This window comes from Oreochromis niloticus, linkage group LG1, assembly GCF_001858045.2.
Source record: "Oreochromis niloticus isolate F11D_XX linkage group LG1, O_niloticus_UMD_NMBU, whole genome shotgun sequence".
In the NCBI taxonomy this organism is placed as follows: domain Eukaryota; kingdom Metazoa; phylum Chordata; class Actinopteri; order Cichliformes; family Cichlidae; genus Oreochromis; species Oreochromis niloticus.
In genome coordinates, this window is record NC_031965.2 from 17,301,853 (window position 1) to 17,589,533 (window position 287,681).

The 287,681-nt window shown below is 40.4% G+C and overlaps 15 protein-coding genes and 2 long non-coding RNA genes across 32 annotated transcripts; 8 read left to right on the forward strand and 9 right to left on the reverse strand.

Annotated features, from left to right (window-relative positions):
- Positions 1-433: 433 nt before the first annotated feature.
- Positions 434-5,655, reverse strand: nsun3 (NOP2/Sun RNA methyltransferase 3). Its single transcript, XM_005466903.4, has 6 exons — positions 5,325-5,655; positions 3,979-4,082; positions 3,380-3,897; positions 2,918-3,072; positions 2,143-2,264; positions 434-1,285 (listed from the first exon to the last, which is right to left on the reverse strand). Exons 1-6 carry the CDS (start codon positions 5,484-5,486, stop codon positions 952-954), a joined length of 1,395 nt encoding a protein of 464 aa, XP_005466960.1. The 5' UTR covers positions 5,487-5,655; the 3' UTR covers positions 434-951.
- Positions 5,656-6,422: 767 nt separating this feature from the next.
- On the reverse strand, positions 6,423-9,041 carry LOC100695831 (ATP synthase F(0) complex subunit C3, mitochondrial). Of its 2 annotated transcripts, none has more exons than XM_003445709.5 (5): positions 8,935-9,041; positions 8,554-8,646; positions 8,037-8,108; positions 7,198-7,397; positions 6,423-6,771 (listed from the first exon to the last, which is right to left on the reverse strand). In XM_003445709.5, the coding sequence occupies exons 2-5, from the start codon at positions 8,590-8,592 to the stop codon at positions 6,657-6,659; spliced, it is 426 nt and encodes a 141-aa protein (XP_003445757.1). In that variant the 5' UTR covers positions 8,593-8,646; positions 8,935-9,041; the 3' UTR covers positions 6,423-6,656. The 2 variants fall into 2 exon arrangements, with proteins under 2 accessions (XP_003445757.1, XP_025761523.1); XM_025905738.1 differs by lacking the exon at positions 8,935-9,041 and adding an exon at positions 8,793-8,816.
- A 3,789-nt stretch (positions 9,042-12,830) lies between these two features.
- Positions 12,831-15,943, forward strand: rrad (Ras-related associated with diabetes). The gene is made up of 5 exons (XM_003445708.5): positions 12,831-12,978; positions 13,257-13,647; positions 14,261-14,334; positions 14,458-14,662; positions 14,984-15,943. The coding sequence occupies exons 2-5, from the start codon at positions 13,275-13,277 to the stop codon at positions 15,259-15,261; spliced, it is 930 nt and encodes a 309-aa protein (XP_003445756.1). The 5' UTR covers positions 12,831-12,978; positions 13,257-13,274; the 3' UTR covers positions 15,262-15,943.
- A 207-nt stretch (positions 15,944-16,150) lies between these two features.
- On the forward strand, positions 16,151-46,092 carry cdh16 (cadherin 16, KSP-cadherin). Its single transcript, XM_003445760.3, has 18 exons — positions 16,151-16,226; positions 16,735-16,785; positions 16,888-16,986; positions 18,821-18,955; positions 21,124-21,253; positions 21,896-22,054; positions 23,933-24,129; positions 28,819-28,944; positions 30,973-31,123; positions 32,091-32,303; positions 32,713-32,789; positions 35,169-35,360; positions 39,663-39,904; positions 39,983-40,113; positions 40,328-40,567; positions 42,630-42,746; positions 45,088-45,204; positions 45,391-46,092. The coding sequence occupies exons 2-18, from the start codon at positions 16,741-16,743 to the stop codon at positions 45,489-45,491; spliced, it is 2,472 nt and encodes an 823-aa protein (XP_003445808.2). The 5' UTR covers positions 16,151-16,226; positions 16,735-16,740; the 3' UTR covers positions 45,492-46,092.
- A 22,232-nt stretch (positions 46,093-68,324) lies between these two features.
- On the reverse strand, positions 68,325-76,034 carry ca7 (carbonic anhydrase VII). 2 transcript variants are annotated; one of them, XM_003445759.5, is made up of 7 exons: positions 75,873-76,034; positions 75,166-75,363; positions 72,869-72,987; positions 72,401-72,496; positions 72,190-72,252; positions 71,927-72,082; positions 68,325-69,494 (listed from the first exon to the last, which is right to left on the reverse strand). In XM_003445759.5, the coding sequence occupies exons 1-7, from the start codon at positions 75,907-75,909 to the stop codon at positions 69,375-69,377; spliced, it is 789 nt and encodes a 262-aa protein (XP_003445807.1). In that variant the 5' UTR covers positions 75,910-76,034; the 3' UTR covers positions 68,325-69,374. The 2 variants fall into 2 exon arrangements, with proteins under 2 accessions (XP_003445807.1, XP_019213222.1); XM_019357677.2 differs by lacking the exon at positions 75,873-76,034 and adding an exon at positions 75,472-75,550.
- A 1,681-nt stretch (positions 76,035-77,715) lies between these two features.
- Positions 77,716-85,478, forward strand: nae1 (nedd8 activating enzyme E1 subunit 1). Of its 2 annotated transcripts, none has more exons than XM_003445706.5 (20): positions 77,716-77,872; positions 78,294-78,397; positions 78,486-78,546; positions 78,634-78,664; positions 78,776-78,847; positions 79,383-79,462; positions 80,510-80,619; positions 80,829-80,938; positions 81,031-81,093; positions 81,210-81,273; positions 81,347-81,438; positions 81,568-81,627; positions 81,724-81,857; positions 81,993-82,068; positions 82,603-82,642; positions 83,116-83,202; positions 83,319-83,411; positions 84,540-84,654; positions 84,746-84,795; positions 84,891-85,478. In XM_003445706.5, exons 1-20 carry the CDS (start codon positions 77,823-77,825, stop codon positions 84,998-85,000), a joined length of 1,602 nt encoding a protein of 533 aa, XP_003445754.1. In that variant the 5' UTR covers positions 77,716-77,822; the 3' UTR covers positions 85,001-85,478. The 2 variants fall into 2 exon arrangements, with proteins under 2 accessions (XP_003445754.1, XP_025761530.1); XM_025905745.1 differs by having other exon boundaries at positions 77,834-77,872; positions 78,781-78,847; positions 84,891-85,072.
- A 22,343-nt stretch (positions 85,479-107,821) lies between these two features.
- On the reverse strand, positions 107,822-112,548 carry si:dkey-56m19.5 (neurofilament heavy polypeptide). The gene is made up of 2 exons (XM_005466908.4): positions 112,340-112,548; positions 107,822-110,084 (listed from the first exon to the last, which is right to left on the reverse strand). Exon 2 carries the CDS (start codon positions 110,074-110,076, stop codon positions 108,379-108,381), a length of 1,698 nt encoding a protein of 565 aa, XP_005466965.1. The 5' UTR covers positions 110,077-110,084; positions 112,340-112,548; the 3' UTR covers positions 107,822-108,378.
- Positions 112,549-117,857: 5,309 nt separating this feature from the next.
- Positions 117,858-131,179, forward strand: dync1li2 (dynein, cytoplasmic 1, light intermediate chain 2). 2 transcript variants are annotated; one of them, XM_019357683.2, is made up of 13 exons: positions 117,858-118,043; positions 118,796-118,869; positions 119,301-119,417; positions 119,550-119,780; positions 123,254-123,417; positions 124,674-124,767; positions 124,926-125,061; positions 125,194-125,305; positions 125,439-125,498; positions 126,052-126,096; positions 126,215-126,332; positions 126,932-127,060; positions 127,852-131,179. In XM_019357683.2, exons 1-13 carry the CDS (start codon positions 117,958-117,960, stop codon positions 127,866-127,868), a joined length of 1,383 nt encoding a protein of 460 aa, XP_019213228.1. In that variant the 5' UTR covers positions 117,858-117,957; the 3' UTR covers positions 127,869-131,179. The 2 variants fall into 2 exon arrangements, with proteins under 2 accessions (XP_019213228.1, XP_003445753.1); XM_003445705.5 differs by having other exon boundaries at positions 117,958-118,043; positions 127,847-131,179.
- An 824-nt stretch (positions 131,180-132,003) lies between these two features.
- cmtm4 (CKLF-like MARVEL transmembrane domain containing 4) lies at positions 132,004-150,925 on the forward strand. The gene is made up of 4 exons (XM_019357688.2): positions 132,004-132,971; positions 141,159-141,335; positions 148,083-148,181; positions 148,506-150,925. The coding sequence occupies exons 1-4, from the start codon at positions 132,786-132,788 to the stop codon at positions 148,668-148,670; spliced, it is 627 nt and encodes a 208-aa protein (XP_019213233.1). The 5' UTR covers positions 132,004-132,785; the 3' UTR covers positions 148,671-150,925.
- LOC100694596 (CKLF-like MARVEL transmembrane domain containing 3) lies at positions 150,698-160,275 on the reverse strand. The gene is made up of 5 exons (XM_003445704.5): positions 160,003-160,275; positions 156,060-156,215; positions 155,835-155,930; positions 155,634-155,751; positions 150,698-154,023 (listed from the first exon to the last, which is right to left on the reverse strand). The coding sequence occupies exons 1-5, from the start codon at positions 160,117-160,119 to the stop codon at positions 153,995-153,997; spliced, it is 516 nt and encodes a 171-aa protein (XP_003445752.1). The 5' UTR covers positions 160,120-160,275; the 3' UTR covers positions 150,698-153,994.
- Positions 160,276-160,393: 118 nt separating this feature from the next.
- cklf (chemokine like factor) lies at positions 160,394-161,983 on the reverse strand. Its single transcript, XM_003445703.5, has 4 exons — positions 161,830-161,983; positions 161,208-161,363; positions 161,001-161,096; positions 160,394-160,726 (listed from the first exon to the last, which is right to left on the reverse strand). Exons 1-4 carry the CDS (start codon positions 161,908-161,910, stop codon positions 160,625-160,627), a joined length of 435 nt encoding a protein of 144 aa, XP_003445751.1. The 5' UTR covers positions 161,911-161,983; the 3' UTR covers positions 160,394-160,624.
- Positions 161,984-163,877: 1,894 nt separating this feature from the next.
- galns (galactosamine (N-acetyl)-6-sulfatase) lies at positions 163,878-187,613 on the reverse strand. The gene is made up of 14 exons (XM_003445702.5): positions 187,455-187,613; positions 187,064-187,187; positions 186,251-186,325; positions 182,624-182,726; positions 181,999-182,142; positions 181,184-181,250; positions 179,939-180,066; positions 179,692-179,831; positions 179,480-179,583; positions 175,580-175,722; positions 174,696-174,798; positions 169,484-169,605; positions 165,550-165,667; positions 163,878-164,536 (listed from the first exon to the last, which is right to left on the reverse strand). The coding sequence occupies exons 1-14, from the start codon at positions 187,572-187,574 to the stop codon at positions 164,450-164,452; spliced, it is 1,578 nt and encodes a 525-aa protein (XP_003445750.1). The 5' UTR covers positions 187,575-187,613; the 3' UTR covers positions 163,878-164,449.
- Positions 175,736-180,026, forward strand: LOC106098270 (uncharacterized). Its single transcript, XR_001224439.3, has 3 exons — positions 175,736-177,179; positions 177,291-177,350; positions 179,915-180,026. It is a non-coding gene; the product is annotated as an uncharacterized LOC106098270 (long non-coding RNA).
- LOC102075844 (uncharacterized) lies at positions 180,060-180,924 on the forward strand. The gene is made up of 2 exons (XR_268967.4): positions 180,060-180,153; positions 180,754-180,924. It is a non-coding gene; the product is annotated as an uncharacterized LOC102075844 (long non-coding RNA).
- A 370-nt stretch (positions 187,614-187,983) lies between the features above and the next one.
- Positions 187,984-189,710, forward strand: trappc2l (trafficking protein particle complex subunit 2L). Its single transcript, XM_003445700.3, has 5 exons — positions 187,984-188,127; positions 188,405-188,577; positions 189,085-189,172; positions 189,399-189,478; positions 189,556-189,710. Exons 1-5 carry the CDS (start codon positions 188,083-188,085, stop codon positions 189,599-189,601), a joined length of 432 nt encoding a protein of 143 aa, XP_003445748.1. The 5' UTR covers positions 187,984-188,082; the 3' UTR covers positions 189,602-189,710.
- Positions 189,711-189,739: 29 nt separating this feature from the next.
- On the reverse strand, positions 189,740-193,003 carry pabpn1l (PABPN1 like, cytoplasmic). 2 transcript variants are annotated; one of them, XM_025905796.1, is made up of 6 exons: positions 192,665-193,003; positions 191,792-191,915; positions 191,225-191,292; positions 191,041-191,147; positions 190,816-190,903; positions 189,740-190,403 (listed from the first exon to the last, which is right to left on the reverse strand). In XM_025905796.1, the coding sequence occupies exons 1-6, from the start codon at positions 192,788-192,790 to the stop codon at positions 190,074-190,076; spliced, it is 843 nt and encodes a 280-aa protein (XP_025761581.1). In that variant the 5' UTR covers positions 192,791-193,003; the 3' UTR covers positions 189,740-190,073. The 2 variants fall into 2 exon arrangements, with proteins under 2 accessions (XP_025761581.1, XP_019213247.1); XM_019357702.2 differs by having other exon boundaries at positions 192,719-192,994.
- A 5,240-nt stretch (positions 193,004-198,243) lies between these two features.
- On the reverse strand, positions 198,244-239,175 carry cbfa2t3 (CBFA2/RUNX1 partner transcriptional co-repressor 3). Of its 11 annotated transcripts, none has more exons than XM_019357711.2 (12): positions 238,297-239,175; positions 215,693-215,848; positions 213,420-213,742; positions 213,070-213,159; positions 212,218-212,399; positions 209,865-210,148; positions 209,210-209,292; positions 207,832-208,111; positions 207,267-207,335; positions 206,507-206,560; positions 204,602-204,792; positions 198,244-203,792 (listed from the first exon to the last, which is right to left on the reverse strand). In XM_019357711.2, exons 1-12 carry the CDS (start codon positions 238,541-238,543, stop codon positions 203,400-203,402), a joined length of 2,352 nt encoding a protein of 783 aa, XP_019213256.1. In that variant the 5' UTR covers positions 238,544-239,175; the 3' UTR covers positions 198,244-203,399. The 11 variants fall into 11 exon arrangements, with proteins under 11 accessions (XP_019213256.1, XP_013127134.1, XP_013127129.1 ...); XM_013271680.3 differs by having other exon boundaries at positions 207,976-208,111; positions 209,210-209,295; positions 238,297-239,174; XM_013271675.3 differs by having other exon boundaries at positions 209,210-209,295; positions 238,297-239,173.
- Between the last annotated feature and the right edge of the window lie 48,506 nt (positions 239,176-287,681).

Here is a 287,681-nt window from a genome sequence, read left to right on the forward strand (position 1 = left end):
AGATAAACAATACATTAATGTTTAATATAGAAAAACACGGTTTGTTTCTATTGTTGCAGCGGTCAAAACAGTTGAACCTTTTAGTCACTGGGAGGCACTAACTTATTAGCTTTTTAGCTTATATGGAGAATTTTTTGACTGCTGCTAATTTACATATAGTTTCTGCAGCAATATTGCTGCTGACTGAATATAAAAAGTCCTGTATTCACTCTCGTTTCAATGTGCATTGAGTCACTTCCAAGTTAACCATCGCCCTCTGAGGCTGCTAAATGCTTCAATTAGATAATTTTACTGACAAAGAGCTGATGCTGTGAAAACAGTGAAACTGAACCAAAATGATACAGATACAGGATGGACAAGTAAACAACTGGCTGAAATTAGAAATAAAGCCTTCCTAAGCCTAGGGGGGCAGCAGACCTGGGAGAAAAGAAACTCGTGAGTGATCAGGTGGCTGCTTTCACGCCATTTTCTCTTTATTTCACACAAACTGCAATAAAATACTGCTCACATGTGTTAAGTACTGGAATATTGTCTAAGTTCTGTCTTTGATGCGGATAGCTCGAGGTGAGTTTAACTGATGTGAGCAGCGTTCTATTTTTATTTGCTTAAATCTCCTACAACACACCCACACACGCACAGAGAAGCCAACAGCTACAAACAACAAAAAAACAGTAGCTGCAGCACTTATAGTTTAGCAGATGGTTGGTGTTGCACTGTTAAAACAGGAGCATTTATGACTTTCTTAACCACGTTTGTTTTGACACCGACGTGTTTATATCTGCGTGTCTAAACTACTGCTGCTGTTCATTTCCTCTTGCATAAGTGGCACAGGTAGGCACTGTGCGTATTTGCAGTGTTTTTAATCTAAATTTTAAATTTGGTGTTTTGCACAAAGTTATTGTGCAAGTTTAGTTATGTCATTTCACTTTTTTTTCCGTGCATGGTAAGATTTTATTTCCGTGTTCTAATCCGAGCCAAAAACATGGGTCCCCATGTCTTGCCAGGCTGAGGGACCACAAGAATGCCAAGTCTGTGTCGATAAAAGGACACAGAAGCGTCTCGTGTCTGCAGGGTTGGCTCCTGAGTTGTCTGTCCATGTCCGGGGTTAGAGCTGAAAGTAAAGTATTTAGATAAAGGAATGGCAATCTCCTCCCACAGGTCTTCAGCTTCAGCCTCGGGAAAGTCCTTCAGCACCGTCTCAACCACAGAAAAGTTCTCCAAGCTGGACAGAGTGCAGGTTGAATAGACCACAGTGCCCCCTGGACACACCGCCAACAGTGCAGACCTGTAATCAGCAGACAAATATTCCACCTTAGACCTCAGCTAGAATTAAATTGTATCAAAGAATATGCTGTAACCATTCAACCAACCAATACAAATTTTCACTTTAAAAAACTGTATATGTTGTTCCTATATTGTGCTTGTTGGTGTTATTTGACTGAGTTAACTGCAGTCTGATCTGCAAACTACAACTAAAACTGCAACTGCTACAGCTTCCACTTTACTCTTCAAGTTCTTTTGAGTTGGAGACCTGAAACAAAGTTTATTTACCATCCAGTCTAGCTGAAATCTATTTTGCAGGGAGTTTGTAATTTTACTGATGGTTGGTGCAGTGTTTAGCACTGTCACCTCTTAGCAGAAGGGTCCTTGGTTTGAACACAAGAGACATTTAGGGTTTCCTGTGTGGAGTTTGAGTTCTCTCCGGGTTCTCCAGCTTCCTCCCATGCTCCAAAATCATGTTTCTTAAGTTAAGTGTTTATTTTAATTTGACTGTACACGCCCTATAATAACTGGGACAGGCTCCAGCTGGATAACTGGTTAAGTAATGGATCACTTCCTCCCTGACTGATCCTTTGTTGCCTCTCATCTTCCTTGATTACCTGATTACTTATTTAATAACTATGTTCCCACAGCAGTTCTGCTAAATCCACTTACTCGTCATTTCTTCATCTACAAGTTTAGAACTTCTCTCTCATTTGTATTCACTACTGGACTATGGTACCTTCCCTTCATTCCTTCAGTGCATTTTAATTGCGTGCTCATTAGGACAGTGAATCTTTTTTTTCTCAACCTGTAGAGATATTAGAGTACCATAAGGCTAATGCATAAGCAGGAATTTCCAATGTCAGAACGGGCGCTTACCTAAGCAGCTGTGCTTGGAGTGAAGGAAGCCCGGCTCTCTCCCTCAATCTTTGTTCCCCCTGCTGGCTGTTGCACAAATACAGCCAGCTCCTGTCATTAGAACATGGAGCATCAACCAAAACCTATGGCAGCGAGAGGAAGGAATGTGAGTAGTTGGTGCTGATGTCAAAGAGGAAACGCAAGGGAATAAGAAAATTTAAGGAAAATTAAAAATGCTGCAGGTGTCTAAAATAATCCACATAAATGTCACTTTCCTCACGGCACCTGAGTCATCAAGAGACCAATTTTGGTCAGTGGAGGTGGAAGATAAATTTCCCCTAAAAACCAAATCATTACCATTTAAATAAAACTGAATAAAAGACAACAGCTTTGGAGTTTTTACATCTCAACTTTGAACCTTTCAACAAGTTTGTTCTCAGATTTTGGAAAAAGCTCCTCTGCATTTTGTTTGCACTCTATTACCTTTCGGTCTTTTTTTCCTCCTACAGTGCCTTACTCTAAGTCTTTTTTAGTCCTTTTCCTTTTTTCAATATTGTGTTCCAATATGAGTCACTTTGAGTTCTTTGATTCCTCCCAGCTATTTGTCTGCTTCTTCTTGGCTCCTAGTTTGAATAAACAGTTTTCTTTTTTTTCTCTCTGCTGAGTTTATTAGTTTCTGTTCAAAGGCTTGCTGTCCTCATTCATTTGTAGTTGTGGCCTTGGAAAATAAGTGTCACCCTACTTTACAGGACAAAATCACATGCTGCCATGAACATGATAGGATTTCTTTGCCAACCTTGTCATATAAACCCGCATCGCTCTGCCCAAAAGACCGTCCGTCCTGTGCAGACACAATCACTCTGCTTTTTAGTGAGTGAGGCACAAAAGACTCCAGGGTTTTGGCAAGCCAGTCCCGTCTGTGAAGATCTGGTTCATTACAGCAGAGAAGCGCTGGAACACAGCACAGGGCAGCATTACTGATTATAGTATTCAATGCAAATGGGTTATTCCCAGCAGACAAAAATATTCCTTAGAATCATCTGCAGCGACTTAGATGCAAAGTGTGTGTTTAATATTCAAAATAAAAGCCAACATGTTTCTTTTTCCCCCAAGTTCTTTTTACCAAACACACATAATCTGGAAAAAAGGCTACACTTTGAACATCCCTTTACTAATAGAGTAATTCATTTGGGGTTGTTTTAATCCGATTAAGTACAAATAAAATCAAAATAAAGTCTTCTAAAAATGTCTCTTTTACCTGGGCTGGCACTTTGCATTATGGCTAAGGCTTTCCCCCCAGGAGCAGAGCAAAGATCCAGAACCTTTTCGCCATCTTTGACTTGCAAAGCCAGCACTGGAAGCAAGGATGCAGCATTGAGAAGGTAGTACTGCTTCAGCTGGCCAGGCCTGTGAGCCTGAGAGGGAAATCGCAGGGGGGACGGGTGGATGTAGCACTGTAATGACGGAGGAGGAAAACTGAGGGCGGGTTCTGATTGAGAGTCCTGACCGAGTGCAAAGGAGCTGTTGTCAGACTGGGGATGGGGGTCACCTGGAGAGCCCTTGGAAATGCAGAGAGTTGACAGAGTATCTTTTCCTTCTTGGTATTTAGAATTTAACACCGTGGCGGGACCATTAGAACGCAGCACTGAGACATCTGTTTGTGGCAACAATGTGGAAAAGCCCTGGGCTCGAAGAATCTGTGCAATGCCTGTCACTGCAGTGAAGCGATTGAGCATGATGCCATACTGCCATGACTGAGGGTCCAGCAGCACTTTTCTGAGGGACAAAATTAATCTCAGTTTGGGAAAGGTGGAATTACTGTCCACGTGCATAATGATTATTTCAGGTGAAATTTACCTTGCATATGGCCACAAGTCACCAAGTTCCTCACTGTACTGCTGGTCAAAGTGATCGAGCACTGGTTGACACAAAGTTCTTTGCTTCTTGTGCCTTTTTGTTACCTATTACATGAAGACCAGGCAGAAATAAAATTAGGCAAATCTATACAAAGTAAACTTAAAATCCACTTCAGGGACATGCTCTGCTTAGACGTTGAAAGTCCCACTCAGGTAAAAACTGTTTTAGATCACTATCTCAGGAAACACATCTTAAATAAACACTACATACACCGATAAATGTACAATTTTTTATTTTTTATTCTACTTTCTAGCTCAATAGTGTATGTACAAAAATAACTGATGTACATTCAAGTTTTGCTGATCTTCCCTTTAGGTTATGTGGAGTGAAGTTACAACAAACGAGAAAAAAGAAGAATAACTAGGGTCTTATACAGCAGCTACCCCTGGTGGATATCCAGTGTAAAATCAACCCTGGGAGGTTTGACTGTAAATAATTACCATGTATATATATATACATATATATATATATATGTGGGGAGGGAGAGAGAGAGAGAGAGAGAGAGAGAGAAGAAAAATTTTTGAAACAATTATGTGAACGACTTTCCAGTTGTTAAACTCTGGGTCTCTCTAACAGTCTTGGTCTGTCTCCCTCCCCTCCCCTCAGATAGGTGCCTATCCCAGAGCTTGCTAATGTGGTTTACTTCTAACATTGTAGGGGGTTCACCTTACAGTATAAAGTTGTATGGAAATAACTCAACTGAACTTGGAAAAACTAGCAAAATAAAAATATACAGGAAACGTGTTAATTTTTAGTGTAAGTATATCTGGTCAAATTTATTATCCCAGCTAGCCTGATGGGGCTTTGACGTCCATCTTTATTGATACTTTGGATAACTACAAGAATCTGAGTCAACTGATTTAAATAGCTATGCGTTTTTATTGCAGTAAATAGAATAATATTTAAAAACGCGAAAACTAGCATTGCAACTAATAAAAAACATTTTATTAAAATGTTTTTTAACATTAACATTTACAAAAACTAAAAATGTAATTGAGACGAGCAAGCACACTCTGGAAACTGAAACTAGGCTGGGTTATAAAAAAAAAAGCCAAGACGAAATAATAAAAAAAAAGTTGATTAAAAATAAATAAAAAAGTACAAAACTATAATAATAACTACGCTGCTTTTATTCCCTCTGAAAACATGCAAATAATAAACTTTTAAATTTAAATTAAGAATAATAAGAATAAGAATTTTCTATTTTGTTGAAAAAAAGTAAAAAGTAAATGACAAACACTGGGAAAAAAAAGTAGGATACATCATATTCCCTGATGTTTGTTTACCTGGTTATTTCGGCGATCCTCTGGATTAAGCTGCTGAGATACATTACCGCGGTCTGTGTGACAGTTACACCAGCGACACCGCCACAAAGGTGTCGGCGTTAGCTTCTTAGTTTTAAAGCTAGATTTTCTCCAGATACGACACAACTGCGTTACTGAAAACATTTATTTAGCCTGTCTTATTGATACTGCACAGCTGACATGTCCGAATTTATTTTCGGCAATGTTCAAATCTATTTAACACAAAAACACAGGCGAACACTAAAAACTAACGAGTGCGTTCCTCAAATCCTTCCCCTCACTACAAAAACGGTGCTTTAGTTCCACCTATGAAACCGGAAAACTGTTGTCGTTGGTAAGGGTGTAATAATGGACTCAAACCTGGCAGAGACAGTTGGACCTATAAAATATCCAAGCATAAAAAAAAGCATTAGACCCAGGTGAGGAAGGACTTTTGTGTGTCTACATAACGTACAATTTCAAAGAACCGATTTTAAATTTAATTTTTAGGAACTCTGTTAGCAGCATAATCTGAGGGATGTATCTAGTCTCAGTGAGAGTCGAATTATTTAGTTTCAAATAGACGCAATATAGCAGTGTCTACAACCATCTATAACATATGGTGGAGCCTCTGCCATGGTTTGGGGGTTAATTTTAGCCATAGATGTGCGGAATTGAGTCAGATTTCGATCATCTGATCGACTATGACACACACACACACACACACACACACACAGCCAGCGCAGTAAAAGCATACATGGATAGAAAAAACAGATCATTTGAACACTGTAAATCATGAACTGGCTTCCCCAGAGATTGGACGTCAATATTTTTTGCCTTTGTGTTGTGTTTCCATTTAGGTTTAGACATTTCAATAATTCGCTGCACCCATTTCCATGAGCATAAGCTAAAGAAATAAGATACATTTGCTTTTAAATCGTTTCATTACACAGCTTGGCATCCAAAGACGAAACATTACAACAGTACGAGTTTCATTTACAAAAGGGAACAAGTCCATGATCGTATCAGGTATCCCCCATTACGTTTATTGAGACATTAAACAAACCTGTCCCACCTCCCCTCACAAATGTACAGAAACACTTGAGGAATTAAACATTTTATTTCTGTTACTGGTTGCATGTTTGTTGACAAAAACGGCTGATTAAATATACAATAAGGACACAACAGTCCTTGAAATGATTTGCCAGAGTTTCATACATGAATGGATTCACAATCTTTCAAGAACACAAAGATAAACATGATAACCAGCAATCACCCAGCTGTTCAAACTGCTTATTCTTGTTAACATTGTGAGTTATCCTTTCACAGCTGGTTTTACATGGCGAACAGAATGAGGAATGCAACCATCAGACAGAAGAGACCCATAGCTTCAGACAGAGCGAAGCCCAGGATGGCGTAAGAAAACAGCTGCTGCTTCAGAGAGGGGTTCCTGTGGAGACAGAGAGGGGCCAATGAGATCAAGTAGTGCTGAAGCCTAATAAGTACAGCTAATGAGGCATGTTTAGACCAAAGTTTCCCATGACTGACTTGGCTTAAAGCACAATCAATAATTAGTCAGTGCTAAACAAGTCTTATTTTGACCAACAGACATTATTCCTCTAACTTCACTTTCGCAGTGATTTTAAGTGATGCCATTCGGAATCAAGTATACCAAGTATCTTTTGGTTTTATAATTAATCACCAAATGGCAGAAATCTACTCAGGTCTCTTCTTTCTTTTGTCATTACCTGTTCAGTAGGTCACATTATTTTAAGAACTTGGGTATTAAGTAAACAAGACTAAAACGTTCCCTTCTCAACTGCGAAAAATAAAATAAATGACCTCATTACTACTACAGGGGACTTGTTTAATTTACCTGGCATATCCAATGATAAGGCTGCCAAACACCGTCCCAATTCCGGCTCCAGATCCAGCGACTCCCACAGTGGCAGCTCCTGCTCCAATGAACTTGGCAGCAGTGTCGATGTCACGGCTCACGGCGCTGGTTTGGAATCCCCGCAACGCCACTTGCTGCTGGGAGACACTGCCGCTCAGTGGTGCCAGAAGCGAAGCAGTCTGAAAAACAACCACCAAACTATGAAACACAATTCCCACAAGGTAGAGTTTACTTCTAATGCCAGCATTACTTCTGCTAAAAATTTAGAGCTATCAAATTTAGACCTCTCTAAAGAAAACTTATTTTAAGATGTACTACATCTAGCTTCTAATCGTATCTCATCACATTATGAGTTTTCCCCATTTGAAGATTATTATAGTTGTATATTTATAACAGAAATACACAGATGCATAGTGTGTAGGGTTGCAAAAACAAAATGAAAGAAGTTTCATACACTCACGTTCTGTTTGTTGTTTCATAACAATGAATAACAACAGACAGCATGTTAAATCTACCCGATTAGGATATGTGGCCATAATTCCACAGTTAACAATTCAATATACAGTTCAGCCTGCAGAAATGTTTCTTCAGGATAATGTGAGCAGGGTGGCACTATTTGTTGGTAATAAAAGCAATCAATGTGCTTCTTTGTTAGAAGATCTCAAATGTATATGCAATTACTGCTACTACTACCGTTTAACTTAAAATAAAACAAGTCTGTATTTTACCTTTTCTATTTTTTGCACAGTGTTAACTTAGAAACTATTAGAAAATGAGAAATGTCACTTGATGAATGGTGTGCTCTGCGGGCAACTCACCTCTGCTCTCCTGCCGTCTGACACTACTGCTGCTGAGAGCGGTCTGTACAGCGCCCTGGATCCAGCACGGACCTGTGTTGGGGGGGGGGGGGAGTGTTTTGACATGATTCACCATAATTTATGTTAGAACAGCATTAGAAAGACCTACAACATCTGCTGTGTCAAAGCTTTTACATATATATAATTACAAGTCAATAACAGAGACCCATTAAAATGTTTCTCTGGATTCTCTTTTCAAGCCTTACATGGAATACGTTATAGCCTTCAGATTTAGTCTGAACTTGGAGGAAATGATGGAAAACCAACACAGTGAGCTTCCTCCTGATTAGAAGCTAGGACGTCCTTGTACGTATGAGCATTAGCTAACTTTAGCAGAGGGTCAAAGACTGCTACACAGCCAGTGTTAACAGGCTACTTTATAATAGTTTACAATGATGGAAGTGCAGCTAACAATACTCAATCAGTGAACAGGCGCAGTTTAGCAATTATCAGTTTTCATTCATTCAAGCAAACTGACCAGAGAGGGCGTGGAGACGAACTTAGAGCAGGCATACATTACGATGGGACGTTCTGGTCAGGTCACCCACAGCAGCTGGAGTTTATCCGAAGTCTACAGATAAAAACACATGAAACACAAAAAAGCAAAGCTTTAGCTATTTGACACTGTGCCTTTTGCTAAACAACCAAGTACAAAGTCTGCAAAAATCAGGTAGACACGCAATTAAGGTCAAGAGGAGAAAAAAACCCGCACAATACCGCTAAAGGTAAGTTAGCTGAAAATCAGACGAGCTACACGACGCTGTGAATAATAGACTACAAAAATACGGAGCAACAAAGAAGACTTAAGAGCATATATTTAATTCAAACCCAGTTTCTGACAGAGGAGGCTAGCGCTCACCGGTTTGCAGTAGAGGTCGAACGCACGAGAGGCTTGCGCATGTGCAATGTCACATTTATTGGTTGGTTTCCGGTGTCAAGGAAAAAAAGTGATTTCCGGTATCTGCCAAAAATTGATCACCGGCATTAAAACTTTTGTAAATGACTTGTTGGTGGATAATCTGTCAAATATGTCTCAAATATATCTCTCATGATTTATATCAATGCATTTTCGTCCAGAAAGAAAATTCTTGTTACAAGGTAGAAACTGCAATCACTTTTTGGCAAAGTGACTTTATGTAGTGACCTGAAGTAAATGTCACTCACATAAAAAAAAAAAAAAAAATTCAAGAGAGATCAGGCAAAGAAATATGATCTGGCTGCAGAAACTGCAACAAACATAACATAAGAGTTCTATAAATATATTTTAAGGCGCCAAAAGTACTTGGTTGATGCTAATGTAGATAAAATAACGCAAAGTCATAAAGATAACATAACTGATAATTCATGTAGCTTATAATTCCTTCGTAAATCCCGTTGGATACAGTATATTTACCAATATAAGCAACTGATAAAAAATTGACATGAAAAACACAGGAATATCAGAAATCACTTCAGAAGGGAGCATTATAAAAACTTTCTGTCAAATCCAAAGTTCTGTACTGTTTTTACTGAAAAAACTGTTTTTTTGTTTTGTGTTTTTTACTAATGTTTATTCAGTTACTAAATCTATGCATCTCATATAACTTTATTTTTTAAACAAATTCTTTGTATTTGTGTAAGGGCCAATAGATGGCGACATGATGTCTCATCTGAGAAAGGCATACATCACATTTGCTGTACTTGTTATTTACACATTTTGGGTTGCTGATTTAAAAAATAATGTCAGTTTTTCTTTCTCATTTTTCTATTTCATAAGTGACAATTAGAAACACGATCCAGATATTTTTATTATTATATTTTTCTATATCTCTGAATGTTTCACAGTGAGTGGAGGCTGTTCATTGTCTGTAAATGCCAGTCTAAAAGGTCTCCTACTGAAAAATGGCAATAGCTCTGCATCCGGGGGAACTGTTCATTCTGTCCAGTTAACAGAAACCCATGAGAATATGGAAACTGTGTTGGAGAAGCTGAAATACGATGAGAACAAGCTAGCCTTAATTTTTTTTTTAAAAAATAAGTATTTGTGACTAACTGTATGTGATTTTTTTCCCATTTGTGTTTTAAGCATCATTCAATTACATAACATCAGCTATTTTCTGGAAATGAGTATAAATCCAGGGTGGTGTAGTGATGTTTTTTTTCAGGGTGGTGTGAACTAAACTATACTTGATTATCTAATGTTGAAAGATTTAGTTTCTTTAATTGTGAAAATTACAGTGGAAAAATGCAAACATCAGCAGAAGTAATACTTAAATCACACTCATTGTGCAGTATTATAACCAGTGTTGGGCAAGTTACTTTGAAATAGTAATTCAATTATAGTTACTAGTTACTTCTACAAAAAAGTAACTGAGTTAGTAACTGAGTTACAATATTCTAAAAGTAATTAATTACTTGGAAAAGTAACTATTGCGTTACTTAAAAAAAAAAACAAAGAACATTTAACCCTCTGGCGTCCAGGGTATAACTGGCCATTTTTTTTTTACTACTCTTGATTTTCTCTCCACATTTTACCTTTAAAAACTATTTGCTTTGCCTTGTTTGGGATCATTCTTTTTAGCACAACCTCACGTGTCTGAATTTACAGTTATGTTCTCATTTTGTCATACTGTACAACCAGAATTGATCTAAAATCAGACAAAAAACATAAAATCACAGTAGAAAAAGTTATATTTTTACTGTAACAACCATAAACATGTTTAATGAATCATATTTCATAACTTCAAATGCAAATATTAATTGTCAATTTTAAAATCCTATGCACAAGTTTTGCAAACAACAAAGTTATTTGCATCTATTTACTTTTTACCCCTTTTTAAAATAACCATTTCAAACTATTTACAACAATCAGCTGTTCTTCAATAAGATGCCACACAAATTATTTGTGCCACTCCAAAAAAATCATTTCTGTCCACTATAAAGGAGAACATCACAGCCTGATACCTGCAGGTCTGACAGCAGCAGGTGTATCACTGCTGTTTCTACCTGGAGACAGCAGCCGCCTCATTGTTCTGACACACAACACAAAACTGTCCACAACACTACACACTAACTACACAAGACAACACATTAACTACACACAACAAATACGCTAAACGTCACAAATCTCACACATCTCAAAACTCGCTCTCTCTCTTTCTCTCTCTCCCTCTCTCTTTCTCTCTCTCCCTCTCTCTTTCTCTCTCTCTCCCTCTCTCCTAAAACTTTTTTTTTTGTTTTTTGCTCATAAGCAGAGAGTGCTTGCTAGCGCTAACGTGAGGAAAAAATTGAGGAAAAAACGCCGCGTATATCTTGTTTATCCTGACTCTGGTTTCAACACAATTTACAAACTGGCACCTTGTTGCTTTGTCTTTAAGTGGTCATGTGATTGACTTACCACGACTACTTTATTCTTCCTCAGTCAAACAGCAGCACTCGATTGTTTTGCCCCCTGAGCTCCAGGTGTTGTGCTAGACAGTGATCGTGATTACCGTCCGCGGGAGCGCGCAGCTGCTTAAAGCTGCAGCGTCCAGATTACTTACAGCTACTTCCTGCAGCTGATATAAGATGCGGTAAGCTGAACACAGCTTCAACCGTCTGTTTGTTGAAAAATAGTAACGGACCGCGTTACCTTGTTAGTAACTGTAACGGCGTTGTAACGATAGGAATAGTAATTAGTTAGATTACTCGTTACTGAAAAAAGTAACGCCGTTAGTAACGCCGTTACTTGTAACGCCGTTATTCCCATCACTGATTATAACATTAAACACCTGGCACACTAGTCGAGTTCAAAAGGTTCAACTGTAATGCCTGCATGTAACCACAAGAGGGCAGAAACGCACCATTCAGAGTTTACAATATGCACTTGAACGTGACACTTAACAATATCACTACCAGCCGAGCCGTCATGCTGTTGGCCTGATATCGAGCCAGAAAATTTATGCAGAATATGCTGGATCCATATTTAGCATATCAATACATCCAGACGTGAAATATAGAAAACTAAGGCTTTCTGTGTCTTTCCTTTAGCACTAGAAATAGCCCCCCACACACACCATTTTAAGCCTTTTGCACAGTCAAACAGTATTACCAGAATTACGGGTAAAGATTAGACCTGGCTGCTTAAGAGGAGACGCCTACTAATTCAAGGACGGTTTTGATGATTGTATCATTTATTTCATCGTGGAAAGAGCAAGGTGGTGGGATATATGGAGTATAATCCACCACCTGCTACAGTGTATTAAAATTTTATGCATTTATAGCACCGTTTAAAAATGCTTCGAAAATTTAATTTAAACGTGGTACTATGAAGCCCTAGTCTAATTACAAATATTTTGCTTTTTATAGGAAGTATGTAATATATAAAGTTCATATTATATTGTATCAACATATAATTCTCATGATATTAGATACATATAGCATTGACCACCTCGCAGTGGCCACGATGCTCATAGATCAGATCAGTTGGATCCACACAACACATTTCGTTAAGAGAATTAATTTAGTGTGTGAACCTGAACACCTTGCATCGTGACGATGTGGGGCTATAACACCACATCTAGAACCATCTCCTAGATCTATATCAAATATTTACGCTCCAGCTTTAAGTGGGTTTCCCCTCTTCAAAGTCTCATCTCTGGCCGCCCCCTCAAAAGTAAGCTCCATTTGGCGATGCGGAAGGGAGATTCCTCAGCTCTTCCAATCATACACCCCCTCTGCAGCATGATGTTACCGTTACGCACCACTACAATAAACGGAGACGTGAGTCTCCGGGGCGAATCCCTACTACGTCACTCTACTCCTGTATAAATAACCCGAGCAGCGACTCTGATCAGACTCGAGCAAAAACCGCTTTTCGACTACAGCAACTTTTTATACCAAGGATTACTGGATTGCCTTCGTTGGATATAATTTTCAGCACCGAGTAAGTGTCTTTAACGGGCCGCTGGGGAGAGATTTCATGCTTTGGTTAGATTTTGACCTTTTTTGTGAATACACATGTGGGCAGGTCAGGTCGACCATTTTTATATATATTCATTTTAAATGAGGGATAACAGTTTTTATTTTACAATATGACTTACAATGGTAAACATATTCGTAAAATGATCTCCCACTGTATTTCTGTGCAGACCTTGATAGCGCTCCTTTCTTTAAATGTGGCTGAAATGATCGCATATTTACGCATGGCACATCTATCCACAGATCCTCGATAGAAGCACAATGACTTTGAACAAGGGTGACAAATTGCGGAACATGGACAAGAGGAGAGGAAGCGTGCCCTTCCCAATGAATTTACCCAACCTACACAGGAGAAGCATGCCCGTGGACGACCGCGACCTGCGCGCCACGACACCACAGACGGGACAGACCGACGAGCTGTCCAATTTACTGCGGTGCACGTCCTACTCCCCAAGCGAACAGCACCGTGGCAGCTACGCCTCAGACTCCTCCGACTCGGTGATCTCCACCAGCAGCGAAGCGGACTCCCAGGTGTACAAAGTGGTTCTCCTCGGGGAACACGGTGTCGGCAAGTCCAGCCTGGCGCGCGTCTTTGGAGGAGTTGAGGATGCTGGTCACGACTGCGATGAAGCAGGTAAATGGTGATGCTGAGGATGAGTCATCAACCATAGCAACCCACACTCTCAGACACACACAATGAAGATGTTTCATTGTCTGTGAAGATATGTAATAAATGGGCATGCCAACGGCTGCTTTATTTTATTTTATTTAACACTGAACAAACACTAAAATATATAGAAGGACGGTTATGACATATTTTAAAGCAATATTACTTTTTAAGTGCATTATTACAATTGACATCACCACACTTATTTCCAGTAGATTTAAAACAAATGATGCAGTTTTTTAAATTACAGAAAGGCTGCACTGAAGCTGTACAATTCAGTATTATATGAGGACTGTGCATACATTGATTATTGCTATTTCCACAATACAGTGCGGCACCAGCTGTCAGAAGCACACCCAATAGCACTATGTGAAGGGAAACTACAAAAGGCCAGTGATGGCGTGATCACAAACTGTGATCTAGTTTAATGAGTAGACTCAGAAAGAAAAAAATGTGCCAAAAATCAGAGTGGAAAAAAAATAGCAGCAACACACTTTGACAGCAAACACGATTGCTCAGATAAAAGACACTTTGCTCTCCCTGCCAGTGTGTAACACAATATTTATTTTTCCTCCCTTAGGAAACACTTACGATAGATCTATGTTGGTGGATGAAGAAGAGGCATCCATCGTGTTGTATGACATCTGGGAACAGGTGAGAGTTATATATTATTAATGAAGTGTTTGTCCATTTGCATTGATTCAGGGATGTTGAAATTGTAAAAGGTGCATTCAGCCATGTATGATGTTAAATTTAGTCTCTGTTTCTTTCCTGAAGGATAACAGCCAGTGGTTGAAGGACCAGTGCATGAGAATGGGAGACGCCTACATCATTGTGTATTCAGTGACAGACAAATCAAGCTTCGAGAAGGCATCGGAGCTCCGCATTCAGCTGCGCCGTGCCAGACAGTCAGAGAACATTCCCATAATCCTTGTGGGTAACAAGAGTGACCTGGTGCGGTCCAGAGAGGTGTCCGTAGATGGTAAGTGAGATTAATAAACTCGATCCTAAAATGTGCAGTCAGGGGAGGTAGATTTGAATCAACTTGACTAAAGCCTTGCTTGAGGCATTTCAAGACAGAATCTGACAGATGGTTGAGCTTCACTGATTTTGCTAGGGTCAATCCACTTTTCACAGCTGACTGCTCAGGTTGATTCAGGTTCCTCTGCAGCTCAAGCAATCTGCCAGAGATATGCAGCTTTCATGACTTAGGGCTAATTCGTCCTCTCTAAGCTTACAGTTTTCCATTTCAGTGTGAACTTTCTCAGGGTTTTAATCTTCCTTCCTGTGTTCTGCATTGCAGAGGGAAGTGCCTGTGCGGTGGTATTCGACTGCAAGTTTATCGAGACGTCTGCATCACTTCACCACAACGTGCAGGACCTGTTTGAGGGCATCGTCAGACAGATCCGTTTGAGGAAAGACAGCAAGGAGGAGAACGCCCGACGCATGGCCAACTGCAGACGTAGAGAGAGCATCGGCAAGAAGGCTAAAAGGTTTTTGGGCCGCATGGTCGCACGCAAGAACAAGAAAATGGCTTTCAGGCAGAAGTCAAAGTCCTGCCATGACCTAACGGTTCTCTGAGTGACAGATGGGACAGAAGGACAATTTTTTCCCCCTTGGCCTCTGAAGACCAGATGCTGTGTGTTTTAACACTAACCCAAAAGGACTAACAGAACCGTACTGAAATATATTTTTGTTTTCTAGACACCAACCAAAAGCAAAAAGAAGCTGTTGTTAATGAAATGACTGATGTTGTTTGAGTTATATCATGGTGATAACCTGCATTTATTTTATTGTCTGCCTTAAACATATTGTCATCAGTATGTATGAAAAAAAATCCACAAAGGCTTGTTATTTCTATGTGCTGCGAAATTGCCTTGCGGTTGGGTTAATGTTGTGCCCTTTAACTGAAGGGGTGGGGGTGGGGGCGGGGGGGTTGATGTATATACTAATATACGAGTCACGCTGAAGGCAACATACATCTCATTGTAATGTAAGACAAGGCAAAGGATGATGATGCTAGGTATTCTGGAGTCATATTTTACTTGAAGTGTGGTACGCAGGTTCGTGCCTCGGCCGAGTTACTGAGGACTATTCAAAACATCTGTTATTCTATGTTTTTTTTTCCATAACACTGAATTCAGGTTGTGAATGTCTGAGTAAAGCAATAAGTTATACTAGTCTTGTGAATTTTGACATGATTTGAAAATTCTTTGTTTACGTTGAGTTCCTTTTTCAATAAAATATAAAAACAAACCATAAACTGCCTTCTGTCTTTAATCCCAAGGCACCGAGGCATTCAGCGTAACGCAGCAGAAATTGAGTAAATGTGAATGTACATCCTCATCAATATTCATTTGATCTTATCGGTGCAATGGAACCTCACTGGTCACTGGTTTTGCAGGAAGGAAAACAGGCAGTTAAGCATGTTTCTCACAAGGTGTTAACCATTAATCCACCAAAAGGAGTACAAGTGCTCAGTTTTTCCACCCAATTTAAACTCCTCTCACACCTCTCAGAGGGAGCACACGCATCATTTGGAGAAGGTAAGATGAAACATTTTTGTTTAGAGAATAGAGTTTATTTATTAATTTTCTTTATTAATTACATGTTCCTATCATAATTACTGTCGCAATCTGCTTTTGTTGAGCGACAGTATACCCACAGCTTATCTTTTGTACTTTGGAGGCTTTAATTGCAGTTAGAGGAGTTTATAAGTGATTACTGTGACCATAATTCAGAGTAATTGGGTTCACAGCTACAAGATATTTGTCAGGCATTAATGCTGAAATACGCTTTGTTTTTAGATTAACCTAAAAAGAAATGTACTTTTGCTTTCCAATCAAAAGTGTCTTTCTTGTTGTCCACTGTGTGGGCTCAAATGTGGCATTTAGTGGTTTCATAGGTGGTGGTGCATTCGAGTGCACGCTATTGCTCGGTTAAAAATTGTGAAATCCTCTCATAAGTGGTGAATCTTTAACAAAGTGTTTGTGTTTGTTGTGCTGAGATCAGTTGGTCTGAAATGCTGTGATTATACATTTATCCCGTTTGCAGGGGCACATGGCCGAGAGAGGAGCCACACCAATGCACATCACAGCTCTCATAGTAAGCAGATTTTTTGTATTACATTAACCTTTCATACTAAGATAAGATTATTGCATGAACACTGTCCTTCAGCTGCTACCAAGACAACATTTTGTTTCACAGTGGGCAGTACTTTATACATCTGCACCATGTGCTGGGACGAATGTTAAAATTGGTGTCCCTGAAAACTACGATGGTATTTTCCCATGGTATCTAACCAAGGTAAGGCACTTAAAACTTCTTGTACTTCTTGTGCTCATTTTCCAAGAAAGCAGATGTGTGTTTCTCTAAACCTAACCTTTTTAATCATGACGATTAGGTAATTATATATCTAAGCAGAAATACAAGCAGATTTGATTTCAAATGCACTTTGGTAAGAATTCTGTGTTGTAAGCGTGACCTTTCACTATTTAAAGGTCAGAAATGCTAAATTTAATCAAGATTTAACATTTAAGATCATCATTCAGTAATCAGTAACATGTTGAAAAGAAAACTGATAGAAAATGAAATTATGCTGTAGACCAAAGCTGGATCTGTGTGTTTTCTTGCACTCAGAGCTGAAAGTGTATAAACCTGGTAATTGGCATGTTCACAATGCTTTTCAGGTGTCAGCCTCAGTCTCTGCATATAGTCCATCTGGGTGGCAGGCAGGATGTTTAATTCATACTTGTCAGTCAGACCTCCTCTGGGTTGTGCAACAGCATGAATGTTGGCATTTTATTGGGCTGGACTGTGGTGTCGTCACGTCTTGTATGAAACATAGGCATATATTTAGGCTTTGATGTCAGTCTGGGTGTCATTTTGACTCACTCACAAATAGCCTGTTAATGGCCAGAATGGAGGATAATAACCCCACTTTGTGTTATAAATGGAATGGACATAATAATTGCTTCACATTCGTTCAAGGCAAAAACCTTTTCATGAAGCTGCGTTCGTCAGAGAGGGCTAAACTCGTCTGCTCTCCTGTTTCAGTTTCTTGAGTGATTAATTCAGCAAACCTTGCGAAGTACAAAAGCACAGTTGACATTTGTGTTCATCTCGCAGATTACTGTAAATACGCAGTTTCAGCGTCTGCTCTAAAGTAGATTTTTCAGACACTGCTATATTTTTTCTTCTAGGGATTTCAAAGCATCCAGTCCTTGAGTCCTCTTATTAAGTACTGCAACATTGTACGGATTTTTTGTAATCAAGTAATTTCGTCATTGGGGAAGTTGAATGGCAGGATGCTGGTAAATAGAAAATCTAAAGCATAAGCTGTGAAATTTTTTATATTGTTCATATTTTACTGTTAATAAAACACTTTAAAAAGATCAAACAAATCAGCCTGTTGGTTCATTCCTGCTTTGGTAATGCCCTTTCACCCACCCAGAAGACCTCAAAATAAATCATAAATGCAGTGAAGGATGATGTGAGGGCTGGGACGGGGTGAGATGGAGGCAGATGATCTGTTGTGGTGGCCTCTAAAGGGAGATGTCTAAAGAAGGTGAAGAAGAAGTAAAGATTCCTACTCAGTCTAACTCAAACTCTATCTTATTCAAACTGAAGTACACTGTGTGGCTCTCTTGGGGCTATTTTAAGCAGATTAGCACACTTTTAACTAACAAAGCGAATAAAGAGAGACAAACCAGACCTTCCAGATGAAGACATCGGATTTAGATTCAACTTTGAGAATTTCCTTTATCTTTTATTCTGGTATTTGAATGTTATTTTTTTCACAAGAAGCCCAAAGGAATGTTGCTGCTTGTTGGCAAACCACAGCTCTGCTTTCTCCTAAGGCATATGGAACAAATGGTGGTCAGCTATTGTGGGAGCTCAATTATTGTCTCTTAGTGAACACGGCAGAGAGTAAAAAAAAGCTCAATTTTAACCGACTTACCAGAAAAGGATAAAACATGAAGAGCTGACTATCGCTTGCACTTTAATCATGCTGTATTTGTTGCAGTGTCATCTAGTTTAAATGCAGGTGCATCTGTGTAGTCACCTTTTTTTCATTAACCATTAACCAGGATGACAAACTGATTGTTTTCATGCATACTTTTTGTCTTCATCCCCACAGCTTCAAAGCCTGCCATCTAATTATAGTGACCTGGTGGTAACAGGAGATGATGAGGGCATATTTGGAGTTGATGCTCAGTTTCTGTACGCCTTAAAACCACTGGACAGGGAAAAGCAGCCATCTTACTCTCTGCAGGTATAAAAACATTTCTTTTCTGATCATAGTGCACCGAAAGCAATTTTCTATGAGGGGCCGTACAAGCCAAAATTCATTCTTTCACTCTCACACACATACATTCTTCTCTCACACACATATATTTTCACTCTCACATACATATATTTTCATTCTTTCACTCTCACACACATACATTCTTCTTTCACACACATATATTTTCACTCTCACATACATATATTTTCACTCTCACATACATATATTTTCACTCTCACATACATACATTTTCACTCTCACATACATACATTCTTCTTTCACACACATATATATTTTCACTCTCACATACATATATTTTCACTCTCACATACATATATTTTCACTCTCACACACATACATTCTTCTTTCACACACATATATATTTTCACTCTCACATACATACATTTTCATTTATGCATTCCTACATTTTGCTCTCATTTACATGCATTCAATATGCATTTAATCTCACAAATAATATATGTATATAAGAAGAGAATGCATACATGTCAGAAGAAAATATATGTATGTGAATGAAAGAGTATAGTGGAAACGGAAGGAGTTTAATGGAAACGGAAGGCTGGGTGTCTGTACCGCTGTGATTGGCTGAGAAGCACGCGCGGGTCACTTTCAAGTGTCTGACAGTATGGAGGGGGGAGAAGAAACTCGAGTTCTTCAGCAAGCTATCGGGGTGTTAAGAAATATTTTATCATCTCCTGAAACGGTCACATCGTTGTCCTCGTCACTTGATCGAGATGGGACGGGCTCAACTTTTTTTTTACGTGCGCTCAGAATAGTGGCACAAAAATAACGCCACAGTAACCCAGAAAGAGTAATATTTCAAACTCTGCCACTCTGTGCTTCTCTGCCACTGCCTCGTTTGAGTTTTGGACGAAATGGATTCTGAGATATTGCATTTCGTCATTTCGAGCTGATTGGAGACCAGAACAGCCAATCAGATATTTTTGCATCCAAGTCTGTGATTGGCTGGTTTTGTGGCACAAAAATAACGCCATAGGTCACAAAATAAACTTTTAAGATATTTTCATGCGAGAATGGTGCTGTGTAAACTTCAAATATCTGCTTGATTCATCAAGACATCACATATTTCCATAAGTGCTCTAACATTTTCGGAGATGCCTGTTACCTATGGCCTTATTTTTGTCCCACTATTCTGAGCGCACGTAAAAAAAATTTGAGCGCACGTAAAAAAAAAAGTTGAGCCCGTCCCATCTCGATCAAGTGACGAGGACAACGATGTGACCGTTTCAGGAGATGATAAAATATTTCTTAAAACCCCGATAGCTTGCTGAAGAACTCGAGTTTCTTCTCCCCCCTCAATGCTGTCAGACACTTGAAAGTGACCCGCGCGTGCTTCTCAGCCAATCACAGCGGTACAGACACCCAGCCTTCCGTTTCCATTAAACTCCTTCCGTTTCCACTATACTCTTTCATTCACATTCATATATTTTCTTCTGACATGTATGCATTCTCTTCTTACATACATATATTATTTGTGAGATTAAATGCATATTGAATGCATGCAAATGAGAGCAAAATGTAGGAATGCATAAATGAAAATGTATGTATGTGAGAGTGAAAATATATATGTGTGCGAAAGAAGAATGTATGTGTGTGACAGTGAAAATATATGTATGTGAGAGTGAAAATATATGTATGTGAGAGTGGAAATATATGTGTGTGAAAGAAGAATGTATGTGTGTGAGAGTGAAAATATATGTGTGTGAAAGAAGAATGTATGTGTGTGAGAGTGAAAATATATGTGTGTGAGAGTGAAAATATATGTGTGTGAAAGAAGAATGTATGTGTGTGAGAGTGAAAATATATGTGTGTGAGAGTGAAAATATATGTGTGTGAAAGAAGAATGTATATGTGTGAGAGTGAAAGAATGAATTTTGGCTTGTACGGCCCCTCATAATTTTCAGTCATGTTTCGGCTAACGAATGACTTTCTCCAATGTGCCATACAGATAGTTCACATGGAAAATACATTTTTATACTCTTGTTCATCATCTTGTTCATAATGATCATGCGCTGTTGTTCAAAGCAGTTTGGGGCTGCTAAACGATTCGCATGAAAAGGGTGGATGCGGGCTCCAGCATGTGTTACTTACAGAACATGTTTGTGTTTGCGTCACAGGTGTCCTTCAGAACGTCAGTGCATCGTCAGAGCTTCAACGTTGAAGTGTGTGTCATCGACAAGAATGACAACGTGCCTACGTTCATAGAGGAGAGCATGAGAGGCAGCGTGCAGCTCGGGCTTCTCAAGGGTACGAGAACCTTGCACTCAGATGTGAACGTATTACACAACCAATTTAAGGCTGGGTCACATTCGTCAGTCCTGATTTATGAAATATGCTGAATTTCGTCAACAGTGAAAAAAACATGCCTCATGTCTCCGTGGAAACTGCAGTTTAACCTTAACATCAGTATAAATAGATTTAATAACGTTGCAAACAGCATCATTTCAGTCACACGCACACAAGAAGACTTTGTCATGGGTTTTGGTGATCGCATTTATTTGATACAAAGGCCCCAGTGTATTCCATTTGAAGTCCTTTCGACATACACGGGGTTTAGCTCATAGTATTAACTCCTTTATGTTTTTATGTATTTTTCATTTAAGAAAACCATGATGGTACATATACCTTCATACATTTGTGTTGATCAGCTTTCTGTTTGAATATCCCACAAAGGTCAACTCACTGAAGCTAATTCTGTTACTGTTTTACTCTGTCCGTGCAGACTAGGCATTTTGCAGAGGTGTCATCTTTAACTTTTAAAATTTGCCGTTACACAACCCACCTTTTTGTTCTTTTGCCGAACATCAGCATGTTTTCTTGGTATAGTTAGGGATGGAAATTGAGACATTTTGTCCCACTCTTTAATTCTGTGTCACCCGTATCTCTCAGGAATACCATTCATGCAAGTGGAAGCACTAGATCGTGACGACCGCAACAGTCCCCACGCTGATCTGCGCTTCAGCCTGATGGAACAAACACCCAGGATTCCCTCCAGCCAAATGTTCTCCATCCATGCCATCTCTGGAGAAGTTTCACTCACTGAGGAAGGTCAGTCTTAACCAGCCACTAAAAGGAAATAGTCAAGATAATTTTGTGGGGGTGGGGGTATCCATAAAGGGAAGCCTCAACATATAATTTTCCAACAAATCAGCGTGCAGGGTCACCTAGAGTGCAGCTTTTTACAATTTAATTTGGACTTTCTGCAATTTGAGAGGCCAACTCTTTACATTTATTAAAAAATGCTTTCTTATTTCTTAGGAGCTTATCGTGTAGATAGTCTGTCCTCTTGAATGATGAAATGGCATTCAGTGAATTCTAATGGACTGAATACTCCTCTACCTCATTCATTCATCCCATTGTTCCATTCAGCAATGAAATCAGTTGCACTAGCTGTCATGCATGTCAAAGCAACAAAAGGAAGCAGCTCTGTGTCGGTATGCTTTGGGTCATGAGCTGTTCTTTTCTTTACTTTCACTTCATTTCACAAGGCCACAAAACCATTATACAACCTTACTGTTTTCTATACGGTTTTAGAGACCCTTAATCTGGCTTTTCAGTTTTTGCTTGCATCTTGAGACAGAGAGGGAAAAATGCTCACCATCATCAATGTCGAGCATTCTTGACTTGATTTGCAGTCATAAACAGGTTTATCTTCACCATCATGCACAAGACTTGCACTGATTGGTCTACCAGGTTTCCAGCAATTGTCTAGATTTCATGTGCATGCATAGATTTTTGCTTGAAAAAAAAAAATCCAGATATTGACTATGGCAAACTATTTTTATATCTCTTTGACAGTGAGCCTCATTATTATCTTCTTCACTGTCACAATGGAATCTAAATTGTAGCCCATGTGTGAGCTGCTGTGGGCTCTTTTCTGCAGATATCAACACTGAAACGATGCACTTCAGTCCACCAGTGATTTAGCATCCAAGTGTCCAATAAGCTTTAAACATCTAGTGTATGAAAAAACGTATCTAAAGCAAAATTCTTTTATTTAAATAAGTAATTTAAACAATACCATACTAAAATAAAAAAGTAAATTCTCTGTAATATCTCATTTATTTGCACATGAACGCGCTTAAGTAAAGGAAATCTGTTATTGTCCAAATACGTTGTCTGCAAGAGCACAATACTCACACCTCAATACAAACCAAGTAACCCTTTTTCCCAATAAAACAAAACAAAGAATATCAGGAAATATTTTTATTGTTGATATTTTCCTGAAAAAGCTGTTATTGGTCAGTTTCTAATCATAGAGGGAGACACATGTACAGAATTTTTAAAACACTTCTGAGAAACACAAGTTGAAGTTGTTAAAATAGGATCAAAATGTGAACATAAAGAAAGGTCTTGGAAAAGCCTGACGTCACAAAAATGCCAGTAATGTATAAATATTTGATACAAAAGTATTACAATAACATTATTCAATTATATCTTTTCCAATCTAGCGGACACACATGCGAGAAATTCTTAAGTGCCAGTGCTATTTCTGTAGCTTTGGAATTGCCCTTTGCTACGGTTTGGCAGGAGCTGGATGACTTTCACACTTGCTGGTCCTTTCCGGCCCACGCTGCTGATGATTTCCACAAGACGAGCAGCAGTGAAAATTGCCTCCTTGATTTTTGCACCTTCTCTTTAGGCTACCTGGTCACAATTACACTTCAAGTAGGCTGTTTATGTTATTTTGCTTCCATTTAACCAAGAAATTGCAAAAGAAAGGATAGAAGGATCACTCAGATATGTGAGGACATGTTAATGCTTTGATTATTGGAGTGTCTTTATGTTATTATGGTGTGTTTGCTTGTTTAGCTTTCAGGACTTTTGCCTTTTTGCACTCTGGAAACTAACACATATGTTCTAATAAAGTGCTGTACTGTTATCTTGTAGGCTTTCTTGCATAATTTATGCCTCTGTCACCACCAGGAGCCTCTACTCTGGACCCAGAGATGTGTGGTCGTTATAAGCTCTCAGTGATGGTGAAGGATATGGCTGGGAGGGCAGATGCCTTCTTTTCCACTGGCATTGTTACTGTTGAGGTGACAGGAAACACCTGGGCATCACCTGACCCTGTACGGCTTCAGGAAAATCTTCCGGGCCCTTACCCCATACCCATCTCACAGGTGAGACAGCAAAACACCAAAAAATTGTATTGACTCAGCAACATTTCAACACAAATGCAGCATGTTAGCACTGTATGCACAGTCTAAAATAAAGCCCCTTGTACATGATTTTTAAAAAATAATTAAATGGTGCGGCATTATTAATGCAGTACAACAATGTTATCACGTTGCAGTCAAGCAAACGGTGTCAGTAGTGTGGTCTGAGTGAAGTGGCCTCACATTGCTTGTTGCTGTTTTTAGTGTTTCCTTCTAAGTGACCAAATACTAAATTATTGAGGCTGTTCAAATGCCATGGATCCTTTCAGGCCACATCCTGACTGAGTCACTTTAACTCCCATATTTACTCACTCACTGCCGCCCGCCCACCCACCTACCATCACTCTGAGGGGTATTACACAAATCTTACAGCTTTAAGCCAAAATCTAAACTCAAATACACAGAACATATGCAGTGCAATTCTAATCATATTGTACGGCTTGCTACAAATATTTGAATATCTTGTATAATCTAAAGAAAAGTCCATCCAGGTCCAGTTCAATAGAAGGACATTCCTATTATTTTTTGGCACATTTCTCTTCTTCTTGCTGCTGTTATGTAACCTTAAAAACTACTGTGTAAGTACTGTGTAAGTACTCCTATTCAACTGAGACTTATTGTAAAGTGAATATCTTTGAGTTTAACATTTTTAGTTGTCCAAAACAAGATATCCAAAGACATCAGCTTGTAAAGAGACATTTGTGATTCCCTGACATTTCTGATTAAACTAAGTAAGTACTAATTAAAAAGCAACGAAAGATGAACTGATAAAGAAATCTAAGTGCTGCAGCCTCACAAAGGAGTGTTGAAAAAGTAAACCTTGATGATCGCGTGAAGATATGGGCACAATTTCACATCTAAAACTTGAAATACCATGGAAAATGTTTGATTGCTATCTTTTCTTCAAAAAAGCCTACAAGCCCACAGAGCCGGTCCCTTTTTCACACTGGATTAACTCCAAAAAGCATCTCGTGGTATCTATGTAAATTCTATTTATAGGTTGGTGTCCGAGCCTGGTCTTTTCTAACCCTTTGCTTTTTATAATGTTGCCATATCTGCTACATGTCTATAAATAACTCAATAGCCCTCAGAGGGTTTTGTAACACATGGAAAAAAAACCTGCTAGCAGTGGCAGTTACCCTTTGTCAGGAAATCTTTTAAATCTACACCTGCATTTAAAAAAAACTAATCTTAGTTATTCACTTCTGAGAACTGTGGAAACAATGGGACCTGCAGAGCTGAATATAAAGCTCAATCAAATTGTGAGAATCGCTTTGGCCAGCAGGTACACCGCAATACCTCCCCCTCCTCTGGTTTTCTCCCACCTCCCCCTCACACTCGCCCTCAGTCTCTCTTCTCTCCTGTTCCAACGTCCCCTGCCACCCACGGAAAACGTGTGGATTCACAAGCGTGGGCTGATTTGATTTCTTTTTTGTCATATTTTCAAAAGCCAGTTCAAATCAGCAGCAAAGTCTACAGTTTTATCTTAAAGGTTTAGTTGTTATTTATAATGTAATACTCCGGCTCGGTGACCTTTTAATTATTTATTATCAACACATAGCATCTGTGTCTCTATATGTAAACAAGGCTGTCTGGAAATCTTTCAATGAGCAGATTTCCTGTGTGTTTTTCTTTTAATTTCTAATGAAAAATGTGTTAGTAGAGTGTGAAATGAGACCTCTTGTTCCTTTACTGAATCATCTACGTGAACACTATTTATTCACAGAGTCCCGTTTGTTCTCATCGCAAACTAAAATCACACAAAACGGGATTAGGTTAACACGATGTTTAGTTGGGGGAAGCCTTATTTCGCCTACGCGGTGTTCTAATACTGCTGTGCTCAGTAGGTGGTGGGACTAACTGCTGTTATGACACATACATAGAGAATCGTGTCCAAGAACCCACTCTATGCATCCCACCTCCCCTACTGTCTCAGATAAATGAAGCAGTCATGTCGGCATCTACTCAACTGTGACAAATCTTGTGTTTTACATGCTGACACCGTCCTTGGTGTGACAGATGCCGAAATCAACCTGCTGCTTAGCATGCGCTCTGCCATTGTCCTTCCCTGGGTAATAGTCAGTTATAAAAGTAAGTGTCGACTGCTGTTGTGATTACATTTTCTGAGTCTGCAATCAGATCAAACCAAGCTCCGGCTGGATTTTAAAATATGCAATCCAGACATTTATCAATTCGATTGCATCACCGCCGCTATGGGGGTTCATTGTAATTTGTTATCTATTGCATGTTTTTGATTCCCTAAAAACTTTGATTGTGTAACACAACCACCGAAACTACTTGAACTCAGGACTGCAATCTATTGAGACTCGAGTGGGAGTGAGGGTCCCAGTAGCTGCAAATGAATCAAAGCTCTTAAATGCTTTGAATTGTTAGCGTTCACACTCACATGAAATTTCATTATTTATTGTGGAATTAATTTGAGCCCCACTCGAACTCTGTCAAGGCCTCATGATCAGTGAGTAGTATTACAGATGATACTTGTATCAGTGTGGTGCCTCATCATACATTAGTCATTAGAAACCTGATTGTGTTAGAATAGCTCTGATTACAGTACATTAAATGTACTGTAATCAGAGCTTTTTAAATAACTTTTCTCCAATTGACAATTGAATGAAATGCAGCACACCTTGTGTTACCACCTCAGTATCAAATATCAGTGAAGGCTATCAGCAGGGAGTGTCCATGCTCCCTCAGGTGTTTATGATAAAATTTAGCTTAAAGTAAGCAAAATGCAAGGTGGTTGGGTGGCCATGTCAGTGTAGTAAAGTGATGGCTTTAGTGTTGTAAAAATGACAAAGATAACACAGTGTTACAGGCATAGAACTGTGTTTTTTCATCAGCAAGGTGATTTCCAAAGAGCTATTAGCAATAAACTTTAAATATCGCCACACACTGTGTAATCTTGAAAAAATCTGAAGAAATTGGACAAATGAAGAACAAATGTCAGGCAAGTGTCAGACCTGAAAAGACTATCTACAGTAGATGAACAGTATCTGGAAGTCATGTCCTTGAGAAATAGGAAAAAAAAATCAGTAGAGATGTCTGTGAAGGTTCTCAGTCATCCAGGTCATCGTAGTCTAAGGAGCTTGGAAAGAAAAGCGAAGAAGTCCAGATGCTTTTCTTTCCAAGCTCCATGGACAATCAGTAGAGATGTAACACAGGACCTGAGAGATGCATCTGGCTCTGCAGCTGCTCCATCTACAGTTCACTGAAGCCTCACCAGAAATGGTCTCAATGTAAAGTTGGTTGTCAATAAGCCATTCTTAAGAAAGGGAAACAAGGATAAACGACTGAAGTGTCCCACATTATACAAGAATGTATATATACTGAATAGTTTGGACTGCATTTCAGTCACTGGTGTTGGAAATCTTGACAAAACTGATGGAATTATTTTTGATTTATTTTGAGAAATCAAAATATGATTTTGATTCACCGTGCAATACCGTCTGGAAAATGTCTGCTTGGCAGTGGCTTTATTTTCCAGTATGGCATTGATCCCAAACACACTGCCAATGCAGTAAAAGCATACCTGAATAGAAAAACACACAGTGGCTTCCCCAGAGCCTGGACCTCAACATTACTGAAGCAGTGTGGGATCATCTTGACAGAGAACAGAACAAAAAGCACCCAACATCCAAAGAAGAGCTTTGAATGTCCTTCAAGAAGCCTGGCGAACTATTCCTGAAGACTACTTAAAAAAATGCCAAGAAAGCTGCTTAAGCTGCTATTTTCCATTTTTGTATAAAACATCAAGGAATGAGGGGTGTCTCAAGACTTTTGCACAGCACTTATCTTCTGTCAGCTTATTAAATAATGAGAAACTAGCTTCAGCTTTATTATTATAACATTGCCTGATTTGGGAGGTTTACTTGACGTTATTCAAGTACTGATTAGCATCATGCCCCAAGTGCTGCCAAGAGGTGCACAGCCACTCTTGACCAAGCTCAAACACAAGCTATCACAGAGACAGCACGTGCTTGGAAAACTGAAACATGGATGGAGGCGAAACAGATGATTTCATAGATGATTTGTATATAACTCTATACAAAAGAGTCAGTGCTCATCAATCACGTGTCTTTAAAGTTGCAAGTTCTCAAAGCACACAATAACACTGAAAGGCGGCCAGCTGTGTGAAGTGGCTTTGTGTATACAGAAGCATTGCATATGGGCAGTTATATCCAAAACAAGGGACGAGTGTGTGACAGTGAGTTGAGGAGATGCACATGCCCTGGGTTTGCATCAGCTGTGATACAACTGGGCTCTTGTCCTTGTTGGGTGCTGTTTGATTGCTACTAGGGCCCTTTCAGCCCATCTGCACAGCCCTCTGTCAGGGGGTTGTAAAGCAGAGTGGAAAATCCCCTTCAGCCTTCATCGTTAGTTTTGGCTGTGCTCTCTGTTCCCCATCAGTGTCAGCGCATTTAACTGGCTCCTTATCATGTAAACAAATGGTAGCTTAACTTGGTATTTATACATCTTACACGCTCGGTCGCAAAGCTTTCTACGTTTACAGTTTGCTGCTCAATTTTCCTGCTGCGCCCAGATAAGAAACCATATTCGTGTTTAATTCACTTGCAGATATGTAGAACTGAGTACTCATAAAATGTTTGTGTACATTTGTCTGTGCTAATTTAGGTCAAATGGAGTGGCAGTCAGGCAGAGTATGGTCTGGAGGGGGAGTTTCCAGAGATGCTCTTCACCATCAGCAGAGAAGGAGTCATTTATCTCAATGCCCCGCTGGACAGAGAGACACAAGACCAGGTCTGCACTGTGCGCCAAACATCTCCAGCACCTAATAAGAAATGACATTTCAAGATTAGAGTCAAAAATGTCTGAATTAATTCCTCTATTAAAGATTGAACCCTTTATTTCAATTTCTGAACCCACAGTATGTGAAAACTTTGATATCAAAGATGATGTGTGTTTGTCAGCTGATGTGTTTATAAAGATTGCCCTGATTTAAAAACTCATCACACAGGTGCATGTCATTTATATTTAAACTAGCAGGATGACGTGATTCATTCACAAGTATTTTCACCATCTGATGACAAGATTATTATTTAAAAGCTGAACAATGAGAAGTGACAGGCTTATTGTCACTAAAAAGGTTCTCGTGTTGTTCATTGGAAGAAAGTCCCTGTTTTTAATTAACTCTCCTATTACTTACAACTTAATGGGTTTTTTATTGTAGGAACCCTGGTACACATTACTTCAGCAAAGCTGAGCACTGAGTCACAGCCTAATTACAAACCAAAACCTGAAAAGTGCTCTATTCATTAAATACATTCTGCCTGTGACAAGAAGTTTGTTGTATAATGGCTCTAAAGATCGCGAATCTGAAAGTCTTCATTGCAAATCTGTCTCACTTTAGATCAAAGGAAAGATCATCCTTTGTGTCAGGATTACAAATTAAAGTCCATGTGTTTGCATTTTGCTCTCAAGCTTTGCAGACAACCTAAGCTCCTGTGAGCTTTGAATGACTCAGTGAGCAGAATATTCTGGCACAGATGCACCAAAGAAAAGCACAGAAAGACTGAGCTACATTGGGTGATGTGATTATTGTTAAAACGCAGTGTTCTAGCACATTACCCTGTCTTTTTCTTCAGTGACCTTTCAGTGGAAGTTTGAAAACGATTTTTTAAACTGGCGTCTCAGGGGTTTAATACAGTCTGTCATAAACAGGAAGCTCAAACTGATACAATGACTTCCTCTTATATTTATTCAAGACTTTTTAAAAAGTTTTTTAAGGTTATATATATTAAAGTATTTAAGGAAAACCAATGAGGCTTTGAAAAAACGTAAGATGTTGTTTGGTGTGCTGCTACCACTGGTAAAAGAAGTTACAAAAGTTACATTTGTATATTTGATTTTAAGAGCTGTGAAAAGTGCTTAAGAACCAAAAAATGCCAGAAGACTTAATCTCAATACAGCTTTGCTCTTTTATTTAATAGTAAATAGTATTTTCTTCATTTTTGTAACTAAGTTGTTGAAATCTATTCTACATACTTTTATACATACTAGAAACCATTCAGGAATTGTAGTGTGCAGTTTTTTATCAGTGTGTGCTAAAATACGGGACTTTGCACAAATGCTGAACATCTAATATTTTATCTAGCCAATACTTAAGACATTGTTGAATGGATCTGTCCCAAATTCCATATCCTGGTTCATTTTGATAATAAGAAAGGCCAGTGAAAATTTCAGGTTTTTGTCTTTAAAATTTTTTGAGATATTCATGTTCAAACATTGTTTCCAAAATGCTTTGAAAGTGGGTTGAAGGACAATTTTTCAAAAAAAACAAAAAACTATTTGAATGAGAATCAGAATCATCTTTTATTTGTGCACACAGACATTGAATGTGACTCCAGTTCCCTTTGCTTTCTTCAAGCAAGACAAAAAAATTCATAGCACTCATTGTATATGTTCACTGGACCATGACATTTTTACACAAATTTGAAATGGTTAAGCAGGAAATGTGCAAAAAAAATGGCTGATTTGAGATGAGATAGAAACTAGAAAACCAGAACCTCAACAAAATCGGCAAATATAAACCAGGATCAAAAAGTGAACGTTTACTCATATTGCAGAAATGTATACTATCATGTACAGAGGAACACTTTACAGTCGTTAGTCTACTGGGCATGTAATCCCTTTTTTTTGTCTGCTGCTAGAATGTTAATGGGAGTGTGGGTTGCATGACTCCTAAGCCACAGTGTTAAGGGTACCACATGTGACCAGATATTTTCCTCTCTGCTTTTTCTTCTTTTTTCACCTTTGCTTCTTACTTAGTTTCATATCAGCATTGTGGTTGAGCGTCCCGACGGTAGGGAGATTGCCAAACCTGTGGAGCTGAGGGTGATGGTGGGTGACGCTAATGATAACAGGCCCACATTTCCACAGGCACAATACCATACTGTGGTGAAAGAACTGGCCGCTCGAGGTAACACATATAGGTTTTGGGTGATTTTTTTGTTTGGTTTTTTTCACTCATGCAAGTCATACTTTTCCTATTCCAACTAATCAGATTACAGTGGAATATTAAGATACTGCATCACACAGGCTGTGTGCTTTAAGACCACACACCAAAATCCAAGGAAGAAAAATACAATTTCTTTGGCCAAAATACAATCTTTGCATGTAAAACATCTTTAAAAAAAAAACTTGTCTTACAAGTAATGATGATAACAAAGCAACACAGTGAATTTGAATAGTCATTTTCTAGAATTATTTTATAATAAGAGTACTGTTTCACAGCTTAGTGCAAAAGCACAGCCTGAATGCAATGTTGTTGTGATGAAAGGGTGGAGAGTGCCAGATACATTTTGTGAAAGCAGATTGGGATCTTTGCCAGGACACAGGGGAAGCACCAACACTCCTCCTGTGCTCCTAAAAAGCACACGGTGGGTTGTAACGTATCAGGTCCTTGGCATAAAAGCTTTTGTTGGTGCTTTAAAACATTCTGATTCGGGGAAATGAATTACACAGGGCAATCTGTTAATCTAAATGGAATCACTGAGTGAGGATTATATGAGAAAGCTATTGTTATACTCTCTCCCTATTTTAAAGCAGTGTGCTGTCGGACTTGTCATTTTAGCTTCTCTTGTTGTTACTTGACAAAAGAGTTCAAAGAGAGAAAAAAGAAAAAGAGAATTCAAACTTCAAAAAGATTTGAAATTTGCCAAAGAAAAACAGTATGTACAATTCATTATACATTATATACATTTTTTAAAAATAGAAAATGTAAACATAATTTTCTAAATGGTAAAATGGTCACATTTTATTTGTGGTAAATATATATATTTAAAATAGTGTAGAAAACCCCTTTTTATAGCTCTAACTGAAAATATTGTCTGATGATAAATCAGAGAGCCTCCTCCTGCTCTTTATTCATATATTTTTTCCTGCAGGGACAGAAATCCTGACAGTGCAAGCGGCCGATAATGATGACCCTAAGACAGACAATGTACGAATCTTCTACCGTTTAGTTGGACAAATTCCAGAGAGTCCTCGTGCCCTCTTCAGAGTGGACCGTGACTCAGGGGTCATCTCGGTCCAAGCGGATAGTATGGAGGGCACGGCACCGCAGTACACTCTAACCATCACTGCTGAGGATGCCAAAGGTGACTATGTATAATGCAAAATACAACCTTAGCTATAGTGCAATTTTCATGAATAGGAAACTGTAGTGTTTATCTTGTACTTCAGGGAGTTAAAGAGAGGAAGTATAGCAGTGACACAAACAGGTACATCAATGATAATTATATGTAAAACATTTCATCTTTCATAATGACTATAATAGGCAAAAGTTAATTACCTTTGTGAGCAAGTGTGTCAGTAGCCTCCCTTGAGATTTCCGGGAGATGTATATATGTTAGCCTCTAGGGTGACAGATGATGTGATCTGCATGACTCATGGACTCAGGGTGTGACGAAGGCTAACACGAGGTACTTGCTGTTCCTTCAGCATTCTTAATTTGTCAGAAGGGCTGACCTGAGTCACTAACAGAAGCTGTGGTCCTGTCCCTGGCAGGTCTGAACAGTTCCTGCACTGTGGTTGTGACGGTGCAGGATGAGAACAACAACCCACCGGTGTTCTCCCAACACGAGGTACGAGAACACGTGTTCAAACAGTTACTTGCACAGAGAGATTAGGACGCCTTTCACGCATTGATCTGTTTGGGGCAATATAAACAATAGCTTTGGAAAAATGGCAGGCTAAACATCATCCGTGGATTTTGGACTGTGAATGCGCTTCGCAGGTCACTGATCTAATTTTCCTGGCGGGGAACTAGATATGGCCTCTAATCTCAGGCTTATAGAGATGGCATTATGTTATTGGAAGACTTTTATTCGGCTCTCTGTACTCCAAGTGAACAGTGTTTTTAGAGTTTAATCTGATAAAGCTTTCTTTAGAGACAAATTTCCACTCATTTATTTATAGGTCAATCTACAGCAGGCTACATCATGATTACACAGCTCCTTCCAGTGTCGTTAACATGGCAGAAATTGTATAAGAAGCAGTGTTATCTTAGCCATTACAATCTCACAGAAAGTTCTGTGAGCATGGCATCATAAATACTGCAGCTCCAGGCCCACTGTGTAATTGGCCAGTGGTTTTCTGTGAAGGAAGGTTTCATTTTGGTCAAGGACAGAAGAGCCTTGGCATGAATGTCCAGATCAATCAAAGATTTGACATAACACCTGACACCGTGTTATTCTTTACATCCACGCCCAGTGTAATGGACACTTAGGGATTTTAATCAAACAGCTTTCAAACATTGCTGGATGATCATTACAAAGCTGTTAAAAACAAATGCACACTTGCTCAGATAATCGCTACCACAGACACACAAACACGGAGGTGGAAAATGCTCTTGAACAGGTCACGCCTGAGTAGTGCAGCTTTTTCCATGGCAGTGCAGCCCTATAGGGGGTGATGTGGGAGGTGAGTGGTGACAGGACTGGGTTCAGCAACCCTGTGGATGGGGCAGCCAGATCACAGGCATGGTTGCTTCTCTAGAGGACATCCAGGAGTGGCAGATTAAACGGCTGTCTAAACACAGAGAGGTTCACAAATAAAGGTCAACTCACACCAGGGGGGCAAGAGGGGGCAAATGTATATTGTCACACGCAGTCACCCATCGTCTCAATAGAAAATTGGGCAATCGGTCATCACTGGCATTTATTGGTGACCGCACAATCTTAACATCAACAGCTTGCTGGCAAAAGCTGCACTGCCTTTGACAAGAAATAAATAATCATTATCATTATTTAGCATTTAGTGGGGCTGTTATTACAAACCCAGATTCATTTATATAACACCAATTCACAACAACTGGCGCCTCAATATTAGAGAAAAAACCAAAACAATTTAATGATCCCAATGGAGAAAGTCTTTTGCGATGGTGGGAAGAAAGAAATCCCTTTTAAAAGGAAGAGGCAGTTGGCAGAATAAGGCGCAGATATCTACTGCTAGCACATGACAAACACATAACAAAACAATGAGTTTACCCTGCCTTATTAGCCTGTTTCTGGTCTTTTTTTAAAAATAACCCTCTTTGTTTTTAAAATGTTTTTTTCAGGGACCAGACCATAAGTGGGCATCCGAGACAAACTTACTCTTCTTTCTATCGTGTGTCTCTAAGGTGTCCAGTTTATGGCCTTATTCAGATTTATTCACATTAAAGGGCAGAGTGCAAGTACTGATGTGTCCTCAGCATATACAGTACAAATTAAATGTGGGCAAATGTGAGATCCTCATGGGGGTTTTTCACCCAAGACACATTTTAAAACATGCAAACAGTGTAAAGAGGGGCTCTCTGAGGACTATCATTTAGAGATCTTTGATTTAAATTGCCCATTTATTGGTGGAAAAATCATATGAAGTCCTTAATTTCACAATTTGAAAACTGGTAAAAGTTATGGAACTTAAAACTGTAGATTACCTTCAGTTTTAGTAGTAATAGTAATATGTTTTTCATGCCCTTTTTTATTAAAGGGTCCTGTGTTTCTCATATGCCCTTTTGAATTTTAATTTAAAAACAATTGGCAAGGCATGGGAGCAGGGGCATCACCGAGGGGGCCTACAGCCTACAATTCATTGTAGGCTGTTTGTAGAATTTTAGAATTTAATTCCTAAATTCCTGCATGTACAATTTTTGTCATTCGTATTGCATCACTTTGTATGTCCCTCACGATTTCTCGTCATCATCCCCTTGCCTTCGCTGCGCCCCTGCGCTGTTCTGTTTTTGGTGTGCCATCATATTTTTATATGGCCACCCCTTTGAAACTATTCTAGAGGCACCCCTGCATTAGAGGTTTTCCTTAAAAAGGGTCAGGTCAGTGAAGACTCATGTGAGCTGAGAACGTTGAGGTCCGTTTTTTTTAAAAAAAATGCAAATTGCTTACATACACGTTTCCACTTTTTTAAAAAGGATAGTGTTTTTCTTCTTAGTGATCATTCACTCTGTGTTTTCTCCCCATCAGTACGGACCCTTTCACATCCCAGAGGATGCCCTGGTGGGTACGACAGTGACAGCTGTGCTGGCGAGGGATGCAGATGTTCGAGGTGGAGACAGCTGGCAGGTGGACTACCGTTTAGAGTCTGGAGATGAAGAGGACGTCTTTTCATTAGTGACAGATAAGCAGACCAATGAGGTCTCACTTGTCCTCTCGAAGGTGAACAACACCAAATACACTGAAGTTCTACACTCATACATTTGACCACCAAGATCAGCTAAAAACATGATTCAGTGTCCATCAGTCTGAATGAAACTCTTTTTTTATTCTGTTTTGAGAGGAGAGACAATACAAAGATCATTTCCTCTCAGGGACACAGATATTAATGTCAAGGACAATTTTTGGCATAGTTGCTTGTATCTGTCCTTGCAGCTTGTGCATGTCACAAGAGATTATTCACCGACAGTCACAGAAAACTAACCTCATTTTATAAATGCATGATTTTAATATCACCCTATGTAGATATTATGCATTGAAAGACAGTTGGAAAAGGATTTTCAGAAATGTCCAAATTTTTGTCCCGCATGCCTAAAATAAAAAGTCCTGCACGACATTGCCGTAATCTCTCCTGTCCCCGGGGTGCATCACCCTTCGCCTGCCTCCTATAATCCAACAGGGCATTTTAGGGAGGCATGTGGGAATTAATGTGTGTCTCTGTGTGTATACTCTAATGGTCTGCACTCTGTGAGTGGCCAGGCAGGAGACAGTCTATTATTTTCAACCTCTTGTGGGAGTTGATGAATGTGATTGAACTGTGAGCTGCACAGGCCCCTCTGAGATAAAGCAGAGCATTTCCAAAAGCTAAAAATGGATCTCAATCTATTATTTCAGTTTAACAGACAATGGCTTGTTTTCAAAAGTGATGTCATGCAGTTTAAATTCCTGTCTCTATGAGTAGCTCTTACATTGACCTTGTGAGATATCACTATAGCGAACGCTGCATCACCAGAAAGGATACTGTAGATTAGTTAGCTTACCATAGTAAAAATTAAAGCTTAAATCTTCCACAAGTAAAGCCCCAGTGGATTAAAATGCACTTAAGCAAATCCTTTAATTCACCAGATTACAGCGTGAGGTCAGCACTAGAAAGCAGACACATTTCATTATTAGAAATTGCAAAGCCAAATGAATAATTAGATTGTGTGAGCAGATACTAATGGCATTTTACCACACAGGCTGGAGAGTGAACGAACTAAGCAAAGTGATGGGATCAAATCAGTGTGGAAAAAATTGGTGACATCGCATTGAATGAAAAAATGAATCATAAACATTTTGTAAAAGAAGCGTTAACTGGAACTTCTGTTGAAATTAACGTGAGACTGGGCTTTCAGAGGTTTGAGTTACTGGTTTCATAAATATGTACACTCACTGGCCACATCATTAGCAAATACCTGGTTGGACCTTCTTTGACCTTCAGGATTGTCTTAATTCTTCATGACAAAGATTCAACAAGGTACTGAAAACATTCCTTAGAGATTTTGGTTCATACTGACATGATAGCATCGCACAGTTGCAGCAAATTTGTTAGTACTGCATCCATTATGTAAGATCTGGTGACTGTGGGGGCCAATTGAGTAAAGTGAAGTCAACGCTATGTTCAAGAAACCAGTGGCCATAAAAGGACAAACATTTTCAGCAGCGATACTCAGGTAGGCTGTAGCACTGAAGTACTAAGGAGCCCAATTGTGCCAAGAAAATATCACCACACACCATTACATCACCACCAGCAGCCTGAACTGTTGATGCAAAATAGGATGGAGCCATGCTTTCATGTTCATGTTCAGCCAAATGGTACAGCAGAAACCCAAACTCAGCAGACCAGGCAATGTTTTCTCATTTTCTACAGCATATCCAGTTGAGCCTGTATGAATTGTAGTTTCCTCTTCTCAGCTGACACAGTTGGCATTCACTGTGATCTGCTGCTGTAGCCCATCTACTTCAAGATTTAACAAAATACTCTTCTGTATACTTTGGTTATAACAAGTGGGTATCTGAGTTACTGTTGCCTTAATATAAGTTCAAAACAGTCTGCACATTTTCTTCTGACCTCTGGCATCAACAAGACATTTTTACTCAGAGAGCTGGATTTTTCTCTTTTCCAGACCATTCCCTGTAAACCTTACGGTTGGTCGTGTGGGAAAATCCCAGTAGATCAGCAGCTACTGGTTTACTCAGACCAGCCCATCTTGCACCAACAATCATGCCACATTCAAAGTCACTTAAACTGCCTTTCTTTCCCATTCTGATGCTCAGTTTGAACTTCAGCAGGTCGTCTTAACTATGTCTACATGCACAAATGCACTGAGTTGCTGTGAAGCTTTTGGCTGATTTATTTCTGTAAATGAGCAGTTGAACAGACGTCTCTATTAGGTGTACCTAGTAAAGTGACTGGGGATTGTATAGATATGTATCTGTGTGCAAAACAATTCATTCTGACTAGCCTCAATATTTTTCTTACACCAAGAGAGACTGAAGATCTATCATCTAACAATCTAACATTGTTATCCCTTTAAGAGTTTAGCCTGTAAAGAAGGAGAAATAAACAGATGTGTAAATATATATTTAAATGGTGACACTCTTCACGTTTTGAAGAGAGATACTACAGTACTGTTGCTTTTACAGTTTTATGTATATCAATATGTGTATCAAATTATTACAAATACACAAATGTGGTAAATGTTGATGCTTTTTTGAAACATATGAGGATATTTATTTTGGTGGTGTTTAAATATTGGGTATTACTGTAATTTAAGCTAATAAGTATTTACAGCAAGAACACGATGCTACTCTAAAGGCACTTAATTCATGCTTTAGGGGGGAAAAAAGAGTAGCATCATCAGGTGAGTAACACCAGGGTCCATACACATGCTCTCATGCGCTGATACACACTGAGCAGTTTGATGTGTCACTTCCAGTTAACAGCAGTACTCATCTGTCCTCCAAGGTTTGCGTTTTTCTCTCCCTGGTAACAAAGACAAGTGTACTCAGCAGGATGATGTCAGGCAGTGCCAGTTTGCCGATGTCTTGTTTTATGGGGGGAAAAGAAAACATGTTTACTGGCAAATCCTGACAACAAAAACAAGCTTCGGGGCAGGATTCAAAAGATTACACTGAATGAAATCAGTTGTGCCCAGCTGTAATAAAGACTGAGTGATGGGATTCATTTTTCCTTCAGCTAGGTTGTTTTGCCTCTAAAATCTGTAAAATCACAGTATTTTTCCATCTTTTCATCATCCCACTGTGAATCTATTTTTTAAATCCTACAATCAGAGTCAGAAGGTTAGAGTTACTATTTTAGTGCACAGATTATGGTAATCCTATCACTTTGAAACTGCCAGTATTTGGACCTATAAATAGCACATACTGTCACCCCAGAGGATACAACAAAGTTATTATTCAGGGTTAGGTTTATTTATTTTTTTAATTATTATTAAATCAATTTTATGCCCTTTCATAAATTTACAGAAAGAAAGTCTTAACTTCAACAATAAAGCAGTGTGTTCAGTTTATAATGTATTATCTTTTCCACTGTCATGCCCTAGTTGCTCAAACAGCATCATGGAAAATCTTTCACTGGTGGCTCACTGAATCAATTGTTTTTTTTTCTCTGTATCTACACTGTCTAGAAATATAGTAACACTTCCAGTAAATCCAGTTTCCTTGGGCCTAAGATAAGCGGACGAGACACGGGGGGGGTATACTGTGTACCTCTCCTGCTGGCAAAAAGGACATGCTGTTTTTTGACTTTCTGTTTAGTGTGGTTACACTTGAACCTTCAAAAATAAATCTACTTTTATCACATTTAGGCTCATATGAAAGAGTAATGTAGGGCACAGCATCAGCAGTGCCTGTTTTAACTCAAGGACAAACCTGGAACTGAAAAAAAAATTAATACTAAAATATATCAATGCCTGCGTCACACCGTACGACACTTAGGCCTGGCTCCAGCACCCCCAGCGACCCTGAACTGGATAAGCTGAAGAAAAGCAGAAGAAAATGGATGGATGAATGGCATGTAGCTTATTAAACAGAAAAGTTATTATAAAAGTGACTGAGAAACTTGGGCTTGAGTCACGCAGCTGCAGTGAACAAACACCTTTACAGAGAGTCCTCGTCATTGATTTGTTTCATGTGAATCAATACAGAAAAGGATAGACCACACAAATATGTCTCTCTCTTCTTTCTCCTTGCATTTACCTGTATTGCTGCCATGCTTCATCCAGTAATCAATATTCTTGATTTCTTTCTTAATGATCTGAAATTGGCTTTCCGCTCACTCTGAATGTGATTGTGTTTATTGCTTTCTCTTTCTGTGAAGTTTTGTGGCAGTTTACGCAGTACTTTGCAAATTCTGCTTCTTCTACTGTGGAGGTAGTTGTCTAATGCACTGTTGTGAATTAAATTAAGTAATACTTAAATAACACTTTGTGAAACTTGTTGTGCGCACGCATCTTTTCACAGGTGTTGGACTTTGAGCGCGAGAGTGAGTACATCCTCGTGCTCAGTGCCCAGAATCCAGTTGCCTTAGTCCGTGGCCGGTACGGCCCCGCATCCACAGCAACGGTCTCCATTTATGTTGACGACGTGAACGAGGGTCCGATCCTGTCTCAAAGCCATTATGAGGTGACTGTGAGAGAAGGGGAGGAACCAGGACGGGTTATTGCCACCATCCGAGGTTACGACCCCGATTCTCACCCAATAAGGTAACTAATTTAAGCTGGGAGGGGTGTGAAATTCCATGTTTTTAATTTTACAGAGCTATTGATGTTTTTCTGGTACAGATATTCTCTTCAAGGGGACACCAAGAAATACTTTTCAATTGGGAAGTATTCTGGTGAGCTAAAGACTGTGCAGGCCTTGGACAGGGAGGAGAACAGCACATACACCATGGAGGTCATTGCAGTGGATGGACGTAAGATCATTTCCATCACTGAGTATGCAACACAACGGTTTGATTAAAGGCAGACTCAGTGTCCAAGGCATAGATTTAGTCAATTATTTTTTTCTTAAAGGCTTACTTCATGTCTGGGGAAACCTGATCTTTATATGTTAAAAAGTCTAGTGTACAATAGTTTGGGTTTTTTTTTTTAGTTTTGGTCTTTTTACATCTCTTGCATCCATCTTAGGAAACTCCTCCCTGTCTGCGTCCACCCTGGTGACTGTCCATATCCTGGATGTGAATGACAACAGTCCAGTGCTGGTAGGCGATTACTCCTGGAAGTATCTGTGTACACCTCGCTTGGAGGACCAAGCTTTGGTGCTTGCATCACGGGACAGTGATGGACCGCAGCATGGAGGACGACTTAATTTCTCCCTCCGCAGCGACGTCACAGTTCGACGTACCTGGAAGCTAACACCTATTAACGGTAGGGTGAATACAAACTGGGTAAAAGTCCAGTCAACACATAGCATACAATGTGATTCACAGTGAAAAGACAGGCGGAATAAATAATGTACTACTGCTAGAAGAAACTCCCCTAAGCTGCTTCTGATAAATTGTATGTAACCAAACATACTCAAAAAAATTAAAATAGTTTTTTTCTACCTTCCAAACTTGGACTTGAAAGTTGTTCTGTTATCTTTTTTTTCAGAAAGGTGAAGTCAGATGATTTTGGTTGCCAACATGGTCTGAAAGTGAGCCAGAGTGGATGTAACAGTGAGCTCAAATAGGCCCACAAATCATAACTAAAAAGAGTCTTCACTAAGTGAAATGAATCACCAGTAAACCCCCTCTCCAAAAGCAATGTCAGATTACCAGCCTTGAAAAAGCTCTATCTAGTAACAGTAGACGATGTGAGCCAAAGCTACTGACCTGAGTTCTTTAACATGGAAAAATTAGACCCTATCAGGCAGTTTGTGAAGGTGTACGTGAATGGTGTGTCTTTCTTGTCTGTGTAAATTGATAATCTGCTCTGATTAATGTTGAGCTTAAGGAAGTTAACTTGTTGGAGAGGACAAGTTGTTGCCTTCCAGCCAAATGGATTTTGTAGAGGGGATAAATCGAATTTTAAATACAGCCAGTGGACATCTAATTTTCCACAGTGTGCCAAATGTTTTGCATTATTTTCTTACATGAATCAAAATCAGTGAATTGCCATCAAGAGAAGAGATGTGCAAAATGCCCTGATTTATTTTCTTCCTGAAAAACATCTCCAGTCCTATCTGAGATGCTAGGTATAATATATTATAATTATCCTTTTTTTGCAGTTGTAACTACTTGTGTTGTGCTCACTGAATACAAACTATTTACTGCAATGACGTCTGTCATTAAGTCATTCACACAGCTCAACCGCTTCCCTCTCAGTTTTTTTTTATCTTTTTCACTCCCCTGTTCCTGTTGGTATTGATTGAGCCCAGCTGTAATTATATCTTGTCTGTAATTTCTTTCACGTCACCGCTGGTTTCCTGCCAACTAATGGAGGCTAAAATAGGAATTTCCCAGAATGCTTTGCACCTGGTCATAGTCAGTAATGGTTTTAGCAATAAATGTGTGCTTTTGTCTGTCTGATTTTGCAGCAAACTTGTCTATTTTTTTTTATTTTCTTTTTACCTCAACCTGCAGTGAATGAAAGAGCAGATCTGTGTGTGCGTGAGTAGTACAGCCATTCATCTCAAGTCTTTTGGGAAGCTGAGTGACAGTTCTTTTCACCGAAGACATTCAGTTAATCAAACGGCATGTTCGTGTTCCTTTTTCGTACGCTCTTAATGGCTGTTCACAGCTGTAAGGGGAAATGCTTTTTTCATCACAAGCTTTCAGAATAGCTCTGGTCAGGGTAGGTGGCTGGTCACACTTCGAACTTATAAAATGTCACGTCAGATTTGACACAGTGCAGGCAGAGGATAAATAGATCAACATTAACAGCCTCTGCAGAAAGTGCTGCACAGGTCCTGTTTCCCTCGCTGACAAATGGAACATGAAGGGGGATGATGGTAAGGTGCAATTGGACAGTTTAAGACTATCAGATAAGAGTTCAAACAGCTTGATAATATGTTTCTCTTTACAGGACAGGGTTCTTACGTCATGCAGCCAGGCTTGTGTTTTAGCCTGATTTACAGAGATAAGATAAAGAGTCACAGGCTCCAGACCACTCCATACAGAGCCCCATCAGACTCTTTCTACTTGCTCTTTATTCATACAGTTGTACGGATGTGTTTGGCCTTGGTTTTTCTTCCTTTGGTTATTAGAACTTAAAAAGTACTTGTATACTTGTTGTATGTGATCATTTTTTTCATAAAAATAGCTGCTGTTGACTGCTGTTGGATGCAACAGGAAAATAAAGCTTTTAAGCTTTAAAGCTTTTCACAGCTGACAAGTACCAGGTTCATTTGTTATTGTGTTAAGTCATCATAAATGTAATGTATAAATGTAATCTATAAAACAGTCTCTATCACTTTTCTGCACCAACTAACAAGTGTTTTGTCCTTCAGATACTCACACCAACCTGTCCTTAAATATCCCATACCTGCCCCCTGATGTCTACATCGTGCCCTTCACCATCTCTGACAGCAGCTCTCCTCCCAGGAGCACCTTCATACACTTGCCAGGTAATGCTGACACCTCTGCTGATAAGCTAAAGCGAGTACATAGAGGTTCTGGGACAAGAGTGCTGGAACAATCAATAGAGATCAACCCCAGTGTGCCAGCTTGTCCTAGTGCTGCTCTTGTTTATTAATGATGCAATGGTGCTTTACAAATGATTTTTCCAGGCTCGTGATTACACAGCTCTCTTAAGATTGTGTTCTGCCTAATATAACCATTTTGACATTTCATAACACAACATCACACATCTTGCACACTGGTTAGGATAAACTACGGTCACATGAAAAAGAAATTTTTCACATGAGCCTATGCAGCACTGTGGAAAGCTAAGTACTCCATATCTCCATAATGCTGCTACTCAAATGCACTTAACTGATCATCAACACATCTGAGCACCGTTATAAAAGCACGAGTTTTGCCTGCTTGCTGGTCTGGAGCGATTACATGTGTGTTAATACAATGACACAGACGTCCCAGCAAATTCCCCCCATGGTCAGACTGTGCAATGTTATGAGAAACTCCAAAAAAACACGAGAGCTACAACTCTTATAAATATTGATGTTCATGACAGTACAATTCGAAATAAACTGAACATGTATGGCTTGTTTGGAAGGTTGCTGGGAGAAAGCCTCTTATCTCTAAAAAGAACATAGCTCAGCTTATGTTCGCAGCACTTCGTTTGAGTAAACTCCAAGACTTTTGGAACTGTGTACTTTGGAGAAATGAGACCAAAGTGAAGCTGTTTGGCCATAATGCACAGTGCCACATTTGGCAAACACCAAGTACAGCGTATCAGCACAAACATCTCATACCAACTGTCTAGCAAAGTGGTGGAAGGATGATGATGTCAAGGCTCAGACTCAGACCTGGACTCAAACAGAAAGGTAAAAGTTCAGCAGGATTATTGCTGGCTTCCAAGTAAACAGGGATTTATGCAAGGCAGTTATGTCTGAGTCGAGCTGGTGGAGGGGCAAACAAAGATAGCCACAGATTTCTCCTCGTGGGTAAAAACCACTCAAGGCTCGTCACAGGGAGTCTCAGGACTGGGAGCATCTGCACAAGAGACAACCAAAAGAGCCAAACACCCTGGTAAGCGCAATGATTTGGCAATGACTGAGGGATTTCTTCAGCCTTGAGTATCAGGAAAGTAACAACCGCTTGCATACAGAGGAGGGAAGCATGGCAGAGCCTCCCCTCTGAAACAAACTGATAGAGTTAAGCCATACACACAATACACACAGAAAGGAGAGAGAGGGAGAAAAAACAGGACACAACAGAGAGGAAATGACAGGTTGGCACAGGAGGACCAGGGGATTCACGACAGATGAAGCATTCTAGAGGTGACTAAAACTTGGTCACAAGACAGTGATCCCAAGCACTTGTCTTGTGACCCAAGTCCAGACTGTAACCCAACTGAAATACTGTGGCAGGACCTTAAAGATCGCTGTGCATAATATGTGTAGCAATGCGAGAGACTGTTAAAGTCATACAGAAAATGGTTATTTCAAGTTATTGCTGCTGTGATTCTACAAGCTGTTGAATCACCTTTTTTTTTTCACAGGACTACGTGGAGTCCTGTGAAATCTTTCTTTTTCACACACAATATAACTATATAGAGAAGAAAATTTTGTTTATAATGGGTTGTTTTGAAATTATCAAGTGACTCCAAAACTTTATGCTCCTCACAAGCAACTAGATAAATTTACTGCATCTTCAATATGTGCTAACATAGTTATTTTCTTTTTCAAATGGCCAGTCAGCCTTTAAATATGATAGGTTGGGATTAGAAATATGAGTAATGGTTGCTGAAAATGATCCTTTTAATCCCTATGAAGATATTACATTAATACACCTGCATTATTTTTAATGACTGTAGTTACCATATATGATTCCTTGCTTGATTATGAGACTAGAAACCATATGTAGTATTGTAACAATATCAAAGTTTGATAAAAAAAAGTATTTTAATAACCTTCAATAACACTCCAGGGTCACAGTTTTCAATTTTCAGGTATTTCCATGAATGTAAAGGAAAAATTGTCATTTAAAGTATATCTGGATAATTTCATATTATATGAATTAGTCTAGTTTTAATTTCATAATAATTTCTAAGTGACCACAAATGTTTGAGTGGTATTGTAAATTATCTGTTTTATTTCCCTGTACACACTATTCTTTAACTATCTAAATCCACTGGTTATAACAGCCAATATTTGTATTTATAGTAAAAACTTTAAATTTTCTCAAGGAATCACAAAACGACACATCAATCCTGAATCAAACTGTGTTTTGATGTGTTAAAAATCCCTGATTTGTGAGTTGTGTGTTTGCTATCTCTCCTGTTAGTGACTGTGTGTCCTTGCAATGTCAGAGGGAACTGCAAAATGGCTGCCAAGCAGCTGGAGGGCATGCCAACTATACAGTCTGCAGTCGGCATTTTGCTTGGCACCTTTGCAGTCATAGGTAAGCAGGACAAAAGCAGTTTGACTGCTATTAAAGTCTATTGAAAAATAAGTGGGAATGTAATATAAGCCTTATTATAAAATCTAGAAAAGTAGGATATAATCATCTTTGAGAGGTCTTGGAGTTGCATCTGAATTAGCAATAAAACAGTGATATAAATGCAGTGTTGATTTTTTGTCCTTCCAGGAGTGATCCTCATTGTTGTATTTGTGAGACTGTCCTACCAGAACCCCAAAGAGCCAAGCAAGACTAACCAGGAGAGAGTTCCCCTTAAGATTTCAATCTAACTATCCTGTATTGTCCTACTTACTGGACAAACATGACAATCTTGTTTCAGGGCAATAAATTCATTACGTGACCGTGAATGTCTTTAAAATGAATGTACACTTCACTTGCAGTTTTAAGTTCATATGTATGCAAAGTATGTTTTAGTTTAGTGTAGAGCTCTAATGTATGTTACATGCTTAAGTCTGTGCTTCCACATGATGTGAGCTTATCTTCTAAGTTTGTCTGTTTTTTGTTATTGCTGTAGACCTGTTAATATCTTATAAAATGGTGCCCAGTTACTATAACAAGAAAAGTTACTAATTGGTCTGGAAAATCTCTCTAAAATATAAGAATCAAAGAATAATGTTACGTGAAGGAGTTACATTTTTCTAAAAGGGATTATTTTGTAACATTGATCCTACACTTTTGTAATTTGTAACACATTACTCATTATGTTAAACACATCTGATCATAACATTATGATGCCATTTCTTTGAATCTTATAAAAAAAACATTTGCTGGAAATACAAAAGCGTGGGGAACGTGTGACTCTCAATGCTGACATGTGATTTTATGTTACTTAACACGTGAGTAGAAATAAAAAATGTTTTAAGTGCCGTATATCTGCATAATTTATTTACACCCCAATCAAGAATGCAATGGTTTGCAGATCTTATAAACACAAATTTTATTCACAATACCACAAAGAAAACATAACAAATCTTTAAACGGAGACTTTTTACTATTGCATGAAAAATATTAGCTCATTATGAATTTGATGCCATCAACATGTCCCAAAAATGTTAAGGCAGGACAATGAAAGTCTGCAAAAGAGTGTAAAAAGCAAAAAAAAAGCGGTCAGTAACAGAGATGGGCAGTAACGCGTAATCCGATTACTTTTTTCAAGTAACGAGTAAAGTAAGGAAAAGTCTCTTTTTTAAAAGAGACTTTAAAAAAGAGACTTGTCCTCTGTGAAAAACGGTAATTAGATTACCGTTACTTTCCCGTAAGCACTCTGCGTTACTGCGTTACTAAAACCGTGATTTTTTTTGCTAGAGTGTCTCATGACAATGACTTAAGCGAGTGCGACATTCCTGGCAACAGCTGTGTGCAGATCAACAATGGATAACATATCGCGTGCGGGAGAGAGTATGAGCGTGCAGCGTTTAAAGCGTGGAAGTACTGACCTTATTTTGAGTTTGATTCCGTAAAAAGTGACAAAAACATTAGTGTCCGCTGTTCACTGCGTGGGAAGAAAACTTCTTTTTACAGCGAAAAAACCCCTTAACTTCTGAGCAAGCGCCGAGTGGCTACCACGGAATGAGAAATTCACAGAAAAACACGCAGACTCTTCCACTGACCGCTGCGGCACACCTGCACCAGGGCAAACATCCGCCTGCTATACAGGTGAAAATAGAGCAACAGGACCGCTGAGTCTTTGATTTTATTTATTTTCTGCTGTGTTTCACTTGCATTTATTTGAAAGACTGAGTGTAAACACAAAAAAATATTTTATGTGCTGGAATGTGCAGAAAATAGGTTTAAATGTTAAACAAATTTCTTCCAGTCAGAGAATGTTGCATCTAATTTAATTTTTGCTTGATGCATAAAGTTAAAAGATTAAAACTAATAAAACAAGTTTTAAAAAGAGACGTTTCCATTTGATTACATTTTGTATGATGGATTATGCAGAAAAAGTAGAATTGGGCTGAAAGATCTATCGTTTTATCACCTATTCAGGTTGTAAATCATGTTTTTAAAAAGTAACTAAGTAACTAGGTAATTAATTACTTTTGAAAATAAGTAATCAGTAAAGTAGCGGGATTACTTTTTTGGGGAGGTAATCAGTAATTAGTTACTGATTACTTTTTTCAAGTAACTTGACCAACACTGATCAGTAACATGATTGGGCATTTCAGGGAGGCAAAAAAACTGCATCTACTGCATTGTGGAACATCTCATCATATCTACTGTACATAACATCATCAAAAGATCTAAAGATTCTGGAAAATTCTCTGTGTGCAAGCAACAAGGCTGAAAATCAGTATTGGATGCCTGTTATCCTTGTGCCCTTAGGCAACACGGCATTAAAAATAGGCATGATTTTGTCATGCAAATCACTGCATGGGCTCAGGAACAACAGTTCAGTTCAGTGTACCATCCACAAAGGCAGTTGAAGCTCCATCATGCAAAGAAGAAGCCATATGTGATCATGATCCCTAAACACCTCTGTCTTCTCTGGGACAAAGCACATTTAAAATGGGATGAGGCAGTCAGATTCATCTGACCACAGAACCGTGAATTTATTTTTATTTATTTTATTAATTTAATTCTAAAATTAAAATTCTTTTTTCAATTCAAGTCAATTGTATTCATACAGCGCCAAATCATAACGACATTCACCTCAAAGCGGTTTATATTGACCCTATTACATACAGAGAAATTGACCCCTATGAGCAAACACTTTGGCAATAGTGCAAAGGGAAAAACTCCCTTTGAGCAGGAAGAAGCCTCCAGCAGAACCAGGCTCAGGGAGGGGTGGCCATGTGTCGTGACCAGTTGGGTTGAGAACATTGATACCACATCCTCTAGACCAGGGGTGGGAGACTCCAGGCCTCAAAGGCCAGTGTTCTGCAGGTTTTAGGTATCACCCTGGGTCAACACACCTGAATCAAATGATTCGCCCATTTCCAGGCCTCTGGAGAACTCCATGACATGTTGAGCAGGTAATTTAGCCATTTGAATCAGCTGTGTTGGATCAAGGACACATCTAAAACCTGCAAGACATCGGCCCTTGAGGCCTACACTAGACAAAAGAACAGAGGGAGCACCTGGCTTGTTATCAGTGCTCAGTTCAAAAGTCTGCACATCTGGAAAGGCACCATCAGTGCTGAAAGGTATTTCCAGGTTTTAGAGGAACATATGCCCTCATCCAGAAGCCGTCTTTTTTCAGAGACAGCCTTGTTACATTACTTGTTATATTACAGCAAGACAACGCTAAACCCGATAAACAACAAGGCTTTGCAATAGAAGACTCTAGGAGCTGAACTGGCCCACCTGCAGTCCAGAGCTTTTACCAACTGAAAAGAAAAATACAGCAAAGAAAATCCAGAACTGTTAAGCAGTTAGAATCCTATATCAGACAAAAGTCCGACTCCTCAGTTCCTAGATTTTTCTTGACAATTTCCACAGTGTCCCAAGTTTTTTGCAGTTAGGATTGCATGTATTTAGCTCTGTTATTATTATTATATTGTATTATTCACATATACGAGCCTCTTATACCTGAATGAATCATCAGTCACTTCCTGTGGCAACCTACCATCTTCCAAGTTATAATCCAAACCACTTTTCATCTCATGAGACAGCATAAATTTGACCTGTGAGTGTAACCACATTAGCAGCATGCTCCAGTTTCTGTAATTGAGGCTTTTCGAATGCTGACCTAGACGACCGAATCGGCAAGCAAAGCTATATTCAGACCATAGTGCTGCTATGAATAGCTCAGCAAGGTCCACTGAATGACATTCACGCAGCAGAGTCCAGTGAAGTCACCAAGCTTTCATTCACAAAAGACAAAGCTTTACATCTTTAAAAAGATGTTGCACTGCTTATTTACAGATGACCAAATATACCATCAAACTGCTTTATTAATCTTATGAGTCACTTTCAGCTGGAAAATATACACTTTCTAGGGACACATACCTGAAAATACAGTTATTTTCTCACTAAATGTGTATATTGGAATTTAAAAATCACAGATAGAAAATAAAAATGGAATACATGTTTCAGTAGCAGTTGTTTTCTTTTTAAATTTGTTTCCCAGGTTAGTTGGTAGACTATTGTGAAGTAAATTGCACACAGTATTCTGGGCGTCATGAAATTTAAAAACAATACAGCAACAATGGAAAAAAACTTGATAATAAATCCAAACATAGCCTCATTTACATATTCTCCATCAAAACACGAGTATAAAAACTGAATGCTCGCCTAACTGAACATATTCAATGTGCACTGACTCACCAGATATACAGACAATGCTTACGATGGCCTACGCACACACTGCCCGTTTATATTAGTCTATTTATATCTCTGGCTAACGGTTCCAATCAAAGCAAGCTCAAAGTTAAAAAAAAGAAAAAAACTAAATGACAACCGCCCTGAGGCAGATGAGAGCAGTGGGGTAGGGATTAGCTTGTGACATGGGGTCAAACGTTAGACGGTAATAGCCTTCAACTTTAGCCTTGAAGTGTTCCCGCAAATCTTCAGATGACAGGGATGGCTCAGCTGGCTGATTTGGGGTGCAAGGCCACGGAGAGATGTGGGGTGAGATTTCAAATGACTTCAAGCAATCTTGGGAAACGAGAGATAACTCACTGCATACAGACGGACAGGAAAGCACAAAAAGAGTGCAGAGCACTGGCCGGTTTTCCCCAAGTGGCTGGCCGGTTTTCCATTGCTCAGTTACCAACACAGTTGAGTGTTTTTCCTAATCCCTCCTCCCCCTGGTCTGAGTTTCCCCACAGCTTTGGCTATTTTAAGCTTGTTTTAAGATCACTGTAGTTCACTTTGGATCCAAACTTAACAGTTTCCCCATCTGTAGCTGTTAGACATGTTATGTGTGTATCAGTCTTCTATTATTATAATTTTGATGCAATATGTTTTTGCTCTTGCCGAAGGGGCCTCTATGGTGAAGTCTTCACATATTGGCTACAAACAAATTCTGCAGTCAGGCTAAAGTTAATTATTAATTAATTAGAAATCTGTCGTCTCATTACTTTAGATTTCTTGCCACAGTTTTACGTTTTTATTTAGCTCTGAGAAACTGATGGGGGAGTTAGGTGCTTAAGAGCCCTCTATTTCCCACAGCCAAACATCTCATGAGAGATCCCTCTTTCATGAGAAGGAGACAAGCACAAGTCCAAGTACAACTATTCCTGCAACAAATACACACAACTAGGCATAACCACTATCAGCTATTCTTTCTTGACTCTTGCTTTGAAGCTTCAAGTTTGGCAATTTGGTTTTCACCATCTCATTTTTTCCTTTTGTATTACGGCTCTGCAGCCTGACGGAAAAACAGAGGACACTGCAGGCTCAAAGGCAACTCATCAAACACAAGGTCGCTAAACCTCAAATTTAGACCCTGATTTGTTGTCTTTATTTTATGCTGCACAATATAATAATTTACAAATGAACATGATACTGTAGTAAGGCATGAAACTAGCAACTGAAACTAAACTGTCTAATCAGCTAGATAAGTGAAAAAGGTTTTGTTGTTGTTTTTTCAATAATGTGCAGACAGAGCAGTCGCCCTCTGCTGGACACTAAGAAAGAATGCAGGCTTCACACATTTCTGCACTACCTTTAGTTTCTCTTAGGCTTGGGCACATAGCTCCCAAAAATGACATGACTATATTTCAAAAACATTAGGGTTGACTATATTTCTGACAATATAGAATAAAAAATACTGAACAATGTTTTATCGATGCTTGCAGATTGTAGGCAGCAGCATTCATAAGACTAACCAGAGTATTTTGCATCCTTCTTTTCCAGTCAGCATCTGTCACTGATGGCAGTTACTAATACAAAGTGTGAATCTGTTGAAAAAAGGTGCCAGCACGATTACAGTGAAGTAGCAATGACACAGCATTAAAGTAGCCTGGGTGTTTTACCTAGAAGTTTAAAATAAAAGTATAACATCAATGCTTAACACTTTAACCATGTAACTTGTCTGGAGCTGCACAATATTCTCACAAAACAAATTACAATATTGTAAAGTTTATTTCTACCTGGGTTGTTGTATCTTGGGTCATGTTTTTTAACCAGTAGAGCTATTTGTTTATTGTTGGGCTGCACAGTGCTGAAATAGTTCCTTTATTTATCAGAAGCTATTACCTTTACTAAATTACCATGTCTGACATCCTGCTCTTGCTCTCAGACATGTCTGGGATTGTGTCGTTTTTATGCACATCCGGGACCATAAACACATGGCGTTGCTATAGCAATGCTATAGAGATACTTTTTTTCACAGAATAAGTTATACCGGTGTTGCTGTGCAAGATAATGCACTGCCTTTGTTTCTCTGTACACTTTTTATATACAGTGTTTGCATGCAGAATGACAAATAGTCTGTTTAATTAACGGAAAAGTGGTTTAACAATTCAAAGCAACACAATACAACTGCAATAGCAACAGGCTAGTTACCGTTAAATTTCCTTACGCTTAATATATGCAACATTCATTTATTTTGCGCTTTTCACCCATTTCAATTTTAGGATATTTATAGCATGGCCATAACAAGAAAATAATAAAGTTTTTATAATAATAAATAAAAAATAATTTTTAGTTGCCATTCATCTTATTCCAAGTCAGTGTACCATTAAAATAATTTTAAAGATGGTAAATTTAGATAGTTACAAATGTATTCCTTTTGTTTTATTGACATGTCCCTTAAGCAGAGACCAACCAAAGGTCAAATAACAAAAAACCCTCTATTTTTCATTATTATAAGCCTAAAATGCCTGTATCTGATGCACATTTAATCAGTTTAAACATCTCAGTCTCCTCTGAGAAGATTTAGGCATGAAATCCAATTTGTATTTGCTGTGATGCAGCTATACTCAGAGGCTGTGGGAAAAGAGACCAGTTCATTTTGTATCCGAGTGATTCATGATACAGTCACACTCCGCTGAAGTATGGAGATCCTACTCCTACAATGCACTCATTTGAATTTTGATTGCAGTATGATTGTATTTCACCTGGAGGCAAACACTTCTGCCTTTTTTATTTCTTAATCATCGACACCACTGATTGCATTGCAGTCTTTCTTTTAAATACCTCTGGAAAAAAAACTTCCACCAATCTGGAAAAAAGGAGCATGTTCAACATCTGCATCCTGTTGGCACTGTTCTAATGGAAACTCCAAAATGTCAAAAACACTGACTTTCTTCCTGCAAAATGGCTTCAATAAATGTGGCAATAAATGGTCTGCAGAGTGTGGGAATAAACTTGCAGCCAGTTGTGTCAGCATCTCCATGCACTTTCAGCTAATTATGTTTGACCAATATAAACTGCCTGCAATTAAGGGGCAGTTGAGAAAGGTTAGAGGCTGTTAGGGTTTTCCATTTGGACAGTGAATTGATTCACTGACGAGAATTGTGCTGCATAACAGCAGCACAATCACTGGTGTGTTACGTCGCATCACTGTGACCGATGTGCTCCAGCTGTCCACTTTTATGGTAACCCCGCTTTAACAGCCGCTTTGGCACAAGCTTTGGGACTCACTGTGGCACTTTAACAAACAGGACTGCATGTTCTAGCCTTCCTTCGCCTTTAAAACTGGGGTGAGTGGAGACGACCTGTGACTGTAAGAGGTTGCAAGGCTGTGTTGTTTCACATAACACTGTCACTGGGCAGCGTGAGAAACTTAATCCTGTTTGTTACAGCTCTGCTCATGAAGTGGTGGAATGCAAATAAATACAGTTACTTAAGTACTGTAGTTATGGAAGAATTCAGTGTTTATTTTCTGTCACTTTTTTTCTTTACAACAGCTTGGATGGAAACATTGCATTTTTTTATGATACATATTTTACTGGTTACTTTGTATCAAGATCATGGGACTGCCTTACATGAGACTGTAATTTGCAGATGGAGCACTTCTTGCTTCATTTTCCATTTACAAATTCAAGGCAGAACTGAAAGGCGATGTAACCCCAGCTTTTGCACATTTGGTGCCATTTATGACTATTTTTGTTTTACATTCGAGCTTGTAATGCATTTCTGTCTAGTGTCATAACTGGACATGAAGGATAGGGTGTTAGTGGTACTTCAGTGGTATAAAACTTTATATTCACCTTACAACAAAGATGTCACAGCTGATAGCGAGGCCGAACTCAAATGTTGGACTAAGAAAGTCAGAGTTCGGTGTGTTTTATTTTAGCAATCAACATTATGCAAATATGGGAAACAGTGCTCCAGGGGTTCAGGGAGGAAGGGAATCCAAAAGTCCAATCATCCACAAGCAACTCTGTCTCAACTCAGGTTAGGGCAGGGGTGTCAAACTCCAGGCCTCGAGGGCTGGTGTCCTGCAGGTTTCAGATCTCACCCTGGGTCAACACACCTGAATCAAATGATTAGTTCATTAACAGGCTTCTGGAGAACCTCAAGAAATGTTGAGGAGGTGATTTAGCTATTTAAATCAGCTGTGTTGGATCAAGGACACATCTAAAACCTGCAGGACACTGGGTTAGGGTCACTGCGCACTGGGAAATCCAGGAATTGTGTAGCTCAGGCAATCCAGCAAAGACTGAGTGGCAGTCACTACCCCAGGGGTGGGCAATCTCAGTCCACGAGGGCCGGTGTCCTGCAGGTTTTAGATCTCACCTTGGGTCAACACACCTGAATCACATGATTAGTTCGTTACCAGGCCTCTAGAGAACTTCAGGACATGTTGAGGAGCTACTTTAGCCATTTAAATCAGCTGTGTTGGTTCGAGGACACATCTAAAACCTGCAGGACACCGGCCCTCGTGGAATGAGATTGCCCACCCCTGCACTACCCTATGTAGTGGCCTTGATGAGCTCATTGGTGATTACACCAGGTGTGTTGAGTGGGAGGTGAGAAGCCAGAATGACTCCCGCCCCCTGGCACAGACAACAACAACAGACATAGGGAAGAGAGAGAGAAAATCAAGGCACAGAGATACATACAAGTCAAACTCTGTGAAGTCAGCCAGGGAGGACTGGGGAACCATGACAGAAGAGCTGTTCTGTGACTGGTTTGGAGTAAAATGTATTTTGTTTTAAGTAATATTGGACACTTTTCTGGGCACATGTGCACTTTAGTTAAGTAGATTTGCACATTGGCTTCTTACATCTTGAAACTTGCACATGAGAACTCTTAACTATTTATTGTTGTTTTTATGAAGCATTTTAAACATTTTTTCAATGATCTCTTCCACTCGACACTCGAGCAGCTGCTTGTTGTGTGGTAGACAGATGCTGTAAAATAAAGAGACAATATTACCCGCAAGTGCAACTGATTATTATCTGATTAAGAGGAAAGTGGATTAACAGTGCAGCAGTCACTCACCTGTTCTTTGTTCTCTCCAGGATGCTCAGCCAAACATGTCTCTGAAGGTTCTGAGAAAAGAAAACTGAGGATAATGTTATGTGGAGGAGTTGCTTGGGGGTTCTTGTTAATCGGGGGCTTTTTAGAGTTTCATGGTTTTATGCGTTTAGCCCAGGAGGTAGAGCAGGTCATCTACTAGTAATTGAAAGGATGCTGGTTCAGTCCCTGGCTGCTCCAGTCTGCACAGCAAAGTATCCATGTCCAAGATACTAAACCCCAACTTGTTCTCCAGTGCGTTCATGGGAGCGTGACTGCTAGAAAAAAAGGACTTTAAAAAGTGCTTTTATGAATGTGTGAGTTAATGGTAGAATGAGGCTAAATGGATAAAGTGCATTGAGTGCTCTGCTAGAGTAGAAATGTGCTATATACGAATGAGTCCATTTAATGTAAATATAGTATTTGTGAGTGCTGTTGGTGGTACTTTTAATTATAGGCTATAATATACAAAATTGTTACATGGCTTAATTGCCTTTGGGAAAGCATGGAAACACTGCTGGTATGCTATGAACAAAGTGTACCTCATCATCAGTAAGCTATAAAGGGCTGCGACTACCTAATCAGGGGGTAGCTGCTGATCACAAGTGCTCTATGGACCTGCATAATAAGCTCTGGGAATTAAATATTTGGTAAGTAGAGTAAAAATAAAAAGAGTTCTGCCTCTGTCTGCAATGATTGTAACCTAAGTGTTAAATGACCATTTTCCATTCATCATCACACCTCTACAAGCTAACAGGAAGGTTTTGCTATAACCAGTTTCCCTCGTAAATTACAGTAAAACCAGCAGCTACATTTGCCAGCTTCAGGCTGTTATTACACAGTTTATTTACACTAAGTCGCATAAACAAAGTTTTTTTTCTCAACCATAGAAAAGATATTTTTTTAAAAGTGGTTTTGTGAGCAGCTTTTTTTCTCAGTAGTTTTTTTTTTTGTATTGATGTTATTTTAATGACCTGATTTTAATCTTCTTCTCTGTTTAAACCCTTTATCATTATACTCTAACTACTGTAGATCAGTATCTTGCTAGCTTTAAAAGCACCATTTCCACAATGAATGGGAAATGCTGATTCAATCTGCATGCATGTGTCCTGAATTCTATTTTTTGTGTTTAGGCTTCTTTGTGGGAATGATGCTGTATTCGCCAAATTAAATTTCCATTCGGAAGTGCTTGAAACTGATTCTTGGTCATTTTTGGTCATGGTGGCTCATTGCTAGCTAAACTTTACACTGGTCTTGGCCACACACACCACCAACAACAATCATCAAAGCTGAGACAGAAAAGAGCCAAAATCGCCATCACAACACTGCAAAGCCAGTACATTGCTGTTCAACATCTATAATTTTACAGCACTCAAAAATATGTATAGTAAGTAATATAACTGAAAATCACACTAAAAATCAAATAATTGCTCAAGTGTTCTCTTCATATTTGAGTAGTAAACTGTAAAGTGGACACTGGAGATTTAAATGATTGTCTTACATTTTCTAAAATGTTTACCCCCTATACTTGTGAATGTGAATATTAGCGTTAGACTTACGCTTTAATACTTGTTTGGCTGCAGGTTGAACACGTTCTTATTTCAATCTTTTTTCTCTCGACATGTTGAAGTTCAGCAAGGTTGCCTGGGCTTTTAATACTGCATAAGAATAGCATGATGTTGGCAGTGTTGTAACCTCAAAATAAAGAGTATAAAAGTGTTTTGTTTTTTCTTTTAAATGAGGATTGAAATGTTTACAAAAAAAGGGCCTAAAGGAGAAAGGTCATAGTACTGGGCTCTGTTTTCTTTTATCCATTCATACGATAATTTGATGTTCTGAACAGGAAAATAATTTAAGTTGCTTGTCACATGAAACAGACATTTGACAGAGCATGTGCGTCACTGCTGCTATTTATGGCATTTCAGACTGCAATCACTCTTACATTTTAGTTTATCAAGGCAGGAAGCTGAAAATCATCAGTCTTTTTCAAGAAGCAGCTGGAATACACACATGAGTAATACAGAATCAATAGCACAGACGGTGTAAGTGTTGCCTGTGGATTTGATTTTGAAGACCTCTAGAGGAGCTCTGTAGTAAAGAAACTGTAGATTTGCTGGTTGTGCCTTGCTTGAACACACCACGTTGAAGCAGTCTGATTTGTTTCACTTTATTTCTTCACAGTTTTTTTTACTTCTATATTCATTACTAGCATATTATGCATTTAGCAGCAAGATTGCAACTCATGTTAAAAAAGGTAAACAAACATCACTAACCAATGAATTCAAAAACATGTGATCATGTCCTCCATACATATATTCTATATGTAGAATTATAAATATTAAGATGAATAAAGGTTAAAACTGATAATATTCTACAAATCTATAAACTCAAAAAACAAAAAGACCACAAACAGTGGGCTACATAATTTTAGACTTCGCTACGCTCTTGTGTTTTTCAACCCAAAGCCCCAATATTTGTTTTCATAGTTAAGGAGCCTCTAAAATTTCCTTAAACAGCTGGTACTTTCTATTAAATTAAAAAATGCGCATGCTGGGGTTATTTTCAGCCCCAGATTACAGCACAAGTGAGTGTTTACAACAGCAGGACAGGATCACTGTGTTCTTTGTAGTGAAGTAATACGTCACAGAGTGCAAATGTTTGGCTTACTGGTGTGTACTCGGGCAACAACTGAGCCTTTTTTAATGTATATAATGTGTATTCTATTCACCAAGAAAATATAATCATGTACCAGAAGGATTCAAGTTTAAGTAATTAAACCAAACACAGTTCATCAAACTTCACAACAGCAGACAAACAGATGATGTTTGTAAGCCATAATAATTCTTTATAAGCCATTACTGTATGTAAGACTTTTACGTGGAGTCACAATATAAAATGTGCTCTGCAACTAAAGAGCGAAGAGTAGGTGAAAGTTTTCTTTAAAAAACAATAATACTGAATAAACTTCACAAATTATTCTGGATAGCTTAAGTGAGAAGAATTGTTTTAATATTGTAGGACAGTTAAAAAGTCTGAAAAAAGAAATAATGCAAACCCCACATTATCTTTCTTTCCATGGTCTTTTTAAGTCTTTCAAATACAATAATATCCAGACACCCGGCCTTTGTTTTGTCATAAGTCTTAATGATTTGTCCGATTTAGGGTCAAGGAGGAGGGGCTGGAGCCATATCCCAGCTATAGGGTGAAAGATGGGGGTACGCTCTGCACAGGGTGCCTTGTGAGGCTGACACACAGACACAGACAGCGCACCCATACCTACAATTTAAAATCACAAATTAAACTTACACACATATCTTTGGATTGTGCGAGGAAGCCAGAATACTCAAAAAGATCCTACAGAGGCACAGGGGGAACATGCAACTGCACTGCCCATATGGAAAAGATATATATAAATCTTATAAAGTTTGTATCTGTCTTGTGTGAAACTTGTATGAAAAGCATACAAGAGTGAAAACAGATATAAGATCCCTTGAAAAATTATATAAATGAAACTTGTATGTTTTGGATACTTACTAAAACAATATATGAAAGTAATGAGAAAGTGGCCACTTTCATGAGTAAATCATATAAGCCTTATATGATTCACTATATGAAGCAGGCCACATCTTATGCAAGTCTTTACTATAGTTTTTACTATTTCTTTTCCATATGGGTGGCCATGGAAGCTTCTTCTTGTGAGGTAACAGTGCTAACCACTGCAGCGCTGTGCTATCCTGCCTGTCGCTTGGTTTTTCCATACTTGAACAAAAATGTATAACGTTCCGACGTGTCTGTGTCTGCAGACTTGTTGCCTAATGTTCACTCATGGAGTTAAAAGTTCTCAATCTGAAATATATATGTCCTTTTATTTGCATTTTATCATTTACACATACACATGTACTTTAGTAATGTATACTATAAAATAAATGTATACTATACTACTTTTAATGTATACTATAGATCCAATATATACTATACTATATTATCAATATAATTGTATTTTTACAATTTATTTACAATCAAGTAAATGATTGTAAGAATGATGGTAAAATGTAAGATTTCCAGTTAACTTTAATGAGGGAGTGATCCTGATATAAAAAGAATTACACATCATTTTGTGTGTTTTATATCTGAACAGTAACTGAGCATCCACAGATTTACATTTCTCAATAAGTGACAGCAGCCAAAAACGGCCGATTAACAGCAAAAATAATTACATGAAAATGTTCCAATCATTCATTCCTCTCAGACTCACTCATCCCACACATATCATCTACAAGCACTGACACATCTCCTTCTTGGCACAGACATTTGCATGATTGCTCTCCTCAGACTCAACATAGATAGATGCAAGGCAATAAGGCATTTTATATATAGAAATAATGTCAGCGTATTTGCTCCACGGTTGAAATAATAATTTAATAAGAGACACGAGAAGAGCAAAAGACACTCACATTGCTGCCCTAACATTTGAAAGGTCTAAGACGCTGGCATAACAGTGGCACAATCTCGGAGACGCAGACATGGATGCAGACACACATACACACTGTCCACCTACACCATCTTTGTTCACAGCGAATGTGGCCATCAGTCATGAACTGAAGCTTGAGTGGGATGAGACCTACTGTCTTTGTGTGGGCAAACTTGCTCTGAACTATTCTTGATAAAACACGAGAGAGGAGTTAGAAGGAGAGAAAGAAGAGAAAAGACTGGAGTGGAGTAGTAAGACGCTCCGCTTTTTCCACCGGAAGTCTTGAAGATGCTTTGTTCCTCTCTTTTAATGTGAAGTGCACAGAACTGACTGATGTCCCGAAAGAGTCTGACTTTTAGCAGATGTAGTCTAAACTGTCCTGTCACAGCTAAGACTGCTGGATGACAGTTTTAATCCTTTACATTTAAATACTGTGCAGCACTGACATTTGGCCTGTTACTTTATACATTTCCATACATATAGATGTGTCTTAATGACATGGGGGGTTTTTTCAGGACGTTAGTTGAAATACTAACTTCTTTAACCCAGAGTTCCATATTCTTATAGCTTTTACTATTTGATGAATTGACCAAGGACCTCTAAAAGCACTCATAATCATATTTCCTACAGATACATCCTGCAGGCACACACACACACACACACACACACACACACACACACACACACACACACACACACACACACACACACAAAGCAATAAACATGCATAGATGATGAAGAAAGATGGTGAAATACATTGAATGGCTCATCTATCCTGTTTACAATTTACAGTCTGTTTTGATCTGTGTTATACATTTTCATTATTTTTATAAATATGTTTTTTAGCTATCCCAGGGGCTTTTTTGAGGCCCTGAATCAGATGACTTTCAAAACGCCAAGATCCAGGTATAACCAAAAGGCGTTCAGCATGAGATAAGTGATTTACTACAGTGTAATAAAGCCACAGTTAATGGGGCTTTCTATTTTTACAATAGTTCTTGTCGTGTGACTGTTGTAAACGTGCCAATCCTCAATTCACAATAGTGGATATGCTTATCTGTCATCAGAAGAGAGCTCCATAAACACTAAGTAGATGGAAAGAATCTGAGGGCAAGAATCATCAAGCCGTTAACTCAGCAGCTGTTAGGCGGCTTGTTTCTGTAAGGGATGCAGGCTGCCCAGTGCCGTGGGCTTTCTGATTACCCTTTTCACTCGGCGGTGCTTTCCAACATCAGACCTGGGTCCCGGCACACATGTGACCTATTGAACAGTGACTGGAAAGCTTTGTAAGTGGCGCTGTCAACACCAGGACATAAATAAAGCTAAAGATAGGGTTATGTCGCTTCAGCCGAGGTTTCTGGTCAGCCAAATGCTTTTTATAGACACACTCAGATTTATAAAAGGCTAACGGAGACTATTTTTGACCCAGTGGACATGGGGAGGTTGGAATCTTGGAAACTTGTGATGCTCCTGGGTGCATGACTGACCCCTCTGACTTGAACGTGTCAGTGGTTGTTGTTTGTGGGAGTCGCAGCAGATAGCAGATGCGGCAGGGATGAAACTGGCACGGGGCCTGTGATGTTTTTGGAGACAATCCAGAGAAAATGACAGAGGGATGATCGCATTGGTCTATCCCAGTCAGACCTGTTAGATTATCTGTCTGCTTTTTTAATGACTGTCTGGAAAAGAGTTTGGATTCGCTTGGATTCAAATTCGTTGTAAGCTACTCCACACCTGACTTTGTTCATCATTAATTAACCATAGATGAGCTCTGTTAGGAAAGGAGTAGGAGTCATGTTTAAGGTTCATACAGTGCAGTGAAAAATTGTTTGCCCTCTTTCTAATTTTTTTTTAATGTTTGTCACACTTCCATTTGTTTGACATCAAATTTTAATATTAGACAAAGATAACCTGAGTAAAAATACAAAAGGCAGTCTTTAGATGATTTCATTTATGAAGGAAAAAATATGCTAACCTACCCGTTTGGTTATGATACCTGTGTGAAAGGTAATTGGTGCCTAAACCTGGAAACTGGTTGTGCCACCCTTGGGAGCAAAAACTGCAATCAGGCATTTGTGATCACTAGCAATGATGTGGAGGAATTTTGGCCCGTACTTCTTTTCAGTTTTCTTTGTTTGAATTCAGTGGTTTTAAATATGAACGGCTTGTTTAAAGTCATGCCAAAGCATCTAAGTCTACCCCAAAACATTCATTCTGTTTTTGAAAACATTTAGAGGTGAACTTCCTGGTGTGTTTTGGATCATTGTCCTGCTGCATAACCAAAGTGCACTCAGGACATGAACTGATGGATAAACATTATTCTTCAGGTTTTCTGGCAGAGAGCAGATTTCATACACTGCCTAACAGGATTCTACCCTTTGTGTCTTTCATTGCTTTAATAAATGAAATCAGCATCAATATTATCTGGGTTTTTTGACAAGACTTTGCTAAAAGAAATATATAAATAAATGTATGCATGTATGTTTCTGCTTACATTTCTACATACTGTCTAGTTTTTGTCTAATCTGACCAAAGAACTTTCTTCCTATCGATGTTGGAGTTTCACATGTCTTTGGGAGAATTCCAGGTTCGATTTAATAGGAGCTTTTTTCAGCAGTGCCTTTCTCTTTGTTACACTCCCATACAGCTTTGACTGTTAAAACCAAGACAACAGTTGTTGTATGTACAGTCTCTCTCATCTGAGCCACTGAAGCTTTTAACTCCTGCAGAGTGTTTATGGGTCACCCTCACCAGTCTTCTTCTCGTTTGGTTGATCATTCTGTGTGGATGGCCAGCCCTTGGCTTTTGTTAATGATGGATTTAACTGAACTCTGTCGGATGTCCATTGAGTTGGAAATCTTTTTTTGGTCATTTTGGACTTTTCAATGATCTGCTCTTTGAGTTGATTGGAGTGTTAATCTTTTTTTGTTTGTTTGTTTTTATCTGTTGCAATTGTAGCTGGAAAACTGACAGAACCAGAGACTGGACCTCACAGACACAGGTATTTTCATAATACAATCACATGACACGGGTCAACTGTAATCAGACAGTTTTACTAATTGTGACATTACTGGACTCAACTAGCTGGACCTCTGTTGAATTAGATTTATATCAAACATTTAGTTTACATCAAGCAGCCGAGGACACCGATTATCTTTGGGTTCTTCAATCTGCATTATAAAGTCAGTGTTCAGACAAAACTGACAAGTTGCTATTGATACAACAACCTTCCAGGAACAAATGAAATATGTGCAAAAATAACCCTGATGGCTCCTCGTGCTAAAATATGGAACGACAGTTACATTACATTACACTTACACAGGGAAACATTACAATAAAGGTGTGAGCTCAAATACACACTCACTGTTCAGTGCATCAATCCAAACCACAAAAACTGATTACAGAGCTTCCCAAGGGAGGAATGGTCAAGTTGGTCTCTGTCACACCTGATGCTTCAACAGTTTTCCACACTTCTCAAGAGAGCAAGACTGAAACACAGCTGGATATCTATCACACCAGTGCAAGCTATACTGTTCCCCAACACTCACAGGGTTTCCCCAAAAGGAGCAGCCTCATCCAGTGGCATGTCCAACAAGATTTTTCCACTCAACTACATATATCTTTAAATAACTGATATTAGTTTGAAAACCTCTGTTTTCACTTTGACATGCAATAGGCCTTTTTAGCACATTTTTTGTCAAAAAACACCAGTTATATTGATCATGTTTTCCTTTATCAAAGCAATAAAAGGGTGAAATATTGAAGAATTGTGAATTTTTTTTATAGGCATTGCAGTTTAATCAGTTATGGTGATTCATCCAGGTCCTGAAGCAGCAAAGCAGCACCTGGCCGTCACACTGCCACCTGTTGGTATGATGATATTTTATAAAATTTTACTTTTTCAATTGGATTCATTTATTTTTAAAAGACCTTGTAAGTTTAGATAGAGTTTCTTAATAAATGAAGTGATTATTTAAAAGCTGCATTTTGTATTTACTCAGGTTATTTTTGTCTATTATGAACATTTGTTTGATGATCTGAAACATGCAACTGTGACTGTGAGTGGATGAGCAATACTCTCCACTTGTCCCAGAAGTATTGACTTTTTGCACATTTGCACATTATTCTGTCTGTATGTTTATTGGCTATGATTTGCTATTGTCAAAGTAACATTGCTGCACTTACTATCCCAGGTTTGTTTGTGTAAGAATTCTGATGCTGGCAAAACAAACATTCAGCAAATCATACCAAATACTCAGTTACTTTTTGCTTGATATTTTATTATGTAGCAGAATTAAGTCATTTGTGCATACTTACATTGTTTTTTGTTTTCAGTCTTCATGTAGCATTTCCGGATTTTAAAGTACTGATGATGTCATGTCTAACATCAACAGGTTAAACCAAGAGGAGGGGTTTCTTTTACCGTAGGAATGCTTCCTTTTGTTTGTTTCAGGATACAAAAGAATTTGTCGAATATTTTTCTTTTTTTCTTATATTGAGCCATTTAGTTGTGTAAATGTGTTAATCAGAAGAGTGGGGAGCTGCTTTATGTAATTCTTAGTCATTTGTGTTCAGTTTTAGATTCCTCAGCTCAAGCTAGTGATAGACTAATTGAAGGGAAATTGATAGTCAGCCTCTGCTTGATTCAGATGAGGGATTCATGAGAAGTCATGAGTTTTGTTAATTAAGTTCATTTGGGGGAGTTTTGTTGAGTTGCACATATGATGGAGGTCACTGTTAATAAATTGCTCATCTCCGGGAACCCAAATGTCTGCTGAGTCTGCTTACCTACCACCTTCATTGATGCTCCAGTCAGACTACCTCACAATGCAAAATAATAAGGAATTGGCAAGGGGGCAAATACTTTTTCACACTACTGCATGTAATAAATTCCTCTTTCTCCCAGCACCAGTAGCAGCTCATCATTTTTACTTTGTCAGTAAAAATAACTTCAAATAGAAATAGCTGTATTTTGCAGTTTCCAGATTTACTACAGATTTCAGACAACTTGAGTGAACCTGTGTGTCAAGTGGATTGACAGGTGACAGGAAAATGAACGTTGAATGTTAGTGTGTCAGAAAGAGTTTTTAGATTTTTACCTTGTATCTCACCTACCACCAGTACCAATCTAAAATTCACCCTCCAAGGATACTTGAGCTTGTAGAGACTTTGCAGATGAAACCAACAACCAGTCCTGTTAATAGTGGACAACCCACTCTACTAGCTGACCCACAACCACCCAGCATATATTATGAAAACATGATGTCTTAAATCAATTAAATCTTAAATCAATTAAATGAGAAGCTTCTCTTACAATATTTTTTATTTTAGTATCTGCAACCAGGCACAAGGCAATACATGATAAACTCTTTACAATAAAAGCTACTTTCATCTGCTCTCTGTTTCACACAGGATTGCCACAGCTGGTAGCTCTGCATGTTTGTTTTGGCAGATTTTTACACTGGATGCCCTTCCTGATGCTCCCCAAGAGATTTGTGTCTACTCCTGATACAGAGCCAGGGAGTTTTCACTTCCTATGTGACTGTATAAACCACTCTCTATAATCCAACCTGGAAAATGGCTTGGCCCATTAATATTTCCATCTCATAAACCAAAAGCCTCTCTAGATAATTTTTTATTAATATTTAATAAATTTTGTGGCAACTTATAATAACTCTATGACTAAAATATCTCCGGATGTAAAGCTCCGATCCTGAAGTGTATTGGTTTTACATATCTACCCGGCCAGCCAAATGTCTGTGACACTGATTTTAAACAGCCGTGTAGGAAATGAATAAGGGTTGACTGAGCTCTGAATTAGCTGTGACTCTATGTGTTGCTATAGACACTCTTGACAAACACTGGGTCTTACATTGACAAAAGGGGCTTTACTAAGAGCTACTGAGTAAAGTAATTTCCCTGAAGAGCATGTAGGTGTCTGTCGCCCACTGAGAATTTGTCATGACCCCCTCCTGAGTAGCCCCACACTGTCAAGATCAGATGTCAGACTAGGGTCAGAGCGTGACTCCCCAGCTCACATAACAAAAATTTGTTTATAAGTGAACTTAGGCATACTGAATAACCAAGTTATGAAGAGACATAATGCTGTTTTCTGAAAGTGGTGTAGAAGCTGACAGCCAAGTATTGAATTACACTACTTGACCTCTCCCCGTGACAGCAACGCTCTGTTTTCTTTAAATATCATAACAGACCACCAACAGTCTGACCCGGAGAGGGAACTTCATCTCTTCTCCTGCTATGATTTATAACACGCTCAGTAAACCAAGGCCACTGCCCGACAACCTTAATGTTTTTGGTGTGTATCTACAACCCATTAAATGAGTATGTTGTTTGGCAAGTTGCTATGACCGTGAACCGGAATAGGTGTAGGCCAGATATTAGTATCTGGGAAAGACAGGTGCTGTACGTGGCTGGAATAAGCAGGGAACCACTGAGAGTCCACACAAAATAATCCCAGATAACACGCAGCTAAATAAAGCTAAATACAGAAACACACACGTGTCACCAAGAGTGAGGTGGTGGTGGTGGTGGGGGGGGTCATAAGGGGAAAGAAGCGTTAGATATTTTTGTAGTATGGTTTTATTTTCTGACAGGGTGATGGCGATGGATCACTGGCTCATAGACAAGTAGGGGAGATATAAGCTGGCCAAGCGTTTGTGTTGTGCTACATGTGCTGTTTGTATCCATGGAAACTGCACCATGACTGTGTCCCCTGATTGCCAGATAGAGACACTGTCCTTAAAGTGATTTAGGAGTGGAGCATCTCGGTTTTAGTTTTACTGCTCAGAAGAAGTGACTCAGTGTGCATCATAAGAAAAGGGTTAGAGAAAAAGCTTAGAAGGTTAGATCTACTGTAGTAGTTTGGTTTGGATGGGGTACATATTAGGTTTGCTACAGACCAAATTAATTTATATCATAACACAGCTGTGTAACAGTCCAATCAGACTGGTTCATTTAAAATGGGCTATATAGCAATTTATAATTAGAAAGAGGTTGAGAAATGAAAAGAAAGTCAGTATAAAAAACAAGCCAGACTGGTATAAAAACCAGAGCAGCGGATGCCTTTACCCTCTGATGTCAGCCAGGCTCCAAAAACACTGGATCCTTCACTTGCCATTATCCATAATGATAACATCCTCTGTTTATCTCTTACTCTCTTTCTACTGCTGTGCAACCCTTTAGTTTTGTTAAATATATACATTCATTATGTACACATTCATATATTCATTTCTTCTCGAGTCTTCACATTTTAATGCTTCATTTAGAAAATACTCCTTTGTATGCTCTATTTTTATGCTTTACACTTATGGACAAGCAACATAGTATTTTACAGATTCTCTTATGAGCTTTTGAAAATAGTGTATTGCTAAAGGTTTTAAGTGTATATAAAATGTTTCTTATGCATGTTTGAAAACAGTTGCATAAGAAATCATGATGTAAGATTAGATGAAATATACTTTATTTACCTGAGAACTCCGGCAATTCCTGTGTTACAGCAGCCAAAACACTAAACCAAATGCATAATGTACTTCCATTTATATAGCACATATACCACATTTAACCATACCTTCATGAAGCACTTTATTCAATACACTTTATCTGCCTCACATCCATGGACCCCCAACATGGACCTAACCCAACACTTTGGAAGGAAGCTGGAGAACAATGCATAGAAAACTATGGAGGCCTGTTTCTGCCAAATGATTTTTATTCATCACTATTACTTGTTTGTTTGTCCATACGTTCCATTTTTGGGTTATTATCTTGAAATAAGGGTTAAGGCGAGTGATGGGGGTAAAATTTAGTCTGAGACTTACTAATTAATTAAAAATGCTTACAAAATAATCAGCAACTGAAACTTTAGAAAAGTTTAGATTATTGATGGGAAAAAAGCTTATATAAAAACCTGTTTTTTTCTGAAAATAAGACAAGGTCTGCATGCTTGGGGTGGAATAGCCATAAGGTAAATCAGAATGGAAATGGAACAGCTGTATAAAATAAAATGACAATATAAAGATCTCAATAAGGTAAAAAATAAAATAAAGCTCAGGAAGTTAAACCATAGTAATACAATAAAAGCAGAAATAACCCGGAATTTAAATAAAATGTTGTGTAATAAAATGACAAAGTTGGCTTAAAGTACTTCAAATTTTAAGAAAGCTAAATAAATCTGAGGGAAAAAAGACGATCAATATAGAAAAGTACAAGCACGCACACCGACAAGGCCACTTTTACCACATATACCTTTAGTTTTTGTATGTACATTTTATTATTACTACCACTTTTTAACAAAACATTACGTGTCAACATGCTTTTGGCACTGATAAAACAATAATGATGTGCAATATTGATGACTGGCCCCAGCATACAGTAATTCGCACATTTCTCTGTACTCCACAAATACATCGACTGTCACGACACTCTCCAGAGAACTTAAGTTTCTTCTTTTGCCTGAACAACAACTTTTTGTCCCGCGGGTTTGTATTTCACAGTGTTGCTCAGATGTTGCTGTGTCTGGCAAAATAATCACTATGACAAGCAAGTAGATATCCTGGTGCTAAAAATACATGTGATCGACTCCATTTCTGAGGTCTGACTGTAGTATCTTATTACATGGCACATCGATCGTGGCTGAAGATGATGTGCCCGCTCAGGTATTCTCAGTCCCAATAAAGCTCACTGATGCTATTTTTGAGGGATTACTTGAGAATATGTGTCAGATATACTTCATACACCTACTCTCATTTTTTATTCATTAGCCAGGAGGCAGAATTTCTCCACAGACATCAGGTGGAAATGAAACCAGGTGAGGTAACGCAGCCTCTTGAACACCTACACAGTGACTAAAAGGACAGCAATGGCAAGGTCAAGTGTTATCGAAGTTATTTCCTTCGATGTAAGATAAAATACGCCATTGATGTATTATTGACAATGTTGTATTTCTCCTGCCAGTAATACATCATTTAATTTACTTAACCATTGGTTTCTATGAACTGTTGTAAATTATTTATTTTCTGTGAATTTTTTTCTCATGTTCAGTGTAAAACAAATCAGTAGTTACTGGGTTTGATACAAATGAGAGCAGACACTGCCACCTGCAGGAGGATAAACACAAGCTGAATATGCCAGAGATCAAATAAAAAGGTAATTAAAATCTGAATGAGAATAAAATAAATCTGAGAAAGAAAATAACAATTTAAGAATGTAGAAACAAGGTGCAGGAGAAAAAAAATAAGCATTTATTTAATTATACATTAAATTAAATGAAACAGTATGTGAATAGCTACATATTTTAAACAACCATTTAAATGTTTAAACAGACATGTAAATATAAATTTCATTTTATGAAAATATTTTTGATGAATAGCTGAAGAATAAGAATTCAGTCTAGAAATTTAATAAAACAGCCAAACCTGCCATCTGCTGGACAAATATTGTAGGGACCGTAGATATACGTCGATAAATATATGACAGCAAAACAATTCACCTCTGTATTCTAAAATTAAATGCAATGATACTGGACTTCTCCAAGTATGGTGGTTATCATGTTGATGTATTGATGTACTGTATTTTCAGTCTGGTAGTAATACATACAGAAACATATTTTACAGTTTTCTGACATCAAGTCCTTCTCCTTACAAAATATTTGCAAATTCATTGATTCTTAACATTTTAACTTTATAGTATTTAACATTTTGTATTTTCAGTTGTTCAAAGCAGTGTATTTTTAGACATCTTCAACACAGGTGGTAAATATTTAACCAATCACAGCCCAGATTTCTCACTGGTCTACAACCTAGCTACTAATTACTTTGAACTCTTGCCTCGTCTAATCAATGATAGAGTTTAAACATTTGCTTGAATTACTCCACCTAATTCTGGATACCAGGTAAAAGGTTACAGTTACGCAACAGTTACAGCAACTCAGATGGTGAACATGAACACAGCTTTTAGGTGAGAACTCTCACAAATATACGGGACTATGCATGCTTTTCCTTTTTTTCCCCGTTGCTGGTTCACAGGTGTAATAATAATACATCCTGCACAATAGTAAACCATCGTGTGATGCTGCTGACAGAATTAATAATTATCTGATCATCACAGAAAGCTTCAGAGATTTTAAATGGCGCTTTGTTTGGCTACACCACCAGGGATGACAATTATTGAAGCTTTTTTCTTCTGTTCTAAGTACAATCACAAACCCCTCGGGATAAGCTATCAGGTGAAAGTATTCTCGCGTTATTGCATTTACGGTTGTCTAAAAACAGTGTTGGTTATTTATGACTTCAGATCTTCGGAGGTCACATTAATTGGAGGAACGCACTCTCCTCCCTTTTAGAGGCTGGGGAGGCCTGAAGTTGTTTTCCATCCGCATCTTCTGATTGTCTTCCTCTTCGGTGAACAGAAGCATTCTGAGCATCCCCAGCTGCATTCAGAGGGACAGAAACATGAACTCTGGAAAAGACATTCATTTCCTGCACAACCCTTTCTCCACATTAGATGCTATAATAAGACAAATATGCCAAGTATAACTTAACAAATCCCATTAAAAAGGTCCAATAATTGACAACATATGCTAATCTCTAAAGCAAACCTGGCTTCCCATCTCCAAGCTCACTTTTTCGTACAAAAACAGATTTCTGTAAACAATTACCAACAGCATTTGGGCAGTTTCCTGCAATAATTACTCAAACAGCAGCAGGTTTTGCAATTCTTTTTTGGAGGCGGTGTGATGCTTTAGTGACGGCAGAACACACGTAGGATCAGCTCAGATCAATTTAGAACTTTCTAATGACCTTCTAGTGTTTCTCACTGCAAAGCTGTGACTCACTGATGAGTTTTAATACAGCTCCATGGCACAGAAAAAACAGCTTCCTGAACTTAAAAGTACCCACAAAACCAAGTTAGACTTTGGCACTTCCTCTCTAACTCTGTGTCTACCATTATGTGGGGAAATGAAAAACAGTAGTAATTCCTACAAAAGTAATTCCTTGTTATATAAGGGCTTTTCCCTGCTGGGTCTCCATGTAAGCATTTTCCAATTAAAGCCTTGTACCCATCCAGTCATCCATCAGGATAATCAGCTGGAGGGGATCAAAGGCTTGAGGAATGGAGTTATAGTCTGTGGGGCCAGTTGCCTGGCTTACATTCACCCCAAGCAATGCTACAGATGGGTTTATAGATCGTTCATGACCAACACCCACAGTGCTTCCACCAGTAAAACCTCTGATTCCTCATGCACAATTATAGATTTGCAAAATACGCAACTAGAGAAAATCAGGAAAAAAAAAAATCAACAAATTCATAGAATAATCCCGAGAATGGCCAGCAGTGGCTACAAGACAGACTCACAGGGGGACCTGGAAGGCGTGTGCAGGCATCCAGTTAGTCAGCTTAACTTTGACATCCTGCAGTTATCAGACCTAAAGTTTGTGATTAAATTCAATGCTAAGAGGCGTGGATAAAAAACAAGTTCACATGTGGCATGCCTCTTGAATGATAAGCATGATGAACATGCTTATCATTCAACATGCTGGAATTTAAAATAAGGCATCATAATACCAGTGCAATTATGCACATGACATACACATTCTGTTGCAGGAAACTAAGATTAAGACTAAAGTTACGACTCGAGATTTGTTAGATCTGCTTTCAGGAATGAACCCATGATCCAGTGATGCTGTACTGTGTTTTGAAAACATAGGAAACATTGACTGTTGCCAGGATGGCAGCACACACGGACGAATGCAGCGGCACAGCGATCCCAACTATTGTGCAGCTTTTGCGTTTTTACACCTTTTCGTTGAGTCTTCCTGCAATGCACTGATCACTTTCATTCTTCAGGAACTAACAGACATCTGCCTCAGCCTGAAGCTGGACTTTACTTCAGATTGGACCAACAGTGTCCCACCTGAGATTGCAAGACCACTGTGTCCTCTGTGGTTTATTGTCAGGAACAGCAAGCGATACAGACGGCAAAGGGAGAGGAAACCTAAGAGAAAAGTAGGGACGCAGACCTGGCTATCGCTCCAGCTGCAAAAACAAGAACACAAATCCCCACTTCCATCCTCTTCCTTACCAACGCCAGATCACTCACAAACAAAATGGCGGAGCTACAATCAAAGATTTACTAACTAAGGCCTGGCTTCATCCAAACATCCAGTGCCTCATTGGAGTTACCAGGTCGGACCCTACACCCCCAGGACTGCAAAACAAAGACTCTGGTAAGGGAAGGGATGGTGAGCTCTGTGCTTATGTGCTAGACCACCCCTCCCCCACTCCCCCTAAAGGCTATTCTCTTTTTTTTTTTTATACATATACACTCCCTGGAGACCAGTGGAGCATAGCCAAACATAATGCAGACAAAGACTCGTGGATGTCACAACAGTGATCAACTGGCACTTCAATGCCTCAAGCTATACTGGCTTACAGATGAATGTAGGTCACAATTTCTGACAGTTTTACGGTTCTGTTTAACACGTTCATTTTTAAACTGAACACTATGAAAAAAGATCACACATGATAGTCTTCTTTTGAAGCAACAATTGTAGATCTTCTTCTTTAGTAAAAGAGAACATTTGCCAGAGTCATTACCCACTGCTGAGTACTGCTTAATGATGTCTCTGAGTGGCTGTATAACACAACGTGGAATAATCAATATCTATTACAGATAAGATTATTGGTGGAGTATAGACTCACTTACTGTTAATGATTTATACCCAGCACAGTCATGTCATGACAATATAGCCACACTTCTCCACCTCCATTTTGTAGATCAGCAAAATATTTTAATGCTAAAAACAGCACTGCCTAAGTTAGAAACCAGGTATGTAAAGTGGTCACAGTTGCAGCACTCACCTGCTTTTCAGACACTTCGATTGGCTCCTTCAGGACGATCCAGATAACGCTCTCGTGCAGCGGAGGTGTGGTTAGAGAGCCGAGGTAGGTCCAGAAGTGAAGACTGCTGGGAAGCAGGCACTTGGGGTTGAAACCTTTGAAATCTGTGATACTGCCCTGAAACATCAAGACAATATAGTTACAACACTGCAAAAATGCAACTCACAGACTATTCTTTATTTTATGCAATAAAATAAGCCAACGATCACAGCTAAGCTACTCACTTTATACTTCACCGTGTACAGAACATCCGTTATCATGTGGAGCCATCTGTGGTCATCACCTGTCTTACATAACAGATAGATATATTTTGCACACACATGCATGTTTCTAAGAAGATCTTGCATATTATTAACTTGCACTAAGATGGTTTCAGTCTATCGTTATCGGGCATGAGGACAGAAGATGGGATTGCACTTAACAGAAATGTCTTACTTCTAAAAAGATGCCAAGAACGGCAAGACCATCGGGCGCAGTTGATGCCTCTCCATATGTTTTGTACTTGACAGCATTCCAGTGAACTAAATGAAGCTGAGGAAACAAAAAGAATAAGAAAAATAAGGTAAATAAATTAATTCATGCATACCACATTGCAGCCCTTTCTGTGTGCTACAAAATGACAGAATGTCAGTAAAAAAAATCTCTTTGTAGTAAACGATAAATTGCCTGCCACTGTAGTTTAAATATAAGATTTTTTTTCTCTCTTCTAAAAGGTCTCTTCTTCTAAACTAAAAGAGAGTCTGCACTAAATACTCAAACAAATGCAGTACTTATAATTTCAAATATCAAAGCCCTGTTACCATATACATTTTTACCAGTATACACACCCTATTCAAAGTTTTCTTAACCTGCATTTGGCTATCAGATGCTGAGATAAAGGATTTAAACTCAACAGAGACTGACCTCAGATGCAAAGCCTTTTCCTGAAACAGTGTGCTCAGAGCCTTCGTGTCCTTTTCCACCCCAGTGGAAATGAAATTGTTTCAGTCTGTAGGGGTTATCGAGTGGGCCTCCCTTGATCACTGTGGGAGATACAGAGAGATGTACTGTAGAGGTAAAAAAACAAACAAACAAACAAAAAAAAAAATGGTGGAGTTTACGTGCAAGCACTCCCCATACCTTGTATTGTTTGATTTCTCTTCACAGGTCTCTGCCTTACAAAATTTAGAGCTCTAAAATGTTCTTCTTTTGGATGCTCTTTCCAGGAGTCGCTACAGCGATGTACTCATTTCTGATTTTCATATGGTACATTCTCAGTGAAAATCTTAACATCTTCCGTACTGCCACCTCCAGCCCTGACTCCTGTCTTTTTGTCACCAAAGCTCACAATGTCACCTGCAAACATCACAGTTCACAGAGACTCCTGTCTGACCTCATCTGTCAACCTGTCATCAGTGTAGAAAACAAGAAGGAGTTTGGAGACAATCCATGATGTAATCTCACATCTACCTTAAATCCATCTGTGACTCCTAGAAGACACCTCACCACTGTCTTGTTTTCCTCATACATGTCCAATGCTTTCTCTTGAACCATGTTGACTTAGTTCAACTCTTGCTAACCTTCTCTATACTGCTCCATAGTGCCTTAAAATGACTTGTTGCATGCATAAATAAAATAAAAGTGAATCTGAATATCTGCGAGGGGATTAGAAAATGTCATTTCATGAGAACACATCACAGAGTATCCTTTGTGTAGCTTTACATGAATGTCTGACATCATTAGTCAACACCCAGGAGGTTTCAAATCATCGAATTTCACAGTCAAAGCTGATATAGAAGCAAAGTCACCTATGTCACCTATCACATCTATCAGACCTCTGTGGCACCAGCTTAAGCTTCAGATGCAAATTGCCAGTCCCATGCAAAATCAAGATTAGGATATTTTTAACTTATTTTTCAGATTCAACAAGGGTGAATAATAACTTTAATCTATGTCACAATGAGAATAGGAGACCCTGCAGACTGCTTTAAGTGCCTGTGGTATGCATTGCTGGATGTGGACTGGATGTGGACTTCTTCACTGTTATTATGATTGTTATTCATTGTGATGCTGCTGACATCGTTGTGACAAAAAGGATCAGATGATTCAAGGTCACATTAGCAGTGTATGAGTGGCACAAAATGTGAAAGAATGATCAACAATATTATAATATTGTTAATAATATGTAGATAACATTTTACACTACCTACATTGCAGTGATACATATTTATAAATGAATAATGTGCCGAGTCAGGTAGTTAAAGATAGCAATGTTGTTGTAAATCCTGACCTTCGTAACACTACTGTTAACATCTGTCTGTGGAAAGAAGAACATAAACCACCTGCAGTTGTGACTAGTCTTAAATCATGTTAGCTATTGTAATTCTATTTTATTAGTACAACTCTGAATAATTTAACAGTGTGCACCTGTCTCAATATAACTGCTTTGGTATTCCCAAAAAGTTGATTCTGTTCATCTGGATGTGGCATTTTCAGAGGGACAAATGTTTTGTCACTCATCCAAGTGACTTCTGAATAAGATGTGTAATGGCAAACAAACAACGGGTTTAGAGGATTTGTGCAGAACATTTGAAATACAGTGAAATGATGCTCAGGTTGTAGTGGATGTCAGGGGTTTTTTTTGCAGGTGTTTTATTTCATCATTATTATCAGTATTTCAGCAAAGAGCCATTTACTTGTTTTGTGTTAACCGTCAGAGCAAAACAGCGCACTTTTCCGAGCTCATCATTCATGCTAATGTCAGGGTGGTTAACACAGATCCACCCAGTGATAAAGACAAATATTGTCATCATAACCACTGAGATCATCCAACATTATTATATTTCTTGTCCAGCAGACAGACAGTCATGCAGTTAAGTGCTGCTTGCGCTTTCCTGCAGCATAATAAGAGGCTTATTTGCAAACTGTGATAATAATCAGTTTTACACGTGGTTTTTGCTTTCGAGAAATCAAGGGAAGGATTACTGGAAGTAAACTTTTAGCACAGATTTCCCCCTCATGTAACTGGCAGCAGATGTCAGACTGAAGATCAAGTTTGTCTTCAGCGGCTATTATAGTTACACGGCAGTTGTATAAAATTCTAAAATAGATATGGGCATGTTTGTAACACACATAAAATCCCTGCCACTACAACAGGTAAAAGTGGAATGAGAATATTGTTTGATTTAAATTCACTTCAAACAAAAGTACAATTTTCTCACCTGAACGATCATCTGAGTCATTGAACTCCACAACTACGGAGTGTCCATTGTTGGAGATGTTAATGGAGGTGCAGTGGTCGTAGTTTATCATTAAAGGGCCCAGATCGCGGTCACGTGAAGCCTCATTGGGGACAATATCAATTGGTGATTGCCGGTTCCCCTCTGCAACGGGGTAGTTTTTATACCATGAAGAAGGACCTATAGGAGAAACAAATGTAATCAAAAACAGACACATTTACAACACACACAATTCTGCAATCACAATGATCTGCACCAGATCTGTTAGTGTGTCACCTAACAACAAACCTGCAACTAAACTAATGAAGCTTTCTCCCCCGCGGCCACAACTAAAGGCTGGTGGCACCACCTAACCTTGGTCCTAAACAGGTATGAGGAATTCAGATAGACTGCCTCATTAACATTAAGGCACAGTAGCACAGCACAGAATAAGTTTGTTTAAGAACATTGGACAGAGCAAAAATAAAAATATTACACTCTCTGTAACTCAGGGAAAATTCAACTGGACTGTCAGACTGAGGTGAAACCGTTTATCCCTTTAAGCGTGGGGCTAATCTGGATTTAAATGCCGTCTTTAACGTCTGAGTAAAACACGAAGCACCGCAAACAGGCCGTTTATTCCAGTTAAATTGCTAATTGCCTCCACGCAGGAAAACAGTGCCTGGAGCTTGCATGTTGGAACATCTCACCGTCCTCCTTCCCGTATCCCCAGTGATGTCCCGTCATTGTCCCTGTCTGCAGGTTCCAGTCGGACCAAGCGGCACTTCGTTGCGCACGTGAAGGACAGGTAGGGACATCAGCGGGTACAACAAGTTTACGGGGAAAGGGGAAGGGCAAGTATACCTCTCTTTGTCACGCCCACAAGTGTGCGCGAGCGCACGGTCATTGCACGCTAAATACACACCTCGTTGAATAAAAGAAAAATTAGCAAAATCAAGAATGTGATCTACTAAAATCTAAAAACATTCTGTTGCTTTGGTGAATAGTTTAAATAGTTTATTATACAGTTTATTCTAGTTTAAATTATACTGCGCATGTATAAATGCCATTCTATACAGTTGCACTGCCTGAGACTTTTTAAACATGTCACTAGTCCTCATCCAAAATATAAGCCAGTTTATTTACAGCAGTTTTTGGTGCCCTTTGAGAAATCTTCCTCGCACTGCTTCCATGATATAGACATGCCAAATCAGTATTATTTAGTTTGTGCAATATTTTTTTTGTTAATTGCTGCTGCTGGTAGGTTTGGGATCTTTATTAAATTAAAAAAATAATAATTGTCAAATTCTTAATTAGATGTAATATTATTCATCCGAAACCTTGGCCCCGTAGGAGTTTAATGTCACATTTGAGCATTTTACTAACATACAGATGTACTGTAGTCCCCCTTTTTTTCTTTATGTATTTCTTTCTGCTTCAACTCTATACTCTAAGCTATATAATATATTTTGTAATACTCTATTATATAATAGAGTACTTTGTACTCCATACCATTTATTTTATTTTATTTTTTTTACCATTTATTTTAAAGCTTTAGTTACTTTTTGAAAAAAATTGTTAAAGATCCCAGGAAGACCCAAGTAATTACAATCATAAACACCTGCAATGGTCCAGTGATATAATGTGTATGATTCTTACAGAAGCCATTTTACATGACTATGATTACTTTAGGTATTGAAAATATATTTTGGTTTTACACAGGTTGCACTAATAATAAGTTTACTTAAGTTAAAAAACTAAAAGACTATTTAACTGTGCAAATAATTGTGTTTAAACTCCTCTGTAGCATTACTTTTCTGGTAGTAAAACTGTAACTGTTTTTTGTGAGTAACATCATCTCTAAACCATACTTCACAGCAAGTCTCACTGCCATGTTGTAAACCTTCATTTTCACTCTTTCTGCTATCCCACTGTCATAAATCACCCTAACACTCGTCTCCAGCCACTCCACCCAGCCTGCGCTCTCTTCTTCACCTCTCTTGTGCACTTGTTTGGTGCCTTGGTTGACCCCGGGTATTTAAATTCTGGGTATTTAAACTCATGTAACTTCACTACTCCTTGCATGTGCAAAGTCTCCCTCTCGTTCACACCCACATGTATTCTGTCTTGCTTCTACTGAGTTTAATTCCTCTTCTCTCCACAGCATACCTCTACCTCTCCAGGCTCTCATCCACCATCTCCCTGCTCTCACCACAGATCACAGTGTCATCTGAAAACAGCATAGTCCACAGAGACTCCTGCCTGACCTCATCTGTCAACCTGCTCATCACCATAACAAACAAAAAGGGCTTCAGAGGTGTAATGTGTCATCTGTCACTACTACATCTAAACAGACAAATAAATTAAAATCCCTAAAAACTACCCGAAATCAAATGAAAAAAAAAATACAGAAAATAGTGAGAAGAAAAAGATAAAAGACGGTCTGCTGAATATGCACAACATAAATATACAAATATAAAAGTGAATAAAATTCTGATTTGGAATCAATAAATATGTTATTTCTAACACAATATTAATTATAAAGCTGTTGATCTGTGTCGAAAGTGCAAGAGCGGATTTTCGAGCGGGCACTTTCGTGTCGAATCTGGCGCTGAGGAAGTCAATTTACGTCCATTAACGTCACTCAACACAGAGCTATCATGGCATCCACCAAAGCCTCGAAAGAGCAAAAATACGACCGACAGCTCAGGTTAGTTTAAACAGCAGCGTAGTTTTCACAAAGAAATAACATCCCTCTAGCTAAACGTGTGAGAGGTCACAGCAGCAACGCTGTTGGGGCAAGAGTGCTGAAGCTAGCTAGCGTTAGCTTGCTATGAGAGTTGCAGTTGAAATAAGCACCGGCGAGCTAATGCATTAGTTAGCCGTAAGAGTGATGTGACTGATGTGATGTTATGCTCTTTGTTTCTGTGTGGGCTCAGGTGTCACCCTGTTTTAACGTATTTATGAACAGCTCTTGATGGTTTAACAGGTGTAATAATACAGGGCTGTCGATGAGGGTGAATCTTTCTTACCAGCAGCCGAGTCATTCTGGGGAAAGTAGCTCACTGTGTTTGTTAGCAAGTGAGGATAAATGGCAAATGGCAACAAATGTTCGTGTTGTGTGCTTTCAGGCTGTGGGGTGACCACGGCCAGGAAACACTGGAAAATGCACACGTGTGTCTCATCAACGCCACGGCGACGGGAACGGAGATACTGAAGAACCTCGTACTTCCAGGTGAACACCTTTTCCTCTGTGTTAGTGACCGTGCTGCAGGTGATGGTGAAAACATCTGTCTGACTGAATGAATTGTTCTGTGTGTCAGGTATTGGAGCATTCACCATAGTAGATGGGCACACAGTCACAGGTGAAGATGCTGGAAACAAGTAAGTGGTTATGTTTAGCTTAAAATATTTTTATTCTATCAGTTTTACTCGCCTGGTTGCAGCTGACCTCTTAATCTCCTTTTGCAGCTTTTTCCTCAGCAAAGACAGCATTGGAAAGGTATGCGTTGCTGGGAGTTTCCATTTTCTCCCAACAGCTCTGTTGTCCTCTTGTTGAAGTACGCAGTGTATTTCCATATTTGTTTGAGTTCTTATCGTACTTTTTGTGCAGAACAGAGCACAGGCTGCCACTGAACATCTGCAAGAGCTGAACAGTGATGTCTCTGGAAACTTTGTCGAGGAGGTTGGTGTTGCTTCCCTTCCAAGGCAGTCTTGGCTGTTTGTAATCATGTGTATCATCTGTAGAGTAATCACATGGCAGCATGATTACACACACAAAAAAACCTACCAAAATCACTTATCACTATGGCTGTATCCAGCTATTTTTATTTAAATGTGTTGCACAGCTATTTTATTTTCAGCTAAAGATCATGAAATCTTAACAAGATTTAGCAACTTGTTTCAAATAATTTACCAAGAGGTCAATATCTGAAGAGTAGTTAAGTGTATGATGAAATTATTTGACAACATGCAGGTATTAACCACATTAACTTTTCCAGCTGTTTTCAAAACCTTAATAATGTTTGAGTAGAAATTTAAAACATCCACAGTGTTTGTGATGTTGAAATGAAGAAGATCTTTCTGCACCATGACACCAAGACAAATCCCACAAACTTGACAATAAACCCAACTCTGATTCAGATGAATGGAACGTATGGTTTGTGAATTTATGACTTTTGCCACTCTGAAGCCACTTGTAATTTCTGTCACTCCTGCAGGGTCCAGATAAGCTTTTGGACAACGATTCAGAATTTTTCCACAGGTTTACCATAGTCATTGGTGTCCAGCTACCAGAAAGGTATGAGATCATCTTAATCCTTGCATTCATTTACAGTGCTGTGCTAAAATCTTGAGACACCTGTCATTTCTTTATACTGTGCTAGGAAAATAGAAAATTGGTGCAGTGTTTTGAAACAGTGTACAAACATACATGGAAATGCAGCGTATAAGGAAAAAACAGTTTGTGCTATTCTAACAAGCTTGAAAGTCAACATTTGGTATGACCACCTTTATTCTTCAACACAGCCTGAACTTTCTTAAGTAAGCTTTCTTGTCATTTCTTTAAGTAGTCTTGAGGAATAGTTCTCCAGGCTTCTTGAAGCACATTCAAAAATCTTTCATGATGATGAAGAGCTTTGAATGATGAAGATGATCCCACACTGCTTCAATAATGAGGTCGGGGCTCGGGGAAAGCCAGTCCCCAACTGATAATGTTTCATTGTGTGTTTTGCTTTTACTACAGTTCGAAGTGTGTTTGGGATCATTGTCACGCTGAAATATGAAGAACGGAAGCTGATGCCAATTTTCCCCTATTTCTTAAGGATAAGACTTTCAGATACTGTTTATCTGCTGTCACAGTCACTTCTTGTCCTCTTCCACCTGGACACATTCGGCACTTTTCAAGGACTCTTAGGCTCTTTTGAAGTGACTTTGCTGGTTCAAAAAAAATTTTTATGTTGGTCAAACTGTGTTCTCTTCGGCATTTCTCATAGGTCCAACTACAATGATTTGGAAATTGTTTAAAAAAGATACAAGAAAGTCTGACTCCTTGGAAGTAAAATGATTCAAGCCTTTTCCACTGTACTGTAATACTGTAACAAAGAGCTGATGAAGAAAACTACGGCAGTCCATGAGTCATTTATTCTTAGAGAACGTTCATACATATCTATTGCAAGATTTTCCAATCAAATTAAACATACTTCATTGTCGGGCTGCTTTTAATATATACTTTTTTTCTTTTATGTAAAATGTTAACTCTTATTGCAGAAAGTTTCAGGACTGACTTAATTTTCTTGCTGGTCTTATTTTCTGTCCAAATATCTTCACATCTCTTCAAATCCAACAGCACGTGTTTGAGGCTCGGCTCAGTTCTTTGGAGTGCCTCTGTACCTTTCCTAGTCTGTAAGACCTACGGCCTCATTGGCTACATGAGACTGGTGGTGCAGGAGCATACAGGTAAGTCGCTCTTAGCAGCAGTTTTCTTCTTTAAATCCTTTTTATAGTCTTGGCATTCTTCAGTTTGTATGTCTAACCTGATAAGTTCACTTTTCAGTGAACTTGGTACGAACATAGCTTATTTATGTATTAATATTTGCCAAATTACACAGTATATTTAAGAGTACAGATATGACACTAATATTGAATTTTTCTGCATCTCTTTTCAGTGATTGAATCTCACCCAGACAATGCCTTGGAGGATCTAAGGTTGGACCAACCCTATGCTGAATTTCAGAACCACATTAAGTCATATGATCTTGACAGCATGGAGAAGAAGGTGTGTGTTTCATTTGTGCATGCACATCATTCAAATGATGCCAGGGTTACACATCTAATCATCTTCCTTTCCGTTCTTTATTTAATCTGTAGGATCACAGTCACACGCCGTGGATAATCATTGTTGCTAAATACCTGGAGAAATGGCTCAGTGAGGTGCAGTATTACATTTTTCTTTTGCTTCTCTAGTGCCAAAATGTCTGACAGATCCTTTAGCATTTCTGTTGCTGTGCAGAAGAATCTAATTCTGCTTTTGCTGTTTGTCATTGTAGCATAATGGTCAGCCACCAAAAAACTACAAGGAGAAAGAGGCCTTCAGACAGCTCATTCGGGAAGGTACTTGTGGACCTGTGAAGGTACTTGTGGACTTTTCTCTTCATTTTATGCATACTATTTCTCTTTCTTTCAGGGATCAGGAAGAATGAGAATGGTGTCCCAGAGGATGAGGAAAACTTTGAGGAAGCTATTAAGAATGTCAATACTGCTTTAAATCCTACCAAGGTGACAGAATTTAAAAGCTCTTGGCTTCCTTAAGAGTTGTCTTGTGTCCCACACAGCATCTCTCACTTTAAACTCCCACCCCTCCATAGTTTAGTCTATTAAGACTTGTGAAATCTCTTGCTTCTGCAGATTCCTAGCGCTGTTGAAGATCTCTTCAATAGTGAGCAGTGTAAAAACATCACAGCACAGGTTGTAATTTTTTGCCAGATCTTTCCTATAAAAAAATACATATTTTAAGGTGTTTGCTTTTAATCTGTAAAGTATTTCTTGTATGTGTTTGTTTAGAGTCCATGCTTCTGGGTGATGCTGCGAGCTGTCAAAGAATTTGTTCACAACGAGGGAAATGGAAGCCTACCCGTACGAGGAACCATACCTGACATGATTGCAGATTCTCAGAAGTTTATCAACCTTCAAAATGTGTAAGTGGGGAAATATGTGGGTGCTCACTGTTTAATTAAACAAGAGCAACAGAAATGAACTCAACAGTTCTGCATTTATTGATACATACTTGCCATTTGTGGGTGGTTTGACTTCTTATTTGTGTTTTATTACAGTTACAGGGAAAAGGCCATGCAGGATGCAGCAGCTGTTTCTAAACATGTAGAATCTCTACTACAGTCTGTTGGAAAGGTATGGCGCAAAGCTTTGGAGCTTAGATTTCTAAATAATGCATAATGAAATTGGAATCTAGTGTGCTTAAAACAGTGCAGCAATCAGACTAGTATGCTAATCTGGAGAAATATATGGTACAGTTTTTTTTTCATAGTCATATCACAGCACGTGTTTGTTACAGGTACATTTGTAGATCCTTCATCTCCATCCAAATAAGTTTAATTCATCAGCAAAGCCAAGAGTGTTGAAGTTTTTAGTTAATGCTTTTTCTACTGGAACCTAATATCTGCATCATGTGTCTTTTCTCTACATAACTACATAACTTTGCACTTTTGCTGTAACAAAACAAATTTCCCACCTGTGGGACTAATAAAGGCCATCTTATCTTATCTTATCTTATCTTATCTTATCTTATCTTTCGTCATGATATGATTGAGCTATAGAATTCTATAGAGTTTGCCCTCACATACTCAGTATGGCAGTTTCACCATTTAATTTGACTAAAAACTGGATTCCTACACTTCTTAATTCTGCTTACGTTTTTTCCACTAGCCAGCAGAAAGCATTCCTGAGAAGGACATCAAACTGTTCTGTAAGCACTATGTTCTTTTATCAACAACCATTCACTTGCCATGTGTGTTTTTGAGGGGGTCCAGTTTTTATTGCTGTTCAGCGGGGCCCTGTTTAATTGTGTCGTGTGAACCCTGGAAGTTAGTTAAAATTGATCAGCTTCAAATAGATCAGATATGATTATTCATGGTAATTTAATTATTATTGCTTTTAATAATGCCCTCCAACGAGCTTTATTAACATCCATATGACATTAACATTGTCATATGTGAAACAAAGCTGCACAGTGCCATATATTCATTTGTAAAAATTTCACAAGGAAACACCAAGTATGTCATGTGTTGCTTTATTTATTTCCTCTGAGCCTGGCTATTTCTAGCATGTGTTATTCTGTTACTTTGTCCTCTCATTGGAAGTGTAGCGTGATATGATCTCTTTGTGACACCTGCTTCATGTGAGGCTAGTCATTTCCTAACTGTAGATATTTGTGTTTAGGTAAGAATGCATCCTTTCTGCGGGTGGTGCGCTGCAGGTCTCTGGCTGAAGAATATAGTGTGGATACAGTAAACAAAGATGAAATCAGTAAGTTGGGGATTCATTTTCTCTTAGAGTAAACTCTTTTTATGTTGGAGTCACGTCATGTTCTTCTTGTTGCAACAAAGCCTACTTTTGTAATAACATCAGCTGTTTCCCCACAGCCTCCTGCATGGACAGTCCAGATAGCGAGATGGTCTTCTACCTCATGCTTCGAGCTGTTGATCGTTTCTATCAGCAGCACTCTCGCTACCCAGGTATGAAGTGCTTTAAGCTTTCCTCAAAGAGGAAAGTAATATTAACAAAGCTTTGGATATGTAAATGTGTACTAATGTGGCCACTGACCATTAAGAAAAGAACAGCTGCCGCAACATTAAGAATCTCATCCAGTTTGTATACAGTCAGCATCTAAGCTAGAGTCTTAAAAAGAAAAGAAAAAGGCTTGCAGGGTTTATTGAGAATACTTCTCGTGTTTTATTAAACCGTGCTTTTACCAGGTTGGACAATTCTTTTGCCTTCAGAAATGTCTTAATTCTTCATGGCACAGATTCAAAATGGTGCTGGAAACATTCCTCAGAAATCTTTGATCATATTGACATGATGGCCCAAAGTGTGCCAAAAAAAAATATCCCCACATCCTTACACTACTACCACTAGTCTGAACTGTTGAAACAGGTCAGAATGGATCCATGCTTTCATGTTGTTTGCTAGATTCAGAATTTGGTGTGATCAAATGGTACAACAGAAGTCAAGATTCATCAGACCAGGAAACGTGTTAGGACCTCTTCAGTTGTCCGCGGTTGGAGAGCCCGTGTGAAGCTGACAGGAGTGGCACCCGGTGTGGTTTCTGCTGCTGCAGTCTGCTGCAAGCGTTGAATTTTTGTGTATGCAGAAATGCTCCTCTGCATACCTTGGTTGCAACTAATGGTTATTTGAGTTACCATTGCCTTTCTATCAGCTTGAAGCAGTCTGGCCATTCTCCTCAGACTTCTGACATCAGCAGCCTACTGCCCACTGGATATTTCTTTTTTTAAAACCATTCTTTGTAAACCTCTGTGATGATTGTGCAGGAAAATCCAAGTAGATCAGCAGCTGAAACACCCTTTTTAAAGTTAAAGCCCCTTTGTTTTTCTCCCATTCTGATGCTCAGTTTGGACTTCAGCAACTCACTTTGACCATATCTACATGCTTGAATGCACTGAATTGCTGCCATGTGACTGGTTGGTTAGATATTTGTATTAATGAGCAGTTGAACAGCTGTACCTAACAAAGTGGGCAGTAAGTGTATGCTACAGTCTGATTTTACTTCCTGCTGATGCCAGAATACAGAAACAGAACTGATTTCTTTAGTCTCATGTCTTTTTTTCTGTCTTTACTCTCTTTAGGCGTTTATAACTACCAGGTGGAGGAGGACATTAGCAAACTGAAGGCCTGTGTGAACAGCCTACTGCAGGAGTACAGCCTCAATGTCAACATCAAAGACGACTATATCCACGAGTTGTAAGTCAGGGGCAAAACTGGATGTGCTGTTTTGAGTAATTGTTTCAAAAACACATAAACAAATATTTACTTTCTGTTTATACCACTGCAGCTGTCGATATGGAGCGGCAGAGCCACACACAGTTTCTGCATTTTTGGGAGGTAAAGATTCGATTGATTCCTACAGCATTTCTTTGTGAAACGGTGCTGCTAAGTAAGATATATCTGTTCAAATCTTTTATTATGTTTTATTTTAGGATCAGCTGCTCAAGAGGCCATAAAGATTATCAGCCACCAGTTTGTGCCATTTAACAACACTTTCATTTACAACGCAATGTCACAGACGTCGGCCACGTTGCGTTTGTGAGTACGATTACTGAAGCTGCTTACGGAAAATATGAGAGAAAAATGGCACAAGGATAAACAGGAGTGTAATAGATCAAACTGTAAAACTGGACATTGGGATTTGATTTTTACAAACATGTATATGCTTACACCTAGAAGTGCTTCTCACAGAGAAGAAGCATTTTAGACTGAACTGTCAGTTCATAGTGTTTCAGCTTCTTCTCAAAGTTCTTAAAATGTGGGAGGGAAAAAAATCAAGATATCACCCATCACACATTTGCTGTTAAGTGGACCTTTAAGTCAGAAATGAAACTGTCAGATTCCAAACCTCAATGTAGTATTTTCATCTGAAATTCAGCGTTTATGGATGATGTATTACAGCGTAGCGGCACTTTGTATACATTAGTCACAACTGTCTTATTGTATTTGGAACAAGCTATGTAAAACTTGTAGTGTTGAGCTGTCTTGTATTGCGATAAAACATTAAACATTTTATTTGATGTGGGGTTTTTTTTTTCCTTTTTTTTAATATCAGTAAATCCTCTGAGTGTCTTTTTCTCTTCAGCTCACCCGCCAACCTAAGTCACATATTATTTCACCTCTGGAAAACACTTAAAGTTACTTTTTTTCTTTTTTTCTTTTTTCAATGATTTCAGTTCTTCATCCTGAATAAATGTTTGATGACAAACATGTGAGCTTCTTGCGAGGCCTGTAATGTGACCCCTGGCAAGATCCACATGAAACCACTTTTATGAGGGTTTAACATTATCTTTACTCAACACTAGATGGCACTCCTCATTTTTTTACCATTTGTTGGTCATCATGTAGTTGCAAGTTTATTTAACATTCCTACACAGTGACCAGTACCTGGATGCTGACCTTTGGATACAGACTGAGTTTGACTTAATCAGACATAGGATGTTAACAAAAAACCTGTTTTGTTAACGATTAACCAGTGTGTTGTTTCTCAGCAGCTCTTTTTAGATACTGCGCCGTGTGGAGCACACTGGTCTTTCTTTTGAGAGTGATCTAATATGTAGCACAGCCTTGCGAGGTGATTATGTGATATAACTGGTGCACAGGGTAAGGTTTGCTTTTTTCTTTTTCCAGACTTGAGCTGAATGGAAATTTACCCTTCGCAGACCTCTTCTCCTCTCCAAATCTCCCCATGTAGATATCTGTCACAGACTCACTCTCATACCCCCCGTCACCGTCTGTCTGAGAAGGATAGAGCAGGTTGCCAAGAACTACTCTGGACATTTTCTAAATCAAGAATTTGTCCGTTGCCTCTTAAAGATTATCACAGCTCCATCCAGCCGCTGCCTCTAAGACTACCACGTTGTAACAGTCCCCTGTACAGTGAAATTCTTTCTTTGCTGTCCACAGAGGCCACCACAATACATAAGTAAAGTAAATGATAATTTCAAAACAATAGAAACAACTATAAACTACACTAAGTACAATAAAAGACAATAGAAATATAAGATATGCAAAATATATACAAATAAATTTAGTTTATTCACAGGTATCCATCCGAACATGTAATATTCAGCGCTGGTTATACTAGGATGTCTTCGTTTCTGCTTCATACTGTCAGAGTGACGACAGTAACTCATGTGTCTTCTTGTAACCCAAGGCCCCCACTCATGTAAGAATACTGATAAGACTGATAAGAGATTACAAAAACGAATAAGCAAAGAAGAGCTTTTTATCTGACGCAACAGACCGTTTGTCTTTTTTAAACCTTTTTTTTCTCTATTGAAGGATTCAGAGTATAAAAACTCAAGTATTTATAGCAAAAATTGCAGGACATGATGCTACAATAAAGGGAAGGGTATCATGTAAAGCAGCTCTAAAATCCAACTAAATACTTCTACCTAAATAAATATTAGAAACAAAATGACACAGTCAACTTCAGTCAAAGTAGTACTTTGTCCCGTAAGAAATATCACCTTTGCCTCATCACAAGATCCCTAAAAAAATGTTGATTATACAGTTTTGTTAACAGTGGTGCAGACTGTAATTGCGTCATTGTTTACCACTGACACACACACAGCAAGCAGTCCTCCTTCTGCAGTGGTTGTAGGCAAACTAACATGTTTGCTATTCAGTTGCCCAGTGATTTGTTTGGTAAATTGACTGCTTTGAAAAGAACTGAAACTGCAGTATTTAAATATGGTTCAGTGAAACAAGTGCAAACGTACATTAGTCTTGAAACACACATTAAGCACAACATAAACCCAAGGGTAGAGCGACCCCTCACACTGTAGCATACAAATGTGTGATCACAAGACCAGAAGTTAATCACATCTGTTGCACACAGTGATTATCTGGACCTCAGCTTGCAAGTGCTTTATCTTGAAGCTACAGCAGAGACCCCACATGAGTGAGTGTGAGTGTGTTAGGGGCCGTGGGGCAAAGGAGGTGGTCATTAACGCTAAAATCAATCTGTAAATGAGTGGCAAAGTCTGCAGAATGGCCTCGCTGCCAATGATGATTCTGGCTGAAAGCTTCTAGCAACAAATGGAGAGCAAGGGCGGAGGGAACTGCATGAGTCAGCATGAGGAAATGAAGAAAACTGCACAGTAAAGGTGGCAGATTTATGGGCACATCCCCCACACGGACGAGGGACCACTGTCCCCTTTGTCACATGATATGTCACTGGATAAAAGGTTGCATTTAGCACACATGTCACTAACAAAGTCAGAGTGAAGAGTGAAGGTGGTGAAAGAAAAAACCTGCAGCGCTCGAGGATAATGTTCTCTGATGGTTCATGGCTGTTACTTTGAATGATTTACCTGGCAGATATCCAACTTGTTCACCTCCTCGTGAGACCTGGGCTGAATTAAAAACAGTGCAGAGTGGAGTGTTGAATGTGTTTACAGGAGGACTGCAGGAGGCCGGTATACTTTAAACCTCCTAGAGGTCTGCCGAGGGTTCTCTTCATTCTTCCTCTAAACAGAAGGAGCTGCATGCTTGGATTTAACACCTTTGCTTTCTTAAGAATGTACCTAACTTATATTTCAGTATTGTGTTGATTTGACTGGTGTAAACGGCTCATTTTTGACGAAGGAGCTGTAAAGCTTGTTCATTTGAGTAAAGCAAGCTTGTGTTCCTGGAAACAGCCAGCTGGTTTGTTACACAGAACCACCTGCAGTGTGCTCCTTCAAAGGTTTTAGGAAAAGGGCAACCGTTAGTCTATCAGTGTGTACCAGCTAGCTTAAGGAACCAGAGAAAGTGAAAAATGGGAAAGAGAAAAAAGAGGTTTGAAAGATAGAAAGTTGGCATCAGTGTAGGCAACATGTTTACTTTATTGTCACTGTAGCTGTGACCTTATTGGTCAGTAGTTCCTCAGAGGACACAGATTGGTCCCTCACGAGGTAGACTGTTTTATTGTGATGTTGCACGAATTAAGCTGCCTCACAAAGTAAAGTGGAGGAGTCGGAAGAAGTCTCCTTGCATGGTGTGTGATCAGGACATTTAGCACAGTTTCCCAATGGCAGAAATGTTCCTGGTTCAAATATCATGGTCAGCTGTGGCCTTTCTTTTTGAAGTTGTCTTCTTTAGGTTCTCTTTGAGCACTCTGGTTCCTCCCACAGTCCAAAAACATGTTTGTTATGTCAACTGGTGATTATATCAGAATCAGAATAAAAGGTGACAAGCATGTATGGGTGTGTATGGTTGTCCTGTGTTCACCCTGTAATAGATGGACCATCTGTCCAAAGTACCCATTTCTCACCTATGACACTTCTAATCGGCCTCATCCTACCCACTACCCTGAGTTGGATAAGTGGTTAAGAAAGTGGATGAATGGGGTTAAAAACAGTTTTGTGGATGCCAAATACATCTTTAGAGACTATATTTGGCATCCACAAAACCTACTAGGAAATCCAAAGCTCTGCAATTTGATTTTGCTGACCACTTTTTGAACTTAAAATGCAAACCTAAGAGAGCATGTGGTGCTGTGATCACACCAGCTGGTATGCCAGTGAGTTACACAGATTTTCCAAACTTTGCCTTTAGTTTGCTCTCAACCACAGGAAGAACCATTCTGGCTTTATTTCATATGGTAGTGACACTGTTGTGATCACAAAATGAGTCCACAGACAGGCAGACGTATAAACACTCAATCGTGTGTGTTAGTCTTTGTGTTGCAGGAGTTTGCAGAACGATATTTTACCATGAAGATACACAAACGCAGGCAACACAAATTCACAGGTGCAAGCAAACACCAGTATTAAATATTATATGTTAAGATAAGGATATTTGACATTGGGAGTTACAAACGCATTAGTCTGAAAAAATGTGCGATAAGAGTAGAGCTCACTGGATAATTTCTCTTTTTCGAACCATTCTCTGTAAACCCTAGAGACGTTTGTGTGGGAAAATCCCAGTAGATCAGCAGTTTCTGGACTGAAGCACTCAGACGTGTCTGTTTGGCCCCAAAAACCATGCTACACTCAAATACACTTAAATCACCTTTATTCCTCATTCTGATGCTTGGTTTGAACTTTAGCGGGTCATCTCGGCCATGTCTGCACGCCTAAATGCAATGAGTTGCTGTCATGTGATTGGCTGACTATTTACATTAAAAAGACCAAGCAGCATGTTTGTATTACTTTCCCAGCTTTGCGATCTAAAACTGTAAACTCTAATTAAGGGAGGTTTTTATATTTATTATGATCTAAATATTGCTATCAGCATGATTTAGATTTGATTTGATTTTTATTATTTAAAGACTGGTGGACATTATCAATTAAGTGGAGCCAAGCTGAGAAAACTCCCACTTTGCGTCCTCAAGTATAATACAGGTCAACGGTATCATCGGATGTGTTTGTAATGATTTAGTACACTGGAATGAAACCATAACAAACATCCTGACGAGACTTCCACATAACTCAAACATTCGGTCACTGATGTTTCTAAGATGTTCATCTGTGTGTTAGAGAAGGGCAACATTACAATATGCCAAACTGAACCTTACAACACATCTGATATGCAGCTGACTGTTGTGGCTGTACAGTCTTGATAAACGTGGTACAGGTCAGAAGCCCCACTCTGGCTCCTGTCAACATTTCACTAGTGATCTGAGATTTATAACACTGTCAGATTAGCAGCGATTTTAACTCAACTTGACTTGTCATAGTAACAAAATCACAGGTCTACCAAGACTGAAAATGACCTCCACGCAATACCTAAATTCAGCCCCTGAATCCAGAAGGATATGTGGATAATAGAATAGTCTTTGATAATAACTAACTAAAATCCAGAATGTGGACCCACTACTTGGAAAGTTAATCACTTCTATGCTGAGCACCTTCTGGTAAAATTTGGATTATCCTTCTAACAAACAGGAAAATTATGAAACAGAAAAACTAAACTCATTACATAAACTTCTTGGTGGAGATGGTAATAATAGCAACTATCTTGTGATGTGACCACATTAGCAGATGAGTTCTGAGAACACTCATCCTAAAAACTGTGATAATGATAATTCATACAGGGAGTTACAAATGCGAAAGGCACTGACCAGTGGGAAAAAGCAACAACTATACATCTGTAGAGACTTTTGAATGTACTGTGCACATTTGTTGACATAGGTTGTGAGTATAACCACCGACAAACAGATGGACATATAAACACTTGTCACAGTTACCATCCATCCATACATCCATTTTCTTCTGGTAGTCCAATTCAGGGTCATTGGGCAGCTGGAGCCTTTCCCAGCTGTCACTTGGCGAGAGCCGGGATACAGCCTGGAGAGTTTGCCAGCCCACTGCATGGCTAACAATTCTCACAACTACCTTTGGTAAAGATTAATAGGAATGGGGGTGAGGGTGGGTATGTTTGTTTATTGTCTGTCCACATCTACCATTTATTCATCAGGATTTATGTTCCATTAGTGGGTAGGGCTTCAGGGAGTCTGGAAATAGGCATATCCAGATGGAGTCAGAGATTCAGCCCCCCCTACCATGTAAGACCTGGGTGTCACCTTACACTTCTAAAATGCATAAACAAATGGGGAGGCACACACACACTCACACAGCCAGCTTGATAACTGTTATACACGATGGATGGTTAATCATCCTGTTTAAAATTAATCAAGTACACAGATGTCTTTGCATTTTAGATAGTCAGCTGATGCTTCTGTCCTCCTAACAGTTACTGACAGGCTTGTGTGTAAATATCTTAGATTCTTGAACGTAAGACGGCGTTTGCAGACAATTTACTTCAGAGGTACATGAAACGTGCTCCAGAGTGCATTCTCCAAGTGCCATTCTTATCTCTGTCGTCGTACTCTGACATTTTCCTCGTCGCTGAGATCAGATGGAAACGAGGCAGCCTGAATTCCACTCTGGTATAAAAACACAGTGTTACTCTGTGCAGTCACATCTATGTGTGTTTTATGTTTTATCAGAAGGGGATCTGTCATAGTGAGGTAAAGACAAATAATGTCTTACCTCAACAGACCCTTATCAGTTTCTGGGAATCCCGAAAAAGGGGTGAGATGAGATGTGGCTTGGTGGCCAAAGAGATTAGTGCTGCTTTGTAAGAAATTTCGACAGATATGATTCCTTTCTTATGAGTTGGTATGTAAAGAAAGACATTAAGTCATTCTTTGTTGTGACTCATGCTTTTTAAGTAGGTTTTAATAAATACAGTAAGTTTGGTAATTTTAACAACAGAAAAACAAAGAACAATTCCAGCATCTACATATAAAATACTGCAAGTACAGAAAAAAATAAAACTACAGTTCACGTTTTGGTCATTTAGGACACAGCTATACAGAGTTTTTATTTGGATTTGTCCCAGGATTTGTATGTGTTATATTTCAATAAAACTTCTGACTGTACATGATTTCATGCATTTTCAATGTGATTTCCAGGAAAAAGATGAAAGAATATTAATAATAACCAGAGCAGTTTTAAGGGAGTAACCCACAGGGGCTTAAAATCTTTCTCTCACAGTTATTCATTTTGACGTGTTTAAACATTTAACTTTATCAAGTAAGCAAGAGGAATGAAACACAATTTTCTTACACGGTGCACCGTTGTGTAGAATATTAAACTCAAAGCAAGATCAACAAGGCTCCGCGGCTAGATATATGAGCATCTTGGCTAGAAGAGGAGTTTTTACAGTGAGGACGTCTCAGGTGGCATGCATGACTTGGATGATGGGTATTGTTTCTGTTACATAGCCTCTCGCATAGATTTTGGTTTCATTTACTTCTAAAGTAAACTGGTAGCACACCATGTGAATTCAGAGTGATGTGTGTGCGTGAAAGCAAGAGACCAAGAAGGAGGAGCGTCTGCCACAGGGTAGTGTTTATGAAGAGGACATGTTCAAGATGAATTCCTCAGATAAGTGACATGGCCTCTTGCATACATGTAGCAGTGCATATGGTTAGTATACACTGCTAACCATGGGCATGGATTTCATACAAGTCCTTTATTGCAAGATCAGCTTTATAATAAGTAGTTTTCTGCTGTTGGAGGATGCTTAGGAGACTGCAAAAGGTGGTACCAGTAGCACCAAAGTAAAAGTCCCCCCAGCTGCACACACACACACACACACACACACACACACACACACACACACACACACACACGCTCTTTAAGTGAGTAAGTACGCTGCATGGGAGCCTGTACATGGTGTCATCCACAGTTCAGATCACAGCATTACTCAGATTCCTGTCTGTAATTATACTGGCAGGCCTGATTCAGCTTTATATAAAATGGGGTATGGTTTAGATCATCCTCAAATCCTCTTAAAAAAATCCATCGTATACACACACACATGCAATCATATACAGAATCAAAAGATACAATAGAGAATAATCAGCTTGTAAAATAAAAAAAAATATCTCAGCCTTGTGTTTGTGTACACATTAACTTCTGCGCCCACGTGTACGGGTGTTTGTTGGTGTTTAGAGACTGTGGGGGGGTTTGGGGGCATTTTATGTACGTGAATGCTTGCGCCTTGCATGTGTCAGCAGTCCAGGATACACTCCAGCCACAGAGAAACTACAGAGACCCATAAACGCAGCAGTGTGCCCTGGCGGGATGGAGGAGGAGGAGACAGAAAGAGGGAGAGGAAGGGGTAACCTCAACAGGGGATTGCAGCAAATATGTAGAGTCTAATCCTCTCATTAGACAGCAGGGGGTGCGTGGTGCAATCAGATTCAAGCAGGGAGTGGGGAGAGCCTTGTCGGGAGTCTGTGGCCTGGCAGAAAACTGGGGAAGATGTCTGCGGCTGTAAGAATATTATCTAATCACAGAAGCAGACATACTCGTGCACGCAAATTCACGTTTAATCACCGAATTCTGATTAAAATTCAAAGTTAAAAAACAGAACTACTTCACGTTGAAACATCAGGCAGCGAGCTGTGGATGCTGATCTACTGGTATTTTTTTAAAAGCTTCTCCCCCTGTGTATATGACTTTCTCCTTCCATCTCGAGGTTGAAAAACAACACGTGTGTCACACTGCAAACATCCACAATCGTTTACAGACATTTTGCTGCCTCAGCTCTTGCTTGCTGTACTTGATCTACTTCCTCTGCTGTGTGGGATTTTTTTTCCGAGCAGTTGCTTTTTAGATTTTCATTTTGAAGGAGTCAAATTTTGATCTAAGTTGTGGCAAGAACGTGAAAAAGAACATTTCTGAAACTAGAGCTATTTATTTGAAGAGATTGAATTTAGTTAAAAGTCTCCAAAGGGGAGACTTCTGTTGTTTTGTGAGTGTCCAGCACAGCAAATCACCAAGTATCAGTTCCAGGGTGCTCTGTCCGCCTCTGCTCACTCTGCAGTCTCTGTCTCCCCTTAACGTCACACTACAAGCCTCCCCCTCCCATCCACCGCTAGGAACGCTTTGAAGAAAAACAGAGTCTCATCTCAAAGGAGAGTTTTACATTCCATTTTCTGGAGAAGCTGCTTTGAACAGTTTTTTTTTAGTTGTCTACATTAAGATGTTATGAACAGTTAACAAAGTAAATTAGCTGTAATCTCGTAATGTGATCTATTATTGCAGATGCATCTGTCGAACATTATCTTTCTCTCTAAGCCTGCATGCTCAATAAGCAGAGCAACGGGGTCAAACAAAAGTCATTTGCCTGTATTTGGAGCCATACGGCTGCTATATGAACGATAAACCATTGTTATTTTTTGGAAAGAAGGTTATTGGGTTTTTTGTGGGAGGTTACCTCTTTAGAGTTACATGAACTGAACACATGCAGCGCAGCTTTCCTTCGACCTCACTCCCTCTCTGCTTTCCTTTGAGCATTAGCTGAGTTTGCTTTCTTGTTAAATAGTGCCAGGGAAGCTGTTCCTTCCTTTACTCTGAATGGCAGTAATACTTTGGAGTGATGGCAGATCCTGAGCTGCACTGCCTGACACTTCTCGATCAGAAATGCACAGCGGTGTTGGATCTGGGTCATGTCCCATTGCCCAATGCTGAGTCACTGTGCTAGCAACCACTGGTCAGGCTTTGTCAGAAGACAGAGCGCCCCTGTGAAGGAGAGATAAATCCATCTTCATTTTTTATTTAATCCGGACTTTCCACCTACAGTTGTGGTCAGAAGTTTACATGCACTAACCATGGTTATGGTTATGTTATGGTAATTTGGGGATTTTAATGATTTTTTTTTTCAATGTTGAATGATTATACAGCATACATCTTTAATGACATTAAAAAACAAGCATTGGGTGCACAAGTTTTAATTTATCTTGGATTTTCTCTAATTTACATACTGTAGGTTTAAAATTATTGGTACAGGCTCAACACAACATATACATATCCTGACATCTTTTAATAAGTTGTGCCGAAGGTTCTACTTTATCTTGTCCTTTATCTTGACAAGACCAAAACCTATTAACTTCTCATTAGTTCTCGTGACTGACAACAACTAGTCCCCTTTCTTTGCCAGTATAAAAAGGATTTGTTTGACAACACTGGATTAACCAATACTCAGATCAATGGGAAAAATCAAAAGGAACTCAATAAAGTTCTAAGGAGGAGAACTGTAGATTCACAAGTGGGGTAAGTCTCGTCTATCCTTTCCTAAACAAATGCAGATTCCAGGGTCATCAGTTCAAACAGCAGAATAACAAAATTTGCCAACATTTTACCAAAGTCTGCCAAGGTCCAAACTGTCACCCTCGAATGACAGGAAATTATTTAGAATGTTCATGTACAACCCAGGAACCACCAAGGCTCCAGCCTGCCATGAACTGGAAACTGGAAGCCCCTGTTCCAAAAGTGGCACCTTTAAACTCGACTGAAATTTGCAGCTGCCTATGTTAAAAAGCAAAATGCTTTTCAAAGAAAGGTTTCATGGTCAGACAAGACAAAGACTGAGCTTTGGCTACAATAACAAGAGCTATGTTCGGAGGAGTAAAGGTGAGGCTTTCAAACCTAAGAACACTGTACCAACACTGTCGGCCATGGTGGTGGTAGCATCATGCTCTATGGTTGTTTTTCTGCCAGTGGTACTGATACATTGCACAAATTGGATGGAATAACGAAGAAGAAGAAATATTTCCAAATTCTTCAACTTCACCTTAAATGCATAACTGTGTGGTTGAAACTAGGACACAGCTGGGTGTTCCAACAGACCAGTTATCCCAAATATATATATCAACTGGGTTTGCAGTGGATAAAAAAGGCAAACATTAAGCTTCTGGAATAACCTTCCCAAAGTCCCGACCTCGAGGGCTGTTGAAAATTTCTGTAATATGCTTAAAAGCTGGGTAGCAACCAAACCTACCAACACACCAGTTTAAATAAACTCTGCCAATTCTGCCAGGAAGAGTGGTCAAATATCGAGCCAGAATAATGCCAGAAGCCTGTCTCTTTATTTGACTTGACCATTTCAACTCATCTCTCAAAATACTCCCAGCTTCTCAGTTCAAATCTTCTTAACGAGAAACCAAAGCTGAGAGTTGTCCAACTGTTTCATAACCTGTTCTCTGCTGCAATATGTCACTACTTTAAATAATTAATGTAAGTTAATGTAGTCAGTCTGATTCAAGGCATTCAGAACTTTTCTTTTTGTATCTAGTAATATCCAGTTAAAATGTGACCATTTTACCAAATCTGAAAAAAATAAAAGCTCCAATGTACAACATGAAATATTTCTTTTCCACACTTAGTTTGACAAATTTTACTAATCAACAATAAATGTCACTCTTAAAAGCCATACAGCACAAATTGTTCTGCAAGTAAAGGTGTTACAGTCAGTTATGAAGGTGTCATGGTGTGCAACTATCTAACTATTAACTATCAATCCTCAGCTGACCCTGAGACAAGGTTGCTGATGACAACATACGTCACTGAATGCCTGTCAATGGTTGACTATGACCTGCATGATAGAAAATCAGCTCCGTCAAATGATTACCTGTCTTTCCACTGCGTCTGGAAACCATGGAAGGCCTTTGGGGAGTTTATTATCCACTTATCTGGTAAAAAGAAATGTGGTTTATTCAGCTAATTACTTGTGCGATGTTTGATAGCACAGCAAGCGAATATATCAGCCTCACAGGATGCAGTATGAATCCAACTGTGACATGTAAGATTGAACTGGATCAGGGAGGGGTAAAAGGTTAGGATCAAATTTGCAGTCCTCATACAAATGCAGTTTTGTCATTTCCTTTACACACAACTACAGCAAGAGGCATAAAAAGTTATATATTAATCTTTAAGAAATCTTAGATGGGCATGAATACTTTGCGCTGTCAAATAAAATGTTAGGGTGACTCTTGGTTTTCAATGCAATGTGTTTGTGTTGTCTAAAATGTTTAAAGGAAACATACACTGCTTGGAAAACACGTGTAGAAACCCCAGAATGAAATAGATGTCCATAAACTCATGTTCTCAAAACCACCATGACACTTTTGATTCTTAGTGGGCAATACTGTTACATCAGATGGCTCTAGGTTATGTCAAAACCAAACCAAACCAACTGTCTCAACAGTGGGATCAAAAGCCTGAGGTGTTTGTGGATGCCTTGCAGTCATTGTGTAGGGTCTTAGATTTAAATGTGTGCGCTGAGTACAAAGTAGTGCAAAGCTGCCAGTGCCTGGTCGATGGACATATGGCAACTACATGGGCCTGGGGCATCATGAGGGGATGAAGGCACGGGGTATTTTTGTAGCGTGTGTGAGTGTGTGTGTGTGTGTGTGTGTGTGTGTGTGTGTGTGTGTGTGTGTGTGTGTGTGTTGGGATGGATCTATGACAGAGTTTAGAGGTTTAATGAGGCATGCACGGGGTCAGTGATAAAAGGAGGTCCCAACACTTGCCCAGTGAGCCTCTGTTAAGGAGGCACTAGTGCGAAGCCGTTGTTTCTCTAATACAATAAAACCCCACCCTATCTATCCTTTGCATCTTAGATCTTTTTTTCCTCAGTGAAAGGCAGAAAAAAATACTTTTATAAGCAAGTAAACATGCAATTGACAATTTAAAATGTTGAGTAATAACAACGGTGAGCACTGGGAGGCTGAACTAAAAGACTCTGACCTCAGTTTTACTGTCTACATTGGGGTGAGTGTTTATACATGTATCCAGGCTGGATGGATTCCTTTTTATTGAGTCTATCCGTCTCACTCTGAAAAAATAGATGAGCTGGAATTTAGTTGTGTATACACAATGAGAATACACTGAAAACCCATTCTCAGCAAATGAAAAACTAAACGAATCCTAGGAAATTGCTGTAATGTGGTATAATTTTTATATTATACCATAGAGTATTACTGAGCTGGAGTAATAATTGGTTTTAGAAATTATTTTTGATTTTTTCAGGAAATACATTTCTCTGTAGTATTCCTGTTTATGTTAGCCTTCATGCTCAAACACTGATGGAACTGGATTTGAAATTCTCACTTGTCAGTTATTTGAATAGAAATGAATCTTTCTTCTCTCTCTCTCATTCTTCCTTTGCCTCTGTTGACAGAGCTGGATGAGAAAAGCTGGGCTGATAATCTGCCATGTCATTTTAGACTTCTCCACACTTAAACCCATGATGACAGGCCAAAACAAAAGGGAATACAAAGAACACTCTACGGCCGATGTAAAACAATATTCAGCTTATTTAGGATGTGCAAGTATTTGGTGCACAAGATACTGAGTCATGCATGCTTTTCACTAATTCAGTTGTAACTTTTCAGGAATGCATTTATGGAGCCATTCTGGAGCCTTTCTCTGTAGTGCAGACTCTTCTCAAACACTGTGGTTAAACACCATTGTGCAACTGAGAGGAGTCAGTTTTAATGTGCCTCTGTAAATTTTGCCAGAACTGTAAAAAAAAAAAGGAAAAAAAAGATTGCAAATAAAAAAAACAAAACATTTTAATTAGCACCTTTTGTCATGTTCTTTAGGACTGTGAAAATTGGCTGTAGGTGATAGATGCTTTAAGCTGGTATTTCCAGCTGACTGCTTTAACAGCTACCTGCCACAAAACAATCCCCAGTACCCGATATACTAACCTACTGGAGAAAAACATAGGGTGTAGTACACTGAGGCTGGTATATATCCAAGAAACACTGGAAATGTTTTCTTTTATACTTTTTCACATTGAGAAATAAAGTAAAGTTGATATACAGTGCTGTGTAAAAGTCTTGAGCCATCCCTAGTTTGTCTATATTTTGAAAGGAAAATAGGTGCAGTGATTTACTGAAACTTGCCAACAGTGAGCTACATTATTAAAGGCAAAAGCAAAGTTTGTGCAATTCTAACAAGCCACTAAGTCAATATTTGGTATGACCTCCTTTATTCTTCAACACAGCCTGAACACAACCTGGATGCTCTCAGGTAGGCTTTCTTGTAATGTCTTTAAATAGTCTTCAGGGATATTTCTCCAGGCTTCTTGAAGGACATTCAGAGCTCTTCTTTGTGATCATTGTGTTTGGGATCATTGCCATGCAGAAAATTAAAGCCAATGCCAGTCAAGCACTTTCCATATGGTATTGCATGCTGGATCACTATTGATACTTCCATCAATTTTGAAAAGATGCCACCATTGGCTGAAATGAAGCCCCAAAGCATCACAGAGCCTCAGTTTGGTCCAGATAGATATTTCTTGCATTCATCACTCCACAAGATCTGATTTCTAGTCCACTTGTTGTGTAATTGTACAAGATGAATCTCTCAGATACTGGATATTATTCCTATTTCTTTAAGACATGACTTTCGTTTGGTGTAGAGATTGTATGCCTGACATTTCTTCTTTTGTCCTCCACATGTCCAGATTATTTGTGAAGGTCACACTGCACATCATGCCAAGATCTGCCAAGTTTTTGGATAATAGTTAACACAAGGACAGGCACAAGGACTGGACTGAAAATGAACGACAAAATAAATCTACTGCTAACAACCACTAAAGATCACAAGAAATTTTGGCTCATTGGAGAAAAATACGTAGAAATGGGTTATTTCTAAAAAATGAAATTAATAAATGTTACCTTATTTTTGAGACCTTTTAAATTTGTGTGTATATGTGTGAGTTATAAGTCTGTTTTGGAGAAGAATGCTGCCTGTCATGTTGCCCTACGTGCCAATCTGTCTCCTTATAGTCAGCCTGTAAAAATGTTGCCTTACATCCTCTTCTCATGTTTCCTTCCTGTTATGCTCTGTGCCTTTTGTGTTCTTCACCTTTATCTGACCTGAAAAACCACTTAACATGTGAAATGATGACTAAAATGGCAAAGCAACAAGATTACTTACCAAACAGAGGTAACATGTGTCAGATTTAGATAAGTGTACGCCATCAGGATTCTATAAAATGACCTCAGGCTTCATTTAAAAAGTAATGGAGCCATAAAAACACAAATATCAAATTAATGCCATGAGAAAATGGTGCCGTGATTCAAACTAATGACCTTTGATTAAATGTTTAAATACCTAAATGAACAATATCAATATAACTTCTTTTGACAGCGTTGGTAAATTAAAGTAATCTGTATTTTTGCAAAGACGGAAATTTGTCCTAATTCATTATGAAATGTACCGCAGGTACATGTGAACACGAGATATTCGGGTTAAAAAAAGAGCAAACATATTCAGTTCCGGCTGGATCTCTTTGCTTTTCCAGCGTTCCTTGTACGTGCAAAGCTTTATTTCACTCGTTGTTTTTGAGCAGTACAACAATATAAAAGCAAATGAGAGGACAAAGAGGAGGTGTATAAGATTTATTAAACAACATTTAGGGTGTTCGTGATCTGCATCACCCAGTTATTCTTAAAATGGTTATGTACACCACGTGTCCAAAGTCTGAAACCACAAGGTTTAGTGAGGGGAATATCATGTTCAGGAGGAAATAATAAAAGTGTCAATACTGATTAATATATGAGAGAAAAACACAGGCATCTGGAGCCAAAGGCAATCGTATCCATGGATCTGAGCTGTCAGCTCAATTTTACTGAGAAGCCTGAACTTTCAGCACTGCCGTTGACTCATTTCTGGCATTTAGTCTTAATCACTTCTAAATAATTTAATTTTTACTAATGGAATGTGCAGGAGAGTCCATGTGTGTGTCATGTCTGCTTGACTAGCTTTAGGATGGATGTTATTAAAGTTGACTACACTACGTGTAAGTATGTTAGATTTTACCAGTCAGACACCCACTTGTATACTTACATACACGGCATACAGACTAGTAGTTCTCTGTACTCTCGGCCATCACATTTGCCGGACTCATCTCTTACTGTTACAACTTACCTAAAACAAAATTAACTTTTAACCTTCAAATATTCATGTAAAGAACAAAACAAAACTGGGGATAATGTTGCCATTCTAAAACATCTTCATTTTCCAGGTGCAAAAGTTTTATTTCAAAGTTGTATATCCAAAAGCATATAAACATACTCAGCCTGCACAAGCAAGCTGCTGCTCCAGCAGGTTTGAAAATAACTCCATTAACCATTAACTCTTACTTGCTTCTCCTAAGGGCTGAGCATTCACTTTATTTCTTTATTTTCTTTCTCTCTTTCTTTTTTTTTTAGCATATATAGAAATATATATATATATGAACATGCAGCAAAACCCATCTTTGTCCCTGCACTTCACTCTCTCTGCCTACCCCTCCACTTTTCTCCTCTGATTTGTCCTTTCTGTATTCGTATAAACAATCCTACACTGGCCACAGAGCCAGTGCACATTCGCTGTGTTAAACAGGCAGCTGCTTTGATTTTGCTATGGTTTTCACCAAAAGAACAGTGAAGGTCATGTCTTCCCAGTGGACGCTCCTCTGCAGCCATGGTGGCTGGTTCTGAAACAATTTACGATTGAAATGTTATTACAAGTGCACAAACACTGTGTTAGTACTTGACTTATCTATGAAAATAGAACTGCAAAAGCTTCCTGCCACCTCAATATTTTTATACGCTTGTCAAAATTTAATGATGAACACTAATGTGACTGTTTAAGTAAAGAGGAGAATTTCCGACAGGGTAAAGTGTACCTTACACCAGGGGAAGGTTAGAGAAGCAAAAACAAGGAATGAACTCTTCGCTTCGTGTTTCCTTGGAACCTGCAGGGCCTAGAGGCATCAAGGTGAATGCACACAGAAGAAGTTTCCGTCTCTAATCTAAAACACACACTGTGGTTATGCGCTCCTTGTATGCAAACTCTCTTTCGATGACTAAGATAGATAAGCGGTAGAAGAGTGGTCAGTTTAAAGTTCTGTTCCTGTGTTTTGACAATGATTTTAGGAGGAGACTGGCATGTGACTCTTATATAAAGTATGTCTGTATTTAAGTTGGTTATAATTATGCATGTGCAGTATGATGTTATTTATCATATACTATCATATACTACTGGCCATCCCTATTCACTCTCTTTAATTAACCACCAATCTTAGTTGGTGGTTAATTTACATCTTACTGGAAACTAAATGGGTGGCACGGGCATGTGATAGAACTGTCGCTTCACAGCAAGAAGGTTCTGGGTTCAAATCTATTCTGGGGCGTTTCTGAGGTTAGCATGTTTTCTCCTTTAACTAAACTTTCTTCCACAGTCCAAAGACATGCATCTCGTTAACTGGTAATGTGAATGCTTCTGCCTCTGTGTGTTGCTGCTACAACAGCTTGGCGACCCTCCAGTGACCCTGAATTTAAAAAGCAGAAGAAAATGGATGGAAAATAAATAAGCTTGTAATTATTCTTGGTGGTGGTTTTTTCATAAGAACACATATTTGTCTATTTATCTGTATTTTTTCATGACATACGTCAAAGTTATGGCTTTGTTATTTAGAGCAAGTTGATATTGAGATTTGTTTTACAGCACAAAACTTCAAAAATGTAATTAAGATTAGCTGAAGCACTTCTTGGGAAGCTACAGCAGCTGAATTCAAACTGAGTTATAAATGCAGATCTTAACATTTGTGTTATCAGCTAAATATAGAGATTGCATCCATACTGACATGATAGCAACACACGATGCTATCGATGCTGGCTGCACAGTCATGATGCAAATCTCCCTTTCCAGCACATCTCAAAGCTGATCTGTTGAACTGAGATCTGGTGACTGTGAAGGCCATTTGAGTACAGTGAGCTCATTGTCATGTTGAAGAAACCAGTCTGAGATTTAGTTCAATTCAATTTTATTTATATAGCTCTAAATCAAAGTAACAGTTACCTCAGGGCACTTGGTGACATGATCTGAGCTTTGTGGCATGGCGTCACAAAGCTCAGATCTTCCTCACCATCTTCTGATGTCTGGTATCTTCTGTTGCAAGGCACTGTCGTAATTAAGATTCTGGCATGGTCTGCAAAAACACTCGGGTGGGCTGTAGTGTTTAAATGCTAAATGGATATGTGCTTATATACCTTTCTACTTAACTTCCTTCTACAAGTCTCATTCACTCACACACACATTCATGAAGCACTTTTATCTTCTATCTATGCTTAAGGGCTTTTGTCTAACATTCACACTCCAATGGTTGCATCAGGTGCAACTCGTGGTTCAATATTTTGCCAAAGGATACCTCAACATGCGGACTGGATTATCCAAGGATTGATCCACCAACATTCAACTGGTGGACAACCCACTTTACCACCGGAACGAGTGATACCACCTAAATTTTCATTTTGGTGCTGTCCAGCAATCACTGCAGCCCTGAGTAGTTGCTGATTCAACAGCCTGAGCAGTAAAAACTTCAGCAGAGGTTGAGCCAAAATGAAAATTGAGATGGCATTGATGCTGATGCCTGCTTTATTTTGTGATGTCATAGCCTAAATAGGTTTCTGTTTTTGTGCTGGTTTCAGTTCATGTCAAACTATGCGTGGTACTAGAGCAGCTTTTCCACATGGGGCTCTAAATCCTCTGGTTGTTATTGTCTCAAAGGTCTGGAATGTTTGTTAAAAGGAAAAGAATTTAGATACAGCTGAAAAACCACATGCCCTTATATGTTTATGTAGCTAGGGTTTACATAAATCTTTATGTTCAGTTTTACTCCTCAAACATACACACACACACTCACAGGCAGAAATGAGCAGCTGTAAAGTGCTCATTCAGCGCAGCAGCTGCATCAGCAGAGTAGAATAGAAAGCAGCGTTTTTGTCTGCGTGCATGGTTGAGAGAGAGGAAGAGAAAGTGTCCATGTGTGAGGAGTTAGGGGGTGATGGGATCTCTGAGCAGACAGAGGGGAATCACTGGTGCTCTCAGCATCCATTAGACTAACCTCGTGGATCAATATTGATCCTTACTACCACCAAGCTCTGTCTAATAGGCTTCTGGCCGCCCTGATACAATGACAGCATTAGCGCACATGTCCAGATGGATGGATTTGGGGGTAGGAGGATGAACCAGAGACAGAACAAGAGAGAGAGAGAAAGCTAAAAGGATTTGCAGGTCCAGAGGAGAAAGGAGAGGAGACAGTAATGCCGATTATTTGCGCAAGACATACAGCGAGAGTAAAAGAGAGAACAAGAGAGCAGCAGAAAAATGGACATACTGTATCATAGCTTGCTTATGTCAGCAGAGACTGAAGCAAGCTGCATTTTCAGTTAGTGCATGTTTTTCTGACTGACCGTTTTTAGAGAACATAAAGGGAAAGTGAGGAAGTCTCTGTACAGCCATAATTGTAAAAGCAGTAGACAACAGTATATGTGTGCATTGGTGTGTGTGTGTGTGTGTGTGTCTGGGATGAGAGATTGTGAAAAGGGAAGAGTGAACTGTTTGTCTCGTGTATATTTTCCTGTCTGTACTTCTGCTCTGATGCCCTGTTGTTTGAATAATAAATAGTGATCAGCTGTCGCTGTAATTTGGCCACCTGACTCGTGTTATCTCTGAGCCAGCTGAGTGAATGGAATGAGGAAAAGAATATCTTTTAGACACAAAGTTTTTCAGAAGTCTGAGTAGTCTTCCGTCACACTCTCACATCCTCCTTTTGGTAATTAAAAAGTCAAAACTAAACACATTGTGTCTCAGAAGCACACAGGACAGTAGAGTCATTAAATATAACTGCCCTCTAGATAGGAACAGGGGTGGAAACTTGGAAATATTGCCTCAGGCAAATTTGTCGTGAGCTACAGTCTGTGAAGAGTCAGACATGTTTGTATGGAAAGTAAAGGCTCTGAAATATATTAATCACAGCCATATATTCCCAGGGTTTGAGGTGATATAAGCTATATAGATCTATAGGTTAACATACATTTAGATAGATACTTAGAATAAATAAAATGGTCATATCAGTGCTAAAATATGGCATTATATTTGCTCAAGTACTTTACTTATGTATAGTTTTGTATTATTTCACTTGATTCATTCTGTTTTACTACACTGTAGCTTTGGTTACACACAAACAAATGAGAAGCTCACACATTGCCATGTACTGTTTAAACCAGTGCGTAAGTGCTTAGCCTTCAGTTAAATACTTTTTTGATTATAAGTATTTTGGCACTTTGGTATTGCTACTTTTACTGAAGTAAAGCAAGCCAATACTTCTTGACTGTCCAATTATTGACGCCAGAGTTGGAAAATCCTACAGATCTGAAAATGTTTTAAGAGGCTTCCAAAGAAAGACATGATGAAAATTAACTTAACATTAAATTAATTATCTAAATATCTAAAATTTTAATGCAGTATAACTGTATACTTATCCAGTCATAATGTAAAGGACGTAAATCAAGTTAAGCCAAAATGATCAAGATGGCACTCAGTTGTCCTTGACTCTGTCACAAATGTACTGATACTTTACATTAAGGATATCCAGGTTGGAATGAGCTCATCATTCGTCATTAGTTCATGGAACCAGCTTTAAAAAAAACACTCAGCAGTAATGGCAGCAATGTCCTATAATACCAAATGTTGTTGCCATGATGAACTAAACATAACTTCCTTGTGGCTTCATGTTTGCGGCCTTTCAGATAAAGTGGTGACTTGGTTCTTGCTTGTTGTCTCTGAAGCTTAGCATATAGGATGGATATTAATGAGGGTTAAACAGTTAAAATCAACACGTCTTTTTATGTATTTATTCTTTTTCCCATTAGTCTATCCTGGACTGGGGAAAGAGTTTAGTTTTGAAGGTGTTTTTCATAGTGAGATACATCTTTGAGTTTTTTATGATATAATAATAATGCCATCGTCATTTATTCCAGTCTTTTTCTTTTACAAGCAATAGTCTTCTTCTAATGAACTCCTGCTGATAACACTAAGTAGCCAAGTTTTAAACAAGAATCTGGACAACGCTTTATCTGAAGGGTCACAGCCACAATAAAGTCATGAGGAAGTTATGCTTAATGTTGTATAGTTAATGCTGGCCTTCCTCCATCAATTTGATTTATATCGAACAATAAAACATCCATTAAAATAAAGTATATGGGTGCATGCAACAACACTTAAACCTGGTAGTTTGGTGCTTCATGGAAATCCTTATAATATAGCCTTTGGACTAGGCCTTTTTTGTTTGTTTGTTTCCTTCTTCCTTTTGCATCTCAGCTGGGGATAGATAAAGCCTAGAGGCTAGTCTACACCCCAGGAAAAAAGAAGCTGAGACACAGTCCGAGCTTTGTGCAGGACCTTGCGTATAGAGACCATAGTGTTTGGGTAACTAGGCAGTGCAGCTGGCCTTTCACGGCTATGCAACTTTAAGGCAGTGTTTAAATCAACATGCAAAGGACAAGTACCCTGTTCTTCTACACAAACACACACAAGAGAAAAGGAAAGTGACCTGCAGGGAAATGTGGAAGTGATGAGGCTTTGGGATAATGTTTCAAACATGAAATCTGGCAAATCCTCAATCATACTGATTAATATTCGGTAATAGAAGTCTAAATCAACTTATTTTGCTGTTACCATGTGTTTGTTTGTCAGCCTCCCCCAAACCTTTATCCATGGAGGTTAGCAGGGGTCAGACATGGTCTTGCCAAACTGTCTTTTTAGGAAATACATCATGAGTTGTACCAATTACTTTAAAAGGCATAAATATTATAAATGGTATTTTGACCTGATTTTTCCACAAGAAAGACAAAAAACCTGCCAGCAAATTCCAATTTCTGCCCCCAAACCCCCTCCACAGCATTCCTATCATAAATTTGCTGTCTTGGAGTATACTGGATTTGTTTTCTAACAGTCTAGAGACATCTGGGATGGACACTTGAAGGAGCTGCTTTTATGGGAAGCTTCTGTTATCAGATCTCTTCTCATGCTCTGACCCACGGTCCATTAGTTATTCCAAGGTTGGATCACTATACTCCACTAATGCTCCCCTCCGCACGCACAGAACACATACTCACCCTCCTCCTCACTTTCCATGCATGTACTGACAGATGCACAGAAGCGCTAATTTCATTTTGCTGCCTCATGTTAATGTATGTGCGTTAACACCTGCACGGTAACAACTGTCTTGTCTGACAGTGTGAGCAGCAGGAGAGGGCAGCTTTCTACAAGAAGGCCTCCGATAGGTGTCAAAGCACGTTTACCCCTGCCCTGAATTTATTGTTTTGGTCATTTTAATATGTGAACTACAATCTGAAAAAGCAGAGAATGCCATTTTTTTCTTCATGATAGCATTGGCTTTCATTCCACAACACTCCTCCCCTTCCCCCTCTTCCCTTTCTCTGCCTCCTGCAAGTATCCCTGCCCATCCCCCCTTCTTTAGTTCCCCTTTTGCCGGTATGGATCTGTGAAATGTTAGCCGGGCGTGCTGGTATGGCCTCAGCAAAAAGCATGGTGGCATCAGAGAGATAGAGGCAACAGTTACCTCAGAAAATAGACCGTGTGCGGTGATATCCTTTTGTTTGCTCAGTCGTGACGTGCGGGTTGCATACAATAACTGAAAATATTCCACCAGCTAGTGACCTAAAGGACATTGCCCTGTGTGGACATAAATAATCGACTGAGCTCTAACCCACTGACCTGTAGAGGCGGAGCCTAAATGAACAGAGCCTTTTGATGTTGTGTAAATATTGATGCTCTGCTACTCTTGCAAACGCAGCAAAACTGCAATTCAAATATAGATTGTTATAGTGCTGGTTGGGTCAGTGCCTTGCTCAAGCCTAAAAGAAATTTAAAAATCAACTGCAAATTACAACATTTCCACTAGGTCAGGGTGAATTTTTTTTTAAAATGCATAAAATGATGTAATGGATGTCTAGAACATTTGCATTTGAGGCAAATGATTCATAAAAAGTCTTTGATTTGAATTCGAAGTAGATTGTGTTATACAGAAACCAAATGGGCTCGTATCCACAAGTGTAATCTTTGTAATAAAACTTTTTTTTAAAAAGTAAAAGAAAGAAGAATGACGGATGATAAATCTGAGTCATAGCTTAAAGTACTATTAATATTAGTAGCCCAAGGCCTCAGATGCGTTTGATGCTGAGAGAACGTTTGAAAGGAAAAGAAGATCACTGTAGACTAAAACAGTCTCTTTTTATTCTCTATTCTGAACAATTGGTTTTAATTAAACAATCCTTACAGGTACCATTACTATAAAAGGCCAAAACATGTCACGTCTCTGCATATAGTAATAGAAAGGATATTTGAATTTCTAAAATCAAATAATATACTAATAATGACAGATTTTCCATTAAGCCACTTTGTAATATTCATCGGCCTCACACACACAGACACATTCTTTTATTTTACTGAACAATGTCGTTTTTGCTGTCCAGTATTTTTTTTTGCCAAGCTGTCCAGCTTCACTGCCTTTCTGCACTCGAATTCCAAACTTCAGTCTCTTCACGGCACTTCCATCTCACTATAAATATCTCCCTGTGTCCCTCTATCCTCAAGTGGTTGGGCTTCGTTTTTGGTTACTCAACAGAAAGCATCCTTTTTGCCTGAGTTGCCACTAAAGAGATTGCAGTGGTTACAGCATTTCAGAAAGCGTAGCTGTGTTTGTGATACCTCGACAGCTTTCTTGCACCACGGGGGGGATTATACTTGATTTGAATGATGCTTCCTTCTTTTAAGCTTCTTGAGTGACCTCAGTGCTCAGGCCATCCGCCATGCCTGAGACTGCATCAGGAAATTCTGGGCCATCCTCACTCAGGTTCAAGTCCTTTTTCAGTTCAAGGTCACTCGGCTCCTTGATAGGGATCTCCTCTGGCATTTCACCCCCATTAACACATTCCTCTGCCTGTGTGGCCATGGCAGTGTCAGGATCTCTGCACTCCCCGTTCACAGCTGGAACTGCATCCTCGGTAACAGAGGGGCTCTTTAAATCTCCATTTTCCAACTTGTTTTCCACCTCCAGCTCTGCTTGAGGCACTGTTTCCACGGAGGGCTCAGCTGCCTTTTCAGATTCGACAGCAGCTTCGCACGCAGAGGCGATGACAACCTCAGACACAAGTTCTGCTTCCTTGAGCTCATCTGGCACCTCAGTGCTGGGAGCTTCTGGTGTAAAAGATTCCTCTTTTGCAGCTTGATCGGTGAGGGCATCCTCTGCGGTAGCCTCCGTGACATCAGAAGAGTCTCCTCCCACAGTCGCCACTTCACTCACGTCAGAAGTGGCTACAGCCGGCTCAGCTTCAGTTTCTTCCACTTGATCCTGTGTTGCAGCTTTCAAAGCCTCAGCCTCTTGCTCAGGTCCTGGCTCTGATGTTTGTTCCAGCTCTGCCTCTGGGGCTTGTTCTGTTTCAGGCTCAGGTTCTGTTGTCTCCACAATCTCTGGCTCTGGTTCCTGTTTTAGTTCTGGCTCCAGTACTTGCTCAGGCTCTTCTTTCTCTGGCTCTGCCTCTGGCTCTGCTGCTTGCTCTGGCTCTTGCTTGGGCTCTTCCTCTGGTTCTGTGGCCGACTCCAGCACTGGTTCAGCTGCTGGCTCAGCCACCAGTTCAGGCTCAGGGACAGCCGCAGAGACTACGGTCTCCTCCACAGTAGCTTCAGGCTCAGTCTCTGGGATGGGCTCTGGCTCTTTGGTGGCTTCTGACACAGATTCAGCGACTGCAGCAGGTTCTTCTTCATGGACCTCTTCAGACTTGGGTTCAGCTTCAACTGGCACAGATTCTTCTGATGTTGGGGCAGAGGTTTTCTCTGCTACAGCAGCCACTGCAAGGTCTTCTGGAGCTTGCGCTTGTACTGCTGCACTTTGCTCCAATACTACAGCTGCTTCTTCTTTTTCTGGAGCTGGCTCCTTTGATTCTGCACTTGGTTCTTCTTTCACTGGAGCTACTTCTTCTGCTGCCACAACTGGCTCTTCTACAACTGGATCTGCTTCTTTTGCTGCCACAACTTGTTCTTCTACAGCTGGAGTTACTTTATCCGCTGCAGCAGCTGGTTCTTTTGCTACTGTAGTGGCTTCATCTGCTGCCACGACTGGTTCCTCTACAACTGGAGCTACATCCTCTGGCGCTGCTGCTGCAACTGGTTCCTTAACAGTGGATGCTACTGGTTCTTCCACAGCTGGGGAATCTGATTGTGCAGCTGGTTCCTTCTCAGATTTTTCAGGTGCTTCTGACTCTTGAGGTACCGCTGCCTCTGCTGTCACAGCCTTTTCCTCTTCTACGTTGCCTGCCTCTGCTTTTGTCTCTTCTCCTGTAGGCGGGGCTCCACCTTCCCCTTTAGCAGAGTCGTCTGCACTTGCAACTGTTGCAGGGGATTCATCCTTCTTGTCTTTTGGATCGCTCACATCATATCCTTTTCTTTTTTTGCTCAGCTTGCCTCCCATGATGTTTCCTAGAGGGAAAAATAAGAAATTGTTTGGTTTTTGGCCTTTTTATTTAGTTGTAAATGTAAAGTTCATGTTTGGGGGAGTCTAATATGTGTTCAGGTTTCCAGTACCCCTGATGTGACCCCATCCCTGGGTTGTGGATCAAAAGCCCTTGCATACACAAGGAAACCATACAAACTAAAATGTTCCACTAAATGGATGAAAATAATCTAGTATGTCTGGACTAAATATACGGAAAGCAGAAATGCGATAGTTTTGAAGCTTTTCTTAGATCTAATAGAAGCATATAATGTTCTATAATGTTCTAAATTTAATGACTAGAGGCCATATAAGGAGAAGTAAATGAAGAAGCGCTTTCACTTCAGTAAAGAACCATCTTATGTTAAAGTAAACCAGAAGTTCAGTTAGGAAATGATGTCTGCCATTTGCAATTTGTCTGGAAAACCAATGTCAGTGCATGGGAACCTCAGTGAGATCAGGCAACCAAGCAGACTCACTACCCTTTAAGGAATGCGTGGTGAGGATCAGCGCCAAGTGAACCCACAAGTCTGAGTTGAACATCTATGATGTAGATGCGCAACTATTTCTTCCTCAGTAGTGTCATAGGTTTCCCAGCATGCACCCAGAGTTTGCAGTTATATCCATTCATCTAAACTAGCTGAGAAATGTGGATTTTCGGCACAAACCACAACTGTCATTCGGCCAGTGCAGAAAATATGTTACAGACACGTACTTCCGTGTGATCATGCTTTGACTGTGGAGGAAGTGAAGTGTAATGATTGCCACATAACTTCCTTAAAGCAAAACTGGGAATTCAGCTTCATCCCTGTAATTGGTTTTCAGTGAACCCTGCAGACTTTCTGAATATAGGCCTAAATTATTCATAAGAGCGGAGTACTTAAACACCCTGGTTCCCACTAAAGATACAGACAGATTTTTTTTATTTATTTTTTTAACATGGAACATTTTCATTTAATGAGGCAGAAATACTGTTCAGCGTTCTTGTTTGGTTGATTGATTGATATTTTTTTTTCTGCAAAACTGCCACATGCAGGAGTTTTCACCTGCAGTGAAGCATGTTGGCACAGGTACGAACCCGGGAACTGTCCACAGTGCTGCAGGAGGGCATTAACGACAGGATGCGACACATACCAGCCTTGGAGAGCCAATCCAATATGGCAATTTTGATTCTACAAACCTTCCAATTAAAACAACAACAAATATAAAAATTAAAAGTGTATTTAATTTTTTAATCTATTCCACTCGCTTCGTAGCTTACTTGTATTATATGCCTGATCGTGTTCGTGCGGATATTTATTTATTTATTTATTTTTAATTCGCCCATTCATGTTCCCAGTGTCTCGGGGCCTCCCAGTCAGACAAAGCAAAATTTTATAATGTGGGAAAACTTCATATTTCAAACCAAAAAATAACCCAATGTAACAGTTTATTACTGCGTGAAGCCAATTTTCCAGTTGGTCAAACAGTAGATACAATTCTTCACGCTAAAACACTGGGAAGATAAAGGAGGCGTGCATGTAACCGGCAGCATGTGCCGGCCGGTAACAAAGGACTGTGATTCCTCGCTAGGCGTTACATCCCGATAAAAGTAACGGCTTGGACAAAGTTGACAGGAAAAAAAAAGACGACGCCAGGCTCGGGACCTACTTTAGTGCGGACTTCAATTAGTCGCTATAACCAGGTGGATTTAAGGTTATGTTGGAAGATTTGAAGGATAAAGGCTATAGAGGGGTATCCATCCCCCCTTTTCAAAGCCACCCACCCACCCACCGCTTCCCTCAGCTGCTCTGCCCTTCTTCTTTTTTTGTGTCCAGCTGCTTTGAAAATGCCTCTCGCGCACATAAGCGTGCAAAAAAATACGAAATTCTCTACAACAATGTGTTGACTGCGTCCACACTAATAACTTTGTTCTGCGGGTCGTTATCATGGCAGAAGGATTTCAACCGCCTGGCCTACTTTTAAAAAGCGCCACTTGCCTGGAAGACGCTGATTCAACAACTGAGAACAAAAAAGTCTTCCCTTTATTAAACACACTTTCAGCTGTAGTCTATAAAAATAAAGAAAAAAGCAGCACAGCAGGAATAATAAAAGCAGACAAACTAGATTCATCACAGGTAGGAAGACCTTTCTTTCTTTCCTTCTTTCTTTCTTTTTTACAACATCGCACTGCTCGAAATTCAAAATAAAAACATTTTAAAAAATGAAATCATTTTTAAAAAATCATTGTGACGACACTTACCTGTATTTCTAGTGCGTAACCAGCTCGGCTTCTTTTGCAATCTGTGGCTGGATGTGGTAATGGAGGTAAGGCTTTTTGGAGTGACAGCTGCAGATTCCGCCCCTGCTCTCCGAGGTGCAGCCTGGGGTCCGTGTGTTGTAGACTATCCGACGAGTGCCCCTCACACAATTTTCTAGACATCTGTCGATATCACAATCCAGCCAACCCCACTACTGCTCTGTCTGCAATCTACACCCTCCCAGTCTTTAACCCCTCCTCCCTCGCACACCCACTCTGGAGAATTTGTTGTAGAAAGCCATCTGGGAAGTTAAGAGTGATTATTAACGGACCATCGCTTATTACACTTTAAGAAACTGCATTTGTGTGTGAGTGTTTGTGTCCTCTGCTTTTCCGCAGCCAAAAAGTAATTCTAAAAAATCAAGTTAGTGCCCCCCTCCCCTCACAGAAGTATGGATGTAATATAAATTATGCATGGGAAAGCTTTGTGTCAGTAAAACCACTTAAGCGCAACACACACACACTCACACACACTCCATGGAAAAGGACTCTTTCATTTTTTCCCGTCTTTTTGTCAGCATAATTCCTCCCTGCTCTTCTTTTTCAGTTTGTCAGTAAATTACATTGTACATCACAGAAATAAGCACAACTACACGGTCAAGAATATGGAATCAATAAAACTCCGTGTTTTGGAGTTGTGCTGCAATGTTGATGCATGATTATTCACATATGTCATTGTGGGCTAAACCCACCCACCCATCCATCCAGCCATCTATCCATCCATAATGTAGGGACATAGAGAGAAGTCCATTCCACACTTTGTAATATACACTGAAGCACTGAGTCTGTTAGCTATCTTTCTTCTAAGTGTTAATGGGACAAGCCTGGTGCGACTGACTTTAACAAATTCATCAAATGACCCGTTCAGATAAACATGTTGTCAGTCACTGACATGCTGGTATGCTGACGCAGGTGTCAGGTGAAGTTGGGGCTTAAGAATGAAGTTTAATGTTTCTAAAACAACATCAATCAAAAGGTGAGGACTGAATCACTATTAGCAGTTTTAAAAAGTACTTTATCAAATTAAACTGCTCAAGCATGCTTGGCCAAACAGTCTCATCTTTTGTTGCTGTAGAAATTACACGTATAAAAACTTGATTTGGGTTTTTTTTAATGACAAACACGTTTCTCTTTACTTTTTCTTTCCCTGAAACTGAAAGAAATGAATTACCACTCATATGCGAAATGCGGCTGCCATGTTGATTGCATCATCCAAAACTCCCCAACCTGCTATTTAATCACAAATCATCTGAAAAGCAGCCAGGCGGGTTAGTAGGTCCTGTTTAGGCTAGGTCGAGGCTGAATTTTCCTTCATTTAAACTACTTCATGCACGTGGCATCAACCCATGTATCACTGGGCTTTTTCCACTGCCACAACATCCGAAAAGCCGTCAGCATTTATTCAGTGATGCATGTGATATATCCCAGATATGTTTCTCTGCCCTTTTACTCTTATTTTAATCCTTTAATTCAATACAGAAACGTCTTTCTAAATAAATAGATTATTTACGTAGATCTTCAAAGGGCAGACCACATTATTGAGGAGACAGCGCCCTCTCCTGGCAAAAGAGCTGATAGCACGAGGCAGCATCTCTGCAGCCAGAGACACATTGTTGCGCATGAAAATAATATTAATGTGGATGTATATGAAGCTATTTGCTCATTTATGAGATTTTGAATAGAATTTATACAAAATTCAATAGAATTTATAATATTAAGATAAGATTTATAAAATTAAAATTAAATTAAACATATGCGACTGTCAGAAATATACCTAGCAAATCTATGTTCTGTACTCAATCTTCTCAGACATTTGAGTATTTTACAAGTTGTTCAAAGAGATGACAGAACAATTTGTAAAATATATCCTGCCACTGAACACTTGAAAGTTTGATCCCGGGAGGAGACACAAATCTCTTTGGGGTTGCGTCAGGAAGGGCATCTGCTGTAAAAAGAAAAAGAAAATCTGGCAAATAAAACACGCACAGCTATCTGTGGTGACCCCTTATGAATACAGGAGCAGCTGAAAGTAGCTTCTGTCCCATCTACTTGTTCCAAATAGGACGAAGTTGTGCTTTCAAGCTTTACAAAAATAAAATCAATCTTGTTTGTTTTTCCTCCTGGCAGCAAAGCTAAACAGTGACAAAGGGGCAGCAAAGGCTGACTTTCACATGATGCAAAAGCTTTGGAATGCACTCCCTGGAGAATAACCACCATCCCAGCCAACCACTCTACTCCACATAGCCAGGACTCAAAGACATATGGGAAAATCCCCCAGACTTTCTGTGTTAATGTCCAGAGCTTATCTGTCTGCAACTCCTGCTTCAGCTGACCTAGACTGAGAAAATAAAAGAAACACTGAGAAATAAAGAAACAGGTGTTTGGGAGCTAGCTCTCCACTTAAGAGTGCTAAGGAATATGCCAAAGCCACAGTTCAGTAAGAGAGGGAAAACTCTGGACAGGTTTTCATTATATTAGATTTTCATTCCTATGCATAAATTAACAGTCAATACTCTGACCTATAAAACAAACCAAAAACATATTTGTTCATTTCAGAATAGTCAGGTGTCCTTGTATGTTGAGCACTTCAACTCTCAAAACCTGAAACTCTCCAAACATACCTGAGAGAAAGTTCACCTTGTAATGAGAGCTATAGAGCAGAGGGTGTGGCACACAGACATAATGACACCCTATAGTGTGTCACCAATAAGGACCTAGATTCTTTTACCAAAGTGAGGTGACACCTGTGCTGCACATGTTCACACTGTGCTTATTTCTTTCAAAGGTGTGTTGCTGTGCTCTGCCAAGTGAAAATGTCATCAGTGTTGTTACTGGTTAAACGTTGTCCCGGGTAGTTTTCTTCCTGTAAGTAAAGGGTATAGTTTCAATGCTAAAGTAACACAAATGAGTCAGTTATGAGTAAGTGAGTTTTAGTGTTATGCCTCAGCCATTCAGATTAACACAAAGTGGTGCTTTATTCCTCATATGACAAATTCAAACAGGCTCCTACTGCGCTTTATGAACAATTATCTATTGTGATACTGAAACATTCTTATTTGGCAATCCTGAATTGCTCATACGTAAGAATTCTAGATATATACTGTTATGCGTTACTCTGGCATTTTTATTTACTAAATCATATGTGCATGTGAGCTCTATGCCTTAAAGATAATAGATCTTAAAGGCATAGATCCTGTTATCTCCCTTGATAACAAGAGACCTGTGAAGTATGTGGGCTGAGCTGATTTATGTGGCTTCTTCCTCAACTCCCTTTCTCTAGTCTTTCACAAAGAAAGCCTTGTTGTTCAACATTTTATTAATAAATGGTATTAATCAGAATCTAAACCTGTGTCATGTCCTTCTTTGTGTTCAGCCTTTGCCTTTGCCTACCCAAACCAGTATCTTGTAGTGTGACTTGAGGCCTGTCAAACCATAAAGCTCTCCTCTGTAACACCCCGTCTGTCAGCTCCAGACTTTTGCACGCACACCATTCAAGCTGTCTGTTGACTCTAGTGGAGTTGGAGTTACTGCTGTTTTGTTACAGGAAGACTCCTTTGGCACTGGTCACCCAGTTTCCTCCTGCTCAGTGTGAATATAATACAACTGAAAAAGAAGCCCTTAGAAGCCCTTTAGGCCTTTCAACATTTCAAGATTTTTAACAGCACGGTCATTAATAGTCTTTACAGACCACAACATCAGAACTGTTTCTTGCCTGGTATTTTTAGTGGAAGAGTGGTAACCACTTCATTGGGGTTGTCAGGTAGGTACCCTCCATCCTCAGTGTTTTGTTGATTTATGCACACAACACCTCTTGAAGGGTGATGTCACCCAACCTCCACAAGGATGCCTTGGTAAGCTAATTGTTTCAGTGTAGTTTAAGCTTATCTGCCTCTCCAACCATATCTTACAGGAACTATAATATCTTCTGAGAAGACAACCATGACCAGATGCTTGGTAGTCCAGGGAATGGGGGAGCGAGGACACTTGTGGTTGTTCACTTTCCTTCTAGGATGATCACCAGTTGTTGCAAGACCTGATTGTGCGTACAGGTGTAGCAGCCTTGGGACAGGCTGGTTTTTTGTAAATATGTGCCTCAGAGTTGCAGGAGTTTGGAAGAGAGCACACATTATACAGTACACAGCATCTTCTCCTACCCACTGATTTAAGTTTTGGGATGTCAGATGGATAAATAATGATCAACAAAACCTTCCCAATCTAAGCCTTTGTTGCGTCACTCCTTGTGCTGTGGCTGTGGCCTTTAGACCCAATTGTAACCATATACATCAAATAGAAATGGTAGTAGGTTTGTTTTTTCACTATTAGAATTTTCAAAGAGTTAGTGAGGACAGAGATCTTAGTTCATTTAGTTTATGTTTGTTTGTTTCAATTCATTTTAGTTTTAGTTAGTTCCCATAGTGAGTTTCCATGTTTCTGTGTAGCTTTAACTGTTTGAAAATGTTTGGTTTTAGTTTAGTTTTTATTAGTTTCAGTGTTATTATAATACCTATACTGATACTGGAAAATCGGTATCGGTGTTAGAATCAAAAATATTTTTGAAAGCAGTTAACTAACAGCCTTGGAGACCTTTAAAAACTCAGTAAACATGTCAATCAAAGCCTTTTTTTCAGGCAAGCTGTGATAACAAATTTTACTAAATTAACAAATCCTATTACTATATGTTATTATTTCATTTTGTTAATTTCCCACGTCACAAAATCGTTTCGGTTCATTTTATCTATTAATTTTTCTGAAATTCTAGCGTTTATTTTATTTTAGTTAACTGGAATGCCCGTTTTTCCACATCTAGTTTTATTTTTATATTTTGGTTAATCGTAATAACCTTCGTGATGAGGACGGATTTCTGAGCAATAGCATCATCTACTGGAGACCTGCTAAATACCACTATTGTTGGACACAAATCTATTTACAATAATAATAATAATAATAATAATAATAATAATAATAATAATAATAATGATCATAAAACCCCTGATCAATCAAATAGTATAACTTATATTTTCACTTTTCACTTTAAAACTTCGGTAAAATAAGTAATACTTATATTTTTTAAAATATACACTGATTATGCATTTGTTGCTAAAAATGAGGAATTATAGGTAAATCAACACCGAATAGTAAGTGTAAATAATAGAAACCAGTAAAATGTTTGAATTATCGATATAACAATGTTCTCCATCAGCTGTTCAAAGAAAGAAAAAACTGCCATTACATCACTTACTGGAACGTGGCCAGAAGGACAACTAGATATTTTGACCCCATGTAAGTGCCATAAAAACAGTCTGATCTGTGCAAACTTTTTTACACTCATATATATCAATACAAGTTTTAGTGTATTCAATAACGGCGGTCCTCATCAATAATAAATATTAAATAAAATAATAAAAGCACATTACAATAAGTGAAATAGCAAAGGAGAAACACGGAGTTCCGGCGGGCCGCGGCAGACGAAGAATGTAACGCACCCTTGGCCACTCGGATGAAGGCGGTGCTACTGGTGGCCAAGCAGCAGGGCCTTGCCTTTGTGGTTGTAGAAAGAGAAGATGGCTCCCGTTTTGGAGAAACAGCTCCCGGGCGCAGCTGGGACAGGAGACAACAACAACGAAGAGGAAGAAGGGCAAAATCTTTGGCAAGTCCTGCTACTCTTTTAACGACTTCATGCCTCCGCAGGGCCTTCTCAGAACTGCACAGCCGCCATGGTTCTGCTTTGTCACTGCCGGTTTTTCCCTATCAAACACCGGCCCGGCTAGCACCAACGTTAGCACTAACTGAAGCTGAGCGGTCAGTCTGTTAGCAGATCAGCTAGCGTCAGCTAGCGGGTTTGCTGCTGCTCCTCCTGATGTTAAGCTAACATTGCCTTGTAGTTACCTAGCAGGGGAGTTTTACTAATACAGTGAACGTTAGACGCTTTCCAGGGCGCCATTCAAATAACTAGTAGCTTTGATAGTTTATGTCAAGATAAGAGCTAAATACTAGTTAGCGTCTTGATGCAGGATACAGTAAGCTAATAGTAACGCTAGAAACCCGTTAACTTAAAGAGAAATGCAAAACACACACACACACAAACATGATAGCGTCTTTAGATAACAGTTGCTCGTCGGGAAGTTCATGGATTCAGGATTGAGCTACTTGATTCTGTCGTACCGGTCAATGGAAATGAATTATCATTTCCTGTTTCTGTGCTGTCTTGGAGTCATCACTGGACCGGCTCAAAGAGTCAAAAGTGATCGTAATCAATGAAGTTAAGGTGTGTCCAACTAGTTACCGGTTAACTGTTTTGACACCACGTTTGATTGCTCTGAGATGAGGAGCTACTGTCAATCTGATCACAGTCAGTGTGACTTGTATAATAAAATCTACCTGTATTTTTCTTATCTGTAGGTCCTCAATACTGAGTGAAGTTTCAACTAGATCGAGTTCAAAATTGCCATCGGGAAAAAATATCCTGATATTTGGTGAGTATTGGTTACTTGTGTGAAAATCGATGCTTCTGCAGTTTATTTGTGCTGGTCAACCCTGAGAGTGAGAAAAGGGCAAAGCAGCTGCAAAATCTAATGATTGCACGTTTCTGAATTGCACTTTGAGCTGCTTAACCTCCACCCCGGGCTGAGGTTTGAACTAAAGACAGACATAATAAACAGAAGAATATAGGGTATTTTTCTTGGGTGGGGTCACATTTATTCAAACAGGCCCTCTGAAAATGTGAGAAATGCTGCTTCTCATCAGGCAGGTTTGTGTGAGAGAGTGTAGCCTGTGGAAAGTCTAGATATCCTTCTTGAAAGGAAGGGAAATGTATTAGTGCATTTTTTTATGTCTTATAATTTGTTGTTTAAAAATTACATTAATATAATCTATTTATCTGTATCATGAATAAAATATTTTGCAGGTGAGGATGGTTCAGGAAAGACGACACTCATGGCCAAACTTCAAGGAGCTGAGCACAACAAGAAGGGGAGGGGACTTGAGTATCTGTACTTAAGTGTCCACGATGAGGACAGGGATGGTGAGATTCACTGATGAACCTTGAATATGGTCTTTGTCATTAATGTGCAGGAACCTTTAAAAAATAGTTCCACTTTAAAACTGATTATTATCAGTGCTTGTGTTTAACTAGCATTTTAATTTCTTCTTGCAGACCTTACACGCTGTAATGTGTGGATCCTGGATGGGGACCTATACCACAAAGGCCTTCTTAAGTTTGCTGTTACTGCTCAGTCGCTACCTGACTGTCTAGCTATATTTGTTGTGGATATGTCACGACCTTGGACCATTATGGAGTCGCTGCAGAAGTGGGCCAGTGTCCTGCGCGACCATGTGGACAAGCTCAAGATTCCTCCTGAGAACATGAGAGAAATGGAGCAGAAGAGTAAGTTATATATACACCAATAAAAAAAATGCAAGGCTTGCATTTAGAACCCCCCCCCCACACACACACACACACACACACATACACATATGTGCTTGATCTAGCTTTACATTCATACCTGCATTCATGCACAATGTAGCTTATAGAGTGAAAAACTAACATCCCCTGAAACCTCAGCGTTACAAATGTGTACATTTTGGTCAAGTAGCTGGCATCGGTCATGGTTGATCATTTCAAAAGACACATTCGGATTGTTAAAATATCAATAACTAGCATACCTCCAAATAGATCTTTGTTTTGTTGAAGCAGATCCACGTATGGAAATGGCGATTTTTTTATAATGTGGTCATTTTCCTTCATATATCAAAATGCAAAAATCTGACTTGAACTGACTCTTTAAGGCGAAAACGTAAAGGAAAAAAACAAATGTGCCTAAAGCATGCCATGGTGGATGCAATGGGAGTGTTACATAATAACTGCTGGACTCCTTGCTTATTGGTAGCATTGAAGGCAAGCACTGTATGTTATTACACTTTGCTGAGGTGGATTCTAGGTCATCATCAGAGAGGCCCATGATCCTCAGCTGTGTGTTCTTGCTGGAGGCAAGTTCTGCAGATCAATGACTGTGATGCACTCAGATGTTGTTCTCTTGTTAATTTTAGAACTGGTCATCTCCTGCTTATGAACGCTTCTTTTGTATTTGCAAAGATTGTTGGTATTCAGATAAGTTTATTTCAGCCTCCAGGGTTTACCCAATGTTCTTGTCAGCTCCCAAACTTTGCCTGCTGCTTTTGCTCTTAAAAGTGCCAAAAGAGATTGGACAGAGAAGTAAAACTGGTTATATGCCAGATGAGTTTGACAGCACAGGTTCAGAGAGATTCTCACTGTGTAACATGCCAATACAAGTAGCCTTGTCTGCAGAAAAACGTGTGAAAAAGAAAAGAGAAGCTGCTCAATAACTGATGACTAAAGCGCACTAAATTGCTTTCTGCCATTTTGCCCAGTAATAATTGGTTTAATGACTTTCAGTTAGCCCACATGTTAAGTTTGCTTTCGCTTTGAGTAGTAGTATTGGAACAAAATTACAATTGACTGATATAATGTAGCAGAAAGCTTTCCTACCTGGAATTTAGACCTTATACCCTGTGTGGATTGCTGTTTTGTGACTACTGTTTTTGATGGTGGTGGTGTTGTGTTTACTATTTGGTCCGTTTTGGGTGACTGACTTCTTTTTGTCAGACTTCTCTTAACATTTTATTTTGATGATCTCTGTCCAGTTTAGCCAAGGCCTCTCATCGAAATAAAGGATCTTCTGGCATGTAAACGATAATGTAAATAGCAGACTGGTGAGGACTAGTCAGATTTTGAACGTGTGACCATGAGTGTTTGAGTGAGAGTCAGACCGACAGACTGGAAGTGTGTGAGTGGCTTTTGTCCAGGGATTCTTGCAGTCATCTTGCATCATGGTTTCCTCCCCTCTTACAGCAGCGTCACGGACAGGAAGGGACGTAACTCAAAATTCAGTGGGCTGGACGTTCTGACTCGTGCTCTGTTCTGCTGTAAATAAAGTAGGCTGGCTGCTGGAATCATCTCAAACCAAATAACAGGATAAACCTACTGCTTCTCTACCACTTGTTGAATGGAAAACTATTTGCGTCCATGACTGCTGTTAGTAATAGGCTTGTTTAGCTGCAGTTGCAGTAATTATGTTTGAGGCAGGTTTTGTAGCTAATAAACAGTTGAAGAGCATTGTAGAGCTCTAGTTTGACTTAACAATAGCATCCAAGACCAAATGTTATTAGATGAAATTAGGCTGGCCATAAGACTCCTTTATTTAAAGCCGAAGTTGAGCTTTCTCTTACGTCAAGTGTATACCTTTGAATTTAGAAAGAATATATACTGACTGATGCTTTTGCAGTGCTTAAAATGTAGTACATTTTAAAGTATTTGAAAAGTCCTTAATGAAGACCGCTAACGCATTTTGACCTCACCCTTGTTTGTAGAACAGATAAGTAGGCCTTAGTGGGGCAAAGTCTGTCTCTTTAATGTTTTTATTTTAAAGTGACAGTCCACCAATCATCTCTCCTTTCAGCATCAAATGTTGCTGTTTTGAAATCACTGCTAAATTTCATGTTTATGTACATGCTGCCCAAAGTAATACATATTTTTTCTTTCCATTTACTTAGAATATTCTCAGCCTTAAGTTTTACCAAATAACTTTTACGTTTTTTTTTTTTTTTAGTGTTGCAAACAAAGGAAAGTTGAGATGCGGCTCACATTATCTCGGGTGTTGCATGCATGGTTGTCATAAAACTTCAAGCTGCCTTAAGTCAGTCTTTATTTGTCCTTCCTGTGTTCTGATAAAATCAAAATGTTTAGTATTGCTGTCTTTTCTTATCTTATCTATGCCTTTAAAACTAAGACTTAAAAAACATTGTCTTTATATATGAAAGCATTAGGGGTTTGGGGCTTGAATCTATCTTTTCAAAGTCTTCTAGTATAGGTCAAGCATAATGTGAACAGCATTCATCATTGCTTTGACCAGTGTGTGATCAGGTCTTTTTCAATAAATTTACTACATTTTTGTTATTTTTGGATCCTTTGGTAGTCCCATTTAGTCTATGAACTTTTTGTGCATACGCGCTGGATTTGTGCAGTTGTGCATCTTAAGAAGGGTTCTTGTAGCTTTTCAGACCAGTTCTCATCCCCTGTATAAAATTCTTTGCCTGAAAGTAAAGTGCTTGACTAAACACCAAGTCAATCTGGCTTTAGCTTTTGAGGAAATAGGCCATGGCTTCCTGCGTAAACCCCCCACCACCCTTCACACTGCAGCTTTGTAAATGTCTGGACAGCTGGGGTCAGCACAACAGGAAAATAAAGGATGTCTTTTTCTGTCTTTGAACAAGGCATGTTATTTAACTGGAAATGTAACATTGCAATTTTCTTTCTGTGATGCTACACAATGTATACACGGCAGTGACTTCTTGTGTGAACATTTAAATTTAGACTGTCACTAGGCAGACATAGTCTTATCCTGATATACCACTAAGAAGCTTTATTTGTGTTGACCCTATGATCTAATCTGAGGAACACAGTTTGAGGCCTTGCACAACAATTAAAACTGTGCTATAAAACAAAGTTTATAGTGCTGAAGAAGCTGCAAGTGGCTCATTGCTCTTTCCAAAGTTCCAAGCAAAGATAATGTGCACCTATAAAATACTGTCAGTGCTACAGAGTCCCTGAGGTCAGAGCACATTTGTCACCGTAGTGTTGTTTATATTTTAGGGCTTTTTTTGTCAGTGCTGAAGTGCTAGATGCCAGGTGAGGAGAGGGAAAAGGAAAGAAGAAAACAGTAGATTGAGACACTGAATACTGAACTCATTTTCTTTCTTTCTATAGATCTGGAGCTTTGGTTTCACTAATACTCATTTTACTCTTTTTTTTTTTTTTTTTTCTTTTTATTTGTCTTCTAGTGATAAAAGCCTTCCAAGAGTACACAGAACCAGAGGATGCCACCCCATCCTCCCCACAGAGACGAGCCCCAACAGCAGGAGAGGAGGAGGACGTTGTGTTACCACTAGGGGAAAACACACTCACGCACAACCTGGGCATTCCAGTGCTAATAGTTTGCACAAAGGTAAAAACCTCTTAAACCTACCAGAATGTCACATTTGAAGCTGTTTACAAATGTTGCTATAAAAAGCTTTTTAGAGGTACTTGTTTCTGAGATGAGCCAAAACTTGGAATCTTAATGATAATTAATCTTGGTTATGTTTTATAACATTGTTGTTTCTTTTACTACACAAGAAGGAACAGCTGTTGGTCATCTAAAAAGCTACCTGTTATTTGTATGCGTGTCTGTGCCTCTACAGTTTCAGTTTTGGGAGTTAAACTTACCGTACCATCTATTTCCCCCAGCAAGGCTTTGATTTCTGTTGAGGGCATGGATCCATTTCATTCAGGAGCTTCTTAACATGCTCATAATTTAACTGTGTCCTCAGAAAAGTCTAAGGATACCTGTTTTAGGTTAAGCTATTTTGGACAATCTCTAGATAATGCCTGTGTTTGTGATCTATAGATTTTCTAAACTGGCTTTTTGTATCACAGCCAGGAGATCAATAGCTCCTTCTATTTAGGACTGAGTCATCTGCCATAAACAGGCAAAGGAAACCTTCTTTAACACCCTGATATCTGTTCTTCCCGCTGTTCTATGTGATGGGTTCTTGAATTCCCACACCAGTGAGCATATTTGGCTTAATATGTGGAGACTATCCCCACTGATGCATTTATCTGTGTTCTTACTTTAATGCTGTGCTTTGTGAGGCAGTATTTACTAATAAAAAGTTACCATTATACTTCCCTGTTAATCCTCTAGGCAAAGATGGGTGCTGAAAAGCACAAGGTAGCCATCAGCAGAGCTTCACATGCTAGCTGTGGCTGGAACATGGCAAATGTGCCTTTTTTTTATATTAAGTAATTTTTTTTTTTAATCATTGTGGCCTCTGAATAGCTCTTGTCAGAGGAAAAACTACTAAACCTGGATAAAATGGCTGCTCGATATCTCAAAGATATTTCAAAAGATTCAAAATGTCTTTGCTTCTCCAACCCACAACATCTCCAACTCTCAGAGAAAAGGTTATGAAGCAAGAAGTACATATAACAGTCTCTGCCCATTGCCTCCCAGAGGCAAGTTTTCGCCTACGTTCACAGGAGTGTACCACTCTGCTCAGTTATCTGTCCCTCAGATATCTGTTGTCGCAGATTAGACGGCTGGCCAAATGGTTGACTAACTTTAAAAACCAGTGTGTTATTTATTTATTTATTTTTAATTGTCTGCCACTAAAATCTTTTATTTCTTTAACTATATTAATAATTTTTGCTTCAATTCTTAAGTGTGATGCAGTCAGCGTACTAGAGAAGGAGCATGACTACAGAGACGAGCACTTCGACTTCATCCAGTCCCACATCAGGCGATTTTGCTTACACTGTATCCTTATTTTTAATGCACGTCTTTTTTAAATTTAATTTAATTTATTTTTTTTACTCTTGAGCTCTGCCATACCTTGAATTTCTGCATGTGGCTAAATATCAATTTACCATATATGACACTACCCCAACAACTGCTGCCTTAACTTAACTGAACAGATGGAGCAGGCCTGATCTATACCTCAGTCAAAGAGGAGAAGAACCTGGATCTGCTTTACAAATATATAGTACATAAACTGTATGACTTTCAGTTCGTCACACCTGCCTTAGTGGTGGAGAAGGATGCAGTGTTCATGTAAGTAAAACTAGTCAACCTTGTCCCAAATATTAAAACCTGTTTGTCATATTGTTGGCAAACAGTTTGCGCTGGCATCTGTCTTCAGATCTTTTCGAACAACAATTTAAAAGTCTTTTTCTTCTCTTTTAGTCCATCCGGTTGGGATAACGAGAAGAAAATCGGTATTTTGCACGAAAACTTCACAACAGTCAGACCCGAAGATCCATTTGAAGATTTTATCACAAAGCCTCCAGTACGGAAGGTATGAAAATGCAAATATTAACCAAACGTAAAAGTTACAAAAATGCAGAAGTATTCCAGAGCTTTTTGCCACTGAAGTCCTCTGTTCTTCTCCTTTTTAATGGCATTCTTGTTTCCTTTGCTCTTTTTAATAGCTGGTTCATGACAAAGAGATAAATGCTGAGGATGAGCAGGTTTTCCTGATGAAGCAGCAGGTAGATGTGGCCTCCTCCCCATTTTTCATGATTTCTGTCCAGCCAGTGAGCTTGATATGCATTTGTTTGTTGATTTTTAGTTTCTGATTTTGATCTAAGCAGGATCTCAAAATCAGGTCAAATATCTTTCACTGGTAAAAAAGGATCAGTCCTTTCTAACATATTTGTGGTGATCTGCTGCTTTCACTGTTAAACAGTGTTTTATACTGCAGCCGTGCTGATCTGAAACTTTCACATGACACAAAACATTACCCTCACTTCCTATTTTGTGAAAAAATAAACCAGGAAGACAATTTAAAAAAAACTTAACTGAAGTTGCAGGTTAGTATTGCCCAGTGCTTTAAGTTCCTTCTACTGCACTAAATGCCCCCTTTATTTATTTATTTATCTGTCACAGTTTTCTTGCATACATTTTTCTTTGATATATTCAGAATGAAAGAAGTTAATGAAATATGTTACCTGAAAATAAAGGATGGGGGAAACCTGTTGTTATACTAGTAATATAACAGTAACTGCATCTAACTCAAGCTTTTCTTCTTCTTTTCGTTTTTAGTCTTTATTAGCAAAGCAGCCAGCCACACCAACAAGAGGAGCAACAGTAAGTGTCTTAAGGTTCCTCAAATGTGAAATTTAATTTGTATTTTTTTTCTCTGGATAGAGAAACGTGAGCTTCTTTTGTTGGTGGCCACACTCTTATTCTGGTTCCTGTGTTTTAGGAGTCTCCAGGACGGACAGGCTCAGGGTCTCCCCGGCCTGGAGGCCGTGCCGTTCCGACAGCCGTAACCAGTGGCTCACCAATGGCCTCTGTCAAGAAGCCTGACCCTAACATGAAACGTACGTTTGAAAGGAATACAATTTCAAATGTCAATAAATGAGAATCACACTTTACACTCCAGTACACCCTAATTTCTGATGTTTTGTTACATGGACTCACGTTTGAGATAGAGAGGGTATTCAAGATTCTCTTTTGTCATCCATATTATTTGAACACTGAACAAGTTGTGAAGTACTGCCCTCTAGAGGTAACACTACAAGAATTCACATAATGGTGAAACTGTGCAGGTCACAAATTTGCCATTATTATATATACAGTAAGGGTTTAGTGTATTCTAATTTTTTAATATCAGTCTATTAACTACATTTAATAGTTTTTTTTCATGGTTTATAGAAACATAAGTCTTTCAAAATAAAATATTGTAGAATATTTTGTTTAAAAAGAAAAGAAAGATAAATAGTTCCCACATTGGTGCCAAACACCACTCAGTGGTGGGCAGTGAGGAGCTTTTGTCTTCAATTACACAAGAAAGACTTATTTTGGGGGGAAAAAAACAAAGTGGATTATATGTGTATTAATGCAAATAATTTATAGGAATTCATAGAAACGTATTTATAAACAAGTTCCCTTACACCCCCCTCTCTCATTTCTCCTACAGCGGGAGCAGCCAATGAGGGAGTGCTGGCTAACTTCTTCAACAGTCTGTTGAGTAAAAAGACTGGATCCCCTGGGAGCCCAGGAGCTGGAGCAGTGGGAGCTGGAGTGCAAGGCTCTGCCAAGAAAACAGGTACAACCTCTAATTCCAGTGCTTTCACCTCTGATCTCAGTGAAAAACAGAAGTTGCCGATTATTTAACCCCTTCTCTTTCATGGGTTAGCAGTTGATCTCTTACCAAAGCAGTAAGGATTATAGGATGCTGTGTATTACAGAGTGCGTGCACTCTAAATTATAAACACTTGTTAGATAAGCTGTGGACCATTTTGCTGTCTGGAGTTTTATCTCTACAGCCTGAGTGAGAAGGTTAAAGCAGGAGAAAAAAGTTGTCTTCTTTGACTGAACTTCTGACAGCTGAGGAAACTTGTGGCAGGCCTGTATTTATCATCCCACCCATCATAGCTGCATCTCACTCACAACATACCTTGTCCCGCCGCTTTTGAGCTCAATTAATTAATCTTTTTTTACTTAAGTAACATTTTTTTCTTTGTTATATTAAATGTAACAAAGTCAAATATTGGCTGTGCCATAGCTTGATTGTACCCAGTGAAACATGAGAGAAATGATTGCATAACTCATCTCTGCCTGAGAACACTAACATGCACTCTTTGTTCCAGCACTGAGCAGTGTTAACGTCTCTGCAACAGGATAATGCATGTTCCTTTTGTCTGATGATTAGTTTTGCATGTGTGCGTGTTAACTGTGGCAGCAAGCCACCAACCTCCAGCATGGGAACGCATCACCATTCAAACCCCATCCATCCATCCATCTGCTTGCCATAGAAAGCTGTTTTTTATGAGCAGGCGCAGAAGCTACAGGAGATTACTTTTGGGCTTTGTCTCCTGTCTTTTTTTCCAAGGGCAGAAGCCGGGTTTGACTGATGTCCAGGCTGAGTTGGACCGGATGACTCGCAAGCAAGACTCCATGGTTTCAGCTAACAACATACCACCGCAGACAGAGAACGAAGCGTGAAGGCAACAAAAACAGCTGCATCGTCCACTTAATACTCTGGAAAAATATATGTACATGTGAGCATAAAAAAAACAAAACAAAAAAAATTGACCAAATTCCTAACGCCTGTATCAGTCAGCACACACAGTGGTTTCACTGAATGAGATTCAAAGGTTATGAGAAGGTTGGAGAGGGAGTGGAGATGGGAAGAGAAAGAGAACATAAATGGAGGTGTTAATGAAATAAGTGCTGAAGGCTTGGCTTTTTCTGTCCTCTCTTCCACTGTAAATGTTATTTTGTAAGGGGATGTCAGTTTAGGGAAATGTGTGCACACTCCCTGGCAGTCAGCCTGACCTGCTGGGCTGAAGGCCCCCCAGATTCTGGGCTCATACACTCTACTCATAGGTTTAAGAGTGGCAATATACTGGTTCCTCTGGTTTCGCTTGTCATACTGAAGGAATTTGGTTGCATTTGGAAAAGTATTTAAATATATTCATTAACAAATTCAAATACTTGCAAGCATATGTAATATGTACAAAAAAATGTTGGATATGATACTGATGTATTTATACAAACCACCTCCTTTTTATTTCATGTTGTGCACCATTTATCGGTTTAAAGAAAAGGCTCATCGTAACATGTAAAAATGCCACTGACACCATGACACTAATATGACATGTTCAGTTAGCGGATAGCATATCATTCGCCCTAGTCATCTCGAAGGATTCTGTAAATATGAATACAAAAAAAAAATTATTCAGGTTAACTTGATTTTGTATAAAGCGCTTTTCTGTCCAAATTCTTAAGATAGCTTCTTTGAATAAAATGGTTGGGATTTGACAAGAAGTTAGAGGTCGCAGCAGAATTGCTTCTTTTGCTACAGGTGTGTATATTTGGGGGAGGGGATGGGGCAGCATCTTTCCTACTATAACTCCTAAGTGCCTCGCACAGTTAGCTGTTTGTGTCATAGTAGAGGTGCTTGTCTGCGCAGGAGGAAACGCACTTGTAGCACCATCGGTTCAAAGGTTTTTGTCCATTTCTCGTCATCCAAATAATTTATTTCGTTTTACTTTTTTTTTTAAATGTACAACAAGCCTGTGGTCTCTTCTATTCTTCAGAAATACGATTTCTGTGGCCTAGTTTATAATGTTTATAGATTGAATGCCTTCTTAAAAACTGTAAAGGCTGCCGATACTGAGAAGGAACCACACGATGGAACCTTCGGGTCCCCCAGACTTACTGTGGTTGAAACCACTCATTTGCAGCCAAAGCACACAGGCACACACACAAAATTATCTGCTGTGGTTGGAACAAAATGAGATTTTCTAACATTCAGTGTTGGACACCACTGTCGTCCTCTGGTCTCACATGTTTTGCTCTCGCTGTGTTTTGCATGTCAGTTTAAACATTCCCAGTTTCTACGTGAAGTAGCTGTAGAAACTCATCCCGGTAGAAAACCTGTTGTTGTTGTTTTGGTTCGGGGTTTTTTTTTTTTTTTCTTTCAGATCAGGTCTTTTGTTTTTTTCCGGCCCTTTTTAGTGCCCATTTAAGATGACAGCCTTTGCCTTCAATGTACAGCTAACAGTTTGTCACAGCAGGCACCCTGCCTTCACGGGAAAGCTCCTAATTAATTTGTGTGTCCTTAAAGGGTTGCTTAAATGTCTTATGTCATTTCTATGCTTTTTTTTATCAAAAAAATTATACTGTACCATATCAAGTTGTCTGTATAATATTTATGGTTTCATGATACCATAATCAAAATGAAATGTACATTTTCATTCTTAAATCTCTATACCAGGCCCTACTTAATCCAATGGATGGTGTATTTCAGCAACTTTTGCAGAATGAATGGCAAGTGATAGGAGAGCAGCTATTTGCTACAAATAGCCGAAAAAAAAGAAAACTGGAGTGAATTGGAACAGAACCAAAGATGCATATTATCTGCATTTGTAGTCATCCATAAGATTAACCAGCGGCCTTTTTTTGTTTTTCTTTTGTCCAACTCTTGCATAGAGCCCTTGCATTTCAAACCTCAGACTGGCCTATAACTTTTTTTTTTTTAAGTAACACCCTGTAAAATGGTAGAAATGTCTTTCTCTATTCAGCCGTGTCTCGAGTTTCAGCAGACAGAAGGGGGGGGCGTACCATAATTGTGTTTTGGCTGTTGAAACTGGTCTTTGAACACATTGTCAGCAGGTTTTTTGTTCAAACATTCGCTCTGTAAGGGAATAGCAGTGTAACGTCTGCTTCGTGCATTGTCACAGTGATTCAACACAGCAGTTCTGGGTTTACTTTGAACAAAATGAAGCTCTTATTGTTTTTACTTTGCTTTGTTTTTGTGACTGGTGGGGGGGAAACGTGCACTCGAGGGCCCGTTACCGACGTGGATGAAGCACAATTTCGGAACAGCCAGGAGCAGCACGGCCGCATTTTGGAATAAGCACTTTTCTTTGGACACTGTTGCTACAGCTGCAGATGCAGAGTGCATGTTTTTCTTTTTGCCTTGCCTCATTTAAGAATGAAACAAGATGTTAACATGCACAGAGAAAATGCCATTTTGCTGCTGAGGTTGTTAAATGGGCCCCTTGTGGTTAACTATGGAATAACACATTTCTGCTGGCAATATTGTAACTAATACAAATCCTCTAATAACCGCTGCCAGTACAGCTTTCACTGTAGATAAACCCCCATTTGTTTGCACATTTGGCGTTTTGGTCATGATTTGTCATTTTGTTTCAGAATACAGAGATTTCATCATATCACACTTATGTTGAAAAGAAGTTTGAACTGTAATTTGTCAACAATATGGCCACACTTGTTAAATTTGGCATTTAGCTGAGTGGAATGAAGTGCTCTCTTGCTGCTTGTGCTTGAAAGTTGGACTTGGATTACTTTTTGCTCCCAAGATGGATTTTTGTTTTCTTTTGGTACACAAATTCAGTGGAAAGCAACTTCCTCTTCTCATCATAACTGAATTGCCTTCGACCACTATCGACAGTCTACATCTATACGAGACTATGAGCTTCTGCTTCCAGTCCTTTTGTATTCAGGATATCAAAACATTGTAAGCACATGGCTGGCTGCACTTTTGTGCCCTGGGATAATTCAGAAGCTTGATTGTATGTCTGTAACACAAATTCTGTAGCCTTCAAGCTGCCATGCGGATTCTAGCTTATTATGCCGACAAAGATAAGGAAAATGTTTATCAGACCCCTGGCTTCAATAAAACCAAGAATCCAAACTTTTGTTGGCTTCTGTGTGTGTGTGTGTGTGTGTGTGTGTGTACAACATTTGACAGTTATGTGTCATGAGAAAGCAAAGGTTACAACTTTAAGTCACACACATCAACCTGTGAGGTCTACATACCCCTAATCCTAACCCTGTATTATAAGAATGTGATTTTTTTGGGGGGGGGCATTGGAAAATTTGCTTTCTTGATCCTCGACAATAAGGGGACAAAAATAAATCAATATTTCAGCTTTTATTTCACTCATTTTTTTAAGTGCTTCATTTATCTCTAAAACATATCATTATGATAACGTCTCACCATATTCAGGGTTACAACACACTCATACTGTAGTTGTAATTCAATGTTTCTCACCAGTCACATGCATAGAGTGTCGGGTTTTTTTACGTTTTATACCAAAAGTTATTTCCAGCATCTTTGAACCTCTGCAATTACCTAGGCAACCTTTAATGCCACTTAGCGCCACGAGAGAGCAGTAAAGTACGGGGGGCGCAGCACAGCTTATGCCCCTGAAAGAAAATTAGGCCTACCCTTTCATTTGTCAAAGTTAGACTAACTTTAAATATATGGTACGATTCCTAAACTGCATTGACTTCTTTTAAAAACTTGGTTAAACCAACCTGCTTTATACGCAGAGAATTGGCAACGCGTAATTTGAAATATGTCTGTATTTTGTATTAGACATTTTCACACATAAAACGTAAGAGGAAAAAAAAGCTATTTGGATCATGATGGTGATGTTCACCCTGGCAGAGAGGAACAGTGGGTTTTACACTCCATATAAAGACAAGCAGCCACACACTGTAATCCCCCTTGGGAAAATAGAAATCGTGTCACCAGGCCTGGCCGGTGTTCAAATGCTGCACAGTCACACCGACGAATGTGAGAGTGTGTGAGAAGAGCTCGGTGCTGTCGGCGTGGTTCCGGCTGGATTCGTTTTGCAAGCTGTTTGGGAGCACTTAAACCGGGCGCAGAGCCTACTCTGAAGAATGTGCAGTCTTCAGGAGGGCGGAGACAAGCCTGCTTTCCATCCACAGCGAGGGGCAGCGGCGTCCGTACGCAGCCGTACTGCGCGCTGCTGCTGCTGCTGTGGAGGCTGCATAATTAAGTTTACAACAGGAGACAGCGCGGATATCTCTCGCTTGTTCTGGGCCACAATGGGTGAATGTTTTTCGGTCTCACAGCACGGCAGGCATTTTCCCCCGATCTGCCGAACTAACCGGAGTCGTCCGTGGTAAAGTGAGTGGCACAGGGACTCGAACAAGTGACCCGCCTAACATAGTTCTAAGTGCGGCTGTTTTGGAGAGGCGCAACACTGGAACCGGGAAGAACCGCCTGGAGGTGGAGGGGGTGGCTGCACTGATCCTATACCAGTCCTGCACGCGATGTTAAAGAGCAACTACCGTGGCGGTTTCACCTCGGGGTGGCTACGAGAAGTGGACTGTCCGGTTTGTTTTCTCCATCTGCTCCCAGCTTGCGTGGAACAAAGTGTGCTCTCTGTCACATAAGGCGCGCAGTGAGGTAGATCCAGGAGGACTGGCAGCGTCGGTTTCCATTTGTCTCTCTCTCTTAAAAAAAGAGTTCAGCTTCTCCAGAAATCATGAGGACCACCGAAGAGACGGAGGGCTTTGACGGCGAGGCCTCCAACACTTCCATGATCTCCGGGGCCAGCAGTCCCTACCAGCCCACCACCGAGCCCGTCCATTCGCGGAACGTTTTTGGGGGGATAGTGTGCGACATGGAGTACCTCAAGTCATACTTTGGGATTTTAAAGGTGGTTGAAGTGGTAAGTGAAAGCATGGCGACATTGTTGCAGTAATACTCAGAGATGTACAGCCTTCCTTTAAGTGGCCAAGCTGTGACGCACTGTTGGTGCATAACTTCTACCGATCAGCAACTAACATACGGAGGAAAACTCAACTTCCAGGGGGCAAAACACAATAAAGTGCAGCTATAGTTAAACTCGCTGTATGCTAAGCATTAATACCTTACTTATTATTTATGTGTAATAATAACCCCGAAGTTTCATTCAAGATGTAGCCACACCGGTCCTGACTTAACCTTCACTGCATCCCTGCTAGAGGTCACTTCAACAGTATGCCTACCCCATGACTAGTGAATGCATAGAGGCGAGCTTGTTTTTGAATGGATAATGGCTCCTACATAATAGGGTACTATTCCAGAGGGATTTATAGTGTTTAATGATGCCTGCCATTTGCGATTCGCTTGCACTCCTTGAACGTCTTGATAACTTTTAGTTACTACTTGCATATTTGCAATTACTTCCATTTTTTCACTGTGTGGCTGTTTGCTGCTCTAGACCACTTAAACACGTGTGCAAATACGGCTGTACTCGGTGAGGCACCTGGGAAAACCTGTATGTGTTACCCATTCAGTTGCTGTTGAGGATAAAAAAGTGTTATCACCATTTCTTTTCACGCTGTAGTCAGTGGAAAACACATTTCTGATGGAATTTTTGAATCAGTTCACCCAATCCAGATGTCTGAACTGGGATAAGAGGCAACAACAAAGCACAATGAAAGGGTCCCAAAGATCTGATAACTCACCAGAGGAGGAAACATCTATCAAACTGGGACCATTTCTCTTCTTCCTCTGCCAAGAAAAATTCACTACGGGGCTGCACTTATACACATGTTGGAGTGTATCCCTAACAACACGGAGGAGAACAATGTATGTAGGAGGCAGTTTCTCTGCAATACTTTAAAAACTTCTGCTCAGCTCCAGAAAAAGTTTTAAGGTTGTTTTTTTTAGCTTGTGGGTGGCTGAGTGTCCCAGTGGTCTGAGAGAAGCTCACAGTCTGTTGCACACCTGTGATGTTTACCTGTATGTGGGAAGGAAGGCTAGGAATCCTTCTGTCATCAGCGTGGGAGAAGTTTGGAGCAGGCGGTAACTTAAAAGTATTAGATTTATAATCTTCATGCATTTCATAGCAAAAAATCACATTCTCCACCTGTGCAAACATCCAGGTGCTTGGCTTTGTGGTTTTAATGTAATTGCATATGTATATACATATATATATATATATATATATATATATATATATATACATATATATATATAACTCATTCTTCTCCTGCAAAGCCACTGTGGATCATAATATAACAGCCGGTCAGTGGGTTAAAATGCTATGTATGTTTTTTGGGAGGTGTGCCTGTAGATTACCTGAATGTCAGCAGTTTCTTTCTCATTTAACAATTTAAGCCAAACTCCTTATGTCTTAAGTTTTGTATAAACACGAGCATCTGTGCAAAGACTTTGCCCTAAAAATAATTCTGGATTTGTTTAAAAAAAAATCTGTGATACTTCAAAATCTCATTTTGCTCTATACCACAAAAAGTACTTAGTTGTGATACCCAAAATAGGCCAAGTCATGAATAGCGCATAAATAACCCATTAAAAAAATATGTTGAGGCATTTGAAGTAGAATCTGCATTACAGGCATTGTGGGTACAAGAGCACAAGCGTCATCTCATATCTATTAATAATCTTCAGTTTGTACTTTAGACTTCAGAAACCTGGGAGTACTTTTGCAGTTTCAGATAGCCACGTTTCTCCTCTGTGAACAAGGAGAGGACCAGTCAAAGTCATCCAAGTTTATATTCAGTACCTTAGAGGAGGACTTGAGAGAGGAGGCCTTTAAAGGCATCCTGCCAAGCATTAATGGCTTCATCGGCTTTCATTTTTACTGCTCTCTCCTCTAATTGTTTCACTCTGTGCCAGCCGAGGAGCAGTGATGATCTTTCAGAGCTGGAAAAATAAGCAAAACAATGTGGAGGAGATGCACTGCAAAGGGGCATCATGTAGCAAATGGCAGCAGTCTACTGTCAGCAGTCAGCAGTACACTCGATGCTCCAGTTTATGGTTGGGACGTCTGTATTGACTAGGTATTCATTCGTTAACTGAAATCTGTTTATTGGCAAGTAGGAATGGATTTGCTGATGGCAACCTTTATCTGTTATGTCCAATCAACTTAAAGGGCTTTATAAGTGGAATCCTGTTTTATAAATTTGTTTGACTGAATTCTTTGTTAAACAGTTGAATAAATGGCTGAAAGACACTAAAGTAGTTGGGTTTAACCCCCTCAAACCTTCCTTTTTCCATACTTCCTTTTTTTTTCACAAATATGCATTTGCAAAGGCTTTAAGGGGGCCGGTCAACCTGTCATATCTTGGGTGAATTGATCCATGTGATGCTGCTGCTGTTGGCCCTGCACTGAGCAGTACAAACTCTCAGTGGCATGTAACCTGATCGAGGTGCGCCCATCCTGACAGCAGGTTTGTCTTTGTCTCTTTGTGACCGGGTCAACAAAGTCCAGCTGATATTCACATCATGCACGTCGACATAGTGACAGGAATTTGATACCTTGTTGGGCTTTATAGTACACCTATCAATCACACTGTTTCCCAGCAGGGCTCATGCCTTCATGATAAATAACAGCTTTTCTGTTATGGAGTGTATCCTGCCCCTTTTTAAAAGTAATATTCTAACAAGTGGAGGTTAAATATTAAGGAGAGGTGTTCTTTCTCCAAATGTTGTGTAATGAAGTTACCATATGCTCCCAAATGTCAGCACGCGCTTCCTTAACCGAGAGAGACGCCGTGTGCTTTACTCTCGTGTGGTTGAAACACGACTTATTTGGATCTTGCAGGATGGCATAAAGACAACAGGAATGTTGTGCAGGCACGAGGGGAGACATGTATGCTGTTGCATATGTGCAGCAACACACTTTTCCTCTGGGGTGAAATTTAACCAGCATTCAGGGTAAATTTTCCATCTCATACCCGACTGTGAGCTCCTGCTAAAGCACATTCAACCTTTTGGGTCATTTTTAAGGTGTGTTTTTTTGCATGAAGTAGTAGTGTGTGGAAGTCCTGCACATAGTGTTGCAAAGTCTCAACAATAACGCCTCCCATTCTCCTCCTTTAATCATCTGTTCACAACAGATGGCGTATAAGAAGGGGATCGACATCCAAGATGTCCTTAAGGCAACTAATAATGTGCTAAATCCCTGAGATAAGGACTTGTTTGCATGTAGGAGAAAGAAGGGACAGAAAGCGGACATATTTGTTCCTGCACATACGATGCATGATGAATAGATTGAACAAGAGAGGAGGTTGACGTATAATCATTACTTACAAAATTATCCAGTGTGGTGCTTGCAATTCTCCGCCTCCTCCCCTGTGACTGCCTGACACCTGCTACACAGGGGCATGGGGGAAGTAATATGCTTTCTTTGAAAGACATTACATCATCTCCCAGTGCAGTGTACTTCATTCCTGTTTGGGTGTGACCCTTTCAGTTGCATTTCAGTCAAAGACAGGCTGCTATCCAGCTACACACTCTAATGAGGCTTCGGCAACTGCACACAATTCAACTGTTGTCCTAACGATAGTCTGCCCAGTCGACTTATTTTCTCTTCCTTTCGGTTTCCTGTGAGGTAATGTCACAGACAGAGGTTTGAATGATCAGACTGGAGTTTGACATAAACTGGGGAGGGTTTTCCCCTTATGCTTTACCAGTGCCAGTCATCCAACAGCTCTGCTCACTGAACAGGATAAACAGGGTTGAATAAATGATCGTTTTCTGAGATAAAATCTGCTAGACTTGCTCTTTGTTAATTATGCTAGTGTAGAAACATACATGTTTGAGCATTTATAAGTTTATTCTTTGCTTCTTTGTAACATAACACCCACCCACCAGGCCTGCCCGTGACACTGAATTAGATAAGCAGTTAAGAGGATGGATGGATGGATGGATGGATGGATGGATGGATGGATGGATGGATGGATGGATGGATGGATGGATGGATGGCCAACAAGGTGTAGGAGTGTAGTGGTAGAGATGGTTCTTTTATTTCAGCTTCATCTCACTGATTAACCAACACTTACCTACATGTGAGAGTCCAAGAAACTGGCTGTGTCAGAAGGGAGGGCAGATTGTCCGCTAATCGCATGTTTGGTACTTTGACCCTCTGCTCCTCCAGCCCACATGGGGGAAGATACTGAATCCAAATTGACCCCATATTGCACCCAGTGTGGGATAGTTGAGAATAAAATGCTGTCTAAATGAATGAAGTTCTTTGAATGCTCAGTATCCTACATGCACATATTTACCATGGACCTTACTTAATTAGTCCCACAAGTTAGCTAAGCTCCAGCTTTGTGCTACAAGCTCTGTGCATGTCAGGTTAGATGATGGTTCTAAAGTTTAAATGGTCTTTGCATTAGCAGGACACTGGAGTAGACTCCCTGTGACCCTGCGATGGATAAGCAGTTAAAATAAAATGGATGGCTGTTTAAATTAATGTGCCTGAACTGACTGGGTGTGCCAGCACAAGCATTTATGTGGGTACATTTATTAAATGTCGTGGGATTTAATAAGCTATTCATGTGACCCGCACAACACTGTGAAGCTGCAATTGTGACTCAGAGATATACAGTACTTTGCAAAAGTCTTGAGCAATCCCTCCTTCTTTTATATTTTGCCAGCAAAATGGGAAATAGATGAAAACATACGTGGAAGTACAGGTATATAAGGAGAAAAAGAGTTGGTGCAATTCTATTGAGCTTGAAAGTCAATATTTGGTACGACCACCTTTATTCTATCCTGATATATTTTTATTGCATTAGAAGAGTGTGTTTGATCATTGTCAAGCTGGAAAATTAGGCCATTCCCAATTAGACATTTTCAAGATAGTATTGCATGGTGCATGAAAATCTGATGGTGCTTTTCTGCGTTCATTCATCCATCAGTTTTTTAAGATCTACAACACCGCTGCTAAAATCCAACCCCAAACCACGATAGAGCCTCCACTGTGTCTTACAGATGGCTGCAGACACTCACTGTTGTACCCCTTTTCTGACCTGTGCACCCGTCACTTTATAAGACCAGATGTTCAGGTCAGATCCTGTTTAATTTGGCTTTCCTCAGTCTTTTCCTCCTGCGTCCCTTCTTTAAGAATGGCTTTTTGACAGCCATCCTTCCCCAGACCGGGACAGGGGCATCTCTCAGGTCGCGTCTCAGGTCTCTGTTGGATTTTTTTCTGTTGTGTGTTTCCTAAGGATGTAACTTTCAGATACTAATACTGATACTGATACAGTTCGCATCATACTGAGATATTGAGAGATACCAAATTGACAGGCTATCAAAAAAGTGGCTAAAACTAAAATTTAAAATAGGTTCTTTGCTAAGTGGTCTGTTATGTATAGACACAGCACTGGTTCATCAGCTGGACTAGGCAAACAAACAAGCAAACAACAACAACAATATTCCTCCAAAAATGGAAATCCCAAGAGCCTGGCTCCTTGGAAGAAAAAGAAATAAGAGTTAGCTCAATACTCATATAAACTACTGTACATGATGTAATTTTGACAAATGTTTTAATGTAAATGTAGTTAAAGGACAAATATTTGCTGTTAAAATGATCATTTTTCTTTTGCAACAGAAGACACAGAGACAGTTGAGTAGCTAAAATAAGCCAGAGCCAAAGAAAAGGGGATGTTGTTTGTGCTTAAACTGCTTAGATTTGTTAGTAATGACGAGTAGTGAAATAAAAAAATACCCAGCAAGAAGTCGATGAAATCCTTGAAACACTGCCTCAAACTTGACCCAGTTTCCTCAGTAACTTTCTTTGAAAAGCAAAAAATGATCTTACCTTTCAAGCTTTGCTACTTGAGCGCAGCTCATTGTTTAATGTTTTAACAACTTGGACACAAAGTCATTCCTGCATGGAATATTACACTGATCCGAAATCATCTTAACAGAAACTGTTTAGCACGAAAGTTAATATTTATTTTTCCATGTTCAAATATGGGCTATGTGATTCACAACCAACCCGCATACAGTAAATGAAGCACAGATCCTGCAAGCCATTGTGCTTCTTAGATCTTCTATGAATAGGTCTTGTTTGCACATGCTAAAACACAGATGCAAACAGTGGGCGACAGCTCTTATTATAGCTCCATATCAATACATCAAAACTCATTTTTGCTTCAATGATGGAAAACCGTCCAGGCCAAGAGGCAGTAAAGCAGCACCAACTAATGATACTCAGCTATGCCGCTGCGCTTCGCTGCTGGGTCGATGCTTTCAAGCTGATGTTTTATCAGCTCAAAGGATATCTTCCAAGTAACACTGAGGAGTGGGAAAGTTTTTGGGGTTTTTTAGTGCATTTTGTTGAGTGTGGACGAGATTACTAGAGTGGTTTGTGAATTATTAGTCAAACAGATTGTGTTCAATCTGTAAATTGCATATGTTTGATATGTGATTGCTGTTGTTTTGCCATCTGCCGCATTAAATGACCTTGAGTGAAGTTTCACTAACATTGCTTTCAGGGGTAACATTTGTAAATGAAAGAGAAAGGAAAACTGAATTCTCTAATCACATCCTTCACATCTGCCCATGCAAACTGGCCTTTGCAGTTTGCATAAAATTAGAAAACTGATTCTCAGCTACTTCAGGTCGGTATTATGTTGCATTTTCATGGTTCTGCTATGCCTCTTGGTTTTGGACCGCTCCTAGGCAGTCGGCAATCTGTGTGTGGTTTTGTCGGGGTCTAGATGGCAGAAGAACACCTAAGTAGCAGAATTCTTCCCATACTGTGGTTTGTTGATGGCTGTTGGCTGGAAGCGGGCATCTTCACAAACTGCCAGGAGCAGAACTCATGGAATCACAGACTCTGGTCTATTCATAGGACAATCGCTTTATGAACTGGAAAGTTTGGAACTTCACCACACAGGGACAATCCCATAATCTTACAGTATTCTTTATGCTTATATCCAATATACTGACTAAGCATGTATATATTTTAAGTTTTTATATACTTTGCATTTTTTCGAGCGCTAGCGTATCATTTGTTAACCGGCGTCGCTGGTAAGACTCACTGTCCGATTTGTCCAAGCTTCAGAAATGAAGGTCAGACATATTTTATCAAAGGTCTGACGGATCCCACAGTTATTCAGAAAAGAGACTGAATAATGAACTCCACTCTAGGATAATGAATGCAGACTGCTCATGCTGACCTAGTTTTCAAACCAGGAGAGATGATTCACTAATCAGCCAGTGAATTATCTAACCTGTTGTTGGCATAATATACTCAATATATCCCTGCACTTTTAGCACTACACTCATGCTTCCTGGACAGTGTGACTGTACCTGGCTGCAGGATTTTTTTCAGAGTGGTAAATGTGATATAGTAGAAACGATGGATTATAAAGTGAAGTCTTAACATATAAATGCTGGTATTTTAGTAAAGAACTTGCAAATTACACATAGACCCCAGCTGTGCTTTGAATTAGAAGCTTTCTTGCAATAAGGTGACAATGCTAACCAAAGCACCTCCTTGCTGCACATAATAAGATAAAATGTGCAATCAGTGCACTAGTTATAAGTAAAGATGGCGTAGTCCTGTGCATGTTACTGTAAAGGAGTTTGTCTATGGCCTGAATATCAAACTTCTAGCTGTGGGATTGTGTCCATATTACTTGCCGGGGGAATTTCCTCCCATCGTTACAGTTCTGTTTGGATCCAATTTGAATCAATACAGTATTTGGATTCCCCAGTTAACAATGCAGAGGTCATGAGCATGACTGTGGCTGTGGTGAATGGATGTTGATAGTAAATAGACTCTGACCACCTTCTGCACCAGCTAAAGACCTTCTCTAACATCTGGTTCAGCTTTGCTGCCACAAGGACAGAAAATCTTTACCATCTCACACCACAATACCTGCATTTCTGTGTTAGATTTCGCTTATTAAGCTTATTTGAACACTGCACTTTTTCAGTTTTTCTGTTAAGTTTTTCCATTCTTTATCTTTCCAGGCTATTTGGTTTTTTTGATATTGTATTTATTTTATTGAGATAAGCTGTTCCCAACCTGTGGAATAAACAAAGTGTATTTTATTTGATCGGATCTTAACTCTTGTCTCTCCTGTCGTCTTCCCTCTCACTTCAGGTCCTTTCACTCATCGGCTTCATCTGCATAGAAACGATCATGATGTGTTCCCCCTGTGGAGGGGTCTACTTCTTTGAGTTTGTCAGCTGCAGTGCTCTTGTGGTGACAGGAGTCCTCCTCCTGATCTTCTGCCTCAACATCCACACCAAGGTGCCCCACGTAAACTGGAGCCTCACGGTACGTCCACACTACAGAGTGTTTACATAACTCATGTATACTAATGTATTGCTGAACCTCTAAATAAAAGAACAGGATGACTAATGTTAATGCAGTTTATGATGATACTAGGATTGCCATTGTGGAGGGATAATTGCTCAGGAGATACAGATGAATAGTACAGCATTTAGATAAATTCACTATGAAGTGTCATCTTCATGCACGCATTACAGCCGGCATCGGCATCCGGTTTTAAAGTTCTAATCTCACACATGAATCCCCTTACTCTCCAGATATGGAAAGATGTTATGTCTATTCACTATCTACAATCGGTTGTCACGTCCTTGTGGTTGATCGCAGAGTCAAAACACTCCTCAGCATCAGAGGTCATCGTACTCCCAAAGGCTCCCCTGAGGCTTGTGCATTTTCAGGCCTTACCAAATATAGAAGTTAATCCTAAAAAAAATCAATTTAAAATCAAGGCAACATGACATTTTAGAAGAGCAGAGTTGCTGGTTTACACAGCAGTAATTTTGCATTATTCTCAACATATTTAGCGACAGTCTGGCAATTGAATGCTTAGCTGCACATGTAAATCTATCGATATGCTCACCTTATGATAATAATGCAGTGGTCCAGGTAAAGGTTTACATGGCATTAAATTTATAAGCTTTGCTTTTTTACTCAGTTTCTTGAGAAACTTCTTGAGACCAGTGACCAGTACAGTTATTAATTTTATCTACATTAGCAGCAGTAAAGACTCCCTGTACGTTTTTTTTTTTCAGCTCTATTTAAGGAGCTGTTATCATTTTAAGAGGCTATAATAGGCTTGTTAGCATTTAACCCAGTTTAGCAGTTAAGCAGCAGTAAAATACAGAGAGGCCAGCATGGCTTGACGTGTCTCTTGTTACTTTATCACATACGATTTTGTACAGAGGTTAAATTGCTGCACAAAGTGGTATGTGATAAATGTTATCTTGACAGAAATAAATGAGTATTAACCACATTTGTTTATGTTTATTATGTTTACTTTAACTAGAACCTGACAGATATATGATTCACCGATACTGATATTTGTTTTTAAAAGTCTGATATCACAGCTGATATTTCTTTCAGACACGAAAAAGTTGTTATGTGCAGTTATTTATGAGTCTCACTAAGATGATATGGCAGTGCGGGTTAAAAACGATCCTGTTTTATTATAAGGACAAGTTGTGGATTATCGGTTTAGATGCTGGGATCAGCTGGTTGCTGTATTTCTGGTAATCCAAACATGACTTGCTGAGTTCCCTCTGGTGGACACACTAAACAACAGTAACACTCACACCATCATTGGAGGGTGTTTCTCTCATCTCTACTTTTTTATTTAGAAATTTTATTTAGAAATGCACATTCCAGTATATTGGTAAATACTGTGTGTCAGCTGATTTACTCGGCCAATACATTTTTTTTTAAATCACCAAATATCGGTATTGGAAAATCCTATGGGCTTGACTGAAAATAAACAAGCATAATAATAAAAATACACAAACGCATGGTGGCTGTCTGTCATCAATATTGGTATCAATACCAGTCTAAAAAAACCTTACATCACTCAGGCTCTACCAGTAGCTAATATCAGCCAGGTTAGCTACTATTTGCCTTTTTTTATCTTTTTGATGATTGTTCTGTTTTAGCATTTATGCTAGGAGATTTAAGCTTATTATTTAAACAAAGCATTTAAACTTAGTGTCTTTCTAAAGTAAGAAATTGAAACAAGCTTTACTTGAACTTCTGTTTGTTGAATATTGTTCTGTATTTAGCACTAGAATAAAATCTAGCACAAAGTCATTACAGTTTCCATGTTACTACCAGGATGTGCACTGTCAGCTGTAAGCAAATGAGCTGGTGGGTATTCTCCAGGAGATACTGGCTGCCTCTCACTGTTTGCCTGACAAGCAGTTGGTGGTGAGTTCTGAGCTGCAGCCAAGTGTCTTTTACAGACCCGTGTAGAAAAAACTTCTTTGACCATACTCCCAGCTTACAGTACATACTGTAGTATGTGGATGCTAAGCCAGATGTTCAGATCTAACCACAGCTATCAGATTGCTCTACGGTATCCTTAGTACAGTATTCCACCTCAAACATGAAGAGAGGGTGTGCCTTTGGCGTCTGCTTTTGGCAGAGTAACACCGAACGAAAGCTTTTTACAGTCCCATAGAGGCCGGGGGCTAATTTAAGAGTGCTGATTTAGGAACTTTTACCAGATACCTGTAACCATTACTGTCCATATAATCCAAAATCCTTCTGTTTGCTCTTTTCAAGACTGCCTGTTCTTTTTCATCTTAAGCTCACTGGCCTTTCTCCTGTCACTTCTGCCTGGTTATTATTTATCATTTATGAGATTAATGGTTAAATAATGAAATGTTTAATTAGCATGTACACTGTGTGTTTGTGTGCTTAAGCCTGAGCTCAGGAGTTGGCATTGGGTTCACACAAAGAAGTTGGAGTTTGATGGCCTGTGGTTTGGCACACTGGTGTTGCTGGACTTTATGCTGTTATGCAAAAGAATAAAGGTGAATTTGTCAAATATGAAGGACTTTTTTTGGTTAGCGAATTGTTGCAAACAAAGGTTTACCGAAGGTGTTACTTTGCAGATTTAACAGTGTTTGCTCTCACTCCAAACTTCTTAGCTGACGAGCCCACGTTCCTTGGACGCACTCCACGGTGTGGGCTCAGCCGCACGCTGTTTATGTCTATCGTAGTCAAAGCTGCTCCGGTCACATTGGTCCCCTGGGAATTTTACCACGAGTGAGCATTTCACAGTGTTAACCAACTGTTAAACCTTCTGCTGACTTTTCTGTTTCCCAACTACAAACTCTCAGTAGAAGGGTTCTTAATCTAACAATTACGTGCTATACGATCCCATCTCCTCCACTTCCCCCTCTGTGATGACTTTGGCAGCACAGAGGGGGAAACACAGGCCTTGACCCCATTCCCCTTCTTCCAAATGGAAATGAATGCAGTCCTGGGACTCTTTTGTAAAGCAAATCTGTAACTTTAGGTGATTAAATTAAACTCGAGGATTTAGTTTTTGAAGGCAGATAATTCGGTCCATTGTTTTCCTCATTCACAGCCAAATAGCTGTGGGTCATGCTAGGGGGATTCTGGGACAGAAATGAGGCAAAACTAAAGACACAAAGGGAGAGACAGATAATAGTGTTGTTATTCTCTCGTTGGAGGGAGAGCAGCCGTTCGATTGCCCTGCCAGTACGCCCAGTATTTTCTGGTTGTTTTGTTCGGAGAACAGAGAGTATCTCATCACAGTTAATGCATGAATGAAGTAAGTAGTTCAGGGTGGAAGCCCACAACTGGATGCTGAGTTGTTCCACTACAGTAAGCTGCTAAACAGCATTTCCAAACAGCACTGTAGAGACAACAGTCACCTGGAATCCATCTTTATTCTTTTCCTTTCCTGGTAAAATGTTTGCATTCAGGCAATTACCCTAATTGCTGGTCAGATGGAGCACAACAGACACATTTTTAAAAATTTTCATAGGCTGTGAAATTCCATGCTAGTTGTTTACATGCGCATTTTTCTATTGGACCTATATGGGAAAATTCAGGAAAGAATATAATTGCACATGTGATTTGTGACTTTTGGGTGAGGGTAAAGCAGAGAGGCTGAGAAACAACTGAACTGACTGTGGGATCTAACTGGCATCATGAAAACGTGCAAAATCGTTTGTGTACATGAAAGAGCACAATGGAACAGGAATAACTGGTTGGCTGTGTCTCGTTTAACCAGTTTGACAAGCTGGATGGGAGTGCATGAGTAATGTGAGCAGTGTTTGCAGTACGTTGAGTGTGCACCTATGAAGTGGGTTTAAGATTACGGTCGAAGGTTAAGATCATAACTGTGGTGTTCATTGACTTTCCCAGTTAACATGTAGAGATATGGTTCTGTATTTATGTTACTGATTAAACCACGAGATCAGCGGCACATTATCTCACTTTTTATGCCCTGCTGAAGTATGTGCATGCACATGTCTGCGACCAGCTCGCCTTTTTGACTTTGCTATTGTATGGGCCGTGCGTGTCATATGAGAGACCACGTCTGCAATGATTATAATCACGCCTCTGATCATGAGGGCTGCGCCCCAGCCACGCTGAGCCCTTCATTATTAACCCCCTCCCCACGGTTTGACGTGCCAAAAGCAGGAGAGCGGTACTTGAAAAGCAACTGTCTCTTTCACATTACTTCCTATGTGTAAAAACGTGGGGGATGGAGTTAGTTATATGTGTGGACTGAGTGTTTGTTTGAATTGAATGAATGAGGTGCTAGGTGGCTTTTAAAAAAATATGTGCCGTTGGCTTCTTTGCTCTCCTGCGGTTTTTGGATATGGAGCACCAGGATGCAGTCTGGCTGGTTAGAAGAGTGCAAACAAGCTCTGTTTGTTCAGTATACAACATCGGCCACAATGTGCTCAGTCCTTAGACTAATAGGAGGCTACATTGTGCCAGTTTTTTTTTAATTAGTCTTGTGGGGTTTAACTAATGCACATCACTGGCAGCAGCTTTCAGACAGCTCAGTTTTATCTTGAGCTCATATTACATTAGTTTGTTATTCTAGTGTTGTGCTTTGGGGTAACAAACATGTTGTGCTGTGATTTAAAATGTATTTTTGTTGTTTTAAAAGTTATTTAAATGTAAAAGCAGAAGGCAGCTGTAGGAGATTTGTTGCCGTGAGTGCTTTAAGTTTTATGTTAAAACAGCAGAAGTAGATATTTTTATTTGTTATTATAACCCAAGGTTGGTCTAAGAGGAAGGATGTCAAAAGGGAAGTTCAGGAATTTAGCCTTCTTATTACCAAGTCTAGAAATAGCCAAAATAACAAGTATCCTAATGTTGTTGTGTAGAAATAAAGCAATCCTAAATAGCAGGTACAATTATGGTGAAAAGAAAGAACACACTCTTTTAATTCTAAGATTTTATCTATCAAGATGCATATTACACTGAGTCATTATTTATTAAACAAAAAACTGAGCCAAAATGCAGAAGCAGCATGTAAACAAACTAAAAAAAAAACTAGGCACACCCTTTCCATGGGGATTAAGAGGATCTATAAAAGCAGAGGTTTTGGCAGTTTGCTGGCCTGGAGCCTTGAGGAGGAAAGAGATCAGCAATGATCTCAGAGAAGCTGCCCAGCAATCTGGAAAGGCCAAATAATCCAACAAATTTAAAGTCCATCATTCTACAATGAGAAAGATTATTCAGAAGTGGTAACAGCCAAGACAGCCGACAGTCTTCCCAGGAGTGGACATCCGGGCAAATTCACCCCAAAGTCAGACCGTGCCATTTTCAGAGAAATTGCAAAAAAAAGGTCAAGACTAAAATGCTGTGGCAGGACCATAAGAGAGCCGTCGCATAAACAAATGCCCACAAACCTCAATGAACTGAAGCAAAGGAGAGCAGGCCAGAATTCTTCCACAACAATGTGAGAGACTGATGAAGTCATGCAGAAAATGATTACTTCAAGTTGCTGCTAAAAGTTGTTCTACAAGCTACTGAATCATGGCGACTTGCTTGCACCGCTTTGCCATTTTGGCTTGGTTTCTGCTTAATAAATAATGACATGATGATGTAGTGTGTCCTGATATGTAAAACCTTAGAACTGATAGGGGGTGTACTTTCTTTTTACCATGACCGTACAATTCTCCCCAGCAGGAGGTTAAAAACAGACAAAAAGACAAGGAGCACCAAAGAATAACTCCAAATTAATAATCAACTACTCTTGGAAAAACAAGGGAGTTTTGGATTAATGGTTTTCTGTCACGAACTTTGAATTCTTGTTATTATTTAACGTTCTGTTGGTTCGCAAGTTGTTCGTTGTTGTTTATTCTTGTTTTCCATGTTTCTAAATATCTTGAGTCCTAGTTCTTTTCTTTTAGTTTCTGGTTATTTTCATGATTATTCTGTTTTAGGTTTATTTCGTATAGTCTATTCTTTTATTAGTCTTGCCCTTCTGCCTCTCTGTGTCAAATTTGTAGAACTGAGCCTGTCAGTTCGCTTGTCTCGGATGACGAGACAAAGGAAGTAGAACTCCATGTAAAAAGGACAGGTTGCGAAAGACTACCAAAGTAAAACGGGAAGTAACTACACTGAGATGACCGACTTGACATAAAGGGCCACAAGGGAAGGATTAACAGAACAAAAAGCTAATGCAGAATATGTCTGTGAAGGTTCTCAGTCAGCCAGGTCATCGTAGTCTAAGGAGCTTGAAACTCAGGAGAGTCTTTTCCAAGCACGACATCCCAGTGTACTTTAGGCCGAGCCACACACAAAGATAAAACTCCTAAACACAAACTTAACAACTTAGTGCATGCTGTACAGTGTGGTGAGAAGTGCTCAGACCTCTACATTGGAGAGACCAAACAGCCACTTCATAAACACATGGGACAACATAGAAGAGCCACCTCGACAGGACAAGACTCGGCTGTCCATCTGCAGCTAAAGGACAAAGGTCACTCTTTTGAGGATGCTTATGTTCACATTTTGGACAGAGAAATTCAAACAATGGGGAACATACTATGTTAAAATTGACTTTATCAAAATATACATTTACTTCATGTGTTATTTTGGTACTGCCCAAAACTGCCAGGTACTGAAAACATCCTGTATTCAATACTCAAAGACATTTCATTGTTCCTGATTTAAATCACAGTTGATCGCAGTCTTATATAACATCACTAATTCAGAGCTGTGATCTTTGTTTTTGTCTTCCTGTAGGACCTCGTTAACACAGGTGCCAGCACCCTGTTTTTCTTCTTGTCATCTCTCGTGCTTGCTTGCATCAACCACAACACTGGAGCTGAAATAGCAGCAGTGGTGAGTACTGACTCCTGCTTAGATCTATAACAAAGGAAGCATAAACGTGTGTAGATACGGATGCTATTTTTGTGCCTTACGTTACCGCAGTTTCAGTGAATGATGATGTCCATAGATTTTTGTTTCGTACTGACCAGGCTGCTAAATAAGCCTGCTAAATTTCCTACCACTGCACAGTTCTGTGTGTTTAATTACACTAATTTATGCACTTGTAGACGTTTTGATATATCAGATAACTTTATCAGCTTATTGAGCTGTAATCACGTAGCTTTGACATTTGTTGACACGTAAATGGTTCTGCTTCCCGTTTCCACCTGTGTGCAGATTTTTGGCTTCCTGGTGACTGTCGTGTATGGAATAAACACCTTTCTGGCAGTGCGGAAGTGGCGCCGTGGCGCTGGGTGTCAGGGGGCGGCTCAGGCCAGCGATTACATTCGGGCACGCACGGCATCGCGTGGCGAAGTGGAGCCACGACCTGAGCTTGCATGAGTGCTGGCAGACAATCAGGAAGACTAAGAGAAAGCCACGCTACCAGCAGCTGACTCTAATGGAAACAGCTCTGCCTTCAGAACAGTATTTCCACTCCAGTGAGACAGCCACCTTCGGCTCACCGCATGCTTCTGACTTCTCATCACAACACTTCAGCTGTGAATGAGGCTCCGTGGCTTTGTTCAGCAGCCGTCCTGGCTGCTCCTGGTGACACATAAACACTTTTAAGTGGAAAACCCGGGTCACATTTGAGGGTGTGCTTTGTAAAATCCTTCATCCACATGTTTTTCCAAAGCATTGTGAAGGACAGCTTCCCCTGAAAGGCTACAAAAAGAAAGCCTGACTTCTCCCCAGCTGTGCACCTACTCTGGCTCCGGTATATGTGTTGACTTTTGGGCACGCTTTGTCTTTCACTGTGAATGAAGTCCAGTAAAACAAGGTCAGCTTTTGTACAGTCTGCTTATGTCATGCCGCTGAAGTCTGTGGTAATAAATGTGATCATGAAATGAGGAAACCAGTGGACCAGCAACAAACCCTAACCTGCAGTCCAACCATGACTTCATTGTTCTTTCTCACAGCTTTTACCTTCTACCTTTGAGCAAGCCTGACATTTAATTTTTTATCTTACTTTTACACATGGCCTCTAGCCACTATTACCATACTGCATTTATGGAGTAAGAGTGCAGATTACATGTACTACATTACTCCACAACACTTAAAATGGGGAAAAAATAACTTCTTTGTAACACAAATGCATCCAGTTGGTTTGACACAATAACAGGGACATCATTTTTAGCTGAGCTTCTACATAAACTATTCAGACGAAATCTCTCCAGCGTTCCTAAAAAAGTTTCACTTATAGATGTGTGTTAGGCCTACACTGTGAGCCTGGAGGCTATCAAGCAATGATAATGTAATCTGTATCTTAATTTTTGCACACGTCCAACACTTCAGGTAACACAAATGTTAAAAGTACATCAGTGAGATTCATTTTAAAGCAAACATCAGTAGATGGCGTGGTTGAGACCAATGTCATTAACCTATACACTGCTTCTCAGGTACTGACCCTCCTATATTACAAAAAAAAAAATCACAGGGTGCCTCGACCTAAACACTGTGTTTCCTAATGCCTTTCTAAATATTAGACTTGATGAGTCTGTGGGGTGGAAACATGGTACATTTAGCAAATCTGTGGTTGATTGAAATGTTTGTATATGTATCTACAATGATATTATCCCACATTTCATGTATTATGATATCCCTATCCTTCATTCCCCTTATAGCAGCCTCCGCAAAGCCCATCCATTCATTACTGATTTCTCTTTAATATTTTCCAGTTTGGTCAGTGCACCTGGAGTAAACAGGAAGTTAAACCTTTGTCTACTTATTTAGCATCTGATCTTCTTTTAATGTACACTACAGTTAAGACCTGAACCTTCTTCAGGCAAGTTGACTATGGCCCCCTCTTCTGGTCTTTATATGAAATGTATCTTTTTGTCGCGTCAGTGGATCGGGTGTATAGGTAGATGATTTTACATTAGTGTGTTTATAAGTGAAGGACCAGAAATGTATTTGACTGTGGATTTTTTTTTTTAATTAAGAATAATAAATGCCCTGAAGATGCTTGATTAACCAGGCATTTCTTAGATTTTAAATAACTTATGTTTTAATGCTGTTTCTCTTGGTTTGGTGATTGACGTAGACGTATGAGAAGACAATCCTGTTCGTATTTATGTGTGTGTAACTTACTTTGATGGATTTGTTTTTGAGTAATACTATTACCATGTTCACTTAAGAGTTTGTACAGCAACAAAATCACGCTATTGCATTATGCTATTTGATCATATAAACAGACCATATTTGTCAAACGCTTATCAAGCTGCAGCTCTCTCCGTGTATGACTGTGCTGCAATATGTTACGAAATTTGTATTTATGAGAAAGAAAAGGCTTTCTGCTGGTTTGCAGGTGGTGACATAAACGGCAAACAATGATCCAATCACGAAGAAGTGTGGAGACTTCACACTGGTTTATATTGACATTATTGAAACGAAGACAGGTTTTTATTCAAACTTTTTTTTTTTTGCAAAAAAATCCAAAACCAAACAAAAAATAAACAAGCAGGCAACATACAGCTACACTGGTTTTTACAAAGGTACCCGTTTATAAAATGGTACTGTGTGGGGATGTTGTTTGAATGTTCCAAATAAACTGAAGGTTCTCCTACTTCTTGGAAAGAATAAATCATTTAAAACCATTCTGGAATGTTTGAAATGTACACTTTCACAATGTCTGTACCCGTGTTACCTTTTTAAGCATGTTTAAAGTTAAGTTTTAGGACAAGGGTGTCAAACATAAGGCTTGGGGGCGGGAATTCGCCCAGCAAAGACCCCAATCAGGCCCATTGGATGACTTTGGAAAATGTGCAGGAGAGCACAGTTTACAGTTTTTCCTACCCATGGCCAGTCACATTACACCAAAGTAATTCAATTACAGATTTCTGTAATTTTACACATTATTTCTTACAATCTAAGCTTGAAGAGTCATGCTGAAAGATTTCTTTTATTTACCACAACAGCTGAAAAACTGAGACATAATGTTGAAATTGCTTATGTTTGTGTTATATTCAGATATTTCAATGAGTAAATGCACAGTTAAACTTTTTACACAGAGAAATTGGAATTTCACCGGTCCAACCCACATAAGATCAAAGTGGACTTGCAATATAAAATGCGTTTGACATTCTTGCTTTTCAAAGGGGATAAACGATCTATAACATCACTGCAGGTGGGTTCATGGAAATCTTAGCTCTTATTTTGCATAGACCTGCAAGGTATTTTTCTCATTTTGTTCATTTATTTCCACTCAACTTTAAAACATGAAGCTACAGCTGTAACAAATCCATAAAATTTTTACCGTACTCGATGCACCAGTTAACTGAAAAATGTGGGAAATGCCATGGTGGCCAATTCCCAGTCTGTTGTTTTAAATTCAGTGCTGTTGTAGCACTCGTGTAGTCTGCCGTAGATTTCATTAACAGTCACTGTGGCATTCTAGTGCATCTAATTTGTCAGTAGTGGCAGTGAATGGAGAGAAATCATACATCACACATACCGGTACAAAAAAAAAACATGCAACGATTTATATAGCAGATATGTAGAATTTCTCAAAGTAATACTGCATGAAATGGTTTTAATGAACTGCACACACACGCACACATATGCACATATGAAGAAATAGCACACAAACAAAAATAGAGTAGGAAGTTGACAAAGTGTGTTACCTTAGTAAGTGTGTCAAAGTAGCATGATTTCTAATGTCTTCAAGCACATCACAGAAACTCATATGAGGAAATAAACATAAGATAAACAAAGGTTATCCTCAGATTGTAAAATAGGCTTTTGTAAATCTACCACAGCTGGACAGAGGTTGTAACCAGCCAACCATTCTCTTCTTGTAATATAGTATAGGCTACAAAAATTTTTATAACTTTGTTTCCTGAAATGTCTAAACACTGTGAAAAATGTGAATAAAAATAGAACGAAATTGATTGTAGCTCGTTTAAACCCTGAAAAGGAGGAGACACAAACCCTTTGGGGTTGCAACAAGAAAAAAAACCAAAAACAGACCTACCAAATCACACGTGTGTTGCTACGTGCTCTGGCGACCACTCTTAAATAAGGCACAAGCCAAAATTAGCTTTATTTAATTTAGATGGGTAAAAGCAACTTTTGTTTTTTATGTGAGCTAATTTTGAGTTTTATCCCAGTAAAATGTTACAAAGCTGTCATTACAGGGGCAATAACAGATGGGAACATTTTGTAAATTTGTGCAATCCAGAAAAAAAATTTGGTGCTCAACACATTAGGTTAATTAGAAACACGATATATGAAAAGAGCATCCCAGAGAAACAGAGTCTTTCAGAAGTAAAGTTAGGAAAGGGATCACCTGATCCAGAGAAATCTGGACAAGGCTGGAAACCAGTACCGAATGTTTGTGATCCTTAGTTCTATAATGGAAATCAATGCATGGGCTTTGGGTAGACACTATAGTGTCTACCCAAAGCCCATGCGTGGTAAATTTGTGGTTATTATAATAACCACAAATTTACCACGCAAAGTAAGAAAAAAACATTCAAACAAGCGGCAAAAAATGTTTCTAAATTCTATGAGCATAGTTTATTTAATATAGACTCAAGTCAATTGGAAAAATAAAGTCAAAAGGGAGCCTGGGGCAGGCCTGTAGGCTCCCTTAGTGGTATAGTTGCACATCTGTGAAGGCATCATTTATGCTGAATGATAAATCAGGTTTTGAAGTGACTCGTGCTTCCATCCAGCTGTGCTGTGTCAGGTAATGCCGTGCATTACTAAGCGAGACTAGGCCAAAACACATTCTGTACATACTGTAACAGCATGGCTCCATATTAAAAGATTCTGGGTGGTGAACTGGCCCGCTTGTAAACCAGACCTGACATCTATTAAAAACATTTGGAGCACTAGAAAACAAAAATACAGTTTACAGTTTTCTTTGGAAAAGCTTTGCTGTAATCAAACTCTAAATGAGCCTACTGCTTTCGAGTAAATAAGAAGAATTCTGAAAGGCAGCGTCTGATGCTTAAAATTAAATATAGGGTTTATATTATTTGCATATCTTTGCATTTTACACAGTGTGCAAACTTTTTAGGAAACAGGGTTATAAACATAATGCTGTCAATTTAATAAAACGATAATTAAGCAGGCCTCCTGGTCTGAATTCCTGTTACAGCATTATTACATTATTATTACACTGGTAAACATTTATTCAATAAGGACTTTTGCAGTGTTCTAGTGTGCATACATGTAAACAGGGCTAGAATATTTTCCCCTGATTTCGACATAATGCACGCACATTTTGATGTTAACTGCTTCTCCATAACATGAGCAGAAACAGTTTCACAGCTTCAGGAAAGTGTTGGAGTGATAGTAGCTCTTACATTTTTTGCAATCGATCTAAGACACTGTAAGTAAATTTGAACATGAAAAAAGATAAGAACGTGTTTTATAAACTTTGTGCAACAACCAATAAAACAGAAGGCTAGCGTGTTTGATGCATCAGTTTAAAAAGTATTTTTTCTAATGTGTGAATTGCACTATAACCTTCTTTGTTCGTGTTTGGTGACTTGAAACTGACCAACAATGAGTCTGACCTTGATACACAGTGTCCTTCTGTAACTCTGTTGCACAAAAACCAGGCAGGTGTTTGCAAATATCCGCTCGGCAGTGTTGATTTTTACTACAAAGGTTAAGACTGCATGATCACACATCTTCTGCCAAAGATCCCCACAGTTTCAGTCTGAGTCAGAGTCTGAAAATTCATCTACCAAACAAAAAAAGAGAAGAAAACCCTGCGTCAGACGGAGTGTCACTTCTCTGGGTGCACTTTCTGTGGACAAGCTACATCAATAAGTAAGAAAATAACAAGCGCACAAAACATGGTGCACTTGAAGAAAGACATTTTTTATCTTTTGAACATAGAGAATTGTCTAAGGGTTGACTCATGTAATTGCAAAGAAAAAAAAACGGTGCCAGTTCTGTTTTCACTAGCAGAGTGCGAGCTTTGAGGAATGAAATGAAACTTTTTTGTTGAAAGGGTTGGTTCATGCTTAGCACAAAATGCTTTGCACAGTGGGATCAGACATCAAAGTGACGTTTATAAATGATCCATCACTGAATATGTGCCACCACCTCAGTGTGCAAAAAATATACTTCAGTTATGGCACTCAAAGCACGAAAAATGACATTTTTAATCATGCAATTAAAAACATGTTTACCTGAACAGTTTACAGGTCCCGGTGTGTCATTCAATTCAATTCAATTCAAGGCACATACTCTCACTGGACACTTTATTAGGTACACCTGTTCAATCACATGGGGGCAACCCACTGTCAAGGTGACCTGCTGACCTTCACACTGAGGTTGAAGTTGATTTAAGTGACTCTGAATGTGCTATGGTTGTTGGTATTTATTTAGATCATCCCTAGGTTTTACAGAAATTGGTTCAAAAAAGAGAAAATATCCTTTGGGTGAAAATGCCTTGTTGATGCCAAAGGTCAGGTGACCACACTGGGTATCACTCCTGTCAGCTAAGAACTGGAAACTCATGCTACAGTTGATACTGGATCACCAAAATTGTACAATATAAGATTAGAAAAATGCTGGCTGGTCTGATAAGTCTCTACACAACATGGAAGCATGGACTCATCCTGCCTTGAATCAACGATTTAGGCTGGTGGTGGAGCTGTACTGGTGTGGGAGATCTTTTCTTGGCACACTTAGTAGCAAGTTCATTATAGTTTACTAAAACTAAACTAAAAACTAAAACTAGATGTGACAAAACTAAAACTAAAATAAAACAGAGAGGTATTGTGCTTAGTTTTAGTTTGAGCTTAGTTTAGTTTTGTTAAAAACTTTATAACGACTTGACTGATGAGGCACTGAAGGATATGCTCACTGAGATTTAGGTTGTCTACAAGATTGTGAGTCCACTGCTTTCAAACCGTTAAGTATTTTCATTATTTTATAACATTAAAAACTAAACTGAAACAAGAAATTCAACTCTGGAAAATAACTGAATTGAGACTGAATTAAAAGCAAAAAGTCAAAATGAAATGAAATAAAGACAAACTAGAAAATGGAAAACTATAATAACTCTGCTTAGAATTACAAATAATATTAAGTATTATTGCTGATCATTTCCATTCCTTTGTAACCACAGTGTCCATCTTCTGATGGCTGCTTCCAGCATTTGTCACAAAGAAGAAACAAGAGGGTCCAAACCACAACTAGCAAGGTGTAACTAATAAAGCGGCCAGTGACAGACCTGTACTCAGAGCCTAAATAAAAACTAATTATATTTTTACCTATTTCTCTCGTATTATGTAACTACATTATACATGTACTTATATGTACATGGGGTGACTTTGTTACCTTGCTGTCTTGACGGTTCCTCGTTGGACTCCCCTCCTTGTTTCAAGAAACTGGCCAGCTCATTAAAAATGAAATAAAAATCTACGGCAAAAACAATGGTGGCGATGAACCCAAATATCTGCAAAAAGAGGCAAATACAATGTGAATACAATGACAAATGTATTCAGTTATTGACTATGCCGATGATGATGACAGCGTTACCCCAGCAGCCTTTGAGGAACCGTCTGAGTATCTGGACACTGCCATTATTGAGATGATGAAAAAGACAATGGAGGCAGTCACGCATCTAATGAAATCCTTTGAGAGAAAAACACCAGAGGTGATTCAGAGGCACAATCAAACACTACACGACTAATTTCTTCATTTAGCACCGCAAGATCATGCGGGACAAAGTTTCAAGGTTCTATCTGAAACAGCTGCTCTCACCGTTAGAGGCCAGCAGAAACCTTTAAACCTCTCGTTGAATTTGGTGGAGTAACCAAACAGCAAGAAGAGAGAAGCCAGGAATGCCAGCAGGGGGACGGTCACAAATGCTGCTGCCGAGGATCCAGCGAAGCACACGAATGATATAAAGGACAGACCCTAAGAAGAGCAAGACAAAACAAAGAGAAATAGAAAATAAGACAACTCTTTGGCATTTGAAATAAAAAGTTTAAGACATCAGATGGTGTGGAGTTATTTCCAAGTAGGATTCTGCAAGTCAGATCTAAATAATGAACCGTATTCAATTCAGTTTTCTCAAATCTTCGCCTTTCAAGATAGTGCTACAGTGCCCCGAAGCTGTTAGTCTGCGTGAATTACAGCTTCAGGCCCACTTCCTGTAAGGAGATACAGCTGTTAAAAGCTATTCACACAGGCTTCTACTCAATCACGTTTCTCTGTATGCCTCACGCATGTATGCTTGTGCAAACATCCACAAAAGAAACGCAGCTAAAATAAAGGAAAATGTTTTATTGCTTTTATTAATGACAAAGACGAGACGGCCGAGCCCGCCTTGTCTTTGAAGCTCCCCACTGGAAGAGCTGGACACACCACATCAGCACAAATGAAGGCGAGCCCAGACGCTGTAATCTCAAACAGCCACGGCCATCTTGTCTTTGTCTCAGTCAGTTATCCCACACTAGCCTGAGGGTAGGAACTCTGTCTGACTGAACCCAAACTCCTGCAGCTGCCGTTCTATAAAAATGCTGCTACCGAGCAATTTAAAACTTTCCTGTAAGGCAACACTTAACAGTAACATTTAGAATATATTCTGTTACAGTGTGACTCTCATGCATGTTTGTGTGTGAAGAACACATTGTGAGATGCCAGGATCTGTCTGTCTAAACAGCATTGAACTGGAAAGCTGAATTTGGCATGAAACAGTAAAAATCACACATCGTGTCAGTAAAAAAGAAAAAAATTATTGTTTAGATTATAATTATGTAAAACTAATTAAAAAGAAAGTTTACAGTTAAATCTCATTCTAAACACTGACAACACTCTGTAGTTTTAGTGGTGGATTAATCCAAGAAGAAAAATTATAGGGATTGAAATATGCCATGAGATATTTATGGCAGACTATTTATTTTCTGTGAGTATGAATCTGGGCTTGTAACCTCTCAAAAACATCCATTACGCAACACGTACCGAGCTGAGAAGCCTCACAATCTTTAGATTTTTAGTTTAGCCTATCACCTCACTTTAAGGTGGCACGCTTTGTCTCAACATGTGTCTCTTATTAACAGCTTGTTTGCATTTTGGAAACATTTCAAACACTACAGTCCTGTCTTTTACTGCACATTAAATGTAGACCCTGTGGTTACACAGACAGACACAGTGGTCTGACACACTATGTACGGTATTGCATGCTCAGCAGGTGCATATATGAGCCTGCCTAACACGTCCAACAAGGGCAACAGTGGTATTATGGTATGATCTATTTTCTTTAGAAGCCTCATGTGTAACATTTGAGTTCAGTGACTGTGGACTTGTGTAGTATTATTTGAAATCTTTTTAATCTGAAAGACAATCGCACACAGATGTGCGAGTTCATTTAAGGTTTCCCAACCACCTCAGGGAAGTTTAGCTTACACAGCAACTTAAAGCAAATTAATTTAGCTTCATACCTTGTATCATACCTTTAACACTGAGATAAAAACGTAACATTTGAAAAGGCCACCCCTCATTCAGACTTGTCCCTCATTTTTATACCGGTGGATTATTGTTTGTGGTGCTGAGGTGAATGGGAAATCATTTTTAACTGTTTAAACAGATGCTTCAAAAATCAAATAACCAAAGAGTTGGAAAGTATAAGAAACAGATTTCAAAATCTTGAAAATCCTGCACAGCATACCATTCACATACAGAGAGATGCACTGACACGCTTATAAAAGTTTAGAAATGTTAGATGGACTCACTGAACAGAAGTGCTGCATAGTATATCACAAATCACCTACAGTCCAAGTAGGACACACTTCTGACTTCTACTGTTGACAAAAGTCTTGTGTTCTCCTTGATTTCTTTATATTTTGCTAGGAAAATGTGATTTAGATGGAAATACAGTATGTAAGGCAAAAAGCAATTCTAACAAGCCTGAAGGTTAATATTTGATATGACCACCTTTACTCTAAGAACAGGCTGAACTCTCTTAGGCAAGCTATCTTGTCATTTCTTTAAGTCTTTGGATGTTGGCTGGCTTTTTTTCTGTTCTCTGTCAAGATGATCCCACACGGCTTCAATAATGTCGAATTCCAGGCTCTGCGAGGCCAATCCATGACTGATAGTGTCCCATTGTCTCTTTATCTATTCAGGTATGATTATACTGCACTGGCAGTGTGTTTTGGGGTGATTGTCATGCTGAAAAATGAAGGTGTTGCCAATCACATGCTTTGCAGATGGTGGATCAAAATCTGATGGTACTTTTCTCTGTTCATAATTCCACCAATTTGGTCAGGATCTCCAACATCACTGGCTGAAGTTCAGCCCCAAACCATGACGGAGCCTCCACCTTGTTTTACAGACACTCACTGTTGTACCTCTCTCCTCACCTCCTCCATATATACAACCAAAAATGTCAAACTTGGTATTAACACTACATCAGACCTGTTGCCACTGATTTTCACTCCACCTCTTGCATGGTTTGGCATACCTCACTCTTTTCATTTGTCCACCACTTGTCCAGTTTTCTGAGATTTTTTTTTAAGGACACACTGAACATCATGCCGAGATATGCCAAGCTTTCAGCCAATAGTTCTGTGAGAATCACCTTGTTTGTGCAAAAAATTAAATTTTATCTCTATCAGGCTGTCTTATCGCTGGCATTATTAAAGATTCGACCACAGAAATCGAAACAAATGATGTGTTTTTGTGACCGGCTGCTAATAACAAAGAGGCTAAAGATACAACTGGTTCTTGGCTGAGTTAAGCCTTTCAGTTAGCCTTGTTTGAGCTTGAATGGTTCATAGCTGAGTATTATGTGGCTTAAGTGAAATAAATGATCTGAAAATGTTCAACTACTGGGGTTGTCCAAATAAAAACTTTGAAAGACCTTCAAAAAGCCTGGAACTACTGGTCACAACAAATTCTGGCTCCTTCCAGAATAATGAAAATATAAAGATATTAAGGGTTGGCTAAAGACTTTTGCACACCACTATCTGTGTCTTGTTTAACGTGGGTTATAGGCCATTCCACGCTGTGAAGCAGCAGTAAAGAGACCGCGCTTTATGTGGGAGTGTAGAGCTGTGCTCCAGGCGACATGCAGTAAAGGATGTGACTGCGGGGAAGATAACTGCTCACTCACAGCCCAGCATGAGCCGAATGTCACATGACACAGTTTGAGGGTTCGCAGCGAGAAGACCCTTCCCACAAATAACTCGCGATGCTGGTAATCTCACACTAACACCATGGCGCAGACAGCTTTTCAGTACTTGGTTTGTTGAAATCGACAATAAAAACCTAAGTTCTTCTCGATACACGTGGATATTTGAACTTGAAATGAATTGTGCACAAAAGAGAGCCTGGAATTAGACCGTGGTTTACTTGGATCACTGACAGCGTGGACAACAGTGGTTACCTCAGGCTTTTCACCGCGTGTCCATCCAAACCAGTATGATCCAGTATAAAGTCAGTCAGAGTTTCCTAAGCTTGTCTCACGCCTGCTTTAAACTTACTGTTCTTCCCGTTTCTAAAGGAGACCTAACGGAAACCGAGTGAACCCAAAATGACAGTTAACCACTCTTTTAAAGTTATTTCTAAATGTGCACTGAAAGCAACACAGTGCAGTGTCTGCAACAACCGCCAGAAACTACCCACAACTCTGCGCCTTTGGTGAAATAACGGTCCACTGGCGCTCAAATTTGCTGGCCTGGCTCATCGGGTCATTTCTTACCACTTCAGCAATAAGCAGCATTCCTTTCCTGGATGTGACGAACTCTTTGCTGGGAAGAATAGACTTCAGGACAGCCTGGGGCGGCCGGTTCGAGCTGGGAGCCTCGATGTCTCCCATTGTTATGAAAAGAAAAACTCTCCTCGAGCTCCTGGCTGCTCAAACTACAAGTACTGCAGAGATTTTAGTGCAAAATAAACACACACACACACACAAACACTCAAATGAGATATGAGGAGGCGTGAGGCTTCTCTGAGGTGGAAGCGGAAACAATGACAAGCGCGGAAACGCAGCGCGCACGCCAGAAAAAAAGAAGCGCAACATCTGCTTTCTCCAGATGTGAAATGCGATGCCCCCAGCTGCACACAACGGCGGAAATATACAACTCATGATGTCACAAAGAAAAAATCTTTATTGATATTTGTTTTTTCTCTCTCTCCTTTACAATTTAGACATCTTAAACAGCCACACCATGCTTAGTTACAGAATCAAATATGCCTGTGGATAAACTAACAAACACTTCTACAGCTAAACCTTTAAACTACCCACAGAATACAAAAGCAATTAGCGGGTTGGGGTCATTCATGCGCACACGTTGTCATTAGTTTGCTGCAGTTCGTCTGTTTTATGTATTCTGCGTTTCAGTCCTCGGCCTGTTGAATGTGATGATACTGAAGAGAATGTAGCTCTCAAGGCACAGCAGCACAGCTAAGAGGAAACACGCGATCTGCAAAAAGAGGGTGAATCTCAGCATGCATCCATTGCATTCCATATGTGTGTGTTCGCGCGTGTGTATGTAGGCTACTCATATTGGGAGTATTTTTACGTTTTTACACAGTCAAACTTTAAGGATTTGCCTCCTTTTGAGAAACAAGAAAACAAGTCATTCAGGGGTAAAGGCTTGTTTAAACTGATGGTAGTGCTCCAGAAGTGAATCTATGCCAATGCATGAAGGTTTAATGTTACTGAGCATACTGTGTATACACTTAAATACTTCTCACCCCTCCGATCAGCATGCCTGTATTAATGTAGGAAGTCATAGCCATCAAGCTCAAGGTGATGAAGTAAACGGTTGCAAAGACTGAATTGAATACATCCTGAAGAAGGAGAACAAAAAGAAAAGAACAAGAGCTTGAACATGCAACAGGCAGTCACACTTTTTTTTTCACTCTCTTTCACTATCTCCACAGTTATAACACATCACTTACAACTAGAGGCCAAAAGAAGAACGTCAGCCTCTTGTTGAGTTTGAGCAGGTAGAGCACCAGCAGAAGCGAGGTGATGAAAAACTCTAACACTGTGGCTGCGATGTACTTGGGTGTCGAGGCTACAGTGAAACACACAAAAGCCACAAACAGAGTCACCTAAAGGAGAGAGGGGGAGAGTGCAAAGAGAAACTGTCACTGAGATAACAGAGCCAAGAAAAAAACCATTGTGATGTTTGATAACAGCATATTTTAAAACTGCATCGTGTACTGTGACGTCTCCTTCCTTCTCATCCACTGGTTGCTTTGCAGGGTTTTTTTGCAACGTGTTGCACCTTTCAGTTTAGAGAGAAAAACAGGAACTGACATTTTGAGAAGCTTTCCCCATGACATTTAAAAAGATTAAACACATCATGATCCACTTCAGCAACAGCCTTTAAATCACACACTGCTTATACTAACATTTGCAAACTAAAGCATATAGCAAATTTGTGAAGCTATTGCGCCATGTTCTGTTTCTGTTCCCCTTTTTTAACAGGCACAAGGCGGAGAGACGGCATGTATCAGCTGTTTTAAACCACATTACGCCAAATGTCCAAAGTTAGGATATAAGCAGATATCTCACCATCTCTGTCACCTTCACAATCCCCCTCCTGGATTTGAGAAAAGCAGTGTCCACGTCCATGGCTGTCTGTTTTGTTGTCATTCTACAGTATGATGATCTGATTTCAACAGAGAACTCGCTCAGTCTGTTTCCTGAACATGTAATTTCCTTTGATAGAAATAGAAAATGACTTGTCACAGGAATAGACACAGTATTTTCACATCTACTGCTACTTACCACTGCTCAGGGGGAAAAAACACCAGTGAAGATGAGCTATGGCTGCAACAGAAACCTTACCTAGAGCCAGAGATTAACCACCACTGAGGACAGACACTGTGGGTAAAACATCATATTTGCTTTTAGGATGGATAAGATCGTAAGTAACATCTTCATCAACTTCAGTAAATGTTGAACATCAACAGGAATAACTGAAGATTTCTGTTTCAGCAGTTAAATGCAGAGTCAAACCTTGACCTAATAAGCCTACAGCTTGACTACTCTGATTCTCACACTTGGACTATGGTTGTACTACCAGTTGGCTAATTGTGGCTACATTTTAAAAAGCTATGTCTTCCTCTCATTTATTCTCAGTCAGATTGGTGCATAAGCGTCTGTGAAGGTTCTCAGTCATCCAGGTCATCCTAGTCTAAAGACGTTTCACCTCTCATCTGAGAAGCTTCTTCAGTTCTAAGAGCAACTGGTGGAGAATCCTGGTTTTTAAGTCTTATGGGAGTGTCCCCAAGCTGTGCCCAAGCTGCCATGTGTTTATGAAGTGGCTGTACAGACACTTCATAAACACATGGCACAACATAGAAGAGCCACCTTGACGGGACAAGACTCGGCTGTCCATCTGCATCTGAAGGACAAAGGTCACTCTTCCGAGGATGCTAATGCTGACATTTTGGACAGAGAAGACAGATGGTTTGAAAGAGGAGTGAAAGAAGCCATCTATGTCCACTGTGAGCGACCATCTTTGAACAGAGGCGGTGGCTTACAACACCAACTGTCTGTCATGTATAATCCAGTTTTGAGATCCCTTCCCAGATGCCTTAACGCCCACTCACATCCTGGGCCATCTGACCTCAGGAAATCACATGATAGGGTGGAGCTAGGTTTCACAATGGGTTCACCCGAAACCCTGGCTGATTGTGACCTACATCCGTTTTCACACCTTGGCTCATGTGATTAGGTAGAGGATCAATAGGGGGTCCAGGACCCTCTTGGGGGACACTCCCATAGGGCTTAAAATCTGGGACTCTCCACCAGTTGCTCTTAGAACTGAAGAAGCTTCTCGGATGAGAGTTGAAACGTCTTCAAGCAAACTTAAAGAAGTCCAAACGCTTTTCTTTCCAAGCTACTTAGAATTGGTGCATAAGCATTTCACTGCAGATTTTACTTGTATAATTATGTATGTGAGAAATACAGCTAATTTTGACTCTTGAAATTAGCATCGGATATTTTTGGCCACACGAACAAATCCTTTATGAGCACATAGTGTATGGAGCCCTTTCCTCTTGTGCCACCAAAACAGTTCTGCCCTACTGGGGCCTGGACTCTGGACCCCCCCGCGCTGTGACACTACCTTTGGATTCTGCATGTTGTGAAATGCACTGGGTTTGCTCTGGTGAATCCCACTGCATGTATGTGGTTGGACTGATTAGGGAGATCAGTCCATCAGGGCACGGTGTGTATTATACCTGAACAAAAAGGTTACCCAGCAAGATGACGCTGTGTTCAGTTTGGATTCCTGTGTTTGAGCATATTATGACCCACCATCTACAGCAAAGGTGTCAAACACAAGGCCCGGGGGCCAGAATCACCCCGGCATCGACCCTAATCCGGCCTAACTGAAAAGCATTTAAAAATGTGAAGGAAGGTGCAATTGTTGCCCTTTTAACTATATGTTTATAGGTGTTACAGCTTTATTTTGAATGATAAAGACCTCACACAATGAAAAAAGTTTTTTCAGTCCTTTTTTATAGAAATTTCTTTGTGTGTGTGTTTTACAATGGATTCACAAGATACCCTGTGTATCCACTAAACCTATGCACTGTACACATAAATAAACCTTTTCTTTTTACATCCAATTTTACACCTTTATTTCTCACAATTTAAGCCCGTACAATTTATTTCTTACAGTGTAAGAGTGCTGACAGATTTCTTTCATTAACTTGAGCAGCATTTCTTTACCACGTAGAAAAAAACCTGATAAACGCTGCTGAAATTGCACTTCCATTGCTCATATTAAGATATCTCAAGGATTAAATGTGTAATTAAAGACAGAAAGGGAAGTTTCACTGGTATGGCTCACTTCAAATTAAGGTGGGATGTATGTGGCTCACAATGTAAAATGAGTTTGGCATCCTTGATCTACACCAATAAAATCTGTCTTTCTTCCGTTTCATAGCAAGTTGAAATAGAATTGGCTCATTAAAACACACAGATATAAAAATAACTGCAGTCGTGTTTGCAAACATATTTCCCTGATTTGACTGAATGTTCTTTTCTTTAAACATTGTACAAAAACACAGAGAGTTCAAAAATACATTCCTTTACACACAGAGGCTGTGTCCTATTCTATGGCTTGGCACATCTTCAGGTTTTAGTTCCTCATGTTGGCGTCTAGTCCAGTACAGTGCTCTCAGTGTGGCCAGTCGCACTTCCAGGGGTTAGACTCGGGCGGTTTCAGACACTTTCCCAACTTCTCACAGCCAGCGGGGGCCCAGTTCTATAAAACAGAGAGGTCCACACAGTAAGTTCAGCAAAATGAAAGTATCAAATATATGATTGCTCTGCAGTACAATGCATTGCTGATTTGTAAAGTTGTAACTGATCTTCACTAGGCTGAAAGCAGCACATTATATACAGTTTCCTGTCCCGTGTTCTGCAGATCATTTGCATCTGGTTCCTATCGAGTCTTTTTCTTTTTTTAAGTGTTAAACTATGAATACATATTATCCCTGTATAACATTTTTCATCAAAAAACTTAATTTATTGAAAAACGAATTATTCTTTCCCAGTACACACCGTGCATAACATGTATTTTTCAAATACTGAAGTGGTGCCATGAAATTTTAATGTCTTGATACTTCAAATTTACCAGTTTGGCCTTGAGCGGTTGTATTACCTACTAGGTTGTGCACATTTTCTAGCATTTTCTTGTGCACCATAAGCCCTCATGACAAAACCATGTTAAAAAGATAATACATTTTTGTCTTTTTCTTAATGAAAAATGCAGAATAAAAAGATGCAATAATTCAGGCTTTTAAGCATTTAAATTATAACACTTCTATCGAAGACAGCAACTGGAGACGTCATAGTGTGTTTATTTTAATGACCACCAGGGGGCAGTGCCATGCCACAAATAAGGCAGGCGCTTGGGGAGACAAAGCCAGGCTGCTTTTTAAATAATACCGTTACAATAACACTGAAAAAGAAAATTCCAGACAGAAGGGGAGGATGTCATCAAATCGGTACACACTGACATGTAAAGTTAGCACACAAACAACAAAAGCTATGTTTGATTCAAAGCAAGGCCAGGAGCCTTCTCTATTTTAGCTTGTTCTTCCATAGACTTTTAATTCTTTCTAGCCTTTAAAGGGTTTATCATTATCACTTACATATCAATTTATCTGATGTATAGAGGTGAGAAGTGCACCTGATCTAGTAGTCAGATTTACAACATGACAACTCATCTTAAAAATGACTGTAAAAGATATATTTAGTTATATTGTGTCTCACCATCACTGCAATGTCACACATGTTGAGCTGGGGAATGCCGGGCACCAGAGTGTCTTTATGCTGCTGCACAACTGCAGATATCCTGCTCAGAGCGTCCTGGTACTCCTTAGACAGAACACTGCCAACACAATAAACAGCTGGGTATTATCTGCAGAGCACTTTCGAGTAAATGCTTATCATTTTAGTTAACCAAAGCTCCAAACTCCAAACATTATTCATTTATAATGATGCATGACAAGGAAACATGATAAAAACTAACATGTGAGAAGATTTTGTGCTTTAAATTGAATGACTGTCAACAGAGATGCGCAGTATATTTGACTAATTGACGACATCATCTTGTAGTAATGTTACAAAGAAAAAAATCAGATTTTAATATATTTAATACCAGATTTTTTTAACAGCGATCTGAACAGTTAATCCTGAATGGAACCAGTTGTTTTAAGCTCTGAACATATATTAGTACATATGAGAAAGGCAAGGCTGCTTTTGTGTTTGAAACAATAAAGATCACTCATTTTTCTGCCTTTCTGTTCATGTATCTAGTGACAAAACATGACTGCGGCCCACGAGCGTTACTCATTATATCGGTGTGGGGACGAGCCGCAGCTTTCGATGACAAAAACAGAAACCTAAACACATAAACACACACACAGGCTGTCCACTCTTGTACCCTTTGGGAAGGCACGCTCAGCAGGATGAACTATGTAACCCCCATCACATCCCCTGTCTCTCAATTACTGTTGTTGGACACCAGTGAGCCCGGGCACCTCTGTGCATTATTATATTCAGAGTGTAAAACACAGGGGCCCTGAAGGCTTTCAAAGGAACGCTGCTCTCAATAGGACCTGTAGGGTTAATGGGCTCTGTGTGTGTGTGTGTGTGTTGGGGGAGTGAGCGTCTGGTGGCGTGACACAGGGATAGACAAATATCAGCAGTGCAATTACACCCCTGATACACTCGCAGGCAGCACCTGTGCCAGCCTTCCATCCTCCCTCCACTGCAAACGCAATGCTCTGATTGGCCCCTGGGGAACATGTGCATGTGTGTGAGGTGAAGTGTCAATTAGAGTAATAACCCCAGGCCCTGTCCAGCTCACACCTACCCTCCCTCTTAGATCTCCCACAGGGCAGCAAGGCTTCCTCCATCAACCAGCACCTGCTCCTTTCCTTGATACTCACTCTTTACTTCCTCCTGCAATTACTTGACTGGTAGCGCTCGCTGCAATTAGTCTTTCTCCTTGTGCGCTGCGTTTGTCATAAGCTAACTGTCTATGCATTGTGACCCTAGCTGATAGGGAAAAACCAGATTGCTCCGCTGTGTTAAACACCCGGCATTCAGATTAAATTGCTTCAGCTATCTGAAATCGCAAATTCTGCTTTTTGCTCGATCTCGATCAGCAAGAGGGATATTTCATTCCCCTCCTATCTGTGCCGGCTCCTGATTGTTGCGATTCATTTTGCGATAAGTGATGAAGCAGCTTAACAGAAGTAAATGTAAGGGAGATTTATCAGGCTGCTGTAAGTATTCAATTTCTCTGTGCAAGTGTGCAAAGCAAAGTAAAGCAAAGTGCGAGAAAGTTGCACGAGACGCAAAGTTTTCCATTGTTTTGTCTATGCGCCAAAAATCTTACAGTGCAGAAGCTCTAAATCAAAAACTAATAATATCATTTGTTTATACCCCCTCTGCAAACAAATAATGAAAAGCCCACAGTCAGCACAGCTCATTATCATGATTATAACCCTTAGCTTACTAGTGTAGAGGCAAAATCTGGAATAATAAGCAGGCTGTATGCAAATGGAGTCTTTTGATTTATAATGTATGGCACCCAAGGGGGATGGGGGCATAGCTCAGGTGTGTCACCGCTCTGATTACTGATTCATAACACTATTGCTGGAACACATACACACAAACAACCACACAGTAGCAGAAGGTGGGGGAATTGAGGAGACAATCAAATACATCTGTCCTGCCTACACCTCCCCTCCACCATCTTCTCCACCCCGGTGGAAATTGAGCACTTCAGTGAGGGACTATTGATTGGGGACAGAAGAGCATGGTGGCAGGCAGCAGATGAGGCCAGACTTGAGCAAGGCTGCCTGCAGTGTTAGGGCTGGGGCTTACACCACACATGACCCGGGGGCTCTGGGGACAAAAGCCGAGGTAGGTGGTGAGGAAGTAGGATGTGTTAATCTCAGGGCATTAGGTCACAGGGACGAAGGGTAATGTGGGAGGCAGAGAGAGGCTTTGAGAGTCCAGCGTAGCCATCGTCGAGTTAGGCTGATGCAAACCTGGATGGGTCTGTGCTTCATCCTGGACAGAAGGACCACCAACACAGACCTGCCATCCTCCACAGGCCCACATTCATTTACAATAGCAGCAACAGATTTTTTTAGGTTTTTTTTTGCTCTCACAAAGCAAAATGGAAACAACTAGAACCTTAAAAAAGAGGAAATAATTCAAAAATCTCCGTAATGACACGGAACTGTGCAGGAACAGAAACTGTGTACATGTGTGCGCTCTTTGCTACATCACAGCCTGCGACAGTAGTGAAGGTATGTGCGCAGACAGGCCCTACATCATCTTAAGTGGCTCTTTAGGTGCTGACTAAGATTAATGATGGCCAGGCAGCCGGTCCAGCTGGGGGACCTGAGAGCACACGGACAAAACACACGCATGCACATGTGCAGACACACACACACGTGTGTTTAACTAGGATGGAGGAGCACAGTCCCGGAGGATGCAGAGGGACAGCAGCTGAGTGGCGACAAGTGAGATGAGATGCATAGCAGTAGGTGGAGGGAGAAGGTGCGAGAAGGGAAAACAAGTTTGGCGAAGAAGGAGAATTTATAGTGAAGATTAAAACGGATCGAAGAAGAACGGCGCGTGAACAGTGAAGAGGTCAGGCAGCTTGGCGTTGGCGGGGGCGTGACCTTGGAGACAAACTCACTAACCCCTCTGTGCAGAAGTAAAAAAATAAAATAAATGGGCAGTTTTGGTTTGTGTGTATGTGTGTGTCTGTACATCTAGCACTCAGCACAACACATGGCTGCATATTGATTGGTTTCTGCCTCTTTTTTTTTTATTCCTTCGAGTGAATAGCAAGGCTAAAAGGTGGGCAAACGAAAAACAGCATTAATGTTTTATCATCCAATCTCGCTCCAGAACAGAGAGGAGCACAAGCAGGAAGCAAATGAGGAGATGAGGCTAGAGCAAAAAAAATATGAGCGGCTGAGTTGCAGAAGGCAGAAAAGAAAGGTCAGTCTAAGAGGGTTTATGACAGGAGGAGCCACAGAAAATTCTCTCCTGAAAGTATTTTGAGATTATCTTAATGTATTAGTCACTCTGTCATTTTAAAAAAAAAAAAAAATTCTACATGGTCACATTGAACATCTCGCGCTGTCGGTGCACAGCGGAAGACGGTGCTCATCCGTCTTTTCACCCTTATTTAGTAATAGTTCAACCTCGGCCGTTTGCATCCTCTCTCCGTGATTCTTAACTCTCCTTGGAGAGGAGGCAGACCCACACAAAACACATTAAACAGAACTAGCTCTCAATTTAGACCTGAACAATTTATCTTGCAATTTTAACCTGCAGCGATGTACCAAAGGGTTGAGGGCCCGATAGTGATCTTTAAGGAGCTGTTTGCAATCACAAAGAGAAGGGTGTAATCAGGCGTGCTCTGGCTGAGTGGATCAATCCGCCGCCTTTTTTTTTTTCATGCCGCTAAATCTTCATTGATCTTGCACACATTCAGTACCACAGGCAAACAACCTTCTTATTCTTATCCCTGCTTTCTTCCCTTTTTTCCCCCACAGCTTTTTCCCTGTTGGCCTGGTTGACTCCCCTCTTCTCCACACCTCACCCCTGATCCTCTCTGTCCATTTCCTGGAGATCAGCTAAAAGCAAATTTGAACTTTTTTAAGGTACTGACCTGAGAGGGAACTTTTCTCCAGGATCCCGCCCCAGGTGGAAAATGAGTGGCTGGAGTGTGTGCTCCTTCTGCTCGTGAGTAGTCACATTTGGCACCTCTTCACCTGGACAGAAGTTTATGCCCTGCAAAACATATGACACATGTTATTAAGCACACTGATCTGAGCTACAGCTACAGGTAAAGTCCTTCACCCAGACTGCCTGTACTTTAATCTACCCCAGAATAAGTATTCTACAATTGATTCAATTTGTTTTAAAATCAACATTTTAAAGAAGTGGAACCTTTCTTCTGTCTATATTTTCCAGTTTATATGCCTGCTGAAGCATCAGTTCACCAAACACAAATCGATACTTGTGTGGCAGCAGCACGGCCGCTGCCTTCTGTGCTTATTCTTGTAGAAGACTAATCTATGACACAAAAAAGCGGACCTGCCTGAAACACTATCCTAAATTAAACATGAAACATAATATCTGAAGTCAGTGCAGCAAGAAAGGAAGAAATAGAATATTTGCTTTGGCTCGTATTGCACCACATAAATGACACTTAAGACATCATAAAAATAAGGGTCTCAGTAATCTGATTACAATTAGTCTTTAAGTTTGATGGTTAAAGATGTTTAAGCTGAAGGTTTTTATGTGCTTCATCATGTCCAATTAAAAAAAAAAAACCCACTGCACTAAGCTCGGCAGGAGAGATGTGAGTGTTTAGGTTTAGGCTTGCAGCCACCTGCTGCCAAGAGCTGAATGCTTAATCTCATTGTAGTATGGGTTATATGCATATTGTCTTCCAATCTGCTGTGTTATTTGTGCTCCTGTTGGTACACCGTGAAGGCTTTCTTGCAAAACAGAGAAATTTTGCTGCCTCCTCTTCATCTCTCCACGCCTTCGCTCCTGCTCCCTGACTCCATTTCTCAGGAGCCTGGCAGTGATCACAGCCTGATTGAGTCACACTCACTCCTCCAGAACCCCCTGGAGATCTGCCTCCTCCTTTAATACACACATAAGCACACGCACGCACAAACAAACTCACACTTTCGTTTTTTTTGATGAGCACAACTAATATTGAAAAAGCATTCATCTGTAAGACACTGTTGCTGCCCCCCCTCTGAGATCGCTCAACGGAGCACCTCAAAATACATATAGAAGAGAGAGAAAGAGAGAGAGTGAAGATAGATACCCCCCGCCCTGCAGAGCTTCCACTGATCCAGACTTGTCCTGCCTTTTAAAGTCAACCGCTTAGAAATGCAGAAAAGAATCAGGGGGGGAAAAAAAACCCATCCCAGAGGAGCAGCAAGAAAGGCCTGCTGTGTGTATCTGTCTGACTTTTTCTCTTGTAGCCAAGATATTAGAGCAAGAACTCCATATCTCACATGACATTAATGCTATGGATACAGCAAGGCTGCTTTTAAACTGGAGCACAGTGGTCGTCATTACAAGATAAGGTGCAGGAGCATACACAGGTGGGAGCATGGATTTTGGGGATGGGAATGAGGAAAGAGTATATGATTTGGCTGGATCGCTTTATGTGGACAATGTTTAAATATATTCCTTCTTTCACTGACTGAACATTTGACTAATCTGAACAGCAATTTAAAGAACAGAAACAGGTAAAGATAGTAAAACGTATTTGACAAATAAAAACATTTAAAAACTGTTAAAAAATATTTTTTTTCCCTTCATACCAATCAAGCCTCTCATGAGCCCTCAGATCTGTGTTATGGCCATTTAATATTGGTGATATTAAACAACTTAACTTTATGGAGTATTTGCATTTGCTCTATCTTAACAAGCATTGAAAGTGAGGTAAAACAGGACATTTTTACATTTATATCAGTGGTGTGAGTGATTAAGAGTGCTTCAACTAACCCAACAGGAGAATTTTTATGCTGTAATAATGTAAATAAGTGATTGGACTACAACAAAATTCTAGTTTTAATGTCACAAAATTAATAGAATCCCTGTTAAAAGGAAATCCATCCTCTTGCAAGAAGCAGCTTAGTTTTGCTGCCAAAGGTGGTTTTACACCTTCTCAATAACTGACCTTTTCATGTTCCCACATTTTTGTGGAGGATTTTTGGTCCACTCTTATTTGCAAGGTTGCTTCAGTTCATTAAAGTTTGCAGCAAAGCATTTCACTCAGGCTGAGGTTTGAATTTTGTTCTGGCCATTACAATGCATGGTTCTTTCCTTTTCTGTTTGACATTATTGTCCTGCTGTATGGCCCAATTTCGACCAAGCTTTTGTTTCAGATAGATAGATCACATTTGACTCCAGAGTACTTCGGTATACAGAGGAGTGACTGCAAGGTGCCCAGGTCCAAACCCAAATCCTCACCCCCTCCACCACCGTGCTTGACGGTTGGTATGAGGTATCTGTACTGATAATGGCATGACTGCTTTTCACCAAATGTGTGAAAACATCTCCACTTTGACGTCATCTGCTCAAAGGACATTATTCCAAACATCTTGTGGTTTGTTCAGATTTAACATTGCAAATCTAAGACGTGTTCCCATGTTCTTTTTAGAGAGAAGAGGCTGTCTCTCCATGGCAGGCTTTCCAAACAAACCATACTTGTTCAGCCTTTTTGTAATTGTACTGTACTACGACCTGTAGAGTCTCAGATGTAGGTTGCAGATTTTTTTTCTTTGAGCATTGCACGGCCTGACCTTGGGGTGAATCTGCTGGGACGTCCACTGCTGGGAAGATTGGCAGCTGTCTTGAATGTTTTCCACCTGTGAATAATCTTTCTCAGTGCAGATTGATGGACTTCAAATTGTTTGGAAATGTCCCTTTAACCCTTCCCAGATTGATTGGCAGCAATAATTGCTTCTCTATTGCTGATATCTTTCCTCCTTGGCATTGTGTTAACACTCACCAGAATGCTCAAGTCGTGCAAACTGGCAAAACTGGCAAAAGTGTAATATGCTATGTGTTATTTTTCATATCCACATATCCATTATGTCCTGATATGTAAAAGCTTTGAATTTAAAGAGGGTGTGCTTTACTTTTCTCATTCTGCAGAATGAAGGCAAAACATCTAAAAGAAACAACTCCAACGAAAACACGCTACTGACTGGAGGGAGGCTCCAAGTATGATAATTTATTTGTGCTTTTACTTGAATGAACAATAATTTCTGCTGCCTGGGGTTTGTCAGTCAATACAATAACATGATGCTATGAGGAATCACGGGAGTTATTGTCTTTTTCAACATTTCTGATGAAATGATGTGACTTGAGCTGAGTTTATTACAGTTTTAGTCACACTATTTTTTATTCTAATAAATCTTTTATTTAATATAGATCAAAAGGCAACAACTAGCATTAGCTACAGTAAGATTAACTGCTAACCTAGCATCAGATGAGTTGACTGCTTAAGCTGTTACTTGAGCTAATGCTATATCCGATGCTAGGAATAACTTTGTGAATATTTGAAATACTTTAAGCTTATTGTCACCATTATTATCAAGTGTTTACAGTTTTAGAGCAACCAGAGGGTGTAAACGGATGTGACAGGTTCATCATTCGTTGAAGAGTATTACAGTTTTCTTTGAACATTGTTGGAAATATTTGGACATCATCATCAGATGTGCTTTCATTCTTTCATTTATGAATTAGTACTTTTACTAAATTAAAGACTGATTGTGTTTTTTTCACCAGTGTGCATTAAAGTGTGTGTTAATGTCAAAAAAATCAAATTCTAAAAGTTATAATTCAAGTTTAAAGTACATCAGCTATGGCACAGCCTAATTCTTGTCAATTTCTTCAGTTTCAGTGATGCCAAGAAAGAGGTATTCCCAGTACAGCTGTCTCTAAAAAAACCTTCCTTTTTCAGTTTTCACCATATGAAGCATTCAGCAAGGTTACTCACAGCTGCATAGGTTACTCAGCAATGCAGATAAAAGGGAGACACAGTCACGACAAACTATGTTTCACAATATTAACATCAATACGCTGCCTCAAAAGAATTTGATGAGAGGCATTTAAGCCTGTGAAATTTCTCATTTTCCTCATGGCTGAGCAGCACGGACTCAGCCAGGACAGAGCAACACGTCTCCCAGCCATTAACCTGTAATTTCATTCTTCTTTAGAGACACACATCTTCCTTCCTTGTTTATTTTTCAGTAAGGAGCACAAAAAAAGCCAAATTGTACTGCAGCACATTACCCACAAAGCAGCAATACAGGTTTCATTTCAGTGAGGAGTGGATTTCATTGTGTATCACTATCATGAGACGGGTTAATCCTCAGTGTATATGGAGTGGGTTATGTTTAACATGAGTTTAGTAGGAATGATAAATTCCAAAGAAAGTAGAGCATTACCTTTAAAGCAGATGTATGAAAAGTGAATGTGGGCAACACAAGAAGAGACAGTTTAGGAGTCCATAATGACATCGGGGATTTGTCTTGTAGGAGCTCAACCGTCGGTCAGCGAAACACACTAGACACGCACATCTGTACGAAGAAGCTCGAACATGTATGTGCATGTTTTTTTCATTCTGTCTTTTCTCTCTCCCATGTGCACACACACACACACACATACCAATCGATAGGCAACTCACAGGCAATCAGACGCCATTATTTGTGAAGTTCCACTTCAGTTCACATGAGTTGATAAAGGAGGCTACTATTGATTCAGCGGCCCTGAAGGAGAGAGCAATTTAAGCAACCGATGGGGCATAAAACAAACTGGATCACAGGAAAGGCATAGCCATGGAGGGAGGACAGAAGGACATGTTTTTATAGATGGGCTCGGGCTAGTGAGGGAAAAAAGAAAAAGAAAAAAACGCACTATACTTCTGCTTCTCAGGTGCCAGATTTCACATTTCTATTGATATTTTTAATCCGCACTGAGTTGATGTAATTACGCCTGAGCGCTATGATGCCAAAAGAACAAGCAGGTAATGACGATATGTAAATGGAGGGGTGGCGATGGAGGGGTGGCGGTGGGGGGTGGGGGGGCATTTCCACTGGAGTTTGAACAAACAAGTCATCTGGTTGATGAATGATGTACATTCGCTTATGTGGGGGCTCTTCATTAATATTCATTACACTGATGTACACAGCAGTCAACTGATGAGCCGCTCTCAAGATAACACCAGCAACAGCCAAAGTGTTTGTGTGTTTGAGTGCGATTAGGAGAGACAAAGGAGGAGGATGTGGCAGTGCAAATGAAGAACTGAGGAACAGAGTTGAATTGTTCAGATGGAATTTTACCTTTTTAAACTCCTCCCATGAGTTGCTCCAGGTCCAGTAGTGTGCTTTGTATTGTCCAAGCCTCACAGCCATCAGTTCATTCCCACGGTAATAAAATATTGGCCTGAAGATGGCGAGAAGAGGCAAAAATAAAGCTCAGATTTACTTCAACTTGCATATATTTACATCGAATTGCCTCAGAAAATGTCCAATCTTGCATTCTTGCATTTTTTTTATACATCAGAGGAGGAACGTGAACTCCCTAAAAATACCTCAAACTGTTGTGAATGTCCGTTTATGGTCAAAATTAAGAGTCTGACACTAGAAAAGGACTGAATAATGGCACAGAAAGCAAACGTTGTGGGAGTTGTGGGACTTTATTAGGCACACCTGTTAACGCAAATATCTAATCAGCCAATCATATGGCAGCAATTCAGTGTCTTTAGGCATGTAGACATGGGCAAGACGACCTGTTCAAGTTCAAACCGGGGATCAGAATGGGGAAGAAAGGTGATTTAAGTGACTATATATGTGGCACGGTTGTTGGGGTCAGATGGGCAGCAGTATATCAGAACCTGCTGATCAACTGGGATTTTCCAACACAACCATCTCAGAATTGAAACATTAGTAATTCAAATAACCACTTGTTATCACTAAATCTACAACAGACCTTGAAGCAGATGGTCAGCTAAAAAAAGGAAACTGAACAATAGAAGATTTCAAATACGCTGCCCGGTCTTGTGAGTCTCAATTTCTGGTGCAACATTCAGGCAAGGGTCAGAATTTGGCATAAATAAAAAGAAAGCATTGATCCATCCCACAATTTAGACTGGTGTTGGTGTAATGTTGTAGGGGATATTTTCGTGAGGAGTTAAGGAAGACCAAAAGTGTGTGTGTGTGCTCACCTGTTTTTGAGTGGCTGGGAGGAGTTGAGCAAAACAGGTGTTAGGTCCAGTCCGTCTAGGATTCGATCATCAGGAGGGTTGATGCCAGCGAGAACCAGACTAGTGGTGAACAGGTCCATGACATTGGCCAACTGGAAGTTCACCTATAGAAAAGAGAAGAAAATAAAAGGGTCTAGTAAAATAAGATGTTCCACACACACAGAGAAAAGCACGTTTGTTTGAGGACCATCCACACAGAAACACACTACTAGAGTTTTGTCTTTTGATCGCTTGTTCATATCTTCCACGGGTTCTGAAATGTCCTCCTTGATGACTGAAGTCCTTGAAATCAAGAATGAGCTGTGGCAACATGCTAACAATGCACAGTCATGATAAGCATTCGTTCCATGTGTGGTTGTGTGTACACACGCAGGAAAAGAGATGCATTTCAACAGTCTCCACTCTAATCTCTGCATGCAGGTTTATTATTAAAACTCCAAAATGCTTCTCTTTCTAAATGAGTTTTGGGAGGGAAATGGGAAAAAAGGAGGAGCAAAAAAAAAAAAAAAGAGGAAAGGAGAGGAAGTAGAGAGAGGACAAGACATTGGCGAGAAGGTGGCTGAAGCTAGAGCGAGCTGGCGTTTTATCTCCTTCTCCCAGTCCCAGTGAAAAGCTTTATTTTATTTATAAACTTTGAACTATTTTCAGATAAAATGCCATTTTTTCGCTGTCATCCTTGATCTTCCGTTCCATTCTCTCCTGAGCGAGCCTTAGAGGGAGACGGCACGCTCACAATCAGATAGCGCTATCAGCCCTCTGCAGCTGCACCGCCATGTGCCGCTGTGCTCCTATCGGCAGCCAGCACACATACAGGCGTACACACAAGCTCCTAAGCACTGAAATGAATTCCCCCTTTCTTCTGTATCCACAGAACTAGCCACAGAAAGGGCTCTGCAATGCACTCCATGATCTATCTGCACATCCAGACGCTCTTTCTCTCTTTCGTGCGCGCGTACACAAACACGGAGAGATTTGGTCCTTTATTTCATTTTTCTTTTTCTTTTTTTAAGTCCCTCTAACACAGACACACACAGACCATTAAAGAAGACAGGACAAAAGGACAAGAGGAGAAGCAGCACTGACATTTAGTTGGGAATAACTTGCGTCTCCAAAAACCGAAAGTTTAAAACTTGGACTGGTCTGACAGAGGAGTTTATCTCACGAGTTGCCATCTTTTATTTCCTCCCTTATTAGCTCTGCTCTCTTTTTTTTCAAATCACCCTTTGTTCTTTTCTCTTTTGTCCCACTCTTTGCTCCCTATTAATGTCACATTCTCCTGTTTCTCCATTGTAAGCAGTGATGTTGTTTATCTGAGGAGGCAGTGCTTCTATCCCCATCTCTGCCAGTGTGTCTGCAGCCTGATAACCCACCGAAGGGGATTGCGATGCTCAACAATGTTGTGGCACTGTCAGCCCACCCACCTCCCAATCTCTGTTCTTGTACCCACCATCCAGCCCCTCACCTGCCTTCAGGCACTGGGAGAATGCTGAATCCGCATCTGCTTCAGAGCACCCGTGCGCCTTCATCTCAGATCTGCTCCTTCCATCCTCCAAAATATACAGTAAGTGAATGACAAATCAGAAACATTCACCTGCACTCAGACTCGTGTCAGTTTAATTGAGTCATCACTCATATTCATTCACTGATAACAGGCTTTATTTTCTATTAATAGGCATGGAAATACCAAGCTCATGTAAATGAAGCCAATGGAGAAACCCTACAAAACTTGCAGGTCTGAGTCAATCCCTGTGGACTGCCATATTAACATTTCTAACTTTCTAGCAAAATTAAATATGTGAACAGGCTGATAACTGTATGCAGGACGTGTCTGAACTGTATCAAGGCCTAAAGCGATGCTCTATCTACAGCCACCCAGTCTGCTATCTATCTGCTGGGTTTAACCTCCACCAGTTCAACTCACTGAACTGGATCTCTTGACTGTTTTAGTGTTTGTGCCTTCTGGAGCATTTTAATGTGGTTATAAGAATAATAATATGGGCTGCTGTGCTACTGTACTAACCCTTCCAAGATCCCTGTGCTACACGTTTGATGTGCTACAGTGTGTCTTTTGCCTGCTTCTGCTTAAGGCTTCTTCCTGTTAAAAGGGAGTTTTTCTTTCCCACTGTCACCAAATGCTTGCTCAGAGGAGGTCGTTTGATTGTTGGGGTTTTCTCTCTATGAAGGGTCTTCACCTTACAATATAAATCACCTTAAGGTAACTGTTGTTGTGATTTGGTGCTATATAAATAAAATTGAATAAAAATTCTGGTATCGCATGTTCTTTATACATAATAATTAATAAATAAACCAAGATAACAGCAGACATAATGCTAACTGTTGAAATAGTATTTTTGTCACCAATTCCCGAATGCTCCAAAAACCTTTCTCCTGATTTCTGTGTTGGGTCACTACAATAAACCTGATGAAATCCCCCATTTAAGAAAAGCTTGCCAGCTTTGTAATTTGTCTCCAGCATTTTGTTCAGAGGGTTTACAAACTTTTCAAAGCACCCATCAACAGAGATTTGAAAAGACTACAAAATAAAGACAGGGGGACAATCTTGTATCTGTTATCCTCCCTCCCAAGCGACACAAAGTGATAAATCCAGAGCTATAGAGCACAGTAGCTCCAGCACAATAGCCTTGTCATCACATCCCTGGATATTTGAGGATCTACAGTCCCCTTTCTACTAAAACTCGAGTCAAGTCATTACAACTACTGAACACACACACACACACACACACACACACACACACACACACACACAGGTGTTTTAAGGTTACAAAGCTATCTCTCATGCAAACAAACGTGCACATATAGTTGTGTGGGAGCTAACAAAAATTACACCGACATGTTCTGCACCCTTGCATATGCATATAGAGGCACACTGGTCAATTATAACATGGCACAGGTGCAGGCAAAGCCTTGCAAACACTAAAACCATCCTGGCAGTGTGGCATTGCTGCAATCTTTAGCACTCTTCCTCCTTTTCTCTTTTCTACACCAGCCACCTCTTTTACTTCTTCCTTGCTTCTTTCCCTCCAACCCCCCCCCACCCCCCTCCCGTTCCTTTATCCTGAGCGCCTGGCATATTCAGATACTGAAGTCCTCATTACGGCTCAATCCAACCTCAGCAAACACACAAACAGATTAGCCGCTTAAGACGCTCCCAATCCCCCTCTCCCTCGCTACTCTGCTGTGCTATCAGGCCCCAGCACAACCCTGTGAGATGAGCCAGGGGCAAGGCTTACTGCAGACTGCAGCCTCCGCTTGCTCCTCCACAAAATCCCTCTGCGTCACAGCCCCGTGTCACAGCTGCCCCTAATACAATTAAAAGTCATTTGCAGAACGCACAGGCTTAGGGGATCACAGTGTGGGTGGGGGGTTAAATTGGGGAATGTGACGGGGGGGGACAGGGAGTTGGGGCATTAATTCCAGAAATATTTTAGGAAACAGTAGAAAAAGGCTCCCACTTGTTTTGTGGCCAAAATCACAGTCTGGCTTTCTGGAGTTCGGCTCTGTTTGACAGAAGCTGGACACAGTCGGGATTAATTGACGCCAGTGGATCAAATTGTGTATGTGTAAATAGCTAATTGATACATAAACAAAAAAGCAATGATTGTTTGAAAGAGAGAACGAGTAATATAATTTTTCCTTTATACATAACTTGCTTCAGATTTTCAGCTCCTGGTACAATCTGATTGGCAGAAAGTCAGGGAACAACAAAGCATAGAATAATAAACTGTCCTCTGGGTGCCTGGACTAAGATTAGACTAGCCTCTCGAGAGCACGTGTTGTATTTTATTGTGGGGTTTTTCATGCTTTATTTGGTAAAAGCTCTAATGACTGGGGTATTCTTACTGAGCCTTCTTTGATGTGCCCAGGCCACCAAGCAATGGCAGGCTCCCTCATGCCTCCCTCAAAGGTGGTCTCCTTCCCACAGAGGAAGGGTCCGTTGCTGCCACCTGAGGAGTCAAAAACCACAAAAACACCTGCATCAATCACACGGGACACAAAAGCGAGTCAGAATTAGATTTTTAAAAAAGCACTTTGTTTGTGAAATAATTGCCTACTTTCATTGGGGCCAGACATAACAGCTGCACCGTTGTCCGAGGTGAAGAAGACAAAGGTATTATTGTCAATACCAAGAGTTCGCAGCCACTTCAAAATCTGACCGATGCTGTAGTCCAGCTCCATCACCGCATCGCCATAGCTACAGCACAAAGGCAGATCACATTTTTCACCTCGATACAATCATTCATAACCACTTGCATGACATTGTCTTTGCGTCAATAGGAGAGTCAGCAGGATAAAATGTACCGGCCTCGCTGGCTCTTCCCTAAGAAGCGTTTGGAGGCATAGACGGGGGCGTGAGTGGCATCGACTGCCCAGTAGAGGAAGAAGGGCTGCTGAGCTTTAGTTTGACGAAGTATGAAGTCAAGACCTTCCTGCAGAGGTGGAAGAAAACGTCATTACACTGGGAATACAAAAGCCAGGAGACTTACTGCAGCTTCTTTCACAGCATTGCAGTTAAGGTAACTAGAATTCTCTTTCTCACTCACTAAACACTCAAACAGTGTTTTCAAGTAAAGCAGTGAGTCAGACAGTCCTTCAATAAAACCACCTCCAAGAAGAGAGTATGGAGTTCAGTTTTTGTTGAAACTGTTTTAGAGTGAGACTCATCAGCTTTCTTAGGTATTGTTGTACTAAGGAGTCTCCAACATGTTGTCTAGCCTGTTGAAATCAATAAAAGCAAACTGAGGAACATCTCTCGACACAATGCAAAACAGTTTCAACAGTTTCAACAAAAACACACATTCTAACTGTCATGTAGGCAGAATACTGTATTCTAGTTTTAGCAGTTTATTAACACCTATATGAAAACTGAGCTTGCAACCCAGGAAAAGGATGGTTATAATTCATCTGAAACCCTTTGCTAACTACATTTCAGACACTTACATTTGCACCATTTGTTCTTTATTACAAAAACAGATAATCATTTTGCACACAGGGAAATATTTTACAGTAGATGACTGCAAATTTGCCAGTTATCCAAACAAAACTTAACAGTTACAAAAACAAATCTGATTTTTGCTTAATGTTCACCAAGTTTTAAGACATGCTGCCTTTCACAGGACTGCCCTCTTCCAGTGATGACATCACACCATTCCACCATGCAGTGTGTCTCTGCATGCTGGTTTTGATCATGTTCCAAACTGAATGGGAAGGACCGCCGCAGCAGAGATAATCAGTGCACTTCCTCTGGTGAAATTACAGTAATTATTAAAGGCCAGAATTAGGCTTTACCTGCATTCATTATTTATTTTCAATTATATGTTTTGAATTTTTTCATGTTTGGGTGAGCCAAGGTAAAATTCTGTATTCTGGCAGGCATTGACATTTAGGCTCCCAGAAGGCAAAAGGTGGGTTAACACCCTGGACAAGTTGCTAGTTTAACACAGGACCATTCTGTCAACTGCTTTACAAAACATTGCATCAAAATGTGAAGTACCTGATATGAGTATGTCACACTGAGACAGCAACAACAGGTGGTCCTTCGCTTACCATCAGGTAGATCTGTGTGAGGTTTGACTCTCCAGTATTTCTGTCAATCTTAAAGTCCTCATAGAATCTGAAAAAAATAACAGATGTATACATTTCATTGACAACACGTTCCTTCCATCTGAATAATAACTAAGGTCAAGCTGGGTTATTTATCGTCTGTGTTTTTAACTAGACAAAAAAAAGATTTAGCAGTAACCTGATTGTGTCATCAGTCTGCCTCCAAACTGACTGAAACTACTGTGGACTATGTGATTAGGAGAAAGGAAGTAAATTTCCCTCCTGTTGAGGGTGTTTGCAGGAAATTTTGGTGAAAGCCATATTTGGGAAGTCTCAGCGAAGCTGAGCAGAGGGAACTGTTATGAGGCGCTGCTGAAGCGTGGCACGGCGAACAGAGAAGCAGTGACAGGCATCTCTTTCTTACGCTTCACTTCCTCCAGGTGTCCTCGCACACAGCCAACGCAACCTGCCGTCTCTTGAGGGCGTGTGTGTGTCTCCGTGTATATGTGCCTACGTGTGTGTGTGCTTCTGTCCAGGGCCCAGGTATGCGGTGCTGATTAAACCCACGGCTAAGCGAAAAACACGCCCGGCTGCCAGTTCCAATGACCCTGAATACACATATGGCTGTTTTGGGGAAAACAAATGGGCGGAAAATGGAATACACAAGCACAGCTGGTACAAAGAAGGAAGAAGGGCGGGGGGGAAGAGACACTCAACTCATCCTGAGGAGCAGACAGCCAAACTATTCCACTGAGTCATGGGGAAGGAGATTCGTATATAGATTTTCAGCCTTGCTGTGTGTTTGTGTGTGATATTACCTGCCGAGCATCTCAGAGTTGTTGTAGACAGGGATGTTGGGTTTCGACTGGTCGTTATAAGGGCCAAAGTGGCAGTTTGGTGAACCAAACCATTCATCAAAACCGTTCTTCAGAGGAAGATACTGTGGTCTGTGGCCCAGGTGCCTATAGCGACAAATAAAGTGCATTCACACACTAAGATCAGTGTAGCTGAAGCTCAACCCATATGTTTTTGTGTATTTACTCTTAGCTATAAAATCAGATATTCTTGCCCTGATATTTATTTTCTAAAGGCTTACAGTTTTTTTCTGTTTGGATGCAAATACTTACAGTTCTTCACAGTATGTAGACAAATTTTCAAATTTTAGAGGCTTAAAACTTGACACTGTGCATTTGCTTTACTGACTAACAAAATATGATGGTGGCATCAAAAAGACTTTGTTCTCATCTTAGCTGCACAGAAAGTCTATGTACAGGTTGCAATCCTACTTAAAGAAAAGAAGAAGAAATAAGAAAATAAACACTCTTTTTTGTATATTTGAAAATATACTGCACCATATACTTCCACCAACACTCCTTCCACAACTGATCGTTGCTCTCTAAACCTTCAGAGACTTTAAAACCTGAGAAAAGATAAAGAGCTCACCACTTGCCAACTATCTTGCTGACATAGCCCTTTGTCTTCAGCAGCTGGGGTAACAAAATCTCATCCTTGGATATACCTCCTACTATCTCCTGTGGTGTGTATGCTGCAAAAAATAGATCCAAATTTAAGGTATTGAACTTTCCTTTGCTGCAACTATAAACTGCACAGTATAGATAATGCAGTGAGAAATGAGCAAGAAATTATTTGCAGTTGAATGAGTTGCACAATGCAAATGCACTCACTATTCCACTTTCCAAACTTCTAGGGAGACTTTTCAGACAAAAACAAAACAAAACAACTACCTTTCAATATATGTAACTAAATGGTTCTACAACCTAAGTCCCAACATGGGTATAAGACATTTAGAAAAATGTCCTGGAGCACTTTCTTTAGCATGTTTGGGCTCCACTGGCACATGAATGTGGAAAGTCTCTGCTGCCTCATCCCACAATGCCTGTGTCCATTTCAGATAGAAGCTTTTTATTGTAGATTTTGAAATAATTACTTAATTATTATTGTTAGTTAATAATTATTACTTCTTTAATTATTGCTTATTTATTATTTAATTACTTCAGTTTTTTTGTAATATCTGTGTAAATAAGCTATTTCTTTTCTATACTTTTTCGCCCTCGACTTTGTTTGTATTTATTTTATTGAGCTGTTGTTTTTCTTTTGGGATGAATACATTTTTTCTTCTTCCTCTTCTTCTTTGTCTCATTATTATTACAAGCATGCTGTTATGTTGTGAAATAATTATCTGAGGACTGCAGCTCGAGATAGGGTGGCTGCAGTGAGCTCGTCTGGGTTTAACGCCAAGCTGCGGTACTAAACCAGTGAGCAACAAGGACGAACAACAAGAGGAAGTGAAGTACAAGTGCTGTCTTACTGTATAATCTATGCTTAAAAACTAAAATATTATATTAACAGCCCCACCGGCCGCATATCTTTTACTCTATTTTATATTGTAACTAACAAACTAACTAAAAAGTAAGCCTTTTTTTTCTTATTTGTTATCACTATTATTATTATTAATAACATTTTCATATCGGACCATTAATTGTATTTAAAAGATGGCTATACCCCCCCCATCTGTCCATTTTTGGACTCCTGATTTGAAGCCTCCAAGCTATTGGCTATTTAAACTAATGCAGGGGGCATTGGGGTGGCTCCATGGCTCTGACTGAAAAACCAGGTGATGTAACCACACCCCAAAGAATCACCTGGTTTAACCTCCGTTAAACTTAAACCATTATTTAAAAACATTTGCATCAAGTTGTCTGCAGCCAGAGAATTAAAGAATATAGGATAAAATCAGGCTGTAAGAAATCATTGAGTAACTCAAATAACTCAATTGTAAAAAAAATTCTTGATAGAAACTCCAACTCCAATATGAAGAAAAGCAAACTTTGTAGTTGCTTTCAGCCATCACCGTTTGTTTTACAACACAAAAAATCTACAGTAAAGCTTCAGAAGTTAAAATATGATGTACAGATGAACACTTAACTTTTTCTGATATGATGTTTAAATTAGCTTGCTGAAGGCTGGAAAGCAGGGGTAAGTCTAAAAGGGGGGCGGGGGCATGGGGTGTACTAGATTGTGTTTATGTAAAGGCTTTAGTAACTATATTTTCCAGATTCAGATTAATATAACATATAACTAAAATATTATATTAATTGTGTTTATATTTAAAAATATAAAAACAAAAGCTTTTTTGTTTCCTCTCAGGCGAGTAAAAATTAACGGCCCACTAAAACTCTGAGCCACAGAGTGGGATGTTAGGCTATTATTAACTTTAATTATTAACATTAATTATTAACATCTTCGGAACATCTGTTTTCAGCAGCAGGAAATGTTGCATCAAAGTGCAGGTCAAGTCTTAGTTCTGAGAATGTTGATATGCTCGCTTTTCTTCACTGCAACCACCACATGCTCAGTCATTCACCGCTTAAACATGCAGACACACACATGCACAAAAACACATACACTTGAACACACACCTTATCTATTGCATCCAGAAAACACAATGCTATCTGAAATCTGTTTACCTCCTACTAATGTAAGAAAGCTGTCCATGAAGGCAGACCAAAGGCTATTTTATTTTGAGCTTCAGTTTATGTTGCATGTATACCTTTTTTGTTATTAGTGTATTTGTGATTGTGAAGAAATACTTTTGCTTTATTAATGAGCAATAATAAATACTCAAAAGAGAAAAAAAACACAGGTCTGTCAAACTGCTCGTTGGTTTCCATTTTAGAAACTGCAGCGTGTTAAAGTTTAACTGCCTATAATATCTGTTTTTTGATTGTATGTATGTGCCATATTAAAATTTCATTGTTTTTAAAGAAAACAATTTCTTAAATGGAAAAATGTATAAATATTCTCTAGTACAGTCAAAGGTCAGATCAAATAAAATAAGATATATATTTAATCTAAACTAAGGCTGAAAATGTACCTTTATTCTGTCTTCTTGGAACACTTTCTGGCGTTAATAGGAGGCTAACTTTTGTGCTTCTCATAACAGATGTTATGATGGTGCAGATATTAATTGATATTAATAGTAATTCAGTGTCCAACCTAACAACCAGCAGCTTAGAGTTTAGTGGCCCATGTAGATTTTTATTGGCTTGTAAGTAAAAAGCTTTTATTTATATATTTTTAAATATCAATGCAGTTTAATTAACACAATATTTAATATTATTTCACTATTAATCGGAAAAATGTTACAAAAGTCTTGAAATTAATATGGTCTAGGACACCCGATGCCCCCCTTTAGACTCACCCCTGTCTGCTGGATGGAAAATAGGACGGCTGCTGTCAGCCTTCAGGAGGCTGTATAATTTAAACAGTCTGGCATCAGGCTAAGTTAACAGTTCATCTGCATATCTTAAAGAAACTTCTGGAGGCTTACTGCAAATTTGTCGTTGTGAAAAAAAAAACAGTGATGGATCTAGCCGGTACAAAGTTTCCTCATCAGGCATTTAATTAAATATTTTCTTAAAAAATTATTTTATTTTAATATAGTGTGTAAATACACTGATTGTTTTGGGAATATTTATTATTTCTCATTAATAAGACAAAACTAGTTTTCATCTTATTACCTGATGAATCCATGGAACAATCAATAAGCAATTCAAACTATCAAAAGCTGCACCCCTAGTTTACATTTTTTTAATACTCAGAGACTACAGCCATGTTTTATTTACAGGTTACACATCAAACAAACCTATTATCTGTTTATTTGTTATGCTATGTAAATAGACCAATACCAAGGCTTTTTCTTTCATCTTATCTGGATGCAAACATATATAACAGTTATAAGACATTAGCAGCAGAGCCTTTGCTGTGTGAGGTACTAGTGTGTAACAATGTGCATTCACTCTTACACCACATTTATGGCTTGCCTAATCACATCAAGCTTGCTCTGTCATGGCCTCTGCCACACAGTTGCAAACATTTTACTGGCTTCCTGCTCTAAACACAGTTAAGAAAAAAAAACTGTTGCTTGCATGATCAAGACAAGTTTTCATGCTCTCATTTATTTTCCACACTTATCCAGACTTTGACATTACTAAAAATGAAAATCCATAATATTGCACAGTGCTTACGAACCCTGTACAGAGACATTACCATTTCTGGCATGGGCGTTAGTAGTGTAGAAACCATTTCTGATGGGCAGCCTCCCGGTGAGAAGTGCAGCTCGAGCTGTGGAAAAATAATGACAACATTAGACAAGTTGAGTATTTTAGTTTACTGACACGGAGACAGAGTGAAATGTGTCCCAGTGGGAATGGCACACACTGAGATTATAAATGGTTTACTGTCTAGCTACTATTTTGAATAAACTCTTAAATGCAATAAACAAATACAGTTGTCATTATAAAATGGTGCCTCTAGCGTGATGTGTACATCAGCTTATTGAGAATTTGTTTTGTGCAACTACTGACGTCCTCTTTCAGTTAATATTAATAGTGCTCAGTGTGTGGACATTTGAAAAAAAGTTTCTTGAAAAATGCAAGCGCATTGTCAGTAAAATTACTAAATTGGTGATGTTGCAGTAACATTTACGAATATTCTGAAATCCTCTGTTTTGCACAACATAGTTTATAATATTTAAAAAATAAATGTTCTGTGATAAATGTATACTTTCACTCTGTAAATCAGCTGTTCTTTCAAAATGTTTAAAATGAGCAACTGATCAATTCAGTTCAGTTGTATTTATATAGACCCAAATCACAATCACTTCAAGGTGGTTTATATTGTAAGCACTTGGTGACAGTGGGAAGGAAAAACTCCCTTCTAACAGGAAGAAATCAGGCTCAGGGAGGCGCAGTCATCTGGCATGACTGGTTGGGGGTTGAAGGGAGGAAGACTGGATGGAAAGAAATTCATTTATCCAGTAAAACAAGAAATTCTGGTTTATGTCGGTGTCTGCTGACTTACAGGGGGAGCACAGTGGGTTGGCAGTGTAGAAGTTTGGTAGGAGCATGCCTTCAGCTGCCATGGCATCCAGATTGGGGGTCTCTTTAGAAGGCTGGCCAAACACCCCCAAGTCCCCCCAGCCCATCTGAACAGCAGAGGGAAGTTTATTACTCACTCCATACATATGCAGTCACATTTAGATTAAAGTTTGAAGCCTGCTGTTTACATGAAGTAAAGGTTAATAAGTTACTTGAATAACGGCTGCAAGCCAGCACAGAACGACCCCGAATAAAACCTCACAGGTTTAAAGAGAAATATGCAGCTCAGCCTGTCCCTTACAATACTGCAATCTGAGGTAAAATTGTAAGTAAACATACAAACCAATAGAAGAAAGAAGAAGAGAAAAACTCACGTCATCCATGAGCATGATGATAATGTTTGGAGTTGGAGCGTTTGGTATGCTTTTTGTCCAGGAACAACATATTATTGCTCCAAAAAAAGTTATCAGAGTTAGAGCAACCATCCTCCCCATGGCTGTGCTGCAGTCATATGAGCCTCAGCTACAAGGAAGTGGTTTGTTTGCCTTCGTGCAAGTTTTCTGCGCAATATTTGCGCATACAGGAAACAGCAGCTCTTAAGATGTTTGCTAGGATTTACTTACACTTCACTGAAATCGCTTTATCTTTTTTTGGCTTAATTTCTCCTATATATGACTACGGTAGATTTATATTTTGTTATTAAATAAACAAAAATTAGCTTTTTGGATTATGCTGCATTCAATGACTGCTGATAAATCTGACTGTCACGAAGTTAAATTTCAAAATATTCGGATAAATAACAAAAAATAATCTCATAAATATAATTTAATTTAAAAATGAAAATATTGCTATATAAAGATTATGTTATAAGCCAAATATTTAAGCACATGGTATCTACATCATACAAAAACCTGGCATTCAAAAGGGGCTGCTTTCTACTCCTGCTTTACGGGCAGTAACTGAATGCAACGTGTCACGTGACCGCATCTGACAGCTCACAAGATGAACACTAACATGGCGGTGTGCATAGCTGTGATCGCAAAAGAGGTAATGATTGCTGTTATATATCACAGGTTTGATTTCCGTGTTGTGTTCATAGCTTAGCCTTATATTGATAGACGTATCTAATCACATGTTAGCTTTGTCTGAACGCTGTAAGGTCAGCAAGTTTAAATGCACCAACATGGCTATCGTCTAGCATTAGCTAGGTATAAGACTACCTGCTGTTACAGTTTTCTGAATCTTTCCCGAGCAAGTGCAACAAAGACGATGTCTTTAACGTTTTTTTCTTGTTCTTCTCTACATTTGTATGTGTTTTTGGCAGAATTACCCGCTATATATCCGCAGTGTTCCCACTCAAAATGAGCTGAAGTTTCACTACACAGTACACACCTCTCTGGATGTGGTGGAGGAAAAGATCTCAGCTGTGGGCAAAGCCTTGGGAGACCAGAGAGAGCTGTACCTGGGTCTGCTTTACCCAACAGAAGACTATAAAGTGTATCCTTTATTTTTAAGTAAATTTACTTACATCACGTTTCTTTCACTAAGGATAGAGTATGATCTCATCATAGACTAATTATCTTATTACATAAAATATAAATAAACCATTACTCTCTAAAATTGTGTGCAAAAGTATTTGGCCACGCCCATTTCTTTATATTTTACTGGGAAAATCCTAACAAGCTCTTAATAATAAGTCAGTATTTTGTACCACGTTTATTTTTCAGCAGAGGCTGAACTCTTAGACCTTCCTTGTAATGTCTTTAAGTGGGTTTCAGGAACAGTTCTCCAGGCTTTTTGAATCATCTTTAAACAGACTTTTCCACCAAAACCATTTCAGATGACCGTGTGGCAAATAATGGGTGGATCCATGCTGAAATCCTTATAAACCAGACTTGCAGATTCTTCTCTTATCATTCTACAAAGCCAGAAGTTGTCTTTGCTGGAATGTTTGGTCTCAATGTTTCCTGAAGAAAACACAAGTATCCTTGACTTGTAAAACAGATATGGGTATGTGACCAACTCCAAGGTGAAATTTGTAATTGTTGTCGACTCATCAAATACATCTTTGCGGGATAATGAAATAAGAAGTGTAAGTTGAGTTTGTTAAGCATCTACACATTTTCAAACAGAGCTGGATTAAGTAGACTCCTGATGACAATTAACCTTACATTTCAAAGTTTAGGATGCACTGTACACAGCTAGAACACAACACTTGATTAGAGCATCTTGGACGTCTTGTCCAGATGAACAGAATCCACTCTTTGGGACTCGATTAGAACATTTATCTTCATAACGGACCCTCGTTTCATTTTCAGATGTTCAGGAAGTTGCACAACTCGTTTACTGACGTAATGTGTAACCCGTTCCACAATCCTGGAGACACCATTCAATCCAAGTGAGTATAAGCTGATATTGCATTTGATGTCCCCCATTTATTCAGTGATGTTTAACCAATAATCGATCCTCCTCCAGGGCCTTCGATGGGATTGTTTCTGGAATGATGGTACAAACTGCCTGATGCATCTTTTACCCAGTCTGCTGATCCTCCACTGTACATAAACACCTTTATTTTATTTACTTGTTTCTTTAATTATGAAATACAACTGTAATAAAACTGAACTGTTAGACATCACTGTGTGTTATTTTACTACAAGCGGAACACCAGATCATTTTTTATTTATTCACATACATAGCAAAGAACTTAAGTTATACATAAGGGGAAAATTTGAAGATTACATTGCAGGCAGCAACACAAAACATTCTCGTCAATTTGTAAAAACAAATGCAACTGCATAACATTTCGAGGATTGTCCCATGCATTCACAGCAACATAAGCTAATAAAGCGACATCTCTGAATTATGCACATCTCACCTTCATCACTGTGGTCATTTATGCACCTCTCATAATTGCCAACTTGATAATGGATGGAAGAATTTGTTTAAAATGACTTGTGTCACTTCTATCCTCCAACTTTATGCTGCGGGTAGACCTAGCGCTGCTGGGGGTAGTGCTGTCCACTCGACCCTGCCCCTAACTCCTCTGATGGTGGCGTGATAAGCAGCAGACATGGGTAACGTTTAGACGTCTGCTCATGGTAGTCCATGTGTCCCCACTGTCTTTTCCCCACTGGGGCTCCTCCGTAGTAAGGGTGGGGCGTTTGATGTTGTGGCCTGTTCGACTGGTAACGGAACCTGCCTCGAGAGCTGTTATGGTATCGGGGTGGACGGTAGCCACGACCTCTGCCTCTGGAGTGGGCGCCTCTGTGCCCTCCTCTATCAGTGGTGCTGATGCCTGGCATGTTAGTCCTCTTGGGCATAACCTGCAAGACAAGGGAGGTTCTTTACTGGTTAGGACTAATTTGGTTAAAAAGACAAATACTGAAAATATCCAAGACTTTGGTGTTCCATTTTCACTTCCAAACAAGAAGTTGGGTTATGTCCAGTACACAAGGTAAAAATATTATTTTCCCAGTCTATTCCTTTGTCCTAAGCAAAACAACTTTAAACTTTTTTCCCCAACCAAGAACAGTACAAGAATAAAGTACAAGTTTGTTTCTTCCCAAGTAAGACGGTTATTCTGGTAGAATCTGTTGCCACCTGAGATCTTTTCCCTCTTATGGTGCTGCAAGCTGTGCATGTACAACAAATGTACTGAGATTTGACTGGCATTATTGTGCACGTCTTCAAGGAGAGAAAAAAAAAAAAAAAAAAAAAAGCATAGTACCCCCTCACCTTTAAGACTCTTCCTCTGAACAGAGTCTCATGCAGTCCAATGGCACTCTGTACAGAATCCCGATCGGAGAACTCAATGTAAGCAAAGCTGTGAAGATCAGAACATATAAAAAGCACCAATTAGATATGGCTGTCAACATTCATGTAGGTGTATGCTATGATCAAACAATGTTAGGCTGCAAAAAAATAAGAACGTATAGAAATATAAATACAGACTGAACCTACCCCTTAGGATGGCCGGAGAACCTGTCACACAGGATGGTAACTCTGTTGACAGGACCACAGCCATTGAAGTGGATCTCCAACTCATCTGCAGTGGCTCCATAGTCTACCTGAGATTTATTCAGTGCGTTAGACAAACTGTGACACCCCCCAAAAATATCCAAGTGTAGAAATGAATATTCCTTACATTTCCAACATAGATCGACCTGTTGTCTGCATCTATCCTCTCCTCGGGAGTCATGTTGTAGAAAGGTCCTGTGGAGGAAACAGACTTTATGCACTGCTTTTGCATATGCAACACAGGGAACGTGCAGTCTACATGAGTCATGCTAGGTGAAACTAACAATGATTACAATCACCAATATTATCTCTTTGACAATACACATCTCAGTCTGGCTTTTCTCTGACTGCATCTCTGCTCAGAGGAGGAACCAAAGAGCAGGATGGGGGGAGGGAGACGCACAGAGGCAGAAAATAGCCACAGGCAGTGAGGAGGACACTTCTGGTTCTCTGGGGCTCACTGCTTCGTCTCATTGGGCAGTGATGAGGCACAACACTCGCAACCACTGTGAAGCGTCCCAGGTGTTGGCCAGATGGAGAAGAATGTGGTTATCTCACCTGCCTGGAGGCTGCAATGCTACACACACCTGGCTAAAAATACACTGTTGAGGCTTCCCGCATGCATTTAGCTATGCAGCTATACAATGTGGTACAACAAAGCACCGCTCCACAGATGAGATGCAAGCTGTCTCACCAGACTGAGGGCTGCTGGTCAGGAGCTGCATGTCCACTGCATCACACCTCTCCTCCTCCTTCAGTCTTTCCGACTCTTCTTCCATCTCCAGCTCCTGCACCCTGGCCTTGATGGCCAGCAGCTCCTGTGACACAACCAAAAAAGGAAACTTGAAGAAACTTTGGACTAAAGTAAGACACTCAGCAATGATGGCAAATTAAAGAAAAACTTTTAAACAGATGCAGAAACATTTGAATCTTATGGGTAGTAGTAGTACAATTAGTGCTCTCCAACAGTGCCATTAAAACAAAGTTAGACAATTTATTTTATGTTCATTTGCAGTTTGAGGTTAGAGGCTTGGACAGATTTTGTCAAAAGGTACATTGGCATCTTCTGGAGGCTAGAGGGCATTGCTTATTCCTACTGGGTTAACTTTAGTTGGGAACCTTCCCAGATTCACTGATCTGAAACTAGACTTTTTGTCTGACTTCTGGATCCTGTGATACAAAGATACTGATTTTTTTTTTTTTTTTTTTTTTGTCCCTCCTATGTTCCCAATATCTACTGCATATTTACATAAACATGAACTAATCTCCCTTAAAAAACAAACATGTTCAAATTGAGCTGTCCTGATATTTCTGGGCAGCAACGTAATCTAATCACGCCTGAAGTGCAGCACAAAACGTAGCTATAACCGCACTTAACCCTGACACACAATGCGCCGAGTGGCCCAGCTTTTCACTCTGCATCTTAGATGTGGCTCACTGGTGCTCTTATCACACAACGTTTGTCGGGGATATACAATACGACACTGCGTTTGCGCTCGTTTGCCTAGCGTGACGAGCTTGGTTTATTACACCGCGTCGACATATAGCACACAAGCAAATAACTAACCCGTGTTAAACCTGCTTTTTGCCCATCGCCAGCACAATAATAGCCCATGCTCACCGGGTCCTCCGTGAATTGCTCTCCGATGGACTCGCCCTCGAGGTAGCCGTACTCCAGATGATTTTCCGCCATGCTTACTGCTCAGACATAGCATCTGCAAAGCTGACTGCAGCTTGCCAAAACCGCCACAGAAAAATATCCCTGACAGGGAGGAACCCGGTGGACGGTCCGCAAACAAACGCGACTGCACAATTTGAGGTAACCTAATAGATATCACCTGTGAGTGAGGCGCATGGCGCGCGGGGCTGATTGACAGACGAGCGCACGTGAGCGCGGTTTTTCTTTTGTGTGGAGGCTCTTCCTCTCAGTGGCGTACCTACTGTACGTGGGGGCCATGGCTGCCCCCTACTCTACACACACACACACACCCACACATACCTCACCACAGCTTACCCACATGAGTGAACTAGTAAAACTATAACAATAAAAAGCCTGTAAAATGATATTTGCGCATCCCATTCTTCATTGTAAAATTTGATTTATTTAATACATTTGAAATCACTAGACGTTTCTAATAATGAGCTACACAGGCCACTAGACTCCCGTTTTAGATTTTTCAGCAGAAATGAACATGTTTACTGCTTGGTTTTAAAAAATAAAGCTCTCTATAGTTTATTTTTCCCTGATAATAACTGTATGCATGAACCACCCGTTCAACTTTATGTACGGAGTCCCTTTTGAGCCACACTTGGGTGTCCCTATATCTGTCTTATAACTATAATTTTAGTTACTGATCTGAAGTGAACCTCCCGACCTCTCTGTGTTGTTGGTGGCTTTTGGATTATTATAACTGTGATTATCTGTTAAGCTTATCCAATTCAGGGTCACAGGGGGGCTGGAGCCTATCCCAGCTGCCATAGTTTGAGAGGCGGGGTGCACTCTGGACAGGTCAGACAGACAGACAGACAACAAGTCACACTCAGATTCACACCTATGGACAATTTAGAGCAACCAGTTAACTAAGCCTGAAGAACTGCATGTCGGGGAGCTCATGTAAACGCCACACAGAAAGCACCCATCCACATAGTGGATTCAAACCTGGGACCTTTTTGCTGTGAGGCAAGAGTGCTAACCGACAAAGCTTTCCTCTTTTAAATGTTATTTATAACCTGTCTGTGCTCAGAAGTCTGAAATCTGTCCTCAGGTTTTTTTTTTCAGTGAGTGAAGTTCTAACAATCTTTTATTCATAAGTTTTCACTGATTAGCAGGTATGCCTACGTGATAATATAAAGTCCAACCCCAGGGACACACCAGGTTTGTTTTTGTGAATCACATCTTCAATCCAGTTTTGTTCCATCCTTCGCATTGCTTCAAATCACACCCTCACTAAGAATCTGCTCCACCATTGTATAAATATACAAATAATGCGAATAAGAAAAGAAAGAATGAAAATAAAAAGACTAAAAAGACGAGCCTTTAGAGACTCTATAGTGCCACTCTTGGCAAAGCAAATGTATTTGGCACAACAATGCATTTATGTCTGCTTACTAAAACTGCAGAACAGGACAGATTAAAAAATAATAATAATAATAATAAAATTTTACAGGACAGAGAGATACTTCTAGGAAGCTTCCAAAAAGCTTCAAAATACTCCACTGCATTTGTTGGAGTATTATCTGGACTGGGTACAATCAGCTCAGGTGACCCTTAATAAGCTAGTTAGTGTTAGCTGATAACATATACATCCAAATATATTTAGATGTGGTGATGACCGTTAGAGGCATCAAAACTGTACGCCCAAACCGATGGGTTATGTTACATCTTTTATATACAGTTAGGTAGGTTTGACAGTTTTCTGTACACCACTAAAGTGGATTTTAAATCAAGAAATCAAGATGTGATTGAAGTGCAGACTTTCAGATTTAATTCAAAGGTTTTCACAAAAGTAAAGGAATTACAGCAATTTTTATACATAATCCACCATCCAAAAGTAATTATAAAAACTGACCTAGTTTTAAATATAAGGATTGTTTTTAATACATGGATGAAAATCCCTTGCAAACAGCATTTGCCTGAAGTCTAGAATTTATGGACATCACCAAATGCTGTGTTTCCTCCCTTGAGATGCTCTCTAAAGCCTTTACCGCAGATACATCTAGTTGCTGCTTGTTTGCGGGTTTTTCTGCATTCAGTTTCTTCTTCAGTAATTGTAAAGCATGCTCTACTTGTTTAATATTGGGCAACTGACTTGGTCATTGAAGAATATCTTATTTATTTGCCTAAAGAAATTCTTGTGTTGCTTTTGCAGTATGATTCTAGTCATTGTTATTTGCACCGTGAAGTCCTGTCCAATCAGTTTTGCAGCACTGGACTGAATCTGAGCTGAGAGTATAGCCCTGTACACTTTACAATTAATCCTGCTACTTCTATCAGGAGTCACATCATCAGTAAAAACTACTGCTGCTAGTTGCACTGGCAGCCACACATACTCATGCCATAACATTACCATAACCATATTGGACAGGTAATGTCATCGGATCATGAGCTGTTTCTCTCCTTCTCCATACTTTTCTGTTTTCATCATTCTTTTACAAATTCATCTTGGTTGCATCTCTCCAGAAATGTTCAGGCTCTGTTAGGTGTTTTCTGACCCTCCTGTTCTTGAGTGTAACCAGTGGTTTGCACCTTATTGTAAACCCTCTGTATTTCCATTCATAATGGAACTTCTTGTTTGTAGACCTTGACAACACCTACCTCCTTGAGAGTGTTCTTGACAGAATTTTGCGATCATTTGCTTTGGTTGTACTCTGTGGTCTCCCAGACCTTTAAGCAGTGCTAAGTAGTGCACCTTTTAAAGACTGTACCAGACAATAAAGCTGCCCACTTTTGGCCACTGTTTTTCATATCTCTCTGTCTGTTTTTCAGCTTGATGGCTTCCTTCACTTGCAACAACATCTCACATGGAAAAGTTACCCAATAAGTTCAACACTTGGTATTAACTCCAAATCTCGTGTTTGCTTAATTTCTCATAAATTAACAAGGGAACAGACTTCACCAGTGAAACAGCCTGTCAGCCAATTTTCCAGTTACTTTTGACAATTTGAAAATGTGGGACTGTGTATAAAAAAAGCTGTCATTCCTAAACAGATAATGCAACACTTCTTGCAAAACCCCTTGAAAAATAAAACAGAAAATGTGCACTTAAACCATATCTTGACTGTGGTGCTGTACAGAAGCAAAAATACGGGGTAAAAATGTGTAACTGTGGACCTAACTGTAGCTTCTATTGGTGTTGTGGCGGACCGCCAGGCGGCTCCACTCACACCCAAGTGGAAGGGAAGTGCTGGGGTGGAGATTTTGGCGCTTACTGTATGTGAGGTTCAGAGAGTCGGTTAATAAAGTTGGAGTGAGACACTGAGACCTCTCCTGTCGTTATTACATACCTCCACAGTGTCACTAATAACAACAATATCACATTGTTGTCCTGAAGTGTCTCAAAAAGAAACACCAGTGTATGAGGAAGAAACATCGGCATAACTTTGTGCTGAACATTGGAGGGGTCAAGATCTCTGTCTAAATAAATAAATAAATCTGGGTAAATTCCCAGATGATTAAACATGCAACTATTTTGCTGGTAATATCTGAAATGAGTAAAGAAAATCAACAGCCTATTTATGCAAGATAATTCATAATTTTATGGGGGGGGGGGGCGTTTATATTGGCTGGGTGTGATTATTGGGGGGGTCATAAACCCCCTAAGCCCCTGGAAATTACGCCCCTGGCAAGAAAGCGTGTACAATAAAAATCTCAGAATTAAGCAGCTAAAGAGAATTTAGTCAATAATAATTCTGTTATTTTATTTTATGTATTATTTTATTTCTCCAGTGAAAAAGGCCTCATCTGTTGATATTATGTTCAGGAACCACTCGGATATACCACAAAGATTCCGACGTAACACAGTTAAACATATGAGAAGAAATAACTAAATAAGAGTAAAAGGTGGGGAGAGGTTTTGCAGCTTTTAATAAACATAGCAAATGTGTCATTTGAAAATTAAGAAAATATAGAAAGAAAATGCAGTAAAAAGGTGTCTGTTGTTTGGTTTTCCCATTAACATACATCTTTCCTTTTCTCAGTCCTCCTCTTCTTTTAAGTCACACTGCCAGACTGCATAACCTGATCCAGCTGTTTAATTCAGTTCAGCTTTATTTATCTAGCGCTAAAACACACACACAAAAAAGTTGGCTCTAGTTGCTTTCTATCCTAAGATTAAAACAACAATACAATAATACAGAGCAAACCCCAACAATGAGACGACCCCTGATGACCAAGCTTTTGGTGAAAGTGGAGAGGAAAAACTCGCTTTTAACAGGAAGAAACCTCCAGCAGAACCAGGCTCAGGGAGGGGGGGCCATATGCCGTGACCGGTTGGGGGTGATGGGAGGAAGAAAAAACTCATACATGGAGTGTCTTTAATGTCATTTCTATAGGAGCCCTGGGAAGGTTTGGATAACCTTAAAAAATGTAAAATAAAGTTCTGCGGTTTAGATGTAGGGAGGCAAGTCCAGGATCAACATTGCATCTGACCAATCACATTGTTAAGGTGTCATAGCTTTGCAACTTGGAAAAAAACTGCCGACGCACACTGAGGGAAAAAAAATCCAAAAAAGGGGTCAGTTAAGGTCAGGGTTATGGATGGGGGTTGGGATGTGATCATGAATGGGTTTAGAGTTACTGGGCTATAGTAAGATTTTATCGGATTAGGCTTATGTTTGGTATGTGGTGTTGTGGTGTTTCCACGTTACAAAACTGTGACATCACTACAATTTGATTGGTCACTTGTGTTGTTGAACCTGGGCAAATATTAGATTTGTTGACAGACCTGTCCACGGTGTGCCTCATTATAAGAAGGGAAGAAACTGATTTTTTTTTTTTAAAACCTAGCAGGTGATTCAGAAGAGGCTAAAAGTATAATAAGATTTAATCAGACTATTACATTTTTAGTATAAAATCCAAAGCAACTGACAGTGCACAAAAGACCTAAAAAAACAGCTGGTAGGGTGGAAAGGAACAGCTCAGGTTGAGCAGTCTGGAGAGAGAGTTAGAGAGGCAAGGCTGAGATGATATGGACACGTGCAGATGAAATAATGGACAGGAAGACCAGACAAAGGATGTTGAAGATGGAGCTGCCAGGCAGGAGGAAAAGAAGACCACAGAGGAGATTCGTGGATGCAGTGAAGGAGGACATGGAGAGGGTTGGTGTGACAGAGGGAAATGCTATGAATAGGGTCAATGGAGGCAGGTGTAAAGATGGAGATGGAGTGATGCAGCCGAAAGAAGAAGAATTAGTAGAAGAGGTGACTTTAACATGAGTCCAGAGTTGTTTAGTAATGTTTTTGTGTGCCATTGTTGTAATATACTTAGATAATGTTCATGGTATGTCTAGACTTTTTAGTGATATGTCAACATTTGGGATAATGACTCTGTGTTAATAATTATTTAATAACAATCGATCATTTTCATTTTCTGGGCATATAATCTTAGAATATTCCCACATTTGAAAAAGACAAGAGAGAACAGCAATGAATACTTCATTTCATGTTTTAATTACACAGTTACATTGTTCAACACAGACAATAACCTGAATTAGAATGTTTTACAGCTTCACACATCCAACAGAGCGAACAGTTAAAGAGCGGTATTAGCAACAGGGAGGAAAGCATGCAAGAAATAAATACAAATCAGAATTGAATTCTTCTGGCACAGTTTACTTCATCTAAAAATGGCAACAGGACCGTTTGAAGAGGGAAATTAAACAAAAGGGAAAAGATCTTCAAAGCGCCATCCTTTCCTACAGAAACATGTTTTTCTGTAATAATGTATTGCACATTACAGTATAGAATGCTTCCCTACACATAAAAAAACCATAAACCTTTATTCAGTTTATGTAAAGATAAAAACAAGACCATCCTGAGCCATGGCTTTTGGGAAAACAAGTTCTGTATCCACTGTTTACCACCTTAGCTTTCTACTGTAGCTATATATTGGAGCCTGTTTCACAGGAAGGACAAGTCAGCGTCACATCTGATGAGCTTTGAAGCTTCTCTGGTTGGAGTTGGGAGGAACAAACACCAACCTGCTAATATCTGTCTTCTCTAAACATGTGTTTTGCCCATATCATGTACATAGTTAAACAAATAAGACACATGGCCGATGCAAAGTGTTTGGAGACCCTTGGATGGTATTCACAACAGCAGAGCCCTTATGCGTTTGCCATATATAATATCTTCACAGAGAAAAGTAAATGACACCACAGCACTAATGCACTAATTGCATTTGTTTCATTACCCCATTCTGTATCCTACTGTCCACTGAACCCGGGAGGAGTGAAGGACAATTTTGCTCTTTCCTGTGCAGATTTGAACTGCAGTCTCATATCTCACGCAATCAATCACAGCTGACGTTCTCTACTGCTGGGACATAACACAAAAATTAGAACCAAAGTGAAATTGAACTGAGATGGTTGTAGCTTTTGGTTGTGTTTTGGTCATTTATAATGGTCTGTTGGGTTTGGCTTTGTTTCGTTTATCTGAGGGCTTACTCACAGACATGGAGGCACACACACAAGCGGCGCGCTCGAAAGATGAACGGAACTGCCGCCACAATGTTGCGTGGATGTGGATGTTATAGAAAAACGTGTCACTGTACTGCAAAAAGCTGCTGCTACATACTGTGAATCAATGTGCCACTGTACACTGCCTGGGATGTTTCATTAAAGCTCTGAAGGTTTCAAGTAGTTTGTACAGAGACATAAAGAAAAAAAGACTTACAAAAACACACACACACAACCATATGCACACACACGCACACACACCACGCATTCATTTTTATCTCTGCAAGGCTTTGTGACTGTAAGAACACGCAATCAGTAGGCTGTTTGAAAGGAGAGGCTTCTATTATTTTTACAGAAGCACTTTTCAGTATGTAGACAACAAGCGCTTTGATTGCTTGAATAATAATTCTACACTTCTGAAACTCAGCCGGTTCATTGAGGGCGGTCTTCACTCCTGGGCTCTGAGCGTGTGTATTTCAGACACTTTGGTTAACTGGTGTAGCTGAGCTCTAACCTTTATTACTTCTGGTCTGCTGATTCACACCATTTCAGAACCTACTATGGCAATACAGGAGTACTTTGGTCTGTGCTTTTATTGGTTTTGGACAACAGATGGCATGTCATGGTCAATTCTCTGATCGGTTTGGTAATACGGAGGTCTGACTGCATGTGTGCCTGTTACTAAATTCTAGCAGTATCAGTTTTTTTAGTGGGATGTGTTTTAAAAAAGAAAAAGAAAGACACTAGGGTCTGAGAGGAATAAATAGATTTAAACATTAGGAGTAAAGACAGTTCCCTACAACGCTATTTCCTTTTATGACGACTTTTGAGCGGGCATGTGTGTGTGTCCACGTCTGCTCTCAACCCAGCTTTTCAAAGTCCAGGTCAACCTCTCCTGGTGGTTAGCTGTATGGTCACAGGAGGTAGCTAGTGTGAAGGGAGGGTTTGTGAGCAGTGGTTTGTGGTAGTAGTGGAGGAATTCGACATCAGGGTAACAGGAACAAGTCACAGAAAAAGAAAACAGGCTGAGGTCAGCGCCTTAACATGGTAATTCTAACACACATACATAAATGCTACACACGAATGAAGGGGTACCTTGCAGCTTATGTCATTTGAAATATGGTCTCAGATAGTCAAAAAAAAAAAAAAATCAATCCAACAAAAACTAAAGAGCAACAAGGAGTTTTTGTTTTCCCATGCCCCAACTGCAAAAACAAAGTTACCCCTTTTTTCCCCTTTTGGTCCAAGCAAAGGAGGCCGAACATGTAAGCTACACAATAATCAATATAAAATATGCACACACATTTTCTCAAGGCTTTTTGACTGTTTAGTATTCTCGTGTTAACCTTATTGCTGGGGCGTTTGGGAAAGCCTGGGAAAGAAAAAACAGAGCGAAAGAAGTCATGCTACTCTCTTGGCCTGAAACTAAAGACCTGCCCCCCACCCCACCCACACCCACCCCCACCCCCAAGTCAGCAGCTTATACTCAAATTGTATCTTTACAAATGAACAATAAGCAGCGAGGAGTTAAGAACAACATTTTAAAGATTGGGTATCAAATTAGATTTGTCATGTACTGTAGCTTAACACTGGCGTATCGCTTAATCCTGCACCATGGGAGAAACAAACACTCTTAACCACATGCACGCAGACTGATGAGGACCAAGAGAGAGAGGATCACTACAGGGGCGCTGGAGCTAAACGGCTGGTAAGAAACGGAGCGCTTGACGTGATGTGTCAAGTTTGACATTTCCAAAAATTGGTGTGAATGAGGAAAAAAAAATCTAATTGAGTTACCACTGAGCCTTTCTATTAATACACACTGTTGAGTCACCTACTGCAGGATGCAGAGCTGTTTTACCACTGTTGCCAACAGTTTTCTCCACTCAGGGTCACATGACACTTTGATTTGAGTGAAAATTGAAAAAGTGTTTAACTTGTATGAGAGAAAAAAAAAGTTGATCAATTTTAGAAACAAATGTACTGTGAAAAAAAATCTGGACATTAAACTTTAAAGGTTTCTGTTATTTGGCAAACACATTTTTGGACCTCTTTAAATACTATGTACATTCACATTAAGTTACTGATGTTACTTTAAATATATTTATATGTATCTATATTATATGACACCCTATGGGCAGTTGCTGAGGTTCCATTCAGTAGCTGAATTCTCTTCATATTGCACCTCCGTCCTCTCACTGTCTTACAATGCGAGCAATACAAAATATTCTACAAGAGGGGTTTCCATCTCATTGATATAGATTCAACAAATCAAACAATAAGTACAATGCAGGGCTTCCTCTCATAAACATAAGCATCCTTGCTCTGTCTTCACTGCTCAACCCGAACTCAAAGGAGGAAAGTGAAAGGTAGCAAAACTAAAACAAAAGTCCGTCTTTCTGGATATACACAAGGGCAGCACGTGTGGACATCAGCAACAAGAGACATTATTGAAAAATGAAAAGAGGAACGATATCTACAAGCGGGTTCAGCCCTACCCGTGGGACTTGCTTTGCGGCTCTCTGTCCAAAGCTAGCGGAGGGGTAGGGCACATGTGAGTCAAGTAGTCGGGGAAGAACGTAGAAGGGAGGAGAGGGGTGAGGGGAGGTAGAAAGAGAGAGGAGAACAAAGTCTACACCGCCCTTTTTTAGGCTCTGTCTTGTGTTTATCATGCTTTGGAAAAGGAGGGAGTGAATGTAAAGGTAATTCCTTCAAAGATCTCCTCGCTGTGGAGCGTAAAATAAAAACAAAACAAAAAAACAACAAAGACTTACAAACAATCCTTCCACGTGTCTCCATAGTTTGTAATGCCATCTTGGACAATGTTTTCAAGCTTGTGTTGAGGTTTTTTTTTCTGTTTTGGCAGCTCCTTTGCCGTGTACACACCATCGTCTCCTTTGAGGCTGTGTAGCTTTTTTCGTTCCTCTTTGTCCTCTCTACCACTTAAACAAAAACACACTGTTGCAGGGTTTCCATCTATTTCATTAAGTCTTTCTTGTAGGTAAGTTCAGAGCATTGTCCATATTCACTAGTCTGGGCCGTCTCTGAGGAATCGCTGTACTTTTACCCAGACTGCAGGAGGCAGCTGCACATCAAAGCGGGTCACAGTTTGCTGTCTCTGGGTCCCGTTTTGCAGCTCCTCTGCAGCCCGGTCGTCTCAGGGCTGGCTTATCTGCTGAGGAGGTGATGTTGCTTTGTGTTTGGTTACAAGATGAGTGCTTCTCTTTATCGCTTACTTACTCACTTTGGCAGTGTAATACAAAGGTTTGGATCATGTTATTTTTCATCTTTGAAATCATTTGGGTTCATAATGGTGCAGAGAGGTGAGTCCGGTGTAGATTTTCTTGGCTCGCTAGCAAGGTAGTTAGCAGTTCAAAATTAAGTTATTTTTTTCATATCATTACTGTTATCATAATCAACGTCAGCGTCATCGCTATTATTCTTTATTTAGAATATTTGGACTTCTCTTTGTTTTCCCTTAAAGCCAGAAAGAAATTTTTAATAAATACTAAGTTGTGTTTCTGAGGAATTAATCGCATCCCAACTTTTACCCCTTCCCTCAAAAATAACAAAAAAGGTATTATGCTCCTTGCCTTTCTCCAATGGGATACTAGAAAAAGTCCCACATCTGGGAACTGTTTGGACTGTTAGTGCACATCTCAGGGCTCATCTCATTGGTGCTAAATTAAAGGGAAATCCTATCCAGGTGCTAATCGGCCTAGTCATCCCCCATCGATGCTGCCTCCTCACAGCCCTTATAGTGGACATTATTTACCATGCTTACGTTACTGAGGGCAAATCTTCAAGTCAAAGCTCATGTTGCAAACACGTCTGATATGTTTCTTCAACAGAGAAAGGAGACACTGCACTCGTCATGCTTTACACTACATTGAACCCCAGACCACAATCTTTGTATCTGTGGCTGTGAAAGAGAAAGTATTCTGGAGGAAGGTGAGGAAATAAGTCCATCATCAGGTTAAAGAGAAGACGTTAAAGATCAGGATATGAGGGAAATAAGAGCTGAAAGAGGGGACTGGAGCAGTTTGCGATGAAGATTCCTCAGTTTGGTTTTGTGTGGAGTGTGAGCGCTGTCACTTCGGTATGCAGGGGAGGGACGAAGGTCAGACGTCAGCGAGAGGTGGCATCCAGTAGTGCGGGGGTGGCTGGAGTTGTGGAGCGAGAGGCACTGCTGGAACTGCTCTCTTTGGGGCTGGCAGAAACACTTCCGCTGTTGCTGCCGGCCCCTCCCGCAATACTGCTCTGGGCTGCGAGTGACAGGGGTCCTGGAGGAGTGCCCTCGGAGTGAGTTGGGGGCGCGCTGGAGGAGGCGGAGGAGCTGGAGGAGGGGGTTCCTAGAGGGACACTGCTGCCCCCTGGCAGCCCCTGAAGGCCTTGACCACAGACGTGGTGGTGCTTCTCCCAGTCTTTGTGTTGGCAGAAGGAGCCACAGTAGCGAGCTGTGTTGCAGCCGCTGCACGTCTCGCTGGCTTTCCTCCCACAATTCCAGCAGCTCTGTTGAGACAGTAGGGAGAGAGTGGGTCGATAAAAATAAGTCTATTTTGTACCCAACCAAGCAGAGTTTACACTTCCTAACGCTGCAACAAGAGTCTAGATTTGCCAGCAGGAAATATTTTTTTCTCTCCTCTGTATTACTTTAATATGAAGGTTATTTTTCAAAAAACATAACAGTATCGTTACGATGTAACACAGTGTGCCGTTCGGGTGATATGAAAATAAAACAACAGCTATATTATACCACAAGACTGCACAGTAGGTGTGTTCCTCAAAGGCATCAGCTTTTACATTTTTTTTTTAACTTTATTCACCAAAAACAATGCATTACAGTTCAGAATGTACTTTATTTTTAAAACAATTTCTCATTGTACATGTTAAAACCTAAACTAAGTGCCATTTATAAGCCAGTTTGTGTTTGTCATCCACAATTTGTCTGCTACTCTTTGCATGGGGATTCGATGTTATGGATTTAATTCTTGGTCCAAGGCCACTGGTTTGTGTTACCAGCAGGTGGTGGTCAACTGCTCACTAATGGCCTCAGCCTGGCACTGTGCTCCAACCATCTGGGTCTGTCTGCTTTTATTTACACAGACAACTGGACTGCTTCTGCAGTAATGATGACAACATGCTGCTGCTGCACCAAACCGAGAGAAGCCAGCTGCATGGATTACACAATGCAAGGTAAGGGGAGTGGAGCAAAGGGTAATGGATCAAGAAAGCCTTGAAACAAAGAGCATGACGAGTGACTAAGGAATTTAAAGATCCAATGAGAGGAGGACGAGGCAATATGTCAGTAGGGGGTCTGTGATACTCACTTCACTGGAGTCTTCCTGCTGGTTGATGACTGTTAGCGCATCCTCAGAGGCTTGCCTCTTGGCTTCGGCCAGTGCCCTCTCCATTTTAGAGCGCTCGGCAGAAATCATCTCATGAGCCTTCCTCTCAGCATCTGACACTGCTTTCTGCAGCTCCGACATCGCCTGTCGCTTCACCTCATTCACTGCCTCCTCTGAGAGAGAAACCGAGAGAGAAAGAGAGAGACAGAGAGAGGTGTTAGTGCTCATGGCCATCGTCCCATCCAGCCTGCTCTGTCTGTCATCCTTTATTAAGGCTCTTTAAGCTGCCTTCTTGTTGTAACGCGGCAAACAGATGTACATCATCCAAGATTTAAAACTTTATGCCAGGAAAAGTGTGAAAAAAAGAAAAGAAACCAGACTTCAATAATTTATTCAAACACGTCTGGTCACAATCATTTTCAGAGCTGACAACAGCAGATGTCACCAACTCGGTTGTTCATCAAGCACCCTGAATGAATTGTCATCCTATCACAAGAACACTTTTACCAGAAACTGACAAGAGTTTACAGTAAAGGGCGAATAATTTTCCCCAGCAGCCGGCACACATATCTCCACCGGATGACTTCCTACAATGTAGGCTTCATCACATGGTCTTTTGTTTTTCCAGCAGGAGTCCACCATATGAGTAAGGAGGCTTTGTTTTTATAACAGGCAGGTGGGTAGACTCCTTTCCAGATGGCAGTCTAAAATAGAAACTTCCTGTAGTTCCTTCTCAGTAAGAAGCAGAAGTGATTACGTTTTGCGGTCTTTCATTACTGGCCTCGCAGCGCACAACATGTTTTCCCGTAGGACTTCATTCGCCTCGGAAACAGTTTGCCAAAAACACACTGTTTAGCATTCAAATGCTAATGTGGTATGTTGTGATGACAAGATGTGAATTCCTCTAACATATTTTCTACCAGCAAAGAAAGCAACATTTTCATACATTGAATAATATTTCTCCAGATAACCCACATGAGCCAATTATAGCAACGTGCGCACACGCATAAAGACACAAATGACACCCTAAAGTGGATTGCTAGGCGGGTTAGAAGACGCAGTTCTCTCCCCTGCTCCCCATTTCCTCCAGTCAGTGTTTGTTTGAAGGGGAACTCATAAATAACTGTCACTTTTCCTCGCCGCTCCACTCCAGTTGTTTCAAACTACTGTGCAAAAAGATAGAGAGTGAGGGGGAGCCTTATCCACACTTTGCTGCTGTGCACATGTGCATGGCAGCGTGTGCATGGAGCTCTGTTTGAGCTTGTGTGAATTCAGCGCTCTTGTGCTAAAAAAAGTTTGCATTCTGTCAACACTGTACACATATAGTTACACTTAAGGCACACGTGTCTATGCTGTCCCACATCCCGTCATTCCCTCACTACCTTCATTTTATTCCTACTCCTTTTTTCCCCCCTTACACCCCTCCTTCTCCTCTTCGTCTTTCTTCTCTACCTTGCAAACACTATCTGCATTATTCCAAGCTTCTCAATTATCTGGCCTAATGCATGCACCACTAAGATTAGTTTGCAAATTTAATTAATTCTTATCAAGGAGACTGCATAGCAGATGCTGGGGCAATTAGCACTTAATGGAAAACACGGGGGCAGCAATATTAACGTTTTAATTCTGCAGGGATTTGGCAAGTCCCTGAGATGTGTTATTTCTGTCTGCTTTTTCACACTTCAGATCTTATTTTTCAAAAGCAATGCAGTCTCTCAATGTGAACCAGACCAGAGAACACGTGTCTGGTTTTAATTAAAAAAAGCAAGAGGTGCCGCAGCTACATCAGCGCAGACTACCTGGCTGCCGAGATAGAGCTGACACATATGCACATACACGCACACAAACATTGGAGGTGAGATGCTGGGAGTGAGATATGTTACTCACCCTGCTTGTTTTGGAGGTGCTTTAGTGCTGGGGAGAGCGGGATGCTTGTAGTACCTGTATGAAAAACAACTGCAATTAAAAGAGCCTTTTGCTGCCGGTGAAAATGCAGCACAGTATTTTGCAGACAGCAGCAGCATCTATTCCTCCGCAGGGTATTGGAGTATGAGTGCAGCATAATGGTGCTGGGACTGAGGTGGAACAAGGGCTGAACCAGACCGCTCCCGGGACAGGCTCTATCTAACATGCAGGTCCCATGCGGTGCAACGCTCCCACCTGCTTCCCTTTGGCAAAATTAGCCAAAAATAAAGCTTTTTTTGGATTTCTTTTTCTTTTGTCTCTATATCTCAGCAGTTTGTTTCTTATTCCCTTCAGTCAAAGGTCTGTGTATGAAATGTGAGTGGAAAAAGGGGGATAAAAATTCAAGCGCTCCCGATGATGGAGACCAGTTAAAACTCCACCTTGTGCTGTGCTGCGCTGCCGCGGCCTACCGTAGGCCCACTGACTGCATTTTCACTGCAGCTTTAACTGCAGTGGCCTTTCATGGTGGTGACAGATGGAGGGCATTTATCCTAATGACACAGAGGACGTCCAATCCTCTGGCCTGATGGACCTACAGCTGTAAGGCCTCTGCTCTGTCTGTCTGCAGCCGGGGTGAGGGCCATGAAGAATGACGACAGTGTTTGTGTGTGTTTTGTTAGTCTGTGTGAGGTCAATCACGGAGACAATAGAAAGAAGAAGAAGGGAGACGCCTGACTCTTACCAGCTTTCCTCCAGATTTCTTCCGGGAGGTATCCTGAGGGAGGCCTGTGTAAGAAGTCTCGATGGATCTCTGAAACACACACGCAGGCTCACACTCAGTGTTGATTGCATGCACACGGCGACAAACTGTTGATCTGCTCGAACACACATCCATCCATGACTGCCCTACAGTTTCCAGTTCTATTTTTGGAATCGATAAAAAAGGTGTCTATATATGTATGTGGCAGCATCAGTGCAGTAAACAGGCTGCCATAGACTTTCTCCAACTATTTGTGGGAAGGAAGTGGAACATGGGAGCTAGAAGTGAATACAAATCTTAATTACGAATGAGCATGCTGTCGACATAAGGGTGCAATCAGCTGGTTAAAGATCCAGGATGTTGCAAGGAGATTTTTTGTATGCCTCACAGTGTGAGCTAAAATTTGTAAATCTGCTGTAAATATCATCATCTGACTGACTCTCTGTGTCTAAATTGATATATTACTGCGTTTCCAGCATTTTAAGTAAGCCCTACCTTGCTGTGAGTGTTTTGCTTTGCCAAACATACCCTGCGTGTGTTTGTCTACCTGTCTGTCTGCCTGTCTGCCTTTCAGCAGCCGAGGAAGTTCCTACGGGCAGTGACTCGCTGCTGCTAGCTGTGTTGGAGGAGGAGTTGTGGTGAGGAGGAGGAAGAGGAGGAGGAGGAAGGCAGTGCTGTCCGTTGCTCCCACCTTTTTTCATCTCCTCCACGTCACTGTAACGCCGGATCCAGTGATTCATCTCCTCCCGGTCGGCCTCCTGGCAGCGGCGCAGCACTGTCAAAGAGCGCCTTGTCTTCTCTACCATGTCCATGATGCAGTTGAGGAGCTGCAAAGGCAAATGATATTTACTTAAAGTGATTAATGAACAAGAGGAGAAGTTTACTGGTCCCCTCCGCCCCAGAAAAAAAGTAAACTAACAGGAGGGAAGTTAAACTTTCAAATGAGAGGTTTTGAAATGGACCAGATTTTTTAATAGATTGTTTTTCCTAATAGCTCATGAGAACAAAGCCTCTCCAAAACTTAAGAGCCACTTTTCGAGCCACTTTTCCTGTCCCAAAACCAGACGTGTGCTTGCGAGCAGTGTGTGTTAGTGTCTCGACCTATTTGTTCATGAATTCTGTGCTTGTTGGTGAATGTCTGACAGCATTACGATGATGCAACGATGATAATTTAACAGCTGGGCTGCTGATGACAGTGTTGAACCGATTCCTTCTACCCTTCTGCTCTTCTCCTTGCCAGCTCAACAGATTTCCTTCCCCCTCCACCTCCCCCTTTATTGTAACCAGTGTAACTGTTTTCCAAAGTGCCCTGTCTTTCCAGACATAGAAAAGTCTGCTAAATGGGTTTAGCATGGTTGACATTCAATCTATATCATTATTCCCATTCGTCTTTCCCTCTCTCTGTCTCTGACTTCTTTCCCCTGCCTCTCCACCACCTCCCTCCCCTCTGAGTTAGCTATATTTATTTCAGTGAAGTGTTTCTAATTTGGCAGCGGTCCAGGCCTGGCCGGTTCTCTCCATGACTGCAGCTCTTGTCTCAGCTGCTCACCCCAGCTGGAGCTGCTCTCTGCTGGGTCCTGAGCTCCATCTGGGGCCCTGTTTCTCTCTCTCTCTCTCTCTCTGTTTCTCACTCTTGCATTGTGTGTGTGTATGTGTTTCTAGCCTACATGTTTTCTCATAGAGTTGAGTGCTAGGAATCCAGATAGGTGTGTGTCTGCTGTTAATTCACCGCACTGACGCAGACCTCGTAAGGTCAGCTGTCTGTCAACAGCTCCTGTCCCTGTCATCTGCATGCCGTCTTCAGCACTAAAACTAACTTTCATCACCCACTGACCTCTTAGCTCTTTCCTCCCCCCCCATTGTTTTAATTTGAATGAAGTAAAGAGGTGGTTGTCATTAAACACAGCTGCTATGTAGATTCGTACATTATCGAGGTGCTTCCATTCCTCTGCCCACTCTCGATCTGTAAGACGGTGGTCGATCACTTCCTCTTGGCGAGCTCCGTGGACTGCTATAACAAAGAAAACCACAAATACAGAGAAGTTTGTGCCACATTATTTTCATGTAGACTTCACACATCATCAACTAATGTTTTTTTTAATAACTGTGTCGACATAATGAAATAAACTCCCCGTCTTATTTCTTAGGCCTTACTAACTATGTCAGTATGGCAGTGGTTGTTAGCTTTGTCGATTAGCTGAGCGCACTGCTTTAATTTTCTTGTATATGACAGAGTGACTGAAACACCCTCTAGCATTAAATCCACTATACATTGTCTATACATTGTTTATAATAAAAACACACACTCATATCTAATCAGTGAGATTATTTGTATAAGAACCAGAAGGAAGGCATGTATGGCTGCTGCAGTTGACCACATGGGCATGTATGGCTGTGGTCTTTATATAGACACAGTGCCACAAGGATTATCACACTGGACTGACAGGTGGCCTTTGTTCTCTCCATACACCCCATTTATATACACTGAAGCTCACTCGGTCTTGACCGTGAATCTGTGTGTAGTGTCACTGTGGTATTACTGACTTATCTAACCAAATGAATGCTTTGCAGCTGTTCTACCTGTCTGCCGGTGCCTGTCTCGGGCTTCACGGTGTTCGTTATGCCTGTAAGCATCTCTGTATTGGTGTGCCAGAGCCATGTCTTCCAAACGATAGTGCTGGGGTCCCACTTGGGGGTTTGGCGGGTGGGGGATGCCATTGGGAGGGTGTGTGGGGAGTCCGTTGGGAGGAGGGTGAGCAGGAAGACCTGTGCTGGGGCTGAAGCGTTGGCTGGGGCTGATGGTGCAGGGCCTCTTAGCCAGGTGCTCCGGGTGCAACCCATCTCTCTCAGAGCTGTCTTTGGTCCTGTGGAAGAGGACAGGGTGGTGGATTAATTCAGTGTTTCTGAGCCCAGATGGCCTGGAAAGGGTGATTTAGCAGCATAGCCACAAATTATTTTGCCTTTTTCTTTTTTTTTGGATGTCATGAGTGCTAAAGTAATTGCAAATGTATGTAAAAGTTAAGTTGAAAGAGAAAACCTTTAAAACTTTATTCCAATGTTATCTCAAGTGTCTTAAAAATACACAAAGCTCATTATCTATTCATATATATATATATATATATATATATATATATGTATAAATATAATATCTCACTTTGGCATGTCTGCAAGAAAAGAATCAACCTCTATACAGACTACTTCATGTTTCTCTTGTTATTCCATCCTTGGCCTTGCCAGACCACAGTGACTAATATGGAAACTGTGGGATGGCTTTGCAAGCATCGATATCCAATGCCAATGTATTATGTCAGAGTTCAGGAGGGCACAATAAAGTTAAAGCCAGAAAAGACTAGCTCTAAACGTGTTGATGTGATTCCTTTTATGATACCTATCTGTTGTCTGTCTTCTAATGTACCTTTGGATTTGGTGTACGGTTAAATATCAAATGGTAACAGCAGAGTCTGATGGATGATTATTAAATGAAGACTCAAGTATTGCAAATTAAACCTGTTTGAAGGGGCTTCAGGAAGGAACACAAATCTGTCTTTTTTTAAAGTTGAGCAACTCCCATATGGTGTATGCCAGCGCACATACATCCTCACGCACACATCTTGCGTATCCCTGCTGAGAGGTGCTTGTTGTTCAACTGCGGTAAGTCAGCGCCTCTCCAAAGCTTTTGCACAGCTGTACGCCATATGTACCAAACAAAACCAAGTCCAAGCATACACCCTGCATCTCAAGCTCTTAATCTGAATATCCCTCAGCCTACTCTTAGATTGCAAGTATTTCTCCCACCCTGCTCTTGGGCTTAAGGGGCAATATGGGCTGAATGCTGTGTGTTTGGCAGATGTTTAGTGACACTCATTTGTGTCTGTGTACTTTAAGTGTGTGTGTGTGTGCGAGAGGTTGTGTTTTCAAGCCATCTGGACAGTTTAAATGGGAGTGTTGATATTAATCTGTTTAGCTGGATGGCAATAGCCAGGCATTCAGATGGAAATCACTCTTTATTATCCTGGGGATCAAAGGCAAATAAATGCAACACTGATGATGATGGTGTGTGTTTATGGGTGTGCGTACCCGTTCTCAGTTATCCGTGTCTATATTATTGTGCATGTCAGCTATAATCGTACACATCCCTGGTTGTACTGTCTAACAAATCAGAGGTACAGCTGGCATGACGTAGGCCTTGGCCCAGCTGTACACCCCCACCTCCCGTCCTCTGAGTCCTGCCTGCTGCGTATAAGCCAGAGGTTGTGAAGAGGATGTGTGGGGATTACAGTGGGATTGCATGTCCAGCTCCAACCTCTAGTCCCATTCAAAACCATAGCCACCACCCGTCTCCCCACACCCTGCCCAGGATGTGCTCAGCATTGTGGCCAGCACATCGCCATCTGGACACGTCTCTGACATATGGACAGCGGCCGGGAGCCCGCAGGTCAGGCGTAAGAGAGCGGGGTGAAGAAGTCATCAGAAAAGAAGGGCAGTGCCAGTAAGAGAAGAAGGAAGAAATGAAAAAGGGAAACGTCAGTTAATTCTCTCGTGTGTTATCCTCTTAGCTGAGTGAATAAATCAGAGTGCCGGGGAGAAATGTGGGACAATAGCTCTGTTAGACCTCCTGTCTGTCTTTGGATAATGTTCAGGACATGTACATGTACTTTGGATCTCGTTTTCTTTCGCCTCTCAGTCTTTCTTTTTTCTTTTCCTATGCTGCATTTATCTCTCTCCTCCCTCCCAGACAGCTGGCAGAGGCAGTCTGGCATCAGGGCTGTCCAGACTTCCGCCTCCCGCACAGAGGATTTATAGCCTCCCCTTGTCGCTTGGCATTCTGAAATACCCTAAAATAATTCATTTACAACAGTCTGTGTAAGACTCTGCCAATGCATGTTCATTTCTGAAGTCTGTGCTTTCCTGTTTTTAAACAGAGAGATGTTACCTGTCAGGGGTCCTTCTCTTGCCATGCTCATTCATCTCCAGCATTATCTCGGAGGAGTCGAGTGGTGAGCTGGCGTTTGCGTCCAGGAGTAGCTGCTCGTGTTGGGCCAGATACTGAGCTGGGGTCTGCTTGGCCAACCTGGCACAGTGAAGCAGTTCTCTCTGCAGCAAGGGCAGGTTTGCCTTCAGTGGAAAAAAAGAGGGAAGACAGTATGTAAGTTGTTATAGGAAGGACATGCTGTAGATTTACTGAACCTGTAGGAACATAGATTGTTGAGTGGACAGGAAAAGAGCTAGAAACTCACGGTGGAATCACAGATAGATGGGGTGAGAGTGAAATAATGCCAGATTAGGGTGAGGAAAAAGAAAGTGATAGATGAAGAGACAGGATGAGATAAGACAGGTCCCTTGACACATTCCTCTACCATGTGTCTCCCTCTCTTTCTCTGGGGTGTGCTGTTGTGTGTCTTTTATCTGTGTGTGTACGTGTGAATGTGTGTGTAACAGTGCTGTCAAATAGCTCTCTCAGACCTGTCTGGTTGATATAACACAGCTATTGCTGCGATGTCCCAGATGTGGAGGATCATCGCACGCCAGGAGGTCTGACACTCACACACACAAACTCACACACACCCTTTTTGTCAGACATTACCATGCATGTCTTACCACTGTTTATATACAGTATGATGGCTACCGCATGTACACACTATACACATATAGATTCCCCTTTTTACTACTCTTTGAATACTTTCACTGAAACGCTGTCCTGAGCGCTGACCACAACGAGAAGTAAAGTTTGTGCATTTAACTAAAGGGCATCAGGCTTGATTTGTTGAAACGTGCAGACCTTTACCTTTAAGAAAGGAATGACGAACGGCCTCAGAGGGAAGTTGGTGGCCTCGTGAAGTTTAGAGTGAAATTCTTCAATGGTGAGAGTGGAATTCTATCCAAGACAACAAGAAGATTGGAAAAAAGGCAGAACATGAGAAAAAAAGCTTTATAGATAGCTCGCACAATCATTCCAACACATGCCATTTCCTTATTGTCTTCTCCACATGTCTATATCTGTGTGTACTATATGCACACATTCTTGATTCTCAATGAGCAAATAACTCAATAATATTTTTGTATAATATTTATACAAAACGTTGTTACTGAAAAGATTCATCAGGCAAATTCTACATGAGCATAATCACAACTTACCACCAGTCCCAGGACGAGGCTGCGCACTCTCTCTCCAATCTCAGGCGATATGTCGTTGCCAAACTGCTGCAGCGTGGTCAGGAAGCGCTTCAGCTTGCAGAGCTGCCGGGCGCCGCAGGCCGGCGGGAGCTGCTGGTTGGACAACGAGGCTGTCGAGGACATGGCCGGCCCGTTGCTGAAGCCGTTAGGAGTGGACGGAGCACCGTTTAGCGATGTAGGAGAGTGGCTGCTCCCATTCAGCACTGCAGATAAACAGACAGGAGGAGGAGGCGGCGTGAACTGGGTCAGTAGTTTCGGAGGGGCCTGAGGGGCATCTGACAGATCTAGGGGCATGACAAGGGCAGAAGCTTTTAAATCCTGCTGACAGAAGAGTGTTTGGCTGAGCTGAATTAAATAAAGCGTACAACAGATTTAAAGTCGATACCACGCCTCCAGTAAATGACAACTGTAGTGATGCAATTTTCTGCTAGATGTCGTGTGTGTGTGTGTGTGTTTGCAGTAACTTCAGCTGTCTCACAAGTGGTACCATTTGACTCCCACCCCGACCCATCCATCTGCCTCTGTATCAGTCTATTTCGCCCTGCTTCTCACTCACTCACTCACTAGGACACAACTATATGAGGAACTTGTTAAAGAGATGCCAAAAATAGTCCTATGGCCTGTGTTACTTTTATTCCAGTAGCAGGTGTGTAGCTAAATCTGGGCCCGCACATGTCCACCAGCTGAAAGTACATTTGCAGCTTTGAGGTTCAGAATAGGCACAGCATTCATACACATTTATACTCACTCACGTATTTTTCTTAATGCAGGCACAAACAAACAGAGAAAAACAAAAACACGTATGACCTCTCCCCTGAAATGCTCTTCTCCGGTCAGTCCCGTGTCTCACCAAATCTAAATAAACATATTTGCGTCCGTGTATGAATGCTGCGTGTTTGCTGGAATACCTAATGATGACACAATGTGGCATTTTTTTCTAAAGCTGTATATAGCTTAAACTTCACAATAACAGCATATGACAGCACTTACAGTGAGCACAGCATCCAACCAGCTGCGTAATCTTTTCAGTGTGTATTTTTAGGGCTCTGTAGTGAACTACTGTCGAGTATGATACTTTTCCATCATATTTTGATAAAGCAAAGACTATAGGCAGTTCAAATGTCCACTGGTGTGTAGCTGCTTTGGTTCCTCTCAGGCATGCTTGTTGCTCTAATCCACGGAACGAGGGCCTGAACACATATGGACTAACCCATGTGATTCTAATAGGCTGCACTTGTGTTCTGGTTTTAGAGAGCGAGGGAGAGGTGCAAGGAGAGATCTACACTCCTGACCACCCACCGCAACAGGTGAAACAACATAGTCTGTCATTGCTATATAGGGAAGAAAGCACTCTACACACTGAAACGCCATCCTGGCCCATGTACCCTGTACCGACTGCCGCCTGACCAGCTGGTAAACAACACAGGCACACATGCATACACAATGCCATACGCTTACATACACTCAAAGACACTTGTCCCACCAGCAAGGGCGTTATGCACTCCAAAAGACACAAGCACACACGGATGCCTGCAGGGAAACACACCTGACACACAAGTGACTTCAACACTTGTTCATCAGAGCAGGGAAGAAACACATATTTGGAATTTCTCTTCCTTTACACGAGCGTATAGAGTGACACATGACAAAAGCAGAACAAATGGCTGCGAAGTTCATCGCAGACGGCTGCTAAGGTATTGCAAAAATGTATGCATTTGTGAAGAGTCCGATAGGCATGTGGTAGGTCTTAACGAATGAATTTTCCTTACTGGAATAGCCCTACTTTCGTTTTCAGAGCAAATTGAGTTTTTAAGTCCTAGTAATCCTAGCAAAAAATTAAAATATGACATCTATATTAACAGCTAAACCACAAACTGTTCCAGTTTGGTGTAAAGTAGCTTTTACCCTAATACCAACCTAATCTATGCTGTAAAGAAGCATTTACAATGCCTTGGACACCAGCGCACACAGCCACATCCTGTTTACTATGAGATAAAGGTTTAGAGTGATTCCATTCAAGAGTCACCAAAGCAGCACATCAGTCAGTGTTTTTCTTACACCCGTCTCACAGCGTTTAAGCACTCAGTGGGTTATGAACAATTTATTCCAAAAAGTTTGGACTCTAGATGATGCTCACTGTAAATAAATCGCGGACTAAAATTGTTAAAGTATAAAGTGGACGTGTTGTTTTTCCTACTTAAAAATAGGATGGAATAGATAGAAAGGATCCTTACTTGATTTACTGGTGGTAGGGGTGAACGAAGCATTGCGATTGGTTGATTGGCTGACAGCCGGGGGTGGAGGAGGCATGGTGGGTGGGGTGGACCTGGGCTGGGTTTTCACATCCGCAGGTGAATCTGGCATTGTTCCAACCTTCTGCACTCTGCTACCTACAATATGAAAGGAGGAGACAGACGCAGTTTGTCAAGAAGGAACTCCAGCTTTACAAAGACAAAAAAAGTGTCTACCTAAAACTTCAAAGTGGAGACTGGTGGTTTAAAAGAGAGCACTGACATCTTCACCTGGGAGCCATTAGATGTTTTCTTAAGCCAGAAGCCCCACATATACAGAACAAAAACAAATCAATGCAGCGAGTGGAAATGAATCCAAACTTCTTTTGTCTTTCCCGTTGGAAATGCATGGGCCTGGGAGACATACAACACCTGCTCACTAGCTCAGCTGCTGCTGACTGAGAGCCCCCTTTCGCTTCCCTCTTGCTCTCTCTCCTTCACACATGCACAATCCATGTAGCTGTGACATCCCAATCAGACCCCCTCCACTGTAACCTCCAACACCCACACACTTCCCCCCGCCTGTCCCTTCTCGTTCCCCAGTTCAGACAGCCGGCTTGATAGCCAGTGACAAGTGCAGCTGGATCTGCTGCTGTCCATCACTGTGGACTGGCTTTCAGCGGGGCTCTGTCCTGCTACCAGAGGCTTCACTGTCCTCTGCCAGACACCCTGCCAGGACCAAACAAGGCAAGGCCAAGCTCTGTAGTGTGAAGGGAATGGATGGTACATCAACGGACATGAGAAGAAAACACAACACGTGGTTTATGTGAGATGGCCACACGCATGTGCGTGGACAGATGCGCTACGTTATACACTAGTGGCAAAGGGCCTCACGTAGTACAAAAAATCTTACACAAAAACACTGTCATGTGAAAAACTGCAAACACTAAATCGATGTATCTATTTATCTACCTATCTATAGAGCGTTGTCTTTCTGTCTGACTGTCAGTGCAGCTGCTGGAACTAGATCCTTCTGCAATGTAAACTTGAGCTGAGAGTGTGATGACTTTTTCAGCTTGAGAAGATATTTTATAATGATGTGTGTGACTGGCACAAAGTGCAATGAATGCGCACCATGTCATAAGAAACAATAAAATCACTATTAACACTCAGTTTATGCATACGGTTGAGTACTACAACTCTATTACTCAAGTAAACCCAGCTAATCATGAACAAAGCCTAAGACAGAGGCCCGTCTCCTCCACTCTAGCAAAGCAGCACACTGTAGACTTTACATGGCATTCAATGCTTCCGATCCCATTCCTCACTCTCTCTCTTTTTCTTATTTTTATCTGTCTTGTTATTCATCACTGGATTAAAAAAAATATTAATAATTCTGTCCTTCCTCACTAACACAGAGAACCCAAACAAGTGACTACAGTAGCTTTCGTAGATCTTCATATAGTTGGCAGAACAGTATAAGCAAACCAACTTAGGGGCCAACAGAAACCTTTCTTTTCCCCTCTTTCCTTAATTTTCTTGGCTCAGTTGATGTATTTTGTTTTCTACTGTTACCATCCAAAATACAATATCAGACCACATTTATGATCTGGTTGAATAATACCACTGGTTTAAAGCGTTTCTGCTGCCAATATCAGAGCTGATGTCACATTCATCTGCACATCATGGATGTTAACTGCATTTTAATGCAAGCACAGTAAGTGAGACTTATTTGTGACAATCAGTATCTCTGAGAAGACAGCGACCAAAAGTTGGAATTCAGATATTTGCCAAATTTAGAAGAGGAGACAAACAATTATTTGCCTCAGACAGCATTTTTGCAAAGTCAGTAAAGGGTCCCTTGACTCAATAACTCACAGTCAGCTTCTTTAAGGTAGTCTGGGGGCTTTTACCTTTGCAGATGGTTACAGGTTTTGAAATATCGGCTTTTACCATCATTAAACATGACACAAAATAGCGCAACAGATGAAATCTGTTTAAACAGTGTGTTCACACATATCTGCTGCTTGTCTTGGCTGGTAAAATGCACTAGAGACACAGAGGAGCCTGCACCATGTTACAGCAACATGCCGAGACAATATTTTTTTAAACAAAGGAAAAAATTACACATCACTTTGCCAGTTTCACAAGAATGGACAAATGATTAGGCGCATGATTCACTGTCTAAGTTTATGAACTTTCCCCTGACATAAAAACACACAAATTTTGACTTTTTAAGAGAGTCTGGAAGTTTCTCCTTTGTCTCTCTTACATTGCGTGCTGCTTTTTCCTTGTTCGCCTATGTTTGATTCTTGTCTGTGTGCATTGAGGATGAAAAGTGTGGCAAACGCCATTACAAATGCGTATTTTTGATTTATAAATTAATGTCATCCTGAGCCAAACATAACCAGTTAGAGATAATGTCTGGTAATGCATTTCTGCTCATCAAAAAGAGATAATAAAAACTCTACCAGCATCGCTACTGAAGTATAATGTTTAACACTCACTGGGCCTTTTGTATCTTTACCCTGGTGTGTAGCTGGAGTATAGTAATCAGCTAATATATCAAATCACTACCACATAATGTGTTTTTCATTTCACTCCTGCGAAATGTTTTCCTACACACAACTCCTGCCTCAGTCGGCCTCGGTCCTTGGTGTTAGCCTATTTCTGAGAGCTCCGTTCAACAGCTGGTGTCTGTATTTAAAGAGTGCCACACTGGAGTGTGCAGTGTGAGAGCCATTGACACACTGATCCTCAAGAACACGAGGGGCACTCTGCTGTTTGCACGATGCCAGACGCTCTAAACATAAACACACAAGGTTGTGGATAGAGGCAAACGAGGCTGGTTGGTATAAATAGATGCTCCTCTATACAGCACTAAACATGTAAAAACACATTACATGCTGTTGAATTGGTGGTCTTATTCCTTTATAGAAGCAGCCGTATGTTTCAGTAAACCTCATCTTTGAGCAAATTTATTATGTCACTCTCTGTACAAGATCTTTTCTAGTGTGTACGGTTAGTTTTTGAGAGGAGAGGAGATGAGAGGAGGAGAGGAGAGGACGAGGATAAGGGGACCATTCAGTCTGTCTGCTCCCACCGTGGGATTATAGACAGCTGTTTAATCTGACCAGCTACAGAGACAGGGCACACACGTACACACCATGCTCTGGATTTTACTTTTAATACATTAGGAAGTCTGCAAGGTCTGCATCCCCATCTGTGGCCATCTGTGCTCCAATTGTGCTTCGTGTTGAAGGACGAAATATTTATACCAAAAGAAGTATAAAAAGAGAGCTGGGTATGGCAGGTGAAGTGGACCTGTGGTTAAGATTCAGGTTTGGACCATGGTATTATTCCCTCACTTGCACACATCTGAGTCTACTGAGAAGGCCACTTTAGGGTCAAATACATCTTTTTTTTGGTCCAAAATATCTCTGAATATTGTGCTGAAAATTAGACGGCATGATACAACCATTACCTTCCTCTCTGAGGCTGTTTGCCTCTGTTTCTCAGACTCTCTGAACAGCTGTATGTCTCTATGTTTGACGTAATCGGGGCTAAAAGATTGCTCACCAAAGAAACAGTCCTCAGTCTGAGTTCTAAAAATGTTCTCTGTCTTCTGTTCTCTCCTTGTGCCATGATGAAACGAGATGAAAAACAATTCACTGCAAGGCACACAAAACCACAGATAACATACTGTATGAGGGCACATGCACAGTGCAGTGGTTGTCTAAGTCATTTGAGGGTCTCATTATAGATTCAGAGACACATGTTTTCATTATAGTTCCTTAAGACGAGCGCAGATAGAGATATAACGACTGCCACGTAATGATAAGATATTAGAAGGTCATTCAGATGCTGGTTGTGCAGTGTGGTCTCATTTTACGTGTGCGTATGCCTGCATGTTGACTGTATGTGTATCTAGGCATTTGTTCTTCCACTGGAAATGCGGCTGCAACCTATTAGCTTTAGCTAACCACTGCAGAACAGTCCCCTTAAATCCCCTCTGTCTATTCAGTCTCTCATACTCCGCAGAGACTCTTGTCAGTGACCACATAGCCCTAAAATTCTCTCTCTGTCTCTCGCTCCCTCCCTCCCACTGTAATTCCCCCAGTCTCCAGGAATGCTGTTGTTTTTAATTTCTCCCAGCTGCTCTGGCTGGCTGCCCAGCCGCCTGGCTTTCCACATCTGTTCCCTATCATGCCGCTGTGGAGTCCACACAAACAGAGCCCAAGCCCCTGGCCACCAGACCCCCACCAGGCCTTAGTATCAAAACACTGGGGATTGCAGGCCTTGCTTTTTGGACCTAGGACTAAGGGCTACAGCACCTACAGTACAATCCATTATTATAGTACCAGCACAAATATCATTCAAATAAAAAGGAGTGTGAATATCATTAGCACACAATTAATGTCATCTTCCCAAAACCTAGAGCAAGTCAATGTATTTTTTTCTGTCTGTGTGCCTGCTTCTCCATTTTGACATTTACCTTGTTATCAGGGTGCACCGAGCCACAGGTAAGATAGGAATGTGTGTGCGTGTGTGCATAAATATTTGTGAGTCTGCACCGAGGCTGCTCCTGCAGACAGATCCCAGACTCCGCTTCATCTTGAGCTGATTTAGAGTTCAGAGGCTTTAAAGCCCTCACTAATGACAGGGTGGGAGGCAGGCCGGTGCAGTGTGTGCGCACACAAACGCGCTTGTACATCTATCTTTATGAGGACTCACGTTAAAGCAGTGTATTCCCTGGCCCCATCGCGCTAACCCTAATCTAAACCAATTTCTAACCTTAAGTCTTAAATCTGAAGCAGCCTGTTGAAGGTAACTTCGTAGCAATGTCCTCACTCCTACGGTTCAAATTACAGTTGCTCAAGAACACTCTCAAACACACACACACACACACACACACACACACACACACACACACACACACACACATTATAAACAGATGCACAGATGGTTTCACACGTGCTTACAAGTTTTCAAAATACGTATGCTCATGCTGTGGACACAAACATGGACATTTTGCCCTTTGTTACTTAACAATCGCTGAGATATTACACATGTGCAGCATATGGCATAATAAACACGGTGACCAATAACAAACAGGGGAATAAGGAAGGGAGGATGGGGGAGGACTGGTTGTCTTCAAGCACTGACAACAGCCGGGCTGTCTTTGATCAGATTACAACAAGCAGATCATTGACAATTCGCTAGCTTTTCAAAGTCGAAAACATCTCCATTTTCTTTTGAATGATCAAACTGGGGAGGGAAGAGCAAGAATAACTACAGGACAAGCAGAAGGTGAGGACGGATCAAAGACAATTTATCCAGGACCAGAGGTGCTAAGGTTAGAAGAGCCGTATTTCTGCCTCTCAAAGCTGCAGGGATGCTGTCATACATTGCTTATATCTGTGAAAGCTGTTGATGTAATTGTATTGAAGTTCTAGCGACCATCTGTTCTCCTTTGGGAGGGCCTGGCTCCTCTCGTCGGCAGTGAAGTGGTTATGTGCAGCATATCACTGCTGCCGACGTGCTCGCAGAGAAAAAACTTCCTTTTCAGATTTTCCCAACGGCTGCTAATAAAATCCAGATGCTAGACTGTTTCTGCCTCACTCCCGCCTCCCTCACTCCTCCCTCTCCATCTTCTGTCCTTCTACATCTCCTCTTTTAGTTCCCCCACCCACCCCCACCCCGAGCTATCCTGTCTTCCTACATTGCTAATCATTCTTTTTGCTTTTCTTTTTTTTTTTATCTACCTGTCCTCCCTTTGCCCTGTTCTTCATTCCCTCACCACCCGTCCATCCTCACCTCCTTCTTTCTCTCCAGCCACTAACTCAGAGCCATTCCTAAATAAAGGAAAGTATTTGTGACATTTGGCCGAGGCAGGCTGTGCCAAGAACAACTCCCTGGCTAGCCAGACACATCTGGAGTGTGTTAGGACTGCACTGGGCACTGGTACTGACACTGGCTATCCCACCACACACACACACACACACACACACACACACACACACACACACAGAAAATAGTCTCACATATAAGATCTCCAAAAAACCTATAAAAATTGCTCTCCTTACATGCCAGAAGCTGCAGGCACAAATTCTCAGTTGTACTTGTTATTGTATTGCTTACACTTCCTCAGAAGCAACAGGGAAATACACAGGTTTTTATGGATAATTATGCAAGTACATGACTACATGCATGCGTTCTGTGTAGGTATGTAAACAGCATCGGAGTGCACGCATGTGTTTTGTGCTTCTGCATGTGTGCAAATGTGTGTGGGTTTGCCTGTGTGCGTGCTTGTGTGGCTCCAGGGTCCCTGTGTGAGAGGAGCTGAACACCTGAACATCAATAACTGTCATGTGAGCCACCTGGGACCCCACAGCCAGCTTGCACCATGGGCACACAGCCATCACCAGCACAGCTGCCACAGAGAGGGGAGGGGATGGGGTTATAGAAAGAGAGAGCGAGAGAGAGAGAGAGAGAGAGAGAGAGAGAGAGAGAGAGAGAGAGAGAAAGAGAGAAGGACTGAGAGCAGAGATGTGGGGGAGGAAGTGGGAGACAAGACAGAGTCACAGATATGAGGAAGTGACTGTGCATGTACATCTAGGAATGGGCCAGCAAAGCAGGCACGCAGACAAACAAGAGCACAAAAATTTACATGTAGCTTCTGCCGCGCATGAAAACTCTCGTTTGTTTTTGCTCATCTACATCTTTTTTTCCCCTCATCCTGTCAGCCATGCACCTAATTTTGCCAGCTGAGAGCTCAGCCCCAGGCAGCCAATATCATTGGATAAGACTTTCTGTTGTCTTCTGTTTTTGATGAGCCCGGTTATTGGCCTTCCTCAAAATTGACATAATTCATCCTCGCATCGAATGCACTGGTGTAAAATCCAGTTTTGCTGAAGCAGAAAACATTTTTGTGGAATGTATGGAGTCATGATTGGCATCACAGTAAAGAGGAAGTGTAAACACAGCATCACATGGCATCCACCTAGGCATCTGATTTTGTTTTAGGTAACAGGATTCAGTAAATAAATTCTACTGAGAAATCACATTACCACTTTACCGATCATCTTGAGTATCTAGTACCGATTTCTTTAATGACTGACCAATATCAGCTTCATATTTCACTTCAATGGGAATAAAACCAAAAGAGAAAACATATTTGAAAAGAGTATGTTCACAGTGAGCACACTTCCCCAATCCAAACACCTGCAGCCTCACCCAGCACCAATTAGCTCATCAGGCTTTTAATTACTCTGTTAATTGCATACAGGCAGCGTGAAGGGCAGCCTGGGAATAGGGCAAGGGGGCCTCCTGAGGACCCAGCCTGACAAGCCTGACAAACAAAGAGGAAATTTTCTACCAACAGCAGCCACAACAGAACAACTCTGGAGCCTAGGAGGAGAAGTGAAACGAGAGAAAAATAGCTGCAAGTGCCTTATTGACAGCACTGTGATGTCACTTCCTGTTTGGATCAGAGGCTGAGACCGTGGTCTGGGTGATGTGAAATGCTGGGGCAAGCTGAGGTGCAGAGAAAGAGAAGAATCTGAAGGAAGAAAGGAGCAGCGCCTTGTACAAAGAGTTATGTGGACATCTGTGAGCAGCCACACCGCATCTGGATTAGTTCATGATGGTCACAGGAGAGAGAGAGAGAGAGGGAGCGAAGGGCTGGGGTGGGTTGGTGCTGGAGGGGTGGGTGAGAGGGGCTAGCGTGGGAATGTCCCACTGTTAAGTTTGGGGCATGCAGGCTTAGTGTATTTGTGGGAGAGTTGGGCCGGAGTCTCCACAGAGTGACCCGTCTGTCACAGAGCTCTGCAATAACACAAACATCCTTTAAACTGTGCAAACTGGACACACACATTCACATGCAAATATGACTACAAGGCAGCTGATATGAAAACAGTCAGAGCGGTGGGGGAGGGATTCTGTATCTGTTTTCTTCTGCTGCTACAGTGGTTGGCATTTACTCCTCATCCATGTTTTACCGTATTAGAGTGGCCGCCTTCGTGCCTCTCCCTCACAGCAGATGTTCCCCCTTCCATTTCTTCCAGGAGCAGTGTTTGAGGAGGTGTATCCAGGAAACAGTGGCCAGCGCTCACTTCCTGTGTGACAGGTGTGCGATGGAGGCCTGACAGCTGCTGTCCTGCTCTCTCTTTCCCTCTCTGTATTCCTCTCTCCTGTATCTCCCTCTTTCCAGCCAGCTGCAGCAGAGAGCAGTTCTGTTTGTTCTTACGTCACTGCTGCTGCCTGCTGATTTATGGAGCACAAAAGACTTAGAATTGACCCTGGCAACATGCACACACCACAGCAAATGCAGCATCGCTGTGTATCCTTTGCCATAAACTCTGACTCTTTCCGCGAGTGTGTGTTAACAGAGCGCGTGAACTACGGCTGCCTATTTTCCTCCCCGTGTCTCCCCTCTCTCTTATGCTTTGTGCACCGTTAAAAACCTGACACTGAGCTGTCACTTACAGCTAAGATAGGAAAACAAACAGCAGATTAGTCATTCTCCTGCTTGATGTCTTGTATTTCATTTCATTCTGTGTTAAATGTCTGCTCTGTCACTATGGAGCTGTCAGCACTGACAAAACTGTCTGTAGCCTGAACTGCTCTCCAGCCTGCCAGCGCTCTCATACCTCTTCATTTGCCCCGCGGGCACAGTAACAAAAGCTCCTGACATTAGCCAGGCATGGGGAGGGTGTTCTGTATTATCCTGGAGGACCCCATAGGTTTCACACACAGACACGCAAGAAACAAGAATGCAGTAGAGGAGGCGGGGGCAGGGGGGGAGACATTCATGTGACAGGTTAGAGGGGAGCTTTGACAGTTTCTCCATTTAGCCTACAGCCAGCTCATGCTGGAAGCTGCAGAAATAAATACCAGCAAGTCCTCTGGGACGCAGGCCGACTACAGGACGCCGCCACAAAAACAGAGCGAGTGGCTAAAGAAGGAGAGCGCCCGCTGTGCCAATAACATGGCGATTATGTGAGCTAATTGGGAAATTAAGATGACCTGATGCCGCGCGATGGTCAAGGTGGAGGGAAAACTGCCACTGTAAGGGAACTGTGTAATTTATGTAAATTTAAACAAAACATCTGCACTCTTTCACTGGTATCATCTTCCTAGGGAGGGATGACAGAAAAAAAAATCTATATAGTTTATATTAGTGCATTCAATGGGAATCTAAGACATGTATGCTTAAAAAGTTACAGTTTTTTAGGAAAAAAAATAAGGCCTAATCCAGGAAAGATAATGTCAGTCTTGTATTTGTCACAAAATTATCCACTCATATGTCTCCTTATGCTTTGTTCTTTTCTGTTATTATAAGTGCAACTCGTTCATATTATATAAAAAGAGAGACGCTGTGGAATCAATCGTAGTTTCAGGGGAGAAAGTGATATGAGTGAAAACATTACCAGGTGATTATCAGTTCATTTAATGCATAACATTATTTTTCACGAGATGAAATTCTGCCACATACTCAAAAATCATCTTTAAACCTCTTAAAAGATCTTTTCACCAGGTCCAGCTCACCCTATCACAAACTTGTTGGTCCTACAAAGCGTCTTTATGTTTTCTCATATCACATTTATTTCTTTACCTGAAGGTCTCTGGAGGAACTTATAGATTTCTCCACAAAGGCATAACATAGTTTTCAGAAATCTTACAGATGGGCTGATTTCTGTTGGAAGCAATAATTGAAATATCAAACACAACCTCTACACCCTGCAGACGTGACTGCGCCGCTCCTCAAAGTCACCACTACTCTTTGACATATCAAGGAAATCTCTAACCTTCCTCTCTCTACACTTCAAATATATCTGTTTTCTGAAAGGTTGAAATATCAATTTCCAAGTGAAATTAGAACTTTACACGGGCAACACTTTTATCTGAAGGGGCAGAGTTTCTCTACTCCTGTGTGTGCGTGTGTGGAGAGACAGACATGCACAGGAAGGAAGGCTGAAGTCGAGATTAAGGTCTGTACAACTAGCTGGTAACGCACTCAGTGGCTCAGCCTCCTATTTGAAGAGGGACGGAACCATCTGTGTGGCACAGGATCTGTTTCCAGGAGATAACGACGTTTTTAATTTCACAAATACTGTAAGGGGAGAGAGAGCGCGCAAATGTGAGAGACATGCCTTCCTTCCCAATCTCTGTCTGCACGGTCGCCCCGTTGCAGCACTTCCCCAGACGTCCAGAGAGGACGTGTTTTCGAGTGGAGGCCTTAATAACTTCAGTTTGTGTTCCTTTGCGCTTGTTTATCCCACGCCTGTGATAAAGGGCTCGATGTGGGGCAGAAGGAAAGGGAGGGATTCATTATATCATGTAGCGGTGGCGATTTGCACTTCCCATTTTCTCTGCCGGCCTGCTCGCTTGGCGTGATTAAAACACAGCTCGGTGCTACTGTAGATTAGCCCAGCTGTATCCTGTGTCAGACTCTGATCTGAGCACATTTCCTACAATAAAATAGAAAGGGTGGGAGGTGACAAGATGCAGCAGTGGGAATGGGACGAGGAAAAGAAAGGGGTCAAAAGAAGGTCAGAGGTGAGTGACCAGGCGAGGAAGTAAAAAAAGGTGAGGAGGGATAGCGGGAGGTGAAATAGGCACAAGATAAGGAAGGGAGGAGGAGGAAGGTTGTTCTTCTTGGCTGTAGCTGTCAGCATTTCAGCTACATACTGTGGTGACACTGGTTTGAACCTGCATTCACAACCGGGTGTTTATGTGAGCTACAAATGCGCCTCGTTTGAAAAATGCATAATTGAGGGTGCAATTTGTGAATGCTTTATATGTTGATGAATTTTTGAAGAGTCAATTCAACAAATAATTTTCAGAAATGCTTAGCTATAAAGGGTGAGTTTTCACCCGTGAATGTTCCAGATAAAGTAATTCAAGCATCTCACCTGCTGTGAGAAAGCCGGAGAAAAGACACCTGATAATTCCAGTGAAAACAGTGTTTAAGAATATGAGTGGATATGCGCACATTTAGGAGAAAGCAAAAGGAAAAGAGAGAAAGAGTGATATTTCAAACACACAATTGGGGTTTTACTTGGCCTCCACCCACCGCTCTGCTCCCACGCTGTGGCGTCAGCAGGCCAGCCATCCAGCGAGTGTGTTTCTCATTCCATCAGATGTTGGGAAGCTGCTCGCTTCTTGACTCTAGTCTCTGACATTCTCCATCTCCCCAGAGAGGCTGGGCAGCCTTGTCACAGTAATGTCAAACACATGTGGAACAGACCAGAGAACGGCCGACCAAAAACACACACACACAAAAGACGGAGGACTGAGCAGCAGGCATCCAGAACCACGCTGGTTTACCCCAGTGTGCGTCAGGATAAATAGCAACGAAACTATAGAGATGCTGCACCTCATCATTTGTTCTCATAAATTTACACAAAAAGTGCAAATTTGCATATCGCTCTCACTGAACTCTTTTTAACTGTGTAATAAGCACACTGTTCCTCTGCTGTGAGCAACAGTTCTGCAAAGAACTGCCAGAGAGCAAAAGTCAACCAAGCTGGATGTTTCTCTACATCACAGATGTACATTATAACTCCCCTGTTAGTCACGCAAATATACACTTAGGGCTGCAACAACTGGAACCAACAACTAGTGACTGGCTTCTGTAGAATTTGCAGTTTTAGAGTTACTGTAACCAGAAGTTCTGTGTTTTTTTCTCTTTATCTATTAAGGCATAATCTTCTCAAATTAAAGGCAAGGCCATGTGACTTCCTACAGTCAGCTAATCAGAGCAACTGATGAGAGACAACTAGTATGACAAAGAACAAGACAATCTGGGGAGTGTACATATGTCAACCAACACAAATATGAACTACTTCCACTTATATTCACCATAAACTTTGCTGCTATAGCGTTTGATTAAGTGTGTTCTACATATAAGGTTTGCTTCTTAATTAATATGGTACACACAGCTCCTCCGTTTAATGAGGAAATCACTCACACATAAACATCAAAATATCTTCAAAACTGGGATTGCTTTTTTTTTCTTTTTTGTACCACTGACTAAACTTTGCAGAAAAGAGAAGAAGAAATAAAAGATTATCTTCTCAAACCGCCTCGTCTTGTTTATTTCTTCTTCTCTTTGCTGAATAGCGATTTACCTTTTCAACACACTGTGTTTGAAATTTCCCAGCTAATACATCTACAGCATGAAGAAGAGGGTTTCTATAAATGTTTATTGACTAGAGAAAGATATGTAAACACACGCAAACACAGGTTTTATATCTTTGGCTTGTGTCAGCCGCTTGACTTGTCTTGTTTGTGATGGCCCAGGTGTCTGTGTTGTGCTGACCACCTGACCGGCTCGCTGTGTGCTTGCAGCTCCCGCCCACCCAGGGCCATCTGCTCCACTCATTAATTAGGAGACAGCCAGTTTCACCTGCACTGCCTGCATTTAGATCCCAATAATTAACGTACGCACACACACACACAGACACATACTCAACAAGCCCACACACTCATATAACAAACACATAAGCTGCAACCAGATGCTGAGGCATCAAGTCAAAGTATAAGCGAGAGCCTTTTCTCTGTTAGACACAGAAGGCTTCTATCATCTCCATTTCTGCTGTTGAATGCCTGATATGTAACTCACTGGTAAACTAATGAGGTATAAACAAAAGAGAAAGCCATCTCGAAGTGAATGGAAGTGAAGTACATTGGCCTGTGGTTTCGCTTGATGCCTTTTCTTCTGAGGAAAAGTGGTCCTATTACTCGAAACCTGTGGTTGTTTCCCTCTGTATATATAAAACAGCAGACATCCTATCCGTGCACCTGTAGTAGATGGGAACTGAACAAACACTCTGTAGGCTCGGGTCATAATGAATGGCCAGCCTTTTAAGAGAACTACTTAATGATGAAGTGGGGACATCTGCCTTAGCAGGCGGCAGGCCCTGCTGGTCTGAGCGATTGGGCGGCCGGCACTGGGAAGGAGAGAGGACGAGATGCTCACTTGGTGGTGATGGAAGTATAATGTGCGGTGAGGCAGGGTGTCTGCACTGCGGTTTCACCTCTGCAACCTCCCATCTATTGTTCAAGACTATTATCAACTGTTCAATTATTCAGATGATATTTACCAGGGCCAATTACACGGGGCCACATCCTGCAGAGAAAATGGCCGGAGTGTTTTACTGTTGCACTTGCATGCAGAAGAGTGCGCTGCTGAGGCTGTTCAAGTGGGGCTCAGAAACCTTTGGCTGGACTTGTTTTCTTCGCTGGGAGTGTCTCCACACTCACAAGAGTTATTATGAGCCGTCCAGTTCTCTAGTGCCTCCACAGAATGGTATCACCGCAGTGACACCCAAAAGGTTATCCCTCAGAGCTGCTCAAATCTTAACATAAACAAACACTCATGACACCATACCTTGCACTACACTGTTTTGGGGCACCGAGCAGTTCAGTTAAGGGTAAATGCCTAAATGTATCCCTTCACACCCATTGCCTTCATCCAGACCAAAATCACAGAGACCAAAGATTTTGTGTCATCACTTTATCTCAGCATCACTTTGATGTGTAGCACAGACTCATGTGGCGAACAACTCATGACCTCCCCTTGCTCTGCCTTTCAGTGTCTCTGCCTTTTTATGTCTAATCTCAGCTCTAAAGAATTAAAAGTAAAGGAAAAGAGATAAGTTCATATAACACTACTGATAATAATAGCAACAATAATATTAATAGAGTCATTTTTTTTCTGCCCCTGTAACTGTGTCTTGTTACCAGTGTTATTCAATTCAATTATATTTACAAGGCAACATCCTACAGTGACCCAGCAGGGATAAGAGTGCTATGCTACTCTTTCAAGTCCTCGACATCAATAATAATCCACACTTAGCTACAAATGCGTTATTTCACTTGCCAAGATCCTACAGTTTCCCCTGTATGTAACACGGTAACCATCTAAAGACATCATAACACGCAAAGCGACAAAAAAAGAAAAAGCAAAAGTAAAAGTTATCCAGTATCCTGATCTTCACCTTTACAGAGCAATAAAACATTGAATGCTTACAGTAATGTGAAAGTTTACACTTGAAATATTTTAGTATTTAAAGCTTTTCCATTTAAAACATCGAAAGAGCAATTAAAAATAATACATGCCAATAAAAATAATAATACTAGACATATTTTTTAAAGGCGTTTTGCCGTAGTTTCACTCAAAACTGTGACTTGTGCAGGTTGTACTTACTTTATGAAGGTCGAGGTCAAGCTGAGGTAACAGTAGCGGAGATAATCCACACCAAATAGTTTCTAAAACCGATTTTTATATGTCATCTCAATCCTCATCGTTTGAAAATAATAATTATAATAAAGCTTTGTCGCGGTTTTATTCCTTATTTTTCTGTCTTTGAAATATTGAGAGGAAAGAGCGAGAGTCAGGAAAAAACAGACGGTTTAACTTTCCTTTGGGTGTTCAGTAGGGGGTCTTGACTTTCCAGGTTTAATAAATTATGAGGTATTTCACTTCTCAGTTATATCGAAAAACGTATAAATAAAATCAAAGCCAGAGCTCTTGGATCTTTAAGCAGATTGATGTCTTTGGTTTTTGCAGTCTGAGTTGTTGTTTTTGTTTTTTTCTTTTAAAGCAAAAATCAGAACTTGTCCCAGGCATGTAAATCCGCACTCTTGCTCATTTTAACCATCCCAGATCGAAGAAGGAAAAACACAGCCGAGTTTCACCTGCAAAAAAAACAAATATATCTATCTATATATTTTTTTTAAAGCAAACAAAACTATTAACCTGTCGCTACTGCCGAAGTCCACAAATCATCGCATCCCCCAGGCAAAACAACGAAATTATAAAGATGCGGATCCTCTGTTCGGCAGGGTGCGTCTATTATTCCTCCTGTTACAACTTTAAAACCCTCCTTTTTTAACTTCACAGTTAAGCCACAGTCCGTAGTGTCAGGAGCGAGTCCTTGTACATCCGACGAAACGAAGTGACCTTCTTGTTTTTCTGTCTCTCTATTAAAAATGTTTAAACACACAGTTACACTACAGCCCGTGGACAGGCTGCTCCACCAACACGCTTCTCAGTACGGCACTTCTCCGACGCGCTGTCTTTCAGTGTTGTGGTCTTTAAAGACAAAAAGAGGAAAGCAAAAAAAAAAAAAAAAAAAAAAAAAAAACCTTCACTTCCACAAAAGAAAATCACATTCGGCTGAGCAGATCTGACGGTTTATTTTCCTGTGGATTCACAATTTGGGATTTGCAGACTTGTTTTGTCTTCTTCACTGATGAGTGGAGCTGGCGGGGCCACTGTGCGCAGAAACCGCGGCTCTCTCCTCCTCCTCCTCTCTCTCTCTGTCCTCGCTGTAGCCTTCTGTCTGCGTTTAAACACCATCTGGAGCTCCTAACCTCTCTCTCTCCCTCCCTCTCTCTCTCTCCCTCTCTCTCTCGGGTACCATCATAGGCGAGAGCTGGCAGCTATTGTGCAGGAATCCTTTCTAAATTGAAAAAGATCCAAAATTGCACATTGTAAACTCCGCATTTGTGCAAAGTTATTAAAATTATGCTAAAAAAAAACAAACCCTGCTTTATTTGTTTAACGGTGACATAACCAGTTAAACCTTGCTAAAAAAAAACAACAACAAAAACATCTGCAGTTCTCCAATAAAATGCAGGCAAAAATTAATAATAGCTGGATGAAGATGTATCGTAATGACATTATATGGCTGTATGGTTTGTAATATATAGCCTATCCTATCCTACCTATATATTTTTTAGAAGCTAAACAGCTCGAATCCAAAAGCAGTGAGACTGAGTGAAATACAACTCTTTTACCGTCCCACTGTCTGCCCGTGGGGGCCGCTGTTTCCTCATATCAGGACGACGGGGACGACAAGGAAAGCAGACTATATTTACTTTAACACTTGGGGGAAAAACCACAAGCTTTCTGAGAGCTGAATGCATGCAAAAGAATGCGTCTGTCGGCATGTGGCCATACGCCAGTAAACTCCACGCGTCTCGTAAAAGTGACAGTTTCGCTTTATGTTCAAGTGTTGTCGTTAATAGTCAAGTCAGTGGACTGTTGTAAAGAAGGATAGCAGGAAGATTCGTCTTGTAAAAGAGCTCTATAAATGTGCCCCATATCTTCCCACCCATGTGCTTCTGAGATACTTGTTTCAACTGCGATCATCTAAGATCACACGTGGCAACATTAGTATTCCCACTTTGCAATGGATTCACGATTGATGACTGCTTCAACCTTTAATCCTTGTCCTTTGATGTAACATCTGTCTGAGGATGACAAATGACAATTCAAAAAATAACGATTATTTTAAATGGACTAATCTGTCTTTTTTTTTAATTAATCAATTAATTAGCACGTCAATAAAATTTCAACAGTTTAAACGGTGAAAAATGCCCATCGGAAGTTTCCAGAAGCAAGAAGATGTTCTGCTCTCCGGATCAGCAATCCCAAACTTTTTCATTTATTTATTTATTTAGAGAACGCAGTTTTATTTTTTAGGTTTCTTTTATATTTGAAAACAATAATATTAAGTACCCATAAGTATATAAAGTAATATGAATGCATTTTCCTAAATAGATAAACAAGTACACTGGATAGGCAGACAGAGATACACAAAGAGCGACAGAGAAAAAGGCAGGTACAGTACATCTGGCTCCTCTATAGTGAGAATCCTCCACCTGTCCACACTGGTCTGTTAGTCCCTTTGCCCCACCCACCTGCCCTCTCTCCCTCCAACAGACACACATAGCCATGGAAGGGGACAGAAGACAAAGCTGACACCCTTCTGACCCCTTCTGCGTCGACAGAACAAACAGAACCAGCTTGTAAAGTACACACAGACAGCTGCTGTGCCCTGACTCCAGTCTCACCAGCCTTTGCCAGCGCTGAACGCAAATGCTGCCTTCGTATGGAGACTTCTGAAAAAGCCCTCCACTACTGATTAAATAATGTGAGCAAGTGTGCAGGGGGGGAAGCCCCGTTCCTCTCTGACTGGAACAGTTCCCTGCACGGCCGATGAGAGGCAATAACTTCAGGTAACGTCAGCACCAGGTGCCAATGTTCTTTTTTTTCTTCAAGCCACAATATCTGATCAAGCTGTTGCTGCAAATGTGATCAAACAAACAAAAGCAGGAGAAATACACTCAAACATTACACACATAAACTGATGCACGGGACATTACAAGGGTGAATCTCTCACAGACTGGGTAGCTAGTGCTAAACTTCAGAGTTTTGGCCCTAAAGCAGCTCTGTATACATGCATGTTGCAGTGTGTGTGCGCACCGTAGGTGACTTATTTGCTCTCTGTGCAAAACACTGAGAAAGGAAGAGATATGTGTGTCTCTGTGTGGCCCTGAGTGACAGAAAGGTAGGCGATGGGGGTTGCATCCAAAGAAAGGATTCCTGTCAAGGTGACAGCTCAGAGATTGACAGGATGCTATTCTCTTCGGGAACAGCGTCAGTCAACCTGTCAGCCTCCCTGTACGACAGCCTCTCACTCCTCTTAATTTGGCCTTTTGTTGAGCGGTCACCGGGTTAGCTCTGACACTCCATGTGGCCAGCCCGATAAACTGCACAATAAAACACTCACACAAGGTGGGAACTCGCCTCGATGAACTCTCTGTGGCATAATACTGCGACTGGAAGTCCCTTTGATGGCATTAATGACAAAAACAGCTTTGTCTTCCCCGCCTTTTCACTCTCTATCTCCCTGTCACACCACAAACACCCCCACCCTCCACCCCCTTCCAACCATTGCTCTGGATTCTATTATGTTGGCAGCATCTTCTGGGTAGTTGAGCACAAACTGAGACAGAAGAACTCTGTTCGGTCATTGTGCTGCTGCTGTGGAAATGACTATTTCTGTTTGTGTGTGTCAGACTAAAAGCAAGAAAGAAAGAGAGAAGTTTTGCAGCATTTCCTCCTCTTGCACATTGTAAATCCTTTCCTATAGTGGCAGTCACAGGCTAGTGTGTTGAAAGGAGATAAGGCCCTGAGCCGGCTGAAAGGAACGCTAGACCCATTGTGTTCCTGCGCTCTTCTCCCTTCTGCTATCCTTTCCTCTGTCGTGCACGTTCAACAGACCACACGTTCGCGGAGCTGCCATTAATGTCACCAGTGTAGCTTCCAGGCAGACGTGAAGGAGGAAAGAGCACATTTTGATCAAAAGAAGAGGGAGGGGGGGAAAAAAAGTTAACTGCACTGAGTTATGCTGTTTGATAGAATTAGAATCATACCGAGCCTCCCTTCCTCTGAGTCACATGCATTGTTTGTGAATATGACTTGTGTGCTTTAAACTCTATTTTCTTTGATAAAGCACTTAACAGGATGTTTATCTCTCACTTTGTATTCCAGCATCTTAAATGTGTGCATGTCCTCCAGCTGCTCCATTATATTATGAAAGAGAGAGTCTTCCTGTAATATGGCGTGGTGTAACGGATCATTGACCCACCCACTCAAGCACACACGGCGGAATGCTGCTTTTACAAATTGCACCCATAGACCCCCTGACATTTTGTTTGCAATCGAGCAGGAAAGTGTCGCCTGTTTGAATCATCCAGACATGATGGGAATCGTAAATTCAATCCATGCTCTTGGACCAAATGTCCTTTGAAGTACTTCATTTCCAGTATTGTCATCTTCATCTAATAAGAGTACTATCTATTACTGCATTACTGTAGATGCTCCAGCATGTGCAATAAAGCTGATTAATTATCCACTCTATGTGCTTTGGTTAAATTCTGCGTTTCAGATGGTGAAATTTGGCGCGAGAATCCCAGGGATGTGTTTCATTCATAGTGTTACAACCAAAAATGGCTTCAGAGGACTTACACGCTGGCATGAAGTTTTCTTTAACCAGAGTGCTAGGCGGACAGTGTACACGTGGTCATATCTGACCAAGAGAAGTGCAAACTTACAAAAGAGGAAGTGACATCTGATCAAATCAAGTGTTGACTCAAGAGCAGGATATGCAGCCTGAGCGAGGTGAGGGGGGCGGAGGGGGGACGGACAACGGCCAGTAAAATGTCCGCAGGCAGGTGAACGCGTCCCATACGTTCACATGAGAAAGTCGGTGCTAAGTATGTCTGTGTTTCCCAAGAGACAATATGTGTGTGTGTGTGTGTGTGTGTGTGTGTTTGTGTGGAAGCAGACAGTTGGTGGTGCTGGCACTGGAGATAGTGAGTAGAGGGGGATGAGGCGCTGTATCAAGTTGTGAACATCTGTTCCTCATAGAAACCACAAAGCTGGTACTGAGGAAATAAAGAGGATAACTGCTCTACTGCTCTCTCTCTCTCTCTCTCATACACACAAACACACACTCATCTCACTTTTTTCCACTCCTTGTTTACTCAGTACTTTTACCTCTTCTTGCATCACTATCAGCATCCATGTTTTTCCAGCATTTTTGATCATCCATTCCACATTTATTTGCTCATATCTCTGCTGGAAATCCAGTGATGTAATCATTAAGCAACGGATAAGTGCACACAGCCAATGGTATAGTTTTTATGTAGATGAAATTTCAAAATACTATTACAAAATATGTCCCGTTGTTCTAGATGCGATAACAATTATGTAAGCTGGACTTCTAAGAAAGAGTGACATGGCGAAACCGCAAGACCAAGCATTTACAGAGAAGGAGGACAAAAGATAAACTGATCCACAGACTTAAAACTAAACAAAAGCACATATGGTTGATTTTCCAAATCCTAAAGTCAAAACTGTAAATGGATAGTTAATTAAGCTTTAGTCAATACCTAGTTTGCTTTTGACAATCAATAAGATTATTATTAATGCCTCTAGTCACCCGTAGCCTCGTGCAGTCCTCAGAGATTTTGGTCCAGATTGTCATAACACGGTTGCTGCAGATTTATCAGCTTGACATACACGATGAGTCTCCCGCTCCACTACACCCTAACAGTGCTCTGTTGGACTGAGATCTGGTCACTGTGGAGGCCATTTGAGTACAGTGAACTCATGTTCAAGAAACCAGTTTGAGATGGTTTGAGTTTTGTAACCCAGTGGATTATCCTGCTGGAAGCAGCCATCAAAAAATGGGTGCACCGTGGTCAGAAAAGGTTAGACATGGCCAGCAGCAGTATTCATTTAAGCTGTGAAGCTGAGTTTAAAAAGTGGCCATTTGATATTAAAGGGGTCAGTGTAAACTGTAGCATCAGTTTCCCGTTCTTAGATGACAGGTTGGGATCACTGTGGCGTTCTGCATCTGCTTCATCCGGTCTGCTTCAAGATTTGAATCAAGGTATGCAGAGATGCTCTGCATGCCTTTGCTGTAACGAGTGGTTATTTGAACTACTGTTGTCTTTCTCTGGGCTCAAAACAGAGGTTAAATCCCAGGAGAACAAGAATTTGTGAAATCCTCAGACCAGCCCATCTGGCAGAAACAACCATTCCCTGTTCCAAGTCATTTAAATCATCTTTCTTTCCCTATTATGATGCTCAGTTTGAACTTCAGCAGGTTATCTAGACCATCTCCACAAACCTGGATGCACTGAGTTTCTGCCATATGATTGGCTGATTATATTTACACGTTACAGAGAAGCAGAACAGGTGTAACTAATGAAATAGCCGGTGGGTGTACACATAGTATTTATTACTATGTAAAAAGTTTTATAAACATCAGCTGCAACTTAACAAACACGTGGCGGTTCACACATGATTTATAATCCAGTTATTAGTAAATTCTATTAATGAGTATTTCAGTGTTGACAGTGACAGTAAAACATTTTAATTAACTATTTAAAATGACTATTATAAAGCGTAATCAAAAAGCTTTATTTAGAGTCTATGTTAGATGACTAATTGTGCAAACAGGTCTTTGGCAAGCCGGATAACAAAGAAAGCAACAAAGTTATGTGCTTATGTATTTATACGAAACTTATTACTGGTGACATGCCTGTTTTTGTCAAAGAAAATTGTAAAGAATAGCCTCTTCATAGCTATAGAGGATTAGAGTTGGCACAAAATTACGAAGTCTATGATACAGCAGACATGAGCCAAGGCTTTGTTAGGGATTCTCTGCACCTTTTCCATCAAAGACCCTTGATTTAGTCCTTGCTGCTTTTCTTCTTCCTCTCTCCATCTCTCTCACTGCCTTACTGGCTCTATCTGGGCCTGCTGCGAGGTTGTGCGAGCGCTGGGTGGCAGTTCCTTATTGTACAGTGTCTATATGAGTGTGCGTCTGTGTGTATGTGTGAGTCTGTATGCTGTGTGCGACTGATAAGACCCAGGGAGAAGAGCCAGCATGCCGACATATTCTTGCCACCGCGGTTATCGCCTGTCGCAGCTGTGCCTGAGCTCTGCGACATCTGCTCCCTCACAGGAAGCCTATGCTGTGGCTCACAACACCTCTCCCTCACACACACACACACACGCACGCACATATGTACATGCATGAACACATACTTTACTCCCGCTTCTCCATACAGCGAGAACATATTACCGGACTGTGCACCCCCACACCCCCACACACAGTTACATCAGGTAAACTACATGAGACAAAGAGCTGCGTTTATAGTTCTCAATGGCACATTTTGTTTTTCTCAGTCTATACATGTGTGCATGTTTGTGTGTGATGAATGGGCTGGAGCACCAACGCTGGAGTTCTACTGGGTTTTTATCACTGAATTACAGGGGGGGATGCTTATGACTAAGCCTAATTATAGAGGCCTTATCGCTGCAACGTTCACAAAGCTCATTACTGCCAAGAGACGGTATGCGCTGCAGGTAATTCACCACGTTGGGTATTAGTCCTCGCACTGGCTTACCGTTTCTACATATTTAGAGTCTATAAAATTAGGCTTTTAATGTCTGATTCTTAATGCATCTCTCTCTTCAAACCCTTCGCTGATTTAACTGAAGGTTTTCATTTTCATACCTAAAGGCAGTGTTTTCACTTCTTTATGAATCAATTACAGTTTTTTTCTCTTTTTACTTTTTTTTTAACCTCACGTGTCTTTTCATGTATTCCTCGGCTGTCTGCTCTCTTAAACCTGTCCATCTGTCATTCACCCATTGTTGACCTTCATGTGTATTATGAAACCATTAAAGCTCAACAGTGAAACTCCAGAATCTGGTTCTGTTCCCTTCAGCTGCTTGGGAAAGCCCAGAGGAAGACACCCCCGGCTCACCCACCCAACCACCAAAAGCTCTAAAAACCTCTTTCCTTTTCCTTTCCAGCGCCCACAGGATAAATGTGCTCCACTGGGCTTGGTAACAACAAGGACAAGTTTATTTAATCTAGACTGGTAATATGAAGAAATGGGGGGGAGAAAAGAGCATGCAGACAAGAAACAAAGTGTTAAGAGAGCAATTTAATACCAGTTTTATTTGTTATATAACAGGCCAAAAAAGGCCATGTTTTGATGCCCTTCTAACCTTGAATCCCTTTGCTTCAGTCATCAAATAGCAAGATGAAGAAACCTCGCATAACCCCACATAGCATGTAGCACAAAGTCAACACAAACTGATTATACGTCAATCACTTGAACTTAATGAGCAGACCGCTGCGGGACCCTCCATCACTCATCGCGATTAACACGATGCCAAAAGACCTTCATAAAAAAGGTCCTGTAAGATGACAAGCTCATACCTTCACTATATCTGTAACGGCTGCTGGCCACCAGGTTGTGATCGAGGCTTCCGGGCTGGAGTATGTGGGCAGTGAATTTATCCCTCAGCTCGCGGTGGCTGATAAGTGTGACGGTAGGGACACGTGGAGCAAACGCTGGAATAGCTCTCAGGTCAGCCCTCTTCTGGCGCTCCAAATGGACCTCAGCAGACATGTTCGGACTTTCCTGTTTATTTGAGAGCTGAGAGGCTTGGAGCATAAGGGACATGCTCTTTGAAACTCTCTGGCGCACACTGGCAGCTTGCAGGTTCAACCGTGGAAGCAGCAACAGCACACTTAACACTAAAAGTTAGTATTACCTCCAAAGGCTTTCCTGCTGAATGTTCTCGTTCAGTTTCGCTTGAGGATTTCCATGTGTTTCTTTACAATTTCTAGTTTTGCCTTTGAGGGCCCAGTGGATCATTCTGTGACCCGCTGAACTGTTGTACACATACACGGACTTAGCTTCACTTAAGGCTCCAAAAATTGAAATAGACAGTAACAGCCAGCCTTTCCTTATATTCCTTTCATTCCTTCAGTGAAGAAGTTTATCCTGGTTGAAGTATTCCTGGAATCTCCTGGTGTTTTTTTCTTTGCCGCTTGCCTGCGTGCAGGAACGAGAAATAGATTGTAGTTGTATTCTTTTTTTCACAAGTAAGTCTTTGTCGTTAACTGCTGTTCCCTTTAACATGGCACATCTTGCATGTAAATCCCCGTTTCTTTCTTCTTTTGGTTCACCCGATCCTCTCAGTCGCTCTTCTCTTCTCCCCAGCAGAGTGTGTGGGAGTTAATCAAGAGTGTGTGTGTGAGTGTCAGAGGCAGGTCAGCTTGTCTTGTGGCTCTGGCTGAGGGGTTGTGCTCTCATCTGAACCCTCCTCCTGCCCTGCCTGCCACAGCAGCTCAAAAGAGAAGTGAGTGCTTGGATGTCACACTATCTGTGTGTGTGGTTATTTTTTCTGTCTTGAGGCTAACACCCCTGGGGAAGCCAGGCAGCAGTGCTGCTTGCGGTGATAGCTGCAGACAGCAGCACGCAGCAGGACCTGGGCCTCAGTCTGAGCTTCCTCTGTCAGGAACCAGCTGTGTCGGCCAGCAGCCACTCCTTCCCTTACTGCATCCTCCCTTCAGTGGTGCCCTCCTTTGCTTCTGTGCACCTTGCCCGGTGGCTATAATGATGCCGTCTGCGCTCCCTTGTTCAAAATCCTTCCTTCTTGTTCTTCCTCCTGTTTAATTTTTGGGTTTTAATTCAAAGCAGTTACTTCATCATAGGGATTTTTCTTCTGCCTCGCTGTGAAACAACAGACTAAAGAACTTTGGATGTTTCGTTTTTGTATATTTTCAGGAAGTTTACAGAACAGGACAACAGGAAATACAACAAACGCCAAAGTAACTGTTTACCAAACTGTACACAGAACCGGAACACAGCAAATCAATTAACATGCTGACTTTCCTATAAAAATCTGCTATTATACACACAGATGTGACTCAGAAGTTTATAATATTAATCCATGTTTTTATTTAGCTTTTCTTTTTTAACTCCTGAAAAGTAGATGCTCAGGATTTTTTTTTTTTTTTTTCGCTCTGGCTTGGTTCATGGTAGACAGATATTTAGTCAATGTAGTTATGGGACACCTCTACCCAGTTTATTTTTGTTTTTTAATAAAAATCATACGTCTAATAAGCTAGAAGTTGGCCATCAAGTCTCCTGACCAGTGATTATATTAATTGTAATAAATGTGTTTATTTCAATTAATTAATTAATAAATACTTTGATTTCAGGTTAAATATAAATATTAAAGTAGCAAACTCATTGTCAAAACTCATATTCACCATTATAGCACCATAATAGGTCATAATAGAAATATAAAAATGTCTTTAACAACTTCAATATTCTCTTTTTTTCGCTAACTATTTCACCAGAAATTGCCGCCACATGTTACTTTTGTTTTCAGCAGAGTTCTGAGCAGACAGGCCAACCGACCAAATCCACTTTTTACTTCTCATTTTTTGTTTTCTCAATAAATGAAGGGTTTCCCTGTGGAAGTTCTTTTTTCCCACTGATAGACAAATGGTGCTGCGTCTTTATCCAAAAGACACACGCATATGTCTGCTTCATATTAGTCCAAAATAATAAAAAGCTTGTTACTCATGTCCTGTGTGATTACTGACTGTCTGTATATATTTCATACTTCCTCAATGGCTTTCTGGTGTCATTGACATCAGCCAAATTAAAGATCGTGACATGATAATTGTTTTGTCACTAATATTTTTAACTTTTTTATTCATTCCTACTACGTGTGAGTAACATGAAGCTGTTGCCGCAAAGTAGAAAGAAAGTAAGTAGGACTACAGCTGCAGTGGGAAAGAACACGCTGAAACAGGGCTGTCACACATGCTCTCACACACAGGAACCAAAGACATCGACTTTTACCTATTCTGGCCTCTGACCTGGGGGCTCATTAAACACTCACCATAACACAGAGTCCCAGCATTAACCCTGACTGCTGCTACACACACACACACACACACACACACACACACACACACACACACATTTCCACACAATTTATGTTTGTGTATGTCGTTTACTGATGAGAGAAGTGAGAGGGGATGTGAGTACACAGATGTGCCAAGTGCCTGGTTGAAACTAACACACAGATGGTCATCAGCAGAGAGGAAGTGAGAGAAACTCATGTTGCTTTCTCTGACTTTGGGCGTGGGGAAGAAACAGTGAGAGAGAGAGAGAGCGAGATCGAGAGAGAGAGAGAGAGAGAGAGAGAGAAAGGGAGAGAGAGACCTGATTTCTCTATAAATCAACAGTGTGTGAAGAAGATGAAATTTAGGTGTTTTTTAATGTATTTTTATTAGAACAACCATTGGTGATTTCCCAGTCACAGGTATTCAAACATGGGACATCTGCACTCTGTTTTAAAGCTGATGTAATTCTGAATAATAGCAACAATCAAACCGCTGTTACATTTCATTTAGGAGTTGATTCTCTGACGATGTGATTACATTTTGGCATGGATTTTTAGGGGGGTTAAATAAAAGAGCCCCGCAAGTAAAATGAAAATGAAAGCATATGTTTGTTGGAGGATATGACGGCTTCTGAGAAGATATGAGGAGGGGATGCTGATCATATGTTTGGAAACACATTACAAACAGCTACTGGGGCAGAAGATGGGGTAAGTTGAAAAAAGAGCAGAAATTAGCCCTACATTAGCTCTCATAGGGAAGTTTTGATGTGTGACAAAACAGATTTCTCTTTGGATTTTGTGCTGTGATTCATAGTTTTTATGCACATAGAAATAAGATGAAGAAATAAACAGGATCGAATAAGACCAAGCGGAATAAAAGAAAGTGAATTAGGTACAAAACCTACAAAAAGACCTTTATTCACTTAACATCAAACAACATCTAAATCATTAAGTTCCTTAACTCTGACTGAACTGTTGAATCTTCTTGATTGTAATCCTTTCGTGTGCCTATATGCTCGATTATATATACGTAAGCATGAAGCAGTAATGGGCAGAAAACAGATGAGTATCCATGTAATCTCTATCAAAACCTATTTATATCCTATCCTATGTCAAAAAACGCTAAATGTCTTCCTGAACGTATTTTTGCCTTTTTGCTTTGTGTGCCTCAATGTAAACATGTGAACACACACACACACACACACACACACACACACACACACACACACACAGACAGTTTTCTCTGTTACCTGTTAGAGAAGCCTTTCCTCTCTTGCCTGCCCCCCTCCCCTCAGATGTTGGCAGGTATAAAATGAGTTTTTGGGGAGAGCGAGATAATGATTCCCCCATAATCACCAGAGGCCAGGTCTGGTTCTGGCAGGTGCTATCACAGTAGCGACCCAGTGGTGCCTTCTCCCCTGAGATAAGGTCAGGGGGATGATGCGAGGGAGGATGGTTGGAAGGGAGGAGCAGAAGAGGAGAGGAGAACAGGGCAGAGGGGGGCAAAACGTGAGTTACAGACGAGCGGCTAGCCTCGCCTTATCTCCCCCAGCGGCTGCCACTGCTGGCTCCCAGATGCGGCGGGCCAGAGCAGCCGTGTCAGAGAGATCCCTCTATCAGCGACACGCAGGCACCCCTCGCCAAATACAACCCCAGCAGGAGGACACACCAGGACTTCATTACCTCTTTAAAACTCCAATCAGCATTCAGAGAGAGAAGCAAAATAATCTCTAACTTTGTTGCCGTATCAGAAATCCAGAGGAAACGCACAAAAACTGCGATTGTTGTTTTCTAGCCAGGTTATTAATTGTCTCGTCGCAACAGCGGCTCCAGTTCCCCTGCCTTAAGAATGCAAACGCACACAGAGTTCTTTCAGCATGTTGGTCAGGGTTTAGACGAAGTGCAACTTTTCACCTTGTGCAGCAAAAGTGAAGCTTGTGAAAGTCAGTGGTTGGGACGTCTGGCGTCTGGTGGCGAGAAGCAGCCATATGGTGAAGCGCCTCGCCTGCCTGTGAGACACCTGGCCACCACTAACTGGCTGAACTTTTCAACTCTGCAGCCGTCCTTATCACACTTTGACCGAACAAGGTTCTTGTAATGGAGTGACTGTGCACAGATGCAGAAACACACAGCTTTAATTTGACACCACTAACTGTGAAGATTAAACCTTCTAAGAAATTTGGGTTTGTTATACTGCTATGAAGCTACTTTTTATAGCAACGTGAAGCTAAAATGCGTCATGTGTTTATGCTTTGATGATCTAAATTCATAAAGTACCAGAACTGACAGCATTAGTGATACCCACTGAACCCACAGTAAACACAACTCATGGGGATTTGTTTCCACTTGCAAGCAGTGACAAAAGGATGAATGAGAACACTCAAGGCTGACGTGTCTTCCAAAAGAGACTAAGTACAATGATCTTGGACCAGCGTAAGGAAGTGAGAAACAAACACAGTATACGCCGACAACCTCCTCGTATCAGTGGAAACACCACTACCAGACAAATAAGTCAGTCGAGGCTTGTTCGCCTTTTCTCTCGGTGGTGTTTTTAGAATACACACCTGTTTGGCAGAGACAGCTTCAGAAAAACCTCCAGATCTTAACAGAACTCTATAAGTTAAACCGTCCCCATCTGTCACAGTCGAGCTCCACACAGATGCACACTGAGCGCCTCCTCTTTTTTTATCCTTCTTACAGCAGACTTGGCACTCATTCAAGAACTGTCAAAGCACACCTGCTAAATTAAGCCGGGCCTCATACTCGCACAGACACAGAGGCACGAGTTCAGGAATACACACAGCAGACACATGTGCAGCTGGACGCACGTCACCAAGTGCGCTCACATGTGGATGCTGATATATGGACACCTTGAGGTGACTGTTGTTGTGAATTGGCGCTATATAAAGAAAGCTCATGTGAATACACTATGATGTGGACTGCATATGGTGTTTTAGATTATCTTCAATGGCCTGTTTAACTAACTGATTTTTACCTTTGGTCAGTTTGTTTAGACACATGTGTTGCATCGGGAAATTTGCTTTTGTAAAATGCAGTATGTTACTATATATAGTCATATATAACAAGTCTATTGTGCCCCAGCTACATATAACTCCATTATTTTATTGCTGTACACACAAATATGTAAAGCATTGATGCCCACCTCTCTTGACCCCACTAAACCCAGTCTCTTCCTTCTCTCTTCTTGTGGCTCGTGGCATGCACAGCCGCTGAGCTGCTCTAAATAGGTGCCACTGTGAATTGGAGACAGATGGAAACGAAGGTTCCCTGCAGAGTGGTTCCCCTGCAGCTGTGCAGTGTACCCGGTGCCAGGGAGTGATGACAGCTCAGCAAGGGGCACCCGGAGAAATAGAAGACAGCACCATCTCTGTCTCACCCACGCACCCATCACCACACACACACTCACACACACACACACGTACTCACACGGGCTGTGCAAAGGTGCAAAGAGGAGGGGTGTGAGCTCCAGTACTAGCCTCCAGGAATGTGAAAGTGGAGATTTAAGTGAGGAGACAAGCGATAGACAGCTATAACACAACACATTTCCACTGCTCTATGGCAACCAAACAAACAGACACACTAACTCATGCCTAAAGACTCATACATTAAATATTAGCGTAATAATTTCCAGTAAATGATAATGAAAGGGAAGTAAAGGGAAGTGTGTAGTGTTGGCTCTGAGTGTAAAGCATTTATATGATTGTTTTAAGAGAAAGTGTTTTCATTCTGGACTTTCCAAGATAATAAGGTTGTTAAAATGCTCCACTTCTATCTTCTGTTTGATATTAAATAAATCAATCATTTTTATTAATTTATCTGTTTAACATTCAGCAATTCAGGAAATAATATTGCCAAGAGTTATATGAGATAGTAGACTGGTCAGTCCTTCAGTCACGAATGGTGATGTAGAAATCTGTACCACTTTTAACTCCCACCAGTTAACTAACACACTACATTTTGTTTGTGTAATTAATGAAGTCTGAAAATAAGCATAAATCAAGAACTATTTATCATTAAGGCTTCATTTATGTATTTAAACACCTACCAAAGAGTCCATTCTTTAGTCTTCTTAGCCAATATCACACAAATGTCTTGTTTACGTAGAAGTCTGGGACAGTTTAGTGAAAGCACACTGCCTAAAGTAGGCACCAGAAGTGAGTAACAACTCTTTGTAACATCAAAATTGTATCACCTCTCAATAATTGCATTCCCATGAATCATTAAAAAAGACTAAAGGACTGAAAGTTGGAAAACACAATGACTACACTTCACAGATAGAGAGGTTAGAAAGCCCCTGTGATTACTGAAACAGAATTAAGCACACCTTCAGTATTCCTGTTACGCCTGTTTCTTGGCTGCGGTTATAAAGTGACCTGTTAATGCCAGAACATTCTCAGTTTTGATCTATACGCTTTGTCATCTGCCTGTCAGCATGATGGCCACACAAGGAAAAACACTGCCAGAGGAGCAGAAATATCTGAACGCTTCACTGAGACACACGAAGATCTATAACCATTTAAAAATCGGTGGTAACACAGTTGTGGAAGTAATCAGGAGGTATCTAATGAGCCATAGTACCACACAAATTACACCATGGAGAGCGCTCTACTTGGGCAATTTATCTCAAGTACTTTGAGCTCGAGTTTCTGCGACACTCAGACATCGCATAGAAGCAGCTTCTATACTGTAAATACTGTAAACATATCAGATTTAAGTGGAATCAACCACACTGGGTCTGACCCTGTCGAGGACTACCAGTATTAATGCATATTCCTGGGAGGTGGGAGTTTGATGATCTGGGGCTGTGTTCGGTGATGACAATGACTGGCACCGTAAATGCCTGTGGATATGCCAGAGTAGTGGCTGATAATTGACTCCCAGTCTCTAGAAGCTTTGCACAAGGTGAATATTCCAGTATGTTAATGAATTAAAGTGCAAGGCCAAATTATGAGTCTCGACAGAAGAAAAAAGTGAAAGGTAGGGTATGCTGTCTGGCTTGAATACAAGAGAACCTGCAAAGAGCAGCTGAGAAGGTCTTCTCTGAGGAGGATTTAATCCGTCATCAAAAAAAGTTTTGAAACATAAGATAAAAAATTAAATATTTAACTCTCAGTAATAAAAGATGTACTGACGTTTATTGCATTGCTGCTGCTGCAGAGCCTTTTTATAGGAAATGAAGACTGATTTTGTAATTGTGTATAAGAAAACATACAATATTATTTTCTTTAAATTAGAAGTAATCATAAGGTGATAGAATTTTGAATTACTTGGGATGTAAGTGATGGTGACGGAGGTTGTAAAAAAAAAGGACCTGATTTTGAACTTCAGGTTATTTTTTTGGATAATAATCACTAATGGTTCAGTCACAGCAGAGCAAAAATAAGACTGTAACCCTGTTAACTTTAATCAGAAGATCCAAAAATTCTGAGTTCATGAGGTGGAGGAGGTGAAGTGGATGATCCCAACCACAGTAGTTTGAGCCAACCAACAACGAAGACTATTTAAAAATGTAGTGAGGTCAACACTACCAGAGCTGCGAGACAGCATCATGTGGCACAGAAATCCAAGCACTCTGAAAAAGGTTTGTGTGCATGCATGCACGTGTGTGTGTGCGCGCACGCGTGTGTGTGTGCAAGGCCTTCACAATTTACCTGAAGCTAATTAGCCTTGTCTAGCTGGCTTGACATATTGTGTTCAGGGTCATGTATATTTCATGAGAGGAGGCTTCCTGTAAAGGTCATTGTGGAATTTTCAAATGAAGAGACACCTGCTTTATTCATCACATATAATTGTATGTATTATCAACTCTTTGCCCAAGTTTCAGCTCCCTCTCCCATCCATTCTAGTGAGCAAAACAATTCTCGGCAATTACATTTTTACTGTAGAAAATTAGTCATGTGACACTGTTGCCATCATCAAAATGGTTTTCTTACAATAATTGCGGCTGCTGTTGTTACACTGAGCTGTTGTTGTTTTTTTGTTGAGGGGAGAGAGGGCATGGGGTGGAGTGTCGGGGTGCTCCCGCTCATTAGAGTTGTATTTTACCAGTAGAAGTGAGTCCAGGGAGTACTTTTGTTTGATCTGCTTTACATAAACCAATCCAATCTAACCTAGCTTGTGAAGAAAAATCAATTAAATTCTCTGTAATTGGACTGACAGTGCACTCCAAAGTAGAGCAGCAATCAATATTAAAGATGAAAAATGAAGCCAAAGGCCATCTCATTCCATTGATTTGCACTGAGAGAAGGAGGGATCCAGATATTACTGCCACATAGGAACGCGAGCCATTGAACTCCATGATGTTGTTATTGTCTCAGTATTGAAATAAGTACTATGGAAGTGAGTGTGGCCTGACAATGTCAATTAAGGCTCAGTGATCTGTAAACAGAGTTGGGTCAAATAATATTTGCAAAGACTTTCTCTGCTTTGTTTATTCTTCTTCACCACCATATGGTTAGCGTAGCAGAATAAACGCATGTCCAAGGCGTTTTACTTGTATCCTTTTATATTTACTTTTGTCAAACTTTTCAGTGGAGATGAGAGATAGCATTACCCGCATTACCTACCCATGGCAATCTATCTACTGATGATGAATAATGAGGACAGGGTGTTAGAGAGCATTGCATGTCTTCTGTTTTTGAAGGAACATTTTGAGATTATAAAACATTGCTTTCTTGCCAAGAGTTAGAAGACTGACTCCACCTTCGTGTCTGTGGGGCAAATATGAAGCGTCGAGCAACAGTTATTTTGTTTTGCATCACAGAAACTGGAAGCAGGATAAATAGAAGCAAACAGGAACTGTCTCTGAGCAATAAAGCCATAAAAGCCTTACACTGTCTGGCCTTGTGTAAAATTTGTAATATATGTAGTCAGAAATACTGCATTTGAAAAGAAGAAGGGTTATTATTTCAATCTAGTTTCATGATTAGGACATTTTTATTTATTTTGAAAGGGATAAAGATTATTATTTAACATTTAAAACAGAAATAGGCTTGCATGCAAATACTTTACTACTGTATCACCGTTAGAGAGATTTTCAAGAACCACATAGTAACATCCCAGTGGAAATCTATGTGGATGTATATGACTGGCTGTTTTACATGATTTCTATGTTGATCCCATTTAAAATATTATCCATAATGTTTTTTATGCTGACCCTAAAGAAGGCCATGAGCTAAAATGCATCAGTCAATAAATAAATTCTTCTATTTACTGCAAAGGTTGCTGGAGATCTTCACACTTTATTATTTAGCTTTTATTTTGCTGTCTATGCACCTTGAAAATTTACTCTGCCTGGCTAACACTTATCCACTTGGAGGAGTTGGATTTTCCAAGCAAGCAGCGAGATGTTATTTTTGCAGGGTGTCTCATTCCAGCAGTACATGCCCCAAACACCTCATCTAGGCTCAGGAGGCATCCTGGTCAGATGCCCAAACCTCCTAAATTGGCTCGTTTCAAAGCAAAGGAGTAGGATCTCTACTCTGAGCTCCTCACGCTCCAAAGGTGGAATTACTGTTTTCTCAGGTAACAGCAAAATATAATGTGTGTCTGGGAGTGCGTAAAGGGTTTGTTGTCAGTCTTTTTTTTATTAAAGCAGACAAACAGGTGTTTTTTATTTACTCCACTGTACGTCATCCTTCTCTCCAAGTGCAGGATAACAGGACGGTACCCTAATGTTGCTCATGTCCCCTACACCTTGGCTCCAAAAGCTGGCAGATGGATAGACAGACAGCTGTGCACTAATCAGCAGACAGATGGATTGACCAACCATCAAAAAGGCAGGCAGATGTTCAGATAGTTAGACTTAAAAAATCACTTTTTTGGTTGTTAAGGACCGAAAACACACACACACACACAAACCAAACACATCTTCTAATACCCCAAGAGGGTGCACTACTTAATCTTTATGACTCTCGAACCGTAAGGCTCTGTTTTAATTTTGAATTCTGCAAAGAAGGGAAAAAGGTAAAATCATCTGGTCCTGTGAAATTCTGTGTCCAAAAAGTGATTAAACAGGATTAGACAGGATTAAACCCCACAAAAGGTAAAACAAACACAACTTGAAGCATGCAGTGAAGCCCATTATGTAATAAGGGTAAAAATATGAATGACCAATTTGTGGTTTTAGACTGTACTCTTGAATTGTGTCATTTTTGTCTTAGAACGAGCCAGCATTTCTGAGTGCACTGTTGGGTAACACTGTACAGTAATGTGATTACTCCAGTCCCAGGGCTAACTGTATATTTGAATAAATATCGCTATTATAAGTTAAATAATTACATGTTTTAACAACAGTTGTACAGTTTGGATTGTTTGCTGCAGATTTAGATCAGTTTGGTCTTCAGGAAGTATTTTCTTACTCTGTGCAGCAGCGCTTTCCAAAAAGAAAGTCTACGTGGTCGTCATGATAGTCACGGACATTAGTGCTCAGACACCGAAAGCACTCTCCATTGTCAACAGCCTTACGTCCCCACAACACAACCCAATCCTTCCACCTCTTGCTGTCCTCTCCTGCCCGTCAGCTTATCAGGACCCTGGCAGACACTCTGATCAGGGTTGCTCTGTGCTGCCCATGTGTTTGTTTGCTCCTTATCCCACCTCGTGGCATGGCAAGCGGCATAGTGCGCCTCAAGCCCCTCAGCATATCCTGCATGCAGGCGAGAGATAAAACAACAAAAAAAAACTGCCATGAAGATTGCAGTTGTAGAAGAGGCAGTCATCACTCTGAGAATCTTAATGTCCTTCCCTTTGGAGAGGAGAAGAGAGAATAACAGAGCAGAAGAAAGGAGAATGGTGGATATTTCAATGTCACTTAATTCAAGCCTTTTGTTGATGTTCTTGACGTACAGATAAGTGACAGATTAAAGGAAAAAAATTGACATTGAAAGGTGTTAGTGAGGTGCTGGTCCATCATGTGCTGCAAGAACAGCTATAGAGCACCTTTGCATTCATTGAAAAAGCCTCTTGAAACAAATATTCACTTAGTTGGTGTTTTAAAGATGACTGTGACAAAAATATCCCATAGGTGTTTAGCTGGATAAAGATCTGGTGACCGCAAACACAACAGTACACGAGTCACAAAACTTTAATAGTCATCAAACCAGCTAGTGACCTCTCATCTTTTATGGATTGGGGTGCTGTTCCCCTCAGAATTTGAATGTTTTATTACAGGATAAAGCGTGAAACAACTTTGCTCTTATTTCTGTGACCCTTTCCTCTGAGGCCCCAAACCAAACATGTCCCCCACATCAAAACAGCAGCGCCAGATCACCTCACTGCAGTTTTTCTTTAATTTTTCACTCATCAGTAGGTATGCCAGTTAAATCTCTGAGAGCTTTAAGTAACTGATTGGCTGCCAAACTCAATTCCTCTCAGCTTTACTTGTACTTGCCTGCAGGTTGTGATGCAATGAAAGCTGGTGCACACAGCTGCCTGGTGATAGTAGGGCGAGTTCTTTAAAGGAATCATCCCTTTGGGGCTTTCACCGCATCTGGTGCCTCTTGGCAGACAAATTTTTTGAAACTCGGATGGCTCTTAAATTCTTCCGTGCCTTATGTTGGATTTTATTGTTAAAACCCTTCTCCTCAAAGATGCAATCCTTTAACTGATAAACTGCTCTACTTGTCGCAGGATCATTTGTGGTGTGCAAATAAATTTGAATTATTTGTACTTTTGTGTGTGCGTGGATAAAGACAACCAAAATGACGCTATTAAATCATTTAAATGATAACAAGGTCAGATAACTCTGAAATCCTGCGTGCATGAGATGCTTCATTCTTACATCAGCAGCAGTTCAAATCTATCACAGCATCCAGTTATATTAATTCACTATAGGCTTATACAGTGGCATTTCTTTATGACTACAACACGCGTAAGAAAGCCAGACACACCCTGCACCACCTGGAGGAGAAGTGTCGTGGCAGAGCAACAGGAGATGGGCTACACCAGCATGTGGAAAGATGCAGGGTCAAATGAAAGCAAGTTGCTGTGGCCTTATGTCCCACTATGGGATGAAGAAGATGAGAAGAAGAAGACTACATTTATATCTACAGCTCCTCCCTCGCCACATTACCATAATTATTATAATGCCTATTATTATTACGTTTATTAATATTGTTGTTAGTTCTACTAATAGCATGTCTGCACGAGCCAGATAGAAAAAGGAACAGAAAAGCAGCAGCAGCAGCTTTAGTCCCTTGTGCCTCTATAGAAGGTGTTTTCCCTTGCATTATGGCAGTGCTCAGACAGCGACACAAATCACTGCTATTTGCGTAGAAGGGAAGAATGAGACAATTCATATTTTCTTGCATATCATAGCAGCAAAGACAGTTTGAACGTCACGGTTAAACGAAACAAACGTCCACTTTGGACTCTGATGTTTTCATGGTTTAAAGTGTTTGGGCCAGTCGTGCATGTTGTCATGTAATGTGCCTCATTTTGTCTATAATATCTTTATAAAAGTGGTCCCTGTAGTTCAAAGCTGCTTGCTTATTAGCAGGCAAAGCCATGTCCAGAACTTTATGTCATGGTGAAGGTCATAAGAAGAGGCAGGACAAAAAGGTATACTGCAAAGAGACAAACAGTAAAAAAGAGAAAGATAGGCATAGCCAAACAGAGAGAGAGAAAAAGAAAGAGGAGGAGATGAGAGACAGCGCGATGCCCGGTGGAGGGAGAGGAGGAGGCAGTGAGTAAATAGTCAGCGGCTCTAATAGGAATATCAAGCCAGTGAAAGGTAAACAGGCTTCTCCAGGCAGATACAAAGGGAATGTGGCGGCTTTGAGAGCGCTGGAGTGCCGGCACGCCACTGTGGCACAGCGATAACGGCCCCAGGCCTGCCTGCATCCCAGAGATAAGGCCGAGCGCTGGCATGTGTCGCCCCTGATCCCAATTTCACAGTCAATATTCATCCAGCCCGACAAACAAGCAACATTTAAGATAAAAAATAAATATAGAGTCCTTCTGCTATTACCTCCTGTTTATTAATCTGCACACAGCACCCACTGCCTTTTAAATAGTAGTAAACACCCAGCCCTCCTCGCCTCGTCCCCTCCCTCTCTCCCCCTCGCTCCCTTCTCACCATCAGAATCCCTCTCTCTCCCCTCCTTCCAGGCACTCCACTTCTCCCAATCCTCTCTTCCCTGTCTTCCCTCCGTCTTCCTGCACATCTGGGGATTTGCATGGCTTCGCTTATTCTTCTCAGATTGCCTCAGGCGTGTGTGTGTGTGCGTGCGAACGCCTGTGTGCAGGTCTCCGTGTGTACGAGCTGATGACACCTGTGCTTGCATGTGTACACTACATCCTTTCCAGATATATTTCAGATATGTACATGTATGACCAGTTTCTTTGATTGCTGCAATAGGCGTGTGAGAGTGTCTTTATGTTTTGAGAAATGTTTGCCTGCAGTGATTTTGTGTGTACGGAGTCAGACCCCAGCTGTATGCTTGAATCACTCAGCGTCTTCATCTTATCCTTCGCATTTCCTCACCTGGCACCTGTACTGGCGTAAAAAAAGCCAATCTGACAGGTTGTCAAGCCTCGTGTTCAGGCATTTTCCTAAACACAGGATCAATCACAAATGTTCAACTAGTTCTCGTAGAGCTTTACTTTGAAAGAATCCTCACTAAGAATTTCTACAAAACAAAAGCAAAAACGATGAAAATTCCTAAGTGAAATGATCTCATACCACTGGAAATTTTCCCACCAAAAATAAGGTTAAATACTGGATTAAATCACTTGCTAAGTGTGATTTTATTTTGAAACGCTGGCCCAAACCGCAGCCAACAAGCCAGCTGGGGTCTGATTACCATATGCAACAATCGCAGAGACGAGTAAACCAAGAGCTAAGCAGAGCTACTTGGCCTACAGCTTGTTTTATTTCTTTTTCTGGACTGAGCACAAAGCCTCTCTTCAATTAGCGTCATTAATTTTGTGACACAGAGCGGTGAGAAAAGGAAGCAGAGCAGTGAAGTACATAAGCCAGGATTGACACAGGTACATGTCACATTACTGCAGCTGGCACAGGCCCGCTGTAGTATTTATGGTTACAGGCATGAACATTACATTACAGTTCCATAATTTGCTGGCAGCTGGACTATAATCATTCTTACCAGTGCTCTTTATTGCTCCCTGACCACCAATCCTCAGCTCCCATATCATCCTCCCCACTACGCCTGACCTGCTTCATCACTGCTCATTTACTCATCCCCTTCTCTGTGGCCTTCTCCTGCCCTTCCTTTCTCTCCGTGGTACAGACCTGTCCATGCCTGGCCAGCTGGCCATATCCCTTTAAATCTGGCCTGGGCTGAGCCGCTGTCTCCAGGAGATTACTGCACACTCTCCTAGGCTCCACAGATGGGAGAGACAGGCTGCCAGCTGGCACAGGGACACCCACTATCCCCACTGGAAACTGGCCAACAGGCCTAGCTCTCTGCTCCAAACACTCTGCCCATTTACACTCTGTAGAGCTAGGCCTCAAACTTCCTGCTCTACATTTTCTTTTTGCCATCTCCTTCTGCCCCATTCCCCTGTCTCAAGCGGTCATGTCTATTATTTAAGTAAAGCTCAGTAAAGTACATATTTTGACCTGTGCTTCAGATATCTAATAATTGCTGGAGTTTTTTGGACTTTTCCAGATGGCTTTAATTACACTGAATTAAACAATTCTGTGCAATTAAACAAAAACAAGACCCAGAGAGGTGACGTTATCCAGCAAGAAAGAAAAAAGGCCAAATAACAAAATAACCTTTAACATTTCAGACATTAGTTGTGACACAGGGAGTTTATATTACTTTCCAGCCTCCTTGTACTCTGATGAAGTCACGCAGTTTGTCAGTATGTTAGCTGCTACACACCATCCAGTCATTTAAGTGTAACTGTATGATCCAGAGCTCTTTTATTCAAGAGACTGTCTTATGAATGGAGAGTGTTTTTTCTTGGTGGACTAAAAGTATTAAGAACCACACAGTGTAAGTATCTATAGTGTTTTTTTCCTCATTTCTGTTCTTCTAACTACTTCACACACATACATACACTCGCTCTTTATCTCTCCGGCCCCCATTTTAGAGCACAGTGAAAGGTGCAGACTGAGGCTTATTGAAAGGTGTCACATGTGCAGATGTGATAAGAGTACCAGGTAGAGATAAACATGCCCCCTTCATCACTATGTAACCACACACATGCTGTCCTCTTGAGTTAAAACAGAACACACACATATGCACCCACACACTCACATGTATTTAATGTACCAGGGTTGGACAAGTTCATTATCCCTGTGTGTGGTGGCTTGATAAGGCCCGGATCTCCTGAAATAGCTTTGCTATTGAGCTAAGACCTTCCACTGTGGAATAGGGGAAAAAAAGGAACCCAGAGTGGAATATATATCATTATCCTCTCTGCTCTGTTATCTGTCACCTTTCCATTACAGGAGAATAAGGTGGTTTTGTCCCGGAGGCAAACAGCTATCAGGAAATATGTTTTCTGATGCAGTCAGGACACACTCTCGTACTTTGTGCTACAACAATGGCTGTTGTTCCTGCTTACATCGACCTCCTGCTGTACTTCCTGAGCTGACTGAACCATTCCTGTGCCACTTCTGGCACATTGCACTTCCACACGTGCACCCGCCACGGGAAAGTGTCAAGTGCACTAAAACGGGGGATGGCACTGTCAACACAGCCGCCTGACCGCTGCAGATAGTAATGAGATATGAAAAATACTCCCCTATATTTAGATTTGCATAATTCTGTCCAGTGTAACCTGGTTAATATTGAACTTTATCTCTCTTTGCACACAAATTTAATTTTGTGGTAGTAGTCATACATGGCATACTTACACCGCATGCGCAGTGTTAACCGATCATAGAGTTGTGTGGAGCAGCATAGCCTTTGGTGGCTAAGAGAAGAGAAAATGTACAAGAACCTTGCTCCCCATCCTTCTACCGGACCACCTGCTGACCACTGAGATGATTACAGTGCAAGATTGCTGTACCAGATTACTGCGACCCCAAGGAACCCTCAAGATGGATGTGCACACACACAAATACACACATCCACACAAACACACCTACAAAAGCACCTGCCATCTTCATGTAGAATACTTCTTGTAGCTTTAGCTGGTGGTGTTGACTCCACAAACTGAGTATACTTCATTTACAAATTCTCAATCACCCGTCATGGCCACTCAGGAAGTAGCTTCTAGGGAACAAGGGAGCAAGAGAAGTGAATGTTATTGCTGATTGAAAGGATGATCAAACCTAGAAAAAGGTAGCCCAATATAGCTCAAACCTGAAGTCTAAAACTATTTTTAAACATTTCGAATACATTTTTGAGTAACATCTTAAGCTCTGTGGCTAAGAGATGACGTCTAAATAATATATATAGAATAAGCAAATTAGGACAGCAAGACATTGCAAACAGGTGTGTGCTGATGTGATCGTCAGCATGACTACAAAGCAAGTTCAATAATCCTTGTGTCAAGATACAGCTTCTGAAACATGTATATCAATATGCATGTATGAGAATAATGAGACCCCGAGGCTCAAAAATATCAGTTTTTGCCCACCTGGGGACGTTTAGTTCCCTATAATGATCTGTTATCACAGTAATTAAAAAGCACCACATAAAAGAGATATCGACATAAATGTTTCCACCAGCTCTAGACAAAGCAGCGGATTTCTGTCAAAGGAGCCTATGTAAGATGAAGCAAGGGAGAAAAGGGAGAGGTCTACGTTAACTGACTTGACAGTGCATCACTTCGCATCATATGTGACGGACTGTCATTATGGTTCACATCCAACTGCACGGCTCTCTTTACCAGACTGTGGACGTCACATGATATCAGTGAAACGGAGAAGTTAACTTGCGGCTCTGTCCCCATCCCTCCTCCTTACATAGGCTGCTTCTCCGAACCCCTCGTTTCTTCAGCACCACCCCCCCCCCCCACCCCACCCCCACCACTACCACCTCCTCCTCCTCCCACCCCTCCACCTCCTTCCACCCCTCCTCTCCTGCCATGTTTGCAAGAGCGAGGGCTTTGGAGGGTGGCACTCTGATGGCGTGAAGCCAGATGGCAGCCACAAGGCAGGCGATGTGGCACAGAGCGAGGAAGGGTGCACATGTACGCACACACCCGTACACAATCAGTCACTCACACTTTCTCTCCTTAATGAACAGCCATGAATTATTCATCACACACACACGCACATACACACTCACACACGCCTCTCACAGGGCACGTACACAGTTCCTGTCAGCAACAGAAGGCTCTGCGACTTCTCTCTATTTTATTATCATTTCTCTAGGCATTTTCCTTGGTTGTAAAGGAATACCAGGTGGTGCTCGACCCCTCAAACTATCAACTCCTCCTCCTTCCTCCCCACCATTTCCTCCTCATTGCACCCCGTCTCTCTTCCCATCTCTCTGAGTCCTTGTCATCCTCTCCCAGCCTGTTTTGCAGTTTTGCTCATAGCCTTATCCGTCTCTCTTTGACTGTCCTCACCTTTCCTCAGATTCTCACGAGCAGGGCGTGGTATGGACTAGGGCTGCACAAGTAATCGAATTTTAATCTCAATCACGATTTCGGCTTCCCACAAATTTAAATGAACAAGATCAAGCGATATTGCAGATGCGTCCTCCAACAACAGAACCCAAAACAAAAGCAAATCAAGCACTCACTAAATTACCGCCCGATGTGCCAATCACAACTGTTCCCTGCACTGCGCAGCTTGATGTTTCCTGGACTAGTCTGGATGAGTAGCACTATGTTAAAAGACAGATGTACAACAAAAATCAAATGTCTGGCACAGCAGCAGGTGAAGAGATTGTCTCTCAAAGTGATCATTACCCATTGTTTGGAAAAACTTCCAGTTTAGGGAAAAAGATGGTAACCAAAACAAATCATGCAAGTAATTTATTCAATAGCCTGAACGCCATAAATCAGAAAACGCAGCATCATTAATGCATGAAGGTCAAGACAAACAGCCCAATGCCAACACGTATCGTCCAACTTCAACTCAGATGCCCATGAAAGGCAGCATGTACTGTGCATCCAACTCACAAAGACCCGCTGAAATCACTGTGATGGATCGAGTTGAAAAAAAGCAAAAGTCGTCACAGGAATTATTAGAAAAATAGGGTTTTCATTTATTTAACCCCAAAAAATCATATTTACAAAAGTCATAAATGCTGAGCTCATAAAAGAGGTCAAAAAACCAAAACTCAACTCAGGCAAACGTTGCAAACTTAACAAACCAAATGACTGCCCAAACAAACATAACTGACCTAAACATGAAATGACACACAAGGATTTATATAATGGCTGATCAGACCATTATGAGACATGAGGGGTAACTAAACAAAATACAATCATAAACAACAAACAATGCAGTATAGTCTGGTTTGTTCATAAACTAAACACCAAAGAAGGAAATCAAAACTACTAAACCCTAAACTCAAACATTTAATTAAGTACAACTACTTTGTTTGTAAATTAAAGAAAACACGCATTCTCCCCTTCAGCAGGAAGTGGTGGTGCGATCCAATTATCCCTCTTTGTATTTAATGGTTTCAAACCCTAGCCACCACCTTTTGTCTGGCAACTCCCAGGGATCATGGCAGGTAAGAACTAAAAGAAACAAAGATTAGTCAAAAATCAAACTAATGAAGTGGTATGAATACATAAGTAAACTAAATGTGCGTGCTTATAAATAGAACAAATGTATCCAAACCAATCAATAAACAAAGAAATGAAAATACAAGAGTTACCGACTTTAGAGTGTGACCATGGGTTTAGCCATCACAATAACTAATGTAATTATATTCTGTATGGCCACAGATAAGTATCGAGTAAACACTGTGAGAAATGATGGCTGTGGGAAAATGGTCAATACACTGGACAAAAGCATGTATGTAATGAAGAATTGGTACCATGGTGCTTCAAATTGCGCCAAATTCTACTTTAAAGTTGAAGTCAAAATTTTCAGGATCAGCTAACCACTGATTTATGGTTATTTCTGTTCTGTCTTTACAGTTAAGTAAAAGTGTGTTTTTTGTTTGTTTGTTTTGGTTTATGCAATGGTTAAAGCTAATAAGATAAAAGTTTGGAAGTGTCTGGGTATTGTCAATGAGGATAACTTGCCTAGAAAAAAAACAGAGGGGATTATGGGATGCTGAGGCTGAGGACCCTGGATAGCTCACTCATACAAACAGTACCAAGATCACACAGTCGTGTCTTCAACACTTTGTGTCTCAGTCTTAGGGCACAGTCACTCCTACAAATCTTGATTCTTGCGGCAGATAGCTTAAAATGACGTTTCAGTCCAAAAATCATCTTCCACATTCATAATTTTCCTTGACTGAGGTGAACAAGCAGCTTGAATATACTGCGTCTTGTTTATTCTTGTCTCAGTTATGTTTACCCAAAAGTGCTTTCTCATGCATCAGCTACAGATTAATTGGGATGATGGGGGTGCTGTGGAGGAATGATAACAAAGGTTGAGAGGTCTTACTTTGTGTAATCCATGTTGTCATTCAAAGATCAGACAACAAAAAAATGTATTTGCATCACAATTATGTTCAATTTCAAAGCTAACTTGTTTTTCCATGTTGTCCTCTCGACTTTGTTGCAAGCAAGATGGTTAGTCACTTGGCTTCTGCCTCTTTTCTCAGCAGTTGTGTAGAGGGTGTAAAATGATGGTGACAGATACTGTACGATGGGTGGATGGATAGAGGAAAATGTGCTCTTGCTGTCAGGGAGGTTCAAGGTATAAAAGGGAGATGTGAAGGTGAAGGGATGTCAGTGATGGGATGGAGGGAGGTGCAGAGCTCTCAGGGGAGGGGGAGCTATGAGGAAGCCTGATAAGGTGTACAGTATGTGGATGAGAAGAGAGAAGGAAAGCGCTATAGTGTGACAGAAGGGAAGGGACAGGCTGTGCTGCTGTGGTAAAGGTCACCAGTCTCCCCTGTGAGGTTGAGTGGTATTTGAACCTCACTTCTGTGGTTACAATGTCTATCCACTGTGTCTGTATGTGTGTGTGTCTGTGTGTGTGTGTCTTTGTAACTGTGCTTGCTTCTTTGGCAAGGGAGACAGACCAGTGCTGAGTTTAATTGTCTGTAACAAAGAGCTGACTCCTTTAGGATCCAATGGTGTGCTGAGCATCATCTGGGAGACTGCAAAACAAAACACACAATCATACGCACAGACAGGCACACACACATAAACTTCAATGCATGTTACGCACGGCACAGCACGAAATGTTTCCAGGAGTGTGTAGTTATCGTTTCACCTGAGGACTGTAGTCTCAGCAAGACAAACTGACACAGGGTAGGAGGTAAAAGGCCAAAGGATTCAGCTGAAAATAATTCAGAGCACTGCTACCTTCTTTTCAAACTGATGTCCCAGAAAAAAAGGCTTATCCACACCTGTATCATCACTTAATAAGCACACTATCCTTCTCTGGGATCCAAAACATGTCATGCCAAAGATAATCCTTCTAGTGCTCTCTGCCTCAGCATCTGGGTCTCCACCAAGTTGGACATGGTTGGTTCAAAACATCTCAGCACCAAGAATGAAACAAAACGTCCTGATTTAATGCAAAAACCAATTCAACTTGAGTCCCGAATCGTAATGCCAAACAGCCTGTGTCAGAGTAACCTGACAGAATAAACACTGCACTTTATGTACATATAAAAAAAATCTGTGTATTTTAAAATATATAGTATTTGTACCTTTAATAGTATAATGCCTTTATTTGTACACTCGTTTTCTTATTGATTAAATAAAGTCTATGAATATTGTTCTGATTAGTAATTGGTGCTTAATCTCATAAAAGATAAATATTAAACTGTATCTGGCTTTCCAGCAGAATAAAAACAGCCAACTAATTGATGACAACTGATCAGTTATTTGAATCAAAAATATTATTTCTTTTTTGGTCAGCGTCTCCTTTGTTCCACAAAACTTCATGCATACGTGGGTTGTTGTTTTTTTCCATCAGGTAGAAGAGATTGTGTTTAAATATTTCATAATATTTTTACAAGGCACTGTAATTAGGAATTTTAGGAATTGTAGAGCAATAGTACAGGTTCAGTTTCTTCAGTTCATCTTGTTTTATTTTTTTTTAATGCAAAATCATGTGTTATGCAGTGTCACATTCTAGGAAATGCTCTTCCTGCAAGAGGACCATTATGTAGGCGATGTAAGGAACAGAAGCCAAAATGTCAAAATGTTGATAATGTTCCTGGATGTGGGTTAATGTTTAATGCAGCAGTTGCACTGCATGCATGACACAGGATGAACAAAGTTTATATGTGAAATTTAGCTTCAGTTGCTCATTTCTGTGTTATTTTAATAACTGAATTTGAGGTTAAAATCATTGTATGATATGAAAATACAGCAATCTGGTGATAATAGGAAAGAACAGCATTTTTTTTCTGCTGCTTTATTTCTGTGAAAGTAACTGTGACTAATTTTGAGGGACATGCAAAGGGTGGCTGGTGTGTATATGGGAATGAGTGGGTGTTTATCTGAGACAGACAGAGTGTGAAAGCAGCAGGAGGCCTGGAGAAGATGCTTGGGGACAATGGAATCGAGAAGACGCAAGACAAAGAGGGAGGGCAGAGAAGGCCACAGTCATTATCACCTGGGCTTTATTTCTGTGAGACTTCCCTCTGCACACTACTCACCACCAGAATCTCATTTTCTTACCCTTTTAATCAATAGATCTTCAGTTTGAGTGGTTACGACTGAGTCTTCTGACCGGTCACCTGTGAGGAAGAAGTAGAGGATCGCCTTCCTTCATCAACCTGCGCTGTGGCACTCTCATATACATGAACACACAAAGACCTAATGGATGTTGAGTAGAGTAGGAAGCAGAAAAAAAAAGAAAAGAGAAAAGATGATTTAGATATTTTGAGATGAATTAAAATTTAGTGTGTTAATCTTTAACATCTTTTCTTAAGGATAAATAAAGTATACTAATGATTCTGAATCTCTCCTTTTGACAGAGAAGTAAAAACTGAACTTGACAGTCATACAGGCTGTACTGTGTATTCTCCAAATGAGTCAGTGTAAGAAACCTTATAAACAGTACATTTATAAGGTTTGGGGAAACCTGCAGTCAGCTGAGACTGAAGAAGTCACTTGGATGAGTGACGAAACGTTTCTCCCACAAAACGCTACGTCCAGATGAACAGATTCAACTTTTGGAGTTTTACTTTCCTGGATGATTGAGAATGCATCAAGACCACATAAGTAAAACTTTATACCATCAACAAATAATATATTTGTAAAATGTTTCCAGAATCTGAGGGCATGATGAAAATGAGGACCCAGATGCAGGACAGCAGATAACAACTAAAGTAACTAAATGTGTAATAAGGAAAAATATTTCCTGGCCTGGTGTGACAAATCCGCTGCCGGATAATTGGTCACAAAAAACAGGCAGGCACAGATGCCCGCACAGATAGTGTGGACATTATAATCCCTGCCTAAAGGCCCAGTCAGGCGGGCCTAGAGAACAGTTTTGCCTCAGTTTGAGTCAGATTTTGGTTTTTTTTTCATTACAATTGAGTAGCAGCTCAGTGTGAGATGGGGTTGTTACAGCAATGCGCCAAAAGTCGCATGACATTATTTGTACAATACAACATTGGGAAACGTTGAGGCGATGGTATCCCCACTCCTCAGTCTTTGTCTTTTAGTCACACTTGGGGACCATGGTGTTGTTTTTCTGTGCAGCCATTTCAAAAATGGTGGTCTTGATTTTCGTGATGGAGTTGCCACTGACTGGCTAATTGGTGGCATGAAGTCTACTGACGTCGTATTTGCGGAGTACCTCAGATCGCTTGGAAACCTGGCTGAGCAAGTACTAAAAATGTACCTGGTACCAGGTTCCTCCACCTAATGGAAAACCCTAAAAACCAAGTCAAGTTGAACCAAGTAGGTACTGGTGGAAAAATGGCTTTAGTGACCCACCTGGTGACCACTGGTCACTTGGTGAATGGATTCAGGAGATTGTTGTAGCTAGGTGAAATTTACTCCAATGGGGTATACAGTGGTGCACCGGAAACCTGTTTTGCACTAGCAAGTTAGTTTGTTTTACGTATAATGTTTGCAAACACTTGACAACTACAAGAATTTGGTAAGTTGTAATGAAACTACAAAATGGAGACTGTTCACCGTTAAAGTAAAAGTTGTTTTGTTTATTTGAAACCTGTTTGTTTCAGTAGTGAAGGAGTATCTTATAGTTAATTTCTGGTTTGCATCACCCAACCAGGGAAAACTCATTTTTCGCTATCAACCAGGGGTTTCCAGAAGGTTCCCAATCGGTATCTCGGCCAGTGTGACTGAGGCCTTAATAAAAAGCTGTTAGTCAAAGTGCAATGAGAAGATCAACTAAGAGACAGGTTCACCAAAAATAATAAAGGGAGCAAAAACTATATGTCACAATTGGAACTGATGAGAATCATGGAAAGAAACACAAATATAGGCCAAACAGGTTGGAAAGCAAGCTGACAAGAAATGGTAAATGGCCTGTATTTATATAGCGCTTTCTAGTCCCTAAGGACCCCAAAGCGCTTTACATATCCAGTCATTCACCCATTCACACACGCATTCACACACTGGTGATGGCAAGCTACGTTGTAGCCACAGCCACCCTGGGGCGCACTGACAGAGGCGAGGCTGCCGGACACTGGCGCCACCGGGCCCTCTGACCACCACCAGTAGGCAACAGGTGAAGTGTCTTGCCCAAGGACACAATGACCGAGACTGTCCGAGCCGGGGATCGAACCGGCAACCTTCCGATTACAAGGCGAACTCCCAACTCTTGAGCCACGAAGGAAGAGAGGACTGTAAATACACAGAGGAATCACTGACTGATTGAATACAAAACTAAGTTTTTCTTTCCTGATAAAAAGGGAAAAAAGAAAGACTGGAAGTAAGATTAAATGACACACAATGTAAGAACTGAACAAACCAAAACAGGAATGGACAAGTGATAGTGACAAATAACGAACACGTAGATCAACAGAAGACAAAAGGTAAAAAAAAAATACAGTTAAAAGGGGAAAACGTGAAGAAACAGATGCAAAAAGTACCAAAAAAACACAGGAAATGTTTTTTTAATTAATGAGGACAGAACTGATGATCTTAGGGACACATGCTGTAAACCTCACAATGTGGAAGCAGATGGAACTAAAACAGTAGGCAACTTCTAATTTCAATGGCTGACATCAGTCATCAGGTATAAAAGCTGCCTGGACAGTTCAAGAAAGCCCTTCCTCTGTAAATGAAAGGCATGCCCACCTGCTTCACCTGTTCAATATACATATTTTAATGTGATAACACACCTGTATGCACATGTGATGTGATTTCATACAACCAGGCAGGTATGCGGTTAAAAACTGCATTTTAATACATTTAAGCTGAAGGAATTTATGGATCCATCCACTATATATTAAGCAATTTTCCATATTCACACTACAATGTGAGACCAGTGTGTCAAAACTGATTTATTTTTATCATGGTTGTCAACAGTCTCTGATTTAGGTGATAGAAAATGTTTGCATTAGTGAAAACTAAAGGGCCAAAACCCAGACAAGTTCTCAGACTTACAAGCATTAGTGTAAACATGATGTAAGCCCTTCTCTGCTCCTCTAACATGTGTTCTGAGGGGGGCTCTTGGTTTAAGCTATGTGCTGTAAAGTTGAAGCCTCTGGTTTGAGAGTTTTTAGAGGTTGGGGCTGCTGCCCCCCCCCTGTGTCTGTCCTAAATGGCTATGTAATTGCAGGGCTGCTGGTCATGGACCCCCTGCTGCGTGGAGATGAGAGCTTGACTACTTCAATCCTGACCCCGTGATCCCGCCTCTCTTTCCAGCTTTTTCTGGCTCTTGCCTCTTAATTCCTCCCTTTCTCTCTGCCATTCTCCTTGTGTCTCGCTTACACACAAACGCAGTGAAACAAGCACAATGACCACACAGATACATTTCTGTCTGTGGTAAATAGTCAAATGTTCAGCACAGCAGGGAGATGAACCCATGCAGGGCTGCTGCTGGTCAGGGAGGTTTGTTAGTGCACAGGGGTTTGGAGGCCTACCAGGTGCAATTTTTAAAGCCTTTAAAACAGTGAGACCGAGATAAGGAGAAAAGCAGATAGCAAAAGCATGGGGATCATCCATTAGTACATACATGCTAAGCATGTATTGTGAAACATCCAATGCCTTTGTGTTATTAAAAAATGTATTTGGGGAGATGAAAAGGGTTTAACTGGCATATTTGACATTTAAACCTCTATTTCTAACAAATTTATATTTTTTTATACACTTTTAATGAATATGACATCATACACTTACTTATACCATGACATTAAATATGACTAGGACAAGCTTTGTGCAAACAACAAAATGATTACATTAACCTCAAGGAAGTGCAAGAGTCTAGTTCCCACTACAGTTACAACATGCTTAAAGGTTATTCTGGGTTCTCTGTGGGTTGACTCAGTTCATCTGGATTCTTCAGTCTCCACTGGCTTACGGTTCCACAACCTGGCCCCGAGCAAATGTGGTCATCCCAACTGGGCCTTTGTCAAAGAATGTTCCAGACATCCAAAAGGGAGGATGGACGACCGCTGCTTAAGTGTAAGTACAGCTGAGATGCATATTTTCAAAACACTATGCCCGTTTGGTTTTCAAACAACCAAAATTGGCCATGTCAAAAATTGGTCCTCCCAACACAAGCAGAGTCCCCCGGCACAAACAGGGCAATATAGTGTATGTTGTATGTTAAGTGCCAAGAGGATTGCAATGAATTATACATTGAGGAAACCAAAGCACCTCTGGCTAAATGGATGGCACAACACAGAAGAGCTACCTCATCAGTCCCAGACTCTGCAGTCTATTTACACCTACAGGCCTGGAGCCATTCCTTCAATGATGAAGATGTGCACATCCCGGACAGGGAGGAATGCTGGCTTGAATGTGGAGTCATTGAGGCCGTTTATGTATAAAAGGGACCATCTCAAAGTACAAATACTTAGTTACTGTACTCAAGTAGAGTTTTCAGTTATCTGTACTTGAGTATTATTTTCTGACTACTTTTTACTTTTACTCTCTACATTTTTAAACAATTATCTTAAATTTAAAACTCAAAGGCTCATTACTTTTGCTCTAATGCATTTAAGGAAAGTATTATTACGCCTCCAAACATCAAACCGATTTGAGCCTAAACAGTAACACGGTTACTGTTAAGTTAAGTTGCAGTTGCGGTACTTCTGCATCTAGTTAGCCCTACTAAAGAGGAGCGAGCATAAAGGGAGTGACTTTTTTAAGTAGAAGATTATTTGAAATGCAGCGTTTCTGTCAGCTCAAGAGATGGAGAAAGATAAGAAAGACAGGAAAGGAAAGGAAGGAGAGAGGTTAGATTTAAAGGTAAGAACTGCTCAGTGGTATTTAATAAACCGGAAATTTAAAGCTTACAGGTAAGTCCTCGTGTTTTTAAATCAGACATTGGGTCTGTACATAAAACATTATGTTTTTTTCATATTGTGAAATAAGCAGCAAAGCAAACTGAGGTAAGCTAACTGTTAAAGGTTGCATGTTTGCTGTACTGTGATGGATTTAAAGTAAAGAACGGTGTGTGACTGGTGCAGAGTGGCTGTGGTTTCATGATCAGAGTTAGGTTACATCAAGTGTAGCCGAGACTCATATGAATTTTAGCTGATGATGCTGAGATCCATTCACTAAATTTTAACTTTGTACTAGAAAAAAGACAGTAGAAACGGTGTATTGTCAGTGTAGAGGATGGAAATCGGCCAGGACCATTCATGAAACATCTGCTGCCATCTGGTTTAATTAAGTTGTGTAAATCCACAAAGACCAGCAGGTCAGCTGATCACAGCCTCAGAAAATCTACTGGAGCTCTCAAAAGAAATTATTTTGACTTATGATTCTTTTCCCCACACTGAGCCATTACAACCAATTTTAAGGGTTTCCCCACCTGCTGAATCCACTTTAACCCCCAACTGTACACATTTTCCTGTTTAGAGGCAAAGTCACCTTCTACAATGTAGACAACAGAAAATAGAGATTTTTTTTTTTTTAAATCTTCTTTTTCTTCAGATTCAAGCTGTGTATAATCATTTTTTAAAGAAAATGTTAAACTACAGTTTGTAGTAGAGAATGTCTACTGATATTATTTTAACACTATGTTAATATAGCACAAGCTTCAGTTAGCTTTGCACAAAAGTAGAAACCTCCTCCAAAGACTTACTTTTTATTTTTTTTACTTTGAGTACATTTCAGAGTCTGCACTTTTTTACTATTTTTTAACAGTAGGATTTGTAATTCTACTTAAGTACAGAATGTCTGTACTTTTGCCAACTCTGACCTTATGGCTGTGTTTTACATGAGGTGCTCGCCAAAAGAAACAAGTAACAGGCTGGAAAATTGTTTCCCTACTAGGTTGTGGTCAGTTTTTTGGGAGGCAAACAAATTTGTCCCTCTAGTTTTTCCAGGTTCTTTGTACATTCCTTCATTTCTATTCCGACAGTTTCAGCAATTGCATTCCAGGACATTTTTGAGTTCTTGATGCTATGATTATTATTCATTAAATTTATTATTATTCCTTGTATTATGTCACTGAAACTGGGGGGAAAGAATTTGCTTGAAATTCACAAGAGGAGTGGATGGTATTGACCAGCCCAGCTCCAGTAGTAACGTGGACGTGACCTGTAGTTGCATTTCTAGGGTGATGAAAGTTAGGTTAAGCCACAGGTTAATCTCTAATTTAGACTTGTGCGTTTGTAAATTATGATTTAACCAGAAATGCCTTTTAACTTTACACCAAAAGATTCCACCTAACCTGACGTGCACCTCCTGAGAAACGTTTCTACGCGTCGGTGCAATACAGCCTGCAATGATTGATGTAGATTTGTCGTCACTTGGATGAGTGATGAAACGTTTCTTCCACTGAAAACGTTGAATCCAAATGAACTGAATCAGCTTTCTGGGATTTTCTTACCTGAATTATAGAAGATGCATCAAAACGTCTATTGGTGCCAAAAACACACTGCCATGAAACTCTTTAGGTTCATGAAAAAGACTGCTGTTGGATGAACAGATGGGTTGAGGGACCAGTCATTGCTTTTTGACACTGTAGCACATTATGGTCAGTGTCTTTTTTTTTTCCTCTGTGGCAATAAATTCATGTACGCTTAACAACAGAAAAACTGCAATAAAGTTCAGAGGGATTTAAAAGATAAAAGCTTTTAAAATTAATGTGTGCAGCTTGACTTCGCACCAACTGCTGACATAATTCCAGAGAGGGAAAAAAATGTGAAAAACTAATTTCAAATTTAATGTAAATTATAGTGATTGGCAGAGCTGCGGCAATCGGCATTCATGTACAAAGGAAATATGCGTGCCTCGAGCTCGCACGCGTGCACTGGGAACGGCTCATATAAGCCATTAGAAAACCATGAGATACAGACATGAATGCAAAATGCATGAACAAACAAGAAGACCTTGAGCAAGAGGAAAAAATCTGACAGCCATACTGCAGCAAGTAGTCGCAGCTATAACGACTTGTTCGAACACACAATATTGTCAATGGTTATAACTTTACTTGTATTAATAAAGCTGTGCGAGGCTACGTTTTCATTAATGATGCATTTGTATACTAGAATCCAGTTAAGAATGACTCACAGTTGTGAAATAAAAGGCAACTTGTAATTACATTAAATCTCCTTTTCATGATCTGTGTCTTGTTTAGCTGCTCAGAGATGTTTTTGCAGGGTTATTATTTAATATTTGCTCTGCTCCTTCTGGTGACTCTGTCGTCATTATTTATCATTAGTTCGCTTAATAATTGGCTGTCTTTGTGCAGATATTTATCCATAATCCAAAGGGTACAACACAAAATAATAACTACGCTGCAGATATTTAATAGTTAATTACACAAAAACTGAAAGTTTAATTTCACATTTCAGAAGTTTCTTAGTTCTTGTTGTTCCCTCTGGTCTTTATTTTTAAGCGTTTGATTTAATTGACAATAAAATGTCAATAAAAACGTCTAATCAACAAATGTCTTTGAAATATTTTCAAAACATCTGCAGACGCACTTTATGCTAACATCTGCTAGGACTGCAGTGAAACACCCACCAACTCGCAGACTCTGCCGTCTTGAGCAGGTCCGACTCATTGCACACATCAAACAAAATCATCCTTGTTTAGACGATAGTATTAAAAAGCATTCCTCACAACTGTTATGACAACTGTTGATCATTTTTATGGTTGGAAAACATTCAGAAAAATACTCTGGGAAGACCTTTGAGATGACAAAAGCGTTGTGAATATGATGTTTTACAATCAGATAAATCAAAGGACAGAAACATCACACTGCAAATCTAAAAGGTCATCTATTTTTTGACAGGTTCTTTTTTTTTAAAATTCATATTTCATGCTCTTGTGATTTATTGCTCTCATAATAGAACTAAGCAGCTGTCACATGAATGGGGATCTATGGGGATTGGCTCGGTTTTGGAGCCAGCCTCATCTTTCAGCCTCTTGTAGCCTTCCCGTCATCTCTGGAGTAGTCGTGAGGCTACATTAGCTGCTTCTACCTTACCACACCCAAATCCAGTCAAGTCAAGCCATGATATGCAATGAGGTTTTTGTATTATTATGATTTTAAAAGCTATAACAGGTGATATCTGTGATTTCCTGCATCAATTCTTAGAAAGTGTCCACAGAAGTCTAAAAGTGCTGTAGCCTTCAACTCCAGAGAAAGATTAATTTAATATTTCTTTTTTTTTCTTTTTTTTTACCATCGCTGTTTGATTTGCACTCAGCACTGACATAAACCCACGCAGGCTACACATGATGGGATGCTTATGATACGAGACATTCCTCAACGTGAAAATATGTTCATCTTGTTGTGAGTAGCTGCACCAGCTCTATAAAAAAAATCTCGAGAATAACATACAAATATGTTCATGAAAATCACAAACATACTTTTACACAGACATAAACACACAGATATATTCCTCTTGTGTGCTGGGCGCCTGTCACTCAGCATGTCACCCTGGCATCTGGAGTACACCCGCCTCCACCCAAATTAAAACAAGGAGGGAAAAAAGATATTTTCCAATTCAGCAGATGTGAGTCATTTCATCTTGTGATTCAAATGAGTTTTGTGTTTTGTGTGAACAGATGTCCGTACCCCGCCTCCTTTATCAACATTAGCTGATTGGGTTTTAGCATGCAGCTTGCCGTGCCTCTGCCTCACAGGTACTAACACACTAATCTGCCTCTGCACAGCTGTGCAGCACAGTGGAGGAGGGAAGGGAGGAAAACAAGCATGAGAGTAAGGGCAGAATGGAACGATGGAGTAGGGCTGAAAGGGATGGAGAAAAAGATGGAGAGGAGAGAAGGAGGGTAAGAGGGAGAGCCAGAGGGCGATTAGAAGAGACGATGTTAGTGAGACAAAGAGAAGACTTTGAGAGAAGAAACAGACGCTAGGAGAGAGGGGAGAGAGGATGAAAGAGAAATAAACAAAGAAGAGGAGGGCAGAGAAAGTGAGAATGGAAAAATGAATGAAGGAGTTGATCGTGTGGCACAAATCAACCAGGAATGCACAAGAAACACAAAGTTTTCATAGCAGTGTGTGTGTGTGTGTTTGTGTGTGTGTGTGTGTGTGTGTGTGTGTGTGGTGAGGGCAGTGGCTCTCAGATAATCCTTCAGCAGCTTCTTGGCCTGTGGCTGTTCATACAGAGAGCACCTGCAGCACAGCGAGGGTCACACCGTGGCGACACACTTTCTGCTCTAATAGCGTATGTGCTTGCAGGTGGATGTGTGTGTGTTTGTGTGTGAGTCGCTTCATCATTGTGTGTCGCCAGTGATTGTGCGTGCGTGTGGCTTCATCATTGTAAAGCAGATTTGTGTGTCCTGCTCCAAGCCATCTTAAACTCAATTCTGCACTTCTCCTCCTCTGAACTGAGATGTTAGATATCTGAGGGTGTGATTCTGCTGAATCTGTGTGTGTGTGTGTGTGTGTGTGTGTGTGTGTGTGTGTGTGTGTGTGTGACAGGACAATGTGGCATGGACCTCTGGTGCGTTTGTTTACCCAGCCATCGTGCCACAACAACGGGACTCTTTCTGTCTGCGCACCTGTTCAGCAGTCCTGACATCAGCAGCACTCAGCACACAAAGACCACCTCTGCACCCCAGAGGGGAGCAGCAGGAGGGGAAAATGAATTAGGGCTTTGGGAGGAGCGGACTAGAGGGAGGGAAAGTGCATCCAGTGATGAGAGGTAAGAAAGAGCGAGAGTTCGTGGAGAGAAGTTGAAAGCCTCTGTGAGAAACACACGGAAACAGAGGTATGATGTGCCAGAAAGCGGGAGAAAAGTCTGTAAGAACAGGCTGAAGACAGGGAGCAGCACAAAAGCTGGGTCTGTAACATAGTTGGTGATGCTAAAAAAAAAGGGGGAGGAAGGGTGGGTGACAGTGAGGTAAGGTGGTTGGGTGCTGTGTCCCTCGCGTCATTCTCCTCCACCCCGGGAGTTGATCGGGTGCACTCAGCTTGTGAGCTCATTAAAAAGCACCCATTATCCCGACATTTGCACGCATCGCATGCAAAACTAATTTACTTGTAAGAAATTAAAAGTTCATTTTAATTGAGCTCGCGCTGCAGTATGCAAATTAGGAGTACATAATGTACATTGATGCGGAGCAGACAACACACTGAAAATGGACTTAACCCTTTCATAACAATATGGGGAATCCTTAAGTGAAAATTATTAACAAAGAGAACTCCAAAACATAGCTAACCTGACAGTGAATAACAGAGATAGAGTGACAGTGTGTTTTTTTACTTGTCAGTATTACTGTTACCTCAGTAATACTGACAAGGCAACACAGTATGAATTGCTAAAAAATAGCAGAACCCGGTCTCACTTATTGAGTCTGTGCTGGATTCTTTTTAAAAGCATTTTTCAACATCTTTTTTCAAAGTAGAAGTCTGAATCCCCCGCTTTTTTCTTGTGTGATGGTCTATGTGACAGCAGCGTTTACAGCTCAGTCGGGCAGTGAAATAGCAACAATCTATTTGTATATTGCCCAGGTAGAGGTCAGGTGTGTCAAATAAAGATTGGGGTCAGGCAGTGAATAAGGTGGAGCTAAGCTTTTATTTCTTCTACACTTGTTTGTCTCTCATCTTAACGGGAACTCCGTGCCCTGACCTTCTTGATCTAGCCTTCAGCCTGTCAATAGCCAATACTGATCAGTAAAAAGGCACAGTCACCTGCAGTTTTCCATTAGCGGACGGATTGGTTGATGAGTCATAGGGAAGCGTGTGCAAACATCTGTGAGCACCGATATGGATGAGTCAAAGAGTGCAGTGATTGTAAACAGATTCGAGCCTTTACTCGATAAAATGGCGTAACCAGCGATGGATCCCTTCTTGCTTTTAATCCGTGCTGATCGCTAATTAACACTAAAGTGTTTGCTGCGATGGGTCTGTGCCTTTCACATCAAAACAGGACAAAGAAGAGATTTAGCTCTTTCACCACTGTTTGTAGGTGTGTCAGTGTGATCTAAAATGACCAAAAATCTGCTCTATTTTCACACAGGAGCAGCAGCTTTAATACAGTGGCCCTGAAAGGTCAAATGGACTACAAATGAAAACACCAGCAAATAGAACAATGTCTGCGAAAGCATAGAAAAAAACATATCAGAAGTTGAATAAAACACACCATGAATAGAATAAAAAACAATAAAAGAAGAAAGAAAATCTCAGAAAACACAGCGGAAGTGTTTCTGGGGACACAATAACATGACGGACTATGACAGCTGTGTGTGTGGCAAAGAGGAAAACATACAAAGGATTATAATGAGACACACTTAAAAGGAGCAGAGGGTTTATTGGTGTTGTCAGGGAGAAAAAGACACAAGGTAATGTCTTTTAATCACATGATTCATATAATGCTGTAGATCTGTAGATCTTTTTTTTCTATTTTCATCTTGACTTGTGTCCTCTTGCAGCATTTTTTTTTTTTTGTATTTGCTGGTGTTTTCTTAAGATGCAGTCTATTTGACCTCGCCACTGTACTTTGGACATATACTTGGGGAGTGTTGGGAAAAGCTTGGGATGGGTGAGGTTTATACAGCTCGGAACACATTTCTGTTGTAGGGAAAGAGGAGGTACAGAAAATGTTTGGGTGAAGCAGGAATGGAGAAATGAGAAATATACTACATACACTGAGAAATGGGGAACAAGAAAAGGTTGTTATTGTTATTATTTGTTTCACAATATAATCTTAATGTTATTAAAGCTTACTGGCTTCACATTTTCTACACAGAACACACAAAGAAAGGAGGCAGATTGTGTAATTTAAAGTCTGCTGAATCAGCACTGACTCAGCAAAGTGTTTCCCTCCATGCTGTTGGGTTCACCCAGTGATGACAGGTGAGTCTGGCACTCACAGGGCATGGATGGTTGGCACAGAGGGTCGGCTACAGAGCCGCATCGAAGGCGGGTGCGTTGCTAGCTGGCGTGTGCAGCCTCTTAATGAGCAAAGTGTTGATTTGGCGCTGATCCTAATAGGATCAAAGCTGTCATTTGGCTCTCCCGATGGCTGACAGGAGGCCAACCCTGGCACACCACCAAGAAGGAAGAGAGAGACGACGACACTTTCACAGGACACATCTACACAGAGTAAAACTGATCATCTTCTTGCTGTCTCTCTCTGCCCCACCCCCCTGTATTTTTTGCTTTTAACTCACATTCTTTCATTTCTTTATCTCCTCTCTTCGATCGCCTTTATAGACACGTCTAATATACTCACTCTACATAAACATATGCCAGTATACAAAAGAGCTAATGGAGCTCCAGTTCATAATGGAATTGTAAGTCAGGATTACGATATAGGCCTGATGCATGTTCCTCTATATTTGAATGTGCCGTCAGTCTACTGGAAAAGCCTCAAGGCCCCTATTTCTAGCAAACAGAAATCACCCACAGTGAGGGCAATAGGAGCAATGTTTATTGAATGTAGCTAGATGATATTGTAATGCACTAAGGGGTGTCTCAGCTGGCTTCAGCTCATTGAGAAGAATGATTTATTGTGCAGGAGTAAGTGAGGTTTATTTTGGCTTGGGAGTGCTGCATGCCCTAAGGGCTGGTGATGGATTCAGACACACACACAAACCCGCACACACACACACGCATGTATTGTCATTTACAGATACATACAGAGAGGACTAGGAACAACTTAAAGGCGTGTGTAGTCACATTAAAATAGTGTGAAATAGTATGCAGAAGAAAACAGATTTTACAATCCCAAAAGCAGATATTATAAAGAGCGCAAGGGCAAAAGAAAGGAGACAAAGACAAAGACAAAAAAATCATTCCCCCCTCTGCTTTCAAATTAAAATGCAAATGTTTTTCTTTTTCTTTTTTTTGTTATCATTATTTGCCTCATCCTCTTCATCCCACATGCCACCCCCACCCTTTCGCCCTCAAATCCCACCCAACCCCCCACCCCCTCGTCTCCTCCATCCTTTTGTCTCAAAATTAGTGAAGCAGAGTGCTCGGGCGGCTAATTATGTATTCAAATGAAAGAGGCTCGTTAATGTTGCACTGGGGAGAGGCAAGATGATTGGGAGAGGGTGATGGAATTGAAATGAGTGCTGGGGTGTCGTTCGCTCGCTCACTCGCTCGGGTGGCGGTGGCTGCGGCGGTGGTGGAAGAGGCGGCGGTGCATCTGGAACCAGCCGAGCGCATCCCGGCAGATGTCACCTCCCGGGGGGTGATTGGAAGGCAGGGTGGGGAGAGAGAGAGAGAGAGGATGAGAGAGAGGGGGGTGCTTGGGGAGCAAAGGGGGTTGGGGTAAGGTAGAGATGCAATAGTTGGAGGCGTGGGGGTGGGTGGGGTGTAGAGGGGGGTGTGATGTTGGGGGTAAGGAGAGGGGAGTACACGGTCAGACAGGAGACGCACACCTCACAATGACAGGATGGGTGGGGAGTAAAGAGGGGAAGCGAGGCAGGGAGGGAGGGAAGGGTGATGGGGAGGAGGGGCGTGTGTGTGTGTGTGTGTGTGGGGGGGGGGGCAACATGGCTTTGTTTCTGCAGAGGACACACAAAGAAGAGAAATGGGATGGTTAATTTAGCTCAGCGGAGGAACAGAAAAAACAGAAATGAGCTAATGAGCATGTTGTTCTTGTCTCTCTATATGCTTCTTCTGCTATGTGACCTGCTGCAGCACGTATCTGTGAGGATCTGTGAAGTTCTGACTATACACCTGCACTCAAATAATGCATTAAAGCGCTAAGCAGCCATGCATTTGTGCTTTTATAGCAGGGATTCATCACTCGGTGAAAAAGGTAGAAATCTAAAACTTTAGAGACAACTTTAAGGTACGGAAAGCATTGTGCACACATCACCAATGCAGAGGCTCAACATGAGTTTACTCTGGGATTCAGCGGTTTTGTGGAGTCGAGAAGGGAGTGAGCAGTGAGGTGTATTGAGTCATGCTGCAGAGGAAAAATTTCACATTGAATGATGCACAGAGGCAGGCAGAGATGAGGTGAGGTGTTCATACTGCTCCAACCAGCCATCTGCTCTCTGTGTCCTTCATCTGACATACTTCTCAACCATATTGGCCCATACACACACACACACACGCAGAGTTTACTCCAGTCCTATCCTGTATTCATGAGGACTGTTCTGCCAGCTCTGTACCCTGAGGCCTCTGGCCCCGTGGCCTGCAGCTATCATTAGAGAGAGCCTGTACTCTCATTATTGATCCCCTGCCTGATTATCAAATGCATGCTCTGTCCCTAGAGGGCACCACTGGGACTGGTGTCCCCCACCTGCCTTGCACCTCTGTTGTAAAGGTGTTCCATCAATGACACATCAGTTCACTCACACATACAAACACATAGACTCAACCTCCCAACCTCCTAATGCAGCAGACAGGACAGAGAGGCATCTATCTATCTATCTATCTATCTATCTATCTATCTATCTATCTATCTATCTATCTATCTATTATGTTTGTGTCTGTTGCTCACTCCCTTTCTATTTCTCCTTCTTTCTCTCCCTTCCCTCCCTTTCTTCCTTTTTTTCTTCCCCGAGTCTCTGACGGAGATGCATGGTGTTTCTAATTTGGCATGCAGACATTAATTCCAGCACAGCTGCTGCCTCCTCCTCCTCCTCCCTCCATCCTCTCCCCACCTTCCTCCGCCACCCTCAACCCCATATCTCCTCCTCCCTCACTCTCTCCCTGAAGGCTTCTCTCTAATGTGCAGCTTCAGAGAGGCGCGGCAAATTAACACCATTTGTTCTGCGGAGCATGCCTTCTTCTCAACACTACAAGCATATCTTATGAGGTTTGTCTAAATGTGAGAGGGAGCAGAAATGAGAAATCCACAGAAATGATACAATGTTGTTTTCCCCCCCTATTCAAATCCACAGTAGATGCAAGTGCAAAACAAATCCTGTTTTGTTGTTTTTTGTTTTTTCACTTTTTACACAAGAGATCTCAAACCTTGTTGCTTTCTTATCTCCGCAAAGTTGTGCCTTCAGCGACAAACGCTCTTTTACTTTTACTCGCCAGCAGTGACATAGATCAAAATGTGTAAATTGTCTCTGCTACAACAGTCAACATCTGTGCAACTGCTGAGATCTATGTCGCCTTTGTTGCACTAGCACTATTTATCCATTAGCGCGCCACGTTATGATCTCTTGAAACAAATGTTTGATTCAATCTTAAACCCCCTCCCATTAGAAGCAAATATCTGTTTTGTCAGAGGGATAGCAGCTGAAATGGTGAGCCATATGCGTTAGCGGTGCAAAGGGAGAAAACAGAGCAAAGGAGGTAGAGGAGGAGAGGTGGGGAGAGGAAGGTGCAGAGAGGCAGGAGCATCTGTATACTCCCAGACAGGTTGTTTTGGTATTCTAAGTCCTGGCTGACAGGAATATTGAATATGGCAGACCTACCTTTGCATACTGCACACAAAGAAAACACAGCCACATGCGTGCATACACTCACACAGACACATATACACAGCCCTCCAGACTTTCACCTGCCCCACCGCCCCCTGCATAGACCCAGCAGTGCTCCCTCTCTCTCTCTGTGGGCATAGCTCTTTTTGAACCATGGGCTAATTCCCTCCCTCCTTCCTTTCCTGCATCCCCCTCTTCTTGTCCTCTCTTCACTGTACCTCCCTCCTTTTCAATCCTTCATCGTCCTCTTTTATTTGCTTTTATTTTCTCCCTGCACTCTTCAGTCCCTCTCCCCCTCTTATCCCACATCGTCTTGCCTCCCTCCTTCTCCTCCTTGCCTCCCAGATAACAGCATTATTAACTGGCCTAGTTGACCTACACTCCCGATAAACTCATCCCGCTGAGGATCCCTGCTTTCTTTCCCCGCTGCCGTGTGGGGTTTATATCTTACGGAGCCGAGGAAACCGCAAACACTGAATGATCACAAGAAAGTCTAACTGTGAAGAGATTGGCGATAGAGATACGCACGCTCACGCAGGCAGAGAGAATCAAAGTAAAAAAACGAGGGACAGAGAAGGATATTCAATGTAGCATTCACAGCCAAATGTTTGCAATGAAATGTTTAGAGTAGCTAATAATTGAAAAATTATATTAGCAGCTAATTAGCTGACGATGTAAAAGCAATTTTGATTAGCTAGAGTGGAAATGGTGCCGGATGTGGGCCAGAGAGTAGTCAGCTGTGCCTCAGCTGGCAGAGAGCTGAATAACCTCTTTACCACAGGTGCATGCTGGGAGACTGCAGGGGGATCTGTCTCTGAAACTAAACAAATGCTCGGCTTCAGAAGAATCTCTTACTTAAACACAGACGTTGTCTGGTTACGTCTTTCACAATTTTTACTGTATAGGGAAAAGGAAAAATCGAAGTGTGTAATTAAACACGTAGCTAAACTGTTGCGGAAGGGAAAGATGAATGAGGCAGGGAGAGATGGTAATGGAGCAACCAGATAGACTTGCCTGGTTTTTTTTTCTTCTTTTTTTAAGGCAGAGAAGAGGGAAAAGAAGAAGAACAATGCAAACAAGAAAAAGAACAGGGGAATAGAGAGAAAGAAAGGAGGGATGAAGTGTTGCTGCACTTGGAAAGCTGCCGCCACATCTGCTCGTCCATGATGTCTGCGCGGCAGCCGTCAGCTGTCATTTTGGACCACAGTCAAGTGGAGCAGAGGTACCGCCTGGCTCCCTGCCTTCCTGCCTCCTTTTGTACCCAGAAAGCTGGTCTGTCTTTGCACAGCTAAAAAAACGGCTCTTTTTCTCTCCTTTAGCGCTTGTTTTCTGATCCTGGAATTGGCTTTCTTGAAAACAGTTCTACACCCCCCCCCCACACACACTTTTGTTTTTCCTGGTTAAGAAGCACAACATATCGGTGCATTTTCTTGGTTTCTTGGGTAATCATTTGGAGTACCATCACTCTGCAAGTGAGGCAGATTATAAATGTTACTCGGGCTTCTATCGATAAATAATTGCCTCCAAACCTTTGTCCAAACAACAAGCTGATCCATCATGAAAAACATGCCACTAACAGGATGCATTACTGTAGAGCATTTAGCCCAATTATCACCACCAAACAAAGAATTTAAGTGTCCAAATGCATTAGGCAGGGTTGTAAATAATGGCATTGTATTTAAGCACCACCATTAGGATTCACAAACATCAGTTATTCAACACTCTCTTCACGCCCCACCCATCTGCCTAATAAAACTGACAGAGAGAGACAGAAGAAGCTCAGTAGAAAAAGAGAGAGAGAGAGAAATCAAGAGCAGGGTAAGGGAAGGTATGAAAAACAAAGTGAATACAGACTAAGACATGTTTATTTATCCTGTCAAGGAAAGGAAAACACTAAAAATGATAGGAAGGGGCTGAGGAGAAACGGGAAGGTGAGAGGACGCTCTTGTATGGTGAACTGTTGTTGTGCATTATACAGGCAGGCAGCGGGGTGATGAAATAAATAAATAAATGGTCTCTGGTCTGTGCTGTGCTGTGGTGCCTGGTTGCCCATGAATATTCCATGAGGCAGAGAGTGGGGAAGTGTGCTGCCTGGAACATCTGGTCTAGTCCACAGGGACCCTTGTGGCGAGAAAGCTGCAACTTCAGGAGGAAAGAAGGGAAGGAGGGCAAAAATGCCAATAAAAATAAGGGGGGAAAACAGCAGCAATCAGCAAGCCTGCTCATCATATGGTTGATTTGTTTTGCTAATTTCATTTTGAGACCAGCGGTCCCAGCAAGAACAAAACAAACTGAATGAATAAATTCACAGTACACAAAATAAATCCTGCACCGCAAAACATCAGGGTCATCGCGTCTTTTTTCAGCTTCGGCTTTGTGTCTGATCAAATACGTATTTCGTATACGCATTTGTATGTGAGGGGCATGTTTGCACACTGATAACTAAGAAGCTAAGGATAGCTAGCTGTCCAGTGAGACTGAGTTATTTAATTTTGTGCTGCCTTGAGCGCACTGCATGTTTCAGAACTCTCCAACTTGCGCTTTTCTATATTACGTTTTCATAGCTTGAGGTTGAACATGCAAAGCTGTATTCAGTGTTGCTCAGTGGCTTTCGGGATGAAACTGTGAAGATGGTAAAGAACCATGTCATGAGCATAATACATGTGGCAGGGTGCAAAATGTGGCACAATGGCTGTAGCCTTGTGAGAACAATTCAGCTACATAATGAATGTGATTGACTGGCCTTAGCAGAAAGATCACCCTATTGATGGGAATGAATATCAACGCAGACCTTGACGTACATTCAGTAGGAGCCTAATTCATGTTTAATGACATTCTTTCTGTTGCTTTTTACTTTATCTGCGCATGACAGCTTGGTATCATTTATTGCAGTGACAAAAAAAATTAACGATTGCAATCAGTCGTATATTCCTCCTGCCTCCTTAGAGACCATAGTATCCTATTACACGAATGAGCGCGTCAGTCTCAGGGTGCAGGCTCCCTTATGTTTGTTTGGTTTTTTAGAGTTTCTGAAAGTAAAATGGGAGACAGAGCTGCCAGTTATCAGGGTCTTTCACTGAGGAACCAGGTCCGAGTTTGGGTTTAGAAGACAGACGCCATTTCAGCGTTTAAGATTAGGTTTCAAATTAAGCATGAAGGTGATAGTTTGAGGCGGACCCTTTCTGCAGGTATTTCCTTTTGAGTGAAATGCCTGAGATGACAGTTTTTGTGGAAATGGTCTCTCTCTCGCTCTCTAAGCTAAAAGCCAAATGTATTTTGCTCCCAAAAGCCAAATTTTTATAAAATACATTCACAACACATAAGATTTTCATTTTTTTGTGCAATTATGCTGCTACTAGGCACTGTAATAAAAATGAAGGCTGTCTTATTTTTCATTCTAAATAGCTGTAACACATGTATAATACATGTATCTTAAACTACAGGTTGACCTCACTCACCAGATTATAAGGGGTGACATTGATACTGTACGTCTATAGCTCATCAAGATCCAGCATATATTTTTGTTTACTGCGTTCTTACTCTATGAACACAAATACGCAGGTGTGTTTCTCACTGGATGATGATGACATATCTGAACCATCTTCAGTCAAAAGAGCATTATAGAGGAGAAGCCAAACGCTGGACTGAAGACAGACTCAGTGCTGTAGTAACTTTCTATTTCACTCTTAAAGCACACAGTATTGGTTTAATTCTTCTTTAACCTTGGAGAAGGAAAACATATTTTTGATGTATTTGAGTGTTCAGAGAACTGAAAAACAACCTGTTTTGTCATTAAGCAACTTGTTGAAATGTAAATAATTAAAATTGGTCACAAACACAAAGTCACACCAACAGAAATGCTTACAAACACATCCACACAGCCATACTCAGTTTATGCATGCACTATGAATCCAGTGAAAAGTTCTCCTTCTTTCAGTCATTCCAGCCTTTTCTGATTCAAAGAGATTACAGTGAACAAATCCTAATTTTTCTGAGAGTGAGAGATTGCTCTGAATGTTATGAAGTTCTCCACAATGAAACACCTCAAGGTTTTTTGCTTTAGAAAGCCTTTGACATTCCTATTTAAGCATAAGAATGCCAGCCTTTTTTTCCCCTTTTTTTTTGTAATGCAGTAGTTGCAAGGTTAGTTATAAAACCTTGCACAGAATGTCTTTGCATTGAAAGCAACTGTCCAAGAAGCAAAAGAGAGCAGGTTGAAATTAATTAAGTTGTCTGAGTCATTGTGATTCCACTTGTGACTTTCAATCAAAGTGAAAAAAAAATGTGTTGTTTGTTTTCAGGTCTTGTAAATCTGTGAGTTTATGTGAATGCTCTCGTGTTTTCCTTTTAATCAGTCTGCCATTCAGGAATCAAGAAGAAGCAGAAGCAGCATTCAGGTACTATTCCAGCGGGTGCTGTCATTCAGAGCTACTGCCATCTGCATCTAGATTATATTACCTCACTTGTTTTGGATTATTATTTACTAATTTTGTCAGTATGTTGGCATTATTTTGTTGTTTTTAATAAAAGCTAATGTGATATTCAGTCCTAGTGAACAAATAACTGGTGGCTTGTTTTTGGTTTTTTTCTTGTGATGAATTCAACTACTAAATAGCACAGACCCACCCTCCCAACTTCCTGGTGAGAAGCCGCAGTCTGCCATTGGTATTTACAAGTATTTCTTTGCTAAAGCTGTTTCTGCTAGCACTAACTCTAAAGTGTTTCTGGTAAAATACACAACATATTCTATTGTTAGCCTCAAGATCTAAAACGATTGCCTTTACAGTCCCAGCATCTGACTTACTAAAGAGCCAATGGGTATCCATTTGATGACATTGTCAACAATGTCATCAATGTCAGCAAATAGCACTAGTTAGCATTAGCGTTAGCACTTTGCACATTAATGCTGAGGAAAGTGGCGAAAGACAGATTTGTCGTGTTTGCATGTTGCTTTTTGTGCTTTTGTCAGCCCTCACATCTGTTTGCTTCTCTCCAACTCTTAGATGCTCACATATTTACTGTATTTTAATACAAACAGAATTCCAGTACAGCTGTTCTCATTCACACGTTTCTGTTCTCGGACAATAAGTGTGAAACAGTGACTCAAAGGTGGGACATCGACTACATGATAACTAGCTATCCTTTACAAGCCGTTTTCCAAGTCGCTGCTCTGTATTATTAAGATCCATATATGCAAATCACCATAAGTTACACTTATTTAAGCTACAGTGCTCAGCCATCCCTCATTTTTTTATATTTTGGTAGGAAAATAGGAAATAGGTTTAGCAATTTGTTTTAACGTGCGATAAATGTAATGAAAGTTTATACATTTCTAATGAGTTTCAAAGTCAGTATTTGTTATCACTGTTAGATCTCATTCCTACAAGACTGATTAAATAAGTTTTTAGTAACCTTTAATAACACCATTAGTGAATTAGTTTCTTCCTGTTAAAAGCATGTTTTTCCTTCCCACTGTCACCAATAGCTTGCTCACAGGGGGTCCTTTGATTGTTGTGGTTTTCTGTGTTATTATAGGGTCTTTATATTACAGTATAAATCACTGCTGTGTGATTTGGAGCTATCCGGTCTTTAAGTCTGACGTCATTAGCCGTGCCTGGGCCCAAACTCCGCTGCAGGTCCCTGAGTCACACGATCACTGCGGCATCATTGAGAGTTAAAAACGGTCTAAATCCGTTCATCTGTAATAAAATGTAATAAAATGGTAGAGCAGCAACGGGTGTAATAATTAAGTTTAAGCATCCATGAAAACTGAATTTATGAAATTTAATGGAAATAGAAGTTAGCAGGAAGTTAGCGCGCTAGTTTCCATCTAAATATATCATTTGGCTGAGGGAATTCCAAAACAATTTAAGACGTACAGCTCTGCTATCATTTCCGACATAAATGAAGACAGGAAACTAAACAGCAGTGACTTTTGTAGAGTTACTGAAGTTTGGCTAGTATATAATGATGTGCTACGTGATCGCTAGCAACACGGCTATGCTAGCATAATATAAACAGTGAAGCTGGAGGATGAACGCTAACTTTTTTCCACTCAATAAAAGTTAATGTGAGAGTTCCTGAAGGTTCGGATAAATGCAAGGATGATCTGATATCGTCGTGTTGGTGTTGTTCCCAGATCATCATGAAAATGTTGTTCCAGGGTCAACATTGCAAGTGACCAATCAGAATGTTGTGACGTTATTCTTTTGCGCGCCAAGCCATTCGTGCATTTATGAAATTCCAATGTTGCAAGGACAATATCAATTCTGCTTACCGTTTATTAAAGGGTTAGGGTTAGGATTAGGGTCAGGGTCTGTTGATCGGCGGACAGAGGCGGTTTCTCGCAGCTTAAGTACAATTTTTTGTTTTACGGCGTTTTTTCCCGAAGTCGCAAAACTATGACGTCACAACATTCTGATTGGTCACTTGCAATGTTGACCCTGGAACAACATTTTCATGATGATCTGGGAACAACACCAACACGACGATATCAGATCGTTCTAAATGCAATCGCATGGCAGGATGCTGTAAACAGACCGAACTTCAGTCAGGAGAACAACTGAGATAATCCATCCACAATGCGAGGTTAGTCATTAATATACTGCTGCATGGGCTGGGCTGTAGTTACATCGTAAGGGTTTAAAAACTGAGCTTTAAAATGATTAGCGGTAATAAAAACCAAGAGAGGCCGACAGTCATCACTGACTGTTTTTAGGGGCTTGTTGAGATTAAATAGAACAAGATACAAAGCATTAAAACATGTAAAAAACACAAAAGCAAAAAAAGTTTGGGCCCGGAAGCAGGATTCATCACGTCATCTCTTAAAGACCGGGTTAAAATACAACTGAATTGAATTGCATTTTGACAGAAACTTTTAGTTTTAGTCATAGTTGTTTGACTAAAAACCTCATTTACTTTTGAAGATAGGATTTAAATCATTTTAGTTGTAGTTGAATAAGTATCATAAGAAGTCAGACTACATTTAAAAGTTGATTTAGTTCACTAACTGTGAGGATTGCTCCTCACAGTTAGTGAAGCAACTTAATTTCCATGAAATTAAATGTGAAACGTGTCCATATGAGATTACTTCTGATTGGATTTGACTGGAACTCGGCCCGCCTTTCTACACAACTTAAGGGGTTTTGATTGGATCTCGTCCCTCCAGAATTTTTTCATTCATTGACAAAAGTGCCAGTGCATTTCATAATCTTTTTGTCCTTCTGCAGTATTTTTTATTAACTTATCTTGTTTTCATCAGAAAAGTATGATGAAACTTATTGGTCAACCAAACATTGGCTAACACATCTTCCTGAATCAAGTTGTGGGTGTAAAAATATCATGTTGTGCCTGTGAAGCTGTGTTATCTTTGGGTTTCTTTTTCATAGATTCAACTAAAGAAATGGGAACAAATGGAACAGGTTGCAGAAAGATACAATTTAAAATAGTTTTTTGCTAAATTGCCTGTTATGGGTTGGCACAACGCTAGTTCATTTTAAGTTAGGTGCCTTTTTTATGCTTGAATGATTCATAAGTCAGTGTGAAATGGGTTAACAAACAAAGAAACAAGTACTGAGCTGAAAATGAATGAAAGCAGCTAATGTCCAAAGACATTCACTGGATTGAAAGACCTTCAGAAAGCCTGAAGAACTATTGCTTAAAACCATTTTTAAAAAATGACAAGAAAGTCTGGATTCTTGGAAATAAAATATGAAGAAATGCGACATGACGTTTATTGTAAAACGAACAGGTAAAGAGTTAAAAGTGATATGAGGTCTCATTCATATCTATTTCTGCAGAAGATGGACAGTTGAATAAAAACCTATACAGCTAGCTCTTTATTTATCTTCTGCCACTTTTTTTTAGCATTTTATTCTAAAACCAGGGGTATTATAGGTAAGGTATATGAACTGTCTGTGCAGTTTCTTGAGCTAATAATAATAATAAAGAGTAATTTGCACCACATTAGGTTTTCCAGATGTGAGATGTGAGAATGCAAGTATTTAAATCCCTGCCAAGCAATCGATTTTTGTCCTAAAAGACTATATGAGAGGAGGTCAGCATAGCTTAACCTGTGTGTCCTAAATTTTCATTCTGCACCAGTAGAGCATTGTAGCAGCTGGTGTCCAGAACTGGGAGGACTGGTGAATGTGGGTCAGGGTACCCTGTCCTGGATACTGGATCATGGAGATCCCTTCATTAGACAGACGCAACCCTGTGAAGATTGGCCCTCAAGACCAAGCACCTGAGCACTACTCGCTGCCTTGGCTCTCTCCTAACAATAATGCTGCTGCTGTTGCTTGCTATGCTGCCTCTCAGATGGCTTCATTACTATGGCAGCTGGACAGTACTTCCAAGTGTGTTTATTTCAGGTAGGCGTATAATTCGGAAATCAAATAAAGCATTTTTACTGAGGAACAAAGCAAATCAAAACAAATAAAGGTTAAAAAATACTTTAATTTTCATTTATTTGTCTATTCTATGTAAATATATATATTATTGTACACTGCGTCACCTGTCCAATACTAATGAAGTTTCGGTGGTATTGACTCGCCTCATTTGGTTGGTTGTGGAAAACCATGTCATGAATCTCACAGTTTTTGTGTTGGTGTTAATGCCAGAGGAGCTTTGGAGTTCTGCAGTTATTAAGTCTGCAAAGCTCTGGCAACGTTTACACACTGTACACCTCAGCACTTTACAACTTTATGCAACTTTGTAACTCTGTCCTCCGCCTCTTTGTGGTTGAGTTTCTGTGTTTTCTAAACACTTCCACTTTGTAATAATACCACTTACAGTTGATTGTGGAATATTTAGAGAAGGGAAGAAATTTCACAAACTGACTTGTTGCAACAGTGGGTTCCTATTACAGCACCACAGTCGAAGTCACTGAGTTCTTTAGAATTATTCTTTCACAAATGTTTGAAAAGGCAGACTGCATGGCATGTGCTTTTCACTGGTGATTTTAGACACCAGTGAAAAAGACCTGAAGTCAAAGATTAGGAGGTGTGGACAGCAATTTTACACATATATTGTATAATACAATAAATACTGCATTTTAAAAAAGCATTTTTAAAGTAACACACAGATACTAAATATTCTTTTTCTGTGTCCATAAATATTTTACAGTAGCCATATATCTAGTTGGCCTAGATCAGAGGAGCTTATTGTTTATTATTGTTTATTGTCTCCTTGTTTAAATATTGTTTCGTTGCATTTTGATTTGTCTTTAACCTTCCTCTTTTTGCTGGGTCACATATGTGTGACCAGTGACTGACAAATAAATACACTGCTTTTATATAGCACGTCTTCTCCTATTGACTGAAACCACTTTAGATTACAAGATGCGTTCATCCTTTCACACAAGATATTTTCTATTGTATGAATGCACACAGGGCAGTTTTTAGGTTTTGTATCTTGCTTGATGACACTAACATGCAGACTGTCATGGTTCCCTCTGTGCTCTCAGGTCCTGACCCAGCTTCTCTATTTCTCTAGCATATGTGCACATGTGTGTTGGGTAACTATGCTTACCACATTGCAGGTATGAGTGTGATTTCCACAGTGATTGCACTTACACTCACCTGCAGTGTATGACCTCTGATTTCCTTTCGTTTCCTCACTGGATTGTTGAACTGCATTGACTGATTTTGTCTTGATGTGACAGCCTGCCTGACCCAATCTTGCACATGAAGAGAAACTCACCTGGATTCAAACCTGTGAAACCAGAGGACACTCAAGTAAGCATTCAGTACTAGACTTAATATAGGTTTTGTATTTTCTTTTCTTTTTCACTTTTACTTTTTAACTCCGTTTAGTTTCAGTCAGTTTCCTGAGTGGGTTTGCTCACTTCAGTTCATTTTTATCGTTTAAAAATAATTAGTTGATGTTAATTTTAGTTATTTTAAGTATTATTGTATACACGGCATATGCCAAAGGCAAGATCTAGGAAAATCAGTACAGTATTACAAAAAAAGAAACATGTTCATCAAACCCTCGTCAGAGAAATTGTGATAAAAACTTTTACCAATGAGAAAAAAATATAACCTACTGTGTCATATCCAAGTTCACAAATTTTTTAGTTTTAATTGTTTTCAAGTCTTTTTTGTTAACAAATATGTCTTTCACATATTGAAATATTTCACATATGTCCTTACCTGCGAGAGACTATACAGTAAGAACTTACCTGAGACTACACCAGTAAAATCAGTATCAACTTATTAGAGCCCACTGTGAAAGCTGTGAACACTTACCTTCCAAACCATCTTGTGATTTATGGACCCATCTCTGCGAGGAAATAGAGAACAGTATTACAAACACTCACCTGTGATTAATCTGAATTTGTTCATTAAAATCTTTGAACCTTTTCCAGCATGTTCAGCGGTTTATGTGACACAGACTGCAGGAGCTGGGGATTTGTGGATGACCTGCTCTACCTCCTGAGCTACAGTCTTTCAAAGGAAGACTGATGAAATCTGCATGGTTAGATGGTGTCCAAGTGGGGATAAAACACTCTGATTTGACCTTATTTACTTCTTTCCTGTTCCTCTTACATTGACAAATTGGTTTTAAGCTTTCCTGAAGTTTACTATCAGGGTTTTCATTAGACACATTTTCTTGATGCATGCTACATTACGTGCATCACGAAAAGCATTTTCAGAAAGCATATAGAGAGCACACTACATGTCTGCTCTACAGCATGCAGGACTGATGGGAGTGGAGGAATCCTCTGGTCCAGTATTCACTGATGGATTGCCTGTTTGACCATAATATCTGCGGTGAGAGACCACATTAGCGCACCCCATCCATCACACACCATATTCACCTTGCCATCACTCCAACTCACATATTTGCTTCTCCACCTGAGACCTTTGCACAGACAAACATCTGTCCCTAACCCTTCCTCCACAACAGAGGTGACCCCTCTGTCTTCTCCTCTCCCCTTTTTACACCTACACACAGCAGGACAGGCAGAATCAGGTCTGCTCCCCCGACCCCCATGGTTTTGTCAGCGCTTCATAAAATGTGTGTGTGGTGCATGGCACTCGAGTGTAGTTGGGTGTAACCTTGAGCTATTCAGAATGAAGTCAAAACTATTTCGAGTCCTATAACTGTAAACAGCAAAACTGTAAATTTGATTAAATTTCCCACAAAGCCACATTAAATGAAAGGATTTTCAAAGAAACTATTCAATACTTTACCGTGAATGTTGCTCTTCATAGTTCATCGAAGCCAAAGTTCTTCAAACATAGCGTGCAGCGAGTGATCAAATCGCTTTTGGTTAGCAGTCAAGTAGGGATGAGAGAATACAGTGCGGTATTTATTCAGCTGCATACTTACAAAGGCAACTTTTCAGTATGTGGAATCTACTTTGGGCATATATTGCTCTTGCCTTTTGTATGAATGTTTTAAAAGAGATTGAAATGACTGGATTGTAGCCCAGCAGTGTGCAAACCTTCATCTCTTTTTGTAACACAACCCAAAGACATGCAGTCTTGTCTGTGTACTGAACTTTTGCCACAATAAGTTAAGTCACTTTTTATTTATATAGCGCTATCAGTCCATTTCGCTTTCCTCAACTAACGATTCAAGTGTACAGAAATACAATACAGAATAAGTGGTGAAAGGGACTGTTAAAGAAATACAAAAGATGATAACTATAAAACCAGAGAAACACAATCACACATAGATAATTAAATGGAAAAGAATAATAGTAATAATAATGCAAGAAATTTTAGTCTCAAATTTCTACCCTTGCTGTCTTTGCTAAGGTATTAGCAAGTCTAAATTCTCCATTCTGTTCAGGACAGTAGAGTAGCCTTCCTTCACATTAAATCTCCAAGTGCAAATGGAGGAAACCTCATTCTTCCAAATATATTCCCTCGA

Bases quoted from the DNA above. Each gene is read 5' to 3' on its own strand.
- nsun3 (XM_005466903.4), bottom strand. From the start codon at position 5,486: ATGTTTTCAGTAACGCAGTTGTGTCGTATCTGGAGAAAATCTAGCTTT. The intron at 3,898-3,978 runs GTAAATTTCACC...TTTGTCCCTCAG, and splicing joins GACTTGTGGCCATATGCAAG to AAAAGTGCTGCTGGACCCTC. The intron at 1,286-2,142 runs GTAAGCGCCCGT...TGCTGATTACAG, and splicing joins CTCCAAGCACAGCTGCTTAG to GTCTGCACTGTTGGCGGTGT.
- LOC100695831 (XM_003445709.5), bottom strand. From the start codon at position 8,592: ATGTATGCCTGCTCTAAGTTCGTCTCCACGCCCTCTCTG. The intron at 8,109-8,553 runs GTCAGTTTGCTT...CCCCCAACACAG, and splicing joins TCGTCTCCACGCCCTCTCTG to GTCCGTGCTGGATCCAGGGC. The intron at 6,772-7,197 runs GTAAATTAAACA...CTGTCTCCACAG, and splicing joins CTTATCATTGGATATGCCAG to GAACCCCTCTCTGAAGCAGC.
- rrad (XM_003445708.5), top strand. From the start codon at position 13,275: ATGACTTTGAACAAGGGTGACAAATTGCGGAACATGGACAAGAGGAGA. The intron at 13,648-14,260 runs GTAAATGGTGAT...TTCCTCCCTTAG, and splicing joins TCACGACTGCGATGAAGCAG to GAAACACTTACGATAGATCT. The intron at 14,663-14,983 runs GTAAGTGAGATT...TCTGCATTGCAG, and splicing joins CAGAGAGGTGTCCGTAGATG to AGGGAAGTGCCTGTGCGGTG.
- cdh16 (XM_003445760.3), top strand. From the start codon at position 16,741: ATGGCCGAGAGAGGAGCCACACCAATGCACATCACAGCTCTCATA. The intron at 16,987-18,820 runs GTAAGGCACTTA...TCATCCCCACAG, and splicing joins TCCCATGGTATCTAACCAAG to CTTCAAAGCCTGCCATCTAA. The intron at 42,747-45,087 runs GTAATGCTGACA...CTCTCCTGTTAG, and splicing joins CACCTTCATACACTTGCCAG to TGACTGTGTGTCCTTGCAAT.
- ca7 (XM_003445759.5), bottom strand. From the start codon at position 75,909: ATGACGGGACATCACTGGGGATACGGGAAGGAGGACG. The intron at 72,988-75,165 runs GTGAGAAAATTG...TATCTCCCACAG, and splicing joins TGACTCAGATGATCGTTCAG to TGATCAAGGGAGGCCCACTC. The intron at 72,497-72,868 runs GTCAGTCTCTGT...TTGTTTCCTCAG, and splicing joins GAAAAGGCTTTGCATCTGAG to CTTCATTTAGTTCACTGGAA.
- nae1 (XM_003445706.5), top strand. From the start codon at position 77,823: ATGGCATCCACCAAAGCCTCGAAAGAGCAAAAATACGACCGACAGCTC. The intron at 80,939-81,030 runs GTGTGTGTTTCA...TTTAATCTGTAG, and splicing joins TTGACAGCATGGAGAAGAAG to GATCACAGTCACACGCCGTG. The intron at 81,858-81,992 runs GTAAGTGGGGAA...GTTTTATTACAG, and splicing joins TTTATCAACCTTCAAAATGT to TTACAGGGAAAAGGCCATGC.
- si:dkey-56m19.5 (XM_005466908.4), bottom strand. From the start codon at position 110,076: ATGGGAGGCAAGCTGAGCAAAAAAAGAAAAGGATATGATGTGAGCGAT.
- dync1li2 (XM_003445705.5), top strand. From the start codon at position 117,958: ATGGCTCCCGTTTTGGAGAAACAGCTCCCGGGCGCAGCTGGGACAGGA. The intron at 118,870-119,300 runs GTGAGTATTGGT...AATATTTTGCAG, and splicing joins AAAAAATATCCTGATATTTG to GTGAGGATGGTTCAGGAAAG. The intron at 126,097-126,214 runs GTAAGTGTCTTA...CCTGTGTTTTAG, and splicing joins CACCAACAAGAGGAGCAACA to GAGTCTCCAGGACGGACAGG.
- cmtm4 (XM_019357688.2), top strand. From the start codon at position 132,786: ATGAGGACCACCGAAGAGACGGAGGGCTTTGACGGCGAGGCCTCCAAC. The intron at 141,336-148,082 runs GTACGTCCACAC...GTCTTCCTGTAG, and splicing joins ACGTAAACTGGAGCCTCACG to GACCTCGTTAACACAGGTGC. The intron at 148,182-148,505 runs GTGAGTACTGAC...ACCTGTGTGCAG, and splicing joins GAGCTGAAATAGCAGCAGTG to ATTTTTGGCTTCCTGGTGAC.
- LOC100694596 (XM_003445704.5), bottom strand. From the start codon at position 160,119: ATGGGAGACATCGAGGCTCCCAGCTCGAACCGGCCGCCCCAGGCTGTC. The intron at 155,931-156,059 runs GTGAGAGCAGCT...TTTCTCTCAAAG, and splicing joins GTTTCTGCTGGCCTCTAACG to GATTTCATTAGATGCGTGAC. The intron at 155,752-155,834 runs GTAACGCTGTCA...CTCTTTTTGCAG, and splicing joins GTTCCTCAAAGGCTGCTGGG to ATATTTGGGTTCATCGCCAC.
- cklf (XM_003445703.5), bottom strand. From the start codon at position 161,910: ATGACAACAAAACAGACAGCCATGGACGTGGACACTGCTTTTCTCAAA. The intron at 161,097-161,207 runs GTAAGTGATGTG...CTCCTTCTTCAG, and splicing joins TCTTCTTTTGGCCTCTAGTT to GATGTATTCAATTCAGTCTT. The intron at 160,727-161,000 runs GTGAGAAGTATT...CTCTTTTTGCAG, and splicing joins CAGGCATGCTGATCGGAGGG to ATCGCGTGTTTCCTCTTAGC.
- galns (XM_003445702.5), bottom strand. From the start codon at position 187,574: ATGGGGAGGATGGTTGCTCTAACTCTGATAACTTTTTTTGGAGCAATA. The intron at 179,584-179,691 runs GTAGGCAATTAT...TTGACTCCTCAG, and splicing joins TATGTCTGGCCCCAATGAAA to GTGGCAGCAACGGACCCTTC. The intron at 164,537-165,549 runs GTGAGACACAAT...TCTGTTTTATAG, and splicing joins TGTGTGACATTGCAGTGATG to AACTGGGCCCCCGCTGGCTG.
- trappc2l (XM_003445700.3), top strand. From the start codon at position 188,083: ATGAACACTAACATGGCGGTGTGCATAGCTGTGATCGCAAAAGAG. The intron at 189,173-189,398 runs GTAAGTTGAGTT...TTTCATTTTCAG, and splicing joins GGGATAATGAAATAAGAAGT to ATGTTCAGGAAGTTGCACAA. The intron at 189,479-189,555 runs GTGAGTATAAGC...ATCCTCCTCCAG, and splicing joins GGAGACACCATTCAATCCAA to GGCCTTCGATGGGATTGTTT.
- pabpn1l (XM_025905796.1), bottom strand. From the start codon at position 192,790: ATGGCGGAAAATCATCTGGAGTACGGCTACCTCGAGGGCGAGTCCATC. The intron at 191,293-191,791 runs GTGAGACAGCTT...TTTCCTCCACAG, and splicing joins GACCAGCAGCCCTCAGTCTG to GACCTTTCTACAACATGACT. The intron at 190,404-190,815 runs GTGAGGGGGTAC...CTTGTCTTGCAG, and splicing joins TCAGAGGAAGAGTCTTAAAG to GTTATGCCCAAGAGGACTAA.
- cbfa2t3 (XM_013271675.3), bottom strand. From the start codon at position 238,543: ATGTCCCTTATGCTCCAAGCCTCTCAGCTCTCAAATAAACAGGAAAGT. The intron at 209,296-209,864 runs GTAGAACAGCTG...TCTTTGTTATAG, and splicing joins AGACAGGCACCGGCAGACAG to CAGTCCACGGAGCTCGCCAA. The intron at 203,793-204,601 runs GTGAGTATCACA...CTCTCCCTACTG, and splicing joins AGCAGGAAGACTCCAGTGAA to TCTCAACAGAGCTGCTGGAA.